Here is a 249,053-nt window from a genome sequence, read left to right on the forward strand (position 1 = left end):
GTATAGAAACTGCTGACTGAGAGACGAGAGAGAGAGAAGGAAAACTGTTCAGTTTCATTTGTTTGAACAAGTGAAAAATGAACAAAGACATTAAATTCCCAGGAAGAGGAAAAAAAGAGAAGAATGCCTGATTTATGACCTCAGCCTAAATAATTTAAAACATCCCCAGCTGAAAGAGAATCCAGATTATGCAATGAGGAAAATCAGAAAAAAGGAAAATTGCACACTAATTATAGCAATCGCTCATTTGGAAATGAGTTGAAATGAAGGGAAAAAAGTTGTTAATGTACAACAGGATGTAAATTAGACCATAAACAGAGTACTTGTGATAGAAATCAGGTTACTGTGACCCAAGAACAACTTAACCCTTGAGCAATAATGAAACTTTACTATTACAAGCTTTGCTTAACATCAAAGGAGGTAATAATATTAAACTTTTTTTTATTATAAAATGATAATAAACAAAACATGTAACAAACAGAGAGAAAACTACCAAAAAAACAACACTGAAGAAAATAAAAACACTAAACCACAAAACGGGATCGAAGCATTGCAGGTTTAGGCATCACAGCCTTCAGGGCTGGAAAACCAAAGGTGCTCTAACGGGGGCTTAGACTCCCAAAGTGAGTCCATCTCCACAGACTCCTGTCATAAATGTCCAGTTTTAAGTTTAGGGTCGTGTCCTCTTTGACAGGCAGGTGGATGCTGAGACATGTAGCTGCAGCTGCTAGCGCTTCGTGTTTGCTAAGTGAGTGACTGAATCAGACTTTTAAACCAGGTTTGTGCTGTTGATTCATTTTGGAGTATTTTTAATGCAATCAAATGACAATCTGGTTTGCTTTGTGACTCATTTTACTACTAACCCATTCTCTTGAGGTCCCATCACAGCATTTTGATCGGGTTGAGGTCTGGCCCACTGAACAACTTGATTCTTTTTATTTTCAGTCATTTTGTAGATTTCTGTGCTTAACTGTAACGGGTAATGTCCTGTTGCTTGACCCATTGTCAGCCTAGCTTCATTTGTTAGAAATGGCATTCTCTAAAACAGCGGTCCCCAACCCCCTTGGTACCAGGCCGCGAGAGTTGAGGCTCAGGTGTGAAATGTATGGTTTTCAGCGTTATTTTGTTATCGTTTTTATCGTTAACTCGGTTTTCCTGGGTCTTTTCACGTGTGTTATGAATAAATGTTCTTTTTTTCGGTACCGGTACTAGTTTTATTTTGTTGTATTTATCCGTGACGCCTTAAAGGCCGGTCCGTGAAAATATTGTCGGGCATAAACCGGTCCGTGGCGCAAAAAGGGTTGGGGACCGCTGCTCTAAAACACTTACAGAGAAGTTCATGGTCAACTCAATGGCTGCAAGGTGCACAGGTCATGTGGCTGCAGAACAAGCCCTCATCATCACCCGTCCCCCACAGTGATTCAGAGATGATGATGATGGTTTGTGCTGATATGCTGTGTTTTATTTTTTCCAAATGCGGCGCTGGGCATTATAGCCAAAGATCTCCACTTTGGTCTCATCAGTCCAAAGGATTGTTGCAGCCGTTTGGTGGTTTCCGCAGATGAGACTTTGCAAACCGAAGCTATACTGCCGTGTTCTTTATAAAGGAAAGCAGCTTCTTACTGGCAACCTCTCCAGACAAACTGTACTTGTTCAGCATTTTAAGATTTTTTTTAAATTTAAAAATTACATTCACTGAACTAAATGTCCAAATTTGAGCTGACACCCTGAAGTCAAACATTAATCAATCATCAATCAGGTCAAACACTAAAAGTAACTGTTCATTCATGAATAAGTAAAGTTGCAAATTCAGTTTCAGAGCTTGCACATACTGGTGGATTAACAGAAACATGATAATAACGACAGTATGGTTAATGGGAACTAAAACACACACTTTAAAACAAACACTGTGGGTCAGCTCGGTTGTACTCTACAGTGGCAGATACAAGAGAAGAAGACTTCAGAGAATGGGGTTTCCCCCACCATGTGTGTGTGTAATGGGTGTAATGGTTATAATGCTTTGCTTTGAGTGGAATTTCCTGTTCGGAAGACTGGGAGCATATTAAGCAGAGTAGAGGTTGCACTTTCAAAACCAATTAGACATCAAGCTTTGGAGGTTTTTTTTCTCAAGTTTTAATTGGAAACATGTTGGAGGAGAAAGTTTCACTGTGAGAAAATCTGTCTGCTGGTAACCCGACCACAGCTTCAGATATATCACATGAAAGAGTCCGTTTGTGCACGGCAGCCACAACATTAAACCCACTGTGAGGTGAAGCTGATGAGATTTATCTCAGCACAGAGCAATGTTCTGCTCAAAAGACGATCAGCAACCTTCAAGGCTGGAAATGTCCCCCAAACTGCAGTCCCTCTAATGGCCACGAGAGGCTGACTGCAAAAGTGAGACGATCCCCATTGACTCTAATGTTAAAATGTTAAAATGCACAGCATGAATAAACTTGTCCAAGACAGATTTGACTCTTGCTGAAGAAATTTGAGATGTTGACAGGTAACCAGCAACAATCAAGGCTCTACTCTGGGCCTCCTCCTGATGGGACATGTCCCGAACACCTCATCCAGGAGGTCAGGTGACCAAAGCATCTCGACTAGCTCCTTTCAGTGCGGTGGAGAGGTGGTTATATGCCTCCTGAATGATCCTTCTCCATCTGACAGGATGGAGGAGGATCCTGACAGGAGGATCTTTGGATGAAGATCATTTCCCCTACTGGTCGTTTGTATCTACAATCTCCATCATTCTTTTGGTCACTACCCAGAGCGCACGATGATAAGTGAGGGTAGGGACATATATTGACTATCCGGTTGTTCAGTCTGACATCACTAGCCGTGTCTGGGTCTAAACTCCGCTGCGGGTCCATATATCAAACGATCACTGTGGCATTACTGAGAGTTGAAAAACTGTCTAAAGTCTTTCATCTTTAATAAAATGATCAGCGTTCTGCTCTACCAGGTGTAACAACTGAGTTTAACATCCAGGCATCCAAGAAAACGGAATTTATGACATTTAACGGAGTTAGAAGTTAGCAGGATGTTAGCTCGCTAGCTTCTATCTAAATACAATATAGCATGTCCCTGACTGCGGGGTTTTGGAAACAAATTAAAACGTACAGCTTTCTTATCACTTCCAACATAAATGAAGACAGAAAACTAAACAGCAGTGACGTTTGTAGGGTTACTGAACTTGGGCTAGCTGATATATAATGATGTGCTACGTGACCGCTAGCGACACAGCTATGTTAGCATAATATAAACAAGCTAACCTTTTTCCACTCGATAAAAGTTACCGTGAGTGTTCTCGGTGGTCAGGAACAAATGTAATCGCATGGCAGGATGCTGTAAAAGGACCAAACTTCAGCCAGGAGAACAACTGAGATAATCCATCCACAATACGAGGTTAGTCATTCATATACTGCTGCATGGGCTGGGCTGTAGTTAAATCCTAAGGTTTTAAAAACTGAGCTTAAATAAATGATTAGCGGTAATAAAAGCCGAGGGAGGTCAACAGGGATCACTGGCTGTTTTAGGAGCTTTTTGAGATCAAATAGAAGAAAATACATAACATTAAACATGTTAACAACACAAAAGCCATATTAAACGCAGACTACTTTAGACCCGGAAGTAGGATTCGTCGCGTCATCACTGAACAACCGGATTGACTTTTCCCAGAACAAAATAAATTTGAATCGTCTGTACGAAAGAAATAAGAGTAAATTACTGTTACTAATTATTACATATTAAATGTTATTTGATAGAGACAATGCAATGCAGTGCAATAAAAGTGGTATGTTGCACAGATTGTATAGCTATTCGTAATTTCCAACCCTTGTGACTAGTTGGGCTTTTATATCCACAATATACAAAGATAAGAAATTACAATAAATATATGTTTACTTGGAAAGAAAATATACACGATAACAGAAAATATATAAAAAGATACAATAATTAAAACCATTCCTAAGAATATTAAATGATAAAATTATAGTATCATTACTTTAAATGGCCTTTGACTATTAACTATTGACTGTATCATTAATTCTCTGGTGTCTGTTCCATGTTGCTTTTCATCCACATGCGAGCTATAGCTCCAATCCTGTTCTTCACACGTTTCTTGAATACTCTAAAATCTGTTGTATCAAAGACTTTCTGTAAGTCACTACAAAGTAGCAGCAGAACATTTTAAAAATGACCCGCTGACATCAGTGAATGGCTTTCGAGACTTTCCAATATCCAACATCTGGCAAAAATGGAATCACAATATTTGAAGGTTGACCATTCAACTAGCAGCAGCTATAACACAGTCCTACTTTTCTTATACCCCTAACCCTATATTTTGAAGGAAGACTAAATGGACTTTTAGGAGCAAAAGTGTAAGGTGCATTTGTTGTGCTGCATTTCCACTGACACTTTTCTTTGCTGGCTGTTTGCAAAGGCAGGACAATTTAGTAAAACCAAAAATGACAGGTTCTGATTGCCTAGATTTTAGAGTTCAGGTTATTGATTGGATTCAGGTTGTCACTGATGATGACTTCAGAGGGTTAATAAGTGAACATTCTGGCTTAAAAAAGGGAAGAAAATAATTAAAGGCTGCATGTGAATCTCATTTCATCTGTCCCACTCTTGCAAACACTGACTGCTTTTCATTTATTTTGTTGCATTTTCTGTTTTCAAAAGCATTTTTCTTTGAGTCTTCTGTCCGTATGTTTTGATTTTAAAACCCATTTTTTTGTTTCCATTTTGGTTGTACTTGCTCCAAAATTTTAGACACAAAAAGACAACTGGAAACAACTGCCATCCTTTGAAAGAGACTTGAAGGAGTTGGATCATCCTTTCCATTGTTTCAGTTCAAAGTCCTGCGGACCTGGCGGACGTCTTCACCTCTATATATAACACCTCGTTGTCCTGTTCACTGGTACCATCCTGTTTCAAAGCAGCAACCATCGTTCCCATCCCAAAACAGTCAAATGTCACATGTCTGAACGATTTCAGACCTGTGGCACTCACCCCCATTCCCGCCAAATGCCTGGAGAGACTGGTCATTAAACACATCAGAGCTGCTTTTCCACCATCCCTGGACTCGCACCAGTTTGCATACAGGGAGAACCGGTCAACCGAGGATGCGATCGCCACAGTGCTGCACACATTACTGAAGCACTTGGAACACAGGAACACCTATGCACGGCTCCTCTTTGTAGACTACAGCTCGGCTTTTAATACCATCCGGCCATACAAACTCCGTCCCAAACTCCACCAACTGGGACTTAACTCCTCTCTGTGCAACTGGATTGTGGACTTCCTCACTAACCGTAGACAGAGTGTCAGAGTGGGTAAGAACACCTCTTCCACCCTTGTGGTCAACACCGGTGCCCCTCAGGGGTGTGTTCTGAGCCCTCTGCTATACACTCTCTTCACCCATGACTGTATTTCCTCCTGCGCGTCCAATCTCATTGTTAAGTTTGCAGATGACACTACAGTGCTCGGACTTATATCCAACAATGATGAGACAAACTATAGGACAGAGGTGCAACAACTAGAGTCATGGTGCCACGACAATAACTTGGTCTTAAACACCAAAAAGACCAAGGAGATCATTGTAGATTTCCGGAAGAGGGGTCATAACAACCATCTGCCTCTCTTCATTGGCAGTGAGGCGGTGGAGAGGGTGAGCAGTTTTAAATTCTTGGGGGTAACTGTGACCGAGGACCTGTCCTGGGGCAACCATATCACCTCAGTTGTACGGAAGGCCCAACAGCGCCTCTACTACCTGAGGAGACTGCGGAGCGCACACATTCCCAGATCTCTGATGTTGAACTTCTACAACTGTGCCATCAGCAGCGTTCTGACGTATGGATTTCTAGTGTGGTTCCCCAGCTGCACCAAGGCCGATCAGCAAGCACTCCAGCGGGTGGTGAAAGAAGCTGGCAGAATTATTGGAACAAGTCTGCCAGAGATCAGTAATATCTTCCCCACTCACTGTCTGAGGAGGGTGCACAGTATCCTGCGGGACCAACATCACCCTGCGCGCCACCTTTTCCATCTGCTGCCCTCAGGGAGAAGGTACAGGTCTATACAGGCCAGAACATCCAGACTGGCCAACAGCCTGTATCCACAGGCTGTGAGGCTCCTGAACTCTCTGCCCCCCTCTCACGGACAATAACCATATCCAACTTCTTAATAGCAATGAACTGGTCTGCATTGGTGCATCATATCTTTATTCTCTTCCCCCTCCTGCCCCCCCCCCCCCCTCTTTCTTAAATAGATAACTATCATATCTGATATCATATCTCACAGTACAATAATATTGAATGGGTTGCATTGTTGTATTTTGTCATGTTTCTCAGGTCTTTGTCTGAATTTCTACGAACATTATTGCTAAGGATTGTCTTATTGCATTGGAGTCACACTGGGTTAAATATGTACACTTGGGTTTTAAGGGGTATTTATTATTTTCTTCTTTTTTTTGGGTTGTATGGAAGCCCCAAACGCAATTTCATTGTTCTTGACAATGACAATAAATACTAAATACTAAATACTAAAAGTCCTCTTGTTTCAATTGTCTCATTGGGTGTAATTATGACATTATGATGTCTGATATGAAAAAAAATCAAAAAGAGGAGAGATACAACTAGAGGTGCCAACTCAGTTTGTAAATAACATCACTTTTGCATCACAGCTGCTCCTGGCTTTCTTTGGAAACTTATCAAGTAAAAACATTTTTCAGAATAAAAACAGTGAGAGGGTCACTAACATCTGAGCATCATTTTACATCCTTGTTATGCAGCAAATTGAACTGAAGTTTTAAAAGCTGGAGGTAAAAACGCAGAAAGCCGACAAGACTTGAAAGGATTTCGCTTTAAACATCAACATTTTTTCACTTGACTTTTTCTTCACGTCTTCCTCTCGTCCTCGTCTGCACGGATGAGCTGGAACATCTGCTCACCGTGAGCACACACTAATGCATCTGCGTGTGTGAGAGAACATGTTCTACATGTTATAACACATGTCGTCTGTCTGCTCAGCGCAGTCCATCTTCAGCTCTGTTTCATTTCACTTTGGACCTAAAAGTGTTTTGCATTTTTAGGATTTACTCTTTTATATTTACTGCTTTAAAAAAAATAATTCTAACAGCTGTAATTAACAGAAACTTTGCAGAACTTACAGTTTAATAATCAATTGGATGGATTGTAGGGAATATTTTGAGAATTTAAAATATCCCGATGGCACATGGAAGTGTGCATCATAAATGACCTCACTCAGTTACTTGCGTCCTGTATTACTCGAGTACTAAAGCTCCAGTCCAATGAGCAACAGCAGTTATAGATTCATTTTTACATCATCTGTAATTCTTCCTCCTCATTTGGTTTAGAATAAAATCACAATCAGGACTCCAATGAAATATTCTCATATTTACATTTACTGGCGAACAGAGAAATGAATTTATTTAAAAGAAACGGTTTCAGGAGAATTTAAAATTTTTAATGATGAGTAAATATACTGATCTGCTCTCTAAAAAACACTAATGAAAGACACACAGCAGCTTTTCTCCCAAAATAATTTATTCCACACGTGCACACAGATCAGTCATCTCTGATCATTAAAAAATAAATTAGATCTCAGTGTTTGCAGGAGAGTTTCTGAGGCTACAGCGCCACCTGCTGTCAGACAGAAAAACTCCTCAACACTGCACACAGGCTCGTCAGAGTCTCTAATAACTTAAAAAGAACATTTACTCAGTAATGCTTCAGGCTCTCAAGGATCACTCTGCTGGTTTCCTGTTTTTAGTAAAGAAACATCCGATCTTGTTGATTTTAACAAGATCCAAAAATCAAAAGTTAGTTTTTATTATATTATAATTTATTCTCTGCTTCCTAAGCAGCCATTATGTAAAAATGAGCATAATAACGTCAACAAAATAAATTTATCTGCATGGAGTGAAAAAAAAGGAAGTTTTCCTGATCCTCTGTTAAACTAAACCGAATATCTTTTTCAGATATTCACAAAACATGAAATAAAGGAAGAAATCGAACAATTAACTAATCATCGTTTGAGTCTGTGGTGCGTTCACTGACACAACAAATGAAGGACGAGTCTATTTACACAGTTAATACACTAACAGACACTCAGTGAATGTTGCAGTGTTTTTGAACGTTATGCATTTGTCTTTTTAAAGGTAAAACACTGAAAATCAGCAGGATGATGCTTTAAAAGCAAAACTCTGAGTTTTTATACAACACTCACTCGTTCACAGATAAACACAGATTTTAAATAGAGGTTGATTTATGTAACAGACGCTGTCGAAGCTTCAGGACTCCGGGAGAGTTCATCCACCATCATGCGCTTGAGTTCTGTTTGGAGACAGATTTTGGCGCACATGAGAAAAAGATCTCATTCAGGTTCTAAGTTGCTATATTTTCTATCATATCTATTCTATTGGTGCATGTTCATAATGAGGTTGGTAAAATTTTTAAATAACGAGGTCAGTGCATGTACAAGTACTCTCTGTGGGCTGAAACCTCTGACTTCAGACTGCTCTGAATACTTAATATCACAGGTTTTTTTTTTACTGCTTGCTCTGTATGATGTCACAGAGAGGGGGTATCCCTAATACAGTTATCTCAGACACAGAATCCATAGAGGCTACATGCTGTTCATCTTTGCGTTAAAGTGAAAGCCAATCGTAGGAAAGCTGCCTTTTTCCATATAGACGCTGCTGATATCGAACTTTACACACTGCACTACATTAAACTCCATGATTAAGGTACATGTGACATATCACTGCCAGCACAGGAGGCTCAAGGCCTTGTTTAAAAAATAAAAATACTTACAGAGAGCGCAATAATTCAATAATATGCTGCATTTACTTTAAAAATGTCCCCGCTGCTCAGTAATTGTCTTAAAAGGAACATTGTGCACGTCTCATTGCTTTATGTGATAAATACAGAGGGAAACTGTTTTACATTTAATCAAAATGTAACACAGCACAGATCTGCACGAATGCACAAAGGTCTAGGTTAACATTAATTATTTATATGTTATACACAAATACCATAATAATGAAAAATTTAATGCCTGATTGTGCAGCACAGAGGAAAGATGTTTATTCAGCAGTCGGGATCTGCTGATTAAACATCTTTCAGACTGATGTGGTCTGTGGTCGGTTGGAGCCCTCAGGCTCTGCTTCGCCCGTGTGTGTCTGAAAGTGAGGGTGGTCCTGAAAGGGGAGGAGCTAAAACAGCGCGTTTCAGATGAGCCAGGGGGGATGCAGGTTACAGGGATTACTTTGAACTGTAAATCATGAAAAGCTGTTGTAGTATTTTCCAAAAAATAAAAATATAAGCTGGATATTAGCAGAAAGGGTCCATTTAAATTTTACCCAATTACAACAAACGTGTCGCCTGTTTGTTTTCTTTCTGAAGAATTACAAAGATGTGATCAAATCGGACTCAGGTTTCGAACTGAATTCAAACAGGTAGCCGATTTACCTGCAGCCTCAGGTGTGACTCAGACTCTGATTGGACGGCTGCAGCAGCGGTCAGAGCTTCCCTCTGTCCGTCATGGCTTCCTGTATCTGCCTGTTGAGCTCGGCGATGATTCGGTCTTCGTGGGTATAAACTCCGGTCCTTAGCAACACGTCTCTCTCTTCCAACAGGCGGCTCAGGTGCTCCTCGGCGCTCTCGCTCAGAGCCAGACCGGGGGCGGGGTCAAGCACAGAGGGGGTGGGGCCTAATCTGTCATCTTGCTGTTTTAACCTGTTGAAGAAAACAAAATGCCTTACAGGAGTCTGTACTGTGAAGCAGGGTTTGGGGCAATATACTTTCAGGTTCAACGCTCAGATTTTATTATTACAAATGAGGCATGTTGCCATGGTAACTTATGCTGCAGATTTGCTGAACTTTTATGCTCAAGACGAGAAAAAGCTACTGCCAAAGGATGCATCAGTCCTCTGGAAAGTAGCGTAAATAAGAAACTGAATTTTATTCATTCATGTTTTAGGTGCAACTTTATTTTTTTTCCTGTTGGTTGTAATTAAAAAAACTAATTGCTCACAGCTGTTTGCTGGCTTATAGTGAATTCTGTCTACAGAGGCATTTCCAGTCTTAAGCGTGCAGACAGCTTTACTCCTGCCATTCTCTATGATGTTTCAACTGTTTCGTGTGAGCGTGCTCACAGCTAAATTTGGAAACTCTGGGTTGGTCGAGCTGATTTTTGCGACCACTTTGCGGTTGCTGATGTTGGGATAAGTGCAGCCACGTAACAGAAAGACACCCCGAGTCTGTTGAACTTGATCATCACCATCACCTGTTGAGCTCGTTCCTGATGCTGTCCAGCTCCTGTCGGTCCTGTCGGACCGCCTCCTTCTCCTCCGTTGCTAGGTAACGCAGCCTCATGGCTTCGAGCTCAGCCTGTTGTTTCTTCAGACGCGTCATGGCGTTTTCCTGCTCCCGCTGCAAAAAACAAAACAAGAGAAACTATGAAGCTGTGAATGTTCGTTAAATGTGAGCAGAATCAGGTTCTCTTTCACCTCACGTAACCTCAAGATCTTCACTGTGACTTCCAACACGTTTGACTTGAACCTTGGCATTCAAGCACCGGTCAACTGATCAGATCTGAACTGAGAATATTTGAAAATAAACCTCTGACCCGTACGCTGAAATGTGTGAGTTCAGATGCCAAGAAAGTGTTTTTCCAAATTGCACACAGAGCACTGTGGTGATAAATTTGTCTGGTTTCACATTTTCATAAAGCTGGCCTGAGAAAAATGCCGCAGGGCTTCGAGAGAATTCACACGGAGACCAACAGCAACGCGGTGAGAACTCAAAGGAAACTTAATAAAAAATGTCCAAAAGCCGTATTTCTCTCAGCTGCTCGGGCCTCCAGCTCAGAGTTCCCAAAACCGTCCCGAACAGCAATCTGAGCCGAGTCAGCTGGACGCTCATAAATCAACAAAACCGTCTGAAGAGAGAAAACAAATGTGGCGTTCCTTCAGACCTTTAATTATAAATGTAAAGAGTTATCATTTAAAGGCTGCAGGTTATACATCCAACAACCTGCAGAAAAAAAAATCTGATATAAGAACATAAAAGATTGAAGGTGATGACATAACTCCAACATATGAACCTACTGTCTACGAGAAGGGATAAAAAGAGCATGTGCTGTGAAAACCTCGCGCTTTCGAACCGTATTTAAGACATAATTAAATGTAAACAAATGATCAAATAATCTAGATTAAAAAAAGTACAAAGTCTTTTTTGGTCAATAAAATAATAAAATGGGAGAAAAATAATGTGAAATCTCAACATACAAAAGCATAAAGTGATGTTACCAAATATCTTTTTACTTTTAAATTAGAAAAATATTACATATTCAACACGAGACCAAGAGAAGCAGAAAAGCGCACTGGGAGAATTTTCTACTTTCAGTTTATTAAAAATGACCGAAAACGTTGAATAAATATGAAAACAGCTGCAGATGAATCATCTATTGGCTAATCATTGCAGCTCACGTTTTATGTAGTGATTGGAGAAAACAGTTACTGGGGTATTTCTTATTATTCTGACTGTCACCGTTAAAAGTGACAAATATCTGGCTACACGTGAACCCTGGAAGGATGTGTGAATGTTTCCAGCACTAGCAGAGGGTCAGCAAGTCATCAAAATTACTCATAACCCCAGTCGAGGGCTGCCGCTAACACTTATTTTTGTTATTAAGCACATTTGAGAACGAATTACGTGGTTAGAAATGATGATCCAGAAAAGTGGTTAAAGTAAATTCTCATGTTTGGTAATTAGTTACCGCTGAAGGTTTAAAGTTATAGTTAATTAATCAGTTAAACCACTTCTTAAATGTATTAATTAATCTGATGACTAATTTCATGATCATGTGATTGTTGTTTGGTCTGTAAAACATCCAGCAGTGAAGTCTGATCTGTGTAACAGTCCACAAACAAATTTAAATATTTAAATTAAACTGAATGAACTAAAGAGTAATGAGTCATTTAGAAACATCTAATATTTGCCCTTTTCCTTTGAAAACAGGGGGGTGGTTAGCAGCTACTCAGCTGTGACATTCTTCTCATGTCTAATGTTTTGCTTGCAAAGTTGCATTTGCAAAATCTAAACAAATAATTTATTTCATTATAAAAGACAGAAAAAGCTGAATATTTGGCACATTGTTTTTTTAATATTATTTAAAGAATTGAAATATTGAAGGGATTGCATAAAACACAGAGGCAAGCTGACCAGCAGCTTCATTAACATTTAACAGAATGTGAGACCAAAAAATGCAGGAATTTCTTAAAGTAGAAACATTTTGTCTGAAAAACAGTCCAAAATATTTAATCTGTCATATGTCAGGATCAAGATTGGCAGCACTTAATATCAAACTATTACATGTTTTACTAACAGGTAAACAATTAATCAAATCAACCAATTGGGTTTTAGGTTTTTAGGGTTACTTGCAGGATGAAGTTTGTCTGGGCTTTAGCACAAAGGTTTTAAGTCACTTGGCCACTGGTTTTGGTTTATGGCAGCTTTATGCGGTAACCTGTTTCTTATCTTCATGCTGTGCTGAAGATCTGGAGGTTATCCACTGTTCTGACAAACAGACTAAAATATTTAATATCTGATGGCTGAACAGCAAACAAACAGTAGGAAGTTATGACAATCAACACTTTGGTTTTGTTTTTGTTTTTGTCTTTTTGGGGGGTGGGGGGGGGGGGGGGGGGGGCTTCTTATTTCTTATCATGAAAAAACTGAGATGCTCTCTTTAACAGCTTAAACTAAAAATTATGTTGATTTATTAGGTAACTGATTTTTTAAAATATTTTTAAATAAATGATTTTCACAGGGGAGCTTAATGTTCTTGCTGCACCTCCCTGTTGTCTCTGGGTATGACAGCTGCCTTCCACTATCCACAGATCGGCACATTTGAGTAATCGCTGATTCAAAATTGACTGTAGGCATGAATGTGAACCAGAATGTTTCTCTGTGTTCGGCCTACGAAGGGCCGGCAATCTGTCCAGAGTTTACCCTGCATCTCTGACCAAGCTTGCCAAAATGAGCTGGGACAGGCTCCAGCTCACTGCAGCCCTGAATCAGATCAGCTGTTCAGACAACAGATGGATCAAAGGTCTATGAAAACAGTGAAAGTGTCAGGGTCCCTGTGCCTACCCGGTCGGCTCAGTACGGCTACATATGTTTTGTATTCCTTTTTTTATTTTTTTCCTGCTCTCTCCTTTCCCCTCTTTCCCTCCTCCCTCTGCCTGGGCGGAGCTTACCTGCGGGCTCCTGCCCTTGGCCCACGCACCTGTGGCTCATCACGAGTGATCCAGCTCCTTTATAAGACGGCAGCCCTGTGTTTCTCGTCGCTGGACCGTTGCCGACCCTCGTCAGTGTAACCCCAGCTCAATGACTTCAGAAGTGTTTCATAGCGATTTACCTAACTACCCATTCGTGTCTCTGTGTACAGATTCCCTGGACCTACCCCTGTGTTACCCGAGTGAGTGGAGTGTGAGGAGGAGTGGACGGAGAGTGTGCGTGTCTTTCCCGTTCGTGTGTGGACCCCCGGAGCCCGGCTTTCCCCTCACTTTTGTAAATAATCACCTGGTGCATCATAATAAAGACTCTTGTGCTTTCAAGACCTAGAGCCTGCGCGTGAGTCCGTTCAGTCCCGTTGTGACAGAACGGTCCAGCCACAATGGACTCAGCAGGCTCGGCGTCACCCACCCCAGCCCCGGTCTCGTTGGATGAGCTGTTGCAGCGACACGAGCATATGTTGATGCGGCTCAGTGGAGACGTTGCCGCTTTGTCTCTGGCTCTCGCCCAGCGGACCCCGTTGACTGACTCTCCGCCCCCGCCAGCCTCTCCGGCAGACGAACCCATCCCGGGCGCGAGCGCGTCTCAGCCCGCAAGCGTGGCCCAAACTACACCTGTGGTCGTCGGGCATCAGCCTCCCTCTCCTGAACTGTTTCATGGTGAGTTGGATAAGTGTGCAGGATTTCTCACACAACTCACTTATTTTTTTCGTCAGCAAATTCACTGGTACCCTGGCGATGGAGATAAGATTTCCTTCTTTGTGCAACTGTTACGTGATCGCGCTCTACAGTGGGCCCAGGCAGTGCTACGATCCCACCCCGACATCTCCTACCCCGAGTTTTTGTCTAAGTTTAAGAGCGTTTTTGACAAAGGATCCGAGGCTGCCGCCGCCGCTCAACGCCTGTTAAATCTTAAACAAGGTAGACGCAGGATGTCGGATTATTCTGTCAATTTCTGGGTTTTGGCTGAGCAAACGGGGTGGGGGCAGGAGGCGCTAAAGAGTGCCTTGCTTAATAACATCTGTGATGAATTAAAAGGCGAACTAATAATGCATGACCTGCCTGCCTCTCTTGACTCTCTAATGACTCTGTGCATTAAGTTAGATGATCGCCTTCAGGCTCGCAGAGACCTCCGGGGGCGGGCCTTTCAGGAGCCACGGGCGCTCTTGGGCCCACCAGCGGGGGAATGGAGGGCTAAACCCAGTGCTGCCCACAGTGGCGAGCTAAGCGAGGAAGGCGAGCAGCCCATGCAGCTGGGTCGCTCACGGCTAACACCCGCGGAACGTCAGCAACGCATGGTCTCTGGTGAGTGCCTGTACTGCGGCCGTAAGGGCCACTTCATTGCCACCTGTCCATCTCGACCAAAAGGGGGCGCCCGCCCGTAGTTAAGGGAGTACTGGTGGGCGACCTGTCTAGTAAAAGCTCCCTTCCACGCTTAATGTTACCGGCCAAGTTAACAGTTCACACAAAAACCCATTCTGTGATGGCGTTAATTGACTCTGGCGCGGAACAGAGCTTTATCGATTCAGCCCTCGCGGATAAATTAGGGGTTGGGTCTGACCCTCTACCTCATCGTTTACATGTCACCGCCTTATCTGGGCAGCGGCTGCCTGATATAACCCATGTCTCAGAGCCCGTGTCACTCACACTCTCCGGCAACCACACCGAGGTTCTAAGCCTATTCGTGTTTAAAGCTCCTCAAACACCGCTTGTCTTAGGTCACCCCTGGTTGCGACAGCATAACCCTCATATCGACTGGAAATCTGAATGCGTGGTAGGCTGGGGAGTGGATTGTCACATGAACTGCCTCCGGGCTGCAACTCCGCCCTCCGCGTCTCCTCCAAATAACCTGTCTGAGCCTCCGGATCTCACCTCTGTTCCACCTGTGTATCACGACTTGGCTGAAGTTTTTCGTAAAGATCTTGCACAATCGTTACCACCTCATCGGCCGTATGACTGCGCCATTGATCTTCTCCCAGGCACCACACTCCCCACCTGTCGCCTTTATAGTCTCTCCCAACCTGAGAGAGCGTCTATGGAGAAATACATCATGGACTCACTGGCAGCAGGCATAATCCGGCCGTCCTCTTCCCCTGTGGCAGCCGGCTTCTTCTTTGTAGAAAAGAAGGACAAATCTCTCCGGCCTTGCATTGATTACCGCGGCCTTAATAACATTACGGTTAAGAACAAATACCCCCTACCGCTCCTTTCCTCGGCTTTTGAACTTCTGCACGAGACAACGATCTTCAGTAAATTAGACCTCCGCAATGCCTACCATCTAGTTCGGATCAGGGAAGGCGACGAATGGAAAACAGCTTTTAACACCCATCTGGGGCATTTTGAGTACCTGGTGATGCCCTTTGGGCTGACTAACGCCCCAGCAGTTTTCCAGGCCCTCGTGAATGACGTCCTCCGGGACTTTATCAATCGGTGCGCATTTGTCTACTTGGATGATATCCTTATCTTCTCTAAGACAGTGGCGGAGCACGTGACACACGTCAGACAGATTCTGCAGCGTTTGCTGGAAAACAGACTGTTTGTGAAAAGCGAAAAGTGTGACTTTCACGTGGACTCCGTGGCCTTTCTCGGATACATAATAGAGCGGGGTGATCTGAAACCCGACCCGGCGAAGGTCCAAACAGTGCTTACCTGGCCCGAACCCCCAAACCGTCGACAGCTCCAGCGCTTTTTAGGCTTTGCCAACTTCTACCGCCGCTTCATCCGAGATTTCAGTAAACTTGCTCTGCCTTTAACCAGACTCACTTCTCCTAAAGTGTCTTTTCAGTGGGACCAATCCGCGCAGGAGGCCTTCCTACGTCTCAAAGAACGGTTCGCTACAGCACCTATCCTCTGCCAACCCGACCTCCAGCAACAGTTCGTCGTTGAAGTGGACGCATCGGATTCCGGGGTCGGGGCGGTGTTGTCCCAACGGAGGGAGGGTAAGCTCCACCCATGTGCCTTTTTCTCTCACCGTCTCTCCCCAGCAGAGCGCAATTATGATGTTGGAGACCGGGAACTTCTGGCTATCAAGTTAGCACTGGAGGAATGGAGACATTGGCTAGAGGGAGCCACTCAACCATTCATCGTGTGGACAGACCACAGAAACCTTGAGTATCTCCGAGCCGCAAAGCGACTCAATCCCCGGCAAGCGAGGTGGGCTCTCTTTTTCACGAGATTCAACTTTTCAATTACGTACAGGCCCGGGAGCCGCAATGTGAAGCCAGACGCCCTCTCCCGACTGTATGACTCCTCTGAAGCGGAACCCGAGCCAGGTCCGATTCTTCCTGCCTCCTGCTCCATCGGCACGGTGACCTGGGAAATCGAATCTCAGATTAAAGAAGCTCAGAAAACAGAACCAGATCCCGGGACCGGGCCCCCAGGTCAGTTGTTTGTGCCCTCCTCTGTTCGTTCTCAGGTACTGCAATGGGCACACGCCGCCCGGTTCACCTGTCACCCGGGAGTACACCGCACCATACGATTCCTCCAGCGTTACTTCTGGTGGCCCACTTTGGCTCGGGATGCACGGGAATACGTCGCCGCCTGCACGACCTGCGCCCGTAACAAGTCGTCCAACCAACCTCCCTCCGGTTTGCTACAACCGCTGCCCACTCCGGGACGGCCTTGGTCCCACATAGCCTTGGATTTCGTCACCGGATTACCGGCTTCAAAAGGTAACACAGTCATTCTAACCGTTGTGGACAGGTTTTCTAAAGCTGTCCATTTCGTTGCCTTGCCCAAGCTGCCTACGGCCCTGGAAACCGCTCACCTCCTCACCACGCATGTATTCCGCCTCCATGGAATTCCGGAGGACATTGTGTCAGACCGTGGCCCCCAGTTCACTTCACGGGTCTGGAGGGAGTTTTGCTCCGCCCTCGGCGCTAAGGTTAGTCTGTCCTCTGGCTTCCACCCTCAGACCAACGGGCAGGCTGAGCGGGCGAACCAAGACCTGGAGGCTGCTCTGCGGTGTGTGGTGTCCACAAATCAAACGACCTGGAGTGACCAGCTGCCATGGATTGAGTACGCCCACAATTGCCTGACTTCCTCAGCCACTGGAGTTTCACCTTTTGAGGCGTCATTAGGATTTCAGCCTCCGCTCTTTCCGGCCGTTGAGGGTGACCTCTCTGTGCCATCCGTCCAACACCACCTGCGTAGATGTCGCCGGGTGTGGAGAGCCACCCGAGCTGCCCTCCTCCGGACGACGGCACGTAACAAACAGCTCGCAGACCGCCATCGGACACCGGCTCCTGAGTATGCGGTCGGACAAAAGGTATGGCTGTCCACCCGCTATGTGCCCCTCCGGGCGGAGTCCAAGAAACTGTCTCCTACTTTTATTGGGCCATTCGAAATCGGTGCGCTTGTGAACCCTGTGTCTGTTCGGTTGAACCTTCCGTGCAACATGCGTGTCCACGACGTTTTCCATGTCTCCCAGATTAAGCCCGTGCTCTCCAGTCCTTTGTGCCCTCCTTCCGGGCCCCTGCCTCCCGCCCGGATCGTTGATGGGCTGCCGGCGTATGGGGTCTCCCGCATTATGGACTCTCGGCGCCGGGGGCGGGGGGTCCAGTATTTGGTCGATTGGGAGGGCTACGGGCCGGAGGAGCGCTCCTGGGTGCCTCGCTCGGCTGTTTTGTGTCGGCGCCTGCTCCGTGACTTCCATCGCCGGCACCCTGGTAAGCCCGGTGGGTCGCCGGGTGGCTCCCGTTGAGGGGGGGGTACTGTCAGGGTCCCTGTGCCTACCCGGTCGGCTCAGTACGGCTACATATGTTTTGTATTCCTTTTTTTATTTTTTTCCTGCTCTCTCCTTTCCCCTCTTTCCCTCCTCCCTCTGCCTGGGCGGAGCTTACCTGCGGGCTCCTGCCCTTGGCCCACGCACCTGTGGCTCATCACGAGTGATCCAGCTCCTTTATAAGACGGCAGCCCTGTGTTTCTCGTCGCTGGACCGTTGCCGACCCTCGTCAGTGTAACCCCAGCTCAATGACTTCAGAAGTGTTTCATAGCGATTTACCTAACTACCCATTCGTGTCTCTGTGTACAGATTCCCTGGACCTACCCCTGTGTTACCCGAGTGAGTGGAGTGTGAGGAGGAGTGGACGGAGAGTGTGCGTGTCTTTCCCGTTCGTGTGTGGACCCCCGGAGCCCGGCTTTCCCCTCACTTTTGTAAATAATCACCTGGTGCATCATAATAAAGACTCTTGTGCTTTCAAGACCTAGAGCCTGCGCGTGAGTCCGTTCAGTCCCGTTGTGACAGAAAGCTGTTTTGTCTAACTTCCAAAATATTAAATTTATCATAATTGAAAGGCAAATAAAAGCAGCAAATGTTGACAATTAAGTTAATTCTCCCTAAAGCGAATGGCAGTGTGTGGTTACGTGATGGTTAAGCACTTTGTTTTTGATGCACTCAAACGATGAACTCTTTTGTTTTTCCCCAGCAGAAAGAGTTTCACTGGAGTCTGTTTTGATTTTTCCGTTTTGAAATCGGACGACAGTTTACATTTTTAGAGAACAAAATCCAAAAGTCTTTAAATTTACAGAAATGAGGCCCCAAAAGTGGAAAGTTCAGAGGAATTGTAAAATGGGAACAAAAGCTTGACGGTTAATATGTAATCATGTATCAAAATAATGGACAATAACTTTCCATTGATGAGCTAATGGATTTACTGACTAACTGCAGCTTTATTTTCTTAGTATCCATTAGTTACAGTGCAGATTGACCATGATCTCATGGAGAAGGCGCACCAAAGGTCGAAGGCGATCCTCTAAATTTAACCACTAAAAGCAGTTGTTAAAATATCTTTAATAGGCTGAGCAACATTACCATCCCATACTCAGCTGACGGCGCAATAATGAGGAAGAGTGCAAGCAGCAGAGCGCAGGCAGTGGGGAGGTGATCGGAGAGGCTGGAATCTGTCTGTGCGCTCGGCTGATAGAGAGCAGATCGAGCAGCCGGCTCATTCTGGATGGGAAAACCAACATTTTCACATTACACACACACAGAAAGCTTCCACTTTCACACGGCTGGTCGCCTCCTCACAGAAAAAACACACCATCTCACTCACACACACACACACACACACACACACACACACGTGTTGACACAGGCTCAGCTCTCTGTGGACCATTAACAGTCTGTATTACAGGCCGTTTTAGGGCTAATTACTAGAAAAACAAACAGGCTAAACATTTTCTCTAGTGCCCGCTGCCAAGGACAACCTGAGGCTGAGTCCTGAAACAATCAGAGGACGAGGTGATACCGAGGCCTCAACAGGGGGGTAGGAGGAACGGGAGGCACAGAGAAAAGTAGCTAAAAGTCAGGACTCTGAAGCAGATATTACACCGTTGGGCTCTGAATCACAGCTGACAGCATCAAAATAACCACATGGACAGTTCTAACAAAATGTGGTCACCTACCCGAGAAGTGTATTTGACAGGACAGACATAGTTCTGGATGAAGGGGGACCAGTGGCCACGGATTGTAAACTAAATATAAGGCAACACAATTAATCTGATTTTGGCTTCCACCAATTATGAAAACAAAATAATCTGTATAAAATTATTCCGTTGGTTCCTCTTTCTGTTCAGCTCCCTTTAGAGGTTGCCACAGCAGATCATCTCCCTTCATCTCGCCCTACCCTTAGCACCCAACCCTATCACAACAACTATCATGTCCTCCTTCACGACATCCATGAACTTCTCTGTGGTCTTCCTTTTTTCCTCCAACCTGTCAGAGCCATCTTCAACACTCTTTCCCCAATATATCCACCATCCCTCCTCTGCACATGTCCAAACCATCTCAAACATGCCCCTCAAACCTCAACCTGAGCTGTCCCTCTGATATTCTAATCTTGTCCCTTCGGGTCACTCCCAGTGAAAAGCATCTTCAACTTCTCCCACCTCCAGCTCGACTTCCTGTCATTCATGCATCATAGCAGGTCTCGCTACCATCTTGTAAACCTTCCCGTTCACTCTGCTGTCCTGATGTCTTGTTGATTTGATCCGTCCATCTATCTTTCTGTTATACTCATTTCTAACCCTGTTCATCCTGCTCACTCCGAATGAAAATCTTAGCATCAGCTGAGGTAACCAAAGGAGAAACTTCACTTAACAAAACCCATGTAGAAGAAAGCTCAAGGTATGCTTTGACTCTAGGGGCAAATGCCAATTTTTGGAAGTTTTTGGTATTGTTCATTAAATTTCAAAAAGAAATAAAAAAGCTTTGGTCACCAAAAGCGATTAAATTAACGAAATTAATCTCAGCCTCTACTCAGAAGTGTCATCTCTTTGCAGATAAGATAAAATCCACAATCATGCAGCGATAATATTTATATTTCTCCATGAATATGCAAGCGTCCAAGTGGACTTCAACCTGCTCTTCAAGTTTTTTTTGTGACTGGTCATTTATCTATGATCCATCAACTACGACCTTCAGGTGCATTTAATAAAATATAATAGGCACAACTGCTTGTCCGTGGTGTATAAACACGACCTTACTGCTCAAGCACAGACCTCCCTCTCCCCGGCCACCTCCTGCAGCTTGTCCGGGGGAACACCAAGGCGTTCCCAGGCCAGCCGAGAGTTGTAATCTCTGCAGCGTGTCCCGAGTCTGCCCTCAGGCCTCCTCCTGGGGCCTTTTTACATCCTTTGATGTAATCGAGAGACTACGAGCATCTTGTGTAGAGCATCTAGCATGTGAAGCCCACTGGTGTGGTTCAAATCACAAAAAGTCAAACAATCAAAAATCACGACAGAAAGAAAGTTGGACTTGGAATTTCCAGTTTTATAGACGTTGAATTGGCGTATTTTTCATTTTTCAACATTAGTGGTACCGCTGTATCGAAATCTCTGAATATATAGCTGTGTCTATTATATCAGACTGTTTGAATAAAAGAGCATCCATCTTAAGTTCCTGATTCTTGAAACACATTCAAATGAAATGTTTAAACAGACCGAAAATATAAACTGAGATAAAATGATATCCATGACCACTGTGAACCACAACACAACATCCAGCCTTCACTGCTCCTTTATCAACGGCTAAAAAAACTGCTGTGAGCCTGAAGATGAAGACCAGGCTGGATGCTGGTTTCTGGGATGGATGCTCCGAGAATGACTTCTCCTCCCCCGCTGTCTGACCCTCCATTACTCGCCTGTACTGTCAGAAGTCTTGAGCAGCTGGGTGGGGGATGCCTCGTACAAACACTTTCATCCCATCGCTTACATGTGGACACACTTTTCTATAATCACATGAAGTTTTCTGAGCAGCTCGCCACCTGTGGGAGTTCAGGGGGAGTTTTTCACCAGCGCTCTGTGAGCTTGTTTAGAGACATGACGGATAAAACACGAAGGAAATGAGGATGATTAGAGATAAACGAGGGTTCCTAGCTTCATATACAGAATCTCTGGTTTCCATAAGAAGCTGGGTGAGCTTCACACACAAGAGCAGTTTTGTAAATCACTTAACCCACATTTTGGCCGTCTGGAGAAAAACAAAGTGGAGTTTAAGTAATAAGGACTCACAGATGTTTTTAGAAAATGTGCAACTTACATTGTTTGAGTAAAGCACTATACAAATACAGGCCATTTACCATTTCCTCAGATGAAAAAAAAATATCAGCAAGTTTTATTTATTCAAGAAGTAGACTGATGAGAAATTTGCCAATTTTAGGAAATAAAACTGGAATAAAATGTTTTTGAATATAGAGACGGATCAACAAGTTTTCAGAATTGAAGTCATCAATTTCATCTTGAGAACTCTTACCATCATACTGATATAATTATTAAGTCAATATCACAACCAGCAGCCTAAATAGTGTAATGTTTGCAGGCTTTTCAACCTCACTAATTAAATGTAGCACTGAGCAGATGAGATCTTTGCAACAGAGGGTTAAACATGCCTGCAGCTCTGTTATATCTGCTGTGTTTGAAGGGTTAAGGTCCATATGTTCAGGCTGCAGGGACATGCAGAGTGGAGGTTTAAATGGTAAATGGTAAATGGCCTGTATTTATATAGCGCTTTACTAGTCCCTAAGGACCCCAAAGCGCTTTACATATCCAGTCATCCACCCATTCACGCACACATTCACACACTGGTGATGGCAAGCTACATTGTAGCCACAGCCACCCTGGGGCGCACTGACAGAGGCGAGGCTGCCGGACACTGGCGCCACCGGGCCCTCTGACCACCACCAGTAGGCAACGGGTGAAGTGTCTTGCCCAAGGACACAACGACCGAGACTGTCCAAGCCGGGGCTCGAACCGGCAACCTTCCGATTACAAGGCGAACTCCCAACTCTTGAGCCACGATCGCCCTCGTTTAAGACCAATAAGCAGGAGATAAAAGCTGCAGGAGCAGAGTTGAAGAATGCCGTCCGTCTATAATGGAGACCGAAACATTTAACATTAAGCACTGGGTTTGTATTCACTCTTTGAAGTGAAGTTTCAATGTATTAGTAGCACTGAAATATCGGAGTTGCGATACCTAGTTAAAGCTGAAGTTCTTATTTGTTCAATCTTTAAAACAAGCAGCGACACACAAAATAAACGATTTAAAAATAAATTATGGGACCAAAAGCTCAATAATCTGACCAAAATCAGCTTTCAAATTTACAATGTTTCACGTTGGTTGTTTGCATATTATAACTTCAGTCACCACAGTGAGCTGTAGAAAGAACGGCACAAACAGTGACAACATGCAGACGAGTGTGTAAAGCTGTGATCGAGCTTTTTGTAAGACCAACTCTGAACCATGTCAATCACTAAAAACTGCAATTCTGCCCGACATATTAGTCGTTCACCTAAACTGTGATGTCAACACAGGCCTAAGCTTAAAACTCACTGCAGTAAAGACCAGAAATAAAAATCAAGCCCATCAGTGTTGTTGTAGAGCAAGAAGTCAAAGCGGCAAACAAAGTGATCATGAAGGGTTTTCAAATGATCTGAGAAAGTCATCTTTTCCAACTGTCACAAAATCTTCCTCTGTCATCTGGGAATCTCTGTGTTACTGCATGGAAATAAAAGTGAAAAGCAGTTAGAGACTAAACTGCTTGTGCACCCATGTCTTCTCAACCCTGCCTCAAGCATGCCTGGTGCCAGAAGGCAAATACAGAGCGCTAGTCTATTCCTGGGGCAAAACCAGGCTCACTTAACTTTAAACAGCAATGTTTTCCTGGACTTAACCAAACTAAACCTATCTGAGTGGAAATGCAAGAAAACGACAAGAGAAAAAACAAAAATGATCAAAATCAGCCTCAGCTTTATAATAACCATCCAGAAAATGCTCTACAAACCAATTTTCACTGTTAATATCAACCAGCTTCCTAACAGCTTACTCCATTGCAGAGTTGTGGTGGGGGGGCTGGACCGAAGCCTAGCTCAGCTGTCGCAGGGCGAGAGGCAACTGAAGTTTAATTAACGGTCAATTTACCATTTATTAACAATGGTTATAGTAGAGTGTTTCCCATTTTTCATTGTTCGACACATTCTTTTGGCTCCATTTGAGGTTTCTGTTCCTGAGAAATAACTGATGTTCATTACCAGCTCTCTGACCGACAAGTGGTCAAAAACGTCATTTCTATTCCAACTGTTTGCAATTTGTGTTAAATTCACGTTCCCAGTGGAGCTGCTTGGCTCTTTATATTAAACTTCTATGAACTACCACTGTTTGCCTTTCCTGCTTTGCTTATGTGTTTTCAGCCGCGTGCTTACTTCCAGATGGACTGAAAACCATCCAGCAAAGCAACTGTGTGGAAAAAATTTGAAAATTCATCATGTGTAGAGTATTATTCCTTAAAATCTCTCAGTACCGATCAAACCCTTTGACCCTCGCTGTCTGGGACAGCACCCCTCACCCTGGGACTCCATAATATTTCAGGAATGACCAGTGGGAACCATCAGAGTGTCCACTGAGACCAGTAACACTGAAATACCCTCAGACAACATGTTACATCTGCTGTTTGACAGACAGTTTTATACAAACACACTCACGGCGTCATGAGAGAGGACACTTTTAGTCTGGATAGCCCCGAGGGGAGCTGAACTCAGCAGCAAGATCACATGACCAATGAAACCAAGACATGATGGAGGTTAACTGGTCCAAGCAGAGAATGGACCTTCAACAACCTGTTATAAAACTTTAACCCCCGGCAGACTCTTTCCCATGGAAAAGGATTGCATTTTTCTACGTGGTAAGATAAAAAGCATTTGCAGGTATGTGGGCACATGGAAGATGCTGCACTTAAAATCAATAAAATAACAAATACTCTGTGGCAATCAGTGGAGTATTGAGCTCCTAATCGTGATGACCAACTCCAACTCTACTGCTACATCTTCAAAAGGTCCAGAAGAGTGAAGAATGTTATCTTGTGTGACAGAAGTTTGTGCATCGCCAAATTGTAATCTAAGTAATTCTACCCTGTATATGTACAGTGGGGCAAAAAAGTATTTAGTCAGCCACCGATTGTGCAAGTTCCCCCACTTAAAATGATGACAGAGGTCAGTAATTTGCACCAGAGGTACACTTCAACTGTGAGAGACAGAATGTGAAAAAAAAAATCCATGAATCCACATGGTAGGATTTGTAAAGAATTTATTCGTAAATCAGGGTGGAAAATAAGTATTTGGTCAATAACAAAAATACAACTCAATACTTTGTAACATAACCTTTGTTGGTAATAACAGAGGTCAAACGTTTACTATAGGTCTTTACCAGGTTTGCACACACAGTAGCTGGTATTTTGGCCCATTCCTCCATGCAGATCTTCTCGAGAGCAGTGATGTTTTGGGGCTGTCGCCGAGCAACACGGACTTTCAACTCCCGCCACAGATTTTCTATGGGGTTGAGGTCTGGAGACTGGCTAGGCCACTCCAGGACTTTCAAATGCTTCTTACGGAGCCACTCCTTTGTTGCCCGGGCGGTGTGTTTTGGATCATTGTCATGTTGGAAGACCCAGCCTCGTTTCATCTTCAAAGTTCTCACTGATGGAAGGAGGTTTTGGCTCAAAATCTCACGATACATGGCCCCATTCATTCTGTCCTTAACACGGATCAGTCGTCCTGTCCCCTTGGCAGAAAAACAGCCCCATAGCATGATGTTTCCACCCCCATGCTTCACAGTAGGTATGGTGTTCTTGGGATGCAACTCAGTATTCTTCTTCCTCCAAACACGACGAGTTGAGTTTATACCAAAAAGTTCTACTTTGGTTTCATCTGACCACATGACATTCTCCCAATCCTCTGCTGTATCATCCATGTGCTCTCTGGCAAACTTCAGACGGGCCTGGACATGCACTGGCTTCAGCAGCGGAACACGTCTGGCACTGCGGGATGTGATTCCCTGCCGTTGTAGTGTGTTACTGATGGTGACCTTTGTTACTTTGGTCCCAGCTCTCTGCAGGTCATTCACCAGGTCCCCCCGTGTGGTTCTGGGATCTTTGCTCACCGTTCTCATGATCATTTTGACCCCACGGGATGAGATCTTGCGTGGAGCCCCAGATCGAGGGAGATTATCAGTGGTCTTGTATGTCTTCCATTTTCTGATGATTGCTCCCACAGTTGATTTTTTCACACCAAGCTGCTTGCCTATTGTAGATTCACTCTTCCCAGTCTGGTGCAGGTCTACAATACTTTTCCTGGTGTCCTTCGAAAGCTCTTTGGTCTTGGCCATGGCGGAGTTTGGAGTCTGACTGTTTGAGGCTGTGGACAGGTGTCTTTTATACAGATGATGAGTTCAAACAGGTGCCATTCATACAGGTAACGAGTGGGGGACTGAAAAGCTTCTTACAGAAGACGTTACAGGTCTGTGAGAGCCAGAGATTTTCCTTGTTTGAGGTGACCAAATACTTATTTTCCACCCTAATTTACGAATAAATTCTTTACAAATCCTACCATGTGAATTCATGGATTTTTTTTTCACATTCTGTCTCTCACAGTTGAAGTGTACCTCTGGTGCAAATTACTGACCTCTGTCATCATTTTAAGTGGGGGAACTTGCACAATTGGTGGCTGACTAAATACTTTTTTGCCCCACTGTATACCCTATAATGCTACCCTGTGTTCTTCTTGTGGTCCACAATATTTTGAATGAAACACTAATCCATCAAATTTTTTTTCCACTTATCTAACGCAGGGTGGTTGGGGGTCAGAACGTGTCTCTGGTATCATAGGGCGAAGGGTTGAGTACACCCTGTAAAGGTCCCCAGGCTAACACAGAGAGACAGACAACCATTCACGCTTACAGCCAATTTAGAATCACCTAGCACACATCTTTTTGGATTGTAGGAGTATCTGGAGAGAACGCGCAATCTCCACATGTAATGTACTAAAAACTGCACTACTGAGTACATTATGTGCACTTTTATATAAGTAGATTTACATTACTGCAAAACTGATACACAGACTGTATGATTATAGATAAAACTGCTGAAATATTTCAGAACGTATGCTTCCGTTTAACCTTTAATTTTTCTTTTTACCTGGATCTTTCTCAACTTCAATTGATGTCTCTTCATCACAATACACTGATGTTTTGACAAAAAGTCATAGTGGGCATTTCTTTATATTCTGTTTATAGTTTCAATTAATTTTCCAAGGTTTTACATCATTTTAAGCTCACAAAAGAACAAAAAGTACCTTATTATTATTATTATTATTATTATTATTATTATTATTGTTAATAAATAATTGTATATATTCAATTATTTACTTGAATTCTAAAAATATAAGATTCATGGTTTTTAAAATGGCCATCTGCAAATTCCAGTAACGGCCTCAGTAGCAGTTCAAATGTGAGCGGTACCCAAAGCTAGAAACAATAGATTCTTCGGGGGGAAAAAACCTGCTAAAACGTGAAGCAAAATGTACTTGAGTGGCCTAGAAATGCTGGAAAAAAAAAAAGGCATTAAAAATAACCCACTTTTGCATAATTTGCCCATCAGATGCAGGCAGGTGGTTTTAATGTTGTGGCTTATGATTATATTTGACTTCTATGGTGGACTTCAGTTCACATCAGAACAGCAACAGCCCCTTTTCTTTCCTCCATAAACTTGGATTTTGTATCAAAGCCTTTGTTACTGCTGGATCTGCAGAAATAAACTGGCCAAGAAGTCTTTGCTTCTTTCTTTTCAAGAAAATGACCAAGTGTAATTCTCTGTCCCACAACACCTAGCTTCTAAAAATACCACATTTACGCTTCTCGTCCCAAAACTTTAATCTCTTTGTGCCCTAGTATTTTTTCTTTGAAAAGACCAACTTAAGCTCCTTGTCCCAATATTTTGAATTCAAAAAGGCAGGGGCCGACCCTCTGATCTAAAACCACAGTCCTGTGTGGGTATTAATTCTCCAGCCGCTTGCACCTCCTGGGTAGAAAAGCACATTATTCCTTGGACAAGAATTTTTATGATCTGACTTGAGCTAAACAGCACGCCATGCGAGGCGCTGAGAGGAGAGAATAAATAGGCGAGTAGAGGCCGAGAAAAACCAAACAAGCGGCGGCTTTAAAAACCGCGGCGCACCAAGACGGATGGTCGTGTAAACACAGGCCTGATATTTTATAAAAAGCGAGAGTGTGACATCTGAATAGTTAGCGCCTGACTAGCTTATTGCTCAACGCAAACCCAGGGAATGATTAATAGGTGGGGGGTGACACTCAGAGCTGAACCCCCTTAGAGGTGCATAAATCACTCTGTGTTTTCTTTACAATGATGTGGCACTTAAGAGAGGGGAGGAAGGAGGGATGGGGAGGAAAAACCAAAAGAAAAAAAAGTGAGAACAAAGATGGGAAACGAAAAGGAAGGCGAACCAAAAGGAGGCAGACAGGAGGTACAAGGAAGGATACGTGAGGCAGACGAAGAAAATTAAGAAAAGAAAGGAGAACTAAAATGAGGAAGAAGTTTGAACGTGATAAATAGTGAAGACACAAGAGAAGGAGAAACTGTCAAACAAGAAGAAAAAAGGAGACAGGAGGAAACAAAAGAGGCGAGGCTGCTGTAAAAAGGAAAAATGAAAGAGAGACGGAGAGCGAGAGGGAGGAAAAATGTCCGTTCAGTTTTCCAGCTGGTTAATGTCGGTAACAGTTATTAGTTTGTCAGATAAGGTCTGTGCGTCTGCGTGTGTTTACATTAGGCTTAGTCTGACTAAAGCCCCACTTAGTGCTGTGTGTGTGCACATAAACGTCTACCCTTGTGAGGACAAGTTTCAGTTGTAGGCCTGTGGAGTGATGACGTGCTCACTCACTTTGTGACAGACCTTCAAAGGGTTTGGTTTCAGGGTTTGGGTTGGTATTAGGTTTAGGCATTTAGTAGTTGTATGTGAATCAGAGTCCTCACAAAGATAGGTGGATGAGTGTGTATGGGCTGTTAAGAACTGATGGCTGTCTACTTCAACTCTGCTAAATATTTGACTCCAATGTAAAACACACACTTCGTTCTCCTCCCGTTTTCTTTCTCCTTCAGACATACAAACACACACGTGTGTCTTTCCAAACTTGTGAGGACACAAAACCAATACAAATCCACTCTTAATCCTCAAACAGCATAGATATATACACTTTGATGCTTTTTGGGCCTCTGACCACAGAGTGTATACTGTAAAAGATGCATGTAGCAACGTGAAAGTGCCTTAAATCTTTTTAATGACCAGCAGAGAGCAACTCCTCTGTTTTCAAAAAGACTGCTTTCATGCCTTACAACGTCATGGTCATGTTTTAAGTGATGGTCCCTATTAGAGTAGAGTAGAGCAGCAGCAGACGTCACTAACCAAAAGCTGAATTCCGGTTTTCTATTTCCATTTTTTGCTGTTGATGCTTTCACGTAACTTCCCATGATGCACCAAACATTACTTCTCCACTCTTTGCACACCTTCAGCTTTTATCCAGTTTCTCTTGTAGTTTAAGTTCTGGCCTTTTTGTTTGTCATCTCTCTACGCTCCTTTATCCTCTCTTTTTACCCCCTAGCTGGTCATCGATGGTCACTCCCGCTCAATGAGACTGTTTTTAATGGAAATTTCTTCCTGGGGTTCTCCGTCTAATATCTGGGGCTTTATTTAGGGTCCTAATGTTACAATATAAAGTGCTTTGAGATTATGTTTAAGCTATGAACTTTAAACTAAAGTGAATTACTCAACTTGGCGACTAACTGCAGGGTGATGAAATCTGTCGCAGCATTTGGACCAAGACACTGAATGGCAACCAAACATTCACTCTCACATTCACACCTACAGCTAATTTAGAATCACCAGTTAGTCTAAAAAGAACATGTTTAGATTGAGGAAATAAAAAGACAACACCAAAAAAGGTGACAGCAATATAAAGTCTACAGTAAGTTTTAAATTGCCTTAAAACTCAATCACACATCTACATGCTGCTGCATCCTCAGTATGATGTGACGTGTGTGGAGCTATGGTTGGTTTCCTCTGCTCACTCTGTGTCTTTAAACAGAGCACTTACATGTCCTAACACTGTCAGCTCATCTCTAGCAGCAGATTTAAAAACCTGCAGCATCCCCTCACTGAAAAACTACAATTATCTGCTGTGAAATATGACCGCTGTCAAGACGGTCCGAGGTCAGCTCCTCTCACTCGCTTTGTTTTAATGGTAAAGTTTGGGTTTTGTTTTTGTCAGTTTCAGGTACTGCTGTCATCATTCTGTCCTGTTCTGTTGAGATTCTGGACTACTAGTCTTGTTTTCATCCATCTGGTTACTGATGTCATTACATACTGGAATACTCTATGAATATCAACTTGGAATGTAATTAACATTTAGCTTCAGATGTTATTGCGCTTTTCTAAAAACAAAAATAAGTAACTGTAATTTGCTGAAAAATCCTTTTTATGTTTGGTTTGTTATGAGTTTTTAAACACATTTACATACTTAACAGGGATAACCACTGGCCCATATTTTTATACTTAGACAACTAGCATGAACATACCTTTACAGCCCATACTAACATGCAAACATGCATTGTTAAGACTACCCATCCTTTAAATCTGTAACCCCGGTATAAAAGTTTAGCACTCTACAGTAAACAGCTCCTATAAGAATCACATCCTTCTCTGGGTGAACCATACCTGTTTGAATCGAGCAAGCTCCTTTAAGGCACGCCCCCACTGCTGCTTGTAGTGTAGCTTGGATTTAGTGGCGGACTCCAGCTTCCTCTCCAGCTCCACCTGACAACGAAAAACACCTTTTGTGCTTTTTTCAATAGCATATTTATTGTGTTGCATTTTTTTTGTTTTCATTTTTAGTTTATTTCTTTCAGTATTGCTTTATTTTTACTTATTTTAGAGTTATTATTGCAAAAATGTATTAATGTTATTTAACCCTTTTAGCTTAAAAAGGTTATAGAGCACTGTTTTATGTAATATTGTAGTATTACATGTTGTATAATAATTTTTATTATTTTAGACTTTTAGCAGCTTTTTTTTAGCATTTTCTCTAATATTGCTTTATTTCACTAACTAACCTGTGGAGTGCAAATTGTGTCATTTTCTTTGAGTTTCATTAAATTTCATCTTGTAATATTTTTATATATTACATCTGCTCTGTCCCATCAGCTTATCGTATATCTGTGAAGAAAACCTGGAAACCTGCACAGAAAGGTGATGTACAAATAAGGTCTGTCAGTTTTTTATTTCTTTACTCTTTTGCTGTAACTTTGACTTTAATTTCATTATAATGAGTACCGTCTTTCCAGGTAGTACTATTCCTAAAGCAGCTGCTTTACCTTCTCTAGGGTGAGCAGGTTGATCTCTGACTGCAGTCTGAACTCGGGTCTGATGTTCTGTTGTTCTCTGAACAGCTGGAACTCTTTCTCCAGCTGTTTGTACCGAGACTCACCATCTGCAATCTGCACAACAGGAGCACAAAGAAAAGAATAGAAGAAGTCACTTGACTTTACAATCAGAATCAGTCAAACAGATTAATCCTCAATCTCTACCTGCTGCAGTAACCGTGCTCGTTCCTCCTCCATCAGTCGGACTTTTTCTCTCTCTAGCGCCACCCGGTGGTCGCACTCCTGTCGCAGTCGCCTGCTGCTCTCCTGCAGTTCCCTCTGGGTCAGCTCATGCTCGGCCCGCAGCTTCCTCTGCAGCCTCTGAGTCTGAAAACAGAGATGCACTCACTTTACTGTAGAGAAACGGTTTGGTCAGTTATAATCTTGACTAGAGTGAATGTCACTGCCTGGTCACTTCCTTCTACCTTTGTATGTGTGAAATATACGTAGACTGCATGCATTTCACATTCTCAATAATCAATACATTTTTAGATATTACATTTTGCAGAGAGCTAAAATCTACAATCTACCAGTGAACACTTTGACTGCAAGAGTAAAATGGTCTGCTTAAATGGGGTCTTTAAGAGATCTCAGAAAAAAATTATTATTATGATAATAATACTAAAAATGTTAAGAAAAAGGCTTTTACATACATTCTATGGTCAAAATAGCCCTGGAGAAGCTTTAATGAAGACTTCTGTGTAGCATTTCACTTTTAATCTACATTTTAAACATCAGCACAGCCGATGTTCTGACTAAAAGTGTTTTAAAAGAGCCAAAAATCTAAAACATACACTTGTATCTTTAGATTTATTGAAGTGTCTTTGTTATGCTTACATTTTCTATAATAACAAAACCTGCTATAAAGGGTTTGGTCAGTTATAATCTTGAGTTTGGAAATGGCCACATAATTTCTAGTCTATGTTAAACAAGAACTACAAAAAGTACAGTTTTACTGATAGCTGCTTTTGAAGTGTGAGCTATTAGCATTTGGAATGAATGAAGAATTGGTTTTATATATAACATTGTACACAAGATGGTGCTACAATGTGTGGCATAAAAGTCATAAAGCGGTTGAGGTGATGGATGATGACAGATGCTGATAAATTACTGAATAATGCAATGATCCAAACACTTCATGTGATGTCTGATGATCAATTTTCTGTCTACAGTCCTCCTTCTGTCAAGCAATTCTTAAGTGTTGACAACACACTAAAACACACATTTACAGAATTACAATTACAATAATTTGTATGAATATTATGAGCCTTTGATACTGTATGTTGTGTCATCAGCTAGCATCAGACCTCCAGCTCAGCCTCAGCCAACTGTTTCTCTCTCTTCTCCAGATCAGACAAAGTCTTCTGAAGCTGCTCCTCCAGCAGGTTATACTCCACCTCCTGCAAACACACACAGATGTGTAGAAGTGAGCAGGAGGGACCTTTCAGTAAAACTTAAGCATATATTGATATGTGAATTTGTGTAGGCGGGTGTAGACTCTCCACCTTCTTCTTGACCAGAGCTTCTCTCTCTCGGTCTCTCCTCCTCCACTCTTCTGCTAACGCCTGCATGTGGCTCAGCTCCTTCTTCCTCAGCTAAAACAAGCATATTTTATAAACGTTATATAATAGTCGACTCCTACAGGAAAAAAAATTGTTCAATTTTTGGCAAAAGTAAGAAAATATATGAGCGCTGTAAGAATCCAATAAACTGCATGGAGCTAGTGGTTACCTGATCATCAAACAGATCCTCCTGCTCCTCCTTCCACATCTCCAGCTCCAGGGCTGTGCGGTACTCCAGAGTCTCTCTGGGGACTGTAAGACCCAGTGGCGCTGTGTGGAGGCTGGAAGCTGCAGGTCTGGGCACTGCAGGGTGGAAGGATGGCTGCGAGCGAGGTGCAACTTCATTCTGTAGATATGTAGGAAAATAAACATGTCAAAAGTGATCTAGTTGAGCTAGAAACAAACAACAACATTTTACTCCAAGTAATCTGTGGTGATAGAAGACTAGAAAGACTTTTTTTTTTTTTTTTTATCTCTAAAAGAAAACTAGCATGGACAGAAAAAGGTTGTTTTTAGAGCAGAACACATTCCCAGCTCTACAGTGTTTATATAGTTTTATTTTTGGAACATGACTCAGTTAAAAACATATTTTTCAAACCCTGGCACTCAGTTTATCCTTTGAAACAAAGGTTTACATCCTGTTTCTTTAAAAGGCACTTATTGTAGATGACGTGCTTAAAAATCCTTTAAACCTTATAAAATCAACTAAAGCTGTGACTCCACATCCAATACTTTGTGTATCATGTTGGAGAGTTATGAACTGAAAGCAGCTTTTATAGAATAGCACTCTGTACCACAGATGGTGCAGCAAGTAAAAGAAGTCAGTTTTCAGTCTGACTGATGGTGAAAAATGTTGCACGGAGGGATCGACTAAAACACACCTAGGTCATCTAAATCCAGAATATTTTTGTTCTTTATCTTGTTGAAAGGAAGATGCACCATACTGGCTGTTATTTGCGCTGCTCTCTCACCTGTGATGAGTCAGACACTATGACCTCTGTGGCTTTAACCAATCCCAGGTCCTCTAGCGTTGCCATGTAGCCCAACTCTGCCACCTTCTCACTAGGCCTGAGAGACAGATAGAAATGCAGCTGTTAAACAGAGGTTAATCATCATTACGTGATCCATCAGTCAGTCTGGTTTCTACCGGTGTTTTTGGACCACAGGGATCCTGTCCAGGTGAGTCTGTCTCCAGCACTGCTCTCCAGTTGATCCCAGGAATCTGCTCTTCTCAGTGCTCAACAGCTGAGAGAGTTGGATGGAGGCTCGTCCAATCAGCTGGTCACGGCTGGTTGTATCTCTATGCCAAACCTCCACCACCAGAGGAACTCTACAACACACAGTTAAAACACATGAAATCCCCCCGCTGCTTTTTTAACACTTCTCCTGAACTAACACCAAACTAATGAACATTCCTGCATTTTTTCTTTCTTAATTTCTGCTGTGAGATTTTAGAACATTTGTTACCAACCGGTTCACTTTAAAAAGTGGAGCTCATCTCATCAAGCATAGCTGGCATTCATGTACAAAGCTGCAGGAGTATGAGCTGTAGCAGGAGAGCTCGTGCTGCTACACTGAGATCAATGAGGCGTCATAAGAGAACAAGGACAACTATCGCAGGCTGCAATTCAAAACTGTGGAGCTGAAGTCTGTTCACAACATTATTTATGAATCCAGTTTAAGTACGAGTGAGCCATCTTTCTCACAAAAACACATCCGTATACATGTTCCCCAGCCTCACTACTGCACAAATACAATCTGATTCTATGGAAACACTGTATCAGGATAACAATGTTTCCTCAAAGAATAAGAAAGAAAGAAAAACCAGGTGACTACCAGGGGACTGCATAGTGTTTCTGTTTGCTGCTGGTGCGGGACGATGTCATCGGTGACATCTCGAAGGTGGGACGTCAACGTGTGTGCATGTGACAGTGAGTGAGTGGTCTATGAGTGTGTGTGTGCATGGCTGAGCCCCGGACCCTGTGGGACATGGTCACTGCTCCCTGCTGGACGCTTATGCCTCTCCCTGGGATGTGGGTGCTTGTTGGTTCCGGGTTGCGTGACTGGATGCTCTGGTGTGGCCATTGGCCCGCTCCCTTTGTGAGTCAGGGTAGCTTGATCGATCTCGTTGGTGGGGTGGGGGGGGATTGCTGCGTGCTGGGTGACTGTGTTCTCAACTTGTAACAGGGTGGCCGGCCTCTAGCAGGTCCACTGCCTATTGCCTCTGGGAGTCTCACCCTTTGGCCATGGGCACCCCATCTGGGGCCTCCATCCTTCTCCTCCTTGGATGGATGCGCGGATGTTGCAGTGATGTGTGGCCTTGGGTCCTCAGTACTCTTCAGGGTCTTGGATGGGAGAGTTGCCCTGGTTCCATCTCCATCTGTCTGTTGCTCTTGTGGGGTTGTTACTGCAGCTTCCCACCCTCATTATCAAGTCAATTCATGACAAATACACATAAACATCTCCCAGGTGATTAGTATATTTTCTCATTTTTGTGTTCCAGGTGCTGTATGTTTGTTTTTCTTACAGGTGCAGCAGGTGTCGATACATTGTTCATTTCTATTTGTGCTCCATCCTATTATTATACCCCCCACACACACTTTTTCCCCTGCCTGTCCTACCTTACACATTGTCATACTTTATCACATATAATGTAATAACTGAAATAACACAAAAGGAAATGAATAAATAATCAGATAAAAGATTCACATGAACACAAGGAGGCTATAAAGATTTTATATAGCTGTTTTTGGAAAAGCAAAATGTGTTTGGCACCACAGTGCACTCAGATCACAACTCTGATTGCAAAAGCTGCCAGACAGGACAGGATTTAAAAATAAAAAAAGGGCATCATGTTCATTTGCAGTGACCATTCCCTCAAAGGTGTCACAAAACATAACAGCAAAATGTTCTCTACAGCAGAACTAAGAAAAAGGAAATCACTGAAGGGTTCAATGGTTCAGGTTTTTCCTTTAATTTTTCACCCATTTATGTCATTTATACTGTCATGAAAAACAAACTTTGAAGTAAAAGGAAAAGATAATTATAGATGATAACTTAAAAGGAAACACTATTCGAGCTGTCATTATAATAGGTCTGGAGTTATTTTTCCATCAGAAGAGTTTTGTGCCTGCTGGCTGACACAGAGTCAGAGAGCTGATCCCTCAAGCAGGAGGACAAAGAGCAAACCAACGATAAACCCGACAGCTCAGCTTTGTTTAAATAATGTATGAAGGTGAGATGGTTTCTTTGCACTTATTTATGTTTTACTGTGTTATCATTAAAAATATCACCACTGGACCTTTATAACTATACAAGGTAAGTTACACTGAATATTTTTTCCTGATAATATTTACTGATACTGAATGAAAGTGAATTATTTAACTGCGATCAACATTTGATCTCCTTCCATATGTTTAAAGCATGATATTAAAAACAGGGTCCATCAGTTGCAATAATAGCTGCACTTCTTTAAATTTTGATGGAAGAATGAAGTTTTTTTCCCTACCTGCTGAAGGTTTCCTGTAGCTGCTGTGGCAGGGCAGCAAAGTCGAAGGCGCAGTAGGACTGAGGCAGAGACACCTCCGTGTTCCTCTGCAGCTCCACAGGAGGGTTAGTCATGATCGGAGCAGCACTGCCAAAGAACTGGTAGGAGTACCTGAAGTGTGACAAATATACAACCATCAATGAACAGATAAAATTAAAACCACTGCACTAAATATTTGGATGGATTCCTAAATAGAAAATTATCTCAATCAAACACCAGACAGAAGTCCATGAAATCTTACGATAATAATTTTTTTAAAGGCATGTTTGTTATAACCGATTTTTTAAAATAAAATGTTAGAAGTGATGATTGTGAGTAAAATACAGGAAAACTACTTCCTCTATGTTGAACAGTTGATAAATTAACCATCCACACTTATACAGACCTTTAAAGCACTAAAGGTAAAATCAGTACATTTATTTGTACATGTTAACAATTAAAAATCGTTACTGGCCCCATTAACCCAGTTTTCAAGATACTTAGCAGGTAGTTTACATCTTATGGTTTTTGAGAACATATAAACAGGTTTAATGGCACTGATAGCATTGCATGATTGCAAGTCGCAACTGGGCTTGTTTTTTATATGGGAACGAAATCATGGCAGACAGGATTTGTAGGTTCTTAATGCAAATAATTTGTGTATTTCATTAATAACAACTTTAGGCCCAGAAATTTTAGTTATGCAGCCAGACCCTGAACCTCAACAGCTGACAAATAGATGACCACTCAGGCTACAGCCTCAGTTTCTACCTGTTAATGTTTCTAAAGTAGAATCACTGTGGCGATCGCTTTGTGCTGGTTTTCATGTTTGTTTTGTGTTGCCGGTGTTGTGCTTACATACTAAGAGAAAGATCACGTGTGTGCTCATTAGGATAGTGCATTAGGTGCCGGTATGTTGGGGTGTGGCCTATTGCCTTATATTGTAAAATGTAACTATGAGAAAATGCATTTCAGGTGACTTTACGGAGAAACAAGAAACTAATGCATCACATTGTGTAATTAATTAATTTCTCCAGTAAATACTTAAGTAACGCACTGCATTATTTGTAAAACCAGTAATGACTCAGAAAAAAGAGGAAAAATACCTCCAACAAACCTTCGACCCACAGCATGCAATTAATTTGCAAGAATCGAATGTCTTCGATATCTTGCTTAGTGATGGTGATGACTCTCAAGGCGGAGTCAATGAGAACCCCGTGAGAATCGATAAGGATATGAATTAAAAAGTAATATCAATAATGGCATCAGAATCGCTAAATTCTTATCAATTCAATTGACATAATATTTTTTTAATTGTTGTTGTAAACAAGCTGCAATTTCTAATGCTTGGCACCATGTAAATAAAACTGAATGGAAATTAAAATGCTTCCTCCTGACTCAGGCTCAATGCTGCTGAGTGTTTGACAGATATTAATGTGAACATCTAAAGTTCCCTAAAATCTCTGCACAGCACCGTATGTGGAAAAACTCATTCTGACAGCTGAAAGCAGATAAAGTGTTTCACCTGAGCGTAGCAGCAATGGGGTGGGGTAAGCTGAGGTTTCCCAGGCTGCGAAGGTCCAGAGAGAAGCAGTAGTGATGAGCAGAGGGGGGGATGGAGACTTTGGGAGCAGAAACACTGACGGATGACATTCCACCATCCGCTGCAGCCTCAGGCTGTCTGGGCAGCGATGCTGGAGCCTCCAAATCTGTAGCTGGACACCAGTGAACAAACTTCAGCTCTAAACCTTTCAAACTTCTCGTGTGAAAATGACAGCTGCTTATTTTAAGTCCTACCTGCCAATCCTGTCGGCTCTCTGCCGTGCCGGAGCTCATCCAGCAGACTCTCTGCTTCGCTCTCTGTATGAGATGAAGGAGGAGGGAGAGGAGGACCCCGAGGACCAGGATGTGGAGGAGACCCTGCAGGCTTATGGACTGGAGAAGAGCTTCGAGGTCTCTGTTCAGCAGGAGGAACAGCAGGAGACAGCGCTCCACTAGCCTCTTTATTCCCCACAGACTGCTGAAAGGACACAAGACCATGCAGCATGACATGTAGTGTGATAATCGGACAACAACTCAGGTCCATCATAAAGCATAACAAAAACAACCAATGCATCAGGAAGTTATAAAATCACAGTGGTAAAGAAACACATGAAATCTAGTCTGAGGCTCTATGCAGAGTTCTGCTCTCCCTCCAAATTGCTGTGAGTGCAAAGATTCATCCTTCATTCATCTCATGTAATTTAGAGCTGACAACATCCCAATCATAAATGTTTTAGAAATTAAACTCTGAGTACTTGTTTTCATTTACCTGCAGTGTGACCTCCTCCCTCCTCAGGGTTACAGCCACTCCCAGAGTCGGCTGCAGGTCGGTGGGCAGAGCAGGCAGCGTCTGCTTGACTCGCTTCGGAGGCTGCAGGAGAAAGGCTCCCTCTAGTGTCGCTGCTTTGTTATCCAGATCCGTGGAAATACCAGCCAGAGCTGAGAGAGAAATGTCAGTGCTGCCCAAAGAGTGATTCCCACAGCACAGGTGGATCTGAGGAAGAGAAAGGACTAAGACATACAGGTACACAGCAGGTAACTGGGAGGCAGGAGCTCCCAGTCAGGCACTCACCTGTAAACTGGGCTGCTGAGACAGGAAGGCTTTGAGGATCTGTTTGCTACTGCGGATGCGCACAGACGCGCGCTCTGGCTCAAAGTCAGGACTCAGGAGGTTGTGGAAAGGCTCGCTGGTTATGTCGTTCCCCAGTAAAGAATAGTAGAAGAAGAACTCTGAGCCCTCCGCTGACAGTTTCATGGTGCTGGGGACCAACTACAGCGAAACAAAAACATTTCTGGTTTTAAAGGATTCTCTTTTAAAGTCTACATGTACATGTGAAGATAATTTTTCAGTTTCAGTCAGCATGCTGGTAAAATACGAGTGTGTGCATGTGTGTGATAATGTTATAGAGTTATATATATTTTACTATTTTATTGAAGAACTGTTTTATAACAATTTTAACTCCCACAGAAGCTGCAGATTTTCATAAACCGGGGCGATCGTGGCTCAAGAGTTAGGAGTTCGCCTTGTAATCGGAAGGTTGCCGGTTCGAGCCCCCGGCTCGGACAGTCTCGGTCATTGTGTCCTTGGGCAAGACACTTCACCCGTTGCCTACTGGTGGTGGTCAGAGGGCCCGGTGGCGCCAGTGTCCGGCAGCCTCGCCTCTGTCAGTGCGCCCCAGGGTGGCTGTGGCTACAATGTAGCTTGCCATTACCAGTGTGTGAATGGGTGGATGACTGGATATGTAAAGCGCTTTGGGGTCCTTAGGGACTAGAAAAGCGCTATATAAATACAGGCCATTTACCATTTACCATAAAAAACATTCATTTAAAGTTAAATATGAATAAATACTTGAAGTTCACTTTTAATTAATCGATAGTTAACTCAAACATACAGTTTTTAAGAAAATGTTAGCAAAAGTCAAACGACTTTACTCGGTTGCGTGACCCTGAAGTACACCGACAGAGAAAACTGGCAGCTGCAAGTGTTAATGGTCCTTCCACATGTTCCTCTACAGAACATTTCTCAAGATTTACTTCTCTAGATATATTTCAATAGCCAGAGGCTTTCTTTCACTCATGGTAGTTCTTGCTGAACAAGTCAAGGTTGCGGAGGGCTGAAGCCTAAATTAGCTGTCATCCAGCAAGAGGCAGAATTCACCCTGGACAGTTTCAGGCTCAAAGACACACCTATGACCAATTTGGGATCACATCATGTGTTTTGACTGTGGGGGAGGAAGCCTGAGAAGCCAGAGAGAAGCCAGAGAGGTACAAAGAGAACATGCAAACTGTACACAGAAAGACAGCTGCTGGATTCGACAGCTGCTGTGATGTAGCAGTGCAAACCACTGCAACACAGTCGTCAATTCAAATTAAAAATCTGATTACATTTAGGCTATTCAACAGTGAGTTATTGTCAATATGACATTCATTTATTTGTTTATAGAGAACCCCTGCTAGTACTTCTTGAATTCTGTTTTTTTTATTATTTTATCTGTTTCACTGAAGAGCACATCAGCCATCAGAGCCATGCAGCGCTTCCCTTCTTCTTTGCAGGGCTGGTCGACTAATTGGATTTCCATTTAATTACATTTTTGGCTTCTGGGGATAAAACGATTACTTTTCTGCCTTTATTTTTGCTATAAAAACGAGAGCTTTTGGTCAAAAGATCTACAGCGCATGAAATAATTGAAAATGGCTCCCATTGGTGAACCAGTAGAAGGACAATTAATGGGTGCCTGCAGGTTCCTTTGTTTTCTCTCACCCGCTCTGCTTTCGGGTTTCTGGGACGTCATTTGGTTATCAGCTTCAGCTCTCCCTCGTTTCTTTGCAGGGCTCTTATTGCCACCTGCAGACATCTTGTGGGAGAGGCTGTAGGCCAGCAGGGATTGGCTTTACATTTAAAAGCAACTGCTAATCTGGGCCCCTGACACCATAGCCATGTTTTTTCAATTCATTTATTAGTTTTAGTATGTTTAATATATGCATGACATTAATTAATAGTTATACTAAACATTCAAGATTAGAATTACTGCCACATTAAGCTATAAAATAAAAACACCCCAACTACACATTAATTAAGATTTATAACTAATGCTGCGCAGCGTGTAATGTGAAAACAATTCTAATTGTAATGGTTGGAGAAGAGATTGGTTTAATTTGGCAGTGAGATACTCAGTGTCTTTGCTCTCTTATTATGACACTCCAAAGGAGGCAGTCCCTGTAGGAGCAGTTAAGAGATGAAGCAATAATCTTTCAACAACAATAACCACCTGTGATATTCTTCATCCATATTTTAGAAGTCATTCTGAGAAAACTGCTGTGCTTTTATTTCTTTAATACTTTTCTCAGCTTCTCCCAGAGTGCCTTTAGATGACCCCAAATAGCAGGCCTGGGGATGCTGTCAGCTGGGTTTATCATCATTATCTGACACGTGGAAACAGAAACAACCCATGCAGCAGTGACAACATACGAGCGAGCCAAGAAAAAGAGTGTTTCTCCATTTTCTGTTATCAAACTTTAGTCCAGATACTGGAAATTTGTGGGTGTGACATCACTTTGGCTACATTATCTTAAGCAATAACAATTCAACATTTAGGTCTGACGTGATCAGACAGGCATCAGGGTCAGAGTTCGGTCTTTACCTGCTCTAGTTTGGTTGCGAAGGCCACGGTGACAGAAAGGACAAACATGTCGGTGCAAAGATCTGCCGGCCCTACTTGATGGTATCCCTGGTCTGGGATCAGTATGGCCTCCAGCCTCTCTGGGAGTAGATCGGTCACCGAGGAGGAACCTACACCAGCATAACAAGGAGATCAAAACAAGCAGTAAATAAAAGAGCAAAAACAAAAATCTTACAGGTTGCAGATGTGAAGAAACCACAAGTTTTATTTTTATTCACTGAAACCACCAATTATTCCTCTCTGATGTTTGCTGGTAGCAGAGCAACGCTTACACAAGAACCGGAGCTGAGCCTGAAGTGAGACTGTACAAAACCACAAGCAAGACATCATGGCTGCAAACCAGGAACTGTGTGAACAGAAGTTTAACTCTAAATAGAGCAATGTTCACCTCAGACACATTTTCAGATCTGAAGTGTACAAACTGAGATGTCAGAACAGGTTGTTACAGTAACTTGGCAGCAAAAAGGACTCAGAGTTAGGGCTGCAACAATAAACTAAATGCTTAGGTAAAAGCACGGCTCTTTAGCACGCCCTTGTGTTAAACGATGAGCAGGCGAGTGTTTCATTCACATTTGTTACTAAAAACAGACCTGCAACTGAACCTTATTTAGGAGCAATGGATGAATAAAACGTAAGACCATGTAGCCCCCAGTTTTTCACAACAAAAACACTGATAAGACAACAACAGCAGTGATGATGACACTGTCACATACACACACACCACCGTGACTGAGAAGGTGAGCTCAGATTGAGTGAAAGAAAACGTGTTTCTAGCATCCAAAATATCCTGGAATTACCATTAAAACCTTCCCTGGGAAAAAGCTAACGTCCTTCTTCAAACCACCTGGTCAGCAAACTCTGACATGAGGAACTTTGTAGCTGCTCCATCCACTGCCGTTTGGTTTACACAGCAAATAAATCTGCAGTAAGTCTCCAGAAGTTGTATTAAAATATGCAGATGAATGTTAACTTGGTCTGAAAGGATGTTTAAATTACACAGCTTCCTGAAGACTGACGACAGACGTCTTATTTTACGTGGCGCGATGCCTGCAGCACACAGGGTGAGTCTACAGGGGGGCATTTTCAATTCCTCAGATTAATAATGAAATAATACAAAATACTGTGTTAATTAAATTGCTTTCATATTTTTAAAAACTGAATTAAAAATATTCATAAAAATAAAAGCTTTTTTTCCCAGCAAGCCAATAAAAATGTACGTGGACCAATAAACTCTGAACCACTGACCTGTTAGGTAGAACGCTGAATTATTATTACGTCTACATCATTAACTTGTTGTCAAAAGCACACAAACACTTGCCTCATATTAATGTCAGAAAACCTTCCAAGAAGCAAGAGTACAAATTGCTTACATATCTTATTTTATTTAGCTTTGACTGCACTTGAGAGTATTTATTTATTCAAAATATCTAATATTTATATATATATATATTTTTTAAATTACGTTTTAATATGGCACATAAATACAATCAAAGGATTTATTTTTTCTGACAGACGTTATATGCAGTTAAACTTTAAAGCATTACAATTTCTAAAATAGAAAACAATGAAAAGTTCATTCTGAAAGACGTGCTTTTTGTCTTTTGAATGTTTATTATTTCTTATTAATAAAACAAAAGCATTTCTTATCTGACTTCTCGATTAATCGACGGAATAATCAGTTGATTACTCGATTAGTAAAATAATCAATAGCTGCAACCATTCTCAGTAAAAATATATTTATTCACTTTCTGAATTACCTACTTGTGTATGCAATCTTGTGAAAAAGCGGCACATAGCATTTAGACTAAGTATAAACTGTGATAATCTCAGTGAAAATATTATATTTGTTTTAAATGTAATGAGTAATAGAATAGTAGTTCTTCACCCTCATAAGTAAATCGTAAACAGAAACATAGACTGAGTGCTCCCTTATGATTTTTTCCCCCTGCAGTAACAGCCGAAACACAAAGCCCTTGCAGTCAGTGCACTTTAACAGGCAAATATGAACTAAGTGAACTTCAGCTCGAGGCTCAACTGTATAGACTGGGAATATTTTCCCAGAGAAATGATGAGATTCAATTTTCTGAATGTGCGACTTTATGATCTTACAAGTGCTCACTTCACAGAACGGAAATCCCACAATCTGAGCTCCTTCTGCAGCTATGACCCTGTAATGACTAACATAACACATGACTAATGCTATATTATGTTATGAAAGAGACAGACCATCAGACCACTGTTCTTTACAATGTCAGTAAAAGTTACACCAGATCCTCCATCAGTGCACTAATCTGTCAAAATGATGGATAAGCTCTGGAGTTGTCTGTCATTGTCAGAAAAAAAGACAAGAATTTCTAAAAGTAATTTTTTTTTCACATCTAGAACCCTGGAGGAGGTTAAAAGTATGCCCGGTTTAAATAGAGACGGATTTTACACATTAAAAACTCTGGATTTAGGCTCCATGTATGCTGCCAACCCACTATTCTCCCTTCTTAGATTTCAAACATGAGTCAGTGTTTTCTCTACAACTGAGCCAAGATCTGGACCTTTTTCTTCTTACTCACACTTTATATTTGAGGGTGACCAAAACCTAAACAGTAAGCAGTAACTTTATAGAAGGATGGTAAAGGAAAATAAAATCCCAAGCTTTGTCTTTTGCCCTGATTCTTTTAAGTTTCTTTAAGGCAGGAATATGGCACAGCAGTGACGACTCAGCACAGAGTCCGACTGGACTTCAGAAAGAAAAATAGTTTATTAAAATGTAGACTGTTCCAGCTCATCACCATCAAACACAAGTAATACAGTTAAATAGAGAAAAGATAAAACCAAGGAAGGTGAAAACAAAAGAAAGAGAGCTGGGAGAGCTCACCTTGTCGGGGCGGGGCCTTCTTGGCTTTGAACCTATCAGGTGAAGGTTCAGAGGGCTTGTTGTCATTCTCCAACACCATGCTGAGCAGGAGGGAAGGTTTCTGTTTGGTGTACTTACTGCTGAGCAGTGGATACCAGCGTGACTCCTGATACACACAACAGATTTATCAGAACATCAGCCCTGCATAATAAATCTTCTACCAGCGCACCTCTGAACAGACAGAGAGACAGAGAAGACGTTCACCTGTTTGACCTCCTGAACTGATCGAAGGTCAAGGACAATGTAGCCGACGCTTTCTTTTTTCTTGCTGACAGGGTCAACAGCAAAACACTGAAGCTTGATGGGAGTTCGCTGCAGTCTGAAGAGACAAGGCCATCAAGAGGCATTAGTGTGACTCGGCTAACATTTTCACAACCCTACTTTAGAAAGGTTTTTTTGTGGTTTGAGAGAAAATTTGTTTTCTGTAATACTTCAAAAGGTAGCTGCCTAACAAATCAAAAGTATTAGAAAGAACATCCAAACAGTCAGACAAACTGCTGTGATCGAACACCTGGGGACACAGGGAAGGAAGAACTTCCTTTCAACAGGAAAAGACCTCCACCAGGGCCAGGCTCAGAGAGGAGTAGCTATCTATTGTAACAATTTGGGAGGTGAGGCGAAAAAAGAAAAAAGAAACATTGGCTAATTATGTTTTGTTCTCGTTGCTCAAACGATTAAATGAGAAAATAACCAGGGAATCATGAACTAGCCAAATAAACATTTGTTACAGCTCAACAGAAACCTCTTTGACTTAAGTCTTAAGAAAGTCCAAACATGTGAATTATGGAAAATTAATAACAATAATCAGCCTCTGTACAGTTGTGAAGAGGCAGAGCATTAGGTACAGACATCAAAAACCTTTTTTGGTCCCTGGTTGGTGTTATTTTTCTTCCAAGGTTGCAGTTCCAAGTAACTCTACATGTACTTGGCTATGTCCATCTTTTACATACAGTCTATGGAGGCATGTGGTTGCAGCTCTACAGTCAATCTTTTCAACCTACTGTAATTTAATGGAAATTGTTCTAATATTAGTATTTTGTGGTTCTTAATTAAATAATTAGATAATAATAATTAGATTTTTACAATATTACCACAACTTTAACCTCAACAACATAATTTTAAAAAAAAAACAGTCGCGTCATCACATAGTAAATCCAGTAGAATGTGCTATGCTTCCACTGTTTACAAGCATGTAGCAAAGAAGCATCGCAGCTAAACACAGTGGGTGGAGTCAAGTTGTGTATTGACAGAACAGACAATATAAAAGATAGACATGGACAGGGCTGGAAAAATGTATCCAACGACAAAGACCTTTTGTATAAATCTATGATGAAAATAACAGCTGTATCATGAGATCAAAAATATTAAATTACTCATAGAGCCCAGGATGTGATTAAAAAGTTTCAAAAACACATGATATCTAACCTGTGCTGGTGCAGCGTCCTGCGGTCAAGCTCCCAGGCCAGCTCGGTGCTGAACTGCGGTTGCTCTCGGTGCTCTACAGGATCCGTGGCCAGCTGCTCCCCGTCAAAGCTCGCCTGAACCACCAGACTGAGCCGAGGACTCTTGGGGAAGTGACGACCTAGGGATTGACACAAAGTGTTTCCGACACACTGGTTACACAGATGCTGATCAATTCTCTACTTTGTCCCACTTTCTATTATGTACATCAAAAAGGTTTTGATGTACACAGCAGAGAAGCACTATATAAGAATCAGTCCATTTACTTTTTACCATCTAAGTAGCTGTATTAAATGATCATGACGTCAGTATAAATCAATATGTGACTATGACTTTTTCGTTAATTGAGCTGGCCATTAATGTCATGGTAAATTTGGCCTTTTAATTCGAAATAATTTAAAACTCTTGCATTCAATTCTTGTTTGTGAATGTCACTAAAGATGTATGCTGTATAACTACTCCACCTTATAAAAAGAACAGTTTAAAGAAATAATATAAAGGCCAACAAAGGCCAAACAGGTGAACAAGAGACAGAAAGCAGTGAAATCACACATGGGGTGTTGCACCTGGCCACCCTATCTGCTGTGTGCTGAGCCACAAATCAGAATACTGATGCATTATCTCTGAAAGCCTGAATTCATCAAAACACCAACACAATGTGATGACTTGCAAATTCAACGATGACATAGAAAGTCATAGGTGTAAGAAGCTTTCTCAGCATAAATGACATTAACGTGGCTTCTATACTGTCCCCAGTGACAGGAATAGCTGCTTCACCAGCTTAGGGCGTGTCATTCGAACAGCAAACACTTAATGCCTCCTCAGCCTGGATTTAATTCACCGACCTGAGATCACCACCAACACTTGCAGCAGCAACAGGTTCGGCTTTTCCCCATGGGACTAACAACACCCGTTAAACGGCTGCAGTTGTGGTACCAACGAGTCAAACACGTCACGTATAAGCAAACATGGCTGGTAGCTCCAATGTAGGAGGGTTATCGGAGGATATCCAGCTCTTTAAATCGCTCACCTTCCAGAATGGACAGAACGATGAGAAGTTGGTCAGTCTTCGCAGCCATGTTGACATTTGTACAGCAGGGAAGTGAAAAAAAAGTTTTATTCAAAATGGGAAAACTCTCCTTCCCGCCGCTGCTCAGCTGAGTTTTGACGAAGATGTCAAGGTAAAGAAACGTAGTTTACATAAAGAATAACTGTACGACCGTTACAGGCAGCAAACAGCCGCTTTGTTGTCAAGCTTTGGCGCCACCCATTTTGTTTTCAAAGAGGAAGTGATGATAAAGGCGCCCGAGTTCTTAGCACCTCATGCTGGTTGGAGGTGGAACTGCAGTAAAAGTTAACCACTACTACTATTACTACTACTACCACTAGTACTGCTACGTCTGCTATTACTACCAGAGTTATTATAGTTTTGTGTTTTCTGAGTATTTTGTAATTTAGTTTTGATTTTTTTTATTCTAATATAACTGATTTTCATTTAGTTTCCAGCGTGGGTTTACTTATTTAAATTTACTTCCTATAGTTTGAAAATGTTAATTTTGAAAGCATTATGTTAGCACATGGAGGGAATGTGCTGAACGTGATGTTTTGGACAGTCCTTGTTAACCACAGCCATGAATATGGTGGCCCTGAGAGGCCAAACGGACTGCAACTTAAGAAAACACCAGCAATAAAAAGAAAACGCTGCAAAAGCGACAAGGGAAATAGGAAAAGCGAAAACAGAAAACAGACTTCCAAAAGCACAAGGGAAGTGTTTCTGGGGAGACAATAACCCGACGCACCAGTTGCAGGAATTTATTATTACTGCTTTCAGTTTTCCTATTTCTGTTGTCGTTTTTCCTTTTTCTGTTTTGTTTTTTCCTATTTCCATTGTTGTTTTCCCTATTTCCGTTGTGTTCTGTGTGCTTTTGCAACCTTTTTTCTTATTGCTGGTGTTTTTTTTTAAGTTGCAGTCCGCTTGGCCTCTCAGGGCCACCGTACATGAAGGCCTCAGGTAGGTTATGATAACAAATTTTTTTAACCAAATTAACATTAATGCTGAATTTAAACAAAGTTACTTTTGCAAGTTCACAAAATCGTTTCACTTATTTTTTTAAATCTTTTTTTATTATTTTTTTCAAGTCTAGTTTTCATTTTAGTTTAATTTTAGTTAGTATTAATTACCTTGATTACTACTATCAAGTAAGCAAAGAGCAACACACTTAAACCGAACTTCTAAATTCAACCATGTCAAATAATCATGTATTATTTTGAATGACTGACAGATTGTTCATTAATATGAATTAACTGAAATATTTTTGTCTTGTATTATTACTATTAGTATCATCTTCTAACCGTTTTCCAACAGGACCCTATAAATCACTTGTACCTTGCAGAGGACAGATGTTTGCCTGTCATATGCAAGGTGTTACACTTCATCACATAAAACTGTTTTTCACACAGTTATTTTTCAAACATTTAAAAAGCCAATGGTCAACATGCTGTTGAAACACAAATATCCTGAAGAAAGAAAGAAAGAAACAAAAAAAACCTTCACTGACCAAAAATGTATATAAACATCCTTTAATCATGATTGCCAAACATATGAATTAAGGCATATACAGTATAAAAAAGCAACAGCAGGTTTCATGTTTTTGTACGTTTTCAGTGTGTGAATAACTGGATATACCAGGTGGATGAATTGAACATACCAAGCAGCCTTTTAAAGACAACACTGTGTCTCCCAAAAGTTGACAGCATCTTGTAAACAGAGTTCATAGCACTATATTCAAGTAATAGAATGATCACTGATACTATGCAGGTAAGGTGTTGTGAGTGAGGCAGAGCTACTCATAGACAAGGTAGACCACTGGGATGATGTCGTCAGTCAAGGGGCCACAAGAGGTTATTTATAATAAAAACAATTATACAAAAAGGAAGCCCCCTACTGTTCAGTAGGGCTATAACCCCAGTGCACACTTTCCTGGCGAGGTTATAGTCACAATCGTTTGTTGAGTGCTCATTTGTTAAAACATGATTATTCTGTTAATTATATAGGGGGGCCATTTAATCTAATGGCTGTCTCTACTTTGTGATCTCCAATTTTCTGTGATATTTGATCTATTTGATTCACCTTTCATATAAAGGCTATTGTCTAATTAATACACACAAATACACATACTGCAGCACTGTGATATTGAGCTACTCATGTCTTTAGCCTAAACCAATAGTCATTAGTCAGTGCTTCCAAATTTTTGGAGATCATACTGGTCATACTTGGAACTGTTCTGAGTCTGTAGCTGATATCGAAACCATTAACTGGCCCTCACTGTCAGCCATAATCCTCTTGACATGGTGGCTATTGATAATAGCTGACCATCCAGAGGCTTTTGGATCAGAGGGCTGGTGAAATAAGCCTTGGATTATTTGCTTGACTGACAACCTGAAACTATATTTGCGGAAACAGCCTATTAGAGGTCTACTGTTGGTCTTTTTAAGCACATATGCCAGATATAAACATTATCACTCTGACAGTAGTTCTCCAGTGAGTTTTGAACAAATTTTGGATCATCTGTAAACATACATGCATCTACTGAACCTTATTTAAGCTGGCAGTGGTACAACACCAATGGTAAAGTCAGACCTTTTTGTCTATCAGGGACTCTGCTGTGAGCTAGTTAACTTGTAGAAAGCATGGGAGCAAGAGCACGAGCAGGGCGAAGGATTGTGGCACTCCACATATACAGTATGTCCCCACAGTCATCACTGACAATACAAATGTGGGCATTTCAACAAAAGGATGGCCAGTGTGCATCCACTTTTCATTATTTGAGTGCAGATTTGATCTCATTAGATATTTCTGGCAACTTTTCTATCACTGTAAGTGTCATTGAAAATAAATATTGTAATCAAACCAACTATTTTTTTCCTAGAGCCCAAGAATCTTAAAATATTCTGTTGTATGCATCTAAAAACTGTTTAGATGGCAAAATGTTGTAATCGAAACTGAGCAGAATCTCATGCAAGTCAATGATTTAATGCACAATGTGAAAAAACAAAAGAATAACAAGAAAACAGAAGTCAACCCCAAGTTCACAGTCTGCATCTAGTCGTTCCATTTGATAAACAAATCGGTGCCAGTTATTGTTTTTGGTTTTTTTCCATCAACTCACTATTTTACCTGAGTGAAAATACCATGTTTCAGACAGCCTCGAGGTTATTGTAAATAATTTCCATTAGAAAGGAAAACGTTCACTGGACTTATCCTTCACAGAGAGGTATTTTAACAACAGAATTTATAAGCCCCAGTCTGTACATCTGACTTCAAAATCACTTTGACATTAAGCCTTGACGTTTGCTCTTTCCAAGCTGTTTAACTTGAGCTCATCAGATTAGACGTATCATGTCACATATCACATGATCTTTCACAGTAGATCAAACTATAACTGTTCTAATTTGCATTTTTTAGTCTATTTATAGACTTTTAGAGTAATCTGTATTTGACATGACTGCGAGCTCCAGAACTTCAGTTAGATGGACCCTGAGCATGCCTCAAAAAACAATTCAGCTTTTGAAAACACGATCCCTATATTACTCATAGCCGCTGCTAAACACTGTTGTTTTCGCTGGTTTTATCAGTCTGGCTTGCTAGTGCATGCAAAAACATGCATGCGATGCTGCTGTTGAATTGCAGTCTTTCTAATAGCTGCTGGAGGCTAGCTCCAAAATGAATCAATGCTCCTGCAAAAAATGTAGCTATAAAATTAGTTAATTCTGCTCTTTCATAAGAACTCTATAAGGGATGAATCAATTTTTCTGCTCAGCTTTGGATTTTGTTAAGGCTGGCAGGTGTGCCAACCCAGGTAGCTGTACCTGATCACTGTCTGCTAGCCTGCACCTCTTCTCCTAATCGGAGTCTCTAAACTGGATCTCTCAACTGTGTTTGTGCTGTTGGTGCCATTTGAAACATTTTTAACAAAACTCTATATACATTCTACATTGTATGACCTGCTGCGCAGGACATGCTCGTGCAAATAAAATTTAATTGTGCTTAAGTTATAGTTAGTAATTAGTGCTATGTAAATTTTTCTTATATAGCGCTAATTAGCAGATATCTGTGACTGTGCATTGCACTGTTAGTCTATGGATGTAACTAGCTAGCTGATAACTTAGCACCCCACTCCCGAGGCCAAATATGAACTCCAAACAGACTAACATGGTGGGGACCAAAATGGTAAAGGTGAGGCTTCAAAAGTAAAGGAAGTCACAGTGGCCATGTCCTTCTCTGATGTACAAAGCTCAGATGCATGTGATGTAGATTTGCAATGCGTTCAAAAGAAATCATCTGTTACTTATACTTCACTCAACAGTGGCCTAAATATAGCACACCTGAAAAACTATCTGTACGCAAATAATGAAAGTGCATCCAGTAGGTGTGAAGATATTTCACAGACACTAACATCCCTCAGGCACACTGCCACTCATAAGAAGCACAAACTGGGGCGAACTGATTGTATTCATCACGTATGCAGTCTAACCAATGACATCACCGCATGTGCTGCAGATAAACTGAAGTCAGCGAGATAAACAGTGGCTCTGTTCCTGCCGGTCGTCCCCGCTCTGCCCTCTGCTCCCATACACGGCCGATGGAGATCAACATAGTGTACGATAAAGCATGTTAGTGCTCTGCCATGAATCTGTACAGAATATATACACCACTGGGTTCCTACATGGCACTGGGCAGGTCAATGTGAAGGTTTACTCTCACATAAAGACAATACAATCAACATGGTTACGCTCAAGTTACAGGTTAGTAATACAAATGTAGCGTCAGCACTATGGAGGGAGGAGGACTTCCACTTCAATAATCATAATGAGAATAATAAGGATAATAATAGACTTTTTAGCTTCCTAATGCTGTTTTTGTCCCATTTAAAAAAAAAAAAAAAACAGATCCACACTAATGTGGTAAAGTGTAAGTCATCATCAATACATTCAGTCATATCATCATCATAATACACGACAATAACTGTGCATTTCTAAAGTTAAGTACCACAGCCCTGGTTGGGCTGAGTGCACGGCGCTCTGGGATGTTTTGTTTCATACATGCCACCTGCTTCTGTCAAAACTCTGTAAAACCAAAAGCTCTAAAAGTCAGTGATTCTGGATTTATACAGGTAGTTCGTCCTCAAACAGGTCCTGGTCCTGCTTCCCGTCCTGCTGTCAGCTCATCAGTTCCTCTGTGATGAGTTATAAAAGTGGTTCTTCTTTTATTAGTAAGAAATGAAAGAAGTTTTTTTTTCTTGATTTTTTTTTTCTTTTTTGTTCTCTGCCTCTCAGCGAGGCGAAGCTTATTCAACACCATGGAATTGATGTCTGATAAATCTGCCATTCCTCATGTGAGACGTGGTCACATGGTCCTACTTCTTCCCTTCGCTGTCTGTGGAGACAGGAAAAAAAAAAAGGTAAACTTTACTACACTTAGGATTTATGCTGAACAGAAGTAGAGATGCATCTGTGCTGGGTGAAAACAGTCAGGCCTCCTGTTTAGATTTGACAACACAATTTCAATTACAAACACTGTTTATTAACTGCTATGATTGAAATTAATGCAGCATTGTTGTGCTTTCTGTCATGTTTTTCAAGAACCAGGGTGGACAACCTGCTTCTTAATGTGTAAACATACCATAAAACTGGCTACATCTACTTGTTGTTATCTCATGTTAATGATATCCCTAACATTGCATGAATAGTTGTTATAGTCCATGAAAATTCTTCCTCCTCTCAGAGGACACTGAATCGTGTAAACTATAAATAGGACAGATTATGATTGTTTCACTTTGTATTTTTATTCTTTAAAGCTAATAGAGTCACTTTACATGATTAATCAAATGTAAATTATACTGGGCGTTGGTGCAGCCTCCTCAGTTCATCCTCTGTGTGACATTAAGATGTTTTCACTCCTGTTCATTGACGGTGACTCTCCCGTTAAAGGTACTTATTGTAAATTCTTGTGCTTAACACCAACTTCAAACTTTTCAGAATTAACTAAAGCTTTGAAAAGAACATTAAGATTCAACTGCTACATCTTTATGACCCGCACACATATATGCTGAAGAGATATCAACTGAAGCTGAACTGGGGCTGTGCTCTACTTTCGTGTAGTACCAATTTGTACCACAAGATGGCACAGTGAGTCAGTGTAACCTTGAAGCAACACCCATTTCTGTGGGAGCAGCTAAAAATAAATTAATGACTAGCACACATCCTGAAAATATCTCAATACAACTTAATACAGCATTTGATAAGATGCCGATACTGGCGGGAACTTTTTTGCTAAATTCTTAAAAAGATGATTAGAAAAGACACATTTAAGCCAGCCTTCTCCTGATTACTGTCCACTTACAAAAAGAAGTTTTAAACATCAGGTGGGTGGGACATATGTGCCTGAGATGACCATATTAAGGATCTCCTTGCAACAGTATATTTATATAACAGAAAGCCAGTAAAATCGAAATAGGATCTCTTTTAAGGGGCATTTTATTATTTGTTCTTTCAAGTAGTTTTTTGTAACACAACTCTTTAATACCTGAAGGAGAAACAGAGATAATTGGTACATGATCTGCAGATGTCACTCCAGGAAGATTACAAATTGCTCCTGTTTTTGGATTCTACAGAGAAACGTGGATATTCTTCATTTCTCTGCAGCTGTGTGCCTCCACTGTTGCCATCACTGCTGTTAATCTCCTCCATTTCACAGCAATTTACATTTATAGACAACTGCAGTGTCTGCAGCAGTACTGTAATCATCACATTAAGCTTTTTAACTGCCTGTCAGGTTCCCTCTGGAATATTTTCACAATTTTAAGCAAACATGGTGATATATGGTTTATGAAAGTATATGGAAAACACTGGAGAGAGGGTAATGATCTACTGGAGGATAATTTCAGCAACGAGGTACGAGTGTCGCACAGCCGAATAAGCAGAGAGCTGTTATTCCCAGCAGAGAAGTTTCAGATATTAGATTTATTGACCTGGCAGACGGCATGAAAATGAGACAATTGTCCAGCTCGTTTTGCTCTCAGTTTGCATTTTATGAGAGAAAATTTTAGCCAATTCATTTCATGATATGAAAACCTGGTAGATAATTTATGAGTCTGTGAGCCACACTGAGAGCAGAACAGGATATTCTGCACATAAATGATGAGTAATTTCAGCAGTAAAACAACACCCTGGCCACTTCAGTACTCTGTGTGCCAGAGCTTTAATACAAAAATGGGCCTAGTTTTTACAGTATTAATATCCAAGCTAACTTAGAAAATGCTTCCGTGATTTGAAGGCAATCTGCATTAAAAATCTAAGCAGCAGTTGTGCTTAATTTGTCTCCTTATTAGGGCGACATAAACCTTTCTTTTAAGAACTTGTACATGAAAAGAAATAATAAAAAATGAACTAAAGCAATATATAAAGTCTAACAATAAAAGCAGGCAAAACGATAAATATATGTGCAGTATATCAAGATCTTTAAAGACAGTGAATTAGAGACTAAAGAGCAGTATCCCAACAATGAGTCCATGCTGCTCCACCCTTTTCAAAGTTGTACAAGGAAGTCTCAACAAAGATGTCTAGTCTATGTATTAAAGATGTTCTGGCCCATTTACCCTGGTTTCCCAGGTGGAACCAGTGAAGCTTTAACATAATTTCAGTGTGTGTTTCAAACGTACCAGTTGAGGAGTGCCCTGACACCTGCTGACTGGAGACCAGCGACCTGGAGCTCAACCCTTAAAAACATAGGAATAGGAACATGAAGAGAAAGTCAGCTGTGATCAATGTTGGAGTTGTTACTCAAAAAAAGGTCATGTATTACTTTACTTTTTGAAACAGGTAATGAACTACATTCCTCAGCTGGTACCTGAGGAAAGTCATTTATTTAATACAACTTCTCCTTTGTGACATCACGTATGCTTTGCATGGCCTGAGATGCACTGTCAGATAATTACCAATTAACAGTATGAGAGTAATGTGTGACTTAAGTCTTTTAGAGCCTATGTCGTAGTACACTCAAGTGGCCGACACTGTTGCCACCATGTGTGTGTTGTGTGCATGCAATGCTCTGCAGTTCCACTGCCAATACACTACTTGGTGCTGAAGATTCTCTCTTTGAATTGATCCATTGTCTACAGCAGCGGTCCCCAACCCCCGGGCCTCGGACCGGTACCGGTCCGTGAGTCGTTTGGTACCGGGCCGCGAGAGTTGAGGCTCAGGTGTGAAATGTATAGTTTTCAGGGTTTTTATCGGTTTTGAGCGTTATTTTGTTATCGTTTTTATCGTTAACTCGGTTTTCCTGGGTCTTTTCACGTGTGTTATGAATAAATCTTCTTTTTTTCAGTACCGGTACTAGTTTTATTTTGTCGTATTTATCCGCGACACCTTAAAGGCCGGTCCATGAAAATAATGTCGGGCATAAACCGGTCCGTGGTGCAAAAAAGGTTGGGGACCGCTGGTCTACAGGATGAGCCAATCACAGTTGATTACAATCTCTGTTAATGTGACATCCTGTTACATTTCTAGGGAGATGCATGTGAGGTTATGGCGTAAGTTAAAGCACAGGGATTCAGAAAGGTTTGTGGTTATGGTGCATCTATGGCATAGATTTATCACAGAAGCTTAAATCTCACTTTAGGCTGTAGCCCCACACAATGATACAAATCTCTATGCTAACCAGGACAAACACACAAAATGTGTTTTCAGTGTTTAAGAGCAAACATCAGGTTGACAACAAAGCTGAAAATCAGCAAAAGGAGTCACGTTAGCAACAGCTTTTTCGGCTTTTTAGTCTGTTTCCACTTTAATATTAGCTTCTCACCCGTTTTGTGCAATTAGAGTAGAAGTATTATTGATGTGTCCACTCCTGAAAACTTGCAACCACTCAACTAATTTTTGCCTCCCTGCACATGATGTGAAGTCATCTAATTGTAGCATGTGCAGGAATAAAATGCACGTTTGATTTTTTTATTTTGAAATCCATCAATCCTGTAGGTAACTGAAGAACTTTCTTAATGCAAGTAACACCATAACTGTAATGTGATTACTATGTTACAGAAAAATGTAATGTGATTCCAGTAACATGTTATTTTGTATAGCATATCTCATTATCTAAACACTGTCTGCGTTTGTTTTGCAGATTCATACCTTGGTAGATGTCGTACTGTCCTGACATCAGATTGTAGCTCATACCCAGGTGTGTGTGATGGTGTGTGTGGAGGTGTCGGGCGAATGACACATGGTTCCTCTCTCTCTCCGTCTCTCTCTCTCCCTCAGGGGATCCCTTCTCACCAGGCTACAAACACACACACACACGCACGCACATACACATACAGACATACACACACACGCTTACACTGTGCCTTTCACTTTTCTGTCTCCATAAGATTTTAGATGTGATCACTATTTTGATCTATTACATTCACATCATGCCAAGAGAAGTTATTTTATATTGACAAAATCAAATCAAGAATTATCTTGGCTAATTTTGCCAAGCTTAAGAAAAAAATGCAAAATTGTATCTCTAGGATTTTTTCAGCAAACAGCAAAAGGTTTGTTTCTGCCTTCTGAAGTGACCCATGTAAGACAAGACATCCTGAAACAGTCATGCCTTTGTTAACAAGTTTGCATGGTGATAGTGTTTAAATACACACATATTCAGGCCTATAATAAGAAGCTAATGAGTAAAATCCAAGTTCAGGTTGGGAGATGTTATATATGAGATAAGCAGCCACCACTTACAGACTAGCCAAAATACCCTTACCAATCCTGGAAGAGCCTGTGGACCACAAACCATGATGTAGGAGGAGCATCTATAGGTTTTAGTGTCAGTCTGAAGTCGAAAAGTAAAGTCAAAAGTTGTGCATGTTTTGTTGCGTACATTGTGTTAGAAGCAACTTGATTCCTGCTTTTCTCCTGTTACCTGCAGGCTACTGTAAAACATTTTTGGTTCTTTAAGCTTTAATATATGCGCCTTAAACTTGTTAAAAAATGAGACTTCTAAGTGTGCTAATATTCAAATGATTTTATTTTTCTTTAACTGTTAAACTTCACAAAGGCTAAAACTGTCTAGGGCACATCTAAACACTCATTTAATGGAATAGAAATATAATCCATCAGACAGTTAACTTATACAGTCAACATTTTGCCGGCTTTACTTTGTGGTTTCCAGGCTGAACTTTATTAATATAATAAGTCCAGTCTTTACGAACCAAATCATTTGCGGGACACCCACATGCAGGGCTTTTAGTATATTTTTCCTCTCTCTCTCTGTTGCTTTGTCTGCAAAGGAAAAACAAAACAATAACCTGATTATAAAAATAATCCTAAAACCTTCTTTGCACATGTATGTGTTGAGGTCGTCACAATAGTTTCCTATTTAGGGGTTTATAAGGCATGTTTATGCCACGCTGATGTTATGTGATGGTCTTCATGAGTGACTGCTTTAAATGCAGAGTGGAATCAAAGCAGGCTACCATTTTTACCCCCATCTTTATCTTTCCCTGAGGTGTTTTTCCTGTCTGAGGAAGATATCAGATCTGTGTCGTGTGAAGGAAAACAAACATCAGAAGTGTGTCGCTGTGAGCTGCAGTGTGGATGTGGCAGTAAAGCCTCTCACAGCAGGTGATTTTCCGTGATACTGATGGCTCTGCTGCTGCAGCAGCTCCATGGCTGAGGATGAGGATGAGTCGCTGCTCTGCTTGCTGCTCACCGCTCCTCCTCTGCCGGGTGGTGTCACCTCCGATTCTTCCCTGCCTGCTGTCTTACCGTACAGAGGATAATGAAAACCTATGACGACAAACACAGAAACAAAGAAACAGGCACACAGTAACTTTACATATCTATAAAAAATACAAATTATATTACCAACTCCAAACCAGTACATTCATTTGCAATACTTAACATGATATATATGATATTTATACTTGCACTTATTAAACTTTATTATAAATCTAAATGAATTGCACTTTACATTTTTAAGAAATACACAACGTAGCTATGTGACACTACTAAAACTCATATATGCAAATTGATATATTTATAATTTGCCACCAAATACTCAAAACCTTTGAATTTTCTGACAGTTATTTCATGGTTCAGGCTTTAAAGAATTAACTAAGCCAAAAATAATCAAGAAAATTTCTTAATATAGTTTTGCATGTTAAGCAAACTCATCTTTTGCTGTATATGAACAAGGAGAATGAACAGACGCAATATATATGAGAGATTATGTTGTGAATTGGAATTCAGTTTCATAAATAAAGGCCTGCTGTTGCAGTTGCCTTTCATACTCCAGTATAGGGGGCAGCATTGTGTGACAATATCCTTTCAGACAAAGGACCCCCAGCCATCCTGCTGAGGCTGAGCTGTCATCAGCTGTGAATGAAGAATGAGTGACTCACCGGAGAAGCAAATTTATATATTGCTCAGTTATGTTCACTGATATTCTCAGTATTCACAAAGTGTTGGGAGATTAGACTATGTGCAGCGGAGCACTGCATAACGTATGTGATGTGTGCAAGTGTACGCACTTCAGACTGCACAGGCAAGTGAACAACCCACTTCTTTTTGTGTGAGGGGAACAAAGAAGAAATGCTTGACTGTTTTATAGTCAGCTCATCTTCCTGGTATCTTAGGATGTTAAAAAGCACAAACCTGATGCGACATGCCAGATAAACACCAGCCTCTGTAATCAGTGAAGGGTATTTTATTTGCTGAATGACAGCAGGTAAAACTCATATGATGGCTAATACTATGTAACTATGCATCTTCACTCATTTAAAAGCCTTTCAGTGATTCAGTTGCAACTAGCACATCAATTCTTGTTATTGCTTCAGCTTAAACTTCAAACTGAATGTTTCAGATGTAGCACTCTACTGTATTTTAATGTGAATACGCAAGTATAAGTGTAAACAAGAACTTTAGCTAAACTACTTAGCTGAGCCGAGACTAAATGGTGGAAACAGAGGTAAATAGCTAACAGTTCCCTAGATTAATTTTTGCATTGTTCCGCCTTTGTCTTCTGAGCTCTTATAACATATTTACCAAAATGTTGAACTACGCCCTTAACATTAACTCAAACCTTCACTCAGTCTTACCTGGGTAATTGTGGACCAGGGTTGGGGATACCCCTCTGTAGGAGCCCCCACTGCTCTCGCACATTGCCAGGTAGGGTTGATAGGAGGAGTGCTGGTACTGAATGTAGGGCTGCTGAGGGGTCATTGGAGGAGAAACTGCCGCCCGGGCACTTTGTGACTCCTCAGACAGCCCTCCCATTGGCTCCTGGCCCTGATCATCCAGCCCTTCCAGCCTGTCTGAATCCTCCGTGTCGATGGCAGGCGGGAGATCGTGCGGTGCATGGACCCTGGCTTTTTTAGCATCTGCACCCACAACTCCTCCTCTTTCTCCTCCACCTCCTCCTCCTGAAGTCATCTTGGCTCCGGCAGGCTCCATGGTAGCTCCCCATTCTTTTCCACTGTCTGATTCGCCCTCCTCAGCCTCCTCCCCATGCTGACTCTGTAGCTCTGAGTATTTGCTGTGAGCGAGGCGGTGAGCCCAGGTGGGGCCGTCTGAGGGCTAGATCGATGGGGACAAGTGTTGGTGCTACTTGCAGTGTTTCCCCTATAATTCTTTGTTAACAGTGGTGGGTGGGAGTCATTTTGGGGTTGGTTCAACTCCAGTCCACGTCTGTCCCAGTTTGTGTTTACACGGGTAGTCGAAGGGCTAAAACTAAATGCCTTTTTTTGGATTAAGTCTAAATGTTATCTCTTTGTCTCTTGGGATTTTTGGAGGAAAAGCAAAGCAAATTTATGACTTTCATTGCACATTTTCTTTTTAACAGGGGTGGAAAATTTCTTGTTGCGGCGGCCCACCGCTGCTGAATGACTATAGAGGAAACACTGAGTGAACAGAGCCATAGACAGACCATCTATCACTGGCTCTGGGTGTGATGTTGATGAAGGATGACGACGTTTCAACAGCAGGCGGCCATTCAGAAGTGGGATGTGAAGACTGTGGCGTCCCTCTCAATGACACGAATCAAGACACGCCTCACACATGATCAAGTGCAGAATTTAGGCCAAGAAAAAAAAGAACCTACCCTCCCCAACGCAGCTTTCGCTCAATTTGTACAGCCTTTGTTTGTTTTTTCTTTTTTACATCAGCATGGCTAGAGTCAGCGATTAATCGCATTGTGAGAAGACATGGGTTACAAATCTGTACAAGCTTACAGGTTAGAAAGGGGTTTTTTTTAGCTTCTTTACAGCTAAGGTGGTAATTCTCTCTCTAAACATCAAAATCGTTTGCCTCCATCAAATCAAACAATTTTGAACGAAGTAGCATGTTAAAGTAGAGCTACACCACCACAGAAGCCACATGGTCTTTTTTTATTAGCACCTATTGGTTTAGCTGTACACACTGTGTGATTAATCTCTTTGTGACACTCAACAGCAGTCATTAAAGCACACCAACAACACCATCAGCGGCGGCGGCAGGTTATAGACACAGGGAGAAACTTACACTGGAAAAGGAAACATTTGAGTCCAGATCTGTCTGACTGTTTGGGTTGTGGAGTGATGAAGAAGAGGAAGAGGAGGGTGACTTGATGTCATCACAGTCTTTCATTGAGACCTGGTGCTGGTCCACCATGCCACTGTGCACTGACTTTATGCCCAGGCTCTGTCCCCTTTCTCCCCTCTCACTCATCTCTACATAGGACAGGACAGGTTTGGGACAGCAACCTTTAGCACCGTCTGGACCTTTACCTAGCATGGGTCCACCAGCTGAACACCCAACCATATGTTTAACTTCCTCACTGTCTCTCACAGTCTGTGCCCTCTGCTTGGCACTGGATGTCTGGTCACAGCATTTGGAAGATAATAACAGTTTTTGGTCCATGTACAGTCCCCTTGAATACTGGCCATAATATAGGGACTGGGCCAAAGCTGTCTGGGTCTGACTCATAGCCAGCTGTAGCTGAGACTGAGGTGGTCCGTCACCTTTCTTGGAATCAGAGAACTCGTGGGAGGAGTTTTTATCCTCCTCTTTCATTTCTTCTTTTCTGTCTTTCCCCTTGCAGTCGTGGGCTGAGCTTTTGTGGAAAGTCATGTTGCTGCTGTTCTGCCTATCTGACTGCATGTATCCTGACAGGTAGTAGGGCTCATAACTATGGTAGTACGGGGACTGAGGGTCTTTTGATGACGGGGTGCATGCTGTGGGTGGAGTTTTACCAGAGTTACTATGGTTGCTGTTGGAGCTCACCTCGGAAGAAGTTGAGGAGCCAGACTTGGATCTGATTCCATCTGACCGACATTCGGAAGATCCCCCATCATCTGCAGCATCTGAGATGTCAGAGTAGGCGGGACTGTTATTCTTGCTGCTGCTGTCTGCTGTACCCAGGCAACTACCACTTGCATCAAGGCGTGATGAGCTACCAATAGAGGGACTGGGGGCATTGTCAGTAAAGGTGTAGACCTTGTCGGCCTCAGCACGAATACTGGCCATCCTGCTCTCTTGGCTCTCACTGAGTCCATTCATTACATCCTGCTTGCTGAGGTGTTCCTTTAGAAGGCTTCCAGAATTCTCTTTCACCCCAATTTTAGACCCAACACCATCATCCATTTTTATTCCACTGCTGTCTCCATTAGGTGTTCTCACTGCATCTTTGTTATGTTTGTCTTTAAGTCTCCGCTTTTCTTTTTTCCTGGTCTCCTTGCAGGTGACCAGCGTAGCTTTGACCAGGCTTGGCTCTACAACAATGCTTAACTTTGGCTTGATGGGTTTCAAAGGAAGATTTTTACTAGTGAGGCCTACAGCTGCCATAGGAGATGGCTGCTGTGAGTTAACAGCATCTGCTGTGCTGGATGGATATGTTGTGTTGGGTATGGCGATAAGTTTAGGGGGAGCAGGGGCTGGAGCAATTGGCCGGTTGGTCCTTGACTTGGACAGCTTCTCTACCTTCCCGTTGGCCTTCTTGCCCTTATCACAGGCATTTCCCTTTTTCTCGATCAAACCTTCAGCTTCCAGTTTGGGCATCTCGACTGAGGAGTTCCTGTCTGGGACCATGCAGTTCTCCAGAACCACAGTCATGTTTGATATGATTGGCAGATTGCTAAGGTCATCAATTAGACCATCTTTTAGCAGTGAGGTTCTTCTGGTTTTGGAGTTGGCTGTGGGGCTGTGGTCGGTACTGAGAAGAAGTCGTCTGTTTTTAGGTGACCCCACTGTGGTCACCTTATACAGAGGAGCATTTTTCTTTGAGGAGCTGTTGGTATTAGTGCTGTTGTTTGTCTCTGAGAGGTCATATGTCATGTTGCTGATGCTGTCCTCGCAGTCTGATAGCCGTTCTTCGCTCTCCCCATCCTTCATGGGTTCCAGTTCAGGCTTCCGCTGCTCCTCAACCTCCAGGTGTGCATGCGTCTGGTGGTAGCGCAGGCCATTGATGTGCTTATAGCGCTTAGTGCAGTTTGGGTGGGGGCAGTCAATGAGGATGGGTGGTGGTGGTGATGAAGCACAGCCTCCTCCTGGATCCATAAACGATGGGTCAGATTTACCCTGTGGTGTGGACGGGGCGCTTCGGGATTTTGCACGAATCCTCTTCCCATTGCCATTTTTAACGTCATCTGAGGACACCAGGCTGAGATCCAAGTCAGATGGTGGCTTGTTCTTTCGCTTCCCAGATGAGAGAGAGGCTGGTTTCACTTCCTCCACAGTGAAGAAAGAAGGAGGTGCTCGGCAGTTGCTGTTGATGAGGTTAAGACTGCCTCTTCTTCCTTTGCTGTGGATAGGTGCAGCTGTTCCGGCCACACCACCTCCGCGGCTCCTGTGCTGAGACAGACCACGGACTTTGGCAGCAGGGGTCGGCTCTACACAGGGTCGATCGGCCATGGCAATTCGCATACGCTTTCCCCGGCCACGACCACCTGGTAACTCAGGGTCACTGGAGGGTGATTCACAAAACCTAGACAGAGGAGGAAAAAAACAATGAACTAAGTAAATTCCCTTTGATCAAATAACAGTCATACTAATCAATTAATCAAAAGCCCTTGATTAACTGATCATCTTTAAGTGTGACTAACTCTACAAAAGCAGAGTTTCTGACAGTTTTGAGGTGGGTAATAACACAATTCAATCGAGAAAAGACTTCTACAGCTGATCTTAGAGCTTTGAGAACGAACAGTTATTGCCCATAAATCTGGAAACGGTTAAAAGGCCATTCCCAAACAATTTGAGGCCCATCATTCTACCATAAGAAAGATTGTTCACAAATGGAAAAACATTCCTGGGAAAGTCCCAAAGAAGGATGTTCCAGCAAATTCACCCTAAGATCTGTCACGATCCTGGGTCTTATGACCCAGTGTTTTGAGTTTTAGTTCATTTTGATGTTTATAGTATGTTTAAGCTCATTAGGTCTCCTATGTTCATTTGCTTATTAGTTCCCCCTTGTGTTTCCAACCCATGTTAAGTCTCCCCTGCTCTTCATGTGTTTCATGTCTGTGTCTTACGTTGTCAAGTTCTGGTTGTCATGTCTGCGTCTCATTATGTTTCCTATTTTATTTTGAAGAGATCTTGTGTTTTTATTTTATGGTTTATGTTTTGAGTCCTTTGTTGTACTGTTTCTTGTTTCCCTAGGTCTCAGTTATGGTTATCATAGGTTTAGTTCTTTGGCTTTGTAATATGGCTTCCCTGTGTTCCATGTTGTGTCTACTGTGACGTTTTTGTACCATGTTTCAGGTTCCTACTGTATGTTCTGTCTCCCCAGTTGCTGTTAAGTTTACATGTCTAGAGTTCAGTCAGTGTGTTTCCTGTTTTACTTTGGAGGTCCGTGTCTCATGTCAGTGTTTCTAGTTTTGCTTCCTTTGTCTCGTCCAGCCTGATTACTCCCAGCTGTGCTCTCCTTCTGTGTCTTGTTCCCTCGTTATCCCTCTGTGTATTTGAGCCCTGTGTTTCTCTTTGTCAGTGTCGTAGTCCCCCTCATGGCTGTGTTTCCCTGTGTCAGTTTATCCATGCCCCAGTTTAGTTTTGTTATATTTTTGTGCCATTCTGCAATAAAGCAGCTTTTTGAGTTTTATTCCTGCGTGGTGAGTTTTGCGTTTGGGTCCTTCTCTTGCCTGCACACAGCCGAAACATGACAAGATCAGACAATGTAATACTGCCAAAAGACAAGAGCTACTTCTACAGGTCTCTGTTAATCAAGGTGTTATATTGGTCAACTCAAAGTCCAGACTGTGACAAGTCTGCAATGCTCTGAACTTTAAGACCTCAATTAACTGAAGCCACGATGTAAAAAAGAGTGGGACAAAATTTTTGACAGTCATGTGAAAGACTGATAAAAGGACTTCTGGTTGACTTGTCCCAAAGTTCAAATCATTTGACTGGAGTAATCCTGGGCACGTTAAGTACAACAAAAAAATATAGTGTCAAGTAATAAATCAGATAAGACATGTGAGAGGACAGTTGTGCACTTCCAAAAACAACCCACACTGATGCCACAAAATACATAAAAATAATTAAACTCATTCTGCTCTGCGAAAGCAGCCTTTGTGTGAGTTAGAGAGGGAAGGTTATCCAGAAGGTAACTCTTTAAGTTCTGAATAATAGAAAAACAGAAATAGGAGAATGAGCAACTTAAAAAGTAACTGTGGAAAGTGCAATTTGGGTTAGTTAAGTTAGTAAGAAACTCTTTCAACATTGTACTTCCAAACAGTTTGCTTTGATTTTACTCTTCCACACAAGGAAATATGCTTCGAAAGTGAGAAAAGAAATTGCTTAAAGATGACGGCTGTGCTGTGATTTTGGCTCCAATAACATGTAAAATAATGAGACACAACAGAAGGTTTCTTACTTTTGTCTCTCTCGTACTGTGCTTACTAATGAGGATGAAGAGGGGTTGTCCTCTGATTGTTGGTGTTTTCCATCTAATACTGTAGGGTCTTTACCCTACAACACTGACTTGAGGTGACTGTTGCTGTAAACTATGAACTGAATGCTATTCAGGACAGCCCTAGTGTTGTTGTATTTGTAGAATATATATTCCATTATTTATTGTTGAGGTCATGACATCTTCCTTAAATCCTGAGCTGAAAACAAGATTCTCTTTTTCATGTCCATGCTTTTGTTCCTGAAAGGTTTTCATTTTTTATACCAAGAACAGCTTGTTCATATCATTACCCAAACTGAACTCCAGAATCAGACAGAGACCCCATGAGATAACATATTACCATTCAAGGCTCATCTGAACCAATTTACCCAGTCGTCAGGCATAAAAATCGACTTTTTTCTGTACAAAGCCTGCTCCTCTTTTGATAACATAAAAAAATCCTGTACAATCCACAGTTATCTCTGTATTTGATATGGAGACATTTTGTATTCACTTGCCGTCCCTTCTACTTTGAAGTCTTTTGATGCTGTTTACCTCGGTGCCTAGCATCTTAACACTGGAGATGCTTTTCCACACTCGGATATTGTTATTCATATCAAAAACCTGTCTGCTGTGATGAGAAAAATGCCTCACTTTATGTTTATCCGCAGTGTAAAGCATGGCTTTAGACGCCGGACTCTGAACCTTGCATCGGAGCTGGCCTTCTAATGCATTAATTATGACACGTTATCACAGGACTGATTTGTGTTAAATACCCAGTGAATAAATTCTGACCTTGGAAAAAGAGTTTTGGGTATTAATCACCTTATTAATGGAACGGACTGCAGAGCACGTTGAGACTAGACTTTCTCGTCTCCCTCTGTGATTTTAAAACGATGATATCTCACATTTTCTGTGATGTTTGTAATTGCTTTTTTCTCCATCAGTGTGTCCCTGAATGTCACAGAAGCAGCCGGAACATGCAACTGAAATTTTATGTATTTTCCTTTGACATTTCAAGGATATCTCTTCTATTTAAAACGTGTTTTTTAATCAACTGAGTGATGATGCTTTCCGACCACTCAACTTTTTAATAATCTGAAACTTATTTTTGATATTTCATCCAATTTTAGTTAAATCTTTCAGCTGCGTTTTCACTCAAAAATGGATGAATCAATCATAGAAGAGGAAGGGTTTTATTCCATTGAATTATATAACAAAACCCAGATTTGGTCACCATTGACAGACGTCCACACTGATGAGAACCCGAATGAATTTGGTGCCCGTTTTCTGAGATTAAGCAGTAATTGCCATGACAACAATCGTTTACATACAGGGTTGATAATTGAGAGGTTTCATCGGAGCGAGGAGGGACTGTCACATTTTCCACTCAACAATTACAAAAACCACTCATCGTTTATGAAACTGTTGAGATGTAGAGTGGAGAGCGTTTTTGTTAAAGCTCATCACAACAGCTGACAGCCCCAAAGCCATTTGAGCCCTTTTATCATTTTAGCAACATTAAAGCACTTTGAAGAAATAGGTGCTCTTTCCAGTTAATCAAATAAACAATCAGCAGCAAATAAAAGCCAATAACAATAAAATGATGAAACAAAACGCGATGGATCAAACAGGGAAATAAACCAGGCAGCAGTATGCCCTTAAGTGTGTTTACAGTGGGAATATGAATTGCTTGGGGCCTGATTTCAACAGTAAATGTCTGAGAGCTTATAAGAGAAACACACTGCGAAGCTCACAACCCAGCTTAGCAAACCAAATTGATGTTTTGAAAACCGAAATTCATACTAAACTACTGCTATAACCTTCAGCGCAGAGAAAAAAAACTGCTGCAAAAACCTCCTGGTGACTGTATTAAGCACCACATTAGCAGGCAAGGCTCTCTATTTAATCTTTAATAATACCTTTCTTTTTTGTCTAAATGGAAGTGAAAGACAGATCAAAATGAGCTTCCACCTAAAGACCTGACTTCTAGTTTTGAAATGTTAATGAAAATTATTTCACCACAGATGCCATCCTTGAGTAAGGAACCATCTTTTAGAAACTTAAAGTAAAGAAGGTCCAACACATTTTTCATTGATTAGTTTTTTCTTTGTCTGTCTGTCTTTTTTTGGCCTAGACTACTGAAACTTTTCTCTGGAAAAATCAATTCATTGCCATTGCAAACAACCCACACAATGCACTGTGGCGTGGGACCAGTACCAAACTGAAGTATAAAATTTAATGTGATATAAGTCCTGGAAAGGAGAATGGCCTGACATGATTTATAGCGGTCAGCAGCTCCAACCAAACCTCCCACTTGATTTGTCTGAGCTCCACTAGTCTTGTGTGTTTCAGTGTGAGTAAAGTTTGTCTTACATATTAGAGGAAGACTCGGCACCAGAGCATATGAACTTTGACAGGGGGACATCAATTCACTTTGCTATTTCATTAAAACACTCCCACACACAGCAAATAGATACACATGACTACTATCATTACTGTTGTTATGGATAAATAAGCTACTTGAAAGCATATCACAAACAAACGCACACAGTATGCTCATACAGAAATGTATCCACAGACACAAAGTGCAAAATATCTCTCTTAGACTGCAAAGTGTAGAAAGCAGGAGATACATTTTCTCACAGACACAGTTAGTGTCTGTGAGTGCAGAATATTCTCAACATGTTTCCATTTGTTTTGCAATTGTTAAGTGATATGATGCATCAGAGCTAGCCTCACAAGCTGACGAATCTCTTCTTAGCTCCGAAGCAATGAGAGGGGTGCATCTCAAAATCTCTTGCCTAGGACCATCTGCTCCAAAGTCAGCGTCCTCCTCAGTCATGCTGGTTAGCGCTGTCGCTGCAAAAACACTAAGCTGTTAACTGAATAACTTGAGCTGCAGCAACTGCTTTTCTACTGTAATTGAGCACTCAATGCACTTTATGCAACAGGCCTAATTCACCCAAGCACTTTTTTTCCACACTTATGTGCGTTCTATCTAACATTCACACACATTCGCACTCCAGAGAGCAACTTGGTGTTCAGTATCTTGCCCAGAAGCGCTTTGGCATGCAGAGTGGAGCAGCCAGGCATTAAACCACCAACCTTCCAGCCTGCTCTACCTCCTGAGCAACAGTCACCCCATAACGTAGATCAGCAGAATTTTGCTGAAGGAGCACAGTGACCTTTTCGGCTGGGCCTGGACCCCAAAAGCCTGTCTACAGTGCTGGATAGAGGCAAGAAAAGAAAGTAAATAGTAAATGTTACCTTGGAGGAGCCCAGTCGTGTTTGGTGCAGTCTAACAGAGTTCCCACGTAGGTTCTCTTCCTCCACGTCACATTCACCACCAGCACACCTGTCAGCCGCAGAGGAAAGGGACGGCAGTCAGCATTGGATTCACTGACAAGCCTATATATCAGAGTTTGGCATAGAGTTCAGAACACAACCCCCCCCCCCACTCAGCATCCTAGATAAAAATAATTGTTTGGCCCAAAAGTGTCTCACATCTGCAGTTTTCTTTGGACCACATTTGGCTTTGATTGACTGCACTGGCTCAGGGAGAGACTTGTTGCCTCGACTCAGCCACAGTTACACTTTACACGTGCCAGATGTTCGGTCTGTTGTGACACACCACGATTGTCACAACCCATATTACTACGTTATGCTCGCCTCATTACTGTTGGCCCACACAACAAGTGCTGTAACTAAGTTGTACTTGCCAAAACGAGTCCAGATCAAGCCCAGATGTGACTGGAACGAAGGCTTTAATTTACAAGGGTGTTCAGCTACAACGCTGTTCTGAAATATACACACTCACATGCACACATTTAGAGGAAATAAGATCTCAAAAGTGATTTTTATACAGATATTTGACATATCAAACAGTGACACAGGTGTGTTGAAAGATCTGCTGAAGTGATTTTACAGCATATCAACTGTGTCTGAAAGAAGCGTTCACCTTTTTTCACCCTTTTCCAGGCCCTCTGTGGAGCCACGGAAATTCTCATTTTTCTGTTCTGGCTTTTATCTAAAGACGAACGTGTAATGAATGATGAAACAATAAAATGGAGCAGACCGCATTTTAGAGGAGAGAAAAATCGCTGCGATGAGCAGACATCTGAGAACAGCAGCAGTTAATAGTGTGGAAATAAAAAGCCGTGGCAACCTGAAGGACGGAGTTCAGGCTTTTAAGAATTGTTTTCAAAGTGCTTCACGTTGTTTTGCTACAGCCTGTGAAATCACTCGGTCTGATATTACTCAGGAACATCCTCGGAGGAAAAATACAGTCTTACATTCTTGTCAGGTTTTTGTATGGAAGAAATATTTAGTCTTCAAGGTTTAAACTCTAATCTGAAGACGCTTTAGCCATCTGAAATAAATGCCTCTCTCTTCTCTCTCGCTCCCAGACTGACATTTGAAAACCATTAACCTCCGTTTTGTGATGCGCCAGCGGCAACGCCAGGCAAATCAAATTTTGGACGCATTACAGCTTTAAAACGAGGCTTGACTGCAACACACGACTCCCCGCTCTTCAATTATGTCTGATAGCCGCCACCTTCACAGAACACTCTCACAGATAAATGAGAGGCAGGAAACGCAGCCAAGAAGGTGGATGTGATCAGGCGGAGGCCCTAAAATCTCCAGTTAAAATCTCCACTTAATGAACTGGACGGATTTCATTAGTCAAGAACTTAACCCTCATAATTTCCACTTTAAATACTCCAACAAGGCTTTGATCAAATGTATTTTCTACTTTGTTCAGCCAGGTCCTGTCTCATTTTCATGCCAAACTGGAAAAGGAATGTTTAGGAATGCAGGAACGTTTAAAAACACGAGAAGGTCTGACGTGTAAAATGAAACAGATTAGTGTTATCGACCACATTAACTCGTTGGTAATAAAAGTCAGATTTCCTCAGGTTGTATCCTCCAATTTAAGCAGCTTTCAAATGACAAATTCAGTGGTTTTATCAGAGGTTGTTCGACTGACTACTACACCAAATGACTTTTCAAGCATTTTTAGTGTTGCAGACATCCAACGCTGCAATGAAAAGCTCGCTGTTTTGCTAAAGCTGTAGTGTGCCTCCATCATCTCGATCATGCAGTATAAGGCAGTCATAAAAACCGGTCTTCTCATCTTGACATTCAGATGACTATGAACACGTTTATCTTCTTTCTATCTTCTTGTGTTCACACTGTGCAGTTGGATTCAAAGCAATAAAAGTGAGCACATCAACGGAAGATCAATACATCAAGGAGCACTCAGACTCCAATCAGCAGAAGTCCTGTGAGAGAAAGCTCTCTAGACATGGTCTCAGAGTCTCTAAATGACTTCTTAGGAGAGCAAACGCTCAGATTTGGCTCAGATGCAGCTGATTTCACAGTGAGCAATGGAAAAAAGACATAAGAGCATGACCAATACAGGGGTTTTTAAGACTGATTCTTTTTTTTGTTTCTTTCAGACACATGAAACAGATTTCCCTAAAACTTTAATGCATTGGTGTCCAAACCCAGGCCTCGAGGGCCGGTGTCCTGCAGGTTTTACATGTGTCCTTGATCCATCACAGCTGATTTGAATGGCTAAATTACCTCCTCATCATGTCTTGAAGTTCTCCAGAGGCCTGGTAATGAACTAATCATTTGATTCAGGTGTGTAGACCCAAGGTGAGATCTAAAACCTGAAGGACGTTACAGAGTGCCCTCTGGTGGACAAACTATGCAATGTTAACACATCTAAAATGGCTGAAGGGTGTTTCTCTTCTCCTTTTTTTACTTTTTATTTTTATTTACACATAAAAGTGAGGAACCTTCTAGTGGCCAGCAGAGCCTTGTGGAAACGATCAAACATCCCTGCTACCACTGTGTCGCTGAAAGTCTCCAATGGTTCTTCCTTTTCTTGTTTTGCCGAGAGCGTCCTCCCTTTCTGCAACTGCTCTACTGAAGGTAGGCCAGGTTGACAGACATAGCTGTGACATAACTCTGGACTCTCTGTGAAGCAATGGGACTGACCTGGGTCTGTGAGCACCAACTCCCAGGGGTGAGACGGACTGGAGAATGCTGTATGCGAGCAACTGAGTATGGACATCAGTCAGCAAAATACAAACATCCACATGCCTGCCCAAATTGGCTACATTGCTGTACAGGCAATGTGTAATGTATGCAGGAAATATGAGCAGACAAAAGGTCAACTACCAGAAAAACTGTGCAAAGCTCGCTCCCACTTCTCGGGTTCAACTCGGCATGGAAGTGGACTGTGTGTTCTACAAGCTGGGCAGCTAAGCTGAGCACTGGAGTGATGCGTAAGATGCATGTTACATGCAGATTTCACAGAGACTCAGAAAAGTCCTTTGGGGAGTCAACATAGCTATCTGTGACAGCTGGGATAGACTCCACGACCCTCACACAACCATGAGCTGGATGATGGATGGATGGATTTTTCATTTATCAGCTGTTACAAATGACGATACCGACGTTTCTCCACAGTCACTTGGACTCAAGCCCACTGAAATAAGGTGTATATAAGAGCTGGTTTAGCAATAAGAGTTAAAAGATGGAAAAACAGTGGTCAGCAGGGGCCAATTCCTCTGGTTAAAAAAACAGAAAAATAAAAACTGAAGTTATAGACGAAAATAATCCCACTGCTTCTGATATGTAAACACTATCCCGATGATTTTTTTATGTCAGTGACGAGTTTCAAGTCTTATTGAACACTGAAAGGTTTGTATTCATGTAACGCAGTCTGTTATCCGTGCAGCATAATGACACTGAAACTAGTTTTCGACTGCCAGCTGAGATTCTTTCTCTGCAGTCTTGAGCCTCAAATGGAGGTAATGCAAGTACAGATGCTCCCCGAGGACTGGAAACAAACCACTGCAAATATGTGAGAAACTGCTTGCTGAGTGCATTCCTCGGTATGCCTCTGTATCTTCTGAGACTATAAAGGTTTGGATATAGCTGTAAATAAAATCCTCTCTTGATTCTGTTCAGTCACTAAAAGTTCATTTAGAGGCCAGGTGTGGGTTTTTGGAAGCTGTGTAAAGCCCAGGGGTGCAGCTGCATAAAGCTCTCACCAGTAAAGCAGATTTTTAAATCATCAGAGTTATAAAGCTACATATACACATGGCTCCGCTGCATAAAAGTCAATATTTGTAGAACTGCAGGACAACATGTATAAGCCTCATTTAAATTCTCATCACAAATGTACACAAACAGCCCAAAACAACATGGTTTGAGGGCACATCACCACTCATTAGTCGTGTTAGTGAGAAAAAGGGCCAAGAAGACATGCAATTTAACCAATTTGCAACACTGACGACTCTCTTCAACAGCAGAACACAGTTATTTTATCATAATTATCAAAATGTAACATCAGAATCATGCTCAATAATACATTTATGAAGCATATTCTGAAATAGGCTCAGCAGATGAGACTCAAATTAAAGAAAAAAATGACTAAAATGTAAAGAACTGGTCCAGTGTTTGATATGCTCCCACCTGACTAAACTGTCACTGGCTGGACAACTGGCAATTTTACATTCACAATACAAAACGCACAGCAGGACCAATCCATTACTGGCAGCAGGAGGTATTTTCACATAACTGACTTCTGGCTTAATTATATTTAAATTTACTGAACTTACTGAACAAACTAATTGACACCATCTCAAAGACGCCAACAAGATGTGTGTAAGCTTCACAGTTTTCAAATCACAGCCGTCAACAAGGAACATTACGTAAAAACACTAGTCTTACACCTGCACTTTTTTGAGTGGCCAACAGGGGGCGTTTCCTGTGGATGCAGATATTAGCCTGGTGGCATAAAGGCTATAGGAAAATGACCCTTTGGCTTTCCCTGATTAATGACTAAGACTATGATTAATGAATAAGTTTATGTCCTCAGTCACTAGTTTTAGTTAAATAAGTTTTATTTAACACAGCACGATGTTTATTTATAAATTAGGGACCCCATTATAGTCAAAATGGAGAATAAAGCAGGGTGTGCTGTACCACATGACTGACAGGTAGCTGTTGCATTAGCGTGAAGTGTTCCTTGTTTTCTCAGTCAGATCCACCTCTAGTTTGTCACATCTGGCTTCAAAACACCAAAATAGCAGTGCCAAAGGGACTTTTCAAATGTGCAATATCACAGAGGCTATTTTTATCTTCTTTAATACAGTCTGTGGTAAATAAAGCAGCTACAAGCTGGATGTGACGCCCTCTCTAAATGGAAAAACGGCTCAGAGACTTTTGCTATGATTTTACTGAAACAACTGAAAGGCACTTTGAGTTCACGTTTCATTTCTTTTTTAAATGCCGCATAAATAAAATTGACTGAACTTGACTGAGACATTCATCATACAAAAATTAAGCTCATAAATGAACCTTTTGGGATGAAATTTTTAAAGATATCTGTGTAAGCTGTAAAACAATACCACAAGACATTATTTTTCTATCAGGTTTTGTCTTATTTTACCTGCAGGGTGCATCCTTGCTGCTCATCATTCTTTTATAAATACCGGTTTATGCGTTATATAAATGGCATTTGCATGATTTTTGTGTGTATGCATCATTTATACATCTGGCCCCTGGTGTGCAGCTGAGGAGCACTGATTAAAGCGAGCCGTGCGCAAAGACAAGAATGTGGCGTTCAAGCCAAATTTCAAAATAAAAAGTCAGAGGGTCTCTGACAGCTGGTCTGACTAATAAGACAGCTGAGATGATGAGGTCAACACAGGGAGGTTGACGCATACTGTGTACAAAGAAAGGGTTTTGTTTGACCTAAAAACATAAACAGACATTTTAAACTGGCTTTCCTGTAAATCAGTATATGTCTGTAATGTGCAGGCAGCGGTCCTCGGAGTCAAGAAACAGCCGTGATGAGCTGGTTTGGTCATTTGTAACTTTAAATAGCAGAAGCAAGAATCTCAGATACTCATCACGATACAGTGATGATGCGACTGTATCACAATATAGTGACTCATTACATTATAAGACAGTCAGTCAGCTACATACAGTGATACAATGAGTCAGATTGGAAGAGGAATCGGTTTGAAATGCCAAATTCCACAAATCTCCAGAGACTGATTGGATGGATTCAGCTCTCAAGTACTCAGCGCAAACGAAGGCATGAAGTCATTAGCGTGAAGTCAATGAACAGAAGCAACCACGATGCACCCGCTGGGCCAACGTTAGCACTGATGACTTATAGATCCTTGGTGTGGATCTTGCAATCCTCATCAGGATCACCTACAGTGGAAACACGTCTCACATCAAGTCTACACATACACTGCAAGAGACCTGATGATGATGATGATGAGCGCTTGAACAATGGAGGAGTAAGCAATACGATACTGCTGCATCAACATATCTAAACCATATCTAAAAGAGCTAATGTCACTTCTAGTTTAATCTTTCATGAATTTCTTGATATCTTATTGCAGGCCCACGTGGATGTGAAAAATCTACTTCTTCAGTGCTGCATTGCTTGCAATAAAGAAATGAGCAGCAATAAAGTAATAGAACAAGTCAAGCAGACAGTAAAACAAACTGATGGTTAAATAATAGTTGCACAAGGACAAGGATAAAAGGGTACAAGATGTAGGATGAAGTAGATGAAATATGTAGAAACAAAGTCCAAAGTGCAGCAATGGAGGTTTTCCTCTTCACTCTCGTGCCCCCTGAAGCCTCGCTCGGGCTGAAACGTGACAGCGTTTCTATTTTTAGTCAGCAAGTCTCTTCTTGGGAAGAAGCCAAAACACTCAATAGGTCGTCAGTTTGTGTCTCGCTGTCATGAACGTGGGCGTTTGTGCTGCTATTAGAGAACCTGTGTGGCATTCAGGATCCCTCAAAGTCTGTTTCTAACACTTATTGAAATAAACGCCCTGACTCAATTTTACTGCTTCACAGAGGCTTCGCACAAACAAGCAACCACTTTTTAAAAGAAAGTGAGCAATGGCTGAGTAGTGCTTGAACTAAACGCCCCTGAATTCAAGCATCTCTATCTGAGGGACTTCAGGGTTTGTTTGTTATGAGTCAGGGAAAAAGAAAATGTTCTCCGCATTGTGCGCCCTCTCTTTATCCTCTGCACTGCAGAAAATAACAACATCTTAATGGAGAAATTAAAAATGAATGTCTTTCCCTCATTCACACGTACTCTGCATTGACTCTCTGTTCATTTTCTCCCTCGCAGTCTGAACCTGCATCTGCTTTTGCTGTGAAACGAAATGAAAAAAGATGCTCGAGCTGCACTGCTGCATCCAAATGTGACATCCACACTGCACTGAGTGCAGTTTAAGTGTCTGTCGAGGCTGTCAGAATCACCCAGCTCTGCCTCGCCTGTGTTTGTGTCGCTGCTGCTTCATATTTTTCTGCTGATTTGCTCTAAGCTCTCGGCAAGCATCCCCTGACTTCTCCTCTGCAGCTGTGTGAGCACTGTCAACAGCAATCCTTAAACCTGAGCCAGTCACAGTCACTGAAGTTGACTCCACAGTATCACATGTATTTAGCAATAAAATGTGCACTTTCTCATTTAAGTGCTGGTAAATTAACGTGATTAATTACTGCTTCGTGAGATTTTGGAGGGGAATTTTTGAGAGAATGAGGAATTATGTATCAAGTTAGATTTGTCAGGAGGTTATTAGAATGGATGGCAGGCAAGAAGGTTCAGAGTCCTATATGTGTAATTGCTTAGTCAGCAAAAGCAGCTTAGATAAGGTTAAAGAATAACAGTGCTAATAAACTTGTATCAAAACAGTGCCCCTGTGATGGACACTGCGTCTCCTCCAGTGCTTCCAAACAATGATCGTATTACTTGATTTTTATTTTTGGTATCTGAAGAACATTGCAGGAGAGCAAACCTGTCAAGCAAAGATTGCGATGCCACAGTTCAGATCATTTCCTCTGAATGTCCCCCTATAGACACCTCAGGATGTTACAGTAAAACTTTGCTTTGACAGCCTCATCCTGAGGGGCGAATTAACTGTGTAGGATCCCTTGAATGCTGAAAAAATGATGAGTATTATCCTGGTCTCACTTATCACCTGACACATTGCCTCCAGGCTTGGAAACTGTGGATTCTCCCACTACAAACTGCTCGGCTGTAGCTCAATGAAGCTCATCACTTGACGATCTTCCACATGAAATTCGGATCAGTTTGAAACGGAAGTTGATGTTTCTCGTCTGTACAAGTTTGAGGTCTGTGGTGAAATCACAGAGTGCTATTTGCATGTGGTCGTTTTCAGTTAAGCTATCCAAAAATAGCAGCTGAACTGAAAACGATCTAGGGTGTATGAAAACATGACCTTAAACTGGAATTTAAATCTTATTAGGGGGTTTTCTTATAGCCCTTTTCCACTAGTAACTACTCGGGTCGGCTCAACATGGCTGCACTCAATTTTTAGGGTTTTCAATTAGGTGGCCGTACCTGGTATCAGATACTTTCTAATACCAACTCTGCCAGGGTTCCAAGCAATCTGATCCAAAATGTGATGTCAGCAGGTTAGTCAGTGGTGCCACTTGATGAGTCATGAGTGCCTCTTTCATGAAAATCGAAACCGCCATTTTCGAACCTGGCAACAAGGGAAATGACTACACAAAAACAACACCGTAGTCCTCAAGTCTGACAAAAAGCCACACTGAGCAGCAGGTATATCGCCCCATTGTTGTGGTGTTCAGTTCCCATCCGAACGATCACAGGACTTTCATGATCGTGTTGCTACAATGACAGCACATTAGGGGGTACTCGATCATAATGGAAACGACCAAAACCAAGTTGAGTCGAGCCAAGTAGGTACTAGTGGAAAAGGGCTATAAGACTTGGGATGAGGAGCTTTGCTATCTGAAGGGATAATGCCTCATGGCCATCTCCCTTTGGAAGTTTTCCGGGCATAACTTATGGGATGAGTCCCTGGTGGAGAACCAGAACTTACTGGAGAGATTTCAGATCTCATTTGGCATGGGAATGACTTGGGATCTGCCAGGAGGAACTGGAAAGTGTTTCTGGGGAAAAAGATGTTTGGAACACCCTACTTAGCTTGCTGCGACTGTGACCAGACTTTGGATAAATGGACAAATGGATGGATGGATGGATGGATGGGATATCCACCCTTAATGACATCCAACACAAGAAAGAGTAGATTAAAAGAGCAGTGTGATGCTTTTGGCTCACAGGAATTAGCTGAACATGCACTGATATCAAATGATAAGGTTATCATTTGAAACTTTAACCACGCTCAGTATGAGCATCCCAGATCGGAACAGTGTTTGTGTTAAAAGAAATTTTAATAGTTAGATTTTATGGCCAATAAGATGAAGGAGCTACTTAGTTGTTATTACATGTGATTATTTTGTGTGTTCATTGAAATGCAAATCACTTGCTGAGCATAATTATTTACAGTACTTGTAATTGACTTAATGTCTAGAATCCAGACAGACAGACTGAGAGATCCGAAGTCATGGAGTTTGTGCAGCTTAGTTAAGAATCGAGCCAATCACTGTTTGATTAGCGCTCATCAGAGTCTGGTCCCCCACAGGGAAGAAGACGGGGAGGAGGGTTGAAGCTGAAATGGTGGTCTCTTCTTCTCCTCCTTTCTGTCTCTCCAATTAGTATTCAGCTTAATTAACATGCAACCTGCATCTCTCCCTCCCGTATCCCTCCGCCGTCACAAGGAGGGGGCTCCAGTTATCACTCCACCTCCCGAACAATAGTCCCTGAGCGGCAGGAAGAAAAACACTATCTCTCTTTGTCTTTCTGTGTCTCTCTCTTTGACTCTGACATTGTCCATCGCTTTCAGTCTGCATCACTGATGAAATGCTTCTTCTTCGTGCCTCTGTCGGTCTCCTCCTGCCTCCGTCTTTACATTCCTCTCCATCTCCTCTTATCCCTGCGGTAGTTTAAAAATACAGACTAAACCTCTGCTACAGCTCTTTCCATTTCCCCACTTCTCGCTCCATCCATCCATCTGTCAGCCTGTTGGGACAGACTGAGCACCGAATCTATTTTCTTGCTCTTTTTCTTTCCTCTTGCAGCCACCCTCCATCCTTTTCCCTGTCTGTGTATTATTTATTATCTGGTGATATACTGCAGTTTATGTCTCTATATCATTATTTATTTGCTCATTAGAGTGTGTGACTCACTTTATCCTAATATAATAACGTAACGCATCATCTCCCTGATGCTGTTTCTATTTATTTACTTGCACAAACCTGGAAACACAATGCTTTGATGTTTTCATTTAGTGCCTCCACTGAGGGGTGGGGGTGGGGGAGGGTGGCGGGCTGGAGGATGTTGTCACTCCTGTTTGTTTCTTTGTTTTCTACTCAGCAGGGTATCTCAGGGAAGAATCGGTGCGAGATTGGTGGGAAGTCAGAAGCTTTTGGTGGTGAACTCGGTAACAGTATTTTTGCCTTATTAAACCATGATTTTTACGAGCACAAAGCAAATTTAAAATTCAGACTCTTTTAAAAAATTAAATTGGAAAAGGCTTGCTAATCCCTGAGACACTGACATCAATGAGAGAATCTCCATAAAGAATGACACCAGCCAGATGGTGAATTTGAACCCACGACCTTCTTGTTGTGAGGCAACAGTGCTAACCACCGCACTACTGTGCTGAAGACAGAGAGCTAATTACAAATGAGAAAAATTTGAATTGGAGACACTTGAGGCTGACTCCCAAGTTGTTCTGGAGAGACTGCACTGGGCTGGTGAGTTGTTGAGAGGGTTCAAATTGATCAGATTTCCTTTAAACAGTCAAGATAAACAAATAATTAAATACACAAATATTCACTTTTGGAGAGAAGAAATATTTGGAATTTAGAATTTAACAGTTTACAGAAAGATATTTTGAGATATTACCAGCTGACCAGAGAAAAAAAACTATTCAGGATACGTCTGCAGAGTTAATCTCTAGATTCATGTAACATCACAGCATTTAATACCAAGGTAGAACCTTTATAGTGAAAAGAAGATCAGACAGGCTGGAGTGAAAGTGGGTTGCAAAGCAGCTTGCAAATGCACAGTTTACATAGCAGTCCCTGCTTGAACTATAGAAGTGTATCAGCTGAACCATGATGGGTGTGGACTCATACTGAGATCAGCTGATCAGTACTACACTAAATATTGTTGAGTCTGTATCACAGTGTTTTCATCTGTAGTGTTGCGTGTTTGAATTAGCTTCTTGATTTTTGTATATCCTTTAATACTGAAAACTCATTTCCTGCTCACACAGAAGCTGACTGTTGCTTTCTCCTTCAGTAAGGTAACATTTATGCAAATAAGGTAAAGTTTACAATATCTACTGATTCAGGCTTACATTTCTTGGGAAAAATGTAATTAAAAAAGAAAACCTTAGATATTTCTTTCAATACTCTAACACACCCCATAGCTACATGTTGTCACTCATTAGTTAGCTTTGAAACCTGAAGTTGAGGGTTTTCGTTTGGACACAATTATATCCTGATTCTCCTTTCTTTATGCTAATGAGGACAATAATTTACAAAATGAACATCATGTTGGTTTTAATAAGACTTAACAACAGAGACATGAACTCATCAGAAAAGCGTTTGTTCAAACTAGATTTGGTTTTCTACAGATGTTTACAACATAATTGCTCCCTATTGGCAATTAGAAACAATCAGGTTTACGGCACTTCCACATTGGCTTAAATTTTAACATTCAGTTTTTATATACAGTCTGTGTCACACCCCCACCCCTATCTCAGCCTTGGAGGAGGATTGAACGCTGATTTCTCATTTTTCTAAGACATTCAAGCTTCATTTTAATTTTTTACCTGCAGTTTGTTCCTTCTTTTTAACTATTTGAGGTCGTCAAGGTCCACGAGAATACATCTAAGTGTATTCAAAAGTTTTATCCACAGTTTGTTTTCTCTGCCTCTTTGGGCCCTGTTATACAAACAGTCTGAAGTGGGAGATGCATTTTTCACTTTCTTTCTCGTCTCCATCTCTATCCTGTTTAGCAGCAGTCTTGGCCAGGGTTATATTGCCCTGCACTGTGTTTATATTTTCTTCTTTATTTTTTCCTGGGCAGAGCGAAAAGCACCAGTTAATTAATACTGGGGCACTTCTACGCCAAACTCAACACTCAGCTTCAGAGGACCAGCGGCTGGCGAGATGGGCAGTGAGAGATTGGATTTATTCATTAAAAGCCTGCAGTAAGTTATTACACCTCCGCTGAGAGGCTGCAGTGCTGAATGCTGTCCTCGTTAACGGCCTATCAAAGTGCGGTGGCGTAGAAATCGGCGGGTGAATCATCGGGCCGTCTGATCTACAGCCCAGCACTCCCATGGTATCATTTTGTAGTGTTGGATGTGTTTCTAGTTCTGCGTTATTTGGACTCATGAGCGCGCGGTGCAACGCCAAAACTGCTCTCACGAGGACGTCCAGCCTTGTTTGAAAAGAATCGTGGTTATTTTTGTTTGTGGGACTGAAAGGTCTGGAATAATAAAAATTAGTACTATCATCTACTTTTTCTTGTAACATATGTTTTTCAAACCCACACAGATTGTAGCAATGCCCGCTTTAATTGGGCCAAGCGTATCTTTTCAGGGCACAAACAGCTGAAATATTCAACTTTTTTTTAATATACATATTTTCACTCCAAAGAGGAAAAAGTTGGCAGATGATGTTCTGGCTGTGGGTTGCGAAGATGGCTGAAAGTAAAAAGGAGAAGCTAAAATAAAATCTGATCTCCAGTGACAGGACCAAATTGAGGAAGTGCACATCGTTAAGGTTAGAGAAAAATGGCTGCAGTTGATCGATACTGATATTTGGTGATTTACAGCCCCGGTTCTTAAAATGTTGAGACCCTGAATAAAATGTAAATAATAATAATGCAATGAAAGTCCTCATTACACTATATTTACCTTCATACAACATCCCATCTTTTTGGAATTTGGGTTGTAACGGCAACTCATATTGGTAGCACTGAAGTTCTCCTGGTGCAAATTTACAGACATTTTCTGCCTGTTTCTTATGTCTTTTGCTGGAAAATGAAGAAATGTTTCTTCTGGGTTGGCGATGAAAGGCTTGAGCCTTGTGAATAAGATCTTAGTCACTAACATAGAATCTAAAATGAATGCATCGTATTGCGGTGGAGCCCTGAGCCTATAAACCAGGTAATCTAAAATATATTATCCAGTAAAATGTGAAAGTACAAGACAGAAGAAAATAAAAGGCCAAAAAATGTAAATTTACTACCGCTGGTCTCAGGGCGCAGACTGTAGAGCTCACTGAAGAATATTGGTGATATATTAGGTGTACAAATATATGGTTGGTAGGCTTGGCAGTGGTTTTGATTTTGTTTTAAGCAGACAGAAAGGTGCTTAACAAAGTAAATTGAATTTTAAATTTTTCATGTGACAAAAGGGAAACAACCTCCAAATCTTTACAAGATATTAGAGAAATCAAGGACTGTTTTCTAATGTAGATCAATCATCCAAAATTCATCTGCGACTTGGGGCTGTCAGTTCTGTCTGTGCTTCAGTGGAAGGCAATCCTGCTACTACTCCTATCTGCTCGGCTCATCACCCATAGTACAGAAGCCAAGCTGTGCAGATGTGCATACAACATCAAGAAGCTGTCGGTGGACGGCTGGTTCAAAAAACAAACAAACACACCAAAGAAAACCTCACTGAACTTTGCTTTCCTCTTCTTTAAACTTAAGTCTTTTTTTAATAAAAAACATTTTTTTAGGGCCAGAACCTCTTTGCTGGGTGTCAAAACTGTTTTACTTGAAGGACATTTCATGATATGTCACGTTCTCTAGACCCGATCCCTTTCTTTGGCACAGTGTCATCACTCTGCTGCATTATCTCCACGGCTTTACCAGATGCATCCACACAGACCAACAAATTGCCTCGCTGTTTAATGCTTAAACCTTGGTGGTTTCCCATCTTTACTCAAATAAGAACACGGTGCATTATTTTATGCAACAGCCGAGATGCAAAGATGCTGAAAGCACAGGAGAAAAGGATGTTGAACAAACTAAAAAAGGACTCATCGAGCTGGAGTCATAGAGCGATGAAGTCGTACATCGCTTAAAAGACTAAAATGTGAAGCTGTCTATCAAAGTCTGTAGAAAAATTGTACCTCAGTAAACATTTCCTGCTGAGTTTATAGTCTTACTGACTCATTTTGGATCCTGGTGACTACAAATTAAGTCAGTTTTCTAAATTTTGATTATCCTAATTTTCAGAAAGGATTAGCCAGAGACATGCTTATTGGATGATGACCTATGACCGATAAGCCAATACATCTTCTCAGATAGTTAAACACACAAACCCTACAGCGCACATCCTTCAGTCACATTAAATCAGCGCCTGGTGCCAAAGGCATTAGCTGTCTCACAGTCACATCAGCTTCTCTTCAAATCAGATTTCACCACGTTGCAAAAATCCATTCACCCACCCAATAAGGTCGTCGTTTACATCACACTTTTACATTAAGGTCACTTGATAATAACTGGACCAGCTCCATAAAATAATTAACGCTCTTGAAAGTTGCATTATGATGTGCTGTGTTTTCCTGATAAGAACTCATTATGGAAATACCAAATATCCCAACGAGCCAAAGCAATAAATAAAAGTAGAATTTTTTCCTCAGCTCTAAGTAAAAACAGTCTGTTTCCCTAGAGCTGTCAGAAATGTATAAACGGTCCTTAAATGAAGAGTCTCCAGTTACAGTGTGATTGACTATATCTCACTGAAAACGCCGTCTTTAGTTTTAATGAGACGGACTAAAACAACAATTTGCTGGAAGCATAAACCCCTTTTTTGTAAAGAGGCCACCCTGCCTCAGAAGAATGCTTTAAACTGGATCCTAAATAAGCAGGATAGCTGCAACAAATGGAAACAATAATAAAAGAAAAGCATCCCTGAAAGAGAGTTTAGACTTTTCCACTTGTCAAAGTAAACTCATGTCTCGCTAAGGATCAGAAAAGCTGCCAGGGCGTTTCAGGCATCTCAAATTCTACTGAAGCATGGCAAAGGTATTTCATTTGCCCGTGCTTGACACTTTAGCCTTTTCACATTCTCACCGTCATTCAGTGCATTCCTGGAAACGCTCTGACTCACTGTAAACGAGTTTCAGGTTTTCTTCATATTTCTACTTATTTAAACCCATTCACAACAAATGACTTTATTCTACCTCAGACTGTTTCTTGTGTCAAATCAAAACACTGCGAGGAAGGTATAAAGGTTGGAACAATACTACTGCTCCGACACACACTGAATGCCAAACACTGTATCCATTATGTTTTCTTTTTTATGGTTTTTCTACCTTCAAGGCAGCCACTGCTACAAAAGACCTTGCAAGAGGAGAAAGTAGTATTTAATAGCCCCATAAGTCTGCAGATTCTTGAATGTAACCTGGGTTTTAATGCTTGATGTGCTAAAATTGTGTGTTGACCAGTGTGAGGTTTCAGGAAGAATGCTCACCTTCCTCTGTCTCATGCCAAACGATACCCTCCAGGTTGACACTAGTCCCAGGTTGGCAGGGCCCCAAGCAGGCCGAATCACCCTCCAGCGCCCCTGACGCAGCTCCATCCTGGGTGTTGGTGCCGATGGACCTCGTCCTCACCGCCAGCTGCTTAGGGTTTGAGGTGGGCAGGGCCGGGGGGGAAAACGAGGGGGCCGAGGGCAGCGAGCATCCAGGGGCCCCGGGGTGTCCTGGAGCTGGGGGAGCTGGGACTGTGAACATGGGGTCCACCTGCAGAGAAGAGGATTCATTAAAGATCAGATTATGCCACTCAGCTTAGTTTCAATATATTTAATGAAATATATGTCCATGATTGAGCTTCCGCTTCTGCTGAAATTAATGGGAGAGAGAGATGGGCAGAAATATAAGGAAAAGGATTATTAAAGTCATTTTATTATTACTGGAGTGAATCCAACTGACAGATGATTATTTCAGTGTTGGATAATGCTGCATAATGGAGGCAAGAATCGGAAGGACATTTTAGAAGAGGAGACATTTTCTCCAAATGTCACACTATTCATTATTCCACCCTCAGTCTGCAGTTACCAGCTTCCTAATACTGAGTGTCAGCTAATCATCTCTCAACTGTATCCAGACTTTAAAAAAATCATTTTTTCTCACTTGGTCTGGTTCGATTCATCTTCATCTCTCTTTCCTGGCTGGTGGAGTCCTCACCCTTGTGAAATGCAAACATTTCACACTCGTTGAGCAGTTTTTGAGAGCAGAGGCTTGGATGAATGTTTCCAGCTAACGCACACACGTACAGAAGCTGCACATTATAATTAGCTTCCACTTTTGTACAGAGTGACTCAGAAAAATAATACAGTAGTGCAAGAAGGTAACAATGGATACATTCAGTGTGATTATAACAACAACAAAAAAAGTGTTTCTGCCAGGAAAGTGCTTAGACCCTGCGGCTTCTGGGGCCAGCAGGGCAGGGGACAATTTAATGTTGCACTCAATCCGTGTAGCCTATCCACCCACTAATTGCTAATTGTGGAGCAGTGAGAACATTTCTGCAAACACAAGGAGGTGGAATGAGACGGAGAGAGATGCAGGAGAGTTTATTTCACGCTCTCAGCATCAGGACAAAAGTAACTGCTCAGAAATATTTGGAAATCACACATGACATATTCAGAATCTTTATTGATATTCATTGTGTAACAATAATGCGTGTGACAACTGTCAGTGTAACCAACATCATCAACCCTTTGAGGGCTGGATTCAAATTCACAGCACACCGGATTTGTTCTATTTTAATATTAATCAATGTTAAATGTGGACATAATTGTGAGGAACACTCCCTTTCAAAAAAAAACAACTTTCAAGCTTTTTGTGTGTGAAAAGGTTAAAAGGAACACATTAGATATTTTAACGTTTATAGATTGTCTGTAGATTTTAATGTATTTGAGTCCTCCTGCTCTCTGGGTCACTGGGAGCACTGGTTGACATTATGGAGCTGTCGAACAAAAACGTGAATTTCATCTGTTTAAGATGAGGGTTTGATATATCAGAGGGATTTCTTTTCAGATGTTTTTAAGTGTTTTGATTGTAGTAAAATAATTTCCTGTAGGTATTAAAGACATCATAGTGTCATTTTACAGTATCAGCTATTTCAGGAATGAAGGGAACGGCAGCAGAGAACTTGTAGCAGCTTTCTCCCAATAGCATCACCTTCATCCACATCAACCAGCTGCTTCTTATACACACACTGAAGCTTCTGATGGGCTTTAACTTCACTTCTGATGTTTAATTATCATTTAGAAACCTGTGCCAGCATGAGGGGGCACCCTCATGACCACTCAGCATGCATTAGAACAATACCAATATTCTTTGGTCTTCTTCTTAGCCTACTTTGGGTTTAAAGGATCTGAGGAAAGTTTATATTTCACATCACTGTGCACATTCAAACATCAAACCAATTTGAGTCTAAATGCAGGAACAATAACACAGAAAAAACAATCCTATTGGTGTATCCATCACCAAGGCTTATTGTATACAAACAGATGAAAGAAACAGTAACATGTAATCTATGCATCATTTAAAGCTCTGTACTCAAGTCTTAAATTGGGAAAAATCAGAAACTGTTTTTTTTTAGGTCTGCTAATTACAGAAAAAGAGGGAGCATAAAGGGAGTAACATGTTTTAAAATGGCAGGCAATTATAAATACGTTTCTATCAGCTCAACAAATACCAGCAAACACACAACCTCTTTCTGTGCAGTGCTAAAAGCTAAAAGTATAGCTGCTGTATTTGAGACTGAGAGAACTCCAGTCAGAGATGGAGAAAGATGTAAAAAAGACAGGGCAGACGACTGCACTGATCAGTGCAAACAAACTGAGGTATTAACTTTATGTTATTAAAGCAATCCATGAAAAAACTCGGGATAAACGGGTTAGTTTGCAGCACTGTTTGCAAATTTACAATAAAGTGTTGGACTGGTGCACAGTGGCTGTGGTGTTCATGGTCAGATTAGGTTACATCAAGTACAGCACAGATGGATTTGAACTGAAGCTGATATAAAGGCAGCAAACTGTCTGTCAGTGTAGGGGATGAAAATCAGCCAAGATAGCTAATGGATTAAGTTGTGTAAGATCAGCTGATCACCTGTACAAGAAGAAATCTACTGGACCACACAACAGGAATTATTGTGATTTGTGGTGCTTTTCCGTACACTCAGCCATTTTCACCAATATTAGCGTTCCCCCATGTGCCAAATCCCACTTTAACCCTTGACTGCACTTTTTTTTCTGTTTAGGTGTAGAGGCAAAGAAAAACAAAAAACGTTTGTATTCCCATGGACTGCTACATTTTATCATTATATAATTAAAAGAACAAGAGCTTCAGTTAGCTTGGCACGAAAAAAGCTGGTAGAAATGTCCTTCAAAGAGCTGCTTTTTACTATTTTGGGTATATTTCAGAGCTTGTACATTTTCACTTTTACTTGAATAAAGAAGTTTAATGAGTACTTCAGCTTTTATAGGAGTATTTTTTAACACATGTATCATAATTCTACTTAGGTAACAATTCTGCACTTTTGCCAGTTCTGCAGGGACCTGAAAAAGATTATTTTCAGGTCTGGTTAAACGCCAACATCACCATTGTTTCCCACTATATTAATCAATACTAAATTAGTTCAAACTCAAAAAAACAACTCCTTAGTTTTTTGTGAAACGTTACGAGTCATTTCATATTTCTTCTTCGATTCCAGGCTCCAGTGGTGTTTCATAAACCCAAGAACATGTTTTTAAGTTCATGGCTTGTGAGTGATCTTAACTACTATCATCACCATAGTTAGATGTAATGAAACCCATGTCAACAGTGCCTTTAAGAGCTCCTCTCTTATCTTCACCACTTATTATAGTCCCAATTACAGCAGCTCTGGGAAATAATTCTGCTGAGAGAGCAGCAGCAATCAGCAGTGAAGGATTTTTCTCGCCATTATGACTCAATAAAGATTACGGGCTTGACAGATATCTCACTGCGCGATATTCTTGAGTGATTTAACGCTCAAAAGAACTTCTTCACCACGCTGTGTCTGGAAGTGCCCGAGAAAACAGCAGCACTTTGTCAGGTCCGACACGGAGCTTTTCTGTAGTGTTTGGTTTCCCAGATAAAGGAGGTCCGCTGCTGTTGTGTTATTATGGAGATCAATCAGTTCCTTGCAGGTTTCTCTAAAAATTGACAAGAGAAGATTTTTCTTACTTCTTTAGAGAGAAAAACAAAAGACTTACTTTTTCTTCTACAGCAGATTTCGATACTGCCAAGTTTATTGTTGCAGCTCCAGCTCACTTTGGAATCAGGGCCAAAAACTACTGGTTTCAAAATCCATAATCAAATATGATCATTAGTGTTTGAGGGAAATAGTCTCCCTGATTATCAATCAAAGGTTATAATTAAAAAAATGTTATTTAATTGTAAAAAAAAAAAGTGAAATAGAAATAAAAAGAATTTCATACTTTGGGATAATGTCTGAAAAAGTATTAGTGGCCTTATTAAAGGTTCTCTTTTTAATTAGGCCTCAGTCAGTAAAGGCTAGAGACCCGGGGGTTACTGCCAGTCACTAGAGTGAAACTGGTTCCAAGATTACGGTACTGCACTAAAAACAAGAATGATTGCTTTGGTTGCTAGCAGGTTACCTTTGTCCCACATGGTTTGTATGGAAGAAGCCGGCTTGTTTGCAAACTACTCGACAAGCATTAGTGGGACTGTGAAAAGTGCGACGTAAACTCGACACGGACATCATTCACCATCAAAGTTAAGCTTCTGAAATGTGTTGGTTGGAGTGGTAAAGCAAAATGAAGGCGAACTCTCTCTGTTGTGGAAAAAACTACATATGAGCATGACAATCTGCCAGTGGCTAAAGATACCAACGGGAGGTTTGTGGTACTACTACAGCTGGAGATAACCAGCAGCGACTGACCAACGAGTCAGGGAATACACATTTTTCCCAAGTTGAAACTCCATGTTGGACATGTTGAGATGTTTTCAAAAGTATTTGTTTTTTTAAACTTTTGTCTTTTTAACCATAACCATTTGCTCAAGAGCCTTCACGGTCTCTCAGACTAACATTAGAAACAAGAATATAGAAACTATTTAAGTGGCTAAAATGACTGATTTGGTCCATTTATGCCTGTTTTAACCTTCCTGCCTTCTTGGGACCTTTTTGTGCCACTGCTATGTGTTAAATGGCTGCCATTTCCACTGTGTTCAGTGGAATATAACCAAACTTGCCACAGGATAGTTTTTACCTGTCAATGTTAATATTCCAGTGTGAATTCCTTAAATCAGCCTAAAATGGCTGAGCAGCAGAAATCCCCACACCCATCACCCTGGGGACCATTTTCTGCCCATTGACTTCCATTATAAATGCTATTTTTCAACCCCAAATTATCATCATATGATTTTATTTTTTCTTCTTTTCTTGGATGTCAATGAAGACTCAGGGCCTTGAAGTTTTAATTTTTAAATTGCAAAAAAAATGCAAAAAAAATAATGGCAGGTCAAAATGTATGTTGGTGCCAATCTTTGGTCCATCTAAAGGCCTACTTATAATGACAATCACATATTACTTCAACTGGTTTTTTGTGGAAATATTTAGTTTCGTTTTTTGGTTTTTGGGGCTTATAACACAGGGCGCTCATGTAATAACACTGGGATTTGAAGGGTTAAAACAACGAAAATATAATTAAAACTTTACATGAATATTTCAGGGAGAAGTAGTTTTACAAGGTTGGCTAATTTAAAGTGGAATAAAATATGGATATATGGTCTTTTTATGGCGTGGCTGAGAATGGTCCCTAGGGTGATGGGTGTGAGTTTTTTAAAGGATGGCAGGAGGGTTAATTGTTGCTTTTGTGTTTTTCATTCCTATAAAGTTTCTTTTATCTGTTGCAGACATTGAAAAATGTAATCAATGTGTCTTCATCAACAGAGCTGTTTTCATCATCACTTTACGCATGCTTCTGCAGCAGTAAACCTTGGTACTCTAGGATTGTTAGCCATGGTTTACTATGAAATATTACAAGGCAATGATTATAAGAAGAAACCAGATTATAATGTTAAAAAATATACACACATTTTTATTATCTGTTCAATATAATACAGAGATGCACCTCTTTCTTCAGAGTCTGCTGATTGCTTTTGGAAGATTTAACAATATTTTAAAACACAAAACATATTTATTAGTTTAGAAAACGAACTTGAAACGTGGTGGGCTGGCTCTTTTGAGAAATGCCCTGTTAGCTCTCCCTCAACCTTTGGGTTGATCATCTAGCGTTTGCTGTTCCCAGTGATATACATCGATTATTCCATGAAGCGGGACACTGTTGAGGACAAAGGCTGATGCATGAAGCCAAACTGTGACATGCATATATTAAAGTGGCACAAACACGTATTACTCGTCCTTCCTTTACTACCCGAGTGATTAATAAGTGGAAGAAACTCACCAACACTTGAGTTGCCTGTTTAGTGTCCCTTGCAGTATCTGTAATCCAGCTAGTATGAAAAGCTTTGTTTCGGCTGCGTACTGCACAGAATTTATGTTAAAACCTTGATAAACAATGCAAATTTATCATGCAAAATAGCAATAAAACAAAAGGCAGATAATCCTCTGTGCTTTCTGAAACCGTCTGTTAACTCCCACACAGCTGCTGACAAAGACCACACAGGACTTCTTCAACCAAATCACAAAGCAAATTAACTATAAAAGAAGAATCACGATCCCCGGTGATTTCTGTTCTGCCGTTAACGCCTTTTTTTCCTCCCTCAGATACCCAGAATAACAACGCTTGGTTGCAAATCACACGGCAGCTACAGTCGACCAGGCTGCAGACTCACACAGCAAAATAACAATAAAAACACAGGCCTGCTCCCTTGTGAGTCAGACGCTTCGAACAAATTATCCTTTCTCACACTGTTTCTTAATTAAAAAAATCCTTCAACACACACACACAAATATAACACACCAGAACAGGAGAATCTATTAAATAAAAATATAGGCTTCAGTTTAAATCGCAGGTCGGCTTAGTTTCATATGATCTGTAATGATATTACTTAATGCGCTGGTATTATTCAAAAATACCATACACTAAGATTAAGTGAATAAATAAATACATACATAAAGTCATTAATTAAATATGAAATAATAATGAAAATTCACTCAGGGCTCTTTCTTAGTTTGTGGCTCGGCTCAGGTCATGAGCTGATGTTGCTGTGATTTTCCAGATTAAATACCAGGTTATCTTTTGCTTTATTTTTCTAGTCAGACGATTGTTCTGTTCATAGAACCTGATATGTTAAATGCACTGAACAGGGATCCTTTTAAATGTCTCGGTAATATTATTAACACAGTTGCGTCCAGTACAGTGCAGAATGGCATAAAATACAACACTGGTTTTCATGTGAAAACAAAAGCTTTCATAGGATCTGTGAAATGGAACAGCTTATAGAACCACCTTTTGCAGCAACACAGTCATTTTCTGTATGACCTAATCAGTCTCTCCCATCTTTGGTCTTAAAGATGGACTCAAATTTCTTTAGTGTACAGAGGAGTTTATGGACGACTAAAAATTTCAAAGGTCGTGTGGCTAGAAAGCAAGCCCAGATCATCACCCTTCCACCGCCATGCTTGACAGTTGGTATGACGTGTTTTTGCTGATATCCTGTACTTGGCTTTTGCCAAATATGGCAGTTTGTTCAAAAATCTTAGCTTTAATTTTCTCTGTCCTAAAGACATTTTTCTATAAGTCTAGTAGTTTGTTTTCAGATGCAACTTTGCAGACTTAAGTCGTGCTGCTACATCTGTTTTGAAGGCTCCTGACAACCCTTGAAAACAAGCCATAGTAGTTCAGTCTTTTTCTAATTGCAGTGTCACGACCTTTAACAGCTAACATGTTAACTGAGGCCTGTATTGTTTCTTGGTGCATTGCTAGGTCTGACCTTGGGTTGAATTTGCTGGGATGTGCATTTGTGAGAAGATTGAAGCACTGTGTTAATGCATCAGTCTTTCTAGAGCTGCACTTCTTTAAAGGTATTTGACAGCAAACTGTTAAAACCTCTGCTTTTACAGAAATGGTCACACTTGCTGATGATCAGTTAATCTAGTCCGTTTGATTAGCAGCACCTGAGTAACTCTCAGAATTTTTTCACATGACTGTAAACAAACTGTTTCATGTATCATAAAATTAGCAAAACTGTGTAAATGTAAAAGTATATTTTTTTATATACAAAACATATATGTTTTATTGTCGGGCAGGATTATTTCAGCAACTCTGGGAACTAGAAATGCAGACATATCTTGACCAGAGGTTCCTACAGTAGCCTTTTCTGTAAGTTGAGTTATTAAACACTTATCAAGTAATCAAAAAATAAGAAACTTGTCCAGTAATCTCAGAGTTTCTTGAGAGAGGAGAGCTGCATTCTGAGGAGCTTTGGAAATGGCCTGTTACAAGGTCAAAGTCAAATAAATTTTATTGACTCTTCAGATATTCTTTGTCTTAAATAGGCACAAGTTCAAGTTTTGTAAATAGGACTTAGTAACAGATTAGGGGCGAGCACAACAATAGTTATGCATTTTCTACATCACCAGCTTGTCTGCCAAAGTTTTATGGATTTTCACACATTTCAGCACTTTGCTCAGTCTGTGGCAGTTCACTTACTGTATCTAAATCAGCCCAACCCTGCTTTAGACAGACTTTGCTTTTGGTTTGCTCCATAACAGCGTATAAAAAATGACTCTATAGTGGTAAAAGCCTGCGTCCAAAGTACTAAGAGCAGAAAAACAATACAACAACATACAGTAACTCTGGGAAATAGAAAATGCAGACATATCTGTTACCTGTTGTTAATTCATCAAAAGATCAATGAGCTTATGCCATAGTGAAGCGTCACTTCATTCGTCCTTCACTTCACTACTCTGCATTCACTATTGGTCAGAATTTAATCAAACTTACACAGAACAATCACCTAATGAGCGTAACGCAAAATGTGTCAAGGTCAAAGTCGTAAAATTTTACATTTAAAATAAATGAATTTCATTTGAATAAAGCGTTCATCTTCCTGCAGTCATATTGCAGCTATGCATGGCTTTCCTCTGAGTAACTCAGGTGTGCATTTTTTAAAACTGGACATGAATGCAAGGTCGATAACACACTTAAGTGCAAAGGATAAAGTGCTGTATGAATATGTGCGTGAAAAAGGTGAACGTGTCTAGTAGTGGAGAGTGCTTTAAGTGGTGCTTTGAGATCAGAAGTGCCACATCAATGCCAAAACTGGTATTCGTGTGGCATTCAGTTTTCTGACCTCGGAGTTCTGTTAACATAATGCAAGTAAATTAAAAATAAGGTACAGAAACATATGCTGCTCCTTTTGTTGACAGCTGATGTGCATCGGTGCTTGAAAATGAGCACAGCAGTGCATCATTGCGTCCAAAAAAATTCTAAAAAGTGTGATGTTTCTGTATTGAAGAGCATGATAGAGTATTGTTGATTACAGCAGTCACGTTGATCTGTAGATGAAATCGCTTGCGCTCATGATGCTGATTGGTTGTGAAGACTTTATGTTGTGAATCCACTCCAGTGCCTTTCTTCTATTCTTAAGTCTTTGTTCTCCTCCCAGGAACTGACTGAAACTGCACCGCCGCCGCTGCCTCATGCTCCTGCACGTGCTGATTTCGCTTGTGTTTTTTCGTAAGTACCCAGTATCTTTTTCTGTGATGCCTTCTGTATCTTTAGAGAACAAAGATCAAAATAAATAAATAAATAAAATATGAAAAAAAAAAGAAAGTGAAGCCCGAGTGTTGCTGCTTGAACTAATCCACACAGGAACACGAAGTATATCCAAATAACACTAAAATATGCATGGACCCTGGAGCTGTGCACAACACAAAGTCTCTCTAGTTCTCACTTTCCTTCAGATGATGTCCATGCTCGTTTTTCCTCTAAGAGTCAGATTCAAATCACCAGACAGTATCGAACCATTAAAAGGGATGTTTAAGCATTTCTTATTATTTCTTCTTAATATTTGCTATCTTGAGATTACCAGAGGGTTGTAATAAGAAGCATCTTCCACATAGTTGGGGTTGAGCTTTGAGTTAGCTGGTTCCACAAACCGTAGAGGAACCCAGTCAGAGACAACGAGTACCTTAAACTTTAAAATTAAATATTAAAAGCTACTCTGTATGATATCATAGCATGACCATGCTATAATATTCCTTTTGTGTTCACATTGTTGGTAAAAAAAAATGTGGGTGGTAGATGTTATTTAGATGTTAAGAAGTGACCATTTTAGCGCATTGTTAGTTGCTCACTCTGCTTGTATAATTAAATTTTTGTGCATATAAATGAGAAATTATTCTTGATAAGATATTCTAATAAACTCTAATGTGTCACATTCTAATAAATGTGACACAGGATGCAAAAACCAGGCTAAAGTCCAACATTTTTTTTACATTTTCCTAAAATGTCTAAACTTCTTTTTTTTTCTCTATAAATGTTTAACTTGAAGGTGACAAACTGTTTCCACTCTGAGAGTAAAGCAACATAAATATTCACTTAAAAACTCCACTGCAACCACTGATTGATCATAATAGGCAACATGGTGACTTCATAATATCTGATATCTATATCTGATACTGTAATACAGATACAAGAGCCTTCGAGACGTAGTTTGGTTCCTCAACTCCCGGCTGTTTAGGACAGGGGTGGGCAACTCCAGGCCTCGAGGGCCGGTGTCCCTGCAGGTTTTAGATGTGTCCTTGAACCAACACAGCTGATTTAAATGGCTAAATTAGCTCCCGCAGTTCTCCAGAGGCCTGGTAACGAACTAATCATGTGATTCAGGTGTGTTGACCCAAGGTGAGATCTAAAACCTGCTGGACACTGGCCCTCGGGGCCTGGAATTGCCCTTTCATGAAGAAGACGGTTGAAAAAAGAAAATGATTCAGGTGACATGCTGTTGCCTTTAAACCCTGAGCTGGTTTAGAAAATGCTTTGTGATGACTGTTAGCAAGAGGCCAACATTTCAGAGAGTACTGATTACACTTATATCTGCTAATGTCCATGATCAGTTAATGTGCAAGGTTATTATAGTGAACTAAAACTAAGCTAAAAACTAAAACTAGGTATGCACAAACATTTTAGTAAACTTAGTAAAAATGAAACTTTTGAAAAAAATAAACACTAAATGAAATGACTTTGTAAACTAAGTAAGTGGAACAAAATTAAAATATAGAGAAAATATCCTTCATATTGTTTGCCTAATAAGGATCTGACGGGCATGTTTTTGAGACTTTTGGATACAAAACTAAATCACCTGCTTTCAAAAATGTCTTATTTTAATACAATAAATAAAATAATACTTAAAAAGTCTAAAAACTAACACTGAAGATAATAAAGATTAAACTAAACTGAATGTTTCAAACACTAAAAGCTAACCTGCCATGCATAAATCTGAAAAAGAGCAATTCCCCTTTAATTTTGTGACATTTGACACAGTTGGGTTGTTATTAAAACTCTTTACCAGATTTATACTCATCTCATCTTTCTGTCACGTAATAAATTTAAATTGCATGTTAAAACTAATTTTAAGACTATTCCAATACTGCACCCCTCTCTCAGACTGCTAACTTGCACGCTTGCATGTTTTCTTGAGTTTCCAAAAGTAAAATGGGAGGCAGAGCTACCTCCCAGTTTGGACTCAAGAGACAAACTGAATCTCTGCTTTTAAGTCCTCCTATTTGATAAAGCCTAGTGTGGATCAGGTGACCCTGAGCCATCCCGTAGTTATGCTTCTATAGATGCAGGCAGCTGGGGGACTTCCCATGGTGCACTGAGCACTTCTTCTCTAACCCTTCACTCTTCTCCTTTCACTCCCTTATGTTTATTTGCCACTCCTGCGTGTAATTAATTTTTGTGTTTTGCTTTGCCAGAGTTTTCTTCCTGTTTAAAAGGAATTTCTTCCTTACCGCCATCTCCAAGTGCTGGATTACATCGGATCATCTGATTAGTGGGTACTGTGGGATTTGTGTGGTTGTGGTGGGGTGGGGTAGGAAGGTTCTCCTTATCCTACCTCCTACCCGTTTCCCCTGCTCTCCTATTTCTGGTATCTTTGATATAATCCTTGCCTGAGCCTTATTGTATTGTTTGCCTCATGAAAGATGAACTCAAGATAGTCAATTATCCAGTAATCTATAAGTAAAACTTGAAACAAATGATAAATAATTGCATTTTAATGATGCTTTTCTAGGCAAATGAGGCACACAAAGTGCTTAACACGGCAAACCATGTTCACAAATCCACATATATTTTATTGTATAAATGCACCACTTTCGATACATATCAGACACGGTTCACTATCTCGCCCAAGGACACGTCATGTGGGCCGAAGAAGCCGGGGATTCAACAACCTGCCTTCCAATTAGTGGACAGGCGCAACCTCAGCCGCCTCTTGAAATACGCCAATCACAGCATCACAGAATCAAATCAAATGACTTGATTCATTTGATCAAAATCCCAAATCAAATTTAATAAATTTCTATGAGATTATGCCTAAATTTATATTGTTCTTGCCTCTTGTAAAAGAGGCTTCAGGGACTTCAGGGATCTCAATAAAAGCCGTGTGTCAATTTCACCCTTTAAATCCACTTTGGTGAAAGGGAGAGGATGAGGAGGAGAAGAGGAGAAAGCAAGCAGAAAAATCTGCTGCAGTTCAAATAAAGCAGACTCAACTTTAATGTTTCCTCCGACACACTGGAGCTTTGTGTCGAGGTTGAATCACAAATAGCTGTCCTAACTGGCATGCAGAGCTGGATTTACCCAAATTAATCAGGAGAGGGAGGCTGGGTGGTGAGAGTCAAGGGAGCCAACTGAGTTTTCCATTAATTCTCACTCTAAAATCTATAATTAAACAAAGAGACATTTTTTCATCTTTGGTTTTCATGTTTCTTTTTTCCTCTAAATCTTGAATCGCATTTTTAAGCGCCCACAGAGCAATGCGGTTTTTCAAAAATGCCAAAAAGAATTTGAATCAATCCAATTATCCCTCCATCTTTTCCTTTTTCCACCCATCCATCAATCTTCCTTTTTCCTTTACCTCATTTTCGTTCTCCTCCCTTTTTCTTTTCTTCCTTTTCCTCTGCTTTCTTTGTGTCCTTCCTCCCCTCTCCCTCCTCCCCTCATATTAAATCCCTCAGTGAGCAGCCTCACTGATGTTTTTTTTTTCTTGCAGACAAAAATCATCTCTGTCTTTATTGTCAGGCTGCTGAAAGAGGAGGCGTGTGTGTGTGCGTAGACAATCTGTGGTTTATCGAGTGTGTGTTTGCGTTTGTGCTTCACGCGTGACTGTGTGTGTTTTCACGAATAGTAGCCATTTTTCCCATTTTCTCTCTCCAGCCTTGCTCATCTCAGCTCTTCCTTTTTCAGTCCCTCATCAGCACACACACACACAGACACGCACACAAAAACCACTTACCTTCCTATTGAATGACAAGCTCTAATGGCATTTAAACCAACCGAGTGAAAAACAATGGACATTACTCACCGCTATAATAACTCCTGCTCCAAAATATCTCAACCTCTTTCTTTCCTTCAACACTGCTGCTGCACAATCAACCATTAACAATAATTACATTAGCACAATTCTGCATAAATTAATCTCCCCGAGTTGCAGTGTTTGCAAGCAGCGTTTTCATAATGATGTAATTATAAAGCATCTGAAGTGAAGCAGACATCACACGCTCTTAGTGTGACGGCTGATGAGAGACTCCATCGGGGGAAATGTGAAACCTTAAAGATGGCAAAGATGATTGGCCAGTGAACCATTACTTCCAACTCAGTAAACAGCCTGTGCATGGGAGCTATTATCCTTTCAAAAAAGAGATTGTAATAACATGGCAACCCCACATGTGACAACCAGATGTGGCTTGCCAACCTTGAATTGCAAAAGCAAATATGAACTAAAGGAAATCCAACGGCCACCACACTGTTTTCAAGTAGGAAGATTAATTGCCGCATTTGCAGATGCGTGCAATTTATAATTTTATTGTTGGACTGAAATTTACAGACTAACACTGCTTTTGTTGCATTAATGTAACTATCAACAGGCCTCTGTGGATTACATCTAGTGCTTTAGATGCTTTAGACACCAATAAAACACATCTTGTTAGCTCTGTAACAGGATATAAATATAGTGGTTCACTGGATTAAAAAAAGAGCACAATGGTAGAGCATAAACAAGTCGACAAAAATATAACTGTTGAATAATCCTCGTGGTTTCTATGATATCCTTTGGCATCTACAGGATTTTGTGTTTTTAAGAGTTAGTTACAGTAAGAGGAACATTGTGGTTTTGTTTAACTAAAATTATTTGTATAACATTTTTTGCAAGTGCTTCGCAGTTTCAATAAAAGCACAGATTAAAGAAACGTGCATGTGTCTAAACATACAAACACACATTAGGAGAACAAGAGCCAAAAATAATGGGCTGGTTGGCTGAATCAGTGGTCATTTAATACAGACCACTGATTGAGCTGACCTGACAGGCTGTTCAGAAGTTCAGGAGCCTCAAAAGCGTGATTGCCTCTGGTTTAAAAAATTAGAGCAAGGAATAGTTAAAAACCCTGATCAGACCAGACCAGAAAGGCTAACTGATGGAAAATAGTCTGAGCAGGTCTGCTGTGTAGACTGGAGCCATGTTATTAATAACATTTTTAAATGAATTAGAAAAAAGAAATGAAGGGAAATGATAATTGGGGTGATGTGTTGTGTGTTGGCTTGTTGTTTATGCAGCCGAGCTGCTGCATTCTGGACCAGTTAAAACAGGCACTTAAAAAGTTACTTAAAGTTATCAAATTCCACATTACTGAGTGTCAAAGGTTTGATTCTTGCAGAGTTTCTTAAATGAAAAAAGCAAGACTGGATGAGCTTTGAGATGTGAGATTCAAAATTCAAATGTTGGTCACAAATAATGTCAAGGTTCTTAGCAAAAGGGTTTGATGGAGCCGATGTAATAATTGCCATCCTTTGAGAAGCTGTTTGAGCCGAAAACGAGCACCCCAGTTTTTGCCATCATTGCGATGGAGGAAATTTAAAGACGTCCAGTTGAAGTATTCACTGATGTTGTTTGACTAAAAGAAAAGTTCAGCTGTGCATATTATGTGAGATAAACACATAATAGAGATGAAAAGCAAATTAGCTGCAGCCAATGGGACAGTAAGTGTAGTTAGTCTACTTGCCTATTCTAGCTGCCCTGTTTTGGTGGTGATGTACACCAATAACGTTGACATTACCTTGCTTAACCTTAAATCCTGCTTCATAGCACAGAGCTGTGATTCGCTGCCCCTCGTAAACATACGATTTGAACAGCAGATGGGTGGGGCTTCTGTGCTCACAGCCGCAGCTGTTTGCCTGAGATATTCACTCTTTATAGAGAGCCAAGAGTAGAAAAAAAGTGCCTGAAACAGTCTGAAGCCTGACCTCTTGATGGAAATTCCTAGTATATATGCTGGCCTCATTTAAGACTTTTTCTTCATATAGTATGTACGACTAGAAAAAGGGAAGAGCACACAAACCACATCTCCAAAAACCACATCCCCTGATTTGCCATCATATTGTCTGAGTCAGATGAAAGCAGCTTTAATCTGATTTGGATTTGAGCACATATGAGACACTCATTGCCTGAGTCAAAGAGCGACTGAAGCATCCCTCTGAGTGCAGCCGCTACAAGATGTTTCAGGAAAGCTGCAGTTAAATAAAATATGAAAGGAAGCGAAGAAGAAGAGGATGTGAGGTGATTCTTCGACGAGTTTTCAGGTAATGACAGACGGTGGGAGGTGAGATTATGATGCCGTTTTATTTCTGTGTTTCCTGTGGCTTTGGAGGCTTTGATGAATGGATGCAAAGGAAAACCTGCCAGCCTGCAGAGCAGGGCACGTGGGCGTACTGTCATACCATGAAGCCTTTTTCACTCTGTTGGCACTGATACTTTGATAGCTAATGGACTCTCAGTCCAGCCTCCACATGAGCTGTTCTAAAAACACCCTTCACACTGCCGTTTGCTCGTCCACTTGTTCTCCTTTTCTTCTATTCAAGCTTCTGTCCAATCAAGTAAAACAGAAAATCATTTTCCTTCGGTCTGCATCAGGCTGATTAATCAAAATGCCAATAAACTGAGCCAATATTGGCATGTAGTCAGACTTACCTAGCTTTGATTGATTACATATTTATTCAAGCTGATCAATGATCTTTGTCAACCCTCTCTCGTTGGGAAAGGAGAGCAAATAAACATGTGCTGTGGTATCACTCCACAAATTTCTGTCTGCAGTAATGCCCACAGTAACGACAGCAATGGAGCTGCACCCCGGCTGTGCAAAATGATTGACAGTTTGAGCTCACAGATTGCACAGTAGTAACAGTTTTGTTGTTCTTAAAGCAAAGGTAAGGCTTCAATAAAAACAATACAGCAAACAAAATCATGTGAAATCGTGATTCTTTGCTTTGGTTTGTTTTTTTAAGTTACACTCCTGGAATTGCGTTTTTTCGTAGACCTTGTGTAAAAAGTCAGAATTGTATGAAAGAAGAACCGAAGGCACCTAAATCTCATAAATCATGCAGTTTTTCTATTTGCAGTCATGCATTCAAGTCTTGTGGGTTGATCTTTGTTTAACAGACCGATGTACTACCTTTTGCTAGAGGCAAGAACATAAGATGCAGCAGTACAAGTCATGGCCTGTGATAAACAAGACAAAATACAAACTGCTGGAGCTTCTCCACTCTGGCTCTGCCTTGAACAAGTGAACAATGAGGGAACAGCGTGCTGGCTTTGTGGATCTATGGACGCCTCTGTCATCATATTGTAACCACAATGATATCACATTGTCCAAAGCTCAGTTTCTGGCCGGTCATGGGGGATGTAAAGTCATAACAGATATATGACCACAATATCATATTTTAAATGCCTAATAAATGTGTAATAAATAAATAAATCTAGAGGATAAAATGTACATTTAAAGGGTAAATCAATCCCAGGAACCCATTCTTTTGGATGCTCATTTGCCTGGTGTTGAATAATAATAATGACATCTAATGAAAGTGCAGCTTTGCTGTTGCTAATTTATCGTTATTGAAGACACTGATGACTCTGCCTATATGTTTGTTACATTTCAAACATGCTTCCAGGTTTTGCCACTCTTATTCTCACTGATTTATTCCAGCCTAACAGATTCAAACCTCAAACCTTTAATTTCAAATAGCTTTTAATATTTGACACAAAACATTTTCATTTAGACTCTGAGGGTTTTGTTTCTTGGGGTTTTACAGTCACCATGTTTTAGGGGTAAAAGCTGATATTTTTAAGGACTAGACAGCTAAACTCCTTTGTATTATATACCTAACTTAAGGCTGGCGAGTGGAACTGAAGCATACTAATGTAGCTATGTGTTTAAATAAAGAAAGCAAAATTTAAAAAAAAAGGCATTCCAAGGTCACTCGCTTATTTTCAAAAGCTTCTAAAGCTTCAGATTTTCTTCATATTCACAAGGGGTCAACTTCTGCCGTCTGCCTGTCTGATTTCCATGTTTTCAGTCAATAGTCTCCTGTCAATCACAGCCCCGTGAAGCCAACACACAAAGCCAAAGTAAAACTCTCCTGCCAGTACTGCTCTCTGCTGAAGCACTGAAATTAAAGGTGGATTTTACGCAACAAAAGAAGGAAAAAATAAATATTTCTCAACAGGGTGAACATATCAAAGTCTTTTCTACAAATGGGCGATGATGAAATTTTGCACAGTCTCAGTCTGCAGCAGTAAGCGCAACTCATCTGCAACACAACACGTCTCTTTGCAGCAGGGGACTCAACTCAGCAGGTTGTCAAATGGATGTATTCTGGTTATACTCTTATATAAAAGCAACATTACTGAGCATTTGTGTCACTTTGTGGTTAAATTGCCATCCAACAGCAACAACATCATTATTTGTAAAGAGATTTCTGAATTTCTGTTTTAAATCTGTGGCGTCCTGGCTGAACTCTGAATCTAAATTAATGTGAATTTCTGTTTAATGTGATTTCTTTTTTATATGTAGAAGACAACAGTTTTACAGATTTGCAACAGATGGCATCTGATTTGGGATTTTCACCAGTTTATCACAGTTAATTGCAGCATTATCACAAATAGATTGCATGCAATTACCAAACTGACCCCAATAATTTTGGTTGTTCTACAGTTTCCCTGAAGCGGTGCGCTATCAATCAGACCATTTGATGTGTACTAATGCAGTAAATTTAATTCTTGTTCATTACTTTTGTGCAGAAGCCGCTATCATGCCTTTTTTTTTCCCTTTAGGCATGTAGTTCTACTTATTGTCAGTCTGCTTCGTCTCTGCTCTTTGTTATGCCTCTTCTCACATACAGCAGTCATTCACCACCAAACACACACACCCAGTTAAACAAAAAGATGAGGCGAAAAATTAGTACCCTGTCTCTGCAAATGCACATTTGCATTAAGCTCGAATTCAAAATTAACCCAACACACACAAACACCCCCATTCTCTCTTTCTCTCTTTTCTGATGATGATGGTGTAGCTGTTCTGCACACATTCATGAAATTCTGTATGTGCTGCATGTACCTGCACACATTCTTGGTTATATGCAGGGATGCCTACATAAAACTAGAGTCAGGTAGATTAAATGAAATACAAATCCCATCCTGCGAGTCAAAAATTGCCTTGACTGATCCTGATCACTCTGACCACTGCCCATATTAAACAAATTAACCAAAGCTAATTTTCACAGCCAGGGCAATATCAACAAATATTTAAAAGAATTAAAATGTTGTCTTTTGCGTTTTCCCACCCAGAATTCAGCGTTAATGCCATCCTTTCCACACAAAGACTTTACTGGGTCGCCCATTTATTTCTTGTGAGTCTGTAGTCCAAGATGGTATCACTGTAGTCCATCAGCTCACTGCGGCAGCTGATAATTTTTCTATTTATTGTCAAGTGTTACTTAATAAGTCATTGGAAAAGGTGTGGTTTCACGTCTTTTAATGCCCACCTACATGTGTACCCCAACCCTGTGGGAAATGATGGATTTCTGTTTGTAATGCTCTAAACAATGACATTGTTTTACACAGAGATCTTTTTATATCAATGTTTCCTCCTTGTAACATTCCCAGAATAAAACTCAGAGTTTAACAGCTGTAAATTTTAGTCTTTGCACATTTTAGCAAACACGTGTCAGATCCCTGGTGGTTTGTCCTCCCACCCTTTAGAAATCCACATCAAGACTTCACAATCAGACATTTCGTGCCTTTAGAAAACATGTTCAGTCTTTTGGAAAAACATCTGGCTGGCTGTTAGATAACTATGTGTCCATGCTGGCTCCAGCCAATATTCTTTGAAAAAGGAAGGATAAACAACATCAAAGCTCTGCTGATTATCAACCTTGGGTGAAAACTGGACACATACTGTATGACGCAAGTTTGAATCCTGCTGAGAGCTGGTGACCTTTATGTGATGATAAATAAAAAAGCAGGGCCCATCATAAAGTCCAGTCAGTGATCAGCAGAGGGTAAAGAAATGCTAATAAATATTTGAGACAATTAATTTAATTATCCAATAAAAGTGAATATTTTTATTTAGTGCTCTATAACTGTCAATAGTGGAAAAACGACAGATTCTCTCTTTGTATCACACTGTAACACTTCCAGTCCTCATTAACACCTTTTTTCCCCCTTTTTAGCATTATTAGCGCCTTACGGGTGTAAGGTGGTGAACCTGCACAGCTGCTGCTCAGTTTTATCTTTTCCATGCTGATAGTTAAAGATGTTCCAAGCTCTGTAAGCGATCTATTTGATTTAAAATCTACTTTGGCTATTCTCTTGGTTTAACCACTCAAACGGAATCCTCAGAAGAGAAAATGTTGAAACAATGTTACATTAAAGTGAAAGTCACTAAGACAGCATAGGGAGGAGTTCGGGGTAGACAAAGGGCTAATAAAACACTAGCATTACAGCCATAAACATGAATCAATTTTATTGGAATTCCACGTGAAAGACCAATACAAAGTGTGATCTTGCCACAGATTCTCGATTGGACTTAGATCTGGACTTTGACTGGGCCATTCTAACACATGGATATGTTTTGTTTTAAACCATTCCATTGTTGCCCTGGCTTTATGTTTAGGGTCGTTGTCCTGCTGGAAGGTGAACCTCCGCCCCAGTCTCAAGTCTTTTGCAGACTCCAAGAGGTTTTCTTCCAAGATTGCCCTGTATTTGGCTCCATCCATCTTCCCATCAACTCTGACCAGCTTCCCTGTCCCTGCTGAAGAGAAGCACCCCCGGAGCATGATGCTGCCACCACCATATTTGACAGTGGGGATGGTGTGTTCAGAGTGATGTGCAGTGTTAGTTTTCCACCACACATAGCGTTTTGCATTTTGGCCAAAAAGTTCCATTTTGGTCTCATCTGACCAGAGCACCTTCTTCCACATGTTTGCTGTGTCCCCACATGGCTTGTGGCAAACTGCAAACGGGACTTCTTATGGTGTTCTGTTAACAATGGCTTTCTTCTTGCCACTCTTCCATAAAGGCCAACTTTGTGCAGTGCACGACTAATAGTTGTCCTATGGACAGATTCCCCCACCTGAGCTGTAGATCTCTGCAGCTCGTCCAGAGTCACCATGGGCCTCTTGGCTGCATTTCTGATCAGCGCTCTCCTTGTTCGGCCTGTGAGTTTAGGTGGACGACCTTGTCTTGGTAGGTTTACAGTTGTGCCATACTCCTTCCATTTCTGAATGATCGCTTGACTCCGTGGGATGTTCAAGGCTTGGGAAATGTTTTTGTAGCCTAAGCCTGCTTTAAATTTTTCAATAACTTTATCCCTGACCTGTCTGGTGTGTTCTTTGGACTTCATGGTGTTGTTGCTCCCAATACTCTCTTAGACAACCTCTGAGGCCGTCACAGAGCAGCTGTATTTGTACTGACATTAGATTACACACAGGTGCACTCTATCTAGTCATTAGCACTCATCAGGCAATGTCTATGGGCAACTGACTGCACTCAGACCAAAGGGGCTGAATAATTACGCACACCCCACTTTGCAGTTATTTATTTGTAAAAAATGTTTGGAATCATGTATGATTTTCGTTCCACTTCTCACGTGTGCACCACTTTGTATTGGTTTTTCACGTGGAATTCCAATAAAATTGATTCATGTTTGTGGCTGTAATGTGACAACATGTGGGAAAGTTCAAGGGGGCCGAATACTTTTGCAAGACACTGTAAGTGCCAAGTGAGTGTGATATTATCATAGTCTCAAGGTTTTGTTGTGTTTTAGAGTTTCACTGTCATTCTGGTTCTATTATTGTAGGTCTGTACCTTACAATATAAAGTGCATTGAGGCAACTACTGTTGTGATTCACTCTGTGTGCCTTCTGTCTCATCTATGATGTTGTGTCTTTGTCTTCCCATAATTCATGCTCTATAATGCTGCATTTCATTGTGTTGGTTGCCAGTTTGTGTTTTGTGTTCTTTGTTTTCTTCTTATGAATTTTTGTATTTAATTTTTTCGTTTTGAGTTTGATATTTCATCGCTCACAATTATTTGCTCATCCAGTCTTTGGGTCCTCACTCCTCCCTTGACACTTTTTTAACATGTAGGCAATTTTCCTAAACTTAACCAAGTAGTTTTTAGCAACTTACTCTAACTCGATTAGAAGAAAAATACCACTAAAGGAAAAGCACATACAAATGATAAATTAAAATATATAGAAAACCTCAGTCCCACCTAACAGACACTGCATTCAGCTGTCTGGCCACCTTGTAACTTATTCCATCACCAGCCCTCCAAATGACAACTCTGTTAGTCTCAAAACTAAATCATTAAATCTCAGCGTCCAGTATTTCAGTGTTTTTGAGTATCTGTGTGACACAACCTGGCACAACTTCAGTGTTTTGCATTAAATGAAAAAACAAACCATTAACCTCCTGTCAAGCTAATTCACAAAGGATTGTGGAAGAGACAACAACAAATCAAACAAATCATTTTTTTAATTAACTAGTATTGTTTTTTTTAAAAAGCTAATAAGGAGGATAATAATAAGGATAATAAGAATAACAGTGGTCTGGGGTAACACAAGAGTTCTCTCTATGCACAATGCAAAAAAAGAGCAAGAAGGATAATGCATAATGTTTGGTATCAGGAAAAGCAAGAAATAATATGCTTCATTTATTTAAGAATAAACCATTTTCCTCTCACATATGACCTGAGAGGAAAATGCAATATAAAGCAGTCATGTGTTCACAGCACATACATATCAGTTTGTGGAATGTGGCTAAACAAAGAAATTTTAAAAAAGGTAAAAATATTGCACAATATAAGAATAAATATAAGCAATACATATTTGATGGGCATATAGCTATACAGCTGTTCTATTGTACAGAATGAGAATATTGTTATGTTGTTGATATGAGAGAGCATTTGTCTACACAGGTACACAGATGTGTGTGTGTGTGTATATATGTACACATATATAGTTACCAATTGGATTAAGAAATTGTTGGCAAACTTTGGGGCAGGTCTGGATAAGCCGCTGCTTCTTCCTGCTCCTTTTCAAACACCTTTTGTTTTTGTTTTACAGATAATTTTGCTGGAATTCTTTTATGTTTATTTTCCATTTCCTGTGTTTGATATATGTATAAATATAAATAAATAAAAAAGAAAGAAAGGGTTGTGGATGATGATCGATGATGGTCAAACTTGCTGTATGTGGACGTGATGAATGTGTTAGTAGAAGTTTAGAGCCAGCAAATATTATGACGTGGTACGGTTTACCAGTTAAGGTCGGTTGAATCATTCATCGTTGTACGTCACTGCATCAACATCTCTTCATGCTAGAAGTGAGAATAAAAACTAAACTATGTGTTACTGAGCACACTGTGTGTTTTACAAGGTGGATAGTAGAACTTAACGTCCTCCCCGCCAACAAAAGAATGATTGGCCTACGGGCAGACTGCCCAGCCCTACTAACAAGACCTTTTCCTTTAGAGTCGTTTGCTTTCACCTCTCCCAAAAAGCTCAGGAATCCTTACAGTATAATACAGTTTAAGCTGAAATTATAGAAAAAGGTTTCATATTTAATAAATGCATGATGTTTAGTGAGAAAAATCAAGATTACGATTACTGACCAGAATAATCATGGTTATGATTTTACAGCCTTAATGCAACCTATTTAATAAAATGTATGCCATAGCTGAAAATGTAATACATTCATTGTCATCATGAAAGCTTTCAGCCAGTGAAACACGGCACAATAGTTTTATTTGTCAGAAAAACACATTTCGAAAGTCTCAGCCTATTATCCTTCATAATCACTCACTCTTAAAGGTGCAGTTTTGGAGGATTTCAGCTTAAAACGCTGAAAACTTAAAAAGCCAAGTAAGTGCGTAATGGACCCGTAAAAAGCTGGCTGGGCAAAGTGATCTGGTTATTTATACATGGATGAGAAAGATGAAATGGTGCATTAAAGAGGAACATTGCCTTACATTGGCCTCTCCTCATCACTCTCCATCCCGATGCTTGCTTCGCTTGCTTTGGATCAGCTGTTTACATGCGACACTACAACTCCTCCTGAATAAACTAAACACTGTCAACGTCACCATGGAGACCAAGCCTGCACAAACCTGTTAAAACCCACCAGGTAAACGTGACGACTCAAAAGCTGCGACTACAGCACAACGGGAAATGATGCTTCTGAAAAAAGAAAATGGAATAACCGGATATTGGCGGGTGCGTTGATGCTGCTGCTGCAAGGTGATCAGAATTCAATATTAGGCGATAGGATCCGTCAGGAGCCGAGTGTTTTTGTTTCATCCTCATTCAGCCTGCAGGGATCCAGACTGACAGACAGAAAGTGATAGCAGAGCAGCCGCTGTCATTCACAGAGAAACTCAAGTGCATCTTATTGTCATGCAGATGACAGCCTGAGCCTCAGCAGCAGCAGCAGAACTGCTTTTATTTCTGCCAGTGTGGCTAGATCAGATTTATATTTTAGCGAGAGGGTAGCTTTTTGAAGGTAAATTGGAGCATTTTTCTGCAAGAATTTTTGCTATGATACGGTCTCGGTTAGTCAGTGCGTTGCTCACAAAATTCATTACAACATATCTGCTCCACCAAGGAAGAATCACACCAGTTGTGATGATCCCTTGAGTTGGTTCACGTTTCTGCAGTTTCCTTGTGCTCTCATCGTGGTGTTAAGTCTATCATTAGCCATTTCTGGGTCCAAATGCTCTTTCAGTTCCCGAAAGCAAACAATTGTGAAACAGTTTAACTCCAAAACATTAATGCATTATGAGGTTTAGCAGAGCTGGAATAAGTAGTAAGTAAGCTAGCTGGATGACATCTAAAGATGTGAGGTTGTAGCATGCCAATAGTTTCAGAAAAAACAAAAAGCAAAGCAGCTCAGCTATAACTGTGAGAGTAAAGAAGCCGCTCTCAAAAGGGTTGGTGAAGTGTTAAATTGTTTGTGATCAAACTTCATGCTGAGCGTCTCAATTGGGCAGAGACAAATGCTATAGTATGGCAGCAAATAGACAAAAAAAGCAGACCAAATTTCTGCCTGGAGAATATCTGCGATGAGACCATCCACAAAACAGGATTAGTCATCAATATGATGCTGTATGGTTTAGATTTCTTCCTAAGTCTCAGACAACCTGAGAGGGATTCTTTTCTAAAGTATTCAAATATTTGGGCTGTCATGGTTTTAAAACCTTCGTTTAACAATATGTTATATAAAATGAGTGCTAATAAAAAGCTGGAGAGGTTTGGACTCTCAGCTTAGTAGTTTCTGGAGGCTTTGTGCTGATTTTTTTTTTTAAATGACAGGAAGAATAGCCATAAATTTTAGCATTCATGTTCCCTTCAGGATGATGTGTAAAAGTGATCATTTGATGGTTAATCTTTCTCTAACATCACATCATTTAGTTTATGATCACTTAGCTCTGAATGGAATCTTGTTTCTACCAGCTATTGCAGTTTTTAAGTGGTGGATGCTAATAAGCATTATAGACATTATAGACCAATCATTTTCTGGACTCTGTACTTTGGAACCTCAACATTGTCGTGTAGACCACAGCCATGTTAGGATTTTTGGAGACAAAAGTGACTACTGGACAGAGAGTGAAGTGTTAAGCTGACTAGCAATGTGCATTCTTATATACCTGCTAATTAGTAAGCTAAGAAAATCCTACACCCTAAAACTGAATTAAAAACATCATGTACAATATGTTTGTACAATTAACCAGACAACAAGCTCTATTATTGATCAGACAGTTGCATAAAGAAGCATAAACATGAGCAGGAGGTCCAGGAGAGTCACTGGTGGATGGATCTACCAGATAGCTATTAGCTACAGCTCCCTGTGTCTGCAGCCACATATTAATCATCCCTACCTTAAAGCCTTATAAATAACTTTTCTCCAGTGTAGTTGTTATGAACAGTGTCAGGTTTGTATCTAATAAATTACTGCATAACTACACATGACAAAGGTTTAGGAAATCCGCTCATTTTTCGTGTGTCTGAAAGAAAAACGAAAATATCAGTTGATATGTTAGAATATCGAACTTTGAAAAATTCTCCGAAAAAACCTCCAGGATATTCAGCCAGCTCTAAATTGGAGAAGAGAAAATAAAATACAAAATTGATTAAATCTTCAGCAATACTCATATTTCAAAAACAAGTTTAAAAGAAGGCTCTTCAGTACTGTCACCAGTTTTAATGTATGGTTCTGTATAATCTTCTTCCATTTGACTGTAGTTCATTAGCTCTATGCACAAGTACAAGCTCTTCCATGTACTCACTGTTTCCACAGTTGTTCTCATCAGCAGGGCGTAACTATTTAATCCAATTTTGATTCCATTTAAATTAGATGCATCATACATCATTCATTCTCATTGTGCCTCCATTAATTTTAACCAGATTAACTTCCAAAAGGTGCAGCAGCCCAAAAATCTGTGTTTGGTTCCAGAGTAATAATTAAACACCAAGTCTCGAGATACTGGAGACATTTGATTTGAAGGCTAAACTTAAAAGCCACAGATGACAAATGCTCAGTTTGTGGGGCTCAAGTGAAGGAAACATGTCAGAGCAGGAGGACTGCAGTGCATGAAACTGGATATTTCTGCAGTGGCTGTGGTGTTTTTTTGTTCGGCTTTAAATTCATATGCAAAGACCATGATGACACCGAAGCTAGTGGTGCATTCATCCACTGAGGTGTAGGAAGGGTTCATGTAGACGACATTAAGGGGAAAACCGTCAGTCATCTCTCATACAGCTGTGAGAACACATGTTATTTATATTTTAATGAATAATTGCATTTGAGCTTTGCAGATGCCCTTGAAACTCTTGTGCAATCAGTCTGTAATCCCTTAAGCACCTTTACGTTAATTTGTGAAATTTTCACTTGGGCGAAAAAAAGCATTAGCAAAACATTTTTTATTTATTTTTACTTCTTCTTAATCAAAACTGTAAAATAGGACATAAATGACAGCTTGTTCATATCATTAGAAGGCCGCTGAATTTACACAAGATTCACAAAGGAATCCATCATGTCAGACTTGAAGCTTAGTTCAGTATCTATAGGCTGTACGTATGGCCCACTGCTGTGTTGGTGTCGGATAAGAGGGTGGGACTTTATAGCTAAGGGCAGCAAACTGCATCCACAAACTGTATGGATGCAAAGCAAAGACACAAATATCTGCTGAGAAGTACTGCTGGAAGTATCAGACTAACAAAATTGCATTCCCAAAACAAAACATAAAGCAAAGACTTATTGGAAACCTCACAGCAGGCTTCAGAAATGATTCAAAAGGCACCAACCACACAAATGCAGTCAAGAAGTCCAGTTCAGTGACAGACAGCTAGTACACACAGCCACCTGTGTCAGCACACCTGCCAGTCATATAATCCATGTCCCTAACTTTTAACCTCAACAAAATCCAAATGTATGACTCATAGGCTGTTTTCTGAAGGGGGAAGTTATCCATAGAAGCTGACACCGGTTTTTGTATCAGGCTGTGAATGTGTGTTTTTTGGGTTCATTTTCAAATGAAAGTCAATGAGGGCATGGATTGTTTTGGAGCAAGCCTCAAGTGGCCATTAATGGAACTGCGGTTTTTAGCACTTGTGTTGACATTTTTGTCATAGAAAAATTACATCAGCTCAAATGAGGAACTCCTGGGTGAGATCACTACAGTCATGTTATTCTATATGTTATTGCTACCATTAGCGTCTAGTAGGACCAGAAGCTATGTTCTTATCTTATGATTGACAAGTCACACCATCAAAAATGCACAATCATAATTAAATTTACTTTGGTCCAATTCAGTTTAACTCAAGGTGCTTTATATTATAAGGCAAAGACAGAGAAAATAACACAGGGAAAACTCCAATAAACACTTAGCAACAGTGGGAAGGAAAAACTCCCTTTTAATAGGATGAAACCTCCAGCCGAAGCAGACGCGGAACAGTGAAACTGCTCTGCTCAATGCTTCAGTAATAGGACTTTGCAAACTTATGTGTGACGTCACAGTGGCTATGTCCATCTTTACATACAGTTTGGCTGCACACTCTTCACATCCCATTCCCAGTGAGCATGATCTGCAGTGGCCCCACCTTACAACCTGCAGGACCCAAAGGATCCGCTGCCAGCAGAGGTCCAATGGCCCTGCCCCGACAGGTCAGACGTGCTTAATGATATGACTAATTTGTGCATAGTGTGACTTTCTCATTTCCCTGATTCTCTAAAGCAGATGTGGAGAGTGCAAACTCAGGATGACCCACAGAGATCCATTCATGGAAATAAACTTGATTTATTTCCATTATAATATCAAATTAGCCCAATTTTCGGGGTTTTAGCCTCTCTATAATCAAAGGACACCCAACAGTTGCTGAGTGGAGCCCAGATTCTTGTTGACAGGAAATGACTTACAGCCTCCACAGACTGAGCTCAGGGTGACTGTGTGTGTGTGTGTGTGTGTGTGTGTGTGTGTGTGTGTGTGTGTGTGTGTGTGTGTGTGTGTGTGTGTGTGTGTGTGTGTGTGTTTCACTGCTGAATGGGAATCCTTCAGATCAACAAATAAACAAAGCAGCCAGTGCAGACCAGCGTTCCTCCTGTCAACAGCATCTACCAGCAGCAGGAGGAAGCTTCAGTTTTTCCTGCCTCATAAAGCTAATCATGCATGTGTGTTTCTAAAAAACTAACAAAAAAAAACACCTTCTGGACATACTCCATCTGCTTCTTTTTTGTGTCTTTGTCTTTAAGTGCATGTCCTCTGCTGTTACATCCCATTCCTCCCTCTCTATCAGACATCTCTGTCCCCATCTTACCTTTCCACCCATCCCTCCATCTCCTCTCTGCTGGATGACTTATTCAAAACCCTCCAAAAAATGATTTCCCAACCATTCCTGCTAGGCCGCTGTACCGGCTCAGGAGTGGCTCATTAAACCTCAGCCATCCGACCTGTCAACCCGCAGTATTTACGTCTTATTTTAAAAGGATGTGACCCTCGCTCTAAAGCCTGATTATATTTGATATCCTGAGTGTCTTCCTGAATGAATTAAGCAAACAAAAAGGAGGATGTCAAGGCAAGGCTAATTTTTATTCTCTGTTTTCCTAAGTTGGTGGTGCACCTGGGAAGGATTATTTAAAACCAGTACTTTCAGGTAAAATGAATGAACTTCTTCAAGCTCTATCCATCACATTTGACAGCTGGTGCGACATGCAGGCTTTATCTTGAGGTGACCACTGAAATTCAAGTTGATTTAGATAAAGCTTTACAATAACTGCCTAGAAGCTGCCAGACTTAAAGACATGCTTCTGGAAGGTTAAATTAAGCCTTCTTTATCTTATACTATGCCTTTTCTTTAACCAGTTGTTTTAGCCCCTCCCCCTTTAAGCCAACTTTCAACTGATTGGCTGCATTTCAGAAACAGAAGGTGAGTTGTGCTTGTGTGCCTAAATCAGTAGGAATAATGACCCTTCTTTATGACATCATGCAGAAACAGTAAAACAAAGTATCTTAAATGCAGCATTTATAGCTCTTGGCTCACAGGAGCTACTTGTAAACACACTGATGTCATTATCTGAAACTTTTGCATATAAGCAGTCAACACCTGACAAATATAATGAAAAGCATAATAAGTCTGCTTGAATAAAATAATGTGACTTTGTTGTTGCTCTCACCATGATGGACAATGACATTTGCCATTTTGTTATATTACAGCATCACATTTTAATTCCCTTTACTGCTGAGTTCTTGATGCACATGCCTTCTCCTCTAATCTCCAGGAAAAACAAGGAGCACTGGATTAAATGGCTCTAGAAAGAGGAGGAGGAGGAGGAGGATGGAGATGGAGGACACACTGCTGCTGCTGCTGCTGCTGCTGCTTCCTCCCTCCTCCTCCTCCTTTTTTCTTCATCTTCCCTCCAAAAAGAAAAAGGAAATCTCAGCCTGGTAAACATCAACACAGACACAGAGAGCGGGAACAATGACACCAGCTGGGCAACAACAATGGCAAATAAATATCATGTGGCAGCATTTAACCATTCTGAGTGTCTGCTGCTCCTTTGTGGCCTCTACACCTGCATCTGACTGACCGCCTCCCTCCTTTTATTTCCGCGTTAGGCTAAATTAAAGGCAGCTTCCTGCAGGTGTGCTTCTTTTGTTGCCGTGTTGCATTGTTGTTTCCCCCCCAGACAATAAAAGCAGGCTCACCTTCTCGGCTCCTCTGTGCTTCTTGGCGGCCGGCGTGTCGTCCTGCTGCCGTCTCACAACAATAGCGCCGGTTTTAACTCCACACTCCAGCGCGGTTTTCCCGGTGCTGACGGCGGCGGCACCGTTACTATTGTTGTTATTGTTTACGTTGCTGATATCTCCCGGGAGCCTGGAGTCCGGAGCGGCGCACAGGCACTGTCCGGAGCCGTCGCGGCACAGATGATGCTCGGGAGCGGGCAGGGCGGACGACGGGAGGAAGACGGAGGGAGGAGGAGGAGGAGGAGACGAGCCATCACCACCGGGCTTCTCCTTCCTCGTTCGGGCAGGAGGAGCAGCGGCGTCCCTTTCCCTGTCTCGCTCCCTCTTCCAGCCCCGGATCATGTTCTTCCCCTTCCTCTCCTCCTTGCCTTTGGCGCATGACGCAGAAGGAGCGGTCACTTCGGAGACTCCGTTCCCGCCGCCACCGTCCGCCTCTCTGCTGACCGCTGAAATCATCTCCAGACCTTCTCCAGCGACGCTGCGTCCTTGAGCCTCCCGACGCTGTTGCTGCTGTTGCTGCTTGCCGATCCCGAAGCACGCTTCTCCGCCGCCTCGCACCACGACAGCAGCCGCTGATGAGTGATCCGCCGAAGCCGCCTCCGGTTCCTCCCGTCCCTCCCGGCCGACTCCTTTACGCTTAAGCGCGGATCTCCTCGGCTCCGACCCGCCGCCGCCAGGTGTCCGGGTCTGGAGCGAGGGCAGGGCCGCGTGTCTGTCGGCTGAGCCAGCGGCACTGAAGGAAGAGGAGGAGGAGGAGGCGATGGAGACAGAGGAGGAGGAAGAGGAGGAGAAGGCGGCGGTGTGGTTGGGTGACAGCTCCTTGCAGTCTGTCAGCAGCCCTCCATTCTCCCCAGCTCTCAGGAAACGGTTCATCTCCTCGTTTCCTTGTCTCCTTTGTCGATCTCCACAATAATCAGCATGCAAGTCATTGTCAGAGCGCCAGCCAGCCGCAGTGTGGCGGAGAGCACCGGAGCATCAGGCCCGCTCCTTCACAAACTACCACACAGACTGAATGACAGCTCGCAGTATCTGACAGGGCTGCTCGCTGTTATCACCCGCAGCACAGTAAAACACGATAATCACAAATCTACACTTGTGTTTTCATAAAATAATAAAAACAATACGAATAAAGTTCATAAAGTCACATTTGGAAGGTTTATTTCAATCCCAACAATAAAATGCCCCAGTAATATATGGATATGTAGCACATTACTGTTTATTTTCAAAGAGAGAATAGATGGTTTTGTTTTCCTTCGACTGTGAATGCATCTTCCCAATGTCTCAGATGCCACTTAATTACTGTCAGAAAATGCAACTAGTTGGCCGCAGGAGGGCGCTGCCGTGTTTGTTTTATAGTTTATGCATCAGCTCAAGTGTCAGTGATTGGATGCCCACTAAATGCTCAGCTTCGGCGCCTAACAAGCTCATCACTGGACCCACTTCAGTTTGCCTACCAGCCTGGCATTGGAGCGGATGATGCCGTCATTCACCTCCTACATCGTTCCCTCGCTCACCTGGAGACACCGCTGGAAGCACTGTGAGAATCATGTTCTTTGATTTCTCCAGTGCCTTCAACACCATTCTTCCCTCGGTTCTAAAGGACAAGCTGGTGAACTCTGGAGTGGACCATCACCTCACTACCTGGATCCTGGACTACCTCACCGACCGACCACAGTATGTGAGGACTCAGGGCTGTGTGTCGGACAGGGTCGTCTGCAGTACGGGGGCCCCACAGGGAACGGTTCTGGCTCCGTTCCTCTTCACCATCTACACTGCAGACTTCTCCCACAATTCCACCCAGTGCTTCCTGCAGAAGTTCTCTGATGACTCTGCAATAGTCGGCCTCATCACTGATGGGGACGACAAGGAGTACAGAGGTCTGACCCAAGACTTTGTGGACTGGTGCCAGCTGAACTACCTCCAGATCAACGCCAGTAAAACCAAGGAGCTGGTGGTAGACTTCCGCAGGCACAAGCATTCTCCACTGCAACCACTGAACATCCAGGGTATGGACATTGAGGCTGTGGACAGCTACAGGTACCTTGGTGTTCATCTGAACAACAGACTGGACTGGACTCATAACTCAGACGCCCTCTACAGGAAAGGGCAGAGCAGGCTGTACCTGCTGCGGAGACTCAGGTCGTTTGGAGTGGAGGGCCCACTCCTGAAGAAATTCTATGACTCTGTTGTGGCTTCTGCTATCTTTTATGGCGTGGTCTGCTGGGGCGGCAGCATCTCTGCTGGGGACAGGAAGAGACTGAACAGGGTGATCCGAAGGGCCAGCTCTGTTCTAGGATGCCCTCTGGACCCAGTGGAGGTGGTGAGTGACAGGAGAACGGCGGCTAAGCTGTCATCCCTGATGGACAACATCTCCCACCCCATGCAGCAGACTGTGACAGCACTGAGCAGCTCCTTCAGTGGGAGACTGCGGCACCCACGGTGTGGGACGGAGAGATTTCGCAGGTCTTTCCTCCCCACTGCTGTCAGACTCCATAATAAAGACTTTAACTGATCAAGCACACACATCCATACATATGCAATAATACTAAGTGCAATAATCCTTTCTGTCATCGTTGTATTTTTACTCAGTTGTATATAGTATATTTGTATTTGTATTCTATTTTTATCTTATTGTATATTTATTTTATTTTATTCTACTGTATATAGTATTTTATTTTATTCTATTCTGTACAGTTGTGTACTGTATTTATTCTTATTGTATTCTAATTTTTGCCTCATAACTTTTGCACTGTCCACTTCCTGCTGTGACAAAACAAATTTCCCACGTGTGGGACTAATAAAGGTTATCTTATCTTATCTTATCTTATCTTAAATTCCAGCTCGATGTCTTTGTTCTTGGACTGCTATCGCTGCTTTGTACGATTCCGTTATTTAAACTTCAAAGAAAATTTGAATTGCTATTGAATTCAGTGACTACAAAGATGATGACAGAGTATAACTTAGTGGGGTTATGACAGTTTAAAAAAGAAAACACCTTTTAAGGCAAATATCAGTATTTTTTAAGCTATTTTTATCAAAACTGGCCAGTGTTTCTGTATGTTCAGCTTTCATGTACGAAATTAAAGTTTTTTATTAGAGATTGCTTTAGCAGAGCTGCCCAAAAGATTGCTTGGTTGCATTTTGAGACTGTTGCTAAGATATTCTTGTTAACTTTTTAAAATTACACTTTTTATCTCCATTCTCTTTCTGAAATAACCCCCCTTTTTTCAGCTTGTGCCTCTTTACAGCCACTCTCTCTTTAAGGTAACGTTCCTCTGATTGGCTGCCCTTCACAAACAGGCCCAAACAATGATCTTTAACAATGACCATGTTAAAGAAAACCCTCTCTGCTTGACATCACACAGATCTACGATTAGAAAAAAATTACTGAAATTGAGTGTTTAGAGCAGTGAAGCCTAAGCCTTTGACTTTCTTTTGCATAAACATACCTTGCTATTTGAAACTTCTGCCCAAATGCTGTTTACTGTCACCAGAGTTGAAAACATATGTACCTGAATTTAACAGTAAATCTGTTACAGTGCACCAGATAACCTTCAGTTAAGGTTGTATGATTACAGGCCACGTTGCAAGAGCACAATGAAAACTTGCAAAGATAAGAGCTATGCAGTGAGCAGAGTGATCTAATCACATGCACACTAAGCACAAATAGACTCACAGTAAGCACAGAAAAAGCCTTTGTAATCATGGAAAATGGTGGAAGAGACACATAATTAACTAGAACTTTCTAATTTATTAAATAAAAGAAGCAGAAACTGCGATAATCTTTATGGGATGTGTGAAGCAGTGTTAACAGCATGTCAGGAGCTACATGAGTATTTGTATGTTAGGTGTGCGGTGTTGTGTGGTGCAAAAACTAAAATAACCAAGCCACAGCCAACTAAACAAATAGCACAACGCTGGGTGAATGGAGAGAGAGCATACACGCTCCTGGGAGACTGTCCAGGTGTTTCCAATTGCTATGATTAACTATGCTTCTAGAAACCTGCAAGGCAGCACAGAGGGACAAACAGGCGGAAACAGACAGCAGACCTGGCCAGGGCAGAAGACCCTTCACACCACCAAGAGACTCTATTGGGTACCTTAATCAGATAGTTTAAGATTACCACAAAGAAATGTGAAACTCTGAAGGGAAGGCTTAAAATGCCCTTAAATATTCTAAAAAAAAATATGACATTGAACCAAAAAAAACACACAACAAAATAACATTAAAGAGACTCAAAACGATCATATAATGATGGATAGCCACATTTAGACCCAAATGAACAAAACTAGTTACAAAAACCACACAAATACACTCACAGGGTTTAAAGACCCAAAGCAATCATAACTTCATGCAGTTAGCACTATATAAAAACCTCCATCATCCCAACATGTTAGAGACGTAAGAATGATGTATGAGCATCATCTGTGTTTCCTTCACAGTGTGGAAGTGAAACCATCTTCACTGACAGATAAATGAACGAATCAAGAGGCCGAGGAGGAATGAAATGGCATGAATGACAAGTGTGTATATCCAAATAATATTGTCACTCTGCTCAGTGCTTCTAGTGTGAAGATATTTTTTAATGTTTCTATTGGTTGTGATTAAGAAATAATACTCTGCAAATCTGAACAATCAAACAAACTAAAATCATAGTCAGTGTCTGTTAATGAGAGTGGAATAGCAGTTTTGAGTAACACAATCTTTACACATTAAGTGTGTAAAGACAAAATGTAAATTAAGGGAAACACAAATTCAAAACGGAGAACTTAAAAGACAAAAGCTGGTGAATACTTAGGTGTATTTCAACTTTCCTTTACAGTTTATGGCGAAGACAAATTTGGTTTTGTTGCAGAAACTCCTTTATGTAAATTCCTGAAGTTTTTTCCCCATATTTGCACAAACACTGCTCTGTTCCTACATGCGTTAAATAAGCATAACACAACATGCAAATGAGACTGGGCTTCCTTTATTTGCAGTGTGCACCTGCTTCCAGTCACAGAAATGAAGCAATCTGACTGAGAGGGAGCGCAAACAAATATATTCGGCAAAATGCTGGAGTGCTCCCGTGAAATGTCAAATTTTGTACAAAACACATTTATGAGTGTGTCAATCAGTAACCAGAGATAAAAGGTTTAGGATTGCAGGAGAAGGAAGCCTATCAATCAAACAGTGTCAAAGCATAGACCGACAGCAGATAAAATCCCTGCCGGGATCCAGCAGGTATGCCATATCTGACCTCATTGTGCCCTGCAGTATACCCGAGGAAGAATGGAGTACACTCCATCGAATCCAACACAACATGAACTAGAAGACAGCAGTGATAAATAGTTTATGATGCAGAGACGAGAGTCAGCTGTGCCTCCTGTCAAGTGTCACTTGGTGATCCTGAGAGCTTCAGTACAGACTACTCCCTATTAAAGGAAGAGGTGTGATGTCCACACCTGTCTTTGGTGCAGAGGAAACTGGGTGTCATGAGAAAAAAAAAGTTCTTTATGGAGTGTAAAATTTTGAAGCAACAACAGCAACAAAAACATCCCAGATGTTTGCACTACATCCAGCTGGGAGTACTCACTACTACTCTTGTTTACTTAAAACAAGCCACATTTGCTCAAATATGTAAATTGGTGTCATGCCTCTATATCTATGCTCGTAATCTTAGCCCATTAAGGGCTACGCTGTTTTGTTTTAAATTTCCTTCTTTTAAAAAGCATCGACGATTCTATCAGCGACAGCTGCAAAACTGTGGGGTCAGGCTAAACATGTATAAATAAAGCATCACATAAACAGATGCATGCATGTCATCCACCTGCATATTAAAGCCTTGAACTTATTAAAAAAATTATTATTCTTTTGACTGGATGTGGCCATATATGTACCAGGGGTTATCAGCTAAGTGCAAGTTTTCTAGCTTGGAATTCAGAATTTAATGTTATATTAAACAGGAAGCAAAGTTTGGCTGTGATGGCAAAAAAACCTGTTCAGCTCACAGCTTCAAGACGACACCTCGCTAACCAGTCTCACTTAAAGCTGTTGTTTATTTACAGTCTATGCCCACAGCTTGAGTGATGGCAAACTGTGTGTCATGCCAGTAGTAGTCACTAATGTAAACAGCAGGCCTAATAACTTAGTCTGATATGTAATAAAAAGATCTCATAATTGTGTCTAATGCATCAGTAAGCCAAAAAGTGGCAATTTTTTATTTAGTGTTACATTATCACAGTTTAGAATAGAGAAACTAGCAACAACTAATTGAGCCTGTTTAACTTTTCATAATGAGAATAAATGCAGTTGAAACACTTCATGTTGAATACAAAACTATTTAAAACATTTTAAATATTATTATTTGACTGACACATACAGTATTTGGTACACTCAGTTTGTTACTTTATGTCAAAATTCATATGGAATATTAGGCATAAGCATTTTAAACCTGCAGTTCTTTTGGTTTATGTTTGCATTTCAAAGGACATCTTGTCTGTTTACACACCTTTGATCCAGTGCTCTCAGTATGCAGATTATTTTCTCAGCTCACGTGAAGCAAACTGCACAGAACTGGCCATAAAAGTACTAAAAACCAAAAACAGAGTAATTTTGGTTATTTCATACTACGACATGGGCCACATGAGAGTTTCGCGAGAAAGTCAGCATTTGGATCACAGACTGTCTTCACCTTATCTTTATAATCAGTTCTTTTAAAAAGAAAAAGCTGAATCAGCTATTAAAAGACCCCAGGGGAAAAAAAAACCCCACTTGGCAAACAGTTCAGCTCTGTTTGTATTTCAAAGTGCACCACGTTGTTTCTGTGTGTACGTTCCCTAAAGAGGGCTAAAGTCAGTTGTAAGCCAACAAATAGAAAGACACAACAAAAAATGTTGGAGAAATCTGGTAGTTGCTAACAGACTGATGAACAGTTCTTCATAGGACTGTTGGAGATTCCAGAGTTGTTGTTGTTTTTGTTTTTTTACTTCAGACTATCAGTGTTAAACCAATAAGACTGTATTGCTCACTCTGACTTTTCTCTGTAAGACCTGACTTAAACATGGCTTTAATAAAGTTTCACAAATAAATACATCCAAAAAGTAATGTACTAAAATGGTATTTATCAGTGAAATAATAATTGTAAATAGAACCAAGATAAATGATTTTTGCTGTTGTCATTCGCCTCTTTTATTTGCTGTCATTTCATTTCAGCTCAGTGTGAGAGTCTTTACTGGTTAGAAAAGGAGCTGAGGAGACGCAGGTAAAGCAATGATGACCACCAAAGAAAATATTTTCATCTGAGCTGGGGAGTCTTGTCAACTCAATTCAAATTATTTTGTGGCACAAACAGAGAAAACATTGTTTATAAAATGGTAACACTTTGCTGTTACCCATGATAGCTCTCCAGTTAGCATCCAGTGCACAGATGCATCCTGATATAAACAATAGACTGGCCCCTTAGATCCATGTGTCTTTGATTCACTTTTGGACCCATATCTGATCTAAATTCAGAATCAGAGCATTCCTAAGTATGGAGAAAATGTTCCTGACAGTCTTATTACAAAAAAATCCTTGTAGAATAAGTAAGAACGCCTTGTTATGCAGGGGAACAAGACATTATCAAAACCCACAAAGGATAGACTGATCCATCCATCCATCCATCCATCCATCTTCTTCACTTTATCCGGGGGCGGGTTGCAGGGGCAGCAGCCCAAGCAGAGAAGCCCAGACCTCCCTCTTCCCGGCCACCTTCTCCAGCTTGTCCGGGGGAACACCAAGGTTTTCCCAGGCCAGCCGAGTGATACAATATCTCCAGCGTGTCCTGAATCTGCCCCGGGACCTCCTCCCAGTGGGACATGCCTGGAACACCTCACCCAGGAGGCATCCAGGAGGCATCCTTGTCAGATCAACTGGTAAATCGAGAGCTTCGCTTTTACACTCAGCTCTCTTGCTCACCTGTTCACCATGACGGACCGGTACAGCCTCCACTGTGATCAGTCTATCTGTGTCAAAAATATGGCCCAGGGGCCACAGCTGGCCTTCCAAATGATCTATTTAAGAATACTTGCAACTTCACATTTTCACAAGTTCACATTTTTCTAGATCTTGACAAATTCTTTGGATCAGCAAAAGCAAAATGTAATAATTATTTAGTAATGTACATGAAATGAGACGTACTGTTTTTTAAGGGCTGTTCATCATTTTGTAACTGCATGGTTACTTTTACTTCTTTACGCAAAAAAAGGTAATTTTACCATCAGTTTAATGGTCTGGCCCACTTGAGATGAGTATGACACCCCAGAGCCAGTCATCTTTATTTATTCAACATACATTTTTATACACCATCTTGAAGCTTTTTTGACTATGAATTGTCTAGTTTTTGTGCGTGTGTTTTTAAACATTAAATGTTAAAGACCGAAGCCACTTTGGTCCTTTCTCCAAGCTATTTGCACTTTTAGCTTCATACAGGAAGTATTTTCTGCCATAATTAAAATGGTGTCATTGGTGCACAGGAATCGTGCACCAATCAGGAATTTATTAAGGATATATAAGCTAAACACTTTAAATCCAAACAAGTATTGATAAAACGTGTTTAGACAGACTGTTTTCATGACCAACCAATCCTTAGCTGAGAGCTCTCATTACACACGTACACTGCAGTGCGCGTGCACACACACACACACACACACACACACACACACACACACACACACACACACACACACACACACACGGCCAGAACAACAGCTGGATCGTGTATCCTCACTCCGGCTGAGTGAGGAGATCAACATGTTAAAAAAAACATCTGAACCTGAACTGTTGGGTCCTCGTTTCTTACCAGCACTTTAATCAGATTAATTGTAATGTAATGAGTTACAGTTTTGTGCAACAACATGTAGTTTTGAGTGCAGGCTGCATGCAGCCCGTGTAAATACTACTTACATAAATTTTTCGTCGTGCAACTACAGATGTTTTAAAGATTGAATGCTGTAAATCATGCCAACAGGAGGGACATTTTCTGAGATAAAAATGTGATTATAAATTATAGAAATTAAGATGTGGGTCTATTTATTGCAATCCAATCCAGCTTTTTCTTAAATCTTTAAGGGGCTTCTCCGTGCAGCGTTCTAATTCCCCACTGGAAAACAAACATACACATTTCAACATGAAGAAAGTCGGCAGGGATACGGGGATACAACAGGCTGAACACGTGAAATCATTTCCCCTCAGCAAAGGGAACCAGATCAGATTTCACCCTGTTTAGACAGAAGTGGAAGGTAGAAGTATTGTTCCTGTGCAAATAAAACTAGATTGATTATGAGACCATTTTAAGTTTAGGAACACAAACAAAGCCGAGTAAAATGTCACTGATCAAAGGTTCAAATGCGCACATCTCGAACACACACAAACACACACTTCACCCTTTTGTGATCTGGTTGGCTGTGACATGTGAAACCGAGGGGCCCAAAGGACACTCCCACAGACAGGCTAGCAGGTAGGCGTAGGGAGCAGCGGATCAGGCTGCAGTTCTCACGGCAGCAGTCAGGACGTCTAGCTGAGCGTTTGCTTGGAAAATATCTGCTGAGCATAATGACAGAACAGTGTGGGAACCAGCAGACGTCGCAGGAGGATGCCAGGAAATGTAGCAGAGGAGCTGCAAAGCATGAAGAAAGGGATTCTCAGTGAGTCTGTGGCTGTAAAAACAAAAACATCTCTAGAGTACAAAAGGCAGTGTCACACAGATATTTGTGTTAGCTGTTTTGGTTGCATTAGTAAAAGTTATAGCAGTACTCATGTCTTTTTGAATAGCAGAACAATCACTCAGATTATTGACTGATTAACTGACAGATCTTCTTGGCTTGTCAGCTTTTGGAATTGCATGAATTAAAATGATTCAGTCGTGAATTTACCACATGGTGAATATGGAGTCTTTAGGTCCCCAGGAGACTTAGATATTCATCACACAACCTTCACTGCAAAGAAAGAAAATGCATAATGAGGGATGCACATTTTATGAAGGTTGACTTTTATTCATAATTAGCTGTCTGGATTCTTTATGTTTACTTACCAAACTGTTGGATTCGTGATTGACTGGCACCATGGTGGGTTTCTTGACTTGTAAAAATTCTGCTTTATCTATTAATCGCTTGGAAATTTTCACCTTGAGCGATATCTAAGGTGTTATCTATTGTTTTGCAATGTCACAACAGAAAGTTGGGAAACTTGGCTTTTGCATTGCAGCTGGACAAGAAAGTAAGATGTGCTATTGCAGGATTTTCCTTACGTAAAACTCCAGAGAGTTACAAAACAAAACAAAATACCAAACAAAAAAAATCTTTGCATGTTGTGTTGATTCCCACTTTTCTTGGACAGTATGATTTTGGGTTTCATTTCACTTTTCCCTTTCGTGTGTAGTTCAGATACAGAAGCTGTGGCAGAGGAGCAGCAAAGATTGAGCAGGATGTGCAGTGAACCACTGCAGGCTGCTGATCAGGAGCAGCCGGAGCTAACAGGGAGGAGAAAGCCAGTGTTAGTCAGGTAAGTTACAAACGTTTTTCTCTGGTTTTTATCCATAAATATCTTTGTATTGTTTAGATTGTTGCATATGAAATTCAGACGTCATGCTAGGTCCAAATATGCCCAGTTAAGAATATAGGTTTACCTTGAAATTTTAGCTTGCCCTTTGGTCACCAGACGTTCAAAGTCTGTAAGGTTCAAACAACCACAGTACAAATAGTTACCCACTTCCAAGGTTGAGTTAAATAACCTTGTGACAAGCCATAATACGACTAAAGGTACATTATGGTATAATATTTGCTCCTTTTGGTCTTATTCGTTAACTGGGATTCACCAGAAAACAATACATTTTCCATTCTTGACCTCTGCAATGCTGTTATATCTCAGTCCACTCCTTGTTCTCTCCTGAGAAGCAATTCCAAGACACTTTCTATCCTCTGAATGTAAACGGGACTTTTGCTGATTAGAGTAAATTCTATATCTTGTGTGATGTTTTCTTTAAAGCTTTTCTTTTCTTTTCTTTTCTTTTCTTTTCGTTTCTTTTCCTTTCCTTTGGACAAACACTGATGTATCGTAATCCTTGTGGTGTGTTAACTTTGTGTGTTACAATCCAGCTGATCAAGTAAATAGTAGATTTCTCACTCTGGATCGGGAGGAACTTGCTGCCCCATTCGGGGAGTTTAATTATTCTGGCTCTTATACAAGAGTGATGGGACAGCAGAGCGTCAGATGCTGAATGTTGCTGCATATACAGCAATGCAGGCGTTGTACCAGATCATTGTGGTGATGAGTCAGTTAAGTGTGAAAATTAAGGTTTTGCCTTACCAATCATTTCATGTTACAACTTTCACGTATGATCATGACTTCTGGGTAATGACTGAATAAATGATACGACTGAAATAAGTTGGTGTGGCGGTGGACCCAGAACGATAATCTAATCTGTCCTGAGAGCTTCTCGGGATCCCACAGGAGGAAGTGGAAAATGTTGCTGGAGACGAGACCACCTGCTGCAACCACAACAAGAAAATGCACTGATGGATTGATGAATGATCAGTTTTCCACAAAGTGTTGTTTGACTTCATGCTCAGCACCCACAGAAACCTTTAATCTCACCATGATCTGACTCTCAGAAGGTTCCTCATTGTTCAGAATAATAATCTGACCTTTGACTCTTTCCCACTATCTTAGGCAGCAATCTTCCCTAACCTCAAAATGTGTAACAGTGGAACAATGACTGCAGGTTGTTTTGAACCATTTGAACAAATTGACTTCTGAATTGTGGTTTTTTTAAAGCATAAATTCAAAGAAAATCCAATTTTTTGAACGAAGGAGTCATATGATGGTGCTAATATGCTTCAGCTTTAATTATAATGCTGTCCTAAAAAAGAGCATAATCTTAATCATTTCAACTTCAGATTTTGATTAGAACATTTTTTTCTCCAGCCTCGAATTATTTGAATATTTCCTGGTTTTCATAAAAGTATGATGTCAGGAATCGACAGCAGGCTGCTATTGTTCTTAAATACACTAAAATTAGTTTACCAAAGGTTGCTGACTTCTGTTTATCTTCTGTCTTATTGGCTATGTAATATGTTAAATCCTCTCTCTGAAATTTCTCTCTGTCCTCAGGTCAAAGACCTTCGACCATTCTCTCCTGACTCAGGTGCAGACAGACCCAGACTCCAAGATTGAGAGGAAGAAGTCTCACTACAGCCAGGTGAGAGGTCATTAAGTAAACTCTGATACATATTTTATTACACCTATAAATGTTACATGTAGGCCATTCTCGGTCACTTGGTTTCCAAATGAGTAATATCAGATAAAATTTCTGCTGACTCGCTTTTTTCCAAGCAACCTTATTATCTTAGAAATGTATCAGGTTATAAACAGTTTGTGGGTCAGGCCTCCTTCTGGTTGGTCCTTCCTTTACTTCATGACGCCAACATTAACACATCCAGTGTTCTGACATGGCACCACAAACCAATGTGAGGAACGAAAGTTCAAATAACATCACTAAATTGCTGCTTTAAATTTTGTTCACAAAGACAATGGGTAATAATAATAATAATAATAATAATAATAATAATAATAATAATAATAATAATAATAATAATAATAATAATAATAATAATATCTGGTACTTTTTAGGCATTTGAAAGTCAATTAAGAATTCAAAAATTATTTTTCTAATCAGTTTTCACAAAGAGGTTTTTGTACACTTTCAAATGAAAGAATTTAAAACTTTAAAATAACTTTTTCTAATAACTTGTTAGTAAATAGATTAATTGGCTAATGACTTGTTAGCTATAGCTTATTCAAAGCTATTTTCTTGATCAGCTGGATTGTAACACACAAAGTTAACACACCACAAGGATTACGATACATCAGTGTTTGTCCAAAGGAAAGGAAAAGAAAAGAAAAGCTTTATAGTGTTTATAAAGTGGTTAATGATTCCACCAGTATTAAAGATACTTAGTCTAAATTTGTATATTTAAAAATGATTTTATATTTTAAGCTATGCTTTCATGTCCAGAATATCTGCATATTGCATTGAAGAGCTAGAACACGAATAAACATTCGTGTAATGCTACATGATGGTGCAGTGAGTCAATGTGGTCTTTATTTAACCATGCAAAACATTAAAAGCACATTGTTTTTCACAGCGCAAAAGGCAAAACGTCTTAAGGACACGAGTGTTAAAACAACAGCGTCACATGTCCAGGGGTAAAATATTGCTCCCTAGAGGTGAACGTTTTAGCTCGAGATTAATTACAAAAAATATCTTTATACTTTGTAAATGGTTGAAAATGCCTAAGCCAGTCGGTTTGGTTTAACTTAATACCACAGTTATTTGGTTAAGTTTTCCTGATTTGGTCTAAAAATGCATTTCTCTAAAATGTCCTTTGCAATTCCCTTGCAAAAATGTCATATAAATTCTAAACTGTAACTGGTATCCACATGATTTAAACACCATGATTGCCTGCGCACGCACAAGCTTATTTTGGTGTATGGGTGATGTTTCTATGATGGAGTGGAACTAGAGCTTTTTCTCTGTCTAACAACATATAGATATACACTGCTGCAAAACAACAATCCCATAAATAAATGCTCTGTAGTTCTCCTGAGAGTACCGTAAGTTTTACAAGCCACATTTATTTATTACTTTTCTCTGATAAGAATTCATCCAAATGTCAGCCTTAGCTTTAACTGATATATGTGTGTGTGTGTGTGTGTGTGTGTGTGTGCGTGCGTGCGTGTGTGTGTGTGTATGTGTGTGTGTGTGTGTGTGTGTGTGTGTGTGTGCGTGCGTGCGTGTGTGTGTGTGTGTGTGTGTGTGCGTGCGTGCGTGCGTGCGTGCGTGTGTGTGTGTGTGTGTGTGTATGTGTGTGTGTGTGTGTGTGTGTGTGTTGTATTTCAGCTTTCGAAGACCAACTGCCAGTACCATAAAATATTTAAGGAGATCAGCAAAGAAGAACAGCTCAGACAGAGTAAGTCTTTAATGATCACAGCTATCCACTCCACCTTAAATACTGAATGAAGGATTAGGTCATAGTTGAACATTTGATACCAGAGCCTCTTGTTAACCACCTGATAATAATAGAATCCCTATGATAGGACTACAGTGTAAATTCAAAGTCCAATAATAACTTTATCAAACTCTTTTGTTCAATACAAACACTGAACTGGTCTTTTCTTGTTTTTTTCCTCACAAACATCTAAAAATAATGTGTTTTTTTAATGTGCTTTATTTGTTTGCTAGGTTACACCTGTGCTCTTCAGAAAGACATCCTCTACCAAGGACGCATGTTTGTCTCCGACCACTGGATCTGCTTCCACTCCAAGGTGTTTGGAAAAGATACCAAGGTATGCATTGATGTCTGTTTTGTATCAGCTCACAGGAAAAGGCTGAAAATCTGAAAGAGATTTCAGGAGAATACACAGATGTTTTCAGTGGTGTTTCTTGGTTCCACGCGAGTGTCAGAGTCTTTGTTGTGTTGATGCTGTTTAAAGTGGCGAACACAGTGAGGTGCCAGCAGCAGCCGTTTGATTTGATGAGATATGTCGGTTTAAATTATTTAACAGTTACCTGGAGAAGTTTCACAGAAAACAGAACAATTTGCTGTCGTTCAGAAAGCAGCAAACAGTCAGTTTTATCCGTTACACAACACTTGAGACCAAGAAGAACTCAGTGATGTAAAATAAGATTTTTAACCTCAATTTGATTTTTATCAACACAATTTAATTGAATAATAAGTGTGTCGTTGTTTTGGCAGCACAATCATGGAGCTTTGCTTTATGAATAGAGGACGTTTGAGCACTTTTGAGAGCCTTTGCTTTTTCACTTTTACTTCAGTTTTGCAGGAGTATTTTTTTTAAATATCTGGACTTCCACTTAAGTAAATAATGTCTATACTTTTGCCACATTTTGATCCAAGCAGTGCTTCTGCAATAAAAAAAAGACTTTTTCCTCCATGAAGGGACATGCTAAGTGGATATTGATATTGTGCGGGCATTGTAGCGCATTATTCTTTATTTTGTAAGCCAGCTGTGTTTACACACACGCAGCCTGCAGGTACAGTCTGCAGAGGGACTAATATTTTGCTGCATGCATGAACACATGCAGATGACACCTTGCTGCTGTGTGGTCACGACTGGATTGTTTTACATCTGTTACTGTATGGGAAACATCTGGAACTATCAATCTAGGCTGAGAATGTAATTGCAGTTAATGTGTATAGATGGTGATAATTAAAGCTGACGGAGGTCAGTGAACAGCTCTGTCACAGTGAAGCCGGCCTACAGGTGTGTGAATCTTTTTCTCTGGTTTCAAAGCTGGTATGAAGGATCGAACTGCTCTGTGTCCCAGGTCGCCATCCCAGTGGTGTCCATCAAAAACATCAAGAAGACCAAAACTGCCATCCTGTTGCCAAACGCTCTGGTGATCACCACCACAAATGACAGGGTGAGAGAAATCTCGCTGCTTCTCACCACGATTTGATGAATTAAGAAAAAAAACACAGTATTTTTGCACATGTGGAAAAGTATCCAAAAGACATTTTTTCTATTTCTGGTGTTGCAGTACGTCTTTGTGTCCTTCTTGTCCAGAGACAACACCTACAAGTTTTTGATGTCGATCTGTCCTCATCTGGAGGTAGGAAAGGCTTTTTATTTAGATCCATACAGACGTGTTATGCTTCCTTGTTTTCTGTCATGTATGTACTGCTCGTGATCAACAGGTAGACATTGTGAGCCGAAAACTCTGGCTTTAAACTAAACACTCAGTTTCAGATAATTTTCTTTTTTACTCTTGCGCTTTCTTATGTTATTCATTTTAAATAAGTTTGAAGACTTGAGGATCATTTAAACACATGATGTTTGGTTATGTATTACATGAATATAAATAGGGGAAGAGTCCATGCAGCAGCCCCATTCCCTCCTCAGCTGAAAACAGCTTTAGAAGTCAGAGGTCACCGCTATCGCCTCGCTTTCCTCTGGTGGGTCAAACACAGCAAAAACACAAACAGCCGAATGCCATAAAGTTTCCTGATACAACGGATACTGTTTTCATCCTGCCTACATATAATAAAAGATATAAGAATAAGAAAGCATCATGCTTTTGGGTCCATCCTCGCACTTGTCTCTCTGGTCTCTTTTCTGACAGAAAGATATTTTAACACATCAAACTTGAGGTGAAATAAAACCAATATCCTCGAGAGCTGGAGCTGTAACGTGGCAACTAAGCATTTCGACCTATGGGGACAGAAGCTGTTCAGAAAAAAAAGACTCCCTGCATGAGAGCCGGAGCCAGCTGGCAAATCGTTTAGTAACATTTTGCATATGTTCCAACTGGATATTTGTTGCATGTTGTGTTTATGCATTCAACAAAGCTGTGTCCAAGAGAGAAGGCTGTCCTGTGAGACACTTCCTGATGTCAGTATCAATCGCCCCAGGTCCTTGTGGCTAAAGCTTTATGTATTTATTTATTTTTGGCCACTTTATCCCCAAACAGGATCTTTGAAATGTTACTTTTTCCCATTTTAATTCATTTTGTGTTTTCTCTGACCCCAAAAGTCTTTATCTCTAAAAGTGATGCTTTTAGAGTGCCTGTGCAATTTAATACAACTGCATAAACTCCACAAAGCAAATGTGTTTTAAATAATCATTTACTTTTAATGTTGAGGTTGTAGGTGAGTTATTGTAGTTTTATCATTTTAATTACTTTTGATTGATATGTTTTGTGTTTTTGCTTCAAGTTCAGTTTATTTTCAGTTAATTTCCCATGTGTGTTGGCTCCTTTCATTTTACTTATTATTGTTTGAACGTCTTGAATTACAGTTTAGTTTATATTAGTTTAGCTGTTGGATTTAGACTTTTTAAATATTATATTACATGGGATATTTGCCAAGGGATACATTTTGGAAGTTAAGATAAAAGATAAAATTAGCTGACACAGCGAAGCCGACGTCAAGTTTCTGCAGCAACATCTGCAACAAGAACATCAGCAACTGGATGTTAGATTTTATTTTAGTTTTTAACGTATAAAATATTGTTTCAGATAGTTTGAGGGTTTTTTAGAAGTCTTTTGCACAAATAATGAAAATTTACAACCTTCATAAAAGCAGAACTACAACAGAAATCAGTTGAATTAAATTGCAGCTTTCTAAAAGCATTAAGTTCTCATGTAACTAAAGTGAATTGTCATTTCCTATTTCCACCCTGGAATCTTGGGTTCAACCATTTTTTAAATGTTTATTATTATTATTCACTTTTGTTTTTGTTTGCTCCAATCAAAATATCATTTGTAGGAAAATGTGAAGTTTTTTTCAGTACAGATACGATCGATATGATAGATATGCTCATGTTTGGATGAGGGGGTGAAGCAGCTGCTAGTGCCTGCTAGTTATACTCTCTCTGTGTCTGTGAATTTCTGCAGAGTGAATTCAGCGACCTGGATGGAGCGATGAGACACAGGAGGCAGGAGATGGAGGAGAGCAGCAGCTCTGACTCTCAGGTTCCAGACTATGAGAAGATAGAAGGTACTGCATCGCTGTCCAACTGACCAATTAGAAGCAGTCGCATGCATCGTCGCATGCATCGTCGCATGCATCGTCGCATGCATCGTCGCATGCATCGTCGCATGCATCGTCGCATGCATCGTCGCATGCATCGTCTGTGGCTGTCAACGTTTTACTCACAAAACCTGAACCACTTTTGCACTTCAGTAGTAGAATCTGACCTGTGCTACTTAGTGCTGCTATAATTTTCCTTCTTTACTCTTTATTTTTTGTTGACGTTTAACCCCCCCCCCCCCCCCCCCCCCCCCCCCCACACACACACACACACACACACACAGCTGTGATGAAGTTGAAAATGAGCAGCTTGTAGTGCAGGGTTTATTCAAACATACTTAGTGTGTCTTTCTCAAGAGGACTTAATCGGGATTACAAACCTGCCCCAAGTCATAACAGGCCCTGGGTTTCCAGTTTTGAATGCTTTGCTTGCCTTTTTGCTTCTATAGAGTTCACCGTTCCTCCATTCCTGGATATGCTGAAGCGCACAGACAGTGCATCATCTCCAGACCACCAGCACAAAGTGAAGAACCCACATCTGAACCAGCAGGGTCCAGACAACAAGCAGCACTCCAAGCACCACCGAGGTAGGATGAGTCTTTAATCAGGGTCGTGTTAGTTTAAACATCACTTTTATTTAAACCACTGGCACTGAACCTCTCATGGGACTATGAATTTATAATTTTATTATTTTAGTCCCTACATTTTATTTCTCTTTTTGGTCAAATTCATCATAGCATTGGCTCAAGTTTAGCTGACTCAGCTCCTTCTGTTTGGACTTATTTCTGTTGACATTGCTGCCTGCACTGTCCTGTACTGCTGCTCTCCCCACCTCTATTTTTACAGCCAAATATAAACTGCCGCTAACTTTGTAACAGTAAAATAAAAAATCGCTTTTAGAAGCGGTAAAATGAAAATATCCTCAGCTGTACTCAGGATTAAGGAGTCAGTCTGAGAACGCCACAATTCAACAACATTTAACTCTAAAAGCCATGAGAGGTGAGCTGAGGTGCAAAGAAGCACCGATTGTGATCTCATATGTGTCGTGTATGCAAACTGACCTGCAGGGATTTCCCAGAACACAAACTTGTCAAATATAAATAAATGTAGTCCTGAATGATCTATATTTATCACTGAAAAAAAAATACTCTGTTTCTGTCAAATAATAATATTATCATGTACCAACAGTAAACTTGATTTTTTTATTTGTTATTAACAGCGTCTGTATTGGTCATAATTTTGCACATTTGCAGAGGAGATTTGGCAAAATGGGTTGCACGAAACATTAGTTTCTAAATAAAGAAATACGTCACCTGGATAAATATTTTTTCTAAATGCATTAGATATCTTCTACCCAGAATCCCTCACAGCTGCCCAAATTTCCTGCATATTTGCCATCCATCCATTCACTTCAACTTATCCTTTTCAGGGTCACGGGGAACGCTGGAGTTTATCCCAGCTGTAGGGACAAGAGGCAGGGTACACCCTGGACAGGTCGCCAGTCTGTCGCAGGGCTAACACATAGACAGAGACAACCATTCGCACTCACATTCATACCTATGGGCAATTTAGAGTTTCCAAAAAACCTATCCCACTAATGGCATGTTTTTGGACTGTGGGAGGAAGCTGGAGGACCCAGGGAGAACCCATGCAAACACAGGGAGAACATGCAAACTCCACACAGAAAGACCCTGGCCTGATGGTGGAATTGAACTCAGAACTTTCTTGCTGTGCGGCAATAGTGCTAACCATCGTGTCACCGTGCTGCTTCTTCCATATTAATGAAAAATACGCCCATATGATCCATTCTTCCATCTGCTCTCTCCTGCTTATCCAACCATAACTCTTTAGCTCCACTTCTTTTCTTGCTTATATTTATAATGACTCCTTTTCATATTGATTTCTATGAGTTGATGAAGCAGTCTATTCCAACCTTTTTAATGCAGCGCTGCTCTCACACGCGTAGGGCATTTTACTTTGTGTCTTTTTGTCGTAAACAAAGACATATTTGTTTGATCTTTCTTCAGGCTCGGATGTGGTGATTGACAGCAGGTGTCTGAAGCCAGTTTCTCTCAACACTCTGCTGATGGTCTACATGTTCCTGTAAGTTTGCTGCCTTTGATTCATTCATGTCTTCAGTAAAGGATTTTTCTGTCACTCGTCCTAATTGGAAATTAAGCTGATCACTTATATGATCTGCGGATTTATTCCATCCATTCATTGGATGCACATTAATTTCAGTTTATCATTACATTTTCATTTGTAGCGCATTTTAGCCTCAATTTGCTCATCTTCTCTTTTACATGTGTTTTTCCTCAGAGTGTGCACCCTGGTCTTGTCTTCATGTTACCTGGCGTTTAAGATCATCTCACTGGAGCAGAGACTGACAACGCTCGGCGCTGTGGCCGAGTTCACACACCCGGAGTGAGTCGTCGAACTGTCTGAGACTCTGACAAGCTCTAGAAAACTTAGCTAAAGAAGGTTGAAAAAGTGAGAAATTAGACATGGAAATGATAACCAGATGAAAGAGAAACAAAAACTGCAAAAGCATCACGATGAATTTTATTCACATCCTCACAAAACAAATTTAAAAATAGCCCAAATAATGAAACTAATGATCCAAACTAAACAGGTAACAGTGGATTCACAGACATGAAATGGTTTCCTTATTTCGTCTCAAGGACTATGGTACAATAATCTACAAGATTTACTTTTCTCTGATTTATTCATATTAGATTTTTGCTGATACATCTGACCCTTGTGAAGATTTTAAATCATTTTTATGGTGATTATTTTTGTGTTTTATTACCAGAAACAATTTTCTGAGTGGGTCCGCTGACGTAGGCACAAATCTTTTATCTGAACTGCTAACCATCAACCTGATGAAGCTGGAGAAGGTTGGTCTGTCTTTGTTTTTTCAGATCAAGTGTTGATAGATACAGCCCTCTGGATATGCTATAATCCCCATTGATAATTTAAAAAAATGTTCAAATCTGAGCAGTTAGAGGTCTGAACCCTGAGTTACTCACTTTGGGATTACACAGATCTCATTATTTGACGTTTGGGCCATGACTACAAGTGTATGCACTTCAAAAAAACTAAGGAAAAGCATAACAGGTCACCTTTAAAAATTGCGTGAATGTGTTATCAGGAGTTTCTTTCATGAGCCTCTGAAAGCACACAGCAGGAAGGCTTCAGCAGTTTCCAAAGAGCAAAGTGTAACTGGATGCCTGTTGCCATTGATCAAACATTTATAGTCAGTGATCAGTTTAGAGCATCATTTGTAAGAAGAGCTCCATCAGTCTACACTCCATTTATATTTCAGGCTGACATTCGTCTCCTTACAAACAAAAAGCAGCAGCTGACAGCCGCCTCAGTGTTTTAGACGGAGAATAAAGAAAATTTTCATCAGCAAAAAGGTGGTAAAGGCTCAGAGCTGTGTCAGACTGTAGAGTCCATCTTGATCCTGAGTGAAATGAAAACTGGAAATTGACTGGAAATATTTATTTCACATTAAACCTGCTACTGAAAGAGATGATTTGAATTTAAATTGCTAGGAAGGGAGAAACTATCCACAGCTGCCAAAAAGAGTTAGGCCTGTAAACATGTTTTAGCAATAAACATCAATCTTCATGTTTGGAAGAACTGCAGTTTTCTGCACTTCCATTAGCTTCATGGAAATCTGCTAATTGCACTACTTTGTTAAATAAGCATTATTTAACTTCATCTTTTACTCAAATCAAGTGGTCATCAAAATTAGTGAAAACTCACGAATGTTGTCGTGATGGATACCTCCATCTTTTATATACAGTCTATGGTTTCCATGTGTCTGCAGTGGTCTACTTGATCTCTCTGCAGACTGACTGCACAGCAATTATGCCAGCTTCAGAATAATAAACGTGTCAATGATGTTGGTACTGTTCTCCACATCATCTGTGTTATAACAGATATTCATGTAGACATGACCCTAACTGCTGTTTCAACTGCTTCAAGTCTGAGTCTCTAGCTTTCAACAGGAACAAGGAAATGACCTTAACAACAAGATAAACAGGAGCAGGCTTCATTTTGAAATCTACACTTACTAACCAAGGCAAACACTTGCAATATCATCAGATGCACTTATCTGCAGTCGAGTTTTCTGCCAATACAGTTTACAGTTAAGCAAAAGCAAACTTTGTTCTTTCAGGTGCAGAAGAACCTGCAAAGACTGCTGGAGGAAGCTGCCTGAAAGTACAGAAAACCAGTATAAGCACAGTGAAAGTCATATATATTATTTTTGTAAATATAGTGTAAATATGTATGTTTGTTATTAAAAAAAATAACACTACTGGAATGTATTCTGCCCTATGAAGCCAAAATACAGTAACTACTGTATATATTTGGTCAAATATACCCAACGTCTGGGTTTATATTTGTTACTTACATACTTTTGTATTATTTCAAGACTTTTTGTGCTCCAAATGTGTAATTGAAAGTGAAGTCACAGCTAGCATTAACAGCAGCATTCTATGTTAGTTTTTTCAGAAACTCCCTGACATTGGTATCAAGTTCCTGTACTATTGTCTGTCTTTGTAGGGCAGCAACTATAATGATACACACAAAATAAATCCTTTTAAAAGAGAGAAACATTAATGCTAAAAATGGTCCCCTCTGGTGAAATTTGAACTGTTTTGCAGGGCTGCACATAAGTGGTCCGCAGGTGCGCATGCGCTTTCAAAATAAAAGACAAGCACCAGATACGAGGTTGCAACGAGCGTTTGCGTACATAAGATTTTCTGGAGGACGACAGAAATTTGTTTAGGAATATGTCGAAGAAGCAAGCTCCTTTAAGCAATTACAGAAGGAGTCCGGACAAATGATGAAACAAATGATGAACACACAGAGATGTGGTACAGAATATGCAGTGAAAATCCCAAAACAGAGTTTTTAGTCCGCTAGAGGAACCACTTTTCTTCTGTCTCTTCTTTTGCGGTTCGGACTCCTGACATTTCTTTGGAGGTGGAGAAACACCAAAGTAATTGCTTAAAGGAGCTTGCTTCTTCAACATCTTTAAGAGTTCTGAATAAATGTCTGTCCTCCTCCAGAAAATCTTATGTACGCAAACGCGCGTTGCAACTTCTTATCTGGTGCTCGTCTTTTATTTTGAAACCGCATGCGCACCTGCGGACCACTTATGTGCACCCCCACCCACCTATGGGTGTGCACCTTGGTGTTCAACTTGGTCATAGTTAAACCATCTTTAGCTGTTGTTGAGTAGTTGCTAAACCTGTGCCAGCCTCTGGCATTTCAAATGACCATTTGATGATTTAAAGGTGGAAACATTTCTGTTTACTGAACTTGTTTCAGTAAACTTGTTACAGTGATGTCTGAGCCAGCTCAACACTTCTGTCTAAATCTGATATTTTACCAAAAATAAAGCAAAAAAGTTTACATTCAAATAATGAATTCTGCTCAAAAATTAAAACACCAGAACGCAGGTGGTGGCCATAGCTGGAGGCCATGGCCAAATTCTAAAAGAAAAGGAAAGTAAAGGTGCTTTGCTGCTTTACAAGTATATGTTACCTCATTTTGCAGAGGATACACTGGACCAACCATTTTCAAAGGAACAGAGAGATAATCCCGTCACATGATACAAAGTGTTGCATACTATAATTTAACTGTTTTTGAAGCATTTCCATTTAATACCATTAGTTGCTAGCATTGCTACTTATGGCATTAAATATCATCACAGGCAAACTATGGACTTATGCTACTCACTGTTATGAAGTTTTGCCTCGTGTGAAGCACTTTATAATCACAGACTGTATATTTATTATGAACATTACTATGATGATGATGTCACCAATTGGTTTTGGACCACTTTATGAAGCCTTAGCTTTAGCATTTTTGTTTTTATTAGACAGAAGTGATCACATTAGAATGACATGGTAGAGTGCTAAGTTATCAGATGTAGGCACCTGCAATTAGGAACAAACAGCACAAACACAGAGGATAGGGCCAGTTCAGTGAACTGAATTAGTGAAGAACAAAGCCCAGCAGACAGACATCAGGTGCAACTTCCTGTGTCAGGACACCTGTAAAACACAGCACGCCACTGACACACTATCCACATGGATCAGTTGTAGCTGCTATCCAGGGAGAATGTGTTAAATGTCTATTTTTGCTTCAGAATTGGAAGACTGGAAAGTATGAGTCTACTGGAATTGACTCACTTTTAGAACTAGTTTCATCTGGCCACTTGAGCAACTGCAGCTACTGGAAAATTCAGTGTTTCTTAATTTTTCAGTCCTAGAATTTGCCGCTTGAGTGTAAAATAGATTCTTCCAAAAATAAAGGTAATTTGATATCTTTAAATGGTCAAAATGAAGTGAAATTTGTAATAATAATAATGGATTGCATTTATATAGCGCTTTTCAAGGCACCCAAAGCGCTTTACAATGCCACTATTCATTCACTCTCACATTCACACACTGGTGGAGGCAGCTACAGTTGTAGCCACAGCTGCCCTGGGGCAGACCGACAGAAGCGAGGCTGCCATATCGCGCCATCGGCCCCTCTGGCCATCACCAGTAGGTGAAGTGTCTTGCCCAAGGACACAACAACCGAGACTGTCCGAGCCGGGGCTCGAACCGGTAACCTTCCGGTTACAAGACAAACCGCCAACTCTTGAGCCACGATCGTAATGCAGACTGCATTTGTCCTTATTTGGTTGCTGCAAAATGCAACTTTTTGGGATTACCACTAATTTTATAAATAAATATCACTGTGTATTTCAAGATTCTTCCACAAGTGTCTCTGTAGCCCAAAGTTGTTCATTTTGGCGACAGGCGTGGAACTGTTTTCTCCCCAAGCAAGCCCAACTTTTAAGTGGTGTACTCACTGCCATTTCTCATGTGTAATTAACAAAATACAACATAAAATACTCAGTGCTATAATGCCATACAAACCAAGGCTTCTAATATTTGTATTTCTTTTATTTCTAAGACTTTTCTTAGAAACTGAACCTTCCTCTCTTAATATAATTTATACCCCTTTCTGTTTGCGTTATGTTCCTGAAAAATCACATTTACTTCCACTACTTCATCCCTAGTAAAATCAATAAGATAAATAAATTACATGTAAGCTTGAAATAGTTCAAACTAAAATAAAACATTTCTGTGGTTAGAATTAACAAAAAAATTAATTGCACACAGAAAAAAAATCTTCTGTTGAAAATAATCTTTAAATTTGTGAATTATGAAACAAAATTCATTTATTAAAATTCATTTATTCCTATTTATTCTATTTATCCCCTTCGTATATTTTATTTATATTGTCTCTGTATTTATATATATGTGTGTGTAATATTCTGTAACTCTGTAACTTCTGTCGGTGCTGTGCTTTTTTGGAAATCGAATTTCCCAGAGGAACCCACCCGAGGGATTAATAAAGTTCTATCTATCTATCTAAAACAGTTCCAGTGGGATGTGCCGTCATCTGTGTTGTTCTTAATATGACCACTGGATGGCGCCAAAGTCAGAAAGAATGTTGCGGTTTGCCTCAAACATTAACACTTCACAGTTACTCTTTATATACTAACTTTATGACAGTGAAAAGTACTAGCATACAGTTATTATGTACAGCTACATTTACTGCAAAAACATTTGTCATTTCTCAGCTTGCATAGCTTCTCTTCTTCTCTGTTTTACTCTTCCTGCCATCAGAGGTGCAAAAAGAGGAGCTGAAGGAACTCCAGTCAGTCACAAAATAAGACCGATTTTGAAGATTCATTTTAAACTGAAATTGGTTATAAGAATTGTGATTTTTGATAATGCTGCACTATAAATTGCTGTGTTATGATGTCATGATGGGTATTATTGGTATTTATTTTTCATTTAGGCTACTATTAATTAAATTGACAAAATGGTGCAATGAAAAGGGCTAGTTATGTAAAAACCCCTCCTCTCACCATGATTTGTATATTTCAGTTGTGTGACATGCCTATTTTAGTGTGAGCCTGGCACATCGCATTACTCCCAAACAACACTTTTTCCTACAACATATAAGGATACACATGAAGTCTGTTTTTAAGGGAACAGAATTGCAATCTGATTTTTTAGCCACGGTAGGCAAAGAAACTAAGCCTATTATAAAATGCTCATGGATGGGACATTATTGAGAGAAAATGTACAGTGAGCAGGATATATCTTTCAGTATGGTTATATTATATTAGGGAAAGATTGTGACATAACTAGCTAGTTGTCTTCTGACCTATCAGCCAATCAGCTCCTTGTCTTCTAGAGGTTGTCGCTACATTGCTACCCGACTTGCTACTTAGCTTAACCTTTAAAAAACAAACTTAACTTACAGAAAACTTTACTCACATTTTTACAGAAATTTAGAAAGGTTTATTTGTTGTGTGCATATATTTTTATAGCTAGTCCCAAAATCAATCCCTTAGCATGCCGGGTGCAGGGCCGATGAGTTAAAGGCTACCAATTTTAGCCAGTATTACTCTGGATTAACTTCTGTGCAAAACTGTAAATAAAAGCTGAGTGTCACTTTAGAGTCTAAAACAAGTAAAGCCAAAGCTCAAGTGTCCTAAGGGAAACACCTCTGGTTACAATGAGATTACATAGAGGTCTATGGCGAAATAATCCTATGCTTCCTGGTTCTGTGACCACAGTAAACGGTTTCCTGGTTAGTTTATGGTCTCAGTCACTAGTTCTCAGTCTTATTAAACACCAGCATTATGTTTAATTCGTGATTTATGGTCCTATTAAAATGAAAAAGACACGACAGCCATGCAGTGTGATGATCATCCAGATTCATCCCTGTCTTGGAGTATCTGGTTTCCAAAATCTAACAGTGAGGACAAAAACATTCAGGTGAAGTTTAAAAAATGACGATATGACCATACAGCAAAGAAACACATGATGTGGAGCTGTAAGAGGGAAACACATTAATATTTTTTCTTCCATCAGTCCTACTGTATGTTGTCCAGTTGCTAAATCTTAATTTATTTCCTCAAAGATCCATTTTACACAGCTTCAGTTGGTGGTGTTTTATTTTTTTCCTGAGTTACAGTGTATGTGATGTAGGAAACAGAAATTACTCGCTGCTCTTCTCCATCGCTGACTGAAGTTACACAAACAGCCCCAAAGTGTCTACTTGTAATTCTACCCAAGACCCATAATGCACTGGGGGGAATGAAGGTTTCTATGGTGACTCTGACAGTCAACAAACATGGCTGACACAGGGAGCGCTGACCAGCACGAGTAAGTACATTTTCTGATTATTTCACACTGAACACAGAGCTGTAAAGTGTTATTAAATGCACGGACGTACTTCCTTTCTCCAACCAGCATTCTGCACAGTCCGATTCAACAAATGAGTCCCGCTTTTCAGTGTAACAGCAAATAATACAAGAAGTTAATACCGTCTGTTTTATTTAGTACATTAAATGGTTTGTTACCGAAAATAAAATCTGTACAAAAATATGTGTAAAATCAGAAAATGTTCCCTTTTTTTCTGAATGTATTTTAGATGCATTATCTTATTTCAAGAATCTATTTTAGTTCTTCTGATATGGAGAGTAACTGCAACCATCTCCCAGTGTTTCAGACTGTATTGGGGTGGAGTGGAGTCTGTGAACCAAAGGAAACTATATTCAAGGAAGCAGGCAGTTCATTATTGACTTTAAATCAAGTTTTTTTTTTTAATTCAATAGAGATTACTGGGACTAATTTAGAAAAAAAAATGACCCAACGTGATTGCATTGCACTTCCATTTCCTCAGGCTTATCTACTAACACTAAGAGGCACAGTCTTTGCAGCACAGCAACACCAAAACTGCAGCTCCTTTAGTTGTCTCTAAACTTTACAAACTAGCAGATAAACTGAACCAAACTGCATGAATCCTCCAGAGTGCCCAAAAGCCACACCTCATATCCTGTTCTATTTACTCCCAGACGATCATCATGCCACGTCCCAACATTTTCAGCCCGACATCCAATGATCCCCAAACTCTACGTGATGCCGTGGAAGCAGGACATGAAGAACCGGAGACTCCTGATGAAGGCAGGTGTCAGTCAGGAGAACACATCCAATCAGATTTCTTTATGGCAGAAACAATGTTATTATTGGTTTGTATTTTTTTTTTTTTTAATTAGTGTGAATGCTTGAAAAGCATTCACAGTATTGTTCTTCTAATCTTTATTATTATATATTCCGTACGTTTTTTGGCATCTAACTCCTTCAAAACCGTTCAACTTAGAAAAACCATTCAAACACCGTTTGATTCCTATTATTTTGGACATGACTGCTTCTATTTTTCTCATTTTTAACATTTATATTTTTAATTTTATTCAACTTTTTTCAACAAAAATTTCCAATGTATTTCAATGGGGAGACCCTTCAAATCCTCATTCAACTTACTCATTTTTAAACTCTTACTACTTCAACATACGTTCACATAGAGCCACCATTCAAACTTTAAAACGAAGACAAGACATTCAACTATTCAACTTGTATTTATCTTTTCAATATCTATTATACTTTTTCTTCAGTTCCAGTTTAAGTTTCATGATGTTTTTTCAGAGTTTATCATGGGTGTGTATGGGACGGAATGTTGGGGGCTAGAGTGAGGCAGCTCAACTGCTAGAGTGAGAGGAGCAAAAAAATTAATCTTAAAATCTTTTTTAAAACTGCTGCTGTGTCCGCAGCGTTTGCTCTACAGGTATGATTTTACCCTCAAAACGTAGCCATCGCTGTCCTCTTTCATCCAATGTGTTTACTATTGTCCTAGGTGTTATGGTTCTTTCATAAATGTCACCAATGCACAGCCTCCTCCCTCCAACTCTTCCATAGACTCTAATGTTAAAATGGCTCAGAAGGTTCGTTTGAAAATCAGAAGAGCATGGTGTCTTTACACTGTCACCACGTCCATATAATAAACTCCACAGGCATGAAAACTGAGAATTTGGTAGACTAGACATGGCTGTCGCTCACGGTGAAAGAATTTTGTCAATACGACTTTTACTTTTCATTTGGGAACGATTTGTTTCGGCCTGACTTTTCTGTTCATTTTAAGCAGCAAAAGTGAGGCGCATGTCTGTGTACGTGTGTATGGAGCCATTGGGTGCGGTCACTATAGCAACCAGGCTCACACCTGCCTGCTTAACGAGCTCTGCCTGCCACTGTTCCAAGATTCATCTTAAGCACTTCACTTTCAACTGCTGCTGTGTCCACAGTGTTACAGCCATCATTTTACCCTCAAATTGTCGCCATTATTGTTCTCTTTCCAACACCGTATCTTTCAAAGCTCAGGCATTTAAACTTTTTAAACTGTGTGGATCAAAGTGGAGGGATCACATTTGAGTCATTCAGTGATTCAAAGAATATGACCTTTTAATATTCATTCAGATGTTTTCTGACTCTAAATGTTCTTTTCTCATTTCTTAGGGTTTTCTAATTTACATTTAAAACATTTTCAGTTTTTTTCCAACTCCTTCTTCTGTGTAACCTTCAGCTTTTAGCAGTTCAGCACCTTTGTTTTCAGGTTAAATTCGTTTGTTTTTTTTTTTGTTTTTTTTTTTTTATCTCATTCAAGATTTTTAACTCAAAATTCAGCAATTAATTCATTTCAGTGCATACATTCAGATTCAAGCATTCACACTGCAGTTTCTTCAGAAAATGCACTTTCTAGTTTATATTTGCTTTGGGGGGGTTTTAAACTAAGGACAGCGTGGTGTGTGATGGGTAGGACGACTCCATCATCTGGCTCTGTGGAGTGTGTCTCTTGCCCTGTGGCAGCTGGCTGAACCAGATAAGCAGAATAGGGTACATGGGTGGAAGTTTAGAAAAATATTCTCATAATAAAGTGTGTGACATATTGTGTAATTTCCCAACATTTACTGCATAACTTTTCTACACAAAAATGCTTACCAGTAGAAGGGTTAACAGCTTAATGCTTTAAAGGAAAATGTAAGCTTTTTTAATGTAGTGAACAATTAAAACATTTTATGACAAAGGTCTAGCGGCTCCATAGTGTGGTAGTTTACTCATTCACCTAACAAATGAAAGATCCCTGATTTTATCCTGGGAGGAGACAAATCCATTTGGGATTGCATGAAGAAGGGCGTCTGGTGTAAAACTCAGGTGACCCCTGTGAGTAAAGGAGCATTCAAGAGCAGCTTGAATGGGAAAGGCCTAATCATTACAATGCCTCTTGTCCACACACCACCTTAAGAGGTGCAAGTCATATTAAGTTGAAAATGACACCCTAAATACAGAAAAATTACATGAGGAATGTCAGGAAAGTAGGATCTATTATGAAGTTTCACTTAGAGTAAGTTTGCTCTTTATAGCTTTCTTTTTCCTGTTGAAGCTTGTTACACGTTAGCTTTCAAATTGTCATCTTTTTTAATACTGGCTGTTTTGGTATTAAGATATATATATCGTTTTAATTAATTAAGTATAAAGTATAAACACAGGCATGTATATAGTGCAGTCTCACTAAGAAAAAGCTTCCTTGGGCTTGTTGTAAAAGTCATGTAAATGTAAAAAAAAACCAAAACTTTTTCCCGTTGATTCTGTTTCATTTCCCCTTTTCCTAAAAGTCGGTTTGTATTTTTATGTCAGTGAACTAAACTGATTTTCTCACTTTTTGTTAACTATGGTACGATTGCTCAGAACGCAGCTCTGGCGGGGATCCCCGTGGTTCCTCTTGAGGAGTCTTTGTGTTTCTGTGGTCGAGAACGTCTCTGCCACAGCCAGGACTCCGCCTACAGAACCACCTCTTCCTCCTCCTCACCTCCGTTCAGCCAGACAGGACTGCCCGCTCATTGCTCCTCCCACTTCTCCAGGTGAAACCCCACAGAGACTGACTGAGAAAAGGCCAGCTGTAACCACCTATGACAATAAATTTTTGGACGATTTGCTTAAAATAAAATAAAATCTTTGCTACTTTTCTCCTCACAGGTATAACAGCTCTGCGGTGACGACCAGAGGGCTTTTCCAAACCTGAGTACAGATCACAGAAACACCAATAAATCATGCATATCTGATATAGAAACAAAGCTCTGAATCCTGTGTGTTTTGTACTAATATCCAAAATATAAATGTAGCAGAAATGCTTGAGTTTAAGTATTTCTTTGGCTGAACTTGAGCTGCTAGTAAAGAGTAAGAAGACTTGAACAACTTTAAAGCTTCTTCCATAAAAACAAAAAAAGAAAGGTAGAAATAAAGGTGGAGACAGGGTCAATGAAGGACATAAGAACTGTGAGCACCAGGAGTAAAAGTGAAAATAAAACAAATAAAAAAGCAAACAAATAAAAAAAAACAGATAATTTGACCTTAAACGTGTTAAACGCCCCTTCTGAGAAGAGAAAACATGCACTTACTCAGGCTTGAGTGTCCATTAATGGGCCCATTGTTCTGCTTGTCTTATCAGATTTCATTAACTTCAGGTTTTAAGGTGGTAAAGTTGTGCTCAGGGACAGGGAGGCTCACAAAGCTTCCTATTGATGAAATTCTAAGAAAAACTCTATTAATCATGATCCTTTCTAAGAATTTCCCCCGAAAGTTAGAATAGTAAATCCTGGTAAAGATAAATGTTATTCCCAAAGCATCCTTGCCCCCAGAAGAGTTCAGGTGGAAACCTGTTAGGAGCAGGTAGGAAGGATTTTAAGAGCTTTGAAAGTTTTGTTAAGCAGAGGAGACAACATGCTGCCAGTGTTTCCTCTCCAAGAGAGCAAACAAAGTATTTGCACAATCTGATAAAATTTATCTTGTTTAAGCTTTAGAGCAGGGGAGTCAAACATAAGGCCCGGGGGCCACAGTCAGCCCAGCAAAGACTCCAGTCAACAGGACGGCTTTGGAAAATGTTAAGGAAGGTATAAATTTTGGACTTTTAAGTGTATTTTCACAAGTTTTACAGCTTTGGCTACTGATGAACACCTTCCCCATTCATTCAACACCAAAATATCATGTTTAGAGATAAACGATAAAATTCCAGAAAAGCTCCCTTTTTTTCCACTATTTACTACAGAAATCTGAGTGTTTTCTGTTTGTTTGTCCAAAGAGTCATGCTGATGGATTTCTTACATTTGCTACAGCAGCATGACATTAGAAAAAAGAGACCTCTGTTTGTAATTGTACTTCTTTTCCTTATATTAAGTTCATTAAATGCATATTATGGTTTTACACTAGCAGAAAGGGGAGTTTCACTGCTCCAGGCCACTTAAGATCAAAGTGGACTGTTTGTGTCCTGCAGTGTAAAATTAGCTTGAGCTGCTTCAGAGGCTCCGATTATTATACAACATGAAAAAACAAACTGAATGGACAACGCTGGCATGTTCATGTTTAACATGTAGTGATTAATTCACAACAGTAATATGAAAGAAACCAAGACAGACAGAGTCGGTGTCGCACTAGTTATTTAAAATGTCTCAAAAACTTTCAGTATTAAATAAATCTATCAACAGAATATGAAGAAACAACTGTTTAATGTATACATGTACACACTGTGAAAAAGTATTTTTTCACATTAAAGTATTTAGTATTAGGCAAACAGTAAATACAAAATAAGGGAAACAGCTTTCCAATGCTGTTAAATGCTACAGATTAAATTGTGCACGGGTCAGTCTCATCAGCTCTCTCACTGAATACAACGTCTCAATCAGGGCAGAAAGTGCGGCGCTCACCACAAGAAAGGACGACTGAAAATGTGAAATATGCAAACAGAACAGGAATGATGACTTGGATCTTTCAGAGCCTTTTAACCTGAGTTCCCCTGAAATATAAACTGTTAATCTGAGAGTGCCCAACACTCTGAGTGAGAGCATGGATCAGAGCAGTGGTGGAATGCACCTTAGTACATTTGCTCAAGTACTTTACTGAAGTACAGTTTTAATGTACTCTGTTTAAGTATTTCTGTGTTATGCTGCTTTCTTTTTCTGCTTCACTCCATTACAACAATCTAACCTTTAACAGGCCGGAGTCTTGCTTCCAGTTTATTCAACAGAGATGTTCACTGCATGAAAGTTTTGATAATTGCAGTATGCAGTGTAAACAGAGATTGTATGATAAGGTTATTTTTTTATGACCATTAACTATTAGATCATTGTCACTACTTTTTGTGTTGAAGATAAAACTCTTGCTCCTTTCCCTGCTCAGAGTTGCTCGAACTTTCCTTAATCCATAAAATCACATTTTAGGCTCAGTTAAAAGCTCTAAGAATGTTTGTTAATCCCGGCCAATCATTTTGTTTTTCTTTGAGAAGTGTTAAACATTACTCATCTATGGTTTGCACAACTGTTTCCCATCCGTGAGTCTTATCCTTGTTTGAGCTTAACTTGTTATTTCCTAGAACTGTTTCGTTGCACTTTCTTGCCTTGCAAACAGTTTCAGGGTCAGTCTTAATGCCAGATGACCTGGTGCCCTGGTTTAGCTGTGACTGGCTGATGATTTGTGTCTGTGGAGGGAGGAGATGTTTGAACAGATTAAACAAAGCTTAACCTGAAGTGATAATGATGGGACTTTTTGTGAGGAGTCAGTCACTTTTTTGAAATGTGTCCTAAAATATAGACCCGAAACCACGTGGTTTCGGGTCTATATTTTAGGACAATCTACACCAGTACTGGTGTAGATTTTGTGGGGGTATCTTTACCTTTAAATTGCATAAGTAAAGACTGTACATTGTCAGTGAGAGTACCATCAACCAGATGTTCTCCTATGAGCAACATTTGGAAAAAGTGTAAAGGAAGAATTCTCTTCTAACAGGAAGACCACCAAGAGAACCAGGAAGAAGCCTTGGAAGGCTGATATGGGATGAGGGAAATGGAAGGAGACAAAAGAGGAGCATAGAGAGACCACAAATAAGAAACAACTACAGAAGAGACAAGAAAAAAAGTTCATTGTATTAAACAAAGGTCTATAAAACATGGGGAGTGAAGGAGAAGGTCTCAGTCCATCATGGGAAATCCACCAGTAGCTTCAGCCTACAGCAGCAAGTCTACAGGAATCTAAAAAGTTTAATCCTGATGACATCTCTCTGGGTGCTCTGGCTTCCTCCCACAGTCCAAAGTGGTTAGTGAGGTTAAGTTAAGCCATTCTAAGCTGGTCATAGGCGTGAATCTCTGTCTGTTAGACCGACAACAGACTGATGACCTGTCTAGAGTGTTTCCTGCCTATCACCCTGTGGCAGCTGGGATAGACTCCAGGCCTCCTGTAACTCTGAATTGGTTAAGTGAAAGAGAGTGGATGGATAATTTGTTTTAATATATTATCCATATGAATTATATCTATACACCATCATCATCATTATATAAGTCATTGTACTTTTCATGGTCCAGCCCACTTGGGCACCTGATCTAGAATGATTTGTGTCTTATCTACTTTCAGGAGTCGAATTATCCCAGTTGTTAAAGCTAAATAAAGTATTATGAGTATTATGTAAAATAAAATCAAGATTATTTTTGTATATTTTCTAAGATGACGATTGTCTTTAAAACAAAGTAAAAAAAAAACAGTGTAAAAAAATTTGTTGGGCTCTGAAAGCATAATCATGTAAAACAAAATAAAAGAGAGAAACACCCAGGGACACTCAAAGGAAAGCCAGGTTTATATAATAAACATCAACTCACATAGTAAAGACAGCTTTGCGCCTGCACCTCAGTCATTATCAGAACATCCTGGCACACTGCTATTTCCTGTCAAAACCAGTGATGAGCTGATAGCAAGACTGCAGGTTTAAGCAAACACTGCTCAATTAGCAGTTCTGCACGGTTTTTTATGAAAACCACATTTTGCTTTTAAATATTTTCAAGATCAGAACTTCTGTATTTACAGGAAAGGCAAATGCATCAGATCATCAACTCACAGTTCACAAAAGCCAACCAACATTTGATGCTGGTGTTACTCATTTCTCATACTCCAGTTTTCAGGATTCACTCTGAAACTTTTCATCATTCCATTAATATTCGAACGTTAAGCTGTTAAACCAATGCAGTCCTTAAAATCAGGGTTAGCAGGGTTACCAAAGGCAATAGCAGTCAAACATCTCTCATTAGTTTTGCAAAGTTTAAAAAACGTATCTGAGTTATGATGAAGTGTTGCCACTAACTCACAAACCACATCCTAAATAAAGATTAGATGGTCAGGTTGAGTTAACTGGTTTCCGTCACTCTTTGTTTTTATTGTTCGGTGTTCGGTTTCAGCATCAAGAGCTTCGACAGAGAAAGCAGCTGTTGTTCCCCATGCTAATGCTGCTGCTGCTGCCTCGCTTTGTGCGTATCTAGGCCTCTGTGTGAATGTCTCAGTGTGTCACCAGCAGTGATTACAAATGTCATTGTTTAATGCCAACACACACTCACATGCAGCGGAGCGAGAGGGGGTGGTAAAAAAAGGGAGTTGGTGTCTTTTACATATATTATTTACGGCAGTGAGCCTTGATGCAACAGAATAGTAAATTAAAGTCATTGTGTTTGTGTTTATAATGATTTTACAGTTTACTTTGCACCTACTGGATGAACTGGCACCAAAACAGTGGTTTTTCTTCCCTGCGCAAGACTGCCAATGAAAACTAAACATGCTCGTATGCTTTACAAACTTTATGAGGAGGAACTCTGTTGCTCTACCCTTTGTCTAAGCGTCGTGTTAGTCTCTTCCTCTTGACTGAAACGCGCTGGAGCGCGTGCCGGAGTTTGGTGCGTAATGGACACCCATCCATCCTTTCTACTCTTGCCTCCTCCTCATTGTTCTCCGTGTTCCTGGCATGCTGGGCTGTCTCCCGAGTCCAGAGAGAGGAGGAGACAAAGCCAGAGATGACAATAAATCGTCTGAGTCACCATCTGAGGGAGAGACAGAGGGAGTGAGAACGACTTCGTGTCCTTTACGCATGTTATGAGCACTTTCAGACACGCTTGTCGTGCGTCCTGGCGCATCCAGTGATTAGAGGTTTCCAAAGTACAGCGGAATAGTAAATGACTATATTTCAGTTTATCCGTGTTTGGAATTAAATGTGGCAGCTTCCCTGTAGTTTTGGAGCAGGTGCTTTTTCCCGCTAACCGTTTGTCTCTCGGTGCATCACTGACAGAAATGTCGGGTCAGAAACCGTCGTTGAAGAGCGACGACTCCGCGCAGAGCCGCTTTCAAGTGGATGTGGTAATGGAGGCATCATCTGCAGCGCCCGGTCCGGCTGCCCCTTCTGCTCCGGCATCCACTGATGGATCCAGACCTCCCGAGGAGTCCAAAGGCCGGTTCAGGGTGGTGGGCTTCATGGATTCGGGCGCGATGGACATTGGACTCCCACCTGATGTCTCCCATGAGCCGGACACGGCAAAAAGCGACTCAGTCAGTCTCCATTCAACTGGCACGGGGCACACTCACATCTCTGACTCCCACTCCAACACCTACTACATGAGGACCTTCGGACACAACACTATAGACGCCGTGCCTAACATTGACTTCTATCGGCAGACAGCCGCGCCATTTGGGGAGAAGTTGACCAGACCGTCGCTGTCGGAGCTACACGACGAACTCGATAAGGTAACAAAAACATTTTTTTTTTATTGGCTTCGTTATTAAATGATGCTATTAAATTTGTTATTAAAATAGTTGATCTCAAGTTTCACATCAAACACAACGAAGGCGACAGTAAAGAAAGAGTCACGTTATGGTAAAATCGTCAACTTTAAAAGGCAGTTTAGACGCCGAGAGTTGAAAGGTTATTTCCCAGATTTAAAAACAGAACTAACACGTCACTACGCACTTCCCTGTTCACCGGACACAAGTCAGTTCATTTTTCAGTAAACAGAAAAGATTCCCTTCGCTCTTCCCTCTACACAATACCGCTTCTCATGACCCTGCAGGCACCCCCAGCCGCGCTCCCACTCCTTACATACAGTTCAAGGTAACAGACCACCATTGTACAATAACAGTGAGCCAGAACACCAACTGGGCAAAGCACCACCAGGACCTTTAGGCGTGCCTTCATTTAAACAGTGAAAAAACACGAAAATCAGGCATCTCGTAAAGGTGTCGCCCTACTTCCAGTCGTGCTTCTTGTTGAACAAGTTCACTAAAGTACATCCAAAGTTATTGTTTTGGTGATGGAATTGGACAGTCTGACACATCTCTCCAAATTCTCCCAGTCTGGCAGTGGATTGGGATCCAGTGACAGTGAAGGCCACTATGTGTCATTTATCATCAAGTCCTCTTTGCCTCTGATTCACTCACATTTTTCGTTTGATTTGTCATAGAAATGAGATGTGTTTTTCTTGCTTATATGCGTCAAAAATCATAAATTTCACTGGTTCTAATTTCTGTGGTTAAGCCTATAAAATGCCTTTATGACTGGACTCAAAATCAAACCTGATGGACTAAAGTGCCAAACTGGAGGCACTTTAGGGTGTTTAGTGGAATCGTTCCTTGTATGTGCACATACACAGATATTTAGCCATCTCACAGAATCACCAGCATACACATACACGGACATCAGTTTGTTTGCTTGAGCGAGGCTGTGGATAACTAACTGCTTTGCTGCTGTGGGGGTCATGGAACATGAGATATACTGCACATGAAATGATTTCACTTATTATATAACAAAGCCACAGAAAACTAATTAACACACTATCTTTATCCTTATTGTGGTGAAACGCCACCTTTAAACCAAAGATGTAAGTTTTCCAACCCAGGTAAGTTTAGTTAACTAAACAGTTTTACATTTTCAGATGTCATATTTCAATTTGAATCCACTTAATAAGTAGATAATTAAATAGTAAAATGTTTTAAATCAAATATATATTGAAATAAATAAGATAAGACCACATTTATTCATTGCTTTTATTGCTTTTATTTTTTCCTGTATACTATTGACCAGTCAATCAACTTATTTAACTTCTACCCAGAGTTTCAGATTTTCTGTTAGGATTAGCATTACATAAAGCATATATATATATATTTATCATTTGACTAAAAAACTTCTCTCTCACAAAACTAAGACCACTGACTGTCTAATCAGAACTCAAGAGTCGCAAGTTCTCAACTTTTAAGTGATTGTAATTATCCTGTTGATTGTTAGGCTTCACCTCTGTTCAAGTTTCTGCTTTCCTGACTTGTCTGGATTTTTTTTCCCATCAGGAGCCCTTTGAGGATGGTCTGGCCAATGGAGAAGAACCATCGGCAGCTGAGGAAGCGGCCGCACTGGCAGCGAAGGAGGCCAAAGGAGGAAGTGTCAAATTTGGTTGGGTTAAAGGAGTCCTGGTTAGTGTTCATGTCATGAATGAAAGCACAAGGTGCACTCTGCTTCTTCTTGTGGTATTTAAATGTGTTGAACTACTTAAACAAAACTGTAAACAGTCAACTTTCTTCCCACAGAGCGGGCAAGAATGAAACACTTTAGTGTCCCATAATTAGACAATCAAATACATAATCTCATCATCTTAAGGTATAAAATGTATTTTCTCTGGTTATATTCCTGTCAGGTTGGATCATTTGAGAATAATTCTAGATTTAGGAAATGTAAACGAACTTCAAAGATCCCTATACAGACAATGAGACACTCACTTCTTCTCTCTATAGCTACAGTAAGCTAAGCTAAAATATTGCAGAAACTGGTTCTGCATAGAGTCTACACAGTGGTGATCAGGGGTGGAAATGTGCTGCCTCTCATCCGAATATTACTGCATCAATGAGAATGCGCTGTATAGAAGTATAGAAGCTTGTCTGTCATATTGCACATGAAAAGCTTGTTATTAAGGTTGGTGCAGGAAGGAAGACAGTAAACTCTACCCGAAAGCAAATGATGTACGACATAAATATAGCATCGTCCTTTTCTCAGGTATTTTTGGCTTTCTTTTTGGCAGCTGTAAGGTTTAATTCAATTCAATTCAGTTTTATTGAATTGAAGCGCCTTGAGGCGACTGTCGTTGTCGCCTCAAGGCGCTTTAAATTGTAAGGTAGACCCTACAATAATACATACAGAGAAAAACCCAACAATCATATGACCTCCATATGAGCAAGCACTTTGGGACAGTGGGAAGGAAAAACTCCCTTTTAACAGGAAGAAACCTCCAGTGGGACCAAGCTCTGGGAGGGGCGGGGCTATCTGCTGCAACCGGTTGGGGTGAGAGAAGGAAGACAGGATAAAGACATGCTGTGGAAGAGACAGAGGTTAATAATGAGTGTGATTGAGTGCAGAGAGGTCGATTAGCACAGAGTGAATGAGAAAGGTGACTGAAGAAGAAATACTCAATGCATCATGGGAATCCCCCCAGCAACCTACACCTGTTGTCTGTCTTTACGTTTTAACTGACTTCTGTTTGTGTGTTGCAGATCCGCTGCATGCTGAATATCTGGGGTGTGATGCTCTTCATCAGAATGTCCTGGATTGTGGGACAGGCTGGAATTGGTGGGTACAAACAATTAGTGACTCAGGGAAATGTGTGACACCCTTCATCACCCAGTGCTCATATGACAGGCTTACATGCAAACAAACGTTGCTTTGCGAGCCATCAGAATATTAAAAAGCTTGTTTGCAGAAAGAAGATGAGCTGAGAGGCTGAACCAAGATAAATGAGGATTGTTTTGAACTGATTCATGTTATTCATGCATGCGTAAGGAGGGAGGCTGCTTTTAAGGTCTGATTTTGTTCAAGCTCCTCTAATAAAGTCTAAGCATAAAATCACGGAGTCTGAAATAAGCAGAAAAGGTCTCTTTTAAATTTAAGTAGAGATAAAAGTATTAAACAGTCCTCCACCCACACAGTAAAACACTTAAATGGAATGCATACTATCTTTAAGTTGTGCATAAAGGTACAGTAGAACCAGCTAGGAAATGGTGTGCTGGCTACACACTGACAAGATTTCAGATCAATTACATTATACATTACTGCTCATTTCTACTGATAAGTCATTAAAAATAGCTCCTCTATGTTTTGCAGACTGCTTATTGACCACATAAGCTCGTGTACAAATATAGCAGGCACTAGCTCTAGCTAGTTAGTGTACTACAATAGTTTTTTCTTAGAACTTTATTTAATCTTACCTGTGATGATGAACTGAATCTAAAAATAAATAAATAAATAACCTGCGAGGAAGCCCATTCGGCCCATATGCATGTTTTATATTTTGTTTTCAACTGTACTGATTTGAACTTGGATAACATTATCGTGTTATTTTATTGAAGACTGCTGATTTTTGCTCAGTTGCCTGTAACTTCACATATTTTTCATGTTTTTGTAAAACAGGACTGACCATTGGTATCATCTTGATGGCCACTGTGGTCACCACCATCACCGGTCTGTCTACATCTGCTATAGCGACCAACGGCTTTGTACGAGGAGGTGAGACCCATATAAGACATTTTACTTTTACAAAAGGTCTTTAACATCTAGAATTTTAAAACTAAACCTACAAATGGACTAGAAACTGCTCAAAATGTATGACAGCAGCAATAATTTATATCACTTAACATCTGAATGTCATGCCATCCAGGAGGAGCATACTATCTGATCTCCAGAAGTCTGGGGCCTGAATTTGGAGGCTCCATCGGTCTTATCTTTGCCTTCGCCAATGCCGTAGCTGTGGCCATGTATGTCGTAGGCTTTGCAGAGACAGTCGTTGAGTTGCTCAATGTAAGAAATGCTCTGGTGTACTTATGGAAATCTCTCTGTGATATGCAAAAGATTCTCATTTCGAATCAACCTGTTAATTGGTTGCAGGACGTTGATGCCTTGATGACTGATGAGCTCAATGACATTCGTATCGTTGGGACTTTGACCATCATCTTGTTGTTGGGAATCTCTGTAGCTGGGATGGAGTGGGAAGCCAAGGTATAATTACAACAATGTCCCGGAAAAAAACGTCAAAACCAAAGGCTTCAGTGAGATTTCAATAAAAGGGCATAAATCATTTGTGTCCTTAAAAATGTTGATTATGTATTTCTCGTCAAAGCTGCTGAGTTAACTTTGGGATTTGGAGCTTTTAAGAAAAAGTCTGCCAGTGTATGTGTTCATTTCTGAATGCAAATCTGCAATCAAACTAAATATAAATTAAAAAAAGAAAATTTTTTGGTGCGTTAGCACCAGAATTAAGCATGTACTTCATTTAGAGGATATAAAGTACTGATACAATTGATATCTGGATCGATCCCTCCACCTCTGCCTCTACCTACCTCTGTATACATTGGTGATTTGAGTCTCTGCACAGACAAAGCAACATACATGTTTGTAACAGGGTGATTTTAACTGAGAAACTGGAGCAAATCTCTCTTCTTTCTTACTCATGTGTTTTCTTCTACTGTCCATCAGGCTCAGATTGTCCTCCTGGTGATTCTGCTGGCAGCCATTGTTAACTTCTTCTTTGGATCCTTCATGCCATCAGAAAGCAAAGAGCCTAAAGGATTTTTCGGATACCGCAGTCAGTCTGCATTCTTGTCATTTCTTCACACGGGGATTAGCATCCTCTAAATTCAGTGTTAGGATTCATGTTGATAATCTATCTTACATAATCTTCTCTCTTGATTCTTCTCTCTTTTAGCGGCCATCCTTTTAGAGAACTTTGGTCCAGAATTCAGAGATGGGGAGACGTTTTTCTCCGTATTTGCCATTTTCTTCCCCGCAGCTACTGGAATTCTGGCTGGAGCCAACATCTCTGGAGACCTAACCGTGGGTTTTTCATCTTTGTACATTTATATAAATTCACGTGATGATTTTGGTCATATGTTGTGACAGTATTGCTTTTTGTTTACACAGTAACCAGATCACACAGAGACTTGTGAGAAAAGAAAACTCACCTTCCAAAGTTTTTTTTTTTTTTTACATAGAATCTTTTTTATTAGTTTATCATTTTTGAGTTTAGTTGTTGCTCATACTTCATGCACCTGATGTTTGAGATGTATAACATAATTCATCCTTTCCAATAAATTAAAAATGTATCCCATTCTCTCTTTAGGATCCTCAGTCTGCAATCCCTAAAGGCACTCTGTTGGCAATCCTCATTACAGGGCTTACCTATGTCGCTGTCGCCATCTCTGCAGGTAGATACACTTTAACAGTTGTGAACCTGAGAGAGAGAGAGAGAGAGAGAGAGAGAGAGAGAGAGAGAGAGAGAGAGATAGATAGATAGATAGATAGATAGATAGATAGATAGATAGATAGATAGATAGATAGATAGATAGATAGATAGATAGATAGATAGATAGATAGATAGATAGATTGATTGATTGATTGATTGATTGATTGATTGATTTAGAAGTAAAAGCTTTGTATACATGTCACTTTACCGATTACTGATCTACATTTGTGTCCTGGTTGTGCCTCCTGCAGGCTCCTGTATTGTGAGAGATGCAACTGGTGACCACAATGACACAGTGAGCCCCACAGTGAACTGCACCGATGCGGCCTGCACGCTCGGCTATGATTTTTCCATCTGTAAGGAGGGAGGCTGTCCATTTGGCTTGATGAATGACTTCCAGGTAACACTGAAGCAGATGATCTTAACACTACCTGTTTTCTTGGTACTTACTGTGTTGATTGTTCCAAAGATTATGGCGAATATATCACAATTCATAATTCATATCATAATTGTGACAATGACCAGTTTTGAGTTTGAGTATAACTTTGGCATAAAACTGTGTAAAATAAGTTATTTATAAAACCCTGCTTTGATGTGGGGATACTGCGCGTTTACTTTATGACCACTGTGATAGGAATTATGAGATCTAATCAATTAAGTGCAAGATGCAAGGTGCTTGAATTATAAACAGGATGTCATGTTCCACAAACAGTGGGTTAAATTAGCAAGAAGTTGCATTAATAAAAGACAAAATTGTGCTTTTAGGAGGGAGAGAGGAAAATATATTTTGTTTCTCTTTTGGTTCACGGCCATTAATGACTAAACCTTCATTCATGCGCTATTATCTGTGAGTAAATATCAAAGCTGTTACTATCTGTGTAAGTAGATTTTTTGGCTCCCAGCTGCACATGTGAGACTATTTAAGTTTTTTATTTATTTATTTATTTTTATGATGAGCATCTTTTATGGATCAAGTGTGTGCACACCACTGGGAAGGATCTTAAGATTAAGTTCAAGTAAATGAGAGTCTGGAGCACCACCTGGTGCAGCATCCCTTCTTCCTCTTGTGGCTAAAGGCAGTTTATTTTGACTCAGCTGGATGTTTGGGCTCTTTGCTTAAATGCTAATCAGATGATTGCTTGGTGACGCTGCTAAAGGTCAGGGGCTGAAATTGGTCCGTTTCTTCCTGCTGCTATGAAATATTAAAAGTACTTTATGCTCAACTAGGGTACCGATGATTTCACCCCGGCAGAAAGATGCGTCGGGATACAAGCAGAGAAAAAAGTCAAACTTAATTTGTATAGCACCTTTTCATGCAGGTCAGTCAGATCACTGACAAGCTGTTTATAGGCCGGAGCAAAACTAATTGTAAAAACACCGAAAGTAAAATAAAGTTTCAGTAGACTACAATTACACTACAATGAAAGAAATAAAATAAAAAGAGATTAAATAATATAATACTGGATAAATTGGATTAAAAGGAGAACATCACAGATGAGTACACATAAACAAATACAATTAAACTGTAGTAAGTAAAGCAGAAAACATTAGTAAAGTAAGTAATGTCTAAAGTACAACCAAGCCAGAATAGAACTGCTTTAAATTTACATTTAAAAATTTAGTTCAGTTTTATTTTGCATAGCGCCAACTCACAACAAAAGTTTTGGGGTTTTTTTTTATATAATAAAGAACCTACAAAAGAGAAAACACCAAGATACAAATGACCTCTATGAGCTGCACATGGCAACAGTTGGAAGGAAGAACTCACTTTTAACAGGAAGAGTCCTCCAGCTGAAACAGACTCAGCGAGGGGGAGCAATGTGCCATGACTGGTTAGGGTCTGCAGGGAAAGCAAAGTAAGAAAAGGAGAGCATCAAAAGAAACGATGAGGAAAATGTGTGTTCGCAGCAAGGTGGGTGAGGTGACCAGGACGCCACCACCGTATGGAAATTGATGCTTTCAGCTGATATTAAGACACATTAAGAGATATTTATTGTTTACTTCAGTCAAAAATTCCAGACAATCCTAGGAAGTTGTATTACATAAAGTCGTTCGCACACAGGCAGCTTGACGTGAATTGAATCACCCACTTCTATTGTTTCCAGTGGAAGCCTACACACTGGCGTCAGTGCTGTGTCAGGATGCAAAACTGTCCCATTTCCTGTCGTCCACACACCTCCACAAAAACAGCTGTTTAATCAGACTGACAGCGTTTTTACACAAAAATTGTGTGAGCAGTGGGTACTCGAAGACACAGACACACAGGTGAAAGTAGTCAAGACAAGTGAAGACTGAAAGACATAAAGCCAAAAAAGACACAAGTTAAAACTAACTATACACTCAGCAGGACAAGACTGACCGTAAACACAGTAAAGATGAGCATACAGACCAGGAAACACCAGGAGACAAAAAAACAATAATTAAAATTAAAAAACAAATATCACCACAGTCCAACTTCTGTGGAACCAAATCTCTCTGTAGCATAAAGCAACAATCCAAATTCAACAAACTATGATAAATGTATTGATTTTCTTGACTGAGCAATATGATGGCATATATGGCAAGACAACTGAAATCTCTGTATGCGTTTTATGTGGACCAAACTGTATCTCAGAGGACTTTTTGAGACATGCAACAATCTAATCCAAGATATTTTCATTTAATGGATTAAATTAAATGTCAGTAAACTGTCTATGTATATGTTTGACAGTCTGGGTGTCTGCACAGGCACTGGGTGCACATTTCTGCTGTGATTATAACTCGTTTATATAAGTCATACTTAAAAAATGGATGAGCAAGACTGCTGCTCTGACCCTCTTTCACTGTATGTGCATGTAATGTAGATGGCTGGAGTATGTGTGTGTGTGTGTGTGTGTGTGTGTGTGTGTGTGTGTGTGTGTGTGTGTGTGTGTGTGTGTGTGTGTGTGTGTGTGTGTGTGTGTGTGTGAACAAGAGAGAGAGAGAGAGATGAAGCTGTTCTCAAACAAAGTGCAGCAGAAATAATAGCGACTGTTGTTTTGAGTCACAAGGTTCTCGTGGCTCAGTGCTGAATGAGAGCATTGAAAACATCCACCTACACACACACATACACATACACATGCGCACACAGAGCTCACTGACACTGATAGCGCTGACATGTTGCAGCACTACAGACCGAAGCAGCTGCTCGAGTTTCATTATTACTGTTGTTGAAGGAGAAAAGCAGATCTGAATGAATCTGATCGATTAACACCCAAGGTATCAATTGCGATACAAAAAAATATAATAAAAATATATCACACACAACATGATATAGCAAAAAAAATTGTGGATTTTGTTATAAGGGTTAATGAACATCTCAGAAAATCTGAATTTTCTGGAAATTTTTTTGATGGGTTTGGTCTTCGACATCATACATTGTTCGTAGGTGACTGTGTAGAGCTGTCCTCCCTCCTTCACTTCCATCAGATATGAAAATATTCTCTCTTGAGATGATTTATACAATCGGCTCCTTTAGGAACAAACTCAGTTGAATGGGTGATGTTTTTGCACCAAATATCTACGTCACTGCTTCATAATGATGCACCTCGTCCCAGTGAGTTGAGTCAGTCCTGCTTCAGAATACACTTTTAAAATCTCAGAGTTGCTTTCTCATGTGCAGAAATGTTCATGTGGATTGTGATTTTCACCAAAAACACACAAAAAACGTTCAGGACCTCCTACTCGACCGTGTAAGAACAAGCTGTTTCCAGCCGTTTTTAGCTAACTTTTGCTACCAGGACCATCTTCTAAGCATTATTTCAACTGTATTAAATAAAATTTCTAATAAAGTCATGACCGAATACAATGGGTGTGAAATTTAAAAACAACATTGGTATTCAGACTTTCAATATAATGTTTCAAATATATCTGTGAAGGTTCTCAGTCATCCAGGTCCTCGTAGTCAAAGGAGCTTACAAAGAAAAGCGTCTGGACTTCTTTAAGTTGCTTGAAGACGTTTCACCTCTCATCCGAGAACCTTCTTCAGTTCTAAGGTCAAAAGGTGGGGAGTCCCAGATTTAAACCTAGTGGGAGTGACCCCCGCAGAGGGACAAAAGGACCCCCTGATGATCCTCTAATCGCCTGAGCCAAGGTGTGAAACTGGGTGTGGGTCCCAATCAGCCAGAGTTTCGGGTGGGTTCATTGTGAAACCTGGCCCCACCTTATCATGCGAATTCCTGAGGTCAGATGGCCCAGGATGTGAGTGGGCGTTAAGGTGTCTGGGGAGGGAACTCAAAACTGGATTATAGATGGCAGGTTTAAATCTGGGACTCCCCACCATTTGATCTTAGAACTATAGAATATTTTTCTTGCAGCAGAAGGGCGGAGGGCACTAAAGTATCAATCAGTTAGGGGTGCTCAACTGAACATATGTGTCACAGTAGTTAATTAAAACTTTAGTAATATAAGTAAAAGTGTTATGACATCATGCGCCAAAAGAAAACTTTCACGAGTTAAAGGCAACAAAGTAACAAAATGCAAAACAAGCATCCACTGATTCTGAGATCTTCTGTGAGGGGTCAGCTATGACCGACAAAACTATATCTGCAGCCTATAACTTGGAAAACATTGTATTATGCAGGTATGCGTGCTTTCATGAACTATAATATTTGTGCTAAAATGGTGGGAAGATTTTTCAGATGTGTTTGATTTTATAGAAAAGTAACTAAAATTCAGAGGGGGACAGTTGTGTCACTTTGCCGTGCACACCTGTCAGAACCTCTGTCCCAGACATATCAATATTATCAGAGCAGAAAAAGCAATATTCAATCTCAAATATCAGGTTGTACAAGCAAATGTTTATAAGAATGTAAACAGAACCAGTACTGAGATCGCAGTTTGTTGCATAAATTTAGGAAATGTGACGGTACTGTACTTGCGTTTCAGTGTTATCGCAGATGTGGCGGCAATGCTGGGGATGTGTAAGGCAGCACAAGTGCAGCGACAGTAACATCGTGGCTTGTGGCAAAAACTCACAAAAAACTGTCAATGGAAATATCTTTAAAATGCTTCAATTGCTGCTTCATTTTAGTTTAGGTTAAGCTTGAGTACTTGTGCAGTCACAAAATGACAGAACATTACGTTTTAATAACAGATATTTAAATCGTCTGACAGAAACCTCAATACTGAACAGAGTTCATTTAGAAGCAAATTTACAGAAAACACCTCTGTGGAAATGGCACACGAGTGACATAAACAGAAGAAACACAGTCACACAGGTGGAATATTGAGTGAACTATTATTATAATAATAATAATAATTAATGAATTATTGAAAATAGAAGAAATTAAGGTCACACTGCACACCATCAATTATCTACAAAAAAATCAGAGACTTTAAAACTCCACTAACATTGGCCAATGTATATAATCTATCTCTCAAAATACCTGAATCATGTGACTTTTTATATACTCTAGATGTTTATTGGTCAGTGTGACTTTTAAAGATGCTCCTATGTCGTGCAGGTTATGAGTCTGGTGTCTTCCTTCGGTCCTCTGATCACCGCGGGGATTTTCTCAGCCACTCTGTCGTCAGCTCTGGCCTCGCTCGTCAGTGCACCCAAAGTCTTCCAGGTCAGAACCATAAAGCTCCAATTTACTTCTGTTTCAGCTGTTTTCTGACTTATTTCCTCATCTGCCTGCTCCTGATTGTTTCAAAGTTGCTTGACGAACCTGCCAACATTACTTCTATATTTATTAAACTGAGTGATTTCTAAGTTAATAAAAGCTGTATTTATTCTAGGCTCTCTGTAAGGACAACATCTATCCTGGACTTAGTGTGTTTGCAAAGGGTTATGGCAGGAACAATGAGCCGCTCCGTGGTTACGTTCTGACCTTCTGCATTGGTCTTGCCTTCATCCTGGTTGGTAAGCTGTTTAAGTAAACCTTCAGCTCCTGCATAAGAAACATAAAGAATAAAAATATCTACAAAAAAAAGTTAAACCTGTCTTTTGTCCACTAGCGGAGTTGAACATCATTGCTCCAATCATCTCCAACTTTTTTCTGGCCTCGTATGCTCTCATCAACTTCTCAGTTTTCCATGCCTCCCTGGCCAGCTCTCCAGGTAATCTGTGGAACTGTAAAGGAATTATGACTAGATTATAGATTATATGAAAATTACCATAGTGTTATGCTGGTATTTCTGAAAGTTTTCTCAATCTTCCTTGTCTTGACTCATCTCTTAATGGCATTTTAGCTAGTATACAAATTGGTGAATGATGTTTATAGTACAAAAAGTTCTTTGTTGTTGTTTTTTCACTGAACTAAACATAATTTCTATTAAAAACATCAAAAGAAATCCCTCTGTTTGGCCTGTTAACATCTGATCTACTCTCGCCCCTCCACTACAGGGTGGCGCCCCAGCTTCAAATACTACAACATGTGGGTATCCCTTGCCGGGGCGATCCTGTGCTGCGTGGTGATGTTTGTCATTAACTGGTGGGCGGCCCTCGTTACGCTGCTCATTGTCCTCGCACTCTACATCTACGTCAGTTACAAGAAACCTGGTAAGAAGACAATGGCACAATATTTTATCCTTTCCAAACTTCTAACAACGACCTGCTCGCCAATATGAAGTTCTGGGTTAGATACTTCCAGCTGATTTCACACGGCACCATTTAGTGGCCGTTTCTTTAATGGCTACTAAATGCTGGGTGTCACCAAAGAACATCTAAATACTCAACACCTCCCATTCTCTGGATGTCTGACTTCTTGAGAGAATGAATGCACTGGTGTCATCCTCCAGTCACTGGGAAATTAAATAAAAATAGAGCAACTGCAGCAAAAAATAATAAATAAATAAATACAAATAAATAAAAAAATGCATGGTACTGATACCTGAGCTCAGGACGGCGGACATATTTAATGTATGTAACTCTTAGTTGTGCCCATTCTTTACTTGAGCGTTTCCATGTTTATCCACTTTAAACTTTTGCTCCAGTAGGAATTTTTTGGCTTTTTAATCAATATGTTTGATTTCTCCCAACATTTTAAAAGAGATCTGTGTGTTAATTTAAACGGTGCAATGAACAGAATAATAATCATAATCTTATAAATGAAAGTTTTCTGGCCTACTTCAGTTTTGACTCTGTATAGGTTCTGCATCTTGGCTTTTACGAGCTATCTGAGGAATTCAAGCAGCTCATGGAAAACAAACTAAATATAATCACTTAATAAACTGTGATGTATTATTTAAAACATATAATGCAAAGCAGTTAACATTAGTCCCACCTGCACGACCTGCAACAATACTTACTGTATTAACATATTAATATTGCATATACTGTATTATCCACTTTTACTTTCTTTAATGTTTATCTTGCTTTATCTAATTACAAATTCATCTTTTATATGCTGCAATTAATAATAACGACCATGATGATGATGATGATGACTATCATTATTATATTGTGGATAATTGAACTCCATGAGCTGACCAATCTACTCAAATTCAAACTGCTGTTTCCTCTAGATGTGAACTGGGGTTCATCCACTCAGGCTCTGATCTACAACCAGGCTCTGACTCACTGCCTGAACCTCACCGGAGTCGAGGACCACGTTAAAAACTTCAGGTCAGCATGAAGCTTTGAGTGGAGCTGAACTCATGGACTAAAAGTGACTGAAACAAAAACCAAACCCTACCTTTAACTCTAGACATGCTTAATTCTCGGCACTCGTTACCAACACAAAGGCATTCAGTAGTAACAGTGGAAACTTGGCTCTAACTGAATTTAAATGATCAAAATGTAATCCAATTTTAAAAGTAATTATTTAAACCAAAATAACCTGACTTCTTGTTTTAAAACTACCATAACTTGACCTTCTGTATAAAATGTATATTGACAGGCCGCAGTGTTTGGTGTTGGCGGGTTATCCAAACGCTCGACCCGCTCTGCTTCAGTTGGTGAATTCTTTCACCAAGAACGTCAGCCTCATGGTCTCCGGCCACGTCAGAACTGTACGTACCAAATGTCGTCTGTTAGGTCTGCATGTCACGCTTTCTTTCACACGGCTGAAACGTTTTGTGCTTCATCTCCTCCCACTCCTGCTCCAGGTGTCCCGTCGGTCGAACTTTAGGGAGCTATATCAGGATTATGCCCGCTGTCAGCGCTACCTCAACAAAAAACGCATCAAGGCTTTTTATGCTCCTGTTTTTTCAGACAACTTGAGGCACGGAGCTCAGTTACTCCTGCAGGTACAGAAGAAGCCTTCTTTTTGCACCCTTCATCTTATATTAAAGTCACCATTTACAAATATGTGTTTCCTCCCCATGCTAGGCTGTTGGTTTAGGTCGTCTGAAACCCAACACGCTGGTCATGGGTTTCAAGAACAACTGGAGTGATGGAAACATGAGAGATGTGGAGAATTACATCAACACTATACAGTAAGGGCTAATGCGTCTTTTTAAAGAGCTACCAACAACCAATTTTACAATCATACTGTTTTTTGTAGTGCTGTTATCATTAATTGTGTTAAAATGACGTTAACGCCATGTAGGCTCTCTCTATCAGATTGTAATGTTAAAAGTTAAGGTTAAAAAAGTGGACTAATCTTTGTCTTTGATGCAATTTTGCAGCTGAGGTTCTGCATCACACTTGGAGTCATTTTTGTATAGCGTTTCATTTATTTATTTATTTTTAATTCCAGTGATGCCTTCGACCTTTTGTTCGGTGTGGTAATCCTGCGGCTGCAGGAAGGACTGGATATTTCTCACATCCAGGGACAAGGTACGTCTGTCTTTTTCTTCATATCCATCACTTTGTCTACCTTCTGTTTATACTGTGTTTGTACTCCTGCAGACGAACTGCTATCATCCCATGAGAAGCCTCCAGTCATCACTAAGGATGTGTTGATTTCTGTCATTCCGGCTAAAGACTCAGATTCTGACTCCTGTCCTTCAAAAACCACCAGCAACCAGAGCAGCCCGCTCATCACGAGAGGTAAACAGTGAGGAAGAATTAAAATTATACCTCAGCTTAGCCTATTGCTCTAATGTTTACTTTTTATACAACTCTCACTGTCACAGGACTTGTTGTTCTTATATTTTATTCAAGTATTTCCATTTTAAGGCAGCTCATCGTTAGCGGTGAACAAAAAGGAAGAAATTAAATTGATCTCTTTTTCTTTTCTAGCCATGTGCTATGCTATGGAAATTATTTAAAATCAGCAATGATTGAAATTGACTGACTTCTCGTCCAAAAAACATTTGGCACAATCCCTGCACAGTCTCACGGCTAAGCTTGTGAAATATTCCATTGATTTATGTTTCTAGCATTTTTTTAGCAGCAAAAGTATATAAAGAATTAATTATTTGAACAGCTAAGGCTCTGTTTTACTATACTGTACTGTTGTGAACCCTGGTGATACAGCTCAGGAGCTTTTGTGTTTCTTTGACTTTACCTCGTCTTGTGCTCTTCCATGTGACGTGGCCTACCAGAGACCAAGTCTCCTCTGAGCCTGACCGACCAGCGTCTGTTGGAGAGCAGTCAGCAGTTTAAGAAGAAACAGGGCAAAGGAACCATTGATGTTTGGTGGCTCTTTGATGATGGAGGTTAGTGTTCTCATTGTTATATGAAAATAAAAACATATCTGGTGAACTGACTTTGGGTCCTATGATTCTGTCAAAAAGTCTAAACATAGCTAACTGTTGGTTGTGCTTTTCGATTCATACGTGTCACTGTCGTAAAAAGTAAGGTAAAAAATGAATAGACTTAAAAAACATTCAAATCTGTGGTTCCCTGATCTACACAGCAAAATCTCCAGTGTTAATTTAACACTGGAGATTTTGCTGTGTATACTGGAAAACAGATTTTTGTTCAGTTTGGGGTTTTTAATGACCTGTATAATCTCTGATGTGTTGGTTTGCAGGCCTGACTCTGCTGATCCCCTACTTGCTGACCAACAGGAGTAAGTGGGGCGACTGCAGGATCCGCGTGTTCATCGGCGGAAAGATTAACCGCATCGACCACGACCGCCGAGCGTGAGTCAACAGCTGCTTATCCACCTATGCCAAGCAATAAACTTTACTTTACTACAAACTTGACTTTATATCCACATACATTTATTATTGTGTTTTTGTTTTTGTGTCACGTCAGGATGGCCACGCTGCTCAGCAGGTTCAGAATCGACTTCTCTGACATAAACGTCCTCGGTGACATCAACACCAAACCCAAGAAACACAAGTAAGTCCTCTGAAACTTCCTGAGCTCAGCAGCTTGATCACTATGGATTTGCACTAAACACTATTGTTTTTAATGTCTTTAGCGTCTGTGTTACGTGTGTAAATTGCTTACAAAGTGTTGGAAAGCCAAAGTCAAAAGGTGAATGATTTGTTCATGAATCCTCTTTTTTAATTTATCGATTACTTGATGACTGTGAAAGTCAACATGTAGAAAGTTTGTAATACTAAAAGTTTAAGTGCTTTGAAATATTTTTTTAAATGTTCTTTAGAATGAAGCATCACGTGGGGAGGATGAAACTGATAGCGCTACTCTAAAAACCTAATGTATGTGTTTTGTTTTTACAGTAAGCTGACCTTTAAGGAGCTGATCGAGCCGTACAGGCTGAAGGAAGACGACATGGAGCAGGAGGCTGCTGAGAGGCTGAAGGCCCAGGAGCCCTGGAGGATCACTGACAACGAACTGGAGCTCTACAAGGCCAAGGTCTGCCCTCATGTTGCAGACACACTCAGACCAATCACAGTGCTCTGTTCAAGTGGTTTATGTAACTATACTGTGTGTTACTTTCAGACCAATCGTCAGATCAGACTGAACGAGCTGCTGAAGGAACACTCCAGCACTGCCAAACTCATCGTTATGTAAGAACTTCGTAATAACTTTGTCATCATCGTGTCATCATTTGTTTTAATTTACAGACAAACTCGCATTTAAAAAACCTGGTTAACCCGGCTGCTCATTTCCATGAATCAGGTGTTTCTGTGTGAGCTTGCATCTTCTCCCTGTGCCTGTGTGGGTTCCCTCTGGGTACTCCAGCTTCTTCCCACACTCTAAATACATGCGTGTCATGTTAACTGGTGATTCTAAATACACCGTGGGTGTGAATATGAGCATACAGCTGTCTGTGTTGAAGTGGTGACTTGTCCAGTGTCCAGTGTGCACAACAGTGTCTTTGGATCCTGGAATACTCACTACCAAAACAATCATTAATTGACAAAATAATGCATGACAAGCCAATCACTGCTTGTATGGACACCACTTTCTGCAAAATGAAATAAAACCATAAGAGGCCAGATTAAATTCTTATAACAATGAAAAAGAACACCAGTGAACTTACAAAAGCTTTGGACATTTAGCAAATGCACCAGGGGGATGTTAAAGAAGAACAATCTCCAGGAGAAAGCCATAAGTTCCAAGTTCAACCATAAAGAGAAGACGCCAATGACAGAAAATACAGAGGATTCACCACAACCATTTATCAAACTCAAGAACAACAAGTTAAACTTCACCGAAAAAACCTTCACCAATTCTGAAGCAGCATTCTATCTGTTCAAGTCAACCTGTAACAAAGCGACAACAGTGTGGAGAAGTCCTGGAACCATGTTTTATGCTTCGGAGCCGAAGCATAAAACATCAGCAGCAGCAGAGCTGGTGTGACGCAAGGGCATGCATGGCTTCCATCCATGTGTGCAGCAGATTGTGAAACATGTTCCATCACAGTATTAAAAAAGGCATTTTATATGTGATTGTGTTAACTTGTCCAACTAAACTGGAACCCAAAAAACAGTTAGCTATCCCGCGGATTTAAAGTTGAGAGTCTGAAATTTTGACTATATCTTAAACTTTGATACTGAAGAAATCTTAAGACACTGATGACACTCAGGGAACTTCAGAAGCATTAAAGTGGATGATCCATAATGCTCTGAGCTCCAGAATTTATAGTTAATATTTTATAAGCTGTTCACGGTTAATTCAGTGCAGTTAATTGAAAAACAAGCAAATATAGTTAAAATAATGAGACATAAAGTGTGACTCATCACAGCTGTTACATATAAAGTAAATTAGACCTCTCACATTGAACTTAACACGTCAAAATAATTTGACCTTTAAGCTTACATATTAATTTAATGACATTAACTGCTCATAACTCATAATTACAAGATCATGCAGTCTTCTTTCTAACGCTGCTCTGGGTTTGATTTTGATATATATAAATATCATAAAAATTAAAATTTTCTTTCTCTCTCTGTGTGTGGCTAGGAGCATGCCTTTGGCAAGAAAGGGCACAGTGTCGAGCGCCCTCTACATGTGCTGGCTGGAAACTCTGTCCAAAGACCTCCCACCACTGCTGCTGGTGCGAGGAAACCACCAGAGCGTCCTCACCTTTTACTCCTAACACACACACACACACACACACACACACACACACACACAGAGTCATATACCTACTCTGCTCACGCACAAACATACAGTGTGTCCTGCTCTCCATATTTATTACAGTATGAGAAAGCCTCCGTCTGCACAAAAACAGAAACGTCGTCGTGCTTTAAGCTTGTGAAACTGTCCAGCTGTGAAGGGAAAAATTATTAGGACTAATATCTTTTTCCACTTGTCTTAAATCGATTGTTTTTAACATGTTAATTAAACTCAGTCAACAGATTTGACCATAACACTAACAGGTTGCTTGTTCCGTTTCCTCTGTGAGTTTTATGTGAATGAGAGTAACTACAGGTAAATTCATGTAAAAGTTTATTTATGAGGATAAAAGTTTGGATTTGAGAATGTAAGCTTCTGTGATTATAAAATGACGTTTTTATGGTTTTTCCCCACTGGGTTCACAAAGACAGATGCTCCATCTTTGTTAACTTTATTTTGTACTTTATTTTAATAAAGGATTAACTAAAACATATGCTTTATTGAAGTTTGGTTTTTGTCAGCTTTATTCCTGTTCCTGTATTAGTGAAGTACTTAAAGTCAAAATCAGAAAATAATCTCATCCTAGGCAATGTAACTTTAATCTGATGACACAATTCTTTAGTGAAGGGCTGAAAAAAACAATTCACATAAACTCTTTTTTTATTTGTATGAACTCCGTAAGATAGTGGCATTAGAGTAGAACAATGACATATACACTCAATAGCCACTTTATTAAGTATACCTTGCTAGTTGGACCAGCTTTCGACTTCAGAACGATCTTCATTTTTCATGACATAGATTTAACAAGATGATGAAAACAATCCTCAGAGAATTTTGTCCATGTTGACATGATCGCTTCACATTTGTCAGCTGCACATCCATGATGAGAATATCCTGTCCCAGCCATCAGAAGAGAAGCATACTGTGGTTATAATGGGATGGACATGGTCAGTGACAATACCTGATGCTTTCATGCTGTTTACACCAAATTGTTCATTTTAATTATAGCCTCAGTTTTCTGTTCTGGAAGCAGCACATTGTGTTGTGTATTCAGAGATGCTCTTCTGCATAACTTCTTTTGTAATGACTGGTTATTTAAATTATTGTTTCCTTCCTATTTTCACACAGAAAACTGATGGCTACTTTCTGATGATTATTGGGAACCTTTCTGTTTCTAAAAAGTCAAATCAGTCTCTCTGACACCAGCAACTATGCAATGTTCAAACTCATTTTAATTACCTTTCAGTGAGATTCTGATGCTCAGTTTGAACTTCAAAGGGTCAACTTATCAATGGCATTATGCCTAATTGCAACAGATTTCTTCTATGTAATAATTAGAGGACTCAGTTAGCAGTAATACTTAATATAGTAGCAGGTGAGAGCATATAGGAGGAAGCAATTTTACTATGTAAAGAACTCTAACACAGCTTCATTCTTCTATGACAAGCCTTTACAAGTCGGAAATACTACAGCGCCGGGAGGACCTGAAGGCAGCACCACCCCTAATCAGCGTGGTTGTTGCTCTTGAACACACCTCGTAACATTTTCTCCAACAGGAGACGGAGGGGAAGTGAACGCCGAGCGAAAGGCAAGATATGACGCATTAATAATCTTTCACATGAAACTCAAAGTGAAATGTGATGCTTGGTCTCGTTTAAACGAAGCTTAACCGGCGAAAGGCGCTCCTGTTCGTTCGTGTTTTCGTTTCCTGAACTGTTAGTGAAACAGAGCCGATTCAGAGGCCTTTTAAAACCACATGACAAACAAACACTGTGTCCAAGCTTAATCTTCAACACTGTGGGATTTGTAAAAGCAAACCTGCAATTCAAGGTGGTTCCTGTAAGTTTATTTCGCAACCATTGTCGAGGTCAAAGGGTTCAGTGATTGACAGCTCGATGCGCTAATGAGACAGGGAGGACTAATTAAAGGGACAGTGTAGAATTGATGCTGTAGGTTTGTTTTTGTTTTTTTTTTACTAAATTATAAGTTTATTAACTTATGCATTTGCCATTTTTGTTGCCAGAAAATTACAAAATTTGATTAAAAAAAAAATTGTCATGGAATTTTTTTTCAAAATAACTATTTTGAAATAGTTAAAAATATTTCAAAATTAAGTGCAGCTGTCAAGTGAATGCGAATAAAAAATATTTTGTCTAAATCATAAAGAGCACAGCGATATCAACTGAAGTGAACAAGGGTCAAGCTGTTCTTTACAGTAATACCAGTGAGTGCCACAAGATGGCACAGTTAGTTAGTAACTTTAATTAAATTGGAAACATTGTAATTAGAATAATTGGAACCAAATATTCTTGGGTCTAACTGTTAGTAAACAAGAGCAAAATGTATTTGTTTTCCATATTTTAGTCTTTCTCTGGATGTTATATCAAACTACTCAATAGGAAGAATAGATAGCATTCTAGTGAGATATCAGTATTTATTTGGGTCAATTTTGCTGTAGTACTTTTAGTTTTTTCAGCATTTTAAACTCTGAGCTATATTTTGAGGTTGTTAAACCCAAATTCCCATTTCTTGACATTAATCATCAATCAATTATTCAAAACGTTTTACCTTTTTATCTATGATTTAGCTTTAGCTCTTATGTGTCAAATGAATACTTTTAAAATACTTTTATCATTTTTTTGTAAGTAGCTGCTTCATCTGTTCATAATATCTCCTCTGACATTTTGCCAGATCATATATTACCCCAGGTTTCATTGTCTTTGTCTCGGGATCCAGGATGACGAGCTATCAACTGAGCGCGAAGGAGGACATGGTGGAGAAGTTTCTGGATGCTGCAGCAAGAGGAGATATGTCCCAGGTGTCCACCTTGCTGTCCCATGTGCCCTCGCTCATAAACCAGACAGGATACAGCGGCTGGACCGCACTAATGCTTGCAGCTCGCAATGGACATTCTCATGTGGTGGAGAAGCTGCTGTCACATGGGTACATCACTGCATTTCTCTTAATTTGTAATGTTATTAATGTACCATTTGCTTTGAACAATACTAAAGAGATATATTGTGGAATATTTATTCAAAGCTGCATTAATAATTTTTAGCATTTAGGGGATGCGTCTATTCCACATATGTTATGTTTAGGTAAATATTTGCAGACTTGATGGGCAGAAACATAGGAACTGGAAAGCATTATGAAAAGAGGCTAAAGTGAGGTTTTCAAATATTTAAAGAAACTGAACCTGAAAGAGCAAAGTAAACAGAAGTCTGTGTTTGTTTGTTTTTCAACAGAAGTTCCTTATTTGTGTGCACAAACTTGGCCAAAAAAATTTATTCTCATTCTGAAACAAAAGATGTAGCTAGAACAAAACTTGGCTACACACAGGTACGTTAAATTAAAACGTATTAAAAATTAAATAGGAGTAGACTGAAAGTCAGAGAGAGATAAAACTGTAGCTAAATTTTTTTAGCATATAGGAGCTATATGCTAAAATGATATTTTAAAGTATAAAACAAGGCAAAATAGGGATAAAACTAGTGGTGAAAATACAGTAAAATTAGGAGTTGCAAGAAAACCAAACAAGACAAAAAATAATAAACCTGCATGCGTGATGAGGCAAAAACCTTTACTGAAATAAATCAATATAAAAGCTGAAGAGACAAAAACTAGTAGCAAAAAAAAAACCCATTTAGTATAGAAAAACATCCTCAAAGAGGCTATAATAAGCAGGTACGGAAAAAATATTGGTGCAATTTAAATGAAAACATCTAAAAACTTAAAAGTCTAAGTTGTAAAAGCCCCAGACTTTAATGTGTTGTAGCCTTGAATGTATAAATGGATTCCTGACTTCTCTAAAACCTCTTTTTTCTTCTGTCTTTTAGCTGTGATAAGTTCATAGTAAACAGTTCATCACAGACCGCCTACGATGTTGCCAAGTTCTGGGGTCACAAACACATCGCTAACCTACTCTGCCAGACAGACGATGGCTGCCGGCGAGTCCTGCCGGGCTCCGACATCAGTCCGCAGGAAAACTACTTCAGCAGGGAGACGCTGGACCGCCTGAGTGGGAAGAGGACTGACAAGGCCTGGTTGGAGGCCAAACAAAGAGAACCAGATACTGTCTACCTCATATTCTCGAACCTCAGCCCCATGCTCAGCACATCCCAGGAAGACGACGGCGCAGTGGTATGTTTATGACCTACAGCCTACGGCTAGTTTACATGACAAAGATGAAAGTCATGTGAATTGTGAATCTGATTGCAACAGGTTGAGAGCAAACTGTGCCGGTTCAGATATGAGGCAGTTAAGGATCTTCTGCAGAAACCTGCAACTGTGCTCATTTTCCTCGGAGTGGAGAAGAGGAAAAATCCCTCCCCTTGCTCTCCTGAGGAGGGTATCCGGGAGGCTCCTGCTTGGTTTGCTTTCAGCACTGATGAAGATGCTGCTGACCTTGTTAAACGGTGCAGGGAGAAGAACTGCTCCTTTTCAAAGATGCCAAACAGAGACCTGCTGAAACTAAACGAGGAAGAGGCCGGTGAGACACACAAAACGTGTGTTGTTGTTTGATCACCTGCCTCTCTTGTGTCACAGTATAATACTTCTTCCTGCTCTCCTTGTCTGCAAGGAATCGTGGCTCAGGCTCGATCGGTGTTGGCCTGGAACAGTCGCTACAGCTTCTGTCCGACATGTGGCAGCAGCACCAAACTGGAGGATGGAGGACACAAGAGAAGCTGTCTGAACTCTGAATGCAGGAGTCTAAAGGGGGTCCACAATACCTGCTATCCACGAGTTGGTATGAATCTGCTCATCTATCAGCTCATCTCCACTGTAGTTAATACTGTGTAGCATCATGCTGTGCACAAAAAACATTACCAAAAAACGTAAAAGCTAAAAAGAACAGAAAACTGTAGTTTCTCCAGTGGCTTCTTGAGGCTGGCTCTAAGTCAAGTCCTGCAGACCCCCATATTAAAAAAGCCCAACGTGGGTGCCTGTTATGCTGGTTGAAGGCACGGCCGTATGCAGCAGCCTGGGCATGATCCTGACCTGTAGCCCTTTCCTGCTCTCTTCCCCCTTTTTGTTGTCTACTCTTTATTGTTGCAATGTCAGATAAATTCATAAATGTCCAAAGTAACAAAGTTTGCATATGTTTGTGATTTCAGACCCAGTGGTCATCATGCTGGTGATCCACCCAGATGGAAACCAATGTTTACTGGGAAGGAAGAAGGTCTTCCCAGCTGGGATGTTTTCCTGTTTAGCGGGATTTGTAGAGCCTGGTATACCACACACTCACACACACAGAAAAACAGAAAAACTGCTCAGCTGTTAAACAACTGATGTGAGCCTGAAGCTCATCCTCACAGGAATATTAACCATAAATCAAGTCTCAGCTATAAAAATTAGGGTGACAGCTTCTCCCTGTCCTACCCCGCAGGGGAAACGATTGAGGATGCAGTAAGGCGGGAGGTGGAGGAGGAGAGCGGCGTGAAGGTCGGACCGGTTCAGTATGTCTCCTGCCAGCCCTGGCCGATGCCATCCAACCTCATGTTTGGCTGCCTTGCTGTCGCCATATCAACAGACATCAAAGTGGATGAGAATGAGATAGAAGAAGCTCAGTGGTTCACACGGCAACAGGTAAGTAACAGTGCGACTATTAGTGGAACTGCTAACAGGGATCATGATGTTAAGAGTTAATAATAAGTCTACTGAAGATAATTTTATAACAACAACTTGGAAACTGTTAGCATCAGCTGTATCAACTAGAAATTCTCCAGAGCTTTCATGCATATCCCATGGCCAATTCTTCTAATGCTTAATAATGAACAATTCTAGACATTAATGAGACAGTAATCCAACTTTTCTGCTTGCTCAGGTAATCGACTCCTTGTTCAGAGGAGCATCTCCAGCTTTTAACATCCCCCCCAGGCAGACCATCGCCCACCAGATGATCAGACATTGGATCGGCATAAACGCTAACCTCTGACAGAACACCTTCATCACTCGACCACCTGCCCAGCTGAGGAGGTCAGATGGATAGGAACGAGTTTGTCCCCAGTAGATTAACTCACCACATTCCTCAGATTGTTCATGTTGTGCTTTAATATTAGTTTACTGCAAAGTGACTTTACGCATGTACAACAATCTCAGGTTTGACATTTCACCTCGGAAATATCTGCAGTACGATGATGAAATATGGAAGAAGAAGCATGCTCTGTCCAGATTCAGTCCAGAAGTAGTTGTCAGAAACTGTAATTATTTAAAATAAATGTATTTTAAAAAATGTAAAGTAGTATTCTCCTCGCGTGTTTTATAATAAACTATATTCAACTTTCCTTGGATTAAACAAAACATTTTTGACAAGAAATTAATTCTCAAACATCCATTTCATCTGCCAAACCATTCAGAGTCCTCAGGGTGGGGGGCCTTTTGTTTATGTTTAATTTGTTTTCATTTACTTTAATAAGTTCATTAAATCTAAATATTTCAGTAAAATTGCACAAGAGATTCTGATGATTGCTGGATTATTTCTAGGAGCCAAAATAAACTTCCAAGTATTAAATAAATTAAAGCCTATCCTTTGCATCCTTCTGTCACACCAACCCTATATGACCACATCAGTGACTCTTCTCTGTGGTCTTCCTCTTTTCCTCCTGCCTAGAAGCTCCATACTGAGCATCCTTTGTGCATCGTATCCACTATCACTCTTCTACACTTGTCCAAACCATCTCAGCCTTGCCTTGATTACTTTCTTCAAAATGGTCAAATTATGCTGGCGCGACAGCTCATTTCGAATCCTGACCTTTCTGCTCACTTCCTATGAGAATCTTAGCATTCCGGGTTGCAAGAAGTCTGAAGCCCATCCCTAAATATATAAAGGTTACCCCAATGACTCAGTTATATATTCCCAGAGTTAATTCACAAACAAGGTTCCTTCTAAAACAGACAGCGATTTTGTCTGATTGTCTTCAATGCTTCAATGATCCATCTGTCTCCTGTGCATTCATAGAGAGCATGGTTTGCTTTATGAGAAAAGCGTCGCTTTTCAATAATTCATTTAATAACTTGAACTCATGAAGAGAATTTCTAGATGTGTTCAAGGAGTGGAAGGTGTTTTGCAGATTATATGGTCTTGCAGGGAGTAGAAGTGGTTCAATATCTGACTAAGATGCCGCCTGGTGGCACTGAGGATGCCTCAGTATCTTTCTAGAAGACTTGGTTGTAGCTGGACAGGGGCTAAAAAAAAAACTGGGCACTATTTTCAGTCTCACATGGGTCCCTATTATGATATTTTGTAATAAATAAGACTCCACAGAAGCATTACTTTGCCTGTGACTTTGTCTGTATCTTGGCTGTCCGCGCATATAAGGTCTTTCTAATGACTTGTCTGGTTAAATTAAAGTTCCACTGACTTCCTGCAACATTTTGTGGTGTGAAATGGTGAAAAGTCCAAGTTATAACTCTTTTGCACAATATAGGATATTTTTGAACATAGCGTATAAGTGTCTGTTAATGATTTGAATTACTTGTACTGTACACTGCTGGGTTGCTTTATCTATATTAGTGCAGCATAATGCAATAGTAGATTAACATTTTCAAATTTGCAAAATAATTAGTAACCAGATCTTTACAATAATTGGTACAGAATAAAAGTATAATGTTCATAACCAAAACATAGTGAAGTAGAGAGAAGAACATGTACTTCAGTTAAGTATTTGGCTGAATGTTATCATATTTCAGAGTGTCTGGTGGCACCCACATCTTACAACGATGACATACGTTCACATTATGAAATACATGTAATATACAGCGTATTAAATGCAGACACCAAGATGAGCATGTCAAACATGGAGTAACAATGATCTTAAGATAAAAAAGGAGGCCCTCCTTGCTTATTATGCTGCTGTGGAACTTTCCATATTTTCTTTATACAAAAATACCAAAAATGCAGAGCCGATGAGTCTGCCCCACAAGACAGGCCATTGTTTTCCTTGCTGTAATAAACCTTTGGGCCACATCTTATCTGAGCTCATTTGTTGCTGAAGTTGCTGAGTCTGTCTCAATGTGTTTTCACCCTGTGTCACTGTTAGAAATGTAACCTGCATCACAGATCAGATAAGAGCAGTCACTCTGCCTGCCCCAATTCAACACGTGCTCTGTCTCACAGGTCATCGGATAAACAGGCTGACTTTCAGTCAACAAACTAGGAAAGTGACTTCTCACAGCAGCCTCGGTCTGATGTGATATCTCGGAGATGTCAGCCTGATTTCTGTCCTTGTCGCTCTGAGGAAGCCAGAGCTTGGTTTCGTGTAGCGGAGCGCCGGCAGCCTCTTGATTTTCTTCTGATATGAAAACCTTGATAGGAGGACGGGACTGGTTCTCTGTGGGTTGTGCACTATAAGAAACATACTCAGAGTCTAGAGTGAGGCAGCCAATCAACAGCAGAGAGGTATCCTCACGCTGGTCATCATCTGGTAAGAGCTGAGAGGTTCGCTCAACTATGATGAGACTTTTGTCTCTGAGGACATCAGTCACCTGGAAGTCTTCAATATTAAGGATGCTCCTCTCTGCAAATTTCTGTTGAAAAGAATGAATGAGTGGTCATTTTGTGGCTGGCTGCTGTAGCTTTACATATATTTGTGTTTATTGTTTCTCTTTTTTTTAGTTGTGCAAACCCTAACGGGTCATTTTGTCAGTCTTAGAAGTTTTCTTGTTCCCGTTTCTGTATGGTGTCTTTGCCATTCCCCCCTTGTTGTCTGTTTATTAGCATCCACAGTTTTCAAGATATCATGTTCAAATTTTGTGTGATGGTAGATATCATTAACAGGTGTTTTTGTTATAATTAGTTGGACTAATATTGTAAATCTGAGTCTGACGATGGGCACGAAGTCTCCCATGCACAGATATATGAGCTGTAAGTAATTAACCCAACTATGAAAGCTGTAAAAAAACAGGTTACCTCGTGGTTTGGGTCCATCAGCCACTGGCCTGTTTTGCTTAGTCGAGGGCTAGAGATTAGCGGGAAGAAGTACGACTTGTACCTAAAAAGTAATGTTGATTAAAGTCATTATCAGTGACAAGGACTAACCGCGTACTATCAGAGCATTCACTTCTGATTTATGGAAACTGTTCCTGTAAGTCCAAGAAACCAGGAGAATCTTCAGGAAATTGTTCGCATTTTTGCAGCATGTTTAATCTTTCAGAGCCAGATTGACCAGAAAAAGCAGGTTCATGGGCCAATGACTTGAGGTCAGATAAAAAAAGATAACCGCTGTTAAATCCCATAAATGTTTGTGAAATACTGGTAAATATTCACATTTAGGAAGCTGTTCTCAGACAAGTTTTGGTAATGCTACTGCAAAATATGACTAGTTAGTAGCAAATAACATTTAACGTACATTTTTTCCCTTCATGCCATGCCTTGCATACAGTCTTTGGGCCAAAGATCACATGACATACATAAAAAACAAACGCATTAGTATTACTAAAAGAACAGATTGCCCAGCACTCACAGATTCCTGGACAGGATGGAGAGGATTAACACAGTGGCAGCAACCAGCAGCAGAGGAATCGCTGTAGCCACCACCGTTACATCATCTGGAAAGAAGAATATCAGATTCTCTTTGTTTCAAAAAAACAGAATAAATAAATCACTTTCCTGCAGTCACAGCAGTATGTTTCTATCGCCTGTACTTATGTCCATCATCTGGGTCAGTTGTGTACCTCACTGTCGAGCATTTTCTGTAATAGCCACCTGCACTTTATCCATCCATCCGTGCTTTTCAAATTAAAAGCCTATATAACAAATTCAACATTTTATTGCTCTCTATTCTGTTATTTCTCTTATTGTGCTATAAGAGTTATTCAATTTTTGATGCTGAAAGAAAAGCCATCAAGCTGGCTTTGATGTAGGCAGTGCACTCATTTATAATTATAATAGAAAATATCTTAATTGCAAAGTGTGTTTCACATAATTGTGTCTTGTAACATGTGAAAAGTTCTTGTTTGCATTTGTATGATATAGACTTTCATTTTTTGGGGGGAAATCCTCCAGAAATACAGCAGAAACATGTTTTGATTTTTTTAAGATAGTTTAAGTGTATTTTTGTTTGTCTCTTGGGTTGACATGGGTTGAAAATGTGAGGTAGCAAGTCGTGCTGTCCACTACAAACGATGCTGTTTTGTTTTGAAAGGGGTAAAGTTACTGAACATTTCTGAAATCCTGCAAAATCAAAGTCAAGACTGTCAAATTGGACCATTTCAGTTTTGGCAATAAAGTGATAATATCTGAAAATAAGTTGTCGCTTAACCTCCCTTGCGGCTTTGAAATGTGGAAGCTGCAATTTTTGTCCATTTTAAATGAAAGTCCATGTGCTCTCTTAGCCCAGCCCCAACAAATGAGACATCAACAGAAAGAGATACATAAGCAGTGCTTGATATAGAGATCTCAGACTCAGACAGAGAATCAAAATTAATTGCTGGCTCTTAGGAGGATATACAACTGGTTTCACAGGTGAACAAATGCTGCAGTCCACACACCAGGGGGCGCTGCAGATATGGCTTCAATGATTGATTCTAAGTATATTGAGTAGAAATCTACTACAAAGAAATGTAGCCAACGCTGCAATGCAAAAAAACCACAGAAAGGAATCTGGTTTTGGGTCCAGTGAAACTCACCGAAATCTGTCGTCATTTGAACGATGCTTTTAGAAACATTATCAGCCAACAGCGTAACAGAATACTGAGCGTTGGGCATCAGGTCATAGAAAGTGTGCTGCTGGTCATCTGGCCACAAAGGTAAAGCTGCAAATGGGAGACTGTATGTTGCATTTGCAAAAAGGTGATAAAATATGCATAACAGTTTTGTGTAACACCTCTGCAAGTGAGAAAATATACATGGACAAATCTAATGAAAAAAAGACAAACTTTTTTTTTTTTTTTACCGTGGAGTGAGATTTTATGTTAAAAGGCTCATTAACCCACATACATTGTTTGTCTGAGTCTTTCCTCAGAACTGCTTCATATCTGCTCACTCTGACTGGCTCAGACTTCCTCTGCCACTCCCACATAATGGTCACTGATGTCTTAGTCACACTGACACTCAGATTGACCACCTCCATCAAAGCTGAGAAGACGAACACACACAGATAGAAAGTCAGATATAGATTCCTCATTTTTCCCCTGCATTTAGTTCAATGCAAATAACTTCTGTTCTGCTGTAAATTACTTTGCATATTATTTGCCCATTTTACTGCATTAGCATCACTATTAATTGACTCTTAGATAAGACTTTTCTCATTTTCTACTCACAGAAACAATACTAACTGAGAATACTAATACTGAGAGCTGATGATTCACATTACCGAGTCATCCGGTGCAGATGCAGATGTTATCACCCCCACACATTTCTATCTGAGCTCATATTTACCTCCGTACTGCAGACTTGCCGGCAGAGACTGACGAGACCCATACTGCTGGTTGTAAACGGGAAACACACTGATCAGGTACTCCTTATTAGGGTCAACATCTGGAAACATGCACAGTAAACAGAACAGCTGTATAAAATACAATGTCTGTTATAGACTAAAATACCATATATAAGTCACTCTTTCAGTTTGATTTATTTCCCCTCACCCCCAACAGGTTGCAGCAGACGGGTGCCCCTCCCTGAGCCTGGTTCTGCTAGAGGTTTCTTCCTGTTAAAAGGGTTTTTTTCTTCCCACTTTCTCCATGTGCTTGCTCTTAGATTGCTTTTTCTCTGTATTATTATGGGGTCTTTACCTTACAATATAGAGGGCCACAATGGTTGTTGTGATTTGGTGCTATATAAAACAAATCTGAAATGAATGAATTTAGACTTGATTTGTCAGGAAAAATGTACAAAGAAAAAAAAAAGCTAACATAAAACTTCTCCTAAGAGAAAAGATGCACCTACTAGCTAATTTCCATCTGCACTATTTAAATCCACATGGACAGTCTCCAGCAGTAATACATCCCCGCACAGCGCCCCCCAGCATTCAGCAGTATACATAAACTGCTCTGCTTCCTCAAAACTCAGCAACAGCCCAAAGTGTGAAAGTGTGAGAGTGTGTGTAGAAAAAATTAGTCGCTAACAAATGCCCAAACATATTTTTAAAGACTTAATGAAGAGCTGTTTGAGGAAACTGCTGTAAAATTTATCACATTTTTGTTGTAGATCTTATTAAAACACAACATAATTATGACATTTACCTGTTTCTTTATGGTAAAAATGGTAAATGGCCTGCATTTGTATAGCGCTTTACTCAGTCCCCTAAGAACCCCAAAGTGCTTTACACTACATTCAGTCATTCACCCAGTCACACACACATTCACACACTGGCGACGGCAAGCTACATTGTAGCCACAGCTGCCCTGGGGCGCACTGACAGAGATTTATCTGGAAATCTCCATTTTAAAAAAATCCCCACTAATCAAATGCAAATCAAATACACACAAGATGATAGCTTTTTCCCCCATGTTGGGCTCTGTTATCTAACACCATCTAGATTGTGGTGATGAGGTCCTATCAGCACAACTGCACTTGCTATTTTGCATCAGCTTTACAGTAAAAGCCTGCTAGTGGAGAAATTTACTCAGCAGCACGTAGCAGCCTTAAGGATTCAAAGATAAAGCCAAAGAACAAGTGGCAGAAAGCGGTTTGCCCCAACAGTGAGTCAAACCCCATAGATGTGAAAATGCACTCCTTTACACCAGAAACACTTAATATGGCTTTTTTTTTTTAAAAAAAAGAAACCTGTTTAAAAGTAACCAATTAAAGATATGCATTATTAGATCTGATCATGTTTTGCACCACTGCTGGCTGCTGTAGCTGCTGCCTCTCAGCTTTGCTTCACTTCCATGAATTTGAGTCACTGAACTGGACTTCTCTGTGCTGTCTGTGCCTTCTGGAGCATTTTAATGATATTATCTGACAAATAATGCAGTTTACTAACAATGCTATGGCAAAAACACTCATATTAAGGCTAATAAGGCATCTGTGATGTCACAGCGGGTTTGTCTATATAAAGTCTCTGGTTAAAATGCTCAGTTCTAGAGTGGCTGACTGCTTGGCCCCCACCTCTGCTAATTGGAATCCAATTTAGTGAACTGACGTTTGTCTTGTTGGTGGCTTTTTGAGCATTTTTAATGGAGTTATCTAACAATAATATGGCTTGTTGTATGGTACAGCTTCACGAAAAAGAAGATGATGCCTGAGCAGTATGCTTTTATTCTGAAGTGACTGCAGGACACAGAATTCAAGGTGAAGCCAATATATCATATTCATTAAAAAATAAAATGACTTTTGTTTTGGGGTTTTTTCCCCCTTTTCACCTAGTATGACGGTGGAGGTGATGAAGCCGTCAACTCGAGACCAGTGGCTGGTGGATGGACTCGTCTCAGGGTGCCACTGAATCAGGAAATAACTGACAGGCAGGGTGTGACCTTGGTTGATGGGGATCTTCCACTGGACCAGAAGCTCATTTTTTTCTGGGTAAGAGGTGGAAATCCACATGTTTCTGACAGAGGGAAGAGCTGCGAAAACAGGGCCCACATTATTACATAGATTAAGATGAAGAAGACAACGCTCATCATCAACAGTAAAATAAGCTACCATTTTTAAGTCTCCTATTTTTGAGATCCGCACTTGTTCCAATGCACTGTGCATTTTTGAAATTTCTCTTCTTGTTAAACATATGAGGCAAGTTTTTAAGAAAAAACAGACGAGATCGTGGAAAGATTTTGCAATAGGTTTTGTAAAAACAGCATGTCACTGGTCTGCTGCTTCCTTCGATGAAAAAATAACATGCAGGATGTTGCAAAAGTGAGCAGCACGCGTATCATATCTAATATCTAGAGCTGGAAGCCAATAGTCACGATTGTGTAAGATACTGCAAATGTCTTTTTTAAAATTCAAATTCAAAATTCAAATTCAAATTTTATTTGTCACGTACACAGTCATACACAGTACGATATGTAGTGAAATGCTTGGACAACTACTCGTGACCTAAAGAAAACAAAAAAAGGAAAGGCTATGAATAAGATAGGAAATAAATATGCAAAATTAAAAAGGGTAAATTTAACTAGGAAGGAATAAAATATAAATTAAGGTTAAAAATGAAATAACTGTACAACACAAATTAGAATGAAGGGTAAATTTAACTGGGAAGAATAAGATAAAATATATAAATTAAAGTTGAAAATAAAATAACTGTACAACAAAATACACAATATAGAACTATATAAGAATGTATGAAGAAATCTAAATCTAAATAAATATATACACAATAACAGCAGCTGTACAAGTATTAACTGGAAATGAAATGTTGTTGGAGACATATACATACAGAACAAGGATGCTTTTGGCCTCTGCTATTTTTGGCAGTTAATATAGTTGGGTTTTTATTACATATCTAAATTTTGACCAGGTGACTGACGAGCTAGCCTGGGTGTATATATGTTTGTAGCGACCAGATATTATCAGTGGGTTGCTGACTGCCTCTACACCCGTAAGACTGAGGCCTAAAATGCATTAATTAATTCTTCTCCTCTTGGATGCTTTTAGAGCTGCTGTCAAATATTCCCTTTATGGAGGAAAGAGTTCAGTAGCTTTAGGAAGAAATGCATTATTTAAAGCAACTCATGTTAAAATTGTGATGTCTGTGGGGATCAATATTCTACAAATACCCCAGCATATCACTCAGAACATTAATATAACAATAACAATAATTACATGTCATAACCAGGATCTTCTGTCTTTTTGTGCTGAAGCTGAGATGGGCAGCAGGGCCGTAGCCAGCTGTGTTGAAGGCTCTGACTGTGATGCTGCAGTTCCCCTCCTTCACCACTAGGCGTGTCACATCAGTGGTGCTTTGAATCAGTCCACCTTCTTTATAGCTCATCTGGTATCCAAGGATTCGACCTTCAGTTTCAAGAGACTCAGGAGCCTAAGATGGAAAAAAGAAACAATAATAAAAGATTCATTTTAGTAAATCATAACGGTATTTTTCTGCATTTATATGAGAACTCATCATCATAGGTAAGTGAGACACTATACCTTCAACATAATGAGATGAACTTCCAGAGATCCACCTTTTTTCTCCAGTCTGTAAAACACCTCTGGTGGCCTGGAAGGAACTAAAAGAAAAAAAAATTGAGCTTCTTTTTAAAAATTTATTAATTTATTTTATATATGTCAGTGTTGTAGCTCCTGGTATTCTGTCCCTGATGTGCATGCCTGTTACCTCTGTCCAGTGTTCTTCCTCTGATTTCAGAGCTCCAGTTACTCCAGAAGATCTGTTCCCTGCAGGCCACAGCAGCTCTGTAGACTGTAAACGGCAGGAGGTCTTTGATGGTGTAATTCAACGTCAGGTTTGCAGATAAATCTGGAACCTGGACACAAAAGCACACAACCAAACCTATGGGACAAAGCTGACTGTAAGTGGACATACTATGCTCTTCTATACTTCTATCCTGTCTACTCTGTCACAGTGCTGGATGGCCGAAGGAATAATGAGGTTAGTGCATGTACAAGAATCAATGTAAGTCAAAAGATCAGGTTTCAGCCATTTTTATTTTGGGATCAAAATGTTGCCTCTATTAAAAATACATTTGTGATTTAAGGAGCTTGGAAAGAAAAGCGACTGGACTTCTTTAAGTTTCTTTAAGACGTTTCATGTCTCATCCGAGAAGCTTCTCCTTAGATTACTATGACATGGATGACCTACATGTTCATATTGTGATTCCCTTTTTGGTCGTTTTTACATTTTCCAAAGCTTATTAAGCTACAAACCCTGTTCCAAAAGAAACTAAACAAAAACAAAAGAAGTTCACATCTAACGACCACAATCGCCTACAGAGCCTACAGAGTGTTGGCATGATGCTAACCTTGGTCCATATGTCCTCGCTGTCGAGTCTGTAACGAAGCTGACATCTGCCATCACCGCTGCTTGTCCAAGACACGACAAGTGAGTCCTCAGTAGAGCTGAGCACAGTTAATACAGGTGTAGGGGGCTTGACTGAGAGGAGGAGACAAAGAGCAAATTACTTCATCATCATTTTATATGAGCGGACAGCAGAGGAAGAAGCCAGGTGGATTACAGGTGACAGTCACAAAACGTGTGGGTGTCTAACCTGCTTCAAAAAGAAAGATACTGTGAGGCTCAGACCAGATCTCTGTCATGTGGTTTTTAATCCTTGCTGTCACATTGACAACGGATGCTGAGTTGAAGATGCCTTGACAGGATATAATTTCGTGGTCCCTAAATAGAAAAGATAAAACATCTGAGAAGATTCCACAAGATCACTTTGTAATTATCATCGTAACGAAATCATCAAGTTTTATACCTGCTGAAAATCAGGGAGGCGGTAGTCTCAGTGTCGCTGTTTGAGTCTAGACTCCACTCACATGTCATGGATACTTGTCTGTCTGCAGACTTTTGGTAGTAACACGACATGTGCAGAGTACCTGCAGGAAAAGACGTTTAAATAACACGTCACTCCAAAAAGCTGAAGACTTTAGTTTTGGGTCATGTGAACGACATGTCTACACATCAGAGCGGGTTAACTGAATACGTTCTTCTACTGGGCCTACATTTAATGTTTTACAAAATTAACATGATTAAATGAAAACTTCAAACCAGTCACTGAGACCAAAAAAAACTAACATCCAGAAACATATAACCAGATATATTTTTTAGCTTCTATTTACATAAAAAAAACCTTCTCAGTCATGTTTAAACAGATCCGATTTCTCATAGATCCTTATCCTTCTGCTGAGGTCCTTTTAGAAACAGGCAGCTTTACTTCATGTTTCTATTTTTTAAATCAGATGATAAAAAACAATAAGCAAACATGTGTGCTCACTCTGTGTGGATGAGGGTGGGCGAGGGTCACAGTCTGCAGGGGTGGTGACACACACCCGTGTGTTTTCTTTGCAGATCTCCAGCTGAAAGTCTCTAACTGTCACTCCTGACGCGAAGAAACAGGGAAACAGAGAAAGTCAATGAAAAAAGAATAAAGATCATTAAAGATTTTAATGATTTTGGTGCCCTGGATGTTTTTGTAAAGTGTGAAATGGAAAGTGAGACAATGTTTATTCACTAAAGACAAAGACTATATTGCCAAAAGTATTCACTAACCTAACCCAGTCACTGAATTCAGGTGTTCCAATCATTTGCATGGCCACAGGTGTACTACATCAAACACAGACTGCTTCTACAAACATTTGTGAAAGAACTGGTTGCTTTCAGGAGCTCTGTGAATTCCAGCATGGTCCCGTGATGGGATGCAACCCGTGCAACACATCCATTTCCTCACTACTAAATATTCCACAGTCGACTCTAAGTGGTTATAACAAAGTGGAAATGATTTGACTAAAATTACAGAACTTGTCTGACTGTGTTGTGCAGTGTAAAGAGCATGAACAATTTCATGCTATAAACTTTGTGGGAACAGTTTGGGGATGGCCCCTTCCTGTTTCAACATGACAGGTCAATAACAACATGGATGAGCGAGTTTGGTGTGGAAAGGACTCGCTTTCACAGTCCTGGGCCCTGTTTCAGGAAGCCGGTTTGGAAAACTCAGAGTGAAAAACGACACTCACGGTTGAGTAACCCCGAACTGTCCAACTCGGAATATTCCGTTTCAGAAAGGCTGATAACAATTAGTTCAGTCAACGCGGAGTTGCTTTAACCCCAAGTGAAGCGCGCGGACGAGGATACATAAAGCCCTGATAAGCGGAGCACAGATTAAGCGAGTTACCATGGAGACGGAGGGAAAGAAGGCGCGGTCAATGTATTTCACAGCGCTTGAGGCCGAAATTCTGATGGCAGCATATGCCGATAACATGCAAATTCCGCGGAAAAAAGTAACACAGCCACAGCTGCAAAAGCATGCATGGCAAAACATAGCCGACAGAGTCAATGCGTGAGTGTTAATTTAAACATTGATCGAGGGATTTCCACCCATTTAACACGTTATTTTATCATATGTTATTTTATTTGTTATTTTATACATTTTATTTTGTGATGTGATGTGAGCGCAGGTGCAACCCAACAGGCCCCAAACGTGCCTGGCAGCAAGTAAAAATGAAATATAAAAATATAGTCCAAACAGGTAAGGTGTAATTGTATTATGAGCCATAGTGCTTGGTCTGTTTGTCCCATGTAAATCAATTGCAGTTAGAGGCTACATTAATTTTCTTTCTGTAAGCACTTATTGAAATTATCTGAGCACATTACAAGTACATATTTGCTTACTCTGTATGCTCAAATGTGGCCCGTTATAGCCAACAGAAAAAAAGCGGAGGCCCGAAAAACAGGTGGGGGTCCTCCACCACCACCACTCACAGAGGCTGAGCAGTTGGCCCTCAGCCAAAACAGTGGGCGCCCTGTGGCCGAAGGCATCTCTGCGGGGACATCCTCTGAGGCAATAACCCCGCAAGACACAAGTGCCTACATAAGGGGTAAATTCAAAATAATACATGATGTGCATACATCCTTTCTTCACAGTCACCTTTGCAGTGCGACACATTCATTTGATAAACTCTTTACCATAATGAATTATTTTGTAGTGAAGTTATTTTCCGACTGATTTTGCCTTCCCTCAGTCTTGGTTGTCTTTGAGAGCATAATGACAATGAAGTGTAAGGTGCTTGGTATGTTTGTTAATTGCCATTTGGTCCCTTGTAAGTTATAAGTGACCTGTATAAACCTCATATTCTATCAGTTGATGGTGATGGTGTACTGCATCTGGTGCAGCCTCCTGTTGAGCCAGACCAACATGCAGTTGTGAGTAATACTCCACAGATTATATGAGTTTACAGTAGAACAGCAATGTTGTTTATTTCTTTACTACAGGAAAATAATGAAGAAACATTGACAGCTGTTACAGAGGAGGAAGCAACAGAGACACTTTATGAGGTTTACATCTTTTAATACTTTGTGTACAGGAAACACAGGCGACCAATAAAGCCAGTTGAACAAAAAATCTGTTTATTCTTCTTTCAACATGTTGAGGTGATGGGTCAAAAGAAATGATTGTGACATATGGTGTCTCTGACTGCTCTTCCATCTTGTATGTCTGTGGGAGGGTCAGGATGTTCATGGTTTGGATCACTGCTGATGTTTGGTTCAGAAGGACAGTGTTCTCCTCTAATTGTGGCAATGTTGTGAAGAATCACACATGCCACAATAATGTCACATGCCCTTTCTGGGGTGACCCTGAGTCTTTGCAGGCACTGGAACCGGGCCTTAAGCATTCCGATAGTCATTTCAATTCTGGCTCTTGTCCTGCAATTAGCCAGATTATATCGCTGCTGTGGGCCCGGTTCAGGGTCAGGGTAAGGGGTAAGCAAATAGGGTAAACATGGATACCCCCTATCACCAAGCAAGTAGCCAGTGAACTCTCCTAAGACAGAAGGATACACTTCAGTTCAAATGTCCCTGAAGCAATTGGTCTTTATATATTTTAAAGTATTCTCAACTCACCATGTCCAAATTTTGTGCTCAGTGTACATTCACGGAATATTTGTGAGTCATGGACAGAGCCTGGCCACTTGGCTTCCACATTTGTGATAATGTTGGCAGCATCACATATGATCTTCACAGTGCAGAGAACACAAATTAGCATCCATTACTATAATGAAATAATTTGTTAGTTTGACATGCTACAGGGAACTATGTACCTGTACATTAATGCTGTGGAAAGACTTCCTGTTCACATAGTCTCCTTCATTTACTGAAGGAGCAATGATTGGAATGTGAGTGCCATCTGTACAGCCAATCACGCCTGGGAACCCTGAAAATAAATGTGCAATTTAAGTAGTAGTCCAAGTATCACCACATCATAAATTAAGTTTTGTTCATCCTGATACCTGCAATTTTGTGGCATCCCTCTTTGATAAATCTTGTGGGTCTGTGACCGGGGAACACCACAGACGAGTACAGGAGACGTTTCAGTGCAACTGTAACATTCCTGACTGCCCGACAGACGGTAGCCTTGGAAACGTGCTCAGCGTCACCAATATTATACAGAAAGCTCCCGTTTGCAAGAAACCGAAGTGCAATACAAATAATATGCAATGAACTGAGAGCATGTCCGCGATGTGTCACATGCGTAATATATGGCCTGAGGATGTTATCCAAATAACTTATAGATTGTGCTGAGAAACGGTAACGTTCGCACAGAAAATCATCAGGAAATGATAAAATGTCCAAACGCGCTCTGATCACTCTCTCCCAGCGGAGAGCTCTGCGGAGAATTTGGGCTTCACGATCTACTGGCTCTTCAAGGAAGGGGCACGCCATGTCCGACACTTCCTACTGTCAGGTTTCCGACAAAGGGGCGGAGACAGTCAGGGTTAGTTGTAGTAAACCTGCTAGGGGGCAGGTTAGCTTCACGGAGTGTGTCGTCATAGTGACTCACTCAGGCTGCAGCTGAACTCGCTTTGTGAAACCGAAAACCCAGAGTTTTCGTTAACTCAGGGTATACTTACTCAGTTTTTCCACTAAACCGGCTTCCTGAAACAGGGCCCTGACCTCAACCTGCTAGACGCCTTTGGGATGAATGTGAACAAATGCTTTTTGCATTATAGTTTATAACTTCTCTACACCGATAGAAAGGTGAAAAAATGCCCGCGTAATTCTGACGCTCTGTTTTAAAATGATTCAATAAAATAAATTTGAAAAAAAAAAAAAAAAAAAAGCTGTACTTCAATCAGAAAGTGTGTTCCCTTAAAAAAAAACAAAAAAAAAAAAACACGTCAACAAGAGCTACAGTTCAAACACACACACACACACACACACACACACAACTGAACGGATCAATAAAAGACCTTGATCAGAAAAAAAAAAAAAGTCCTGAAATTTTTCTTCAGGAATTTAGCGAATTCAGTTTGGCTCCCTCACAAGCCAAACACTTCCAGTCCAGAAAACACTTTAGTAACATTAAAATGCAAAATCTGACTTTTAACATGAAACATTTGTGGATAACTTACCATAAGAAAACACACCAATCAGGAGACTCATCACTGTCCAGGTACAGAAGTGCACTTTAAGAACCCAAACATCCATCTTAACGGTAAAAATGATTTTCATCTAAACATCCAAGGACATCCGCACTTAATCTGTATGGTCTTTAAAAAAAGGTTCAAACCCCACAGAGAACGTCTCTGGTGTGTGCGGGAGGAAGGAGGAAGACGCCTCTGCTCAGCTCTGAGCTCGCTCAGGAAATTGCTCCACTCATGTAATCAAGCGACAAACTTGTGAAAGTATGTTTATGCTTCACTTGTATGTAGAGGATTATATGTCTATAAAGTTTAGTAGGATTACGGTAACTTTCAGCGCACTCTGGTGGATAAACTGTGTACAGCTATTTGACTCATGTAGTGAGCTACCAATCACAAAAACAAAAGCGTTAGCTAAATATACATTTGTACATGTTGGTTAGCAGCCATAGGCTGTAAATTTTTTAAATGTTATTTGTTCATCAAAACAGCCACCTGTTGAGCCAGTCTAATGAAAAAACGAATTATTAAACTGTTAGAGGATAAACTGCCAGAGATACAGAAGAAAATATTGATAGTTTCAAGAATTTAAAGGAAACGGTACAAAAGAAACAAACTTGATGGACAGAATGGCTACGCTGCTACTGTTAGCTAACGATATTTAAGTTATTGCTAGCTAACATTACTTTTAAATAATGGTAGCATAATGAATACATACAACAAATAAATAGGCGCTGTGTGTTTACAAAGTAGTGGCCAGAATTGCTATAAAGAAGGAGAGGAAATGGGTTAAAAAAAAAAAAAAAAAAAAAAGGCCCAAGTGAATTTCAAACAAGTTTAAAAAAATGTTATCATAGAAAGTGGTGTTGATGATGGGATTCCGAGCTGTGGGGGAACATTAGCTGAAATCTGGTTGGGAATTATCAGCATCAGGACCCATTACTTGAGAGCCAGTAACACACACGAACACAAAATGAAGCAATACCACACAGGAAATTAACAAGCCACAACTGTTCCTCATTTGTTTAATCTTTCCTCTTTTTTTTCCAAAGCAAAAACTTCAGCTTGTCTCTGGTTATTTTTTCTTTTTCTTATACAAATTGAAAACAAATCAAACAAAACGTCTTGTAGAAACATTTAAAAATGACTGACAGTGAAAACCCCCCGAAAAAACAACAACAAAAAGAAATGAAACAAATAAGGAAGGAAGTTCTGTACAGATAAAAAAAAAAAAAAAAAAGAAGAAGAAAAAATAAAAAGGGGGGTGTTAAGTAAAAGGGATTCCTCTGTGCTGCTTACCACACTCAGAAGTGAAATATAACACTAAACAAGCTTCCTGTGTGATCACACAGAGCAGGCAGAGGAGTGCATTAATGTTGCTGCAGACTAACAAAAGGCTAAACACACGTACTATTAAGGTAAATGAACTTCATTAATGTGTCACTGGGTTTCTTGACCTTTGGGTCAAATGTCAAGTTAATGGATATCAGAAAACAATTTTCCCTCCTTAATCCTGAATTGAAAGCAGTGATTCTTGCACAGCAGCAGAGAAATGTGAAGAGAAATCGAGAGAAATCGGAGCCTTTATCGGCTCTGGTTGTGTTTCTGAGTTCAGCTTATTTACAAACCAAGTGGGAAAAAAAAACCACATATACAGAACATTTCACCGAGTCTGGTCTCCTGAAATGTCCACATGATTTCAAATATAAGACATAATTATCTGACAAATCCAGAACCATTTTTGGTGGAGTTCAGAAAAATAAAACCCTGCAGCTACTCTGGACATGCGAGTTAAGAGATTTTTTATCTGTGATTAGCCTCTATCCATTTCCATCATTCTGAGCCCGCAAACTGGTCACTTTTAGACTGAAGTGGGCCAGCAATGTTGCTCGCCTGGACAGAGGAAAAATTTGTCACTGCAAAGTTTGGACAGATCACACATGACAGAAAACAAAACAAACTAAACAAACAAAAAAAGCAGAACTTGTATGACAGCATGTGGCTTCATTATTACAGTTTTCTACATGAAAACATTCTTCTGTGGTCACAATTTGAAGATTCGAGAGAAGCTTTTTCGCTGTTGCCATCTTGGTGTTTTGAAACTGGGTATGACGAGCAAAAACCAAACAACTGTGAAATCATAAGCTAAACTTACAAAATAATCTTGATGTTGACGAAGACCTGAAATGATTGACTGAGACCTTTAACTCACCAGCAAAGTTTTTACAGAGGTCAAGTATAAGGGAAGCTTTCCCAAAGGACTAGAACTCTTTATCGCCCTCTGGTGGCCAATATTAGACTGCAGCTTTAACGGCATACATCTTTTATACGGTCTGTGGGTTAGATTTGGAGATAATACCAAAAATACTTGTTACCACATGTGCGTCAAGACTTTTGCAACTATGACAAATTTCTTGCACATCCCATCACTTTGCATTTTTTCACCGCTGTCAGTAAGTCTGTCTGACGCCACAGTTAAAGTGTAAAAGTGCCCTACGAATGACAGAGTGCCATTACTGTAACAGACTGGTAAGTCAGCCATGTTACCCATGTCTGAAAGGCCTACTGTTGGGTTAATTTAATATTGTGCATTATGATTCATGCAGCCACCGTATAACACCGTGCAATGACTAAGGCCGGCCTGAAAACAGAACCATTTTCTCAACACTCTAAAACGTGTCTTGTGTTGAGAAAACAGTTAAAAAATAATGAAGAAATTTTGATTCCATAAGCTGATTCTTTCTCTCAACCTGTAACACTCGGCACTAACAGTTTACAAACAATGTCTAGCACCAAGAGCTTGTACCGATGTACAACTATTGCACATCTACCAGGGATTCCTGCAATGCCCTAAACCATCTGGTGTCTCGTTCATTTTTTAAGAACTTTATTTTGTCTGAATTTGTGTTTACGATGATTTTAGTGCAGCCAGAGATTCTGAGATGTGATACTGGTTTAGCCTAATGATCAGTCGTAGCGTCAGACGTTGTTTCCCAGTTGCACCAGATCCTATTCTCTGTAGGGCGATGACTTTTTTAAAATCACCTTCATCTAGATGCACCAGCCCATCTCTGCAGAAGTGAAGGATTATCCTTTTACAAACAAAATCTATTTTAAATAGCTAAGAATGGAGCTACACTGTGGAGAGATTACAGAATGTAAAAGCTCATTCAGTCGAGGGAGGACCAAGGAATGGCGAATGCACCAATCGAAGGTGCAGACTCCCAGATAGCCCTAGTTTAGTGCTTACATAAATTTCTGCTTAATGTTTGTGCACAAATTCTTTTTTCAATTTTCCAATTTTATTTCACAGACAACAATCCTGCATTTCAGTCATGGCCTTGCATTTTACCACCCTTTTCGCATTTTGGTATGAGAACTGCTGATTTTAAAGATAACGGTACACTCGGGAATACCAACCTGTAAAAACCCAGCTGATCCGTAGTCTGGATGCCCTTCATTTCCTTCACCTGGCAGATGCAGGTGAGAGACTATTTCTCACTAAATTGGCATCACTTTGGTGCAAGCATATTGCTCCTATAAATCTGTTCTAATTTACATTTCTCTTTACATTTTACCTCTGATCTCTCTCCAAGACCTCTGAGAATGATTCCATACAGCTGCTGATGCTGCACCTGACGACCGTTTCTATCACCATCTCCCTTGAGTTACCTTTTCTAGGTTCATGATTAGGAGGGCAAGAGGTGCATAGGTCAAAAAGATCACATTTAGAAGGAATAAAGACAGGAGAGGAGAATTGAAACTGAAAACCAGAAAGAAAAAAAAAACTGTCTGGTGAACGACAGCACTGAAAAGTCCCAGCGCTCAAAAAGCTGAGGACCGGCTGATGTTAAAGTTCTCAGAAGACACCCAGGTCGTGTTTTTCAGGTCTGAGCCAGAGCAGCGTTTCAAGTTGAAGAAAGCAGTCAAAGTTTACCGGAGCTGAGCCGAGGCAAACCGAACTGTTTTAAGTCCGTGTGTGTTTGTGTCAGTTTCTGTCTGCGTAGCAGCGCGTGCTATTTGTTGCGCAGCAACTCCAGCTGATCCTGGTACTCAGTGAACAGTCTCTGGAACCGAAGGTTTTCACCGATGACGGGTAAGACCTCCCGCAGCAGCTCACGCTTACGTAGACCCTAAAAACACACAAGTCAAACAGTGAACGTGTGAGGACGAAGCGACTCATCTTTTCCTCTTTGTGTGCAAAAAGAAGCAAAAATATGGAAGAAATCAGAACTGTCATCTTGCAGAAGTGACATTGTTTACAGCGTGTGCGCAGTCGTTACAAAGTGTTCTTTAGTTCAGATAATTTTGGTTTATATCATCCAAGCATACTTACCAGTAATGTGTATCAGAGATTCTGGGAAATGAGTAAATGATCAAAACAAAGTAGCAATCTCAAATACTAAAATAAAATAAAAAATACGAGCGGCTGCCAGTGTTACCCCTCAGCCTCCGAGCAGACACACCTATGGTATCAATTTCAAAATTCTACATTCGAAATCATTCACCACCTTGACAATGGGGTGGCGCAAGCTGCATAAACTGTCCAGGTGTAACACAGAGACACAGACATCCTAAGTAGTGCTAATTAGGACCAGACTAATAAAATATTAGATTTGCAAATTGAAGCAGACATTTCCTAGACGGTCGGTACCACACAGCAAGACATAATATTAATGAGGCAGTCCATCAAAAAAGTTCAAAAGACACCAACAGCACAGACACAGTGAAGCAATACAGTCTAATGAGAGACAGCAGATGCTGATCAGCTCCAGCTTCCACTGTCTGAACATCTGCTGATCACCTCACTACCGTATTTGTAGTATTTTCACTATTTTCAGTTTGACTCCACTAATACCAATCAAATCTCTGAAATTGTTTCTCACAACCAAAGATAAAATATTAGGCTGTCAGAAACAGATCCTGGTGCAGTTTATAAGTGCAAACTTTCAACTAATCTGACATTTAGCCCACGTCCAAACTGCACCTCGGCTAACTTGTCTCAAACATCTAAATAAACCCTTTAAAGACAACTGAGCTGTTCTGTGCTTCACTTACTATTTAGTAAAAGCTGTGTTTCATGTCACATTTTGTAGTGACTATACTAATAAAAGCTGTTAATATTCAGTGGACTTTGGATCATGTTAAAAGTCAAGTCATGCGCGGCTCAGCTGGCTGGAGTGTTCACACACATCTTCAACCTTTCCCTCTCTCTGTCTGTAGTCCCAGCCTGCTTCAAAATGGCCACCGTCGTCCCTGTACCCAAATCCTCCACCATCTCCTCATTGAACGACTGGCGACCTGTAGCCCTGACCCCCATCGTAAGCAAATGCTTCGAGAAGCTGGTCAGGGACTTCATCTGCTCTGCACTACCCGACTCACTGGACCCTCTACAGTTTGCATACCGCCACAACAGGTCCACTGATGATGCCATAGCCCTGACACTACACACTGCCCTGTCACACCTGGAGAAGAGAGACACGTATGTGAGAATGCTGTTTGTAGATTACAGCTCAGCATTCAATACCATCGTTCCCTCGAAGCTGGACAGGAAACTGCAGGATCTAGGACTGAGCAGCTCCCTCTGCAGCTGGATCCTTAGCTTCCTGTCTGACAGACGCCAAGTGGTCAGACTGGGCAGCATCACCTCATCCCCCGTCACACTGAACACTGGTGCTCCACAGGGGTGTGTACTGAGCCCTCTCCTGTACTCACTCTACACCTACGACTGCACGGCCACTAACAACTCCAACATCATTGTGAGTTTGCGGACGACACTACAGTGGTGGGTCTTATCACCAACGGTGATGAGACGGCTTACAGGGAGGAGGTCAGCGCCCTGACCCACTGGTGTCAAGACAACCATCTCACCCTCAACGTCGCAAAGACAAAGGAGTTGATAGTGGACTTCCGGAGGTGCAGAGAAGTACACACCCCCATCACCATCAACGGCGCTGCTGTGGAGAGAGTGAGCAGCTTCCGGTTCCTTGGTGTACATCTGGCTGAGGATCTTACGTGGTCAGTACACACAAACAAAACAGTGAAGAAGGCGCAGCAGCGCCTCTTCTTTCTCAGGAGACTGAAAAGATTCGGCATGAGCCCCCGCATCCTCAGGACCTTCTATCACTGTGCCATTGAGAGCATCCTCACTGGATGCATCACCACCTGGTATGGCAACAGCACCGCCTACAACTGCAAAGCTCTCCAGCGAGTAGTGCGGTGCTCTGAACGGATAATTGGAGGTGAGCTTCCCTCCCTCCAAGACATCTACAGGAAGCGCTGCCTGAGGAAAGCGGGGAGGATCATCAAGGACTCCAGTCACCCCAGCCATAAACTGTTCAGACTGCTTCCAACAGGAAGGAGGTTCTGCAGCATCCGGTCCTGTACCAGCAGACTGAGAGACAGCTTTTTCCATCAGGCCATCAGACTGCTGAACACGTCATAGACACCTCAGCTTCACTGCTGGAACTTTAACATTATGCACTACATACTGTACAGTAACGCCACTGTTTTGCACATATTCAACTCTGTATATTTTATTTATTGTTTACTCTATTTAATTTGTAAAATATGTACACACACACACACACACACACACACACACGTAGAAAAATATTTAGTATACACATCCAGAAATGCATATACTATTATATATTGTACATATATTTATTAGTTTCAGATGTAGCCATTCTTGTATTTTGCTTGTTTACATTATTGTATTTTGCACAACTCTGTTGCTTGTGAAGCTCGCACACAAGAATTTCACTCACATGTACTGTACCAATGTACCTGCACATGTGATGTGACAATAAAAGTGATTTGATTTGATTTGATTTGATTTGAAAAGACAAAATCAAGAGGAAGAGACTGATTTTTGTTGTCGTACCAGTGTGGTGGGCTCCCAGGATGTAGCCGCTGATTTGTGGACAGGACCCAGGAGCTCCTTGCAGAGTTCTCTGAGGCGATACTCTGAGCCTGGAAGGAAAAACAGAAAAATATATGAAATATAAGAGTTGTTTATATAAGGCTTGTGTACTACATATGACACTGTGCAGCAAGCTTGCTTTTCTACAGTTGCCGCCTGTTCAATTAGACAATTGAGTCCAAATTTTCTGAAAGCACCTAGGTTGTTTTAGTTTCCACCATTTCTCATTTTCTATCAGAACACATCTGCAATACTCAAAACTGATGTTTGTCCCTTCAGCTGAAAGTTTGGTACCTTCATTGACGAGGAAACGGGCATAGATGAGCAGCCAGTAGCGATACTCCTGTGCTGACTGCAGAGTCAAAGCAGACGCCAGCTGATTCTCCAGGAAGGCCAGCGTCATGCTCTGCTGCAGGTGGTGAGGGGTGGAGGAGAGGCGGGAAGCCAGCCGACCGGCACTGCGGGGAGCACCGAGACTTTTTTATTGACTTTCTTTATTACATTTTATATTACTGAAGATGAGAAGTGCAGATTAATATTAAAGACATACTTGAGGTTGCGTCCCTGCATGACAGCCAGAGGCCCAGAGGACACCGGTGTATCGTGGCTAGGCAGGCAGCTCCTGAAGTCAGCACACTGAACCAGAGAGTCACTTTTATCTGCTATCAGAGTCCTGAGAGAGATGGTTTAATCACAGCTGTCAAATCCATTGGTTCATTATTCATCTGTGAGTACAGTGAGTACTTCCATAGTGTTTCTCACCATGTCTCCAGAGAGGAGCTGAAGCAGTACGACTTCCCGTTGGACAGTCCAATGACTGGAACTCCCTGCTGAGTCAGCAGAGACTGGGACACTGTAGTGTCAGCACCTGAAGACACAAACAAAGTAGTTTTCATGGAGAATAACACGGCTCGATTCACTTATTAATAATCACCTGAGTCATTATATAATCAAATCAAATCTGGCCTGGAGAGCGCAGTGAAGCAAGTTGGACATAACCACACGTTCCCTCTGTTAGCCGGCGCTACAAACCCTAAAAACCCCAGTGAGAGATAACAGGTGGGTCTGCCTCTGTCCCACAGCTTCATGGTGGTCATGGGCTAATACTTTCAGCTTTTGGTGAAACGCTACTGATTTTATATTCTCAGTGTAAAATGGCCTACTAATGAACTCATTTTTAAATACTTTTGTTCCACTAGCTGCAAGGCCAGCAGTGTAAAACAGAATTGGCAGCAGATTAGAATCAAGCATAATATTTGTTTTCCTCATAACCAACTGGGTGCATGCAAATTTCGTCAGTAAGGCACAGCTCAACAGACTGCACATTTAAAATAAATATCAATGAAAGTATACATTCTAAACAAAACTCTGAATATGACTTCTCTGGAGCAGGTTATGTGTTCAGCATTAGTCAGTTTAGCATTAGATAAGCAGCTTTAACTCTAAATATACCCATTAACACATTAGTCTCGCTACACAGTGCACCTCACTACATCTCTCTGCTGTTTTATCGGTCAAGCTTGTTTTGATGTGAGTAGATATCAGCTGTAGCGATGACTCACCAGACAAAACAGTCAGCAGAGACTCGTTCTTGACCAGAGCCTTCTGTTTCTGAACATCCCTGCAGAAACAAAAAATGAATTATTACAAAGAGCAAAGATTTTAGAATAAAGACAAATATTCATTAAATACTACCAGCGTAAATTAATGCAGTTTCTAAATGCGTAGGCATCTCTGTAAAACTAGTTTTACCTCAGAGATCAAAGATAAAAAAATGCAACAAAAGCTCCCAAGCAATTCAAATCAAACACAGCAGCTGAACACTGACCACACGGACAAAGTCGCTCCAGCGGTCAGAACCATGACGTAGTGGGCAGAGCAGTGTAAGGCAGACGCAGGCGTGCCTAGCTGAATGGCAGGAAGGAGTCGCCGCCCACAGGAAGAGAAGACTGACAACATCCTGTCCTCACAGGCGACTGCAAGGATGTCACTGAGGGAGTGGAGGAGAATTAGGAAGACCAGATTTTGTGCTGTTAATTCATTTTTTTTTTTTACATTTTCTGTCTTTGGTAGACCTGCTGATGTTTTCATTTCATAACAGTGTGGCCTAAATTAAAATCAGTAGCACTGTGTGGGAATATCCTCCACTTTTCAGTGATACCTCGAAGACTTTCCCTCCTCCAACTGGGAGTTTAGAGGATGACTGCACACATAAAAAATATTCTGCATGTAATTTCGGCAATGAATCTGCGTTACTTTACTTAAATGTCTATTTTAGCTTTAGTCCCCGACCTTTTAAGTTCTGAAGCTACTAGTTTTTTTTCCAAGTCACATCAAAAAGTGAAAGTAAATCAATTCAAGTATAAACAGAGATTCTGTCTGTATGAAAACTCAGCAGCGCCTCCTACCTGCTGCCTGCAGCAACGACCACAGAGCTGGGCAGGAGCGTGTTCCAGTCTCGTCCGTCTCTGGAGCATCGCAGCTGGCTGAGCTTCGAACCTGCAACCATGGACACCTCATTCTCCACCTCCAGGAACACTGAGGGCTCCATGCTCACCTGAATTGAATTTGAATTTAATCTTTATTTTGAACATGTTAAAAAAGTACAACAACATAGAAATCAAAAGAGAAACAAAGGAAAACAAGCGACCACAAATACAAAAACAAAAAAACAACAACAACAACTTTCATGTTCAAAAACGAGCAGGAAGAAGCATAAGCTGCACAACAAACACTCTCGATAATGTATGGAGCATCGCCTTCATCAATTACAAATCCACCAAAGCTGATGTTTCAAGACAAGGGAGAAGACGACACTGCTCAAACAGAAAAGGGAGAATTTCTAACTGAAGAAACTGAAACGATAAGTGTCCAAGGAGGAAGCCAGAGAAGGCTTTCTAAAGTGCTGATGGCTATTTATTAATAGATATAAACAAAACAAACAAACAGGCTTGAACTAAAATAAGAATTTCTACCTCTGAGACGTGGGCTTAAGAAAAAAAAGCTACAAAATGAGTAGCCACACAGTGGAAACACTAAAAAGAAGAAAAAGACAAAAAAAAAAAGCAGGCAGAGAACAACGACGACCTTAGCTAGAAGAACAAGAGAACAAACTTAGCAAAGAAATAAAAAGAAAGACCCAAAGCCAAACCGTAGAGCTTGTGAGAGATCAGACGGGGGATGCAAACAGATATAATTCGAGGTGAAAAACTGTCAATTAAGGTGGTTATAAAAGTACAATACATCTTCCAGCTGGATAAACACACTAAACACTTAAAGTCCAAACCAAAGAGATGACAGACGGTGTGTTACCTGCAGACTGAAGGCCTTCTGTGTACTTGGTGTTGGTAGTTTGAGAACAGCGACAGGAGCTGGAGGAGCTACAACCCTGCTGGGCTCCTGTTCCGCGGGAGGAGTTATCTGTTATGACGAGATAAGTAGAAAAGCACACTTGGTTAACCTATTTTAGCTGCACCCAAAGAGCTTAAAATAACAGATTTTCAGGCTTCAGATCATCCACATGTCCCTCTACCTGAGTGAAAGGCTGGGCCATGGAAGCAGCCATCTTGTCTTTCCTGGGCCGTCCCTTCTTCCTCTTCTCCAGCACCTCTCTTCCATCCAGCAGCAGCTCTGGTTTCCTCTTGCCAAATGTCAGGTTCTTGTTGATGGCAGCCATCTTATCCTCGCTGTCACTGCTGGTCTCTTCTTTGGTTTTTGCCTCCTTCTGGGCGGTGACGCCGTCTTTCGGCCTGTTGCTAGAACAGGACATCAGATATGTCTCTGTGTTCTGTTTTTGTGTTTGATGTTCTTCACTTGCACAGTTACTCACCTGTCTAACGGTGTGAGTCCAGCTGTGGACGAAATGGCGGCTGTCACGCCTGGTGTGGCCTTTGACCTCTCTGTAAACCTGGAGTCCAAAGCTTTCATTGGCTCAATCTTGGAGGCAGAGGTGAGCAGCAGACTGGATTTGACACTAGGACGAAGATAATGAGAAAGACAAGTGAAGGCGGGAATGAGAAAACCAAGCGCCATGTAAACGACTGGGAAGAGGAAGTGGGAGGTTTGGGAATTTAAAGTATGAAAAAGACAACACAGAGAGGGTAAAACAGAAAACAACAGCAAAAATTCCCTATCTGTGATCTCCATACCCATCATTGTTGTCCTCCATTGGCTTAGCAGTGTTGTTGGGAGGAGGTGAGGTAAGCATGGGGTCGTGTGTGGGCTTAAGCCCCATAGAAGAGGCCTGTCCTGGGCTGGAGTCGGAGCTGAGCTGGGGGGTGAGCTGGCTGGACATGGATGAGCCCGAGGGCAGGATGGGAACACTGTTGAACAAAGCCGGAGAGAAATCCCTGCAGAGAGAAAAGGGCCTGTGATCTTCTACTCTTCATCTGGTTAACATTATTATTACTTTTATACAACAATAACTAACTTTAACCATCACTTTTTCTACATTGCATTAGCTCTGTGGACCAGAATCATCTTCAGTTTGCACCACGTGGCTTCTATGTTGTTAAAACACACAACAATAGCCCCCTGTTTCAACTGTTAATTAAATCTAGATCCGGTTCAGACTGAGAGGAGTCTTTGAACTTGTGTGGACTCAAAACCAAAGATTTGACACTTCAAGCTCTTCTCTTATTGTGTTGCTGTAGCTTTGATGGCACAGAAGAAACCTGTAATCAGTCCAGCCGCCATCTTTGGAGTCCAAACATGATCTACCAGCTATTTTTGTGAGATCAGCCATCTTGTTCACCGGAGTGTGTTTCATGCCTTCCTACCCCGTGTCCAGCTGAGCAATGCAGAGCGGTGTGATTCTTCTTCTGCCATCTGCTGTTCTCGTCTCCACCTGCTTCTTCAAAAGATTCTGCCAGATGAGAGAATAAAGCATCCAAGAAATTTACGCTGCACAGATATAAAAAGGATGTTTTGACAGCTTTGGAAAATTAAAAGTTTAAAACATTAATATATATATAAAATACATAAGTATTAGTATATTTTAAACTGTGTTGGACTTTGATTTCTAATGTATTTTGTCTCTACTCTAACAGTTTTCCAAAAACCCAATGAAAATATAATTATCAGGTTTCTGATATGCTTCCAGGAAGCACCTCCCAGAACTATGTAAGCATTTTTCCCTTAATTTCATTTATTATAGATGGCTGCTCCATCTACCTTCCTGATGTCCTCCAGAGACTCCCCGTTCATCACACTGTTGAGTTTGGGTGCTGAGGATTCAGGTGCAGCAGCACCTGGTCCTGAGTTGGCCTGGGCAGAGTTCTGCCGCTCCTGTTGGTATTTGAGAATCTCGGGGTTCTCGATGATGGTGGTGGAGAGCTGAGCCTCGGTGCTGGTTATAGCCAGACTCTTACCGTAGATGTTCTGATGGATACTGTTCTATTTGTCACAAGAAGAAAAAGAAAAGTTTTCTAGGAGGGAAGAAACCTTATTTAAGCAAGAACCACCAACAAAATTTAAAAAATCTGTTAAACTGCTTAGCAATAAAAACCTGGAATATAAAGATGTCAACCAATAATTATACATAAAGCAGAGTCTGGGCCTCATGTGGTGCATTTTTCATTCACTGATTACTTTTCTCTACTTCTAAGAATGAAAAACAAGATGAGAAGGGACAACTTTGTTATGTGGTTTAAATAAAACTTTGTATTTGTTAGCTGGTTTAGAGTTTATTATTAGCTAAATAAATAAAAGATCAGGAGAAGACTTTGACTTTAAATATATCAGCAGTACATATTTTCAGCTCTACGTTTTCATTGCTGCACTCTACTAGAGTAGATCTGTATGAGGCACAGTTCAAATAATCTTTATTTATCTTACTGGGCTCCTAAATTACTCCCCACAAGTAAAGAAAGACAGTACATAAGGCAAGCTGCTCAGATGGTCAACACTCCTGGGCACTTACTCAGGCTCCAAAAAAATGTTTAAATTGGACCTCGTTTTTTCCAGCTCCATATATTTATTGTTATAGTCTACTGGAATAGCTTTGCATAGTCTGCACTTAAAATAAACCTTACTAATCTTACACAGGGCCTTGGTCTCTATCCCTCAGTTCATCTTCTGTTTGAAACAAGCCGTCTTAGCTCCTTATTCTCTAAACCTACTTTCTCCTGATTGGCTGCAACTCACAACCAAAATTAAACAGTAAGTGGGGCAGATTTCTCCACACACCGGCAGAGCCATGTGCCTGAGATGACCACATTTGGGATATCCCCCATATGTCATAAAACACAGCCAAGAGCGGAAAACACCATCTGAAACCAAGCATTCAAAGCTTGAGACTTGACCTACATGATATCCTTGTACACAAGCTGACCTCATTATTTGAAACTCTAGCTATGTTTAACATGAGCATCTACCATTGTAGTAGAATATATATGACACAGGTCTTAAGTGTACACAGGACTAGTTGTAAACATACAGTCACAATTTCAGTGATGCCTTGATGCTTCTTACCTTCTCCTCTTCATTCAGCGGGTCTCCCAGTTCATCCAGGGAGAAGTCCAAATAGGCGACTGTGCCATCCATCGAACAAACCAACATCCCCAGACCCGTCAATGTCCTGATACACACATACATATCAAACTCAGACATTTATCACCACCAGTAATGTTTAATAAGCCTACACAAAACACCTGTATGCAAACAGAGAAGGGTGCAGGTAAAAAAGCATCCACACACTGAGACATTAAAAATGATATCTGAAGTCAGATATCTGATGTCAGGGCGGTGGACTTAGAATAAGAGAGACTGCAGAATGTGACAGCCCACAATGTCTTCACTCACCAGGAAATGTCCATAATGGATTTATCGAAAAGATCATGGATGACCACAAGAGGGCGCTTCAGTGAGGTGAGCTGGAGCAGAGAGAGCGAGAGAGACTTTATTTTTTTATATCCTCCCAAACAGCTACTAAAACTGGGTTTGGCGATTCCTGGTGAGAAACCACTGAACTGGAAAAACTGCCCTCACTTGGTTATTAATGTACATGTCATCACATCAATAAGCCATGAAAACTGCAGCTTGACTAAGGAATGAGAGTACTAACTTTTATGTTTTACTATCATTATTTTAAACTTTAAAACTGTGGGTTTTTTACTGACCCAGACGGAGAGCGATCGGTCTTTGCTGCCAACAGCGCAGCAGCAGTACGGACAGCTGGGCTTCGGAGAGCTGCCGTTCTTCTGCTTCTTCTTGAAAATCTTTGGGTTGAATTTCTGTAGGAACAGAAACCAGACGCATCAATAAGTAGCTTTTCTTTTGTTTAAATATAGATTTACTGGCTGAACATGTTGCTAGCACATCCTCACCACCACAGTGACAGCTTTACGGTGGCCCACAAAGTCCATATTAGTCTTCCAGCCATCTCTCTCCACAATCTGAGCGGTGGGGCCGGAGTTGTTCATTGCATGAGCCGACACAAGATACTGACCGTCTGGAGACCAGGACAGACGCAGGACGTGGGTCGTCCCACCGCACTGAGAGTGAGACAGAAAGAGAAAAATCCCTTAAACTGTGATGACAAAATAAAATCAAAACCTAAATCAATTAGTGGAAACACACAATGTATTCAGTGGGTTCCAATCAAAGCGAGAGTGAGTGTTTCTGTACCTCACTGAAAGGTTTGGTGATGTTTGCATCCATCTGCCAGTCCACCGTCCGCCACACTTTCAGACTGTGGTCGTCAGCCTGGGAGGCGATGTATTTCCCCACTGGATCCCATGTGAGGCCTTTCACCAGGCCAGTGTGTCCTCGCAGAGTAGTGATCATCTCTGAATAGATCATTAAGACAGTTGCAGAGTGTGCAGAAAGTGTTTTTTCCCTCTCAGTTAAAAACAAAAGACTTTTGTAAATATGAGCATTTTCTATTTTCCAGAGGCTGAGCTGTGGTTAAACTTTACCTGGAAATTTGCGAGCGTTCCAGATCACAATGGTGTTATCCACACTGCAGGAGGCCAGCCACACGTCACGAGGAGACCACGCCACGTCCATCACATCTGCAAACACAGCACAATGATAACAAATGATGACAATGGTGTGACACTTTTCTTTTTTTGACATTAATATGTCAAAGGGGATTTAAAGAAAGAAATTTACCAAGTAATGTACTGAATGTTGAAGGGGAAAAAATCTGGCTATTATCTGAAATATTTTTCCACTTTATTTTTGTTTTTATGATTTATTCATCGTCTTGTTTCAGGAAATTCTTTTGTTTTTAAACATTTAACCACACAGCTGTTAGACCTCGAGAACACACACAATGAACAGAGGCTCTTTAACTAGCCAGGTTGGTGGATGTGTGCAGATGTTCAGTATCTGTGAACATCTGCAACTTCTCTGTGCATTTTCTGAGTCTATTACCTCCAGTGTGGTTCCTCAGGATTGTGACACACCTCCACTGCTCCACATTGGCCAACTTGCTGCTTGACCCAAACACTGTGCTGGGACCGATGAACCTACAGGGAAAAGAAACACACAGACAGACAAAATTAAAAAGCAGCAAATGTGAATGCTGACATAATTATCAACAATGGAGATTCACCAGAAAACATCAGTGAGAGGAAGTTAGCTTGAACTAGCAGGAAAGGGATAGCATGCATCCAGTCAGTTCATACACAGAGAAAGAACTGGGACATACTTTAAAGCAGCAAAGAATAATAAATATAGACTTTGTTACAAAAAATACTTGTGTAATAATCATCTTTTATGGCTTTTGGCAACAAGAGCACTTCGTGTGAGTAACATATACCAGCAACTGAACGAGGTATCAACCTACTGCAAGTTCTGGTTATTCTGGTTGTCCAGCTTGGAAGCAAATTTCCAGAGAAGAGCTACCAGCTGCAGTATAGGATGTCGAAGTCTGTCCAAAAACCCCCTCTGGCAGTCTTAGTTACACTCTGGTGTTATTTTTATTCATGCAGCAAAATAAATAAATAAAAGCTAAAATTAGGTCCAAAATATATTTAGATATATTTATGTGACCGTTCTGCCGTCGGTGGCCCACCCAAGTAAAGTATATGTGTAGGAAACAGTGTGTCAAGATCCAAAAGTGGCCAGTGGCATGCCTCTCCTGGAGCTGTGGAATACACCGATTATAGCTGTATACCATCCATCAGCAGCAGCACATCATCCAACAGTAGCTGACAGCTGTAGAATCTGCATATGCCCCAACTCCAGCAGTAGCATACCACTGGCAATTTTTGGATCATGGTGCTGCAGAATTATTAAGGTTACAAAAATAGTAGATTTTTGGTTTTTTGGCTTAATTAAACAGCCCTAGTTTACAACAGTGACTCATATGATTGACCATTGAACAGCATGCTGGTGTTACTAGAACAAAAAAATAGAATAGGATAAATAAATAATATTGATGCAAGTTTATTAAAGTGTAGATCGTTGTAATATAATGCACTGTGGAAAGCCGTAAAATTGCCGCCTATCACACACACACACACAATCTAGTGTGCGTTCACGCTGACACAAAAAGTTTCCCATTCTGCTTTCAGCTCAGTCACCATGGAAACGTCCTTGTTTGGCTGTCTTTCCAGACGTTTCTTGACAGATAGTGAATGCTGTTTATCATATTGAGCGAGTGACTGTGTGTATACATACGCAGCTCTCTTCCACACCATGACCAGCTTGTCGTCTCCTCCAGAGGCCAGATACAGCCCATTGTTGGACCAGCGCACACAGTTCACACAGGCTGCAGAGACACACACAAACACTTCTGCTCACTGAGGCTATAAATACAGTTTGTATGGATTAGTGCTGAGGAGGCTGGTAGGGTGGACAATAACAGCACCTGCAGATCAAGATGCTCTCATTATTAAATATGGCTGCTTGTTATTAGGTCACTGAACACAGCAGCAGTTTATGTCAGTGGCAGTTCATGGAAGGCGAAGTGATTTTAATTTCCTGCCGCTGTTATCTCCATCCATCCAAGGTCAACGTTTCCGAACGTTTTAGTCAGATGGGTTTATAGTTATAGATTTCCTTTCTTTCTTTTTTCATAGTGTAAAAGGTCTACTTATTTTTTTAAATGGTTACTTTTCCTTAGTTCTTTTTTATTCAAATCACATTCTGAATACATCTTGAACTCTTTCAGACTTATCTTATAGTATTTAACTAACATTTTTACTCACTGACCCCCTTGTTGTGTTATATTCAGCTTTATACGTCGGATTTGTTGTATCTGATTTACATTTTTACTTAATGAGCATTTTTATTTTTTTACTCTATTTCATCAATTTAAATGACCTCTTGTCAAGGAAATGATAACAGCTGTGCATGTTGGTATTGCAGTACAGTCTACATGCATCAGATGTTTATTTGTGCAGCTTTCAATAACTGTTAAAAAACTAATTAATTAAAGAAAATTACATATACACACAGTGTGGAGCTATCGTTAGAGACCATAAGTAACCCTTAAGTTTAATTAAGGGGAAAAAATGACCTAGAGAACAAGCACACTCATTAACCAACCATATATACAGACTTTGATTACCTAAGTGATTGTCCATCTGGCAAAGCATTTTAGAAATATTCTCGTTCTTCTCATCCTCCTCTCTGAGGACCGGCGCCATGTTCCAGATCATCACCTTCCCCGAATCCTCCCCTGGAAACAATCCAAGTATTTTAAACATGAAACACCTTCACAAGGAGCAACAGGGAGAATTTTTCTAAGCTGGAAAGTAAACCTGAACCCAGCTGTAACTTTCCATCAGTTAGAATACTAAGCTGTTGCTTAAAAATGATCCTAAAGGGAGAAACTTTCATTTTAGCAGTTGTTGGTTTTACCTTGGCCACCAGTTGCAAATTTTGTTCCATCAGGGTGGATGTCAACTGAAAATATGGGTTTACCTGAGAAACACAAAAATCAACATTTAATATCAGTCATCTCAATTTTAATAGATCTAAAGAACACAAAAACTGCAGACTGATATTGTACACAGATAACCTAGAGATACTGAGAAAACTGGAGGAAATAAAGGAGTAACTAAAAGGAAAGACACCAGAGTGCATCTGGAAAGTTTACAAAACCTTTTAAGTTTTCCGCATTTTGCTGATCCAAACTCATAATTTTTACACCAATCCATACAGCACACACATGTCCCACAGTCACAAGCCAAAACAGGTTTTCTAGTGTGTTAAATGACAGCACTGACATTTTCCATTGACAAGGGTATTCAGAGCGTTTGCTCAGTACATGGCTAAAGCACATCTGATAACAACGACTTCCTGGAAATACTTTCTTGGCGATATGCTTTGGGTTGACATCTGAAGCTTAACACTGCTACACTCTCTCCTAAATTGTCTCACTAATATGCCCACAGCATGATGCTGCACCACACCATGTTGTAGTGATGGCACTAATGAGATGACTTCTGATTACCTTTAAAAACTAATGGCGTCTATGGTTGCTGGTTAATTGACACTTCACCCCAGAGGCCTGATTAGTACCCTGCAAGCTCTACAAAGGAAATCTAGATCCTAATTGATTGTGACAGCTGGGCTCTTGAATATCTGGTCTGACAAAGGCCTTTCATCCTCAGTTAGGTTGGGTAGGCAGCTCTAAGAAGACTGCTGATCACGGCAAACTTCTTATATTTTAAGTTATGGAGGCTAGGGCTGGGCCATATCATACCGTTCACGGTAATACCGGTATAATGTTTGGCAACGATAAGAAAATGAAATATCGCGATAGAGTATGGGTAAAACGTAGGGCTGGGCCATATTATACCGTTCACGGTAATACCGGTATAATGTTAGGCAACAATAGGAAAATGAAATATCGCGATAGAATATGAGTAAAACGCGCATGCGCAGTGCCTTTGTTTTCATACGCACATGGCCGATTGTTGAGTGAAACAGATGAACCAGAATTGGTTTGTAAAAAAGGTGCAACTTCAGTGATGTGGAACTGGTTTGGTGTTTGTCCGTCAGATACACGACAAAGCACATTTTTTTGCAGAACATGCAAGCGGCCGTCGTTATCATTGTCAGACTAAGATGCTCTTAAATCTGGGAGTAATCTGGGTCCTAAACGCCGTATGCTTCAGGTCAAACGAACACTGCAGCATCACTGAGAGTTAAAAACTGTCTAAATTCTTTCATCTTTAATAAAACGATCAGCATTGCTGCTTTACCAGGTGTAACTATGAAGTTTGACTTCCAGGCATCCATGAAAACAAAATTTATTACATTTAACGGAGTTAGAAGTTAGCAGGAAGCTAGCGGAAGTTAGCTCGCTAGTTTCGCTAGTTACCTAAGCATGATATAGCATGTTCTGACTGAGAGATTTCTGAAAAAATTCAAACGTACAGCTCTGCTATCACTTCCAACATAAATGAAGACAGGAAACTAAACAGCAGTGACGTTTGTAGGGTTACTGAAGTTGGGCTAGCTGGTACATAATGATGTGCTACGTGATCGCTAGCGACACAGCTATGTTAGCATAACATAAACAGTGAAGCTGGAGGACGAACACTTAACACTTTTCCACTTATAAAAGTTAACGCTAAAGTTCCTGATAGTTAGAGACAAATGCAATCGCATGGCAGGATGCTGTAAACGGAGCAAACTTCAGTCAGGAGAACAACTGAGATAATCCATCCACAATACAAGGTTAGTCATTAATATACTGCAACAACATGGGAATAAAGCAGCTGCCAGAGAATTCAACATTAATGAATCAATGGTACAGAAGTGGAGGAAGCAAGAAGAATGAGTTTAATAAAGTTTGATTTATCTGACTGCTTTGTTTCGCTTAATGTGCCTTATAATCCCGTGCACCTTATGGTCCAAAAAATGCGTACTGCACACTGCAGTTTAATGTTGCAAAGCATCTCTTTTTAACTTCAGTAGATATTATACATGGTTATGCTCAGGATATGTCAGCCCATTTCTACTGGAAATGCCTTTTGGTTAAACTTTCAGCAAGGAATTTGCATTTGCACTGTTAAATTTTTATAAAGCTTTAATGTACATAAAAACCAGCTTCTTGTTTAAGTGAAAATAAATGGAAGGTTGTCTTTTTGCGCTAGTAATGTTGTGGAGTTGTATTTTGTCTCGCATCAATTATATCGTCAGTTATATCGTTATCGCAAATTTTAAAATATATATCGTGATAAATATTTTTGGCCATATCGCCCTGCTCTAGTAAAACGTGCATTCACAGTGCCTTTGTTTTCATATGCACATGGTGGAAAAAGCATGGCGGCGACGGAGAATGAGAAGGGCAAAAGCGGATCATTGAATGAAAAAGATGAACCAGTATTGGTTTGTAAAAATGCTGCAACTTCAGTGGTGTGGAACTGGTTTAGCTTTCGTCCGTCAGATACAAAACAAAGCACTATTTTTGGTAGAGCATGCTAGCAGGCCGTCGTTATTACTGTGTTTTTTGGAAAAATCTACAGTGCCCCTTATAATCCCGTGTGCCTTATGTATGAATTCTGGTTGTGTTTACTGACCTCGAAATGATTGTATGTGGTACACGGCGCTCGAAAATCTGTCAAATGTTTTAGTACAACTTTGCTAAGCTACGAAGCCGCACCGCTTGATGGATTGTCAGAGCATTACGGCTATCGTAGGCAGGAGCCTCGTGGAGTGATACATACTGTGCTTCAACATAATATTACCGTATTGTGTGTGTATAACCTCTTTTTAAGTTTTGTAGATATTCTACATGGTTATGTTGAGGATATGTCGGCCAATTTCCACTGGAAATGCCTTTTGGTTAAACTGTCAGCAAGGAATTTGCATTTGCACTGTTAAATTTTTATATAATTTTAATGCACATAAAAAACAGCTGCTTGTTTAAGTGAAAATACATTGATGGTTTTTTGCATCATTGAATCTTATTTTGCTTTGTTGCTGCAAAGTATTGTGCACAGATCCGCCTGAAATGCAAAAAAGCATGTAAATGAAAACTTTCCAAGCACACTGCATGTTGGACACATTTCAACATAACACAGGAACATGGCATTGACCTCAGCTGTTTGTTTTTTACCAGGCTTTGTTTAGTCTGCCTTATGGAAAGTTACTCAACTGTTCTGTGATTTTCCACAAGTATGTTAGTACATGCCCACACCCGAGACTGTATTTCAGTGTCTTGTCAGGTTTACAATCGACATGCACTCGAGGATTTTCCTGAAAGGAAACCTTTCTGGTAAATCCTCCAAAATCTCTTTGGTAGTATAACCTAATTCCCTAACTCTTCCTTTAAGCCATGGAGATTACATTACTAGGGATGGGTACCGGTATCCGGTGCCACGATGGCACCGGTTCTGACATAACCAGACCGAAAAGCAGCGCACATTTCGGTGCTTTATTTTCCTGAGCTGTGATACACTTTAGATTCTAGCCAATCATTTTACGTTTCCGAGGATAGTAGGCGGGGCCAGGTACGTACGTTCTTTTAGAGCAGAGCTACAGATTAAAAATGACCAAGGCGAAGCGGTCAAAAGTCTGGCTGTACTTCACAGCAAAATATGCAAACTCAGCAGCCTGTAACAAGTGCTTTAAGCTGATACTGTGATACTGTCAAAGGAGGTAACACCTCGAATCTGATGAAACACCTGGCGACGCATAGCGTTTTTTTTAAAAGCCGAGAAATGCGCCGTATTTGATAGCTTGCTGTGAGACCTCACACCGAGCACATCTACTGCGGGTGTGGTGCCTGTTATCGGACCCGGAGTTAGCAACATCCCCCAAAAACACGAAGAGGAGAGTCCTGGCCCCTAGCCCTGCCAGTGTAGCAGAAATGATGACGGATGATGATGGCAGCAGCAGCCGTTCTTCTCTGCGTGAGTAGCTTAATGTTGTTCGTGTGTAATTTACGTTGAGTAGGCTAACCACGTTATTACATTAAAGGTAAGGTGAACTAGCAAACATCATCATAGCTACATGCAGCTGTCTTCTTGTTTGATGGCAGATACTCCCTTCACCCTGGCCAAAAAGGCTAAAATGACCAAAGAAAAAGTGGAAAACAGTTAAACATGAGAGGTTTTTGGACAAAGTTTATGTTTTTTTTTAAGCACTGCTTCCAGCCAAGAGTGATACCATATATGCCCCATAGCTGCAGAAAAGGCTAACATTGTTATCTTTTTACAAAAAAACAGCTGAACATGAGAGGTTTTTGGACCAATTTTGTGTTCTCCATTCTTTAAGCACCGGTTTAAGCACCGGCACCGTTTCAAAAGTACCGGTTTGGCACCGGTACCGGATAAAACCTAAACGATACCCATCCCTATACATTACACAGTATTTCAAAAACATCATCATTAGCTGGTTTCTATGTAATTTATACTTTTTTATTTTTAGCTAAAAAAATAATGTGACTTGCTGTGAAGTTATGCACACACTGTTTCTTTAGGATTAGTTGAATGAAATGAGCAATTAAATACAAGAGACAAATATGGCAGTATCTTCCTATATTTCAAAGTGAAATCCAAATTACATTAAAGTAAGCAGCAGGGTCATTGCTGTTCCTCGAAGTTCGAGTCAATAGAGGCTCTTGGGGATAATTTTTTTTCTTTAGATAATTATCTTGTTAATTCAGATATGGTCAAGCCAATGCATTGAGCTTCTTCGAAGAACTAATAGTGAGGCTTCAGAACAGAACCAGTGTGTGGCATATCCATCCTTCTGTGTACAGTCTATGCAATACACCCTTACTTAACACTCGGTGCCTTTTTTGCCTAAGAAACCACAATTTGAAATAAGGTTATAATTGCTAGAATATATTTGAAAAAAGCTACTGTACAATAAAAAACTGTGACTTATTACAAGCTTCTCATTACTTAAAGTGATATTTATAAAAGATACAGTACTGTGTACTACGTGACTAAAGCTGAAGTTCATACCTAACCGTGCACTCTGTATGCACCCCTGAGTACGTGCTTTATTTTAGCAACAGTGCAAAAATGTATGTCTAAAGATTACAAAGAAACTCCCGTTGAGTGCTGAATTAAAAAACAAACAAACAAACAAAAAAACAAAGTATTATTTCCTCAGTTTTCTTTGTAAACATATCAGCAGCTGGAATCCATCTGCTAATATAATTATACATTTAATACATTTGGTTTCATTCTATATTGATGCTGTTGTGCAATTTTGTTGGAGTCTTCCAAATGTCAAATATTTCACGGGCAAAATGTGCTCTACTAACAACAGTCGTTAGCTGCACCCTAAATTCAGGCCATTTCCCTGGCGGTTAACTTTCCAAACTGACAGCTTAAAAATGATCCCAGCAGACACTTGTTTATTTTTTAAGCTTTCTGTGAAGCCGTCACACAAATAAAATGTTAAAAATCCCACGGGATGTGAGTAAATCTGACCCCAAAAAGTCACTGCGAGGCAGTAACTTCGACACGGGTCATCTGCCAGGTAAGTTAGCTAACGTCAGGACACCAGAACTAGCCGGGGGGGGCTAACTAGCTAGCTAGCTAAGGTTAGCAAACAAATATACTTTGAGCACAGAGATACTGACAACGGCACAAACACCAAATGCAAGTGCCCAAACGTTGGCTTAGATTTAGCATGTGAGTGACTTTTAAGTGACTAACAAGTCAAACAAGTGTGCACCAGCACCATAACCATCATCATCATCATGCGTCCTTATCAAGTCGCCCCCCTCCGACAACAAAAGCCCAACTTGATCCAACAGATTCCTGCACAAGCTTACCGTTGTGGCTCACCCAGCTCGGCTTCAGCAGCTTCATTTTCACCCCGGGTATTTTATTTTAAATCCCTTCGAAACAAAAATCCATCCAGCGCTCACTTTCGGTTCATGGGAAAACTAACGAAAAGCTCCCTCCTATTGTCTCAAACTCCGTCCGACACTTTGTTGATTGCGCGATTCAACTCCCATCTCGCAGCATCCCCGAGTCCCCGAGTCGACCAACGGACAGCAACAGACAGGCGGCCCCGGATGACAAACGGGCGAACACCAGGCAGCTCAGGAAGTGTTTCCGTAAGTTTTGACCGCGGACAGGAAGAGGGTGCAGGCAACATATCATAATACACCCACGGGGAGAGTTAAAATAGAAGACAACTACCAAAAGATAATTATTTGTGATTTTTTACTTATTAATTTTTTCGAGTGCAAATACTCAAATGTTAAACCCGAAAATCAACTCAAATTCACACCGTTTGTGTCGATTGGATCTGACGCGGCTTTTATTTTGAAAGGCCAAATGGCAGATTAGTGCGCAAACTCGGAGTTTCTTTTCGACAATTTAGCACAATTTAAAATGTCTTTTAAATATTCTTGAAAATAAAACATTAAACATACACTAAGAACAGTTAAAATATGTTTTTATATTGGAGCTGAGAAGTTTCTGGCCAACTTCTAATTTGTTTTTGCTTCACCCCTTAGAGCTGGAAAAACAAATATAATAAAATTCAGATATTGTTTTGGATGCTTGTGTGGTGGCAATCTAATCCTGTTTACAGTGTGTTTATACAAAACTTTGTCCTTTATTTCAAGTCACTGAAATTTGCAGAAAAATTAAGCAGAAAGGTAAAACAAGCAAACAAAAAACTGCACACATCCTTATCACAGTCTTTGCTTTTGCGAAAATGTGTAAAAGGATGCATATGGTCAACAATACACAGGTAGACTGAGTAGGCCAAGTAGACTCAGGAGGGTCCCAAATTTTGCACAAAAGTAACCTCTCACATTATACCAGCAGCAGCTTAAATTGTTGAAACAAGTATGTATGCATAGAGGATGGAGCCATGCATATATGTTATTTATGCCAAATGCTGAATCTGTAATTTGAATATTGAAGCAGAAATGAATACTCAGCCTCAGTTTATGGTTTTTACCTGACAGGAATGACACCGGGTATGGTCATCTGTACATTCAGAGATCCTCTTCTGCTTACCTTGGTCATAATGAGTGGTTATTTGAGTTACTAGTCTCAACCATTGTATTAAGGCTGATGATAGAAGGTGATTTGAACAACAACCCCAGGTGTATGTGGCTCAAATTCACCAGATACACAACAGGCATGGGGCTGATTACCAACAATGATGAGAGAGCGCCAATTGACAAATAACATAGTAGTGGATTCCTGAAGGTCCAAGAGAACAGACCCACCCCCCAAATATAAATCAGTGGTCAGGATGTGGAGATTAAATTTGTCTCTGTCCACCTCTCAGAGTACCTGACCTGGACCACTCACATCTTTACTGTCACTGGCAAGGCTCAACAATGTGTATACATCCCGAGGAAGGTTGGGCTACCTCAGAACCTAATTTCTGCCAGGATCCAGCTACATGCAATCAGTGGCATCTTTAAGACCTGGCACCAACAACAACACTTAAAGTGACTTAAATTTCCTACTTGTTAATGTTACCGTTAAGTGGCAGTCAAAAACATCTTAAGGGGTCTTTATGATAAGATTGAAACATTTATCACCTGGAACTTAGATTTTTCATCAAAAAATGTTACGAGTGTAGGTAATAATTCTGTGTCATACCAGAGTCATAGAGGAGAAACTAGGGAAATAACCATGACTTTATTCTGTTCAGGTGAAATTCACAATGAATTTGTAAAGAATACACAGACACAATAGAAACATCTTTATTGATCACAAACTAAATAAAAAAAAAAAAACAACAACATGATTATTATTCTTTTCCAGTAGAGTGATCAACAAAAACAATATGTTTAAGAAAAGGTGATATTTAATTAACATAACTCACTACTTCACAATGTGACTTACGTGACTATTATCATAACCTCAAGGGTGTATAAGTCATATAATGTGTGTTTAAAACATTTTTCAAGTGTATCCCAAAAGAAAAATGATTATAAAACTTTAAAGAAAAAACACATTTTTACAGTTCACAGCTAAAAAAAAAACCCAAAAGAACAATGCCATCACATAAATCTTCCCTGATGGTGTAAATTACACACAGGTAAATTAGTGTAAACAGCTTACTCACTTCTACCAAAATGTTACACTTTTGTTCTGTCTTTTGCTAGAGTCCTTAAAAAGAGTCAGAACAATAGGAAATATTCTTATCCAGCAACGGAAAAAAAATGTAAATGACCCGGAAGAAGTCACTGCACGTGTCTGCCTGCTCAATTTAGAAGCTCTGTTTAAACAAACAGAGGGAAAAACAGTAGCTTATATGTATTTTTGGCATTTCATTTTATAGGGAAGGCAACACTGGAGTCCATTACTACAACCCTCAGTGTTTTCCAACTTCATGCTAAACTGCTGTCCTGAGGAAAACTTGCCAAAATTGTCTTTACTGATCAGAACTGCAAGAAAGAGTACACCTGGGGGCAGTATAGAGTCAGCCCCCCTTTAGCCTGAATCTGGTCCCCTCTGTAGACTGTCAGTATCACAAAACTGAAAGGACTGCACTTAATTGCCTTATCAGATTATCTTACATTAAAGGATTCTGGACAGATTTCACATGAAAACAGCTCAAATTTGGCAGAACCTTACTGATGCATTACAGTTCAATGGCATCATGAACAACAGACAAATCAATGCCTCGTACACAAATACTGAAAATCATAACCTTCACGAAGGATTACTTCTTTCAGCAGTTTCTGTAATATCCAAAGGTGATAAAGTGTTAATAATAACAACAACAAAGAATACCCACACAGTGCCCCAGGTAGAGCAGTGAGTTCAGAAATGAGCAGTTTTGTCTTTTAGTCTTTACATGTGGCATCTTCAGGGACCTGACATCCCTCTGAAAGTTGCTTCGATTTGCTCCAGTGTCTTGCCCTTGGTTTCTGGGACGAAGACCATGGTGAAGATGACATTCAGGATGCACATAGAAGCAAATAGCCAGAAAGTTCCTGCACTGGTTAGAAGATTCTGCAAGGCAAATAGGTATCGGGGGGGGGGGGGAGCAAGAGAGAGCGAGCGAGAGAGAGAGAGGGGGGAAAGGCCACAGAGAACTATGTCAAAAACACTCAAAATATCCCGACTGCAGCGCAAATTCAATTCAAATTTTCATCCCTGCATCAAAATATGTTTTCACAGCTTCACAAATTGTCACTCATATGGATTTAACTGTTATTTTTCCATCCTCAGTATGTTGGAGAGGCTTCTCCAGGTAGCAGAGGTGGCCTTCAGCAATGAGACAGACAGCTACACAATCCAACATCCAAAGCCAATTTAGAATGACCAATTAATGTAACATGCAGTTTTTTGACCTCCAGGAGGAAGTTATACAAAGATATCGCTGTACAGTAATCTAGATGTTGGTGTAGAGTAAACTTTGTTTTTTAAATTCACAAATACAGATGGTTAAAAAAAACAAAACAAAACTATAATCCTGTACAAAAAAATGAAACCCATTATCCTTTGAGCTGAGAATATCCAATCTAAAAGTGACAGCGCTTTGAGACAATACAGCGAACCTAAGCAGGCTATGGAGTGACTACTGACTACTTAAGCTGCTGTTATGGTTGGCATGTTGGTCACTGCTCAGTCTAAATGTGACATCAGACCCATAACTATTCATAAGGGTGCTTGTGGCACACTGGACGTGGTGAAGTCTTCTCGTAAACAACATGTTTTGCAACTCAGCGGAAAAAAAATTATACTAGAACAAGTCCAAAGAGGAAACAAAATAATTATGGTGGTTTGAAAGTTTTCTCCACAAAATCTCATCTTTTTTTGCTCCAGCTGTTACAGCTTTTCGCCTTTGTACCCTGGTTATCTCAATGTGCCTGTACTGACCCATCACTGAAACAGCAATAGACATTAAGCTTTTCAAACACTCATTTTTCCAGCCTGACTAAGTCAGGAGTCATGCAGCATTTGTGAGAGCAACAATGGTGAGCATAAATGGCCAGTTAAGTCTGTTATGACTGATGGCAAATTAGGGCCGTTACAACAACTATGTGTATACTGGACTAAATGCTTCCCTTAATATGCTCGTTAAGTAGGAATGCACTTCTCTGCAGCTCGTCTGGTGTTGGCAGGGAAGCTTTCTGGGAATAAACTATGTTTGATGGGGGCGAGTCATCAACATTTTGCCATAAGTCAGTGATGATGTGTTTCCAATGTGTTCTGCTATCTCATCACAACCATAATAACAAACAATAATGATTACTGTGTGACATCATTTTGACTTTCTGGTGAGTTACGTTATGCTAACTGTTCCAACAGGATCTTATTCCACATCCATTGAACCATTTGTGGTAAACATGCGGCCTATGTGCCAGAACCAGCCCAGCAAAGGGCTCTACTTTGTCCCTCGGATGGTGCTGCAAAGTGCAAAATTTGCAGTGAAGTCTTTTTATGGCATCTTAAGTAAACATGCTGTATGCTCATGTGTTCACTAAAAAAAGGATCCCAGATGTAAGATAAAATTTCACTTCTGTTTAATTAAATTTCACTTCTGTTTACAATCCTGGTTGAAATGTGGTTTTATGGATCTTTAACAGATTTGGTATTCTGTTCAACACTCACCATCATATCCTGGAAATTTTTGGTGACGACGAATGCTATGCTCCAGTTGGTGAGGACGCAGACAGCGCTGGCAACCCCCCTCACTTTCACTGGGAAGATCTCTGACATGACGAGCCACGGGATCGGACCCCAGCCGAGAGCAAAACCTGAACAGGACAGCAACAGTTATTAAAGTGGCATGGTCTGTTGGGGGAATACACCCACAAGTTTAACAAAAAAAATCCCCATCAGCAGCACTAATTTGTTTGGGTTTTGGAGTATTAAATGTAGGGCTGTTCGATATAACGATATAACGTCTAATGTTTCATTTTACGCTATCGCTTGTTTCGTGGTGTCGCAAAATAAACTGTTTACGGAAATAGTTTTTCATCGTTTTGATGGTCACTCCAGGATTTCTTAAAGTTCTCTCTTTCTCTTATATATAAAATAACCACACTACTGACGGACAAGCGACTGTTTGTTTGCGTTGTCGTTAGCAACAACGACGGTAAAACCATCGTGTGGCTCCGCCTTCCGCTTGTTTATTTTCCACGTAAACCTTTCACAAAAAAAAGCTGAAGATCCTGTTGAGATTTTTCAAAATAAACTGAATCAGGTGAAATTGTATGTGGAGTGTTTACGGATGAGAAACTAAAAAGAGCCGATGGGTGCTTAAAAACATAAACCTTAGGACAGGCTTTTACCCTCAGCATGCCGTGTAATAAATACTCACAAAATTGTGAAAATTGCGGCCGTTTCAACTTATGTAACACTCGACTCCAGGTACAGCACTCCCAGCTGAAAACACTTCACGCAAGTTGCCCGAGATTCACAGAATTTACAGAAAATGTAAAACTTTTGTGATAAATATCGTCGTTTGGGACGATAAATATAGGATATATTAGGATATAGGATATGAGATTTTGGTCATATCGCACAGCCCTAATTAAATGTTTTGCAGATGACTGACAAATTTATCTTTGAATTTGTGATGGAATAGCCAAAGCCATTAAATATCCAAAGTTATTTGTATTAAGTATAAGGTAAGGAAAAGGTGTGAGGACTAAATCATTTTTGCATCTTGAAGTGGAGCTGATTGACCCATTTTTATATGCTGGAAAACTGACCTGTGATGAACACCGCTATGCTGGCCAGAGCCATCCAGGCCAGGTCACCATGGGGTTCTGGAAGTAAGGACATCAGGTAGAAGTAAACTCCAAATGCTGTGGTGCTGATGGCCATGGCAACACCTGTGTTATGAAATTACAATCAAGGAGGTGTCACAGAGAGATCTCAGGAATTATGGTTAATAATTACATTTAAAGATTCTGGCTACCTGAGATAATGAGAAGGACTTTCCTTCCAGCTTTGTCCATGATAAGCGCTGCTACTCCAGTAAAGACGACCTGAATGAGACCCACGATCACTGACGCCAGGTCACTTTGCTGCAGAATAACGAGAAAGACAGGTCTATAATGAATTTATGTTTTCACTGAAAACTTGTAAATTGATAATTTTGCTGTTGAATTCAATTTTCACCTCCAAGGGGAGAGCTTTCTATTAGTGTGTTCACTGAAATGTTTCGCATTTTGTTACACTAACTTGTGACTTTTGTTTTTAGCCCTACTCCTATTTCCCAAAAAAGCCTTTTTGGGAAAAGTGCAACGCGACAAATCCATTTTTGATAAAAAGGTGCCAGCACTGTCCTGTGAAGTCTTGCTCTTCTGCTCCTTCATCTGCTTTGTTTAGTGAGTGATAGAAAGAGCAGTAGCGCCTGTGAATGAGCTACCTTAAAATGTGCCTGTTCAAATATATTCTCAGCATAGAACATGATGGCGTTGATCCCGCTCATCTGCTGGAAGATCATCAGCATGATGCCAATCACCAGAGGCTTGTAGACACCAGGATCCTTCAGGTCAGACAGCTGGAATTTAGAGCCCTAGGAGGAAAACAGAATAACGTTGTCAATCATCAAGCCAAACTGCCAACATTTTCCCACAGTGGTTGAATTACAATTGAGGAGGGCAAAGGCACTGTGGCCAGAAATTCTTGTCTTATATCACCTGCTCATCACATGCTTCCTCAATGCGGGCGCACTCCCATTCGACAGGAGCGTCTGGTCCACGTAAGAAGCGCAGTGACTCCACAGCCTCCCTTCGCTTGCCCTGTGACAGCAGGAAGCGGGGCGTTTCAGGCATGAAGGACATAAAGACCATCAGCAGCGTCGGTGGGATGGAGCAGCAGATCGCCAACCAACGCCAGTCCATAAAGAGACCTGCAGGACAGGTTCACACACACTCAGGATGAGCCATTTCTACAGCTATTCCTCATCTTTTGTTTAAAGAGATGTGGAAAAGAAGTTTTAGAAGCCATTCATTTTAATTTTACAATAACAGGAACAAGGATATTTATTATATTTCAAAATCGGCATCTAAAGTGTTATATGTGCTCAGAGAAGGTTGTTAATTTTGGCCAAACAGGTAATCACTAAATCACTGAATGAGTTAAAAAATGTCTAACAGAGACATTTCCCCCTTTACCAAAAAACAAAACAAAACAAAACAAAAAAAAAGCCTCAATAGAAATAAGCAACATTTCTTGTACATATGAAAGACAATTTGATTCATATGGCCTTTTAACAAATTCCATGATGTGATCCATCGCATCAAACCATGCAGCTGTTTTGAAACAACTTTGTCTTAACAGTGAGAACCATTTGAACTGACACTTTTAGTTTTTACTGAAGCCTCAAGGTTAGCATTTATACTGCCCCCATATCTAAGTGTTTAACACCAAACATTACAAGTGAGGGGCGGATTTAAGTGAGAAAGGCAATGCATGCTCACTGGGCAGCAACGTGTCAATATTAAGGTGAGCCTGTCCTAATGTGTACTCTTATGATCCTTCTGTATGCTAATGAGACAATAATTTATTCAATGAACATCATGTTATATTGAGGAAGACTTGAGGAGGCTAGTGACTGATACAATAAACTAATTAGGAACCTGTTTACTGAGGTTATAAATCAAATGAGCAATAAGCTATCTTTGCAACTGAGTAGTGAGCCCCTGCTGGCCATTAAACCTGGAGACTAGACCAGAGGTGGGCAACTCCAGGCCTCGAGGGCCGGTGTCCTGCAGGTTTTAGATGTGTCCTTGATCCAACACAGCTGATTCAAATGGCTAAATTACCTCCTCAACATGTCTTATAATTCTCCAGAGGCCTGGTAATGAACTAATCATTTGATGTGTGTGTGTTGACCCAGGGCGATATCTAAAACCTGCAGGACACTGGCCCTCGAGGCCTGGAGTTGCCCACCCCTGCTATAGACCAATGTAAAATGTCGCAGTTCCAACACGTGCTTTTTACTTCAGGTTTTTCCTGCATTCTTATACAATTGCCTTATTCCTTAGCATTTTCCTGTTTCTCAAACTTTATCCATAAGTTCTATTTGTCAAATGTTACCCAAGTTACCAGATTGTCTATGATACACAGTTAACATAATACTGTGTGTGTGTGTATACACACGTTTAGACGTCTTTGTAAGGACAGAAAATTGGGATGCTACTATACCTGTGGGGACCAACAGTCACTTATGGGGACAAAATGACCGTCCCCACCAGTCTGAAGGCATTTTTGAGGCTCATAATGTGGTTTTAGGGTCAGGGTTACAGTTAGGTTGTGGTTAGGTTTAGACTGAGGGTTTGGGTTAGGTATTCATTTTTCATGGTTAGGGTTATGGTAAGCAGCTAGGAAAAGCATTATGTCAATGACATGTCTCAATGTCTTCACACTTGAAAACAAGTGTGTGCGTGTGAGTGTGTGTGCCTCTCTTTCGATGTTTTCAGTACTTTAGTGAATACAGTTCTCGATTAAGCCAGTCTGCCAAGAATGAGAACAGAGCACCTTTTGCACAGGAACCATTTGTTCAGAGCGTTGAATAAAAAGAGGTTTGGGCTTGTCTTTTTTTGATTAGTTATAAAACTCAAGCGCACACTCTAAATTGATACGCAGAAAACTGAGGACACAAAACAGTTTTTTTTTATTTATTTGAGTAATTTTAGCTTTGGGGGGCACACAGAGGGATTATGGTCACGTCAAAATTCAGTCACAAGGCTCACACAGAGAAACAGGTTCTAAACCAGTTTACTGATCAACTGATTCATAAATAAATTATTCTATTTTTAACCTCATGATGTTATTCCGCAAGTTATCACTGCAAACTCTGATAGACCTTTGATACAATTCAAAAACCATATCTACCCACAACCAAACAGCTGTTTGACTGCAGTGTGACACAGTTGCTGTGTTTGCACAGCAACTAACCTCCAGAGCACCACGAGACAAATCCTCCTCTCAAAACATACCAGCTTTTATTAGGAAATCATGCACAGCACACAGCTAACAAGATTAGCCAGAAGCAGCCATTTTCACACAGGTCAAGCAGTGAGGCTGTTGTCTAAGAGGCAGCAGAGGAATCGGATCATATATGACGATGATCATGTGAATGCCACATTTGTTACATCATCTTTCAATGATTTGTAGGTTGTAAAACGTTGTTGTTATCTGACACTTTTTCTTGTATCTGACACTGCAGTTCTTGTAGCCATGTAGACTTTGCAAAGGGAGTTTTAAAGATGCCATAAAAACTTAAACATCAGTTTCATACCTCCAAGATAAGCTCCCATGATGCCTATCACCACCATGAGCTGCACACAGGAGCCTAAAGTCCCACGGACCTTTTCATGTGCCATCTCAGAAATATACACCTGTTTGAGGGGAGACAAGGGAGAACATCAAAAATTCAAACCTTTAGTATACAGAACTGTTCTCTTAATGGTTTATAAAGCAAACACATATAATTTTGTTTATATAAAGTTAAGAGCACATTTATGATTCACATTTGAGAAGCCAAAGCCAACAAATGTTTGGCGTTTGAATGGACTGATCCACACTAACAATCATTTATGTTATTGAAGCAAAGGTGGTCTTATTCTGTTCATTTCTAGCTCCATATTTTTATTCTACAATGGCTTTGCATGATTCACTGTTCAAAACAATCCTTATTTATCTCACTGAGTGTAGGTGCCGCCCATCAGGTCATTCGGTGTCTGGCTTTCACACCATTTAAGGCCATGTGTCAGATTATACTCTCTAATTTTTAATCAGTGTTCAAGTGATACTGTGCAGCTACTTCTTAATCCCACAAAATGAAAGCATACCTTGTTTTTTCTGCCTGACATTTCAATTTACTGTCTAACAACCAAGTTTTTTGGAGATGGATTTTTTTCTTCTGGAATCAAACTGTCTAATCTTCACATCAACAGATGCCGGGTCAAATATTAAAGAGGCCTTTAATCTGCTTTTAAATGACATACCGGGACAACCAGCGAGGTGATGCCGCTGGCGAGGCCTGTCAGAATTCTGCCAACGTAAAACATCCACACGTTCTGCGCCGCGATGATGATGGTGAAGCCGGAGACAAATGGCAGCGCGCATAACATCAGACTGACCTTCCTGCCAATCTTCTCCACCATCCAGCCACCAATCAGCCCGCCCAACGCTGCTCCCACCGTCACTATGGACTGAAACACAGAACAGATCGTCAGCAATAAACGTTAATGAATTATTTGAACTTTATGTTGCATTTGATCAATTTTATTATTTTAAAAGAATAATTAAACAGGGTTTAACTATTTCTGTTGAGTTAACATCTGGACTATATTTTCTATTTTGCATTAGTGCCTATTTTGAAAAAGGCCAAAGCTCCGGCGCTTGCAGTATATAGACCAACTTTACACCAGTATGCCATGTAACACATGACCATATGTTTAAGTGAAATACTTTCAACGTATTTTAAAACAGACAGCTTGGCTTTAAAGGGTGCATATACTCTTTATACCCAACATTAAAAGGGCAAAAATTACACAGATCCTCTCATTACAGTGGACGGGACTTGAAATGAGTGCATCAGTGGGAAACCTCAGGTTAAGTGTTTTGGAGACAAAGTTCAAGAGGCAACGCTACGATAATTTGGGCATTTGCAGAGGAGGGATAGTAGATAAACTGAGCAAATGATGTTGAGGATTAGGCTCCCAGGCAGGAGAAAAATAAGGAAGATTCATGAACATAGTAAAGGAGAACATGCAGACGGTTGATGTGACAGAAGAGGATGTGATAGGGTGAGATGGAGGCAGATGAACTACTGTGGCAACCCATAAAGGAAGCAGTGAAAAGAAGAAGAAGATTACAGTATACTGGAGGCAAACCTTAGGTACTGCCATTCATGAAGATGTTACCTTTAACACGTATACACACAAAGCTGACTGCAGGTTGGGGAAACCTGCAGTCAGCTGAGACTGAAGGAGTGATGAAAAGATTCTCCCATTGAAATTGCTACGTCCGGATGAAAAGAATCAACCTTTTGGGATCTCTATGGCTAGTTTCCCCATTTATCAGCTACTATACAGGAGGTGACTTCTTTTATAGCTACTCAACGGTGTGATTGTCCTAAGGCTTAGCGTTAGAGTTGTGACTGCTATGGATGCCAGCTTCTATTATTTTAAACAATTAGACTAAACAATGCAGCCTCTCGTCCAAGTGTGGTCACTTCTGGCTCAAACCCCCCCCCCCCCCAAAAAAAAAAAAACAAAAAAACAAAACAAAACACAAACATGGAGGCGGCCAAAATGTTACCACTGGGTTACCAAGAAGGGAACCTACAAACCACTAGGCACATGGCTTCAGTGTTGTGGCTGATCAGTATATTAAGTTGTTCCTTCAGTGACTCTTCCACCGTTTTATGTCATAAACTGTTATGACCATGATTATTGAAGCTCTTAAAATGTGCTAAAATGATTAATTTTAAACATACAGTGAACACATTTTAATTTCATCCGGCTCTTTCTTGTGTGTCTTTTTTACAGGATGTGTTGGATGAAATGAGATGTCACACAAATCTGCTGTTAAAATTGCCTGGCTGTCATCATACCCCAAACCAGGAAGCCTGGTTATCGTCCAGTCTCAGCCGAGAGTCCTCAATCTTGGTGAGTTCGGGGATGGCGGGAGAGCTGTATCCCAGCACGAACCCGAAGCTCATGGGACCCAGAACAGAGGCAAGTGTCGCAAGGTACAACTTTCGATTCTTCACTTTGCTGTGGAGAGAAAGAGGAACACAGATGAGTGTAGGAGGTAAAGGTCAGGTCTCACATATGATAGAAAGAAGCTCAGCCTCATTAATATGCTTCAGGGACAAAAGAGAGAATAATTTCTGCTTCTTCTTTTAAGCCTATAATATCATGGCATGGGTGACATGCATCATTTCTAACGGCTGTTCAGTCAGGAACACTGTAATCAAGAGAATACTGATTTGTATTTAAACTGGGAGAGCACCAGCAACAATAGGAATCCAGTACAGAATAGAGCAAGTATTACAAAAACTAGCAGATATGACTGTGATTAACTCGGACTAAGAATGAAAAAGCAGAGCTAGGATCACGGTGCTGCACAGTACTTTGCAGCTTTAGACTGAATGCAGGAAGAATAAAGCAGCTTTAATAGGACATGAGATTGTCTGTAAGCTCCAGTGAGTTTAAAGGGAGCATTGGGTGTACTAAATGATAATTTTTTCAGGGTTTGTAACATTATTTTGCAGATTTACATTAATATATAAAAAATGTAATTACATTAATGTTATTAAAACTTAAGAATATAAAAATAAAAGCTTTTTTGCCCCCACCCCCCACTTTACAGCTACAACACCAGTATGTGGTGTACCACATGACCATATGTTCAAGTCACCCTTGGACTGTTGGAAACGAAAGCTGGTTTTGCAATCATCACTATAATTCAAACTAAAGGTGTTGAGGTCAGGCCAGTCAAGTTCTTCCACACCAAACTTGCTCATCCATGTCTTCATGGACCTTTCTTTGAGCCATGGTGGGCAGTACTGTTGGGACAGGAAGGGGCCCTCCTACAACTGTTACTGCAGTGTAGATCAGTATAAGCTTTCTGAAGCAGGAAACTCTGCATCAAATCACATGCTAAAATCTAGTTCTCAGAATGCTGATGTACTCGCTTTACTTCATTGTAGTGACGTTTTTCCAAAAGATATTCAGTCACTCTCTCTGCTGATGATGTATGCGAGTCTAAAATCCCTATATTTGTTCATAGCAACATGGTTTACATCATTTTCATCCTCATCAAACTTCTCCGTGCAGGACAGAAATGTGTCACTGTAGGATAAAGGCGATCACTCAGAAGAATATTGTATTGTATTGAAAAACCCATCCATGACAGCATACCACATCCCCCCAATGCAGAGGTGAAGGGCTCAGTGTTTTCCTTTAATTTGTCACTCATCTGTGTAATTCTTCTAGTAGCCATTGACTTTGGTCTAGGTCAACATAAAACAGTTGTTATCAAGCAAACTCCAGATTCTCCTCTGTGGCCCTTTCAGGTTCCAAATAAGCAAGCAAAAAGAAGCTAAGCAAAGATCAACTGCTTGTTTAGTATGCCATAATCTTTAAATTTAGTACACACACACACACACACACACACACACACACACACACACACACACACACACACACACACACCAATAAATTATGCTACACCATTAAAACTAAACAAAGCAATAATATCCGTAATTAAACTGGGTTCCCTAAAACAGCAAGGGGAGAGTAAAAACTACAAGTCGGAAACATAATCTGCATGGTCTAGATAACTCTGTATATTTAGATGATACGTAAACCCTCTGAAATGATCTGCTGTGGTAGAGCTACACTGACCTCAGATAAGCATCTTGTTCAGACATGAGTCCTGTTGGATCTCCACCCTCGGCATCCAGCAGCCTTCTCCTCTCATCTTGGATGTCCATACCGACAGCAGTAGTAGCAATCTTTCCTGGTTTTTACCTCTGTTCACCTTTGACAATGATCACATGTCAGAAAGTAATTTAAAAATCCCCGAACAAAAGCTAGAAAAGCAGTCGAAGAAAGCGAAAAACCACCAGGACGGAATCAGAAAAAAGAAGAAGTTAGACCATCTGAGATATCCGTGAAGAAAATATCGGACAATTCAGCTGGAAAAAACAATGTGACCATTACCGAGAACATTTGCTTCTCACCGGCGGTTAACTTGCTTTGTCAACATTGAAGTCAGCTGATCGTCCTGTGTTCCTCTTATTTCCTGTTTCCCTGCGTGTAAGTAGTTTCACAGTAAAACTCCTAGTATGAGGTCTATCGCCCAAAACAGACTGCAGTCTCCTATCTTTATTAAAGCAAAGATAGAGTAACAGACACCTTTACTCTAAAAATTAAACTCACTTTAATTTTTAACGTTTTACGAAGACGGGCAGATATTCTGGTTAATCGCGGTCATTCCTTCAGAATTAGTTAAAGCTCATTCCTTTAAGCTTAAAACGTAGCGTTACACAGTTCATTAATTTTTGCATGTGTTTTAATTTTACTTTATAGCTACAGCTTATTAAAAGACGTTAATGTTATTTATTTTGCATTTTAACATGGCGAAAAAACAGGAAGGAAGCGATCTCTCGCTTACGATTTGTTTCCAAAATAAGAGCTTCTAGGAGTGTTGAAGTTGGTTTCCATGGCGACCCTCGGATTTTCAACATTAGGCAACAACTTTATACAAGCAAAGCAAAAAATAAAGGTCGTAAAAGTGACTGCGTAAGTGTAAAACAGCTCGAAACAGCAATTTCAGTGACGCAATGGACACATCTGAGGAGACAGATGACCAAACGGTAAAAAGTGACTGAAAAGCAACAGTGAAAATGTAGACAGGCCCAGCCTGTTGGTTGTGTATAAAATATGTTTGTTTCATTTATGATGCCTGAGCTAGTTAACTAGCACAAACCCAGGTTAAATAACGTTACGGCTACTGAGTGAACATTGAAAGTGACGCAAAGTGTTTTTAGGTTGGAGTAAGACTTGTAATTTAAAAATTTTAAATGCATAACAGCACACAATAAATGTTTTCCACTACCTTAATAATAGCCTCACTAATAAACTGTTATGTGATGTTGTCGAGATAAAACAGTGTGCCACCTCAGAAAAAGTGAACTGAAATCTTTTGATTGTCCACCTCCAGGATGCAGAGCAGAGTTTTTTCCCCACTGCTGTATCAGAAGAGGAGCTGGTTGAGGCCAAAAGAAAAAACAGCCTAAAACGGCTGTTTGGCTCCAGTAAAATATTTCTTCACACAGAAAAATCCTGTCAAAGACCAGACCTGCAGGGCAGCCTCATCATTCAGAGCAAGGCCGCTGAGCAGTGAGAATCAACAGTGACTGATACCTATGTGTCTTGAATACGTACAGCAGTACATTTAAAATGGTGTTATACTTCTTATTATAGTCATTATTTATGTTATATTGGGCCTTTGTGCTTCATCTAAGTTCATCCTCTGTGTGGAATAAGTTGTTTTAGCTCCCTTCCACTTCCTTTAAAACCAAATTGTGTCTGATTACCTTCCACTTATATATAGACAGTTTATTGAATTTTAAGTATTTTCATTGTTAAGTAATATTTGTTTTTGTTTTTGTTATTGCAGTTATATAAATGGGGAAGAGGCAATGGGGAAGTCTCAGTATGAGAGGGCTGTCATCTGCTTCTCCAAAGCCATCACTCTGCAGCCACAACAGGTCACCTTCCACAGTGGTCACACAAGATGTTGCTGATTTTCCTGTAAAATAGATCAGATGAGGCTTTTTTTTTAACATAACCGTTAGTTATGCTTTCTGGATATTATGTATGCATCTCTTTTCTGGCCTGCGTCTTATCCTCTCTATATTGTTATATCCTGTGATATTACATGTTCTAGGTTCAGCTATATGTGAGCCAGGCAGAGGCCTACCTACAGCTGTGTGACTTCCAGTCAGCAGCAGCCTGTTACAAACAGGCCTGGCTCTTGGAGCCTGGAGCCTTCGAGGATCGTTTGGCCTTCATTTACTATCTGCAGGTAGAAGTATTCGCAGGGTCCAATGATGAAGACTTGTCATGTCGTTTCTTATTTTCTGTCATGAATATACTGCTACAATGCTGGATACAAGGTCTGAACACTCAGTTTCAGAAAGTTTTTTTTCTATTTGAGGATTTTTATTCGGGTCATCTCAGGACACGACTCTAGCTGTGAGCACCTCTTAAGTAAAAAATAATTGAAAAGAAAAAAACATGTTATTTTCTGTTTGATTTAAAGTTGTTGACATGAAAAATATTGCATATTGTTTGACAGTGTTTCTCTCAAATATACGTTCATTATATCATATATCTCCTTGGAATCTAAGTTTATTCTACATAGAACTGAGCTTATACTTAGTTCTAGTGGCTGAGTCAAACTCAGCCACAGGCCTGGCAGATCAGCTGATCTTAGTGCCAAACTACACACCCAAGTTGCAAATCTCATATAGCATGCACTAATTTACCTACTGCTGCCAATGTATGCCTCCTTGCAACCCACCTACCATCCAGGTTCTCTGTTTCCTTCTGTTTATGAAATAATCAAGGTTATATTTGTTGTCATTAATGCCTGTTCTGTTCTATGAGAAGGGTTTTTGTAGCGGTTTTCCTTGCCTTTAGCCTCCATGGAAAGGCGGGGATGTATACTGCTGCAGAGCAGAGCAACCAAACATTAATTACTACAGTTGAAATAAGAATCCTATCTTAATTTAAGTGGGCATTAGAGAACTATCCTAACATAGATCCCTCTGCCTCTTGTTGTCCCAGGGTCAGTGTTTGTTCGACCAAGGTTTTTTTGTAGATGCACTGGAGGCTTTCAGCAAAGCTGCTGAGGTGAAACCGGGTTGCAGAGCTCACAAGGTCAGAAGGTCAGGAGCCTGAGCCATAACATCTAGACTGAAGTACAATATATGTTTAGTGTCTAAGTTACCTTATAGTTCCCTTATAATTGATTTGAGCATTTGTTATTCGTGTACAGAAGGTAAAAGATTAATAACAAGTCCCCAAGAGTTCAAATGTGAAATTAACAAACATACATATACTTTGCATCCCAGCTTGGCCTGTCTGACAGCTTTAGGTCGCCACACTGACTGTCTGAAGCTGGTAAATGACTGGATGGCATCAGAAGGTCCCACCTCCGACCTATACATCCTCAGAGCCCGACTGCACAAAGAGCTTAACAAGGTCACATCTCTTACACCTCTCTGTATAACCTATGTAAAAATCTCAACATTTTGCGTTTTGCATTCATGTTCACGATATTTTAATACCAAGATTCTTTGACTGATCTCTGTGTAATGGCCCAATGTACTAACTATAGCTACAGAGCAGGACAGAACATGCAGCATTACAAAACATAGGCTGTAAAAAACAGTTGAAATTGGGAACTGAGGCTTCCACAAACTGATTTTGGCAAGAATAAATCAGCAATAAGAGAACAAAGTGCTGAGGTTGTGGATCCATGGATGCCTCTCATGTAAGATCTTGTCTGTCATCACATTGTAACCACAAAGATATCATGTGGTCTCAGTTAGTGTTCAGCCAAGCGGAAAAAAGTCATATGAAATGTTTGTGTAAATGCTAAGTGATGTTGTAGATTAGTGTCTACAAACAGTATACACTAATGTTGCTATCATAATGACTGCTGCAATAAAACAGCCAGATTTGGCCAGATTTGCAGTTGCTGCTATTTCCTATTTGCTCAATCTTTAAGTGTTTAAGTTTCATATCAGATATAACATGCAAACTTTCTTGAAATGAAATGTGCTTTAATTCTCAAAAATTTCCTTTAGTCTGTTTTTTTTTTACTTCTGAAGATCTCATCAGTTCAAAGTTCTAAGTATACTTTGTCTACTGTTTAACATTTATGATTAAACCAGCAGAAACTTTCTTCTTCTATCCAGACATCAGTTTGTTATCATGACGTGCAGTTGGCGTTGGCGTTGAACCCGACCTGTCCGGTGGCTGGAGCTCTGCAACTCCAGCTGCGGGAAGCGAGTGAACAGGCGAGACAAAGGGCTGTGGACAAAGCTTTGTGTGGAGAGTTGCCTGAAGCCCTTTGCATGATTAATATCGCTCTAGCCAACAGCCCAGAGGACGGAGGCCTCTACCTGTTCAGGTGTTTCCAGCCAATGTGTAGACCTTAACAAAATCTGTTTTGGGACTGTTACACAGCGGAATGTTGACTTGCTGACATGTATTTAATTCAGCTGAATGCTATTCCCTTGCATTTGCAGAGGGACTCTGTATAGACGGATGAAGAACTTCATACCAGCCATTGAGGATATAATCCAGGCTGTGGAGCTGAGTGGAGAAGAGGAGAAGGAGGGACAGCAGGAAATCAGGAGTCAGAAGGTGGAGGTCAGAGATGATAAGGCTGAGAGTTGCTCTGTGCAGGAGGAGGCGCAGTTTCAGCTGGCTCTCATCTACAATGATTTTGCCGTTCAGTGCTTTTGCAAAGGTCTCTACGCAGAGGCGACTCTGCTTCTCAACAAAGCCATTGAGGAAGAGAAGGGCCAGGCAGGCCTGTACGTGAACCGAGGAGGTGAGGCTGTGACACCTGACCTGTCTGTGTGTGAGTCCTCTGCTCTTTTCACCCATGCAATGAAACCCCAAATGTTCTTAGATCGAGCACCCCCCAAAATACTGAACATCTTCTTTGACTCACCTCAACCTTTAATCAGATCTCTGATGGAAATGTAAAACTTAGATAAATTATTTCCTGCTTTTTGTTTTCTTTTTCTGTTGATTTCCTTGTTCCTTGTTGTTGTTGATTCACATCAACAACTTTTCTTTGACTGTCTGATAGACACCAGTTTTTTAACATATACACATAACTGCAATCTCATAGCATGATTTTAATAATTAATATTCATTACCTACTGAAATGCTCATGTTTGTGCTCTCTTTTTTTAAATGCATTATATATTTATTATATACATCCCATGTACAGTTCTTATGAAAGGGGAAACTCTGTTATTTCTGCTGTGATACTGTCCATTTTACATAGGAGTTTATGGCAGTTGACTCACTCTTGGAGTCAGCCTCAAGTGGCCATTGGAGGAACTGCAGCTTTTGGCCCTTCAGCATTGGCTTTGGCACTCAGCCCCAGAGATTGCTGCTTGCTCTAAACATTATTGATTTGAGTTGAATGTAAGAAAACTAATGTCGAATGTTGTGTGCAAAGTATGTTTGATGTCCCCTTCCGAGTGATTGCCTGGACAACAACTTTGCATGATCTCAAAACCTGTTATGACATTTTTGAGAATTAATGTGTGGAAATTTCTACTTTCTGTGCAAGCGCACATTCATATTCAGCACTTTGGAAGTTTGAGTAATGCGACAGCCAGAACGTGAGGCTTTAAAGCCAAAAGTACACCTTAAACTTGACGAGCTTTTGTCATGGATCATCAGCACTGTGAATCAGGGTATTTAGTCAAAGAAGATCTTACACTGAGTGTCCTTCTAAGTGTTTGAGTTGAAGCATGTGACTTCCTGCACAGTAAAAGAGGCAAAACATCTAATGTGACAGGGGAAACTTGACAAACCAGATTTTTAGGCAGCAAGACTGAAGAGCTGCTCCAACTGAAGATCATGCACTGTTTTTAGAGTTTCACCACTCTACACTCTCCATCAGGAATGGATGGGGATAAAACACAATTTAATAGCCATGTATTTGGATAGCCCCTGTATCTCACATCTTACTATGTAACACGAGGGGGATTGGAAATGAATGGTTCAGCGACAGTAGTGCGTTGAGTCTGTTGGCAATACATATGCAGCTTCAGACTGCAGAGAGCATCTGCTGTCAGATGCGGGCTGTATAAAAAATATGTTGTACAACCGGTCTGTGGGCCAGTTATGCTTACGCTGTTGTTGGTCCATTAACCAGTGTCAGAGAAGAACAGACATATCACATGCAAAAAGGTGATGTGAAATGTTAAAAACAGTGATGTTTTTTCTTTTTTTTGTTGTTTCATACTTTTCCCATTCCTGGTGATCTCCACTGAGACTCCTCTCCCTATTCTGGCCCACTGTCAGCTAATCAGCGTTTGATTGATGCACACTGTCATTCATGTCAAGCAACATGCAGTTGGGATTTTGGAGGACTGCATGGGAGCACGTTTGCAGTTGTTCAAAACCCCTCTCCGTCTCTCTGTAGGCTTTCTAAAGGGAAATCCCTCCATAAGCTAACACAACCACGGGAGCATAAGTTACGCATGAATCCTTCTTGGATTTCAGTTCATTCCCAAGCCCTTTGCTAAACATCATCCCACTCCCACTACCCTGTCTTTCATTTTCCCTCTCATTGTTATATCCAGGGGCATTTGCAGGATTTTTGTTAAATGGGGTGGCACAGAGAGGAGGGGGAATGAGGCTGAGGCGAGCAGCACTGGAAAATGAAGCCAGTTCAATAATGCCAGGCGCTGGAGTTGGGGACTTTGTTGATATGTTTTGGCCACACGTGTTCCCTCAGAGAGAATCATCACTGAAAAACAACACAAAAATAGTTTCCTGTCATCATATGATGAAACATTTTGATCCTGCTGGACCAGACTGAATGGTTTGAAGATGATGTGAATCATTTGCTTGGCCTCTACAATTACCCAGCTGAGTGCCTGTGGGGAGATTGTGGACCAACATGTGAGACCCAACTCTCTCAGCATCAATCAAACACCAAATATGGGAATATCTGTAGGAAGAGTGGCGTTCATCGTGTTAGGGTTTTGTTTTTCACCTGTCTTTACATCATCAAAGCAGCTATTATGAAAATTAAAACCAGAGTTAATGTGTGTAAAGTTAATGAAATATTGACACTAAATGCTTAACTGAGGAACCATTTTGATGCTTATATGTGTATGTCAGACTGTTTCTTTAAGCAGAGTTATTGGCACTATGCTCTGGCTGACTACCGGCAGGCTGAGGAGATGATGCAGCCAAAAGACCCTGCTGTCCGCCTCCGCCTCGCTGTCATTTACAACACGCTGGGATCTTTGTGTTTCCAGGATGGGTCAGAACCACACGGAGAACATCCCATTAACACCCACACAGAGAAACTTATAAAGTCAAGTTATCAAATGTCACTTAGCTGATATACTGTTGAATGTGTGTGTCTGGATCTGCAGGCGTTTCCAGGAGGCAGTCGATATGTTTTCTCTGGCCATCCAGCACAACCCCGCCTCTAGCCATTACTACGAAAGCAGATCGAAGGCTTTTCGAAAGCTGCTGAACCTGAGCGGGGCCAGGCAGGACTTCATCTGCATGCTGATTCTGGACCCCACCCACGAGGAGGTCTCAAATTCTTTAATCTTTTGTGGTTTTCAGTAAAGCCACATTTCATTTCAAAAGATTTCATTCAATAAGATTAACACAATGTCTGACAGAGCCCTTAGATAAGGAGAAGACATGACACTCAAATAACCCTGAATGGAAGTTGTTTTAATGTGAACAGTCATCCCAGCCCAACACTAAAGGAGCCAATTAACAGCTAAAATAAGGAAGTTAATGGCTGGTCATCTGTTAATTTCTAATCAATTAACAAGAAACTTTAAAACCTCTTGTGGGATAAACATTTACTGAAAACAATTTCAAAAGTTTTATCAGTAAAACTTTACTGATGCATTTCATTTTAATATTTTAAAATCTTGTGTTAATTGTGTGTGTCTGTTTGTGTAGGTGGCTGCTATGCTTATGAGTCTGTTCCCTGGCTGCAGGGTCTCTGATGTATTGTCCAGCCCAAAAGGACAAGCGATCAGAGCTCAGCTGATGGAAACCATGCAGAGCTGTAGCTCCTCCTCTGATCCACAAAGGTCAGAAACATGGAGGTTAATTTGAAGGCTGGATGATACCTGACATTGAGGTAGCTGACAAAGTCAGTCTTTCGTTGTCTTGTGTTGAATTTTGTTCTTAGACTGAGTGAGAAGCTCTGCAACATGACTCTCACTAATGAGAGCACAGCGAGCCAATCAAAAGAGCCAAGTAAAGAAGGCAAGGAGCTGGAGCTGTGTGTGAACAAAGAGGAGATGCAGATAACTGTGAGGAGCCTCCTCCAGGTACCGAGCAGGACTTCATTTATTTTAGAAGTTCAGTTCTTTAAAAATTCTACTCAGATAATTTAAGTAATTTTCAGCTACAAATCAGTTTTGATCTTTTTTGCAGTGACTTCACAGCTGTTCTGTGTTATTGTGCAGCAGGTCAGCCGTTCATTCCTGACACTGCATCGCTAAACCACACTGGGACGTGTCTCACTACACACCACCTACCATCCATCAGTGCGTCTGTAAACATGAGAGGATGCAGTGCTGCAGAGTTGGCCTGTTTGGGTTCCACATCTGAGAAATGACAGCAGGAATACAGAGAGTGGAACAACCATCATCAGCTGTAACTCTGTGTTTTCCTGTTATTTAGAATTACACAGGAGTTTGATGATCGAGAGAATCATTTTTAACAGTGCCCGATGAAAACGTGCTTCCAGATACATCGGCTGTAGATTGATATCAGAGTTTAAAATCCCAGTTTCACTGATAGCTAGTGCATATTTTTGTATTTGTACTTTTTCTTTTAGTCGTTCCTTCTGCTTTATCAAAATCTGTGAGACACAGCAAAGGTAAATGTCATGTCAGTCAACAAGGCTGATATCAAACAACGTATCAGTTCATCCCTGCACAAAATTGTGTATAACTGTGTTCCTTATAATCAAGAAAAGTACAACAATTCATGTGCCTTAAGGAAAAAGTATTTCTGTTCATCTAGATGTAGCGTTTATTAGTAGGAGAAACATTTCATCACTCATTGAAATGACTTCTTTGGTCTCAGAGACGACATTCTTTTTGTTGGTCAGCAGGGGTCAGTGTTTATCTCACTGCAAATACTGCATTCAGATGAACAGGATCACTTTTCTAGGATTTTTTTTTTACCTGGATACATCACAACAAACCCTTCATATGAAGATGCTGAATAAAAATTAGAAAACTGCAGTTTCATGCCTGTTGAGAAGAACATAAAGGATACTAGGCATGTTTATTTTTTGTGAATAAAACCTTTACATGAACCTAAAGTTTAATACATATAGCTGCTGCTACAAATACAACTATGATTTCTAAATTATAGATGCTGTTTCTACACAGGTCTTCTATACAGTATTTACGGTTTGGAGATAGGCTCTAAAGATTAATGTTGCACAGCTTAGTATCTGACCAGAAATGTAACGTGGTTTCCCCCTTTTAATTTTACATGGACTGGTACTTAACATTGTTATACTCTAATTGTGCACTCAATGTGGTTCATACAGCATTTTGTTGTATGCCTTTATGGAGTTTGTATCTATCAAGCCCACAGTTACACTCTAATGGATGCATTTAGGTCTAAATTAGGTTTCAGTATCTTGCTCAAGGGCACTAAGACAAATTTACTGGAGAAGCCAGGGATCTTTATAAAATAATTAGTAGATGACCTGTTCTACTTCCAAGTGAGTGGCAAAAATGATTTTGCAAAACGTGATGTTACTGTAAAATTGGTCCCAGACCTTTTGATAATTAAATGTCACAGTCAAGTTATTAATGTTCAACAAACAGAAATTTTGAAATTTTCTCATATTTAGTGCAAAAGTTATTGGGTTATGACCAAAAATGGGGTTAGTTTTGGGAGGCCACAAAGTCAAACTGCAAGATCAGCTGAAGTGAATTCTAGCCCAGAGTGAGTGATTGGTCTGCTTATAGCTGAAAGTACAGCTGTCATATAGTCAGATATGGGTGTGCTGTTTAAACTTAGTCTGCCTACAGCTGTGCTGTTTCTCTCTTAATAAATGTCACTTGTGTTGTCACTGGTATGTGCTCTGTTCTGTGCTTAACTGGAGTGCATACGGGCAAAAATAAATTCTTACAGATAAAAAGGAGGACCTGACTGAAATGTGTTTGTTTAGGTCAAAGTGGCCTCCAACATTAATTTTTGACTACTAAAATCTAATCAGTTCATTCGTAAGTCCAGGAAGATTTTTGTGAGAAAGACAAGAAACTAGTTTAAAGCCCTTCTTCAATATTATGTTCACGAGACAGACAATGGAAAACATATTGCTAATGATTTATAGTCTTAAATTGCATCATACAACAACAGTTACTTAAACTCTAAATCAAAGGTAACAACATGTATCTAAAGCACAGTGGTATTGTCCTTTAATGATCATGTACTGTAGCAGGTAGGTGCAATAGGTGGCAGCAGAGGCATAATATCCTAGTATGGCATTTTCACATGATGTTGGACTGGTAATATCTTCTTTTATATTTGGCATTACACAAAATGTAGGCTTCTGTTTCTCTAAATCCAGCAACAGTTCTGCATTTATAAATGTAATTTGTTTAACTAATTCAGGTGTGATTTACGATGATATTGGTTGCCTGACATACAGTGTGATCGCTTAATGCGACAACAAACAGGTGCTTTGGTGAAAGGGTAGTGCTGGTGAGCGTCTCCTCGACTGATGAGTGAACCCACGCTGAACTGCACCACTGTTCACAGTCAGGAGTTTAGTTCCACATGTCACTGCCAAACCACAGATTTGCACAGAATCATGTGACTTAACATGAATAGTAAACTAGTTTCAGTTCCTCTTATTTCTCATTCTGATTGAGCATTAATAACTTGATTTATTGCCCATATACAGTAAAACCACCTGCTCTTTGAAGTCACGCTGTCTGAAACCTGATCCTTTCTAATCCAAAGACCAAACATGTGCCACAGCACATCTAATATGGTATTATTTCCTCACAAAAATCCCTTTGGGAGCCATATGTGTTGACTGACAGCTGTCTGAGGACATGGAGTGGTCTGTGCTGGTTCAGAAAGCTATTCTAAAAAGCAGAACAATAATACTGATGTCTTAGATAATGGGGGTGACGTTGCTAATTTTTTGTCTTACATGACATGTGATTATGTACACGACTAGTTGTCGAGGCTGTCCAGTAATTTGAAAGTAGTTGTGGGAATTATGTACCTGCTGCTTTTCGTCACCTTTCTGCTTCCTTGGTGAAGGGAACCCCTTCTCAGGTGATAGAACATGTGGATGAGCTTTCATATCTTGAGTCTGAATGTGAGGGCACAAATCAAAATTTGCCTCCACAGCACACATATGCCTACCAGTTCTCTTTTCCTATACCTCTGGTGTACCTGAGGTCTCTTAGGTGGAACATCAGTGTCCATGTATTCAAGAAGCAACACTGTGGCATTCACTGGCTCTCACTTATATGTAATTAATTAATTAATTAGAAATTTATGAGAATGCATCAGTTTGTAAGAAGTCATAGTTACACACTAGTCAAATACTTTTTTTACAGTACTATTTGTTACATCTTGATGGTTAATTTTCCATTTAGCCTAACCACGCCATACTTCAACAGAAGGATTAGATCTGATTGTATCACAGGTGATCGGCAGTGGAGATCTGTTGTGGCTGCAGCTCTGTTGTTGTCTCTACGAGGCAGCTGACCTCGCGGCATTGACAGCAGCTGTGGCAACAGCTGACGCAGAGAAAGGACCTGTGGCACAAAAGCTGCTGTCACACCACAGAAAGTACAGCATAGCTAAAATCACAAACATACCACACATACCAGAGTCTGTCACAGTCGCTTCACGCCGTCCACTCTGGTGTTTAATTGGATCTAATAAAAACTAATGCTTATTATTTTCGTCAGCATTTTTAATTCTGGGAAAAGTTGTGCTTTCTGGCCTAAAAGTGCTAATTTCCATTTGTCATTACATTCCAACTGACGTTAAAATTCCACTCTGCCGTGGAGTGTGGTCACGCTAATGTCAATCAAGCCTTACAGTGATGATTGTGATCATGATCGTGAGCTGGCGGACTGAGGTTCAGACGATGTGAGTGTGTATGATCCACATCACCCGAGAGTCTGTAAAAAGCTCAGATTTACTTGCATTCTGTAAATGTTAGGCCTTGTAAAGATTAAAATTCAGGTGGTAACTTAATGTATAGAGTTTGTTAGCTGGATCAGGGATTGTGAATAGTGTAAAGCATTCACAAGTGTAGTCATACAGTCTTGAATGTGTGTGGGCTCTCTGCAGAGCAGTGTGGCACAGACAGTGGTTGTAAAGGAGCCGAGAAGTGCTTCACGCTTGTGCAATAAAAGGCTCAAGTTACTCTCCGCTCAGGGCCGGGACGTGCAGCCAGCCAGGAGGTGCCGGTGGCCCAGCCAGCCAGGTTTCTGAGTCCAGACAAAAACACCTTTCTCTGGGCACAGGAGCTGGCGGCTTGGCCCCAGCTCAAAACATTCCCTGGTGGAGGGGAGGTACATTCTCTGTTTTGTCTAAGATACGCTGAGCACGTTTGTAGTCTTTGGGTAGTATTTGGGGCAGGTGACGTGCTTGGACGCATGGCTCCTTGTATTCCTGAAGTGAAAGCAGAATGGGATATGTGGGACTGGAATTAGATTAGTGCTGCTAGGCTGAAGAGATCCTTGAAGTATGTGCCATTCAGGGCCTTTGTCAATGATTTGCTTCTGTAAAGTACATATCACTGCATTATGAGAAAGAGACTTAAAGTTCCACCAGGTTCATAAAGACAAGTTACAGAGTCCTGACTTTTTATTTTCATTTAGAAACATTATAAAACAAAAACTCTTCATACGAAGTATTGAACTTTTCATATTATAATAAATAACAGTATATTACACATGTTCAAATATAGTCAAAGCTGTCCAGTCAGAGTCCATCTGCACCTCCAGAAACACATTGCACTTCAGACTGATGTCTGGGCCTCTGCTTTGCGTCACTGATGCTCCACATGACATATTTGGCACCTCAAAGATGCATAAAATGCTAAAAGGTGCTTTACAATCTTATAATTCTCACAGGCCACGTGGTTCCTTTCCTTGAGAGAGACTGGAAAGAGAAAAGAGGAGGGGAACAGGGCAGACAGAGGCGAGCAGACGAAGGGTCTCCCCTGAGGAACATTTCTAAAGACAATTTATATATTTTGGAGAGATAAACCATCTGCCTGTTTGTTCTTCTCATAAATTTTCCAGTCAGTTTTACTGGCTTGTCTCAGCCACCGTCTCCCTGTTCGTGCTGCGTGTGTTCTTTAGTAGCGTGCTGCCTGTCCTCAGCTTCAGACAGCTGGGTTTTTTATCGGGTCTCTGAGGGCACCAGAGACCTAATTCTGTACTTTTTTTTTCTTTATCTGCTGGTGGATTCCTAAAGTCGCTGCTGACCTTAAATAATCTACCAGCCAAAAATGATTTCTTGGAGTAGAAGGGAACATCCACATGATTGTTGGTTTCCTGCTGAAGTAGATTAACTTACCAGCCATATACGAGTCTATCAGCATTCTGTCAGTTATTTGGTGATTTTCCAGTTGACCTCTATCTACGCCTGATCTTCTCCATGAAATTACGCACACTGACATGTAGGTATGTTTTTGGGTTCACTTCCAGCCGTTCATCTCTTTGAGCTTGCTGATACTGGTCCCTTTGACAGGTGTGGATGGAGGGGGGTTATAAAGAGGCAGGGTGGGGGTGCTACAGCCTCGTGCCCACGGCTTTTCTGTGGGGACCGTCCACACAGTCCGAGATGACTTCTTTTTCGGTTTGTCTTTCTTGTCTTTCTTCTCTTTAGAAGAACCGGGGGACATGGTCTGCAGTAAGAATAATTAGGCAACAGGATTAGAGCAAAATTAAGGACATGAGCTTAAAAAAGCTGAAATTATCACCTCCAAGGCTGTCAAACACATACAGCTTTCTTGCTGGTGTTCAATAAAGGCTTTTGCGGGTGGCATTTATTTCGAAGGTAGTGGCACATCGGCCCCCTTGTCAAAAAACAATAACACATACTCTGATACACTTGTCTGTGTACATTCTCATTCATTGAGGTCGTTTTGAGAGCCTTAAAATAAAAGGCAAATTGACTTCTGTAGGTGTTTGAAGAAGTTGCAAAGCAAAGGAAGTCCAGTTTCCCTCTTTTTTCATACTCTCATGACTATAGGCTTTTGGATTATCCCAGAAAATAAGCTCATTGGAAAAAAAAGTATATACTTACAGGTTTTGCTCGTCAGTATATTCTCCCCATTCTGTCACTACTTTCTAATACATGATTTTTTGAAGCGTAAAAACCGTCCCAAGAGGTAAAATGCTAATCACGGGTGATAAACAGCCTGCATTTAGCTGCTCAGCAAACACCTTCTTGGGGACATATAAAAGCAGTGGCGTATTTATGGCCGTATTTCTATTTTGTACAACAACATAGAATAAAAATGTCGTGTTAACCACAGACCTTATTTACGGGAATGAACATAAAGTCATTGAAAGAATCAGCCTACTCTCGTAAGCTGCTCGCTTACACTGAAGTTGTATTTTGGCATCTGTGGCCTGGTGCTCTGTTTATAGCATTATTCAGACAGGTCTGTCAAAGTCAACCAGAAACCTAAAAACCCGTCAGTGGCACCACCGCCAAAATAAATGGTAAATAGACTGTTCTTATATAGTTTTCTGCTCTGCTTGAGCACTCAAAGAGCGTTATACTACAAGACTCATTCAAACAGGCAATCATAAGAAGCACTTTTTCTAAGTGTAGGAGCTTTCTGTCATACACATTCACACTCCAGTGAACATATTAGGAGCAACTTGAGGTTCAGTGTTTTGCACAAAGATACTGTGGCATGCAGACAGGAGCATCCAGGAATCAAACCACCAACCATCCGATTGCTGGATGACCTGCTGTACCTCCTGAGCCACACCCACATTCTCTACCATTGTAGAGAAACACATCTCATAAAACGCCTTTGTATTGCACCCCAGTATAAGATAGACCGGAACAAGCTCATTTTACTTTAAGATGAAATAACTGAAAGTCTCATTACTACAGGATTTCTATAGTGTATATAAATGGAACGTACACAGCAGCAGAGGGTGAAGCAGCTGAGCTTAGCAGCGTTCTCTCCCGTCCCTGCATAGCGGTTCTTCTTTGGCAGCAGCAGCACGAAGGAAACAGCCAGAGACAGATGGTAGAAGCTGTGGACATAGGCGTAGTCCCACTCCTGTGGAGTGAAAACATCACACTCTTTCAGTATGTAACCGGATATCGATGAACAACACAAAATGTTGTGACAGAAGATAAAACCTCAGACTCTTTAAGTAGATGTTCTAGTATTCTGTATGTTTTTATTAAATATCTGTTTGTGATTTGGCGGCAGTCACCTCAAAGTAGAAGCGCAGCATTAGAGCGAGAGCACCGAAGCAGCAGCCTGGACCGACCTGCTGCGTGTACACTGTCTTCTCCGGATAAACCGCCCTCAGCTGCTTCATCTTCTGCAGCTGCAACAGCAGGAGTTCATCACAATCATATTCACACATCAGACTTCACACAAAAGAAAAAAGAGAAAGTGCAAAAGGCGAAGAAGAAAGGTGCAGGGGATAGCAAAGAAAGGAAAGAGTACAAGGAATGGATGGATTAGTCGAAAAGAAGAAGAAATACACAAGAGCACATTAGATAACAGCAAGGGTGAAGTTATTCAAGGTGGAGATCATGAATAAAGAGGGAGAGGAGGAGATAGAGTAGAAGAAACACTGAAAAATATTTGAAATACACGTTGCCATTTTTTTTTGCCACTGACCCATTTGACAGTAATGATGAAGACAGCTGATCCGATTGGCCCGGAGTAGATCCCGTAGCCCCAGCGGTCCTGGTAGATCCTCACAGCGATGGTTAACACTCCAAACATAGTCATAGTGGAGCGCTGGGGTTCATCAAAGTCACCCAGAGCTGAGACAAGCAGATGAAGGATTTCAAACTCTTTCCCTCATGGATAAAATCATTACACTGCAGAGGTGCTGCACTGTTTGCCAAGTAGGGATTACAGATGAAGTTTATTCTCTTGTTGGGCTAAATTTGATCAATTCAGGACCAAAATTTCACTAATACATGGATAGGAACTGCAAAATTTCATAAAACCACTGATGTGAGGTGTGAACAATATGTTCAGATTGAAGTGTATAAGGAAAGAAGACTAAAAAGGCTGAACTGAACATTTCCTGCAATGTTTTTACCACCAACTGTCTACAGAGTTTGGTTTACGAAGTCCTGTTGTGAAGCATGCTACATTTTATCATACTTTTTTACTCTGATAGAGACCGCAAATTACAAATTCTTTCTTAAAATTAGCTATAAGGTCCATAAACTCTTCAGGAACATTGTAAAGACTTTGTTTGAATTTAACAACAGACCTGATTTTCTTAAACTAAGAAAAAAAGGTTTTAAGAATTCTGAAATTAGTAGAAGAAATCATCAGCAAATGCAGTTAAGTACACAATTTTAAAATAACTAAGGAAAGCTACAGCACAGTTTGTCAGCACTATTAAACATTAAAGGTTTTATATAAATAATTTCAAGATTGAAAACAGTCTGAATGCGTCCTATCATGGTTCAAGACCATCTTGCAAAAGAAGTTCTAATTTTAAGAATTTCCCTTCCTGATTAAATGAAGGTGACAAAATGAAAATGGATCAATATTTTACTGGCAGCCTTCCCACAGACACAGGAGGACCCCATCAGTTAAATCAGCTGTCAGGGCATTTGGCTCTTAGCAGCATGTGATTTAAAGCCCTTGTTGCAAAACCTCTGGGGGATCAGGTGGGAGTTAGAAGCAAATGTATTTATGTCTGTGTGTGCAAGTCTTCATGAGCACTTGTGTGCAAAGCCTGAACATGTGTTATCACCAACTGCTGCAAACCGAGCTTGTTTTTCATCGCTTGCTTGTGTCCTTTAAAAATCTGGTACCGAAATAGACTGTAGTGAAAAAGATCAATCCAAAAAAACATATTTGCTGTATAGAGATACATCTAGAAATGTTGAATACTGCTATTAACTAGTCAAGCCAGAACACTTTCTGTGTAGCAGGACTCACCTATAAGTGTGACCCACATTGAGAGTGCAGTGCTGTAAACACTGAAGTACTCCAGGATGTCGTATCTCATGAAACACAAGATGGAGAGACCTGGCCCATCACATGCATGGTAGATCTGCAGGAATACAGCATTCAGGAGGTCTATTAACCACTCTCACATTATCCCATTCACAGTTCAACACAGCTAACTGCTTGTCAGGTCATTGAGATTAAAGAACAGCAACAGTTTCTCACCGCAGTGAAGAACATGGTGAAAAAGTAGACCATGGCCTCCATGTGGAAGCCCCTCTTGGCGGCCACGCTGGCTGTAGGCAGGAACACCAGGCTGCTGACTGTAGGGAGCAGCATCTTGGCAATAAATGCACCCATGGCTGCTGAAGGGATGGTCGACTCAAAGCTTGTAGATGATAGTTTATCCTTTAAGCCTCAAAGGTTCTTGAGTCTTTGGCAGGTAAAATTAAAGTTATCCAAAGTTCAATAAAGTGTGAGATCAGATGGTACAGTCCTTGAGTGTCTTATGTCTTTCGGTGTGTGAGTGAATGAGGATGCTTATACAGCACACACTCCCACGCAGCATGAACACACCCAGCTGTCCACTTTGGCCCTTTAAAGTTTAAATGTCCGCGTGGATGGCAGGTCCACTGAGGCCTGTATGTGCAGTGTCATCGCTGGTCAGCTGTTTGCATACCAGTGCAACATGGGAGGGGCTGTGGGCAGGGTGAGAGCCATCATAACATAATGTAGCATATCTATGGACTATTTGAAACCAGGACTGGACACTAAGTGGTTGTGAGTCAACTTGAAGTTTAGGCTGGAATGAGCAGACGTCCAGCTGAGAGACCAATCCCAAAATCTTTATTGTGGTTAACTTGTTCCAAAGATCTGAGTCGAATCCACATTTGTGCAACTTTATCTAATGATATCATCCCAACACAACTCTCGCACAATGTGACCACCTCCCCTCACAAGGCCTTCACATAACTATTGGTGGAAAGAATGGCATCTAAACCCCCTTGGATTTAAAAAAAAAAATCCATGTAAACATCTTCTTTTGCTAACTGCAGATCATTTTTGATTAAATATGATGCAAGTTTTAGAAATCTGACTCATCTCGTGCTACCCTCCATCACCACCTTCTTAACTTTGCAAATTTAACTTAGTGTCTATTCCTTATTTTGCTGTTTTTATTTTATGTGAGGAACCCTGTGATTTTATTTTGAAAGGCTCTATATAAAGAAACGTACTTATGTCACACCGTTTTAAAAAGCCTTGGAAACAATCTTGCTAAATGCATTATTCAGGACTGCATCTATCTTTATGTGATGTCATTCAAAGACCAGATAAGATCATTTTGTTTTTTTCTCTGATATTTGATCCAGTGAGGTTGGCTGGTATCAGAACAGGTATTGAATCAACGTATGACTATGTCTCTCCTCTGAACCTTCATTGTTGGAAGGAGTCCAAGTTAGGCACAAAAGCATTTTTGCTAGGGTCTTTTCTTTTCTTTTTTTAATAAAGCTTTATTAATAAAATACTACATAAATAAGTTTTTGTGCAGTTAACAGCATCCCGAGTGAAGTATGTTTTCCATTTGCTTTAATCTCATACATCTTTGCAGTTTTTTAGTTGGAATTCATTAAATATAACTCCAAAATTGCTATCTTGCAAAGGGAAGATGGCAACCAGCTCTAGTAATGCATCCATACACAACCGTACCACAGAGGACACGTGGGAAGGAGACTTTCTTACCAGAACGGATTAACTTCCATCTCCAATCCAGCTTTGCTTTCAAAAAGCACTTTCTCAGAAGTGCTTCGAGGTCAGTCTGGTACTTTCTATCAGCTGGGATGATTGGAAAATATGTACATTTGGTGAGTCCAGGTCTCTTCAAACAGCATGTTTGCAGACAGTTTGTATTTTTTTCTTGTCCCTTACTGTGAGGGAGCAGACTTCATAGTCAGCTCTTCTCTGCGGTTGCTTTCCTAGTGAATTAGTCTCTTTAGATGACCATATTTCTCCAGTGAAATATTGCATCCGATAGCAATAGTTGGCAGTTAACCTCACTAACATATTAAAAACTACAAAGAATATGTTGCTCAGTGAGGTTTAAACAAACCAACCATTTTTTCTGAATTAGATTTTAACCAAGTCTGGAGTCTCACTCTAAACCAACACGTGAAATCTGTTGAGAAACAGCTGTCATATGTTTCAGCGTGTTGCGGCTGTGCGATGTGGCATTGAGCCGACCCTGCTGAGGTCCTCCCATTAAAGTAAAGACATTCACCCGGCTCTGGGTATGGTGGTAAATACTTCTGCTGCTCTGGAGAATCGTCTGTTTTTCTGGAGAATTGTCATTATCTCAACATGACTCAAATACCAAAACATAAAACTCACTTTTAGTTTTTCTCTCAACTGACTGTGCTGCTGCTCTCCTGCCAGCCGATCTTTTTTTTTTTGTCTGACCTAATAAAATGATATAAAATGTATTCATTCGTAATATAAAACAGGTAGTTCTAGCTCAAAATCTCTCTCTTTATTCAAATATTTCACAACTTGCAATAGCAGTAAACTCAGCAGGGGTAGTCTGCATCGTTAGGAAGCCAAGCATATACAAAAAAACATCAGCTCTTTTTCTAGCCATACATTTTCTTCATCGCTCGCCCAGTTAAGGGTCACCGGGGGGGGGGGGGGTTGAGCTGGATAGATTACTGGGTTAGAGGGAGGATACACTCTGGACAGGTTGCCAGTTCACCTCAGGATTAACACAGAGGGCTAGACAACAATCACATTCTCACTCAACATTTAGTCAATTTAGGATCCCTGACTAACCTAAAAGGCATGTCTGTAGACTGTGAGAGTCATATGCGACTAAGAAACCTACTGGAATCAGACCGCAGACTGTGCATACTTTAAGGACTGTAAAGTCATTACCAGGAGTGTGAAAACAAGTTTTTAAGCCCTTTTTAGAACAAAAATCTGAAACATTTTTAAGCATTTTCCTTTTTTTCCATTCATCAGTCACTCTATGCATGCAGTTTTCATTTCATTTCATTTATTTATTTATTTCACACTTAGTACAACAGATCAAACAAACCAACCACACTTTCTATCAATAAAGCACTACAACCATGTGTGAAAAGGAGCAGGAAGAAGGAAATATTCTTATTAAACCCTGCCCCCTATCTACATTCCAACAAACTAATATTAACATTTATCTCCGGTCCTAACCCAAACCAAACAACAAATTTACAATCAGAATATACCTCTCCACATAGTAACAAGGAGAAAATAAACATCTTCTACTTCCGCTGAAATAAAGTTAATTTTGATCATAACTAAAGTAACAGCCCGAGAAACTACCTGGAGATCTTAAAGATGGCATTTGAGTGTCGAGCTCTGCTTGTTGACAGACTTTGGCTTGATGGTTGGGTGTAATGCTTTCCAAAATAACCCGTTACTGTAATCACATTACATTTTTCTTTAATACAGTAATGTAATATTTTATTGTACTAAATTCAGTAATCACATTACATTACGATGGTTTTTCAGCTATCTGTTTGCCTGGCAGACAAAAACATCCTTCAGACTTGTGCTGCTCTTGTTTTTGTGCAGCGAGCAGGACAACAGCAGAGAACTCAACCAGTTTTTATTATATGAAAGAACAAGAGCACAATGGTAAAGTGCAAACTACGTCCAGGACAGAAACAACTGCATCATACACAACACTGCGTCTTTGCATGTCAACAAAAAGCCAGCAAAGAGCTCAGAGGGATATTCAGAATCAGGATCAGAAATACTTTATTAATCCCGAAGGAAATTATAGGTTACAGCAGAGTGCATGATCATCTCAGCCTATCAGGCTGATCTTCAACAGGTAACGAAGCCAGCGATAAGCCGGCTTGTGCCACTGTAGCCACCTTCTGCCTATAAATGCTTCTTAAGTAGAATCACTGTGGCGATCGCTTTGAAGTGACTTTGGCTGGTTTTCTGTTGCTTTGTGTTGTTGTCTTTGTGTTCATACAAAACACTAAAAGAAAGATCACATGTGCCAGGATAGGGATTTGTGTCAGTGTGGGAGTGATTATGCATTCCAGGTCATGTAATGGAGTAATCCAAAAGTAATGTAACAACTGCTTTCTGTGAGTAATTCAGTAACATACTCCACTACTTTTAAAACGTAATGTGTAATACAAGTAACAATGAAAACAATGAAACCAAAGAAAAGCTTTCATGGTTTTTAAAAGAAGACTTGAAATGCACAGTAGAAAACATGCCTGACAGCTCATCTTCCCAAATATATAAAAAATAAAAGACATTTCTTTTGAAATTGAGCTGAAGAGACTGCAATCTGACCTGGGAACAACTAGATCCCCAGAACGATCGCAGTAATCGATCACAGCCATGTCATTTTTACGGCACACGATCTAATCAGATTAATGAATGTTTCAGCCGAGTCAAAGCTCTGTGTAGAAACTTGAGCACCAAATAAGGCAGATTTCTGTTTGCCTCCTCAAAGCGAAGCCATATTTGACTTCTCTCGGCATTGTTGTTCCCAGAAAGAATTTCAGCCTGAACGTTTCCCCTTTAGCAGCAAGGCAGCAGCTGGTGCTCTCCTGTCAGCTGCTACACCTGCTGAACGGCACAAAGGGTGCAGTATTGCTGAGGGCTTTCACCACACGCCTCAGATTCTCGGAGTGCTTCAGTAACCCGAGTCGCCTCACCACGCCCTCTGCCGGGAACTGCACACTCTTTTCCAAAAGTGTCTGCAATCTTTGTGGCCACTCTAACATATGAGTGTTGAAGTAATGAGTACCTATTTAATTAGGTGCAAATTAAATGTGGGTCAGTCTTTGTAACCTTTGGCTTCCCACTGCAGGACCCAGCACAGCTTCATTTTCAGGGAGAATAATGTGTGTCTTCAACTCACTTTGTTGAAAAGTTGAAAACGCTGCACTGGATTAAACTGAGGCAGCAAAGCAAGTTTTCATCATGACCACTGCCAGTGGCAGAAAGAGTCAGATGGCCTTAGCTGACCCTGAACTGAGCCCTCTCTCACCCTCAAAACAGCGGTCAAAAGGTCAAAGAGGCCACTCCATATGAAGAGCTGACGGCCGAGAGCTGATCACTGCAGATATGTGAATGTGTCGTTTAAATGATGTAATCATTTCTCCCAGGAGGCAAAACTGTGCTGCACTTGAAAAGCACTGAAATAGATCATCTTCATAATCAGCATGTATTTGCATTTCATGAACTCCCCTCTATAGATTTATTCATTAACCAGACTCACTCACATCACAAACAGCTGATTAAATATCTAAGTCAGGAGAATGCCAAAAAACTAATTGAAGTGGTTTAGTCGAATTTCTACTGAGTCAAATTTGCATTTATTTTTTAATTTTGGCGGTTTCTGTCCTCCATGTAATGTCAATAGGAATTAGGAAGAGCTGAAAAAGCCCTTCTAATGCAGGTTTGAGACTTACATGCCCATGAATGCACAGTTTTTGGCAGCTCAGTGTGAGGACCATTAGTTCTTCTTGTTGAGGAGAGTTTGTGGCCTGTGGTGACTTTCACTTCAGCACCCCTCTGTCTAAACACGGCGGGTTAGTGTGGGAATGCAGGCCAGACTTCCTGAACGCATCTGAAAAAACAACAGGCTTCTTTTTGATTCAGTAAGGAATAGCTGCGACCTCTGACCCCTGGGCCTTCTTTTCCAAATAACTGGAGGTGCTTGAGTTTTAGTGAGCCCAGTCACCGAGGACAAATGGAAAGCAACTTCGAGAGATTTCTTCAACACGCTGCTCGTGTTGTTTTACTTTGAGAGCTAATGTTCACCCCAGACTAATGTATTTTGACTCTTACTTTTAGTTTTTCAGATATTTAGTTGTCACCTTCTCAAATGCTCATCTACTTTTGCCTTTCCTTCTTCCTGAAAGTACAAGTGGGTTTTGTTTCACACATTTAAGGCCGAGGCTGAAACTGGCAACTTTTTTTTCTCCTAATTTCTCCTCTTCTCTCTGTGGTTGTGTTTATAACTGCTTTAATTGCTTTTTTGTCTGCATGCGCCAACCCTAATGACTCCAGACTTTGTTTGGCATGCTGCAAATGGTCACACTCTCACACACGCACACACAAATCACACCCATGGGAGTGTTGTATGCCCTCGCACAACACATTTTCATAATAGCTTTTATTTTGTTGTCATGCGGAGGGAGGGTAGCTTTAATTGGTGTTGCTAGTGGTTGACGGGGCATATTCCTCTGGTTTGGCAGCCTCCATAAACTCCCTCTATCAGCTTGTAAATCTAGCATTGGAGCGGAGAGCCAGCAGACACACCGGCAGCAGGCTTAGAGGAAGGAGAAAAATGGATGGAGGAGGATCAGTGGAAAGTTAGAGAAAGCACAAAATGATGGAGAATATAATAAAAGGCACATTTGTCACCTGCACTTGAATGAAACACTGCAGAAGATGTGGATTAAACTAACTACAAATGAACAAGAATTCTCAAGGATTAAAGACTTTAACCCCTTTAGCTCAGCTAAAGTGTCATGCTGATTACAGAAGCAATAAATTTGGCTTGTTGAGTTTGCGGAAACTCTACAGAATATTTTTGGAATTAAGGCTTTTCTGTGCAGGAAACTGCCCAAAAGAATTCACAAACAGCCTCTAGCAAGGGTGTTTGGAGGATATTTTGAATGGGGTGTCAAAAGGAGGGACCAAGAAGAAGGGTAATTCATGAGGAATCAGAAAACCATATCAGAAATATACACCAAACCAAACCACTCGATAATTTCAAGTCTGGACAGAACTCCTGCTGTCGTAAATAGTAGGAGGCGTGGTTGTTCCGTAACAATATGGCAGCTGCGCTGAAGCACAATATGCAACCACGAGGAAATGGAGCTAACAGAGAACTGGTTAAAACCCTAAAACATTTTACTCTAATGAGGGTTGCAAGTTAAAAACAAAGTCTCACACATCCTTTGAGTTTTTAGTAAGTAAATGAATTGGAGAATGATAGCCAGTGGATAAATGTGAGGCACATCTGTTGAAAACTTAAAAATATATTGTTTTGCATCTATAATTAGCATAAGAGCTATCAGTGCACATTGATCATTCTTTCAGAAGCGCATTTGTGAGGTCAGACACTGATGTTGTTTCCCAGTCACCGCTCTAATTCATCCCAAAAGTGTCTTTATGGACCTTGCTTTGTGCACTGGTGTGCAGCACTGTTGGAACAGGATGGGGCTATACCTTAAACTGTTCCCACAAAGTCAGGAGCATGACATTGTCCAAAATGTCTTGATATTATGAAGAATTAACAGTTCCTTTCAGTGGAGCTGAAGGGCTGTGCCCAACTCCTGAAAAACAA

At 40.4% G+C, this 249,053-nt stretch overlaps 11 protein-coding genes across 21 annotated transcripts; 5 read left to right on the forward strand and 6 right to left on the reverse strand.

Moving 5' to 3' along the window:
- Positions 1–7,470: 7,470 nt before the first annotated feature.
- Positions 7,471–47,027, reverse strand: cep120 (centrosomal protein 120). 3 transcript variants are annotated; one of them, XM_085426362.1, is made up of 21 exons: positions 46,790–47,027; positions 45,724–45,880; positions 44,503–44,617; positions 44,260–44,404; positions 41,352–41,500; positions 38,783–38,980; positions 38,480–38,704; positions 37,966–38,188; positions 37,694–37,877; positions 36,151–36,300; positions 33,790–33,972; positions 33,614–33,710; positions 32,812–32,988; positions 32,586–32,675; positions 32,388–32,480; positions 31,246–31,407; positions 31,033–31,155; positions 30,377–30,475; positions 10,312–10,457; positions 9,495–9,761; positions 7,471–8,357 (listed from the first exon to the last, which is right to left on the reverse strand). In XM_085426362.1, the coding sequence occupies exons 1-20, from the start codon at positions 46,836–46,838 to the stop codon at positions 9,545–9,547; spliced, it is 2,982 nt and encodes a 993-aa protein (XP_085282488.1). In that variant the 5' UTR covers positions 46,839–47,027; the 3' UTR covers positions 7,471–8,357; positions 9,495–9,544. The 3 variants fall into 3 exon arrangements, with proteins under 3 accessions (XP_085282488.1, XP_085282487.1, XP_085282486.1); XM_085426361.1 differs by having other exon boundaries at positions 7,476–8,357; positions 37,694–37,883; positions 37,966–38,185; XM_085426360.1 differs by having other exon boundaries at positions 7,484–8,357; positions 37,694–37,883.
- Positions 47,028–48,344: 1,317 nt separating this feature from the next.
- znf608 (zinc finger protein 608) lies at positions 48,345–113,502 on the reverse strand. Its single transcript, XM_085426363.1, has 9 exons — positions 112,412–113,502; positions 83,110–83,380; positions 67,928–68,015; positions 60,319–62,758; positions 58,899–59,376; positions 57,419–57,588; positions 55,948–56,095; positions 54,480–54,536; positions 48,345–52,195 (listed from the first exon to the last, which is right to left on the reverse strand). Exons 1-9 carry the CDS (start codon positions 113,321–113,323, stop codon positions 52,176–52,178), a joined length of 4,584 nt encoding a protein of 1,527 aa, XP_085282489.1. The 5' UTR covers positions 113,324–113,502; the 3' UTR covers positions 48,345–52,175.
- Positions 113,503–121,915: 8,413 nt separating this feature from the next.
- gramd2b (GRAM domain containing 2B) lies at positions 121,916–139,027 on the forward strand. Of its 2 annotated transcripts, XM_085426364.1 has the most exons (14): positions 121,916–122,116; positions 122,850–122,972; positions 124,581–124,668; positions 126,370–126,439; positions 126,712–126,815; positions 127,819–127,914; positions 128,032–128,103; positions 128,357–128,446; positions 129,886–129,988; positions 130,471–130,608; positions 132,049–132,124; positions 132,341–132,445; positions 132,834–132,918; positions 134,208–139,027. In XM_085426364.1, exons 1-14 carry the CDS (start codon positions 122,025–122,027, stop codon positions 134,247–134,249), a joined length of 1,284 nt encoding a protein of 427 aa, XP_085282490.1. In that variant the 5' UTR covers positions 121,916–122,024; the 3' UTR covers positions 134,250–139,027. The 2 variants fall into 2 exon arrangements, with proteins under 2 accessions (XP_085282490.1, XP_085282491.1); XM_085426365.1 differs by lacking the exon at positions 128,357–128,446.
- Positions 139,028–139,158: 131 nt separating this feature from the next.
- LOC146657976 (sperm-associated microtubule inner protein 10-like) lies at positions 139,159–143,131 on the forward strand. The gene is made up of 4 exons (XM_085426366.1): positions 139,159–139,278; positions 139,971–140,079; positions 142,693–142,865; positions 142,981–143,131. Exons 1-4 carry the CDS (start codon positions 139,247–139,249, stop codon positions 143,024–143,026), a joined length of 360 nt encoding a protein of 119 aa, XP_085282492.1. The 5' UTR covers positions 139,159–139,246; the 3' UTR covers positions 143,027–143,131.
- A 4,632-nt stretch (positions 143,132–147,763) lies between these two features.
- slc12a2l (solute carrier family 12 member 2-like) lies at positions 147,764–166,955 on the forward strand. Its single transcript, XM_085426367.1, has 26 exons — positions 147,764–148,548; positions 150,142–150,264; positions 151,336–151,411; positions 152,249–152,344; positions 152,496–152,635; positions 152,723–152,833; positions 153,311–153,419; positions 153,540–153,667; positions 153,954–154,038; positions 154,328–154,476; positions 159,560–159,667; positions 159,837–159,960; positions 160,056–160,157; positions 160,444–160,599; positions 161,565–161,664; positions 161,939–162,050; positions 162,147–162,287; positions 162,370–162,476; positions 162,740–162,819; positions 162,892–163,032; positions 163,530–163,643; positions 163,961–164,072; positions 164,188–164,274; positions 164,619–164,754; positions 164,842–164,909; positions 166,309–166,955. Exons 1-26 carry the CDS (start codon positions 148,099–148,101, stop codon positions 166,442–166,444), a joined length of 3,291 nt encoding a protein of 1,096 aa, XP_085282493.1. The 5' UTR covers positions 147,764–148,098; the 3' UTR covers positions 166,445–166,955.
- A 993-nt stretch (positions 166,956–167,948) lies between these two features.
- nudt12 (nudix (nucleoside diphosphate linked moiety X)-type motif 12) lies at positions 167,949–172,702 on the forward strand. 3 transcript variants are annotated; one of them, XM_085426371.1, is made up of 8 exons: positions 167,949–168,052; positions 169,156–169,407; positions 170,301–170,604; positions 170,686–170,953; positions 171,044–171,211; positions 171,579–171,692; positions 171,851–172,050; positions 172,289–172,702. In XM_085426371.1, exons 2-8 carry the CDS (start codon positions 169,202–169,204, stop codon positions 172,397–172,399), a joined length of 1,371 nt encoding a protein of 456 aa, XP_085282497.1. In that variant the 5' UTR covers positions 167,949–168,052; positions 169,156–169,201; the 3' UTR covers positions 172,400–172,702. The 3 variants fall into 3 exon arrangements, with proteins under 3 accessions (XP_085282497.1, XP_085282496.1, XP_085282498.1); XM_085426370.1 differs by having other exon boundaries at positions 169,201–169,407; XM_085426372.1 differs by lacking the exon at positions 167,949–168,052 and adding an exon at positions 168,070–168,303 and having other exon boundaries at positions 169,201–169,407.
- LOC146657979 (interleukin-6 receptor subunit beta) lies at positions 172,498–187,615 on the reverse strand. Its single transcript, XM_085426369.1, has 15 exons — positions 187,430–187,615; positions 183,298–183,402; positions 182,779–182,899; positions 182,566–182,693; positions 182,320–182,450; positions 181,677–181,824; positions 181,490–181,569; positions 181,166–181,379; positions 179,767–179,967; positions 177,842–177,940; positions 177,401–177,538; positions 177,091–177,216; positions 175,926–176,010; positions 175,373–175,454; positions 172,498–174,990 (listed from the first exon to the last, which is right to left on the reverse strand). The coding sequence occupies exons 1-15, from the start codon at positions 187,527–187,529 to the stop codon at positions 174,484–174,486; spliced, it is 2,265 nt and encodes a 754-aa protein (XP_085282495.1). The 5' UTR covers positions 187,530–187,615; the 3' UTR covers positions 172,498–174,483.
- Positions 187,616–188,434: 819 nt separating this feature from the next.
- On the reverse strand, positions 188,435–211,315 carry hira (histone cell cycle regulator a). Of its 2 annotated transcripts, none has more exons than XM_085426374.1 (25): positions 211,063–211,315; positions 205,176–205,238; positions 204,883–204,993; positions 203,991–204,081; positions 202,740–202,834; positions 202,280–202,375; positions 201,990–202,150; positions 201,689–201,856; positions 201,482–201,595; positions 201,165–201,235; positions 200,835–200,940; positions 199,536–199,757; positions 199,142–199,227; positions 198,512–198,712; positions 198,193–198,336; positions 197,896–198,112; positions 197,676–197,783; positions 196,772–196,920; positions 196,192–196,353; positions 195,926–195,984; positions 195,126–195,231; positions 194,914–195,036; positions 194,658–194,821; positions 194,325–194,413; positions 188,435–191,571 (listed from the first exon to the last, which is right to left on the reverse strand). In XM_085426374.1, the coding sequence occupies exons 1-25, from the start codon at positions 211,097–211,099 to the stop codon at positions 191,455–191,457; spliced, it is 3,060 nt and encodes a 1,019-aa protein (XP_085282500.1). In that variant the 5' UTR covers positions 211,100–211,315; the 3' UTR covers positions 188,435–191,454. The 2 variants fall into 2 exon arrangements, with proteins under 2 accessions (XP_085282500.1, XP_085282499.1); XM_085426373.1 differs by having other exon boundaries at positions 197,896–198,118; positions 211,063–211,314.
- A 1,630-nt stretch (positions 211,316–212,945) lies between these two features.
- slc2a8 (solute carrier family 2 member 8) lies at positions 212,946–225,003 on the reverse strand. 2 transcript variants are annotated; one of them, XM_085426380.1, is made up of 11 exons: positions 224,917–225,003; positions 224,599–224,734; positions 222,801–222,963; positions 221,188–221,394; positions 220,479–220,578; positions 217,873–218,084; positions 217,599–217,748; positions 217,146–217,254; positions 216,937–217,059; positions 215,831–215,976; positions 212,946–214,225 (listed from the first exon to the last, which is right to left on the reverse strand). In XM_085426380.1, exons 2-11 carry the CDS (start codon positions 224,685–224,687, stop codon positions 214,079–214,081), a joined length of 1,446 nt encoding a protein of 481 aa, XP_085282506.1. In that variant the 5' UTR covers positions 224,688–224,734; positions 224,917–225,003; the 3' UTR covers positions 212,946–214,078. The 2 variants fall into 2 exon arrangements, with proteins under 2 accessions (XP_085282506.1, XP_085282505.1); XM_085426379.1 differs by having other exon boundaries at positions 224,599–224,983.
- A 383-nt stretch (positions 225,004–225,386) lies between these two features.
- On the forward strand, positions 225,387–235,377 carry LOC146657982 (tetratricopeptide repeat protein 16-like). 4 transcript variants are annotated; one of them, XM_085426378.1, is made up of 13 exons: positions 225,387–225,572; positions 225,920–226,098; positions 226,379–226,469; positions 226,649–226,786; positions 227,551–227,651; positions 227,838–227,967; positions 228,687–228,901; positions 229,020–229,357; positions 231,649–231,793; positions 231,909–232,074; positions 232,459–232,592; positions 232,694–232,835; positions 232,974–235,377. In XM_085426378.1, exons 1-13 carry the CDS (start codon positions 225,540–225,542, stop codon positions 233,007–233,009), a joined length of 1,848 nt encoding a protein of 615 aa, XP_085282504.1. In that variant the 5' UTR covers positions 225,387–225,539; the 3' UTR covers positions 233,010–235,377. The 4 variants fall into 4 exon arrangements, with proteins under 4 accessions (XP_085282504.1, XP_085282503.1, XP_085282501.1 ...); XM_085426377.1 differs by having other exon boundaries at positions 229,020–229,327; positions 232,942–235,377; XM_085426375.1 differs by having other exon boundaries at positions 229,020–229,327.
- Positions 235,378–237,343: 1,966 nt separating this feature from the next.
- On the reverse strand, positions 237,344–242,325 carry mymk (myomaker, myoblast fusion factor). Its single transcript, XM_085426382.1, has 6 exons — positions 241,922–242,325; positions 241,688–241,802; positions 240,398–240,546; positions 239,982–240,098; positions 239,681–239,821; positions 237,344–238,423 (listed from the first exon to the last, which is right to left on the reverse strand). The coding sequence occupies exons 1-6, from the start codon at positions 242,054–242,056 to the stop codon at positions 238,214–238,216; spliced, it is 867 nt and encodes a 288-aa protein (XP_085282508.1). The 5' UTR covers positions 242,057–242,325; the 3' UTR covers positions 237,344–238,213.
- Positions 242,326–249,053: the final 6,728 nt, after the last annotated feature.

This window comes from Rhamphochromis longiceps, linkage group LG12 (genome assembly GCF_057381845.1).
Source record: "Rhamphochromis longiceps isolate RC_006_pf linkage group LG12, R_longiceps_female_GT1.1, whole genome shotgun sequence".
Taxonomy (NCBI): Eukaryota; Metazoa; Chordata; class Actinopteri; order Cichliformes; family Cichlidae; genus Rhamphochromis; species Rhamphochromis longiceps.

What these genes read in the sequence shown, in the direction of transcription:
- hira (XM_085426373.1), bottom strand. Translation starts at nt 211,099, where the DNA reads ATGAAGCTGCTGAAGCCGAGCTGGGTGAGCCACAACG. An exon ending in ATGGTGTGGAAGAGAGCTGC is followed by an intron (nt 202,835 to 203,990) that starts GTATGTATACAC and finishes TTTTCCCTGTAG; the next exon opens with GTTCATCGGTCCCAGCACAG. An exon ending in CTCTGGAGGACATCAGGAAG is followed by an intron (nt 199,228 to 199,535) that starts GTAGATGGAGCA and finishes CTCATCTGGCAG; the next exon opens with AATCTTTTGAAGAAGCAGGT.
- mymk (XM_085426382.1), bottom strand. Translation starts at nt 242,056, where the DNA reads ATGGGTGCATTTATTGCCAAGATGCTGCTCCCTACAGTCAGCAGCCTG. An exon ending in TCACCATGTTCTTCACTGCG is followed by an intron (nt 241,803 to 241,921) that starts GTGAGAAACTGT and finishes GTATTCCTGCAG; the next exon opens with ATCTACCATGCATGTGATGG. An exon ending in TGCTGCGCTTCTACTTTGAG is followed by an intron (nt 239,822 to 239,981) that starts GTGACTGCCGCC and finishes TTCACTCCACAG; the next exon opens with GAGTGGGACTACGCCTATGT.
- znf608 (XM_085426363.1), bottom strand. Translation starts at nt 113,323, where the DNA reads ATGAACCGTTTCCTGAGAGCTGGGGAGAATGGAGGGCTGCTGACAGAC. An exon ending in TTGGCATGAGACAGAGGAAG is followed by an intron (nt 68,016 to 83,109) that starts GTGAGCATTCTT and finishes TGCGGCTGACAG; the next exon opens with GTGTGCTGGTGGTGAATGTG. An exon ending in ACAGTACGACATCTACCAAG is followed by an intron (nt 54,537 to 55,947) that starts GTATGAATCTGC and finishes TATGTTTTTAAG; the next exon opens with GGTTGAGCTCCAGGTCGCTG.
- LOC146657979 (XM_085426369.1), bottom strand. Translation starts at nt 187,529, where the DNA reads ATGAAAATCATTTTTACCGTTAAGATGGATGTTTGGGTTCTTAAAGTG. An exon ending in GGCAAGTCTGCAGTACGGAG is followed by an intron (nt 177,539 to 177,841) that starts GTAAATATGAGC and finishes TCGTCTTCTCAG; the next exon opens with CTTTGATGGAGGTGGTCAAT. An exon ending in TCAAATGACGACAGATTTCG is followed by an intron (nt 176,011 to 177,090) that starts GTGAGTTTCACT and finishes TCTTCTTTCCAG; the next exon opens with ATGATGTAACGGTGGTGGCT.
- slc2a8 (XM_085426380.1), bottom strand. Translation starts at nt 224,687, where the DNA reads ATGGACATCCAAGATGAGAGGAGAAGGCTGCTGGATGCCGAGGGTGGA. An exon ending in TTGAACAGGCACATTTTAAG is followed by an intron (nt 217,255 to 217,598) that starts GTAGCTCATTCA and finishes GTTATTCTGCAG; the next exon opens with CAAAGTGACCTGGCGTCAGT. An exon ending in AGTCCTTCTCATTATCTCAG is followed by an intron (nt 217,060 to 217,145) that starts GTAGCCAGAATC and finishes TTCATAACACAG; the next exon opens with GTGTTGCCATGGCCATCAGC.
- slc12a2l (XM_085426367.1), top strand. Translation starts at nt 148,099, where the DNA reads ATGTCGGGTCAGAAACCGTCGTTGAAGAGCGACGACTCCGCGCAGAGC. An exon ending in AATTACATCAACACTATACA is followed by an intron (nt 162,477 to 162,739) that starts GTAAGGGCTAAT and finishes TTTTAATTCCAG; the next exon opens with TGATGCCTTCGACCTTTTGT. An exon ending in TTCTCACATCCAGGGACAAG is followed by an intron (nt 162,820 to 162,891) that starts GTACGTCTGTCT and finishes GTACTCCTGCAG; the next exon opens with ACGAACTGCTATCATCCCAT.
- gramd2b (XM_085426364.1), top strand. Translation starts at nt 122,025, where the DNA reads ATGACAGAACAGTGTGGGAACCAGCAGACGTCGCAGGAGGATGCCAGG. An exon ending in CATGAAGAAAGGGATTCTCA is followed by an intron (nt 122,117 to 122,849) that starts GTGAGTCTGTGG and finishes TTTCGTGTGTAG; the next exon opens with TTCAGATACAGAAGCTGTGG. An exon ending in TCACCACCACAAATGACAGG is followed by an intron (nt 127,915 to 128,031) that starts GTGAGAGAAATC and finishes CTGGTGTTGCAG; the next exon opens with TACGTCTTTGTGTCCTTCTT.
- nudt12 (XM_085426371.1), top strand. Translation starts at nt 169,202, where the DNA reads ATGACGAGCTATCAACTGAGCGCGAAGGAGGACATGGTGGAGAAGTTT. An exon ending in ACTAAACGAGGAAGAGGCCG is followed by an intron (nt 170,954 to 171,043) that starts GTGAGACACACA and finishes CTTGTCTGCAAG; the next exon opens with GAATCGTGGCTCAGGCTCGA. An exon ending in TACCTGCTATCCACGAGTTG is followed by an intron (nt 171,212 to 171,578) that starts GTATGAATCTGC and finishes TTGTGATTTCAG; the next exon opens with ACCCAGTGGTCATCATGCTG.
- LOC146657982 (XM_085426378.1), top strand. Translation starts at nt 225,540, where the DNA reads ATGGACACATCTGAGGAGACAGATGACCAAACG. An exon ending in TCACTCTGCAGCCACAACAG is followed by an intron (nt 226,470 to 226,648) that starts GTCACCTTCCAC and finishes TACATGTTCTAG; the next exon opens with GTTCAGCTATATGTGAGCCA. An exon ending in TCTTTGTGTTTCCAGGATGG is followed by an intron (nt 231,794 to 231,908) that starts GTCAGAACCACA and finishes CTGGATCTGCAG; the next exon opens with GCGTTTCCAGGAGGCAGTCG.
- cep120 (XM_085426360.1), bottom strand. Translation starts at nt 46,838, where the DNA reads ATGGCTGCGAAGACTGACCAACTTCTCATCGTTCTGTCCATTCTGGAA. An exon ending in CCTGTGGTCCAAAAACACCG is followed by an intron (nt 33,711 to 33,789) that starts GTAGAAACCAGA and finishes TCTGTCTCTCAG; the next exon opens with GCCTAGTGAGAAGGTGGCAG. An exon ending in TAGTGTCTGACTCATCACAG is followed by an intron (nt 32,989 to 33,613) that starts GTGAGAGAGCAG and finishes ACATATCTACAG; the next exon opens with AATGAAGTTGCACCTCGCTC.
- LOC146657976 (XM_085426366.1), top strand. Translation starts at nt 139,247, where the DNA reads ATGGCTGACACAGGGAGCGCTGACCAGCACGA. An exon ending in ACCGGAGACTCCTGATGAAG is followed by an intron (nt 140,080 to 142,692) that starts GCAGGTGTCAGT and finishes ACGATTGCTCAG; the next exon opens with AACGCAGCTCTGGCGGGGAT. An exon ending in TGCTCCTCCCACTTCTCCAG is followed by an intron (nt 142,866 to 142,980) that starts GTGAAACCCCAC and finishes TTCTCCTCACAG; the next exon opens with GTATAACAGCTCTGCGGTGA.